Genomic DNA, 240,597 nt, shown 5'->3' on the forward strand with positions numbered 1-240,597 from the left:
CCAGGGGGAACTGGAGCTGGAAACCAGCTGCCTACTTTGTCTTCCCCTTCTGCAAGAGCGAACGCAGGCAGTGCCGGTGCCGGGACCCGTCACAGCACGTGTGGACGCTGGCCGACAGGAAGGCTACGTGTGTCCTGAAATGGGAATGCAGGGAACGACGTCGGGAGTGATTAGTGACTACTTTTGAACTTTCCCTCTGTAGCTACTGCCGTTGTCTGACCCAGTCACTGCAACAATTTGTAGACCTGTCTGTCCATAAATCAGATCCTGTTGGAAAGTTACTGTATTTTTCAAACACTATCCTTAATGCTGAATGGTGACTCAGGTCAGGAACTCAAGACATATACTTGAGCTTCAATGAAGAAAGTGCCTTCACTGGCTAGTAATCTTTTCCTCAGCTGCATAAAATTTAAAATTAATTTTAATCAAAGATTATCTAAGAAACAATCTGGGATACACAGATAATAATGCAGAATACATACTGAAAAAAAATCAGTAATTAAAATTTCAGAAATAGCTACTGTGTATTCATGGTACATTTAAATTGACAGTGGTATTGTTTTCAAATACATGCACTTGAAAATTATCTTCAATACGCAATTCATGGACTAGCAAATCTTCCCTTCTGACAGCATGTTTCAGGCAACGGCATATGTGTTGGATAACAAACACTAGTGTTCTTCAGTCAAAAATCAAGTAAACCGTCCTAATTATTGCAGGTTATTTCCTTCATAAACTACTGACATTGATAACTGATATTCAGTGAAACAACCACCATTAAATGAACCAACCAACAGTGAAATACAACCATTAAATGAAACAAAGGTTTAATTGATCTCTTTGCCATTTGCCTATATGTTGGGTTGTTTTTTTTCTCCTTGATTAACTAAATGTGAGAAATCCTTATTTATTTTGTACAAATCTTTTTCTTTTACCAAAATATTTAAGATGATGAAATATAGCATTAGACATATTCCCTCCACAACTTTTCATTAAAGTACTGGCATGATACCTTGCAAAGCTGTATCCAGTAATGACTGGAATGTATTTTCCAATGATGTTCTTTTCTTTTTGCAGTTATCACTTGATTACCCTTGATGACGATGCTCCTGATGCTTTTTTTTTTTAGGCTTAGAATTTAAATGAACTGTAAGATCGAATCCTAATAGAATCTCAGGACTCATTGTCATGTGTATACACACACACACACGTATATATAATATATATAGTAATGCATTTGATACTGTAAATTTGCTCTCAAGTATGAGACATGATCCTATTATTTTTTATTATGAGAAAAACAAACACTTTCACAAAGAGTACTCTCTATAGCATGCTCGAACTGTGGGCACTGAACTTACTTCTTGCATGTGCCCTAACCTGGGCAATTTGTGCACAACTCCGATTCAAACATACCATTCAGAGAAACCACATCAACTCCACATGCTTCACTAGGCAGCATACAGCCTGTTTGCCCTTTGCTCAGCCCAAACTGATCTTTGTTCGACCAAAGAACTGGGATTGCAAAGGGAGTGCACCACAGGCTCTGGAAACTATGGATAAGCTACGTGGTGTAGCTCTGGTGCACACGCAAAGTCTGCCTGAGCTCCAAAGAGAAACCAGGTGAACATGGCCAGAGTAGCACACAGTGCATTAGTAGACCTGATTCAAGGCAGTGTGTAGAGATTCAGGCTTTGTCACAGTGCTAACCATGTTCATACAGCTTTTGGTCAAGTTGGAAAGTGAGCAGATTGATTTTTTATCTATATCTGCCCCATTTTTTATTGTAGACATTACTCTGGCTGGACGCACGCAATGGCACTGGATGTGCGCAATAACTTCAGAGTCCTCAGCGTGAAAGGGACAAAATACATCAAAATACTAGAATTATGTCTACATTGCACAAGATAACCTTGATGTTTTGCACAAAGAGGAAGAACAGCCTCAAAATAAGAGGGAGGGAGGATGCCCTTCTCCTCAGTAGTGTGCAGCCCTATAGCCTTCCCCTGAGATATGAATCATTGCTAGCTGAAGAGATAACTGAGCCTGGCTCTCCCCTTGGTCTCTGCCTACCACAAATCTACTGCTGGAAAAGCACTCATGAGTATTTCTGTGCAAAGCTCCGTCTGATAGCACCCCAGAGGACCTGAGTCCTTCAGATAAGACAGGCAGAAGAATACCTGCTCAGGGAATCCTGGCAGGCTTAGGTGGGAGATAGGAGCTGAGCTACTCTGTGCTGTGAAGGTGTTTCTGACCAAGTCCAGGAGCCAAATTTTAGGTGCTTGAACCTTGAGCATTAAAAGCTCAGGAGCTCCTACTTAGTGCAGTTTGGAGGATCACAGTATTAGCCTGAGGCCCCTGATGTGCCTGTGCTGACCAATGCATGTGTGCTACAGCCTGCCAGGTATCTGGTCCCTGTGCGCTGTGGCTCTTGTCCAGCCCATGCACATGGTTTTCCTCTCTGTTGGCTCTTTGGTGCAAGAGCTGGGGGAGAGAGTGCTGGACTGTACCCAGGCTTTGCCCTGAGCAGGCTCATAGCACCCAAACACAGCCTACGTCTTGCCTTAGCACTACGTTACGTCTGTGAAGGCTCTTCTAGACATTCGACTAGCAGGTTTTTTACCTTGAAAAAAATCACTTATCAGTGAACTTCTGTTTTGCAGTACTTTTTACACACTAGGTGGCTGAGTGGACATATCTATTTCACACCAGAAATGCTTCTGTGAGGTTTAGTTCAGTGCAAAAAACCCCCCAAACCCAATGCTTTGTTAAAAGGATGTGGACTTTCCTACAGCTGAACAGATCTTGTGTAGAAAAGCTGCTAGCATGCCTAGGGCTACAGCATGCCCAGAAGTAAGATCCAGAAGCAATTGCTTCCAAAGATATCTGAAATAAGAGGCTGAAATCTACAGGTACGGAAAATGTTCATATCCATAGCAGTCATGTCTTTGTTTCTATGAATGTAGCATCTAGTTAGATTGACAAATCCATTACATTTTTAAGTTTATCCCAACTGTTCTTGGAAATGAGATGTTTGGTTACACTTTAAAGTTTCTTCGCTGTTTTTATTTTACAGTGCCTTGCATGTCGAAGTTTAGATTTGATCTTTCTATTCATTGGCCACTTATGATTTCTTGTAAATCTCTATCAATGAATACAGCATCTATAACTCCATCGTAACTGTACACAAGCTTCTCTCTTCTCTAGCTCATGCAAATCACTCCATAAATGTGCTGAAGAGGACTTTTTCCCCTGCATCTTGCATATCTGTCCTCCTTGCTCCAGGATTCAGAGTAGGCACATGGCTTACTAATGGGTATATAAGATCCTCTGCATGAGAATTAAACGTTAAGCATTCAGAAAAAAACCCAAGTACAGGAGCCAAGCTTACGTGTTTAGAGAAAATTCCTTTTAATGAATGTGCTGTGCAGCAATTGGCTTTTGTGAGGATCACTGGAAATGACTGGTTTCGCACACATTTTTCTAACTCTCCTTAAAAGGATCACAAAACAGCAACTTGGTCAAAATGGGTATATTCCTAAATATTTGAACTAAAAAGGAAAGAAGAAATGTTTTGATTCATGCTGTTAGCAGTAAGTTTAGAGTTCATATTTCTGGTTGAGCCAAGTGACATTCAGGCTTTTTGGTATGAAGCAGATCTCCAGCTGACTTCACTTAGGAGCTAGGAAGTGAAGACTTTCACTACCCCGGTCTGAATTCACGCAATGAATCACTCAAGGCCTGGCACCTGATTTTCTCATATTCCTACCAGTGCAACTGTGAAGAAATCCTACCAAACACCTGCACTGAGTTCACTATGGTAAAACAAATGTTCCCAGGGGACACCTCACATGTTAAAAAAGCTTTGCAAGTGATCTGTAGACCAGACTTTCCCCCTGACCTACATGAGCAAGGCTTTACGAGGTCATGCCTGTCTCTCCTGTAGTGAAATCTGCTCATACCAGGTGTGAAAAATCATCTCAGAAGCAGATCACTCAGCAATTTGCAGCCAAGTGAAAATGATGATGGAATTTGTTTCAAAAAATCACTATATGTGAATTGCAGTAATCCGTTGCAGGTTTTTTTAATTCCCAGATTTTAAAGAATCGGTTCTCAGTTTGTGCTTTATCTGTTTTATCAGAATAAAGAGGAATGGATTCAATGCCGTAATGAAAAGACATAGTTCTGTAAACAGTCAAGGGAGGGTTTCATAACATAATGTCTCTGGTATATAAATGGCTGTTTGCCACTTTCTCCATTTGGCTTTCTGCTGAGAGCATGGGCTTCATGCGAGCTAGTCTAATTGCTACAATTAGCAAAATTAAATGGCTTATTGTGTATTTAGACAATTCTTCCCACATTCTGCATTGTTATACTACAGAATTAGTAATTACAGTGTTGGGCTAGTAAATCCAAGGACACGTGTTGTGATTATTTTGATCACACATCCCTTGTAGGGACTCAACCTAAATAAGGTTGTTTAGATAGATGCGCAAATGCAATTTCCTCTGCTTCCCACCACGCACAGGAGCAAGAGAGGCAGCAGTAGGACCCCAGCAATCTGCTGAAGTCTTTTCCTTGGCATTGTGCAGGCAGTGCAGGGGGTGCAGAGTAAATCACAGCATCTCAGTCACACCGGATCGCACGACTTTGGGGACGGAGCAGAGAAAGGGCAGTGGCTTTGGGAGCTGAATCAGCGGCAGAGCCAACTAAACTCGGTACAGCACCACTTTTAAGGCTCGTAAGGAGTTGTATGATCAAATCACAACCACTTCAAAATTGTTTAATTTGGGTTCTAAAAAAACCAAGAGGCTAGTTGTGAATATTTGCTGGCCAATAAAAAGTAAATGAATATATTGTATGATTGGGAGTCCCTCTCCAAATAAAGCAGCACTTGTATTTTTAGTACCACTTTTAGTACCATTAATTGCTCTTTTGGGGAGATAATGATATATTGGCTAGACTATCATAGGTTTTAAACAAATTTAGGTTTAATCCCTATTTACCACATATTAAAAATTGCAGCTCCAATAAATTTAATTTACTTCCTTTGCTTAAAAGTTTACAAAATCAGGCAGCTGAGGCCTAGCATTTAATTTTGGAAGGAAAACTTTCTCCAGTGTTATAGAAATTAATCATTAGAAAAGTTGTTGATTTGCCAATGAAAATAGTGTTTATATGCCATCAAGCCCGTATAACCCAAGCACAGAAACGTTGTTCTAGCACAAGAAGCATATTTAAACTGACATAAACAAAAGTGGAAATGAGTTTTTCATCATTAAATCTTCAGGAAAAAAGTATTGCACATATTTTCAAAGAATTCTTTTTTTTTTAAAAAAAAGAAAGATTATCCTATAATAGAACAAATAACTTTTCTTTTAAAATAAGACAAAAGATTTATCTTACATTTTCTTATATGTTTTCTGAATGAACAAGGTATGCATTACCTTTCCTTTATTTAATTAGAGTAGCGAATACTACTTAAATTGTCTTTTCTGCAACATACAAATCCACAACTCTCAAAATTTTAGGACCAAGTCTTTAACCAGGTAAGTTACCATTAAATCTGCTGGCAAGTTTGTTTCATTCATTAGAACAATGCTTGCATAATTCTTACTTCTAACAAAGAGATGTGATTGCTTTTCTTTACCAGAATATAATTATGAACTTTTTTATTTTCCCGTGTTCTGGAAAGAAATTTAAAAGACCTGATTTTTTTTTTTCATTATTTCAAAAGCAGAAGTTAATATTTTTTTTACTTTTTTTTTTTTTTGCTATTGCTGTCTTAATTGAACTTTATTGATTTTAAAACTGTGTTAAAAAGAATAGTGCATATTGATTATTAACTGTCCATAAGGCCATTGTGGAATTTCAACATGGACTATATTTAATCTTGACAATTTCTATAAAAAATTCTTACAACTTTTAATGCGACTGTTCACAGCAAAGCAAATTAAGAAACTGTCCATGTAGTCAGCTGAGCGTTAAGATTTCAATGGCCACCCTGTTCTCAGTGCAAGTATCACTGTACGTAATGTAACAGATTTGGAGAGCAAATTTTGGCTCAGTATAAAATTAATTCTCCCCTTCCTCAAAAAGCCGGACTGAATTCTGAAGACAAGCTGTGTATATGTACTGCCACGTATGGCGCTATGCACTCAGACCCTGCGGTAGTTTGCTTAAGATAAATTTAGAAATATTAAAAAAAAAAAAAATGCTGGGAGAGCAAAGAAAATAAATGCTGGATATTAAAACCCACATGGATAAATAACGCCTCTGTGTCCTTCCTTCCAAAATCAACCAAGAGCAAATCAAACTAACTCACTGCAATCCTTCTTTGGAAACCTTGCAATGCAAGCACTGGTCCAGACTGTAAGCCTTTAAATTCTGTACGAAGCAATGCTTCTTCAACTCTGTAAGTGCTGACCAAAGGGCTCGAGAGTGCTGCCCGCTGTGCTTCACTCATGCTAAAATTTCTGAGTTGTTAAAGCAGTGGCAAATACATCGAACTGTTTCCAAAAGAAACCCTCACATCTTGGATTACAAAGCTTACCATTTGCCTGGTAGGTAAAGAGCAATTCCCTTGCGTGAGCTAGCGTTTGATTCTGGAGTGAAGGCTCTACTGAATCTGATGGGACAAAGGACTTGCTCCCAAAATAATTTTAGCAGTTCTTGCAGTGGTATACTTTCTCATAAAATATGAGTGCTTCTCTCTGAATTATCAGCTACATCTCCATGGAGGGAAGAGGAATTGCTTTGTACAAAGCTTCAGGTTTGGACTATCAAAGAGTTGCTTTATTTAAAAAATTATTATAGCGGCAGTTGGCCACTGCCTAATTTGAAAATACCTAAGAAACCCTTGAAGCATGGGTGTTTTCTGATCTGTGTAAAGTTCCCTCTGACTTGCAGATTCCTGCACTTCCACAGATGTTTTGTTTTGAGGAACTCGCCCTAGCAAAGAACAACAGGTATCGAACGTTTCACTAATAAAAAAAGTCAACATTAAAAATGGCTAATTGAATGCATACAAATAAAGATAAGCTGTGTAACCTCGGCCGTTTCATAGTACAAATATTAATAACAGGAAAGACGGAAATTTACCCAGCAGCATATACAGCAGTGACTGCACTGGATATACCTGACAGTGAAGATTACAATACCAATCATCAGGTCTTCTCCATCCTGACAATGCCATTTACAACAGTAACTCTTCAGTTCTGTTTCGCTCTCCTAAAACGGATGGAAATAGTTATAGCAAATTGTTTCTTATGGAATCGCTTGGTGTCTTTACAAGCCACTTACATTTGAAGCAGGATCCACGGTTTATGGAGTATTCTAAAAGTACCCATGTAGGCTTTCATATGGCATTACACTGCAAAACAAATCCATAATGTGTGAAAACCAGGTTTATATCAACCTGCAGAAGCCAGTTGATAAAATTCATGGACCAATTCTTAAAATCTAAGCTATAAAGAGAATGAAATGTATTAAAAGATTTGAGGTTTATAAAAAGTAACTTTTTTATACCATATTTTTACTTTACAAAAATATTGAAATAATTCATGAGTTTTTCACTCTGCACCAGCTTTAAAAAAAATACTATCAAATTTTTGACTTGCACCTTTAATGCATCTGAAAGCACCATCAGGGGATACTTTTAACATAAAGGAGGATACCATTGACTAGATTTAGGGAGGTATTTAAAACCCAAAAGCTTGCAGCAAAAGCACTCTATTACAAGAGATTCAACGTAATTTTTAGACGTATCTGGACACAAGTCTTGAACAGGCAGAAGAGGGTCTTCCACATAACTTGCTTATACTTCGGTGAATATACTTACTAAGAGGTGGCTGAAAGCCTTTAAAAGACATCACTTTCACCTTGGGTGGGAAAAATCAGAGCTGTCTCTACACGTTGAGAACTTGATTGGTCTTTCCTGCTTCTTGTTCTGGTAGGGCTCGTGCCACTCGTTTTCTGTCCCTCAGGCAATATCAACCTTGCAGTTATACAATGTTTGGCACTAGAAGGGTATGGCATGTCACAGTCTGTTGTCACCCCTGCATACATTCACACACTGAATCATGCATTCTCAGTCCTAAAACAGAGACGTTTCAGTGTGTTCATCTCCTCGTAGTTTCTTCCGAAATATCTGAATGGGGTCCTCCAAAAAGTTTAGAATACGAAAACTATACTTCCCTGTTCTTTTACATATATATATATATATTAATTTTTTTGCAAATTGAACACTGAATCATGATTATCATTTAATTTACTTCACTACGTGCTAGAGCTCCTTATTTCTCCTGAAAACCAGAAGTGAGCTGCATAGGACTTCTGTTGAAAGTAACATGAAGAACTTAAATTGCATTTTAAAAGACTTTGAAATCCCACAGAAAACAAACAGTTCTGGTAGTATTAATGTTTATGACCTAATTAACCAGAATTTAGTTTATTTTCCATGGACAGCCTTACAAACATGACGATGCATCTTTTTAATTAAGAACTCTTTTGCAAACCTATTCTAACCTGAATGGTTGATTTATGGGAGTGTTGAAGACTACTACGCTTGTATTTTTTCCCCAAGAAAACAGTTTTCATAACAGCAACATTAAGTGCTACAGTTCTGTTACATTTGAAAAAGGTTTTTTGTTTGTTTCTTTTTGCCATTGATTATGCAAATATCAATCATTCCTTTCTAAAATAAAATGCACTACTGGCTAAAGTTGAAAGCTCTGGTCAGAGCCTTCCTATTGGTTTGCTTGTAAGTACTGTGCAGTCGGAGTTTCATAGCAGCAAGGAGTCGTGGGTGAGTTTCCCCAGCTGAAGTAACTGATCTGCACGTGTGGGTCAGGGGATGCTGCTGTATCAGTGTCCTGCAGACAGACTGCACACAGTGGATCAAATGATAATCATGATGATAGCCAGACTAAGAACACTACAGCTTGCTGCTCTACTTGTAATACGCAGTTTAGTTATTCCTACAGCCCTACTGTCAACCCTTAATTTTGATTGTAATGTTGGAGCTTCTTCAAGCTGTGTTTTTGTTTTGTTTACAATGTAGTTTCATATTCCAAGCGCTCCTGGATAAGGGCATCATCTTTATACTGTAGCCGTGGAGGAGCAGGGGAACATTCAAATGCTAAGATCGCCTTCCTCAGGCTTCTGTCCAAAACGTGTCTCTCCCACGCTGGGTACCTGTTCCTGAACAGATCGATTTTAATGACAGACTCCTCAATCCTTGGTGGCCGGGATGAAGGTGTGGACGGTGCGGTGGGTCTCACCTGAAACACAGGCACACACCCATCCCTCTCTGCGAATTTTTGATCCCGCTCGCTCGTGACACTCCGGTTGTTGGAGATGGACCGTAGAGTGTTTGTGGCCACTTCTGGGGGTAGGGTGAAGGTAGTGGCAGGGTCCTCACAAGCACAGCTTGGCGACTGCCCAAACCTTGGTCCGTTGGGGTGAAAGAAGGCATAGTACATTAGCATAAAAACAATGCCTGTTAAAAAGCTGCTGAACACTACGCACAGTGCTGGTATGGCAAATGCATCGGAGATTAGTGGGGCCTTGTACAGATACCAGAGAGCACTCAAGGCGGTGTTTTCTAAAAGGATCACAAAATAGTAAATGAAAAGCCTACAGCGTGTCCTTCCTTCCTTGACGTTGAACCAGCTGAAGATATAGATTATCCCAACAACCATGTCGAAAACTATCTCCTCCCATTTAGTGATGCAAAACTCTGTCTCGCAGTGGACGATCCAGAAGGTCATGATGCACCAGTGCAGCACGATGAAGATCCCAAAGTACAGCTGGAAAACCGAGGCAAACAGAGCAAAAGTAATAACCCTTGCTGCAATTGTGAAGAAATGCCAGCAAAACTGGATTATAACAGCCATATAACTGATGGGTTTCTTGTCATCACGGGAGTCACGGAGGGCCTTTTGGTAGGAAGCCAAAGCCCAAGCCAGGGATACAAGAGATGCTGCAGCAGTAAGACCTAGGAGGAAACAAGAGATGCAGTTAAGGCATAATTAGTATATCAGCACTTAGCTGAAACCGGAGAGATGCTTGCTGCTTTAAATGCACTCTTCACCACTCACATAATAAAATCTCCTCCTTGTCCTTTAGCTCAGCAAGCACTGAGAAATGGACCTCTACTGCTGAGGTTTATTCCCCTTGTTAGCACACTGGCATGTTGTTGGATACACGCAAACAAGAGTGGCTAGCAAATGACACTCTGAAACGCTTCTCTAGCAATTTTATATTTGAAACAAATTCATTCATTCACAACTTTGAGCAAGTTGGGAATAGGCGTCTCTGTCAGCTGTGTGATTTAACAGGACACACCACGGTTATTGTTTTAAAGAAAGAATATGAATTTTCCAATTATTTTCATAAGTCATTAAAGAAGCCTAATATAAAGCAACCAAGTCTTTCTAACTAAAATACCAGCTTTGTATGCATATAAACCAAATCAGTAACAATGTAAGCATAAATCTACATTTTTAGGATAAATTAATGTAACTCCTGTTACATCAAATTTTAAATTAACTGCCTTTTACTCTTGCTGATTGAAAAATATCACCCATTGTGATATTTCCACCACTTTTAAACAGAATTTTAATAACTAGAAAATGTCAAAACTTTATTTTCTTCCAGTTGGAAATCAAATTAAGTTTAGAAATCTTGGAATTTTATATGGAATTAAAATTCTGAGTATAGATGCTCCTGAAGTAGGGAGTTATGACAATGTTCATATAGCCATTCTGTCTCCCATATATCACAACTGCCTATTTATAAGGCTCTGAACTATAATATTTCTGGAAAACCTGTCAAATATTTTTCACAAAAAGAATTTGATATAAAATTATTTCTCATGAGATTTTCAAACATTATTTTTGTGAAAATAATTCCTACTCACTTGAAAATACAAAAACCGTAAAACGATTTTTTTAAAACACCTTTCTCTGTTTATTTTGATTGTGTATTATTCTTGTTTCCTCAAGTAAGTCTGACTGTTGTGGGTAGGTAAACTTAAAAAAGCAAGTTGCTTTGGAGCAGAATCTAATTTTTGAACTAATCTTTTATTTCCATATACTACCAGAAAAAAAACCACCTTACATTTCCATTTAAACAGTGATATATTTCAGCATAATTATTCAAATGCTTAACACTTACATGGTATTCTGTTAGAAATGAATGATAATTCTTCTTTACTAGATGATTAATTTTTATTTACTTATGACTTGTATCAAGCTGCTTTGGATGGAAATGGGGATTCAATTGAAATGCAAAACCTTTTAAGTGTATTTATTATTTAAATAAAATTGCAATAAATATGTTGTATACAGAGGAAAAATGTATCAAAAGAATTTATACTTCTTACCACTGATTTATTACCAAAGCAAATTTTATATACAGTTAATGAATGAATTCATAAGTCTCAGCATCCCAGACTGAGAATTTATTCATAGACCATTTAAAGATAATGATGCTTTAGCTTATTCAATTTCTAAACAGTTTCTTAACTTTGAACTAGTTATTGAAGTAAATCGAACTGAAATGAAGAAACCATTTCTTCTGTCTGCTGTTAAAAGCTGTTTAATGATTCAACAACCTTTGATTCTGGATCCATAGACAGTATTTTTCTTCCCCATTCAATAGCTTTCTTTAGAATCTAACCGTCAAGAATATATTACTTAAATATTATACATTTTGTGAAAATTTTGATACTGCAGAGTGGTAAGTTTGAACCTTATGTTGCTATTCACTTTTGGAAAAAAGTTTATTTTAAAACATTAAAACATTGTTTATTTTTAAAAAATGTAGGTTATGGAAATAATATGTGATTCTGAAGGAAAAAACGATATTTAAGCAATCCACCTGGCTTAACACACTAAGATTTTTCTCAGTAAGTAGTACAGAGGGATTCATTGCTTTCAGCAGGGATTGTGTTTGCCAGTGTTTCTCCCTCAGTCGCTGGCAGGGTGCTAATTATGTTGTGAGCTCCTGTGAATCCATGAATTTAAAAACCCCTTTGTTTTAAAAATAATAATAAACGATCAGCAGAAAAATAGAACAAACTTAGGATTCCAGGGAGAATTTTTAATAAAACTTCATAATTTTTCTTCCCACGCAAATGCCTGGATGCCGAAACGCCAACGTTACTTCTGGAATCCTCCTTCATGGAGGGAATATGCTATCAGTGATGAAGACAGGAAGAAGATATGGTATGAATTGTTATTTCCATTTCTGACATGTATATTTGCTTTTCACGCTGCGCTGCCTTTCAGTGACCGTTATCTCTGGAGACAACACTAACAGCCGAAAACATAAGTTCTCACTTTCCTGCAAGAATGTTTTAAGTATTGAAAAAACACAGTTCATTTCCCTTATGAAATAAAATTTTGGAAAGATAGATGAATAGGATAAAGGATAAGAGACTCTTTCAGTACAAATGAGCCACTCTGAGCAAGAGCCCCAAAACAGCATAATCAGCACAGGAGAGAATAATGTGGGAAAGAAATCCCTGTATTTTCTTTGCAAATCTAACTTTAATGACCTCACACACTCCCTCAGAGGTTTGTAGAGTTATCATCAGTTTTGCATTTGGAGGTGTAAAATCATTCAATAATGCACACAGACAATTCCAAATAAAATGTTAAAATTCATAGGAATTTTCAGTGTTCTAATGCTAATTAATTCATAGTCATTTGCTGGGACAGAAAGAAACAAGTACAATTGCAATGTAATTCTGTTATTTAAATAGTCATTAATACGGAAACATCATTTGCTTTTACAGAACAAACTCGGGCTTACTGGCATACAGGAGAGAAAAGGAGACAAGGGAATGTACAAAAGGGAAGAACTGCCAGTTAAATTATTATGTATCTATTGTGCTATTGGCAATGGTGGTAGGGATACAGAATTAAGATAAGGCTAAATGCTTCGTGGGCACCATCCATTTTCCTTTATTGATGAGACCAAGCACTAAAGAATTATTAAAAATGTAATTAATAATGAGAGCAATAATGTAGAAGTGGTGCAAATGGCAGCTTGCTAATAAAGAAATGTCACTATATAAATAATTCCCTGGGAATGGTTAAAGTGAATTATTGTAGCGCTGAATGGCTAATTCATTAATTAGAGCCTATCAATGCATTTGCTGACTATGTGTTCACAGAAACCTCTTTATTCATATCTCAAAAGAGGGACTAAAATAAATTTCTATTACTAGCAAAACAAAACTTTAAAGGCACTAACATGGTACCAGGAAAAAAGAATAGGATGTCCTATAGACCTAATGGAAAACAAGTAATTTGTAACAATGCAGGTGGTTTGACTCCTGCAGTCAGGAAGGCTTATTTGCCATTCAGAAATGAACAGAGAAGATCGGACTATGATCTGTGGAGCCACTGTTTATGAAGAACAAGCACCAGCTTTCCCGCATGCTCAGCTGCAGCCTCCGCACTGCCCCTTCGGGTGCCGCAGCAGGTTTCTGGTTATTTGGCAGTCTTGTATATCACAGTTTTGCCTTTAGAGTCTTGATCTTGGAAATTAAGACTAACTAGCCATTCTCAGTGAATATATACTCAAGAAACTATATGCTCATCTGTTACAGACATCTGTTAAAAGAAGTCCAGGAAGCAGGAATTCTGTAAAATGGCCTTGGGAAACATGAAAGCATGTTCCTGAATCTTTCATTCCTAAAGCTGAACCTTCACATGTTTTCCGCACTATATGATTTGGTCTCTACAGTTCTGTCCTGAAGAGGAAAGAAATACAGGCTGTGCACAGGAAAAAGATCACATAGCACATCAGGCAAATGATGCTTTTGTTTGTTTCTGAAATGGACACCAGGAAAGCTCTGAATAGCAGTTAGTTGGGAGTGTACCCACCCACCTCCAGGCTTCGTAGCTTAGCCCATTGACTACAGGCTCAATAGTGAGACTAGCCAGTTATGCATTGCATAGGGATAACTTTCTGTCAGGAACTAATTAGAATCTATTTTGAGTGAAAAAAACCAATTTAACCTCTTTTATTCTGTTAATGGTTTGCATTACTTAATTATATTATTTGTATAAAGGAATGACAATGTTGTAATTGCAGATGAGATTCAGCTGTCCTTAAGATAGTTGCCTTCTTGTCTAAAAACAACGAACAGATTTGCCTTGATTGAATTATATTTTTAACTTCCTTCCCTGGAAATGATTAATTTCTCCATATATAAGAGATGTTCTTGCATTTTATAGAGCGTGGCATATCTGTACTAGTACTTTAAATATAATACATAATACTCTGCAACAAGCTACAGCTCATTAAAGACAAGATAAAAAACCACAAACATGACTTTCACAAGGGAAAGCAAATATATCTGAGGGGAAAGACAACATATACAGAGATGGATGCATTTAGAAATGTAGTATTATTTGAGGGGAGCAAGCTCAAAAAGACTGCAGAAGAGCCAATGAAGTTCTCCTCAACTGTATTTGTGAGAAATCTTACTGAAATGTTTATGAGCAATCCAAATAGAATTGCTCACAACTTGTAAGGGTTTTCCATATCATATCTCTGCTTGGCAATTCATAACTTAATTGTATCCTGCTGACACCTCTGCCTTTGCATTATAGTGCTCCCAAACATGCACAATTTATTTAACTTTGATGAAAGCAATTCAATGTCCATGCATCACAGATGATTTACTAGTTTGTATTTTTCTCCCACTCCCACAATATAATCTTTACACTGGGATTTAACTGAAAAAAATACAGGTCATTCTCACACTAATTTTATCTTACTCGTGATTTGAACTTGAGAGAGTAAAGGCATATTCACGTCCATAAACTACTTCTTTTTCTAATCATATCAGCCCATAAATCCTATATGGAATAAGTACAGAACACCTCAGGTCAGCTGAAAACCCTAAAAAATGGATGAACTGATCAGAGAAAGTGCTCCTTGACATTCAACCTGATTTCAGAAATCAAACTCCTGCCAAGGCTTCTGTCTCTGCTTCATCCTCCTTTTTAAACTTGTACTCATAATTTCCAGGAGTAAATTCGTATAAATGCAGGAGTGCCAAACGCAGCAGGACGTCTGGGCATGACAACACTGTCTGGGATTTGGGACCATGAAACATTTTTTCAGAAATCCTATTTTTACATGCTTCCTACCCAGCTGGAGAAGTGACATTCTATGTATCCAAGCTTCCAGGTGCTTCTCTGAACCAAAGTCAAGGATCTCTAACATTCATAGTCCCCCCTAAAGGCCTTAATCCTGTAGGAAACAGTATATCATGACTGCATCCCTCCAGCTTCAGAAGATGGCTTGCTGTATTTACACAGCTTTTGCCATGCTGCTCTGCAAGTACAGCCACAAGCCTGACATTCATGTGGAGGCCTTGCAGGCAGCTTGATAGTAGTCTATGGGTTCCTGCACTAATTCTTTTATTCCCATAGGCTAATATGGCAATACTGTGCTTCCACACGTGCTTTAGTACACAGGACACTTTACACGCTTCAGGGGCAGCTTTTGAGACTATCAGGGACTGTGTGTCCAGGTTCTCAGTATGTGTTTCATGCTCATGGGTCTCATTCCCTGACCACTCCTGTGAGATGAAACCTGAAGATGAAGCTTACTTTTTAATGCTTTCCTGTTATTTAAAGGGATAACAATATAAACTCTTGCCCTCACCTGGGTTATTTCCTTGATGACTGCAGGTGCAGCCTGCTGGGGTAAGGTGTAGCACTGTACTGGAAGTATCCAGTCTGTCCTTACAGCCCTAGTGTCTGTCATCAGGTTTCACAATCAGGGACGTTTCATGTACAAGGATCCTTGCTGACAGTCTTTGCTGGCACATTTCTTTTTTCAGAAGAGGGAAGCACTGCTAACTTAATGCCTGCAGCCAGGTCCAACCCCGTAAAATATCCCGTACACTGATCTTAACATATCTTTCTGTACTCCAAGGTTTGTGGTTTTGCTGTCCAGGGTCATTCTCCATGAGCATGTTGCCAAGATAATGCTATTACTTTCCCACATCAGCAAGTATGTCTTACATTAGTTGTCCTAAATCATAGTCAAAGGCTTTCTGTGAAATTGAAACAAGCCGCTTGAGGTCAGAAAGGGATTTTCTTCTTTCTTAGGGGCCACTAGATCTGATCGTGCCCAGATAGAAAAGGCACCTTACTGAAATATTCCACTTCTCAATTTTTGCTCAGACTGTTTGTTACCCACAAACATGGGAGTGAGGATGTGTCTCTAGCAGTTCATATTTCCAGTGTTTGCCACAGGCTGCTTTCACAGCTGGGGATATTCAAGGCAATATAGATGGCATCATCAGCTCATCTGCCAACATTCAGCTTCACTTCCTCCTACTGCGTACTGGGGTGGGGTAACGCAGCGTAAGGGATGACAGGAACTCTTTCTTGTTGAAATGTAAGTCAGATTTATGCCTGACATTATTTCTCCTAAGTGTTATGTAATGCTTAGAGAACATGCTAGCATATATAGGAATATTTTCTCCCATGATTCCTTTCAGCTGCTTTCTATAGATACTTCTGGTGAGACAACTTCCAGCTGTTTCTTTAATTTGGCTCTTCACAACAACTTACCTTTGCCCTGGAAGTCTAGAAACATTATATGTGTGTGTATACATATATATATATATAAAGTGTTACTTCCAACCTTAGTCATTTTACCTACTCCTAAATTTTTTCCAGCAGAGGTTTGGACTCTATGTAGAGGACCAAAGTCAACTGACAAAAGTTTGGCTTATTGTACATACCTTTATCAGATTCTTAGGGTCTATACCTGCCTAATGATTTGCCTCTTGCTGCACTCAAGGTCATACCCACCTTAGCAAATCTGTTAGACATACTGTTGAGATGCTTCTGCTGAGCAGCAATCCTGGTCATAGCTTTACAAGTCTACAGCTGAATGATGGTCATAATTTTATTTCAAGAACAGTTTCCCTTTGCCTCACCCAAATCCAAACTAAATCTTTTACCCAAATTGTGTTGTATCTCAGGAGTTCTTTTGGAAATTATGAATAAAGTCTACTACAGAGAACAAAAGTCAACTTAGCATGCAGGGACCACAAGAACCATGAAAGTTGGACCTCTCCTGTCTTTCAAGAGACAACAATCAAGCTTGTCTTTCTTCACAAACAGCTAATGATGGAAAGTTTTGGGGGCACAACAAGAAAAAGCTCTGCTACCTCCTCTTCAATCTGTAAAAGTAATTGGCTCTTTAAGATACTTGAACTGAAGTCAAACTCCCAGAATATGCTAGCTAAGGCCAGGTAGTAGCTGAGTGAGCCTCCTGGGTGATCTCCTCCCTCACAAGTACATTTTCCTAATATTTGTTAGTTTCTTGTTCTACTAAAGACATGTTATATTTATAAGTTACAATCCAGTAGTCCTTATTAGCCACTAATCAACTCCAGCCCTTCACAGGCAGTGACAACTGTCAGGTGCTCACGTATGACATGCAGTTTGTATGCTGCCAGGCTTGACAAGACAGCATGAGATCATTTCGCCTGTTAGGAAGCTAAACTTAGATTCCTGTACTTTCACAGCTAGACTCCTTGCCTGTTAGGTAATTTGGTATCTTTATATTCCAGTGAAGTACATGCAGCATAAACATACCCAGTGACTCCAGGCTCATGTCCATGATTTGCACATTTCTTTTTGGCAAAAAGTGCTTTTGACGTCTTGAGGTTGCTGCAAGTATCTTACAGTAATCAAGGGATTATCTGGAGACTGTGGTAACCCCAAGCAGAACAAAGCCCCTGCCATCACCTCTTGAGGAGAAACAACATCATGATAATGTAATGCTAAGCTAAAGGTAGGGCACCATCTATGGGAGAAGGCTCCACCTGCACTGCTCAGTCCAACGCGCATATGGACACCTTCCACAACACCAACGGCAGAAGCAGTAGCACTTCTCCCTGCTGCCCAACAGGAGAAAGAGGAAAAAGATGTAGTCAACTAGACACATAAAAAATCCTTTTAAAACATAAGTTTTGAGGAAACGCCTTTCTGTCAATCCACATTTCTGTGATTTTACCTTTATTTTTCTGTTGAGCTTTTACATGCTTTTGCTTATGCAACTTCTGGACAAAGTTTCTCTTGGTATATTCCACTGATTCAGAAGAACCAGTCACATAGATTTTTCACTCCACGGCTGCTAACAAGATCAACTGGAATTCTTTTATTGGAAACACTTTGGAAAAATATTCCTCAAGTGAAAGGTGGTGCTAGAAGCGGTATTGGTTTCCTAATCAATTCTGCAGAAAACTGTTTTCTAACGTGCTGTGTGTCGGTGCCCAGGTGCTGGCAGCAGGCAGGCCTGCATGCGGGGCAGCCTCCATGAGGAGAGGCCAGGGGCTGCCCTGTGCTGGACACAGCCAGTTCCAGCCGGTTCCAGCCAGCTCCAACCAAACCACTGCAGGACACAGCTGAGCCCGTCAGCTGAGATGGTAGCACCTCTTAGAAAAACATTGAAGAAAGGGCAAAAACGCCCAACAGGCAGAGGAGCGGGGAAATAAGAAAGGGAGAACAGCAGTGTAAGCACCAGGTGACAGAAGAAGGAGGAGGTGCTCCAGGAGCCTGTGGGAGAGGACCATGGTGGAGCCATGGTATTTCCCTGCAGCCTGTGAAGGACATGGTGGAGCAGATATCCACCTTGCAGGCCGAGGGTATTTCTTGAAGGAAACTGCAGCCTCTGGAGAGCCCACACTGGAGCAGGCTTATCCTGAAGGAACTGTATCCCGTGGGAGGGACCTTACGCTGCAGCAGAGGAGAAGTGTGAGGAGGAAGGAGCATGAGAGACAGTGTGTTATGGACTGACCACAACCCCCCATTCCCCATCAACCTGCACCACTCAGGGGCAGGGGGTAGAAGGGTGAGGAGTAAAGGAGTGAAGTTGAGGATGGTAAAAAAGGATGCAGGGGAGAAGGTGTTTTGTCTTTGTTCCTCATTATCCATACATGTTTTAACTGGTAAGAAATTAAATTAATTTTCCACAAGTCAAGTCTGTTTTGCCCGTGATGGAAATTGATAAAGGATCTCCCTGTCTTTGTCACAACCCACAGAGTTTTTCATCCTATTTTCTCCCCCTGTACTGTTGAGGAGGGGGAGTAAGTGACCAGCTACGTGGGTGTCTGGCTGCAATCCAAGGTCAACCCACCATATCCAATTATCTTACTGCAATATATTTTCGTATGCACAAACCATACATGCAGTCATTAAAAAGCAATGTTCAGGCTTCAGGGGCCAGGCTATATCTGCTCCTTCCAAGACTATTCAAGAAAAAGATTTCCTTGCACAGGGACACATGGAAATATACCTCAAACTTCCGTAAACCCTCCTTCCTCTGAAATGTGTCCTGCTACCTGCTAAGACCCTACAAGGCACTGGCTACCTCAAAGAATGGATGTCTGAGAATATCAAAGCTGCCACATAATTTCCTGAGATTTAATTAGATGATGTGAGAGCAGAATACACCTAATACCCAAGAGGACTGGAAAGGTACTACAATAACATTTTTTCTATGTCTGTAGAGAAAAGTATAAGTTCTGGAAAAAGCAAGCACATATCAACATTTGTTTGTTTTAATTTAACATAGTCACAATAAATTTACTAACTTATCTTTTTTTCTTTTTTTAGTGAAACATGCACAAAATTCAGTACTTCAGTCGTGTTTCATGGATATAGATACATTTAAAGTGAGATGATAGAATGATAACAATTGGTCAATGTACAATACAAGGCACAGAGCTTTGCCTCATGAACACTGAGTGAATCCCATACTTCTGTTGAAACAGATGCATAAGAATTTAAAAGTTTCAAACAAGGGAGAAAACATCCTTCCAAAGGATATTTATTACCTTCACTTTAAAAATGCACATTTCTTTCCCGTATGACTGTATCTACCTTTGATTTTCAGCCACTGATTTGGCTGAAGTTCTGTAGAGTTCAAACAACTTGACCATAACATTTCATGGACCTTCATAATTTTAAAAGCACAGGTTTCCAGAACATCAGTTTTTCACTAAGAAGCCCTCAGTACCTTTGAAATAGCATAATTTCAGGACACCCTTAGAGACATGTTTTTCTTTCTCCTTCCTTTCTCAATATGCAATGATACTTAGAGATTAGGGTATAATCTACAAAGAAGACTTGATGGTTAGTGGTATTTCGAAGTAGTTGTTTTTAAATTAATAGGATATATGGGTGTTCCAGTTACGTAAAGACTAAACGCTGGAAGAGAAGGAGACGTGGACTTTGAAAGTGCCATCATATATAGCTCTCAGAATGAGGGCTTAAAGCATTATTCCTGATAGCTCTAAGGCTCTTCATCATCTGTGAGGCTCAATGAATATCCATAGAAATATCAAGACCATGCACAAAGCAACTTTAAAACAAATTTTAAATATCTGAAGACAATTTTCCTAAGCCTGAAATGAGCTGGTGAGAGATACATGTTCTATTAACCAAGCTTTCTGATGTGCTTTCCACCAGCATCCCACAAGCAAAACAGATTGAAATGACTATACTGGCTGCAATATGGTGGAACATATCAGAAATAGTATCTGGCAGATCCAAACTATCTCTTCTAAGTATTTTTTTCAAGAGATACTGAATATCATAAAATACACATAGCAGTATCACAGTGGTTCTAGAAATGTCTGTTGAGGATTTCGAAGAGGAAGGGCCAAATCAATATTTCACATACACCAGGGATTTTTTTTTTTATTTTTTTTTTTTTAGATATTGCACTAGCAGTGGCCAGCATCCAACACAGAGAACACTAGAAGCCAAGACATGTTTTGGCACGAAAAATATCCCAAATACCTTATACTAAGTCTTATTACAAATCAATAGCATGGGACCAGGTCACTGACAACAAAACAGTGACTCTGTGCAGAAAGATAGTATGGGGCCATTACTCCCTTAAACCTTCCCAAGCTCTAAGTTTAGGATTAGCTTTCAGTGGTTCATAGGCATGTATTGGCTTTCTGAAAGGGGATAAATTTCAGCCTCATTAAGCAACTGATATTTCTCCCACTTGCACATTAAAGTCATTCTGAAGTTAGTGCCTTATTTGACACAATTTGTCTAAGAAATATTTTATATATATAACATTTTTTTCTGTGCTTACCTTTTAAGCTTCTCTAAGCTTTTCAGCTTGGAAGAGATGCTGAGGATAATGCCTGATATGGTGCTCAGGGACGAAAAGCAATTAGTATCACTCTGAAAAGGAAATTGATTTAGCATTTGTGCAATCCCTCTTAGCAGAGGGAAAACTGGAGCTGTTAGCTTTGTCTGGTACATGATGCTATTTAAGTTTCCTCTGGATCAAACTGAAATATTATGGTTCTTACTCTTTGTTATGTTTCTTTCACTTTGAAAATCTTCAAATATATTTTCACAATAATTCATTAAATAGACTTATTGTGCTGTTACGATTTGATTTTATTTCTCGCTCCTCTACTCTGTTTTGCTTGGTAATAAATTAGATGAATTTTTCTCTAAGTTCAGTCTGTTTTGCCTGTGACGATAATTAGTGAGTGATCTCTCCCTGTCCTTGTCTCGACCCACAAGCGTTTCGTTATACCTTTTCTCCCCTGTCTAGTGAACGAGGGGGAGTGATAGAGCGGCTCTGGTGGGCACCTGGTCCCCAGCCAGGGTCAACCCACCACAGTGGAAAAACAATCACTAACTAACTTCCTCTTCCTCCTCCTAAAAGAAAAGCCATACTTTCATCTACTGTGCAGATAATGTAAATGGAAGCAAAGTCTAACTAACCGATTTGAAGAATATTCAGCATATTCTGGGAAGTCTGGAGATTAATTCTGGTTCTACCTCATGCCCAGCTTTGGATTATTTTAGATCTCCTGTTTATATCTTTATATTCAATATTAGTTATAAAGCCATTTGTTATTAGTAAGGTAAGCTTTACAACTACATGTCTACCTATCTCTGATATATCTAGAATATGTCCACATGATATACATAGGTAAATATTATGTATCTGTCTACACTTTATATGTACAGTATATTTAAATGTATATACTACATACAGACAGATACACTGGCACAATTTGAAGACTCCAAGAAAAATAATGACTCAACATTTCCTGTGAAAAGATTTTTCAATATTTATATGTGGTTTGTGCTAAAAAAAATTACACCTCATTGCAAGATGAAATTAATCTATTTTCAATTTCTGGTGCTTGTCTAGAATATTGAAAAAAACTTCCCTGTCTCCTGCAATCAAGGATTTTTTTCATGTACAAGTACCTGTAGAGGATGATTGAATTACTTCATCAGCCTTTTCCCAATATTCTGGGCTGATCAGCCCCTTAAAATCTTATATCCAAATGGTTGATCGATGGCCTCTGGGACCATTTTGTTCACCTCTGAATTTCCTTCAATAGCTCCATCCTCCAGGAGGTGTGAGTCACACAACAGGTCACAGGCTTTTAAGAGGCTTATTGGTGGTGTTCACAGTGGCATGTGTCTATTGTGCATCTTCCTTCTACACCCATGGATCAAAATAAGGCTCGAAGCTACAACTTGACACTGAGATCTCACAAAAAACCTCTTCTCTCTGCTGACTGCTGTGCCATCTTCTGAACTACTGTTTTTTAAGACAGATTTTCCCATCCTATAGGTGTAGTCTGTGTTTCTGATTCCCAAATACACTTTTCTGTATTAAAACATAATTAGTTGGATGTGATAATTTTGACCAGATGATTGAGATCAACCTGTGATTGTAACCTGTCCTACGCACTATTAAGTACCCTCACATCTCTGTGCAAAGCCTGGGAAAACTTAACCAGTCACTGGAAACCCAGCCAGCAAATGTTACGTATCATCATTCAAAATGCTATCAAACAAAATGAGAGCAAGGACAAGTGTTTGGTAGGTGCTGCTAAGCATTTCCTCACTCATTCTTTCCTAATTTTCATCTCCATCTAGAAGACAACTTTTAGTTCACTTAATGTGTTCCCTACTCATTCCTACTTCAAGATCTCATATGATTTTAAGTCTCATGAACTGAAAAAATAAATAAATGCATTATTCATTATAGTTGCTGTCATCAGCCTGGTCTAGTAGAAGGTGTCCTTGCCCATGGCAGGGAGGTTGGAACTAGATGAACTTTAGGGTCCCTTCCAACCAAAAGTGTTCTATGATTCTATGATTCTATGGTCATTCCTACTTGTAAGCTTGTCAGTGAAAGATAACAAGTCTGGGTAACAAGACCAATATTCATGAAACAATTGTTTGCAGAATTCTACTATCTAGCCTCTAATTCTTTGTTAACTGAGGACACAGTTAACCTTTCTATTATACTGAATTAATATCAGGCTGATCTATACTTATTTTTAAGCTCTGTACACCTTTTATCATTTTAAGACTTGTTTCTTTATGCATCTGCACATCAGTCTGCTCCATGGTAATTTTTTAGAATGATCAAGTGACGTCAACAGAATTTGACACAGAAATACATGTCTCAAAGATACCAGCTTCTGTACAGTTCAGGGAAAATGGCAGCTAGAGAAGGGTCCAAAGAAGTGTTCCCACTGAAAGGAGAGCAGACTTCAGGCATTTTTATGCCTGAATTTTAGGCATTTTTATGCCTTTTATTCCAAGAGCCAGTGACCAATTAGTAAGTGAATAAATATGTTCCTGGCAGCTGGCAAATCTGCATAGAGGTAACTTTGAGCTAACCCCAGCAGATATTGCCTCTTACCCATCCAGACCCAGAGTCATGAGAGACAACTGGGAACAAGGCAGGGAGTGAACAGTACAGTGTGGCAATCCAGGGGATCTGAGGAAAAACTGGAGATATTTTGAGGGCAATGGTTAAGGGCAGGGTGGGAGTAGGAGACACTGTGAGAAGGCTATGATGATATTATGTGTTTATTCCTACAGTAGGGGTAGAAAGAAGCCAGGAGGAAATAAGGCTTCATTATTTTTGCTGCTTGAAGAACCTATGAAATTATATTAATAGGCATTCTTTTTTCTGGAATTCACCTGCTTCCCTAGTATTTTGTTAAAAATTAATGTTTCAGTGTCTGTACACATCTGGCACAGGGTCCTCCAAGCTGGAGACAGTATAGTTCAGGTTGGAAATAGAACACAGAGGACCCCGTAACTGGAACTTAAACACTCAGATTATGTTTTAGGCATTACTGAGCGTCTACGTCAAAGACCAAGAAATGGGTATTAGTTTTACAGCAGTGTGACTTTAAATCAGGTTCTCTGCAGACACAAAGGGAGAAGTGGCAGTCAGCTGCATACCTAATATTTATTTGATTTATTGGTTTGTTGATATGGTGTGACAGTAGATTAGCAAGGCTTTTTTTCTGATGCTGAAGATGATCAAGAAGTTATGAATTTCCATCACTGGCACATTTTTACAAACAGAATAACAATAACAAAGCATTCAATCTTTTGTTATTATTCAATAACAATCTGTTGTTAGTAACCTAACAACACTAAATATTTTGATACAAAAATACAGTCTTTTCTCCACAACAGCAGCACTAGCAACAACTGATAAAAGCTGAGAAGCAGTAGCTCTAAACCTATTGGTGAATACACCACACCAACAAAATGCCTCCACTCTGGTCCACCTTAATCGTCCTGATTTGGAGCAGAGAAACAGGACAGAGCATGTGCTCACGACTGGGGAGAGGGGAGTGAGGATATGCTATTTCCCTTCAACTTTGGTAGTTGTTTGGATGTGCAACAGTGAATGACTCTTCATTCAGCCCACAGAAAAAAGCTCATGCTTGCTACTACTACATTTAGGTAATTTGTCCCTCTCAGCCAATTAAAACCACAGGTATTCCTTCGAAAACAGCCTTCATAGAAAACCCTCTGAGCCATGCCACCAATACACTGCCAAACAAAGAATCAAAACCAATACCATGGCAAACAAACATCACATTTCAGGATTTGAAAGGTAATATGGAAATATGCTTCAAAGAGTTCACATTCCCAGTTATAGCGAAAAAAAAGTGTCATGATCTATTTGAATAAGTGATCTTCCACAGAGAGATGAAATAAACAGGCAAAAGCTTTTTTTATAATTCAAGTTCTTATTACAACAAATACAAAATAACTTTCGCCAAACACTCAGGAACTGGTGGGGAAAAATTCACATAAATCAGAAATCTATTCAGTGTGCATGTAGATTGTCTCTACATGTTTTAATGTTACAATACCAAAAAAGCTATATTTTGAGATAGATACCCACATTTAATTTGAACTCTAAGCACTTTATGGCCTGGTTATACTCTAATGCATTGAACATTTTTCTGTTACTATTACTGACTATTTTGGAACAATGTATTATAGACATTTATACTAGCTCAGGAATAAATGCAACACTTGCAATAACCTGGTACATGTAAATTATTACTATTATTTACTTTCAATCTTAACCTGATTTGGGAGGCAGGAGACAGACTGTTTTGGTTTTGTTTGGGATTAGGACAATATATGAGTACAAACTTATTTAGAGTTTTTTCCTTATTCGTTTCTGAAAAGTGAGGTCTACCAAGGTGCAAGACTGTGAGTCAATTTATGCTTTCTTACTCAACGCTTCCTTCTCCTCTCGCAAAATAACTGCCAAAAGTGATAGCTTAAACTTCTTACTCATTCTGGTTGTGCATCTTTTCCTTCCAGTGTTTCTGTCCCTAAAAGTCTTCAGCATCACCTGCCTCCCAAGTGTTCCCCAGGACACCTCCCTTTCCTCTTTGTCACCTCATCTGCAAGGCTTTCAAACAAGTCTTTTCCCTATGCTGCTCATATTTCTTGCTTTTCAACAGGTTTCCCAGTTCCTATATGTTTTCTCCAGAGCTGCTCTGTCTCCTCCCTTCCAACACCCACTTCACCTGATGTCTCCACAGTCTCGTGGCTGTCGCAGCACTGGGACAAGGTGCCCAGGCCTCTGCTTTTAGATACACCACCTTGATGTCTGAGGCATTGTATTGGGTTTGAATGGCAAGGTTTTGGTAGTGGGGAGGCTACAGGGGTGGCTTCTGTGAGAAGCTACTAGAAGCTTCCCCCACATCCAACAGAGCCAGTGCCAGCTGGCTCTAAGATGGACCTGCTGCTAGCCAAGTCTAAGCCCATCAGCCACGGTGGTAGCACCTCTGGGGTAACAGAGTTAAGAAGGGGAAAAAAGTGCGCAACTGTAGCTGGAGAGGGGAGTGAGAATATGTGAGAGGAACAACTCTGCAGATACCCAGGTCAGTGCAGAAGGAGGGGCAGGAGGTGCTCCAGGTGCCGGAGCAGAGATTCCCCTGCAGCCCATGGAGAAGACCATGATGAGGCAGGCTGTCCCCTGCAGCCCATAGAGGTTGATGGTGGAGCAGATATCCACCTGCAGCCCATGGAGGACCCCACGCCAGAGCAGGTGGATGCACTTGAAGGAGGTTGTGGCCCCATGGGAAGCCTGCACTGGTGCAGGGTCCTGGCGGGACCTGTGGCCATGTGGAGAGACGAGCCCACACCAGAGCAGTGTTGGCAGGACTTGTGACCCCGTGGGGGACCCATGCTGGAGCAGTCTGCTCCTGAAGGTCTGCACCCTGTGGAAGGGGCCCAAGCTGGAGCAGTTCATGAAGAACTGCAGCCCGTGGGAAGGACTCATGTTGGAGAAGCTGGTGGAGGACTGTCTCCCGTGGGAGGGACCCCACACTGGAGCAGGGGCAGAGTGTGAGGAGTCCTCTCCCTGAGGAGGAAGGAGCAGCAAAGACAACGTGTGATGAACTGAGTGCAACCCCCATTCCCTGTCCCCTGTGCTGCTCAGGGGGAGGAGGGGGAGAAAATTGGGAGTGAAGTTAAGCCCAGGCAGAAGGGAGGGGTAAGGCGAAAGTGTTTTTAAGATTTGGTTTTATTTTTCATTACCATACTCTAATTTGATTGGTAATAAATTAAACAAATTTTCCCATGTCGAATCTGTTTTGCCCATGACACTAATTGATGAGTGATCTCTCCCTGTCCCTATCTCCACCCACAAGCCTTTTGTTATATTTTCTCTCCCCTGTCCAGCTGAGGAGTGGCTTTGGTTGGCACCTGACCTCCAGCCAGGGTCAACCCACCACAGGCATTGAGACCATATCTGTCTGGATCACAAATGCATCGTGGTCCACCATAAAACCTAGACAGCTACCATCTCGTGCACACTTCTTTCAGCAGCTGGCTGCCCCAGCAGCTGTCTGCTGTGGTGTCCAGCCTGTACAGCCAGACAGATAGTTACAGATAGGTTGTACCTATTTGTTGTTCTTCAGGCCTTCCCCCTTAACTTGGCTCTTCTGCTTTCTTTAAGCAACAACTTATTTCAAAATACTGTTAAACAACTGTGGTGGTTTGTTTTCTTTAAAAGATCCTCCTACAGCAATGAATTCCATAGGAAACTAATATTCTTGTTAATTGTGAAGACAGTGTTAGTTTTCTTAACTGCTTCATATTTTAATATGAGATGTCATACTGAGGACAAACGTCTGCTTGTGTGAATAACTACTAGGTGAACAAGGGTATTCACTGCTTCTTACCTTTTCCAAAGCAGCCCTCATTATCTAGGGCATTTCAATTGACTTTCTTCTGTTCTGACTAACGCTCCTACTTGCTGAATTATGTCATCAGAATAAACCCTGCCCTGTGCCTCTATTAATTTTTATTACCTCTCTTTCTCATAATGAGGTGAGAAAAACCTGAATACAATAGTCAAGTAATCAAGGTAAAGTTCCGAAGAATGCAGGAATATATTTGTAATTGTTTGCTGTCACATTGTATTTCTGTCTGCATTAATTTATGCTATTCACAGAGTATCTACATCCATAACTTCATAATTTAACATTAAAATAGATAAAGTTATAGCCATGATCTCAGTACACCCTATTCTCAGTGCATTTACAAGAGTTCATAAACTGCATATCTCAGAGTCTTATAGGAAATGTGAGTGATGTTTGTGCAAAATACGTGTCTGCCAATACTCAGTTAGTAAAACACATTATTTCTGTTCCCAGTATCAGAGTCCCTCTCCTTTATCTGGGCTGAAGAGGTGACAAAATTTCCCCTTATAGCTCCATTGTATTCCTCTAAGCTATTCAAGCTGAGCAACATACTATCTCCCAGAATGTGCTATTCCTGCGAATGGAATATTCTAACAATGCTTTGCAGATCTAACAACTTTTCTTAAAATATTTTAGTATTCTCTATAGTCATTACATTATTCTTAAAATAGCTCATGAAGAATGTCAGTATGACATCCATTTTCCTGATGGGTGAACCAAGGAAAGAGGAACTGAATGATTTGCCTGAAATATCAGGCTTACGAAGCCTTCTCAAGAGGAGGAAGCCCAGAGTTTTAAAGCAAAGTCTATTGCCCTAGCCACAAGGAACATGCCTTCAGTGGCACCTCAGTACCACTTTGCAGCGGACCCCTTGGCCAAACTTTCAAACAACAAATTAGCTGTCCTCATTGGTACTGCAGCACCACTGTCCGTGAGCCAGCATTACAGTCTGTGCCCGCACTGCAAAAGCTAGCCCATCAGCATAGAGTTGGGTCTTTGGACAGTGGTTTCCTGAGTGATCAGGTTACCAAAAAGATAAACAGCTTGTCTATTTGGGAAGCCAGTTGAGTTCCATTCAATCTAACAAGAGTAACTGGGCTTTGAAAAATAGGTCAAAGCAACAAGGAGAAAATGTTTTCAATTTACCCTTCAACAATACAGGGCAGTGACAGAGATTTTATTCGTACAAGAGCATGGCTAGAACAATTACAATTCAGAACAACCACAATTAGCTTTTCTCGAGAGCTACATGAGTAAAACCATCTAATCAACTTACTGGCTTTCTACATCTTAGATCAAGAAGTGCTTAGTGTATCTTCTTACAACTGCAGGTGAAGCTCTGTGCCTGTGCTCACCAAAGACAGTGTTTAGCCACTATCTTTCGAGCACGCTGAGAATGCCTGCCACAAACACTGGCATGTCTTTGGGTGAGTATGAGAGACATTTTTGTGGAGCTTTTCCAAGCTTAGATGCCATTCTCAAGATTATCACAGCAGTGATACATTTGTTTGACATTTTGCATTTGTGCAAACAAACTTCTAATGGGTTTCATGCTAATTCGCTGGTAATAACTGTTAGATGAACTAATTCTTCTTAGATTAGTCTTACAGAAGTGTAAAATTTCAATAGTTTTCCTCATCTGAAAGACACTTGAGGACCAGTTATTTATAAGCATAAATTCTATGGAGATCATTAGTGGAATTTGGTTTGCTAAATCCTTATGGGCCTTTTGAAAATATCTTCTCTGATACACTTAGTACAATTATTCAATCAAACACTGTGACTTCAATTTATTATTTCTAGCCAATGGCACATTCCAGCACAGTCACATCTGGGACTTCTATACTTGTTGCCATAAGGTATAGACTCTGCTGTTTAAATAGAAATTTAATAGCAGCACTGGCTAAATAAGGATATTGGCTTAAATCCATATTTTCTGAAATATTCCAGATGAATGGAGGCAAAGATTTGCTACTTTTCTTTAAAAAATTCTTTTGTGTATTTAGAACAGAAATCAAGCAGCAATTTTATCAGCATATTTGTAAGTAGAATATTAACAAATTTCCCTAACTCTATAATAGCTAATGTATACTAGGCATCACCAACCTGAACAGAATTATTACTACATGGTAATAATGTTCTCAAAATAGAAGTCTATAATATGAGCACTTAAGCTCACCTAATGAATGCCAGGCTATCATACAGTTATTATTCTGCACAGTGTATAATTACAGAAACTGGAGAATATTCTGGGCTTCCAGTTTTTCTATTGTTGGACTGTTTGGTAAACTTGACTGGCAGCTTCTCTGTTAATTTTTTTTTTTTAACCAGCAGGGAATCAAGTCGTGCAGTCACTTTGAGTGACAGCTAAAGAAAACTGACTAATAAGCGAACATCCCACACTGCATTTTAAAAATGCAAACACCATCCAGAAAAAGGAATTGAGGTAGCCAATTTGTATAATAAATGACTTTATAAGGCATGCATGATAACAGAACTGAGAAAAAATGGGATGCCAGTCCAGGCGGGTTGCATGCAGCAGGCATCCACAGCACAGCACAGGATGCCTTTACATCCCAAAAGGCAAACACTGCATACCTTGGTTAAAATGCCATTAATTAAATAAATTCTTAATATTATTAGTTTGCTTATTTTTGGTTTCCTGGGATGAAATGAATCAAAGCATCCTTTGCACCTTCAAACACAAGTGCTTAAATAATCATATGTATTTGTCATAGGAAATGCAGGTCCTTGGCCCTCAAAGCAGCTGGGGAGTGGAATGAGGGAGTTTGCCAATATGTTAACATGGTATAAATTAAAGCAGCTTGAAGGTGGCTGTCATTTGCCTCTGCTGCCAATAGTTTTAAAGGACTATCGATTCAGCTGATGAGCTTTGGAGGAGTGCAGCCACGTTGCCTTTCCCAGGATCAGGCTCTTTGCATAGGAGGCAACAGCTACTCACCTTCCAGAGCATCAGGAGATCCTTGGATGCTGGAAAGCTCCTCTGCAGTCCCTGGCTGTGAATTAAGGGCTGCTCTGTGGTGGGAGTGATTGCTTGTGTTTGTGAAATAGGTCAGCCTGCCAAGCAATGCAAGTCTCTTCCCTCAGATACAAAGCATCAAAGCCCCAGAAAACTACCTAAGCTAAATGTTTGAGAGAGAAGAGAGTGAGGGAGGGAGGAAAGAAAGTAGAGCAAAGGTTTAATGGGTTGTAAGCAACTAGAAAACACCTATGATTCTTTCTATGAACTAAAATAGGACTCTCCAGAACTGCTTTCAGTACAGGCACATAGTCACCCGGGAGGAAAAGGATACTGCAAAGGAACATAAAGAGCTGTTTCTTAATACAGTTCTCTTTCTTGCGCTGACTGTACTTGCCAACATTTCACCTTAGGTGTAAAACTTTTTACTTTTGTTCACTGAATGGTGACCCATGGTACAACAAGCTGCAAAGGCAACACATAACACAGTAGGATTTGAGTCATGTTAAATCCATCATAAGAAAGATTTTAGTTGAAATATGTGAAAAGTCCTGGTTCCAGTTTCAAAAGTAACTTAAACTTGGATCTTTGGCAGTATTTAGGTACTTAACCCCCCTGATGTCAGTGGGAATCAGACATTAAAGCACTTCAGATGAAATTCTATGGGCCAAGATCTCCACATCTAAAAATAACATTGACATTAAGTTTGCTGTAAGACCCCTAACTTTATGTTGAATCCTCAGTACCAGTTCCAATTCAAGTTGAGAAGCTCTTTTGAACTTCAGAGTATAACATTGACCATCACCAGTCACTCTTCCTCCTCTTGCAGTGCAGTTAGGGCTTACTAATTATGCAGATCACAGGCTAAGGATGACCAGAACCACCAACCTCACAGCTCTTTCTTCTTGATATCTAAGTCTTTATACTTTCTTTGTAGAAGAGCTCTGCATTGCAAATATGAAGCACTTGTGCAGCCCACTATATGAAGCAAGTGGAAAAGGCTATCTTACATTGCTTGGTCTGATTAAGGCTGGGCCACTAATGTCAAGGTTGATATTTTCTAGAAAAGTTTAACTGGCATATCCTAAATGTCTTTACCTAGGATTTAGGTGCTTCTAATTTTTTCATTGTTTTTAGTATAAATCTCATAATGAGGCCTTAAATATAATTATGGTTCCAAGGCTAGCATCTAGCAACAATGATGTCCTCACGTAACACTAACTTCTCTCCCTGCTTTATACCACTTCACAATTAGCAATTGACACTTCTTCAGAAGCAGTTGCTGCTGTGGCTTGTGCAGAGACAAAAACAGATTCAATGTCTCAAGCATTTCCTGCCAAAGACAACTGACTACAGTTTTTTGACTCTGAAGACTAAAAAGTTTTGGAAATATAACCTGAGGGCACATTAACCCGGTGCCTTGCTGAGGACATATTCACTGCCTGTCTGGGAAAATTACACTTTCCTCAAGACTTGAACTATGTTTTCAACAGTAGTTTTCTTCTGCTAACTCTTTAATGTTCAGCCTTGCTCTGCGGTTTCCAGAGGTAGACAAAGAGGCTCTGTCTAGCTAAGATACTTGTATATCCTTTTCTGCCGTTGGTCAGTCATTCACCCATGGACTTGCTTTTCCTCTTTGCTGAAGCTCCTTCTTATACAATAGAAATAAATGAAAAATCCAAGATAGGGTAAAAGCACCATTAGAACAACCTCCAGGAGGGAGAACACGTTGTTCAGAGGCAGATATACTTCTAGAGCAAGAGTCCTTTGACAAATTGCTAATTCCTTACAGCAGTCCACGGTTTTCAGTAAGCCCTGTGAGTGCAAATACCCTTTCCAACTACTGAAGACCTGAGCACAGTCACACAAGAATTTGCTCTATTTGCTATCAAGCACACAAGTGCTGCAGGCTAACTAACCATAGGCATAGACAGGTAGAGCTACCTACCATGAAATCCAGGCCAATGCAAAGAGGAACTCATTCACCATGTATTCAAAGTACAGTGTAAGTAACATTCTGGCATATCCTCCCAGGGTCATTTTGCCCAAAACACAGCACAATCCCCCATCTGACCATTACTGGCAAAGATATAGGGTATAAAAAACCCCAAGTAGACATGGACAACTTTTCTCCTGAATTAACTGGATACAGAGGAATGGAAGAAGCTGCAATATATCAAATTGCTTCACTAATGTGCAACCAGCTGAAACATCAAATAGCAAACCCAGAAAACATTTAAAAATCCTACTCATGATTCTGACAGAGATGACGTTATCATTGCCCACTTTGTTTGTTTGTTTGTGATTATCTTCTGCAATCCAAAGGAACACTGTGCCATAAGTTTCTTTAAAAAATTTGGTTTTACTCAGAAAAATTTCAAAAGATGTTGAACATACTTCAGGAATTTTCAAGGTTAATTGTAAAATCTTACGTGACACCATGCCAAACACACTGTGATAAATATAGGCTTTTGATCAGCAGACTGTCAACTGTTTTTATTTATAAGTCAGCATTCCTAGAAACACATCTAAAGGCTATACTTAGAGGTTGTGCCACAATACTGCAGTGCTGCAAAAACTGGTCACATATGGAGGTAAACAGTTTTGAAAGGTTAATCCTCCTCAGCCGTGATGTGCTCTGACATCCTGTGGATGCCAACTGGCTGCAGACAACACCAGAGAGGAAGAGCTGTGGGTATGTCAGGAAAGAAGACAGCTGCTTATTTGGATGAAAATTTACAACTTAAAATGCTAGGATGGAAAATCTGCAGGGTATTGTAGGAAGGTCAATGATATGGATGTTAAGATTGGGAATAGGCTCACAACTGACTTAATCCTGAGTTGTATGCCTGAAATCATAAATATTTATTCTAAAAGTAATCAATTATTTCTATTATGTAAATATATTTATTATAAATATATTTTAAATACAGTATTAGTTAAGAAATAGAAGGCATCTAGCAAAGTCACCCTAGACAAGCATGCAAAAATTCTCCAAAAGATTTTCAAGGTCTAATTTAGTGCAGACTTAAAATAAACATGTCTCACACTCATCTGTCCTGAGACAATCTCCTAAGCAAATATGAGCTGTGTGTCAGTAAATCCAGTTTGTAATGCACTCCTCTTCCAGCTAATAGAGACTACACTATGAAACAACCCTCTTTTAATTAAAGTCTCCTCAATATTTATGGTTGAACCTCGAACACCCTTGTAAAGTATTATTATGTCTCTATTCTCATTTTATAAATTAAAACCTGAGACATACATAGACTCCTTTAAGAAATTTAGCTTATTCAAGCAGTTTCTTTGATACTTTGGGCACTGATGAACCATCAGTTCATCTCACTCTCTCCATGTAGCCAGGTTAGGTATTTTTAGAAATGAAATGCAATCTGACTCAAGTCTTTGTGCTTGGTATAAGGTATCTAGGTAAAACTTAATGGATAGGGATATACAGACAGTTGGACCTTAATTTCTATGAGACTGCAACTGTCCAATCCAACAGAATGACCTCTGGGAAAAGTTACAAGACGAATCCATTTTCCTATGTCTCAGGTCCTTCATTTTCTACAAGGCTCTATTTTCTCTTGCTAAGAAGAACAGATAATTCCAAAGTCAAAAATATTTTATGGAAAGCATCATACTTTTCCCCTTATGCCCATCAATAAATCCTCAAACGCATACAGTGCCCTTATATTTCAGCAAGTGTATTCCATGGAGACAAAAAGATAAGAATAAAATGAATAAAAGACCTCTACCCAGCAGATATGGTATAACTGATAATATCAATCACATGTAGTCCAAGGTAAAAATACATGGCTTTGTTAATCTCTAGTGAATGAAAGAGAAAAAGCTGTAGGACAGTGTTTATGTACCCTTATTCGTGCTAGATAGATAGCATTGTCCTGTTCCCACAGTAGCAGCACTGCTCAGAATCATTGTTAAGTATACTAGAAGTTGTCCTTAATGATACTTCATATGCTTGAGAATATGCAATACTCTTTTTCACAGAAATGTGTTGTGATGGTCATAAAAGTACAATTCAGAGACACAAAAAACATGTCCATGGCATGTTAACTCTGCTGAACCAGACTGTTCTACTTGCTTGTTTTATAGAAATGCAATAGCAATAGTATCTCATCATTAAAGATATTGATTAACACACACACACACACACCCCCAAAACCCTAAGGAAAAGCCATTCACTCATGTTCAAATCTACACACTTTCTTTTCCTTATAGAGTGTTTTTGTAAGCAGTCTAAAAATAAAAAAGTCTTGTCAAAAAGAAGCCTTGAAAGAAAATGTTGCCCTTAAGGATTACTAAAAGAGAAAGTAAATTCAAAAGAAAGATGGCCTTGTGCAGGCCAAAGCAGAAGAACCAGCTAATTGCATACAGGCAGATGCAGGCTTACCAGTGAAGCTAAGTCATCTCTAGTGAAGCTAAGTCATCTCTAGTGTCTTCTTTTCAGACCAGCCAGTATGGCATGTGGTCCTGTGTTGCAGGATATGACTCAGGCTGTGCAGGTCTGCAGCACCATTTCACTCTGAACCCCTGACCCCCCACCCTTCGCCTAAACCTTCTGGCAGGCTATGCTGGCTCACCTGGCTTTACATGAATGTTACTGACTCCATGATGGTGTTGAGGGAGCACCCTCAAAGATAATGGTCCTGACAGGACTGGTGTTAAGGTTAGAATAAGTTTAGACATCTGATGTAATTTCTGCAGGAATCCATACCATCCTTTAGGTAGGGGAATTAGGATGATAGAAACCTAGGCCTTGCTGTTGAGAGGCGATAAGCATTGATGAGTCCTGCAGGAGTAGATGTTTGCTTATTTAATTGATAGAAGTATTAGAAATCATATAATATTTAGGTGGCTGATTCAACAGACACAGGCACTATTTTGTAATAGTTTCCTGGTTTGTTAGAGTCTTTTTAAATTACCTGACTACCTGCAAAGAACAGTGGTGATGAATCATTATTTTTTATTAATAGCAAAGCAAAAGAAAAACCTCTCTCATACATAAATACCAGTGAGGAAAGATTAAGAAGATAGGAGTTGCCACACTGGCTCAGGCAAAGGTGCATGGAGCCTCGTATCACTGGCAATGGCCCAGATCAGTCACCTAGGGAAAAGTACACAAACAGGACAGCCATACTCTCCTCTTTCCCCAAACGTGGATTTATGTTTGAGCTACCTTCAATTCTTTCTCTCTTCCATGACTGCTCCCAGATTCTCTTTGGACTTGTGTAACATTTATCACATAGAACATCCTCTAGCATGGAGCTCCACACCTGAAATATACTCTCTATGAAAAGCCACATCTGTTTATTCATTCTGAAACTGCCATCTGCTAACTTCCAACTTCTTAGTCATCAGACCTTGTACGAAAGAAACTGCAAACCACTGGTCACTCCTCACTGTTCTTGCAAGTTCTTATTTAATATACGTACTTTTAGCTTTCAGTTTTCAGAAAAGGCAGAAACCATGGCCCGTATGTGTTCAATATCTTCAATGTAGTAACACATCTACTTTTGTCCTCCAGAGAAGAAAAGAGAAGCTGCTGCTAGGACAAAGAAGAGACTGCAGTGTTGAATCAGGCACCGTAGGATTGACTCATCCCTGGTGGAGGGTGGGCAAAAGCCAACGCTAGGTTTTTCCTGCTGCATAGTGGGATGTTCCAGTCAGAAAGATGAGGGGAAAATGATACAGCTTTTCAGTAAAGTCTCTAAGGATGAGACTAAAACAAAATGTCTGCCCATATAATACTTTTTTCTATGTATTTACTAATCTTCATTTTTATACACTGTAATCAGCAGTGAAATAGTTAACTGAGTGGTCTCAGTTCAATAACTGCCACTAAACACCTGACAACACATTGACACAAAGGAGATATTTCACAGTACTCAACATCATTTATTCAGACTTTCTGCAAACACAGGCACACATCATTTTCTTGATCTGGAGTTGTTTTAATTTACTTCATAACTATAGGGATTAGGAACTTTAGAAATAACTAAACTGAGATTCTGGATAACAAAATGCCAGCCTCAAACAAGAGCAAGTTACCTTCCAACTCATATGAACTGAGCTTCTGGCAGGAACAGCAGAAGCTTTAATGTGAGATTTTTCTTAGTTCATTCTCCATTTCTGAGTCTGCACAACTCTTACAGCATACACTAATACATCAGACACATCCTGTTGATGAGGGAAGATACTGGAAGAGAATCAGGCCTATTTAAGTCAGTAGACCCTTATGTATTTCTTATAGACACAAAAAAAAAAAAAAAAAAAAAGGAAGGCTGCAACATACCAGTTGCTCAGTATTGCTCAGCATCAGCCAATGAAGTTTGAGGCATCAGGCTTGCTGATGTCATTTATAGGAAGAATCAAAGAAGTTAAGAAAACAGTTAAAAAGAAACACATAACTTGAACATGCACCTTTGCAGCAGGCTTGCAGGTAAAAAGAGGGTGTTAAGCCTGCTTACACGAACTACTTTTATTACTAGATTATCTTTTCCTGCTCCCTCCAGAAAATAAGAACTGAGAATTGAAGTCTGCTTGTGAGGTGTGATTATGCTGAATTGGCTGAAGAACACAGTGAAGTCAAGAAAACGTGTACAGGATCTGCTGCCCTCAAAGTCCCTAAATGCTGCTTACTTGGACAATTGTCCTAGAATCAATTTTGGCAATTAGGCAATTTTTTTTAAAGTATTGGTCCTAGAGCTGTTACGGTATTATATTCTGAACCAGCAGTTCCAATTGGCTTTGGAAAGTAACAGTGACATATACTTTAGCATTAGGGCCCATGCAACCAATTTTTATTTTCCTGTAGTGGTTGCATTCACGTATTTCTATGGGTTGTATTGGAAATTTCCCCACTGGTTTGCAGAGGGGTGATGTATGTATATGTCGTAGGGACTGAAACCGTTAATGTTTTCTTGGCAATGATTGCTAGCTTGTGTCTTTCTTGCATTGTTTCACAGAACTCCATCACAAGTGACATTCTGCAGTAAGAGCAACGTACACTGTAGCATACACTACCAGCTGAAAATGTGTACAGATAATATATATATATTCAGTACGTTGTACTGTTACAGCACATAGTAATGAACAGTAAAAACCCCTTTATCTCAGTAAGCCTTTTCTGCAACTCAGAGTAAAAAAGAACCCTCCACCTGGAAGAATCTATGTTATTAATTTCCATTGAATGGAGTCTGAATGGTTTGCTATTTCAATAGAATACTATGCTCACCTTAGTTATGGCAGTCACTTGCTCAACACATCAATTTTATTCTTATAAAGAAATACGATTCTTCAGTAGAGGAAATGATATGTGTCTCATCCACTTGCACTGCCTGAATGACGTACTAGATGATGTAGTAGAACTTTTCTTTTTCTTTATGGTGACCGAGTGTGGCAATAGGAGCCTTTGTACTCAGCAGGTTTAGATTCTTTATCAGACAAGTCCCGACACATTTCCATATAATTTCACTGAAGGCATCTTGTAGAAAGGTTAGTTTTGTTCTGCTTCCTTGTTTGTCAGTAGCTGATATCCAGGCCAACTCTGATTCATGGGTCATAAATATATCTTTCAGTCAATTGATAGGACATGTTTATATCAAAAAACATATGTGGGATTCATTGTTTTATGATGAAGAATTATTAATTACCACATTATTTAGATTCATAGCACAAGTTTCTGCCCCAAGGTCTGGGTATTTTCATGTCATTTAATTTCACAATCAATCTAGTCGTCCTCCCAACAATACATGCTCTGACAAATAAGAAATTAAATAAAATCCTAGGCAGTACATCTAGCTCTCTCTATAAATACCTTAGGCTAAAGATGAGCTTTCCAGAGAGTTTGTAAGATAACTAATACAGGCCTCAATGGATCATGTAGAAGACACACTCTAAAGCTCAGAAGTTCATTATGAAGAATATTTGGCCAAATGCACCTGCTCGTGTCAATGGAGTTGCAGTGCTTCAGCAACACCAGCTGCAACAGTAAAAAATGGGTTGCACCAAATTACTCAGCTTAGCAGTGATAACAGCTGTTGTTCTGGCATGTTACTTGAAAGAGAGAACACGGAAAAGTCTTATTTCCTGAGCTATTTTGGTATCTGTGCCTGCCGTGTGGTGTGAAAGAAGGAGAGAGACTGAACTCTGCAATGACAGCAAGAGATTGCACTTAAGAGGCCACCTAAAAGAAAAAGAAATTGCATTGGGTTATAGGTAGCCAGAGCAGAAGGAGCCCTGTGATACAAATCATGTCATCCTTGTTTGCTAATATCAGCATGATCCCTTGCTATCTCTGTCAGCTTTTCTCCATTTATCACCTTTCAGTCTGGATTGATTCATACATCCCTCCTACAGAACACCACACAGCTGGGAGTACATCACATCTACTTGTAATCCATATTAAACAGACCTCATGACAGGAGAGCAGTTACCTGCAGCTACTCATTAGGTCCTGCCAGAGGACAAAAACAGAACAATAGTAAGAACCATATCATCTGCCCTGTTAGGACCTGCAATGTCTCTTTCACAATAATAGTTCACAGCTTCTCACAGATCTAGAAGAATCAGAGTTTGTAACTTGTTCCTTCTGCTGCCAGGAACAGGTGAACAGGTCATGCAACTTCTTTTCCACATTCAGATTCCAATCAGTGAAGCTGGTGAAAACCAAAAGCCAAGATTACCCTGGCAATTCCTCTCAAAAACCTCCATGAAAAAGTAGAGGAAGAGCAATTCAGAGAATAGTCAAGACTTTCACCATGAAGTGTCAAGAGACTTTGTGCAAAGCTGAACAGCTTAATCCATTCCCTTTCAGAAGTACTGACACTTTCCAACAGCCATGGATACATGGCCTTCACAGTCTGGTAGGTGAAAGACATTCTAGAACATGCATTGATATACTCAAAAGTTGGCTCAGTGACTGGTGTCTTTCCAGTACTGTTTTTAGGACAATATAGATCTGAGATATCTAATCTACAAAATAACTAAATGAGGAAAACCCAGCTAATGACAACTCCGAGCAGTCGTCTTAGTCAGTTTGTCTGTGAGCAGCAAACGAAACCTTTCTTGATATTGTGAACTGCTGGCACACATGATATTTCCTCTGACTATTCATCTGCAAGTCTATGAGGAAGAATAAAAGACAGTAATGAGTTGTAGAAATGTTCAAGATAGCATCATACTGCCTCCTACTGAAGCGATAGCGATGGAAAAACTGTTCCCATTCGCCATTGTAACCATTCGCCAAGAATATGAGTTTGATAAACAGATAAACCTTGTAGTGCTGCTTCATGGCCGGCGTACTTGGGATTTTCTGAATTAAGTAGATTACAGAAAAAAAGCATCATCTCAGAGAAAACTGCCTCTGGTTGCCCCAAATGCAACATATGGCTTGATAGCAGAAGCATTATAGTGTATCTCAATTCTAAACATTATTCATCGGGCATACTAAATGGAAATTGGAGCTGATATTCATCCCAGGGTTGTCCCATCTAAAAGCATCAAAGATATATTAGTAGTGAAAAAACCCCAAAGCTGTGGTTGCAGCTTGTATTATTGTTGTCTGTTCTGGATTAATATAGTCTTGTATTCTTGGCAAATTTAACAGCCAAATAGCTGCTTAGATAAGAAGAGTTAAATGCAAAGAGTAATTAAGCATGCAATAACTTTAAGATTCCTTGTGAACGGCTGTTGACTTTCTAATTCCAATGTTTCTTTTATTCACAAACCCCCAAGTGTTCTTTGGCTACCAGGTAAGCATTTAAAAGAAGTAATACAGCTTTTATATGATGTGGATGATCTCTGGTACAGTTGCTTAATTAAACAGTAAGGTTTACACATGCACAGCTCAAGGCACAAAGCTCTGCTTGATTTAGATCCTGGCTATCAGACAGCCATCAGGGTCTGGAAAAAGTACACTTAAACTAACAGCTCCTTTTTATTAGTTGACAGGCATATCTGTGGTAAGGTATATTTGGTGAGAAACCCTAGAGTCTGAAAACTCATTTTCGCTTTTTAGTGAGCAGAATTAGAAAGAATTCACCTAAGGGTTTTCTGCTGGATTTGTGCATGGGTCTTATTTACATTTTTATGTTGGGTATAGTTTCTGAAGTAAGTGTAAGCTGTGCATTTTATAATAGTAAAGTTTTATGTAATAACTATCACTGAAGCATTATGTAGCTGAAGTCTTTTGATATTGCCATAAGGATATCCGTGCTGGCCAAAACTTGACAGATTAAACTAGGGACCTCTATAGCTAAAAATATTGAACATACTACAACCTGAGATAAAAAAATGGAGCTTTGCTAGGTAACACTGTAAGAAACTAGGCACAGTTGCAAGACGACCTACTACATACTCCCTAATGGGATGCACAGCATATTATTATTGATCCAAGTCTTAACCAAAACCAGTTAATACCTTACACTGTTATATTTCTATTGCAAAGGCTTTCAGGACCTTTGGTCCTTATGTAAGAATACTTACATTTTCCAAATGAATCAGAAATGTAAATATTATTAATAATACTTATGTTTGCCAGTGTAAGCTGACATCATAATGATAAAGAAATTTTATTGGAAATGATTAATTCACAACCTGCTTAGGGATTAGATCTTTCTCTTACATGCCTCTGAGGATTTTATAAGCTATGGAGGGCCCAACTAGGTCAGATCTAGAAGCAGTTTAAAGGTGCTGTGAAAAGCAAGACATTCTACTTGAATGCCTCAGTGCTAAAGTTTTGGTCTCACTTTTATCCAAGTATTTCAATTAAGCTGAAATATGAGTCTATAAAGAGACTTCAAAAGGGATTTTCCTAACTTATGAAAGTTTAGTAGAAAAAATATTTGAAAAGTAAGCATGATATTTCTCCATATACATTAAAAGGTTCTGCTAACATTATGCGGTTATAATATTATTCAATGTAACTTCAAACAAATTACTTCAGGCTCCTCTAGAAAGCCCAGCTACAACTACAATTGATTTATGGAAGTTGTTAGGGATACGGTGGACACACAGCATGATTGTGGCTCATAAACTTGGTGAATACTTGATTAGCAACTGTGGCAATTAACCATTTTCTGCTTGCCAGAAACAGAAAACAGCACAACATTGTCTTCTCTTGTCTTGCTCACAGCCTTGTCCAGTTTTCTGCATGCCATTGCAATATTGGGGCAACACGCTGAGTGGCTGGTGTAAGCTTTTGGGCCTTCATCCAGCACCAGTAAACCCCTTTAATAGCAAGGTTTTATATTAAGGTCACGTCAGGTATGAAATTGGTACAAATGGGTATTGCACTTGTGCTCGGTCAATAAGGCCATAAAGATCAGCCAGTTTGCCACACTTGTGTGTGTGTGCACTGACGAGTTCTCCTTCCTCCCATTCCTCCCGTTCCTCTGTACTTTGCCTGCTGTGGGTTAGCCATGCCATTGCACAGGAAAGCCTTTTCTTGGCTCTGGAAAGGTAACAAGAGAAGTGCCTTGGTTTGCTCAGTCTCTGGTAGCGCACTACCTATGTGCTCTATGGATCTGAAACAGTTCAAATGTGTCGGTTGAGAGTGGATCAGATAAGCATGTCGTGAATTTATTCATCGCTGCTGTTGCAGCTGTTAAGAGGACTTATACGACCAGGTGTGATGTTTGCAATTGTTAAACAAGAGTTATATCATTCAAAGGTAGCATTCAATCTCTTTAGTGCATTTTTAAAAGGAATGTCAGATTCATTTCTAAGAGCTTTGATAGTGCTGATAATACTGTGATTAACCAGGCTCTTTACAGACAGACCCAACAGTTTGGAGTCACATAAGGGTCACCAGACATATTAAGAGTTACTGATAAAAGATTAAGTGAGGAAATAATTTATGCCAACAAGTTACTCATCTAAGGCTATGTTACTCAGATTTGTTTTAGGATAAGAGTCATCTGCACATCTAAATACATTTCAAATGTTGATTTCTTGATACTCTCCACAATATGAGAAATTCTTATTTTATGATTACTTTTATCAGGCCACAGCTTTAAAAAGGTTACGGGTGGCCTCCTGATGTCGAAAAGGTCTTGCCTTTCTTTTCATTTCCTGTCTTCCACCCCTCTTAAAAAATGCCATCTTTAAGAATGAACAAGGAACTTATTAATACTCTCGAGTATTCAAGGGTACAAAAGCCTTTCAAAGAAAAGATAAGGATCTCCAAAAGACAGTAGCATGTTCACATTTAACATAGGATGAAAAAGAAGAGTGGACAGAGAGACACTTTAGATCTGAATTTTAAATTCAGTGGATTTTCATTGTTGCTAAAACTAAAGCAGAGTGAGAGATTTATCTAAGGAAAAAAAAATCACAGCATAGCCCATATAACCATCAGTTCTATTACTCTCCCAATTTAGAAATATATTAAGTAGCCATGAAGAAACAGAGGGAAAGACTGGTGATCATTTTAGCCTTATTACTAAAATTTGCTTACACAGACTAGCATCATTAGTGCAGGCTTTCTCTAAAGACACTTTTTAAATAAAGCAGGTCCAGATCTGTAGCTCTAGTGATTTTGGTAGGGCTATAGAAAATCATGCTTCAGTGACTCAGTAAATCTAGGTCTGAGGTGCTTTGTACTGGACTATATGGCCCAAAGTGCTTAGGCATCTCTCAATACACATCTCTCTCATTCTTCCAAGGTTCCTCTCACCTTTCTTTAGTGTCATGACTACTTAAGTAATAGTCCAGCTCTGGACCACTTTCAATTTTTCTTGCATCTCACTAGATTCCAGCTAATGGTATTTGAGTGAAATAAAATATAGAATTTAAGACCTTAGAGATATTCTAGGTACTGTAGACATTGCTGACTCATGAATTAGGGACCCTGGGTTTTAGAATTTGTGCTGGATGAAAATGGCATATTTATTTACTTAGCTGAAATAATCTTCCCTGAATGTAAAATAGAGGTAATAATAATAAGGCTATGCTTAGTTACTGTAGATGAAAAGCAAATATAGAAAGAGTTCATTGCTAAAATGAAGCAGGTGAAGATACTATCATGGATTATGACTACAGGTATCTGGGGGACCCATGACTTATGCCAGAACTTTAAAATCTCAGATAGCTAGAGAAACTCCTAAGAAGCTGGGGAGGGTAGGTGCTGCAACAGCAGCAACATTGTCTTCTCTGAGAGAAGGACAGCATGTGACAGCATTTACTTCTCCAAGCACAGTGAAGCAGGTGACTTGCCTAGATGTAGAAGTTTATAAGGACCATGATTTAAGTAGGGTATATTCTCCCTCTGTTTGCTCTTTACCTGAAACAGTAAATAATATTTAAATTTGAAGAAGCTACTGGACAACCATTTCAATTAGCCACTACAAAGACTGCAAAGCTCATGCTATTGCCTAAAACATTGGCGGCTGCAGTGTAGGTCTAAGATGAAAAGTGGTTAGACTAGGGAGGGCACCATCCTTTCAAAGAAGGAGATTAGGTCTGTTAGAAACTGGTTAGAAAACATAGCTCACACTGTATTGATAACTTCACCCATAGTCACCAAAGACTCAGGCCCCATGATGCTGTGTTGCGGTGTAATTCCCAGTGCTGAGATGGGTGGCTTGCTCTTGGCTTAGGCAAGGTATGAAATGACGTGAGGTAGATGCTTGAGGAGCGATCCCTAACAGCCTGCATGCTGGTTGAACCAGTTGGAAATGCTGAGGAAAGAGCTGAGTTACAAAACCTCCTGGGGTTAGGAACTTTGAAGAAACTAGTAGTTGCAACCAGATGAGGCTGAGATGGGCCCATGAAGTCAGGACAGCAAGCACCGGGAGTCTGCAGACCACCAAGGGCAACATGGCTGGTTTTGAGGTTTTTTTTCTTTTTGTTTTGGTGAACTGAACATTTGGAGCAAGATGTGCCTTACTACTTAACAAAACTTAACTACTACTCTCTGCATTACAACTTAACCAATACTTTTAATGTTCAAAATGCTGTACAAAACAAGTAATCCTTGCTGAGCCCCTGTGAAGCATGTCCAGTTGCTCAGTCACTACCGAGATCAGTTGTCCTGGTTTCAGTTGAGACAGAGTTAATTCTCTTTGGTATAGTGCTGTGCTTTGGATTTAGTCTGAGAATAATATTCATAACACACTGATGTTTTTAGTTGTTGTGCCTACACTAGGTCAAGGCCTTTTCAGGTTCCCACCCACTGCCAGGTGCACAAGAAGCTGGGAGAGCACAGCCAGGACAGCTGGCCCAGACTGGCCAAAGGGATATTCCCTGCTGTATAACGTCATGCTCTGTATGGAACTGGGGAAGCGAGCTGGGAGGCAGGATCGTTGCTTGGAAACAGACTGGGCATCAGGGGCTTTTTTGCGTGTGGTGAAAAATTGCATTTGTGCATCACTTGATGATGATGATTATTCCTTTCTATCCTATTAAACTGTCAGTATCTCAATCCACAAGTTTGATTTTTTTCTTTCATTCTCCTCCCCATCCCTTTGCGGGGGGCAAGGGATGAGCAAGTGGCTGCATGGTGCTTGGTTGCCATCTGGGGTTAAACCATGACATGAGTGCACCATGTAGGTTTTTGTAAGGAAATTTACTGCCTTAATTTTATCCGAAGTGCAAACGAGGTAGGGACGAGGTTAGGAAATGAGTATGAGGTCTTGCAGTGACCCAGAGGCTGAGACTACACTGAAAATTAGATATTTTGGAGCTATTATGCTTAACTCTCTGCATTATTCTATTCCCTAGCTGATTCAGGTCACTCAAAATGGGAGTAAAGTATAAGGGAACACCATAAAATGTTTGGATTCAGATTTTAAACATCTAGCTTAGTGAAAGTAAGTCATTACCCATTAAGACTAAAATAAAGACAGACTTCTGTTCAGATCAGACCTAGGGTTCAAACAGCATAAAAATATATACTTTTTAGCTCAATTGCTGATTAGCTTTACCAGTCAAAACTCACTTTTTATTAATGAATAGCTCACATTGTAAATTATGTATATGAGCTTTGCATTGAAAACCATTTTTTCTTGTGTGAAAAGACTAGAGGAAAATATGTAATACAAGTCGTGATTTGATTTTATCTCAGCATCTCCTCTATACTCTCTAGATATCAGAAGCATAAAACAAGTTCCCATCCTGACTTTGTAAAGAGCTGTTGCTGAAGATTGAATACTTTCTTTTTGTTTTTCATCATGACAGTATAGTTGGCCAAACCATTTGTAAGACATAAGTATTTGGTTTCATTCATTCAGGCACATTCAAATATTTTCCCTGTACTTTTACATTTGACCTTCTCTAAGCGAACCTTCAATTTAACTAATAGCTTTCTAGTTAAACAAGGCTTTTTGGGTGGAGAGTGGGAGTTTGTTCTCCAGGAAAATAGAGGTGAGGTCTTGCAGCCCACCTATCCTCTTCTCCACGGGGCTCCCAGGCTCCTACTCTGTCCTGTTCACTCCCACACATCCCTTGTGCCAGCAGCAGCACCTGTGCAGCTTTGCAGTTGGTGGTTTGGCAAGATGATCTGGTTGACCACTCATACATTTTGTTCATGCATAACGCTAGTTTCAGCAGGATCTGTGTGGCCCCAAAAGTCCTACCACTAGACAGTGGAAAGGTATTAAAAGTCTGCCAAGAAGAGGGTGAGAGGACTGACCATTTCATCAGTAGTGTGACTTTAAATTTGCTAAAGTGCCTTGTGATACTGGTCCTAAAAATGAATTTTAGGTAACAATTGCTTTTGCTTTCCTACTTTGAGCAAATACTAAATAGAAAAATACTTTGAAAAGAATTTGCTGTCTCTGGATCTCAGTGTGAAGCATCTTCTGGGGCTTCAGCTATTTCATTTCAGAGGCCACTGTTATCTAAAGGACGTACAGAGTCTGCTTTGGCAGGGCTAAAGTTTCTGAAGAGCTGTCTTGAAAAATGCCATTTGTACAAGAAAAAAATAAGATCTTTCCTTCCATTAGAGGTGTTTAAAGACATTTATCAGCTATATATTCCTTAGCAGGGACTTTATAACAATTAATAGGACCCAGATTCAGCTGAATGCCTAGATGAATCCTTAGCTTCAGACAATTAAATACCCTCAAATTTAGGAAAGTACTTGAGGTTGAGATGAATTTTATTTATAATGAGCTTTGATAAAAGCATTCAAATGCTTAAAGCCAAGTACCTGTTTAAGGATTTTGCTGAACCAGAATTTAAAGAAATATACATCATCTACAAAGAACTGACCAATAACATATGGAGTGACAGGAATTAATTTTTCATTTTTTTCTTTAATTGGTTTGTATTTTCCAAACCTGTGCTTTTAATGGCTGAAGGTCCGGTCCCACATTCTTTTCCCTGGGTAGCAACATTGCCTTAAAAAGTTCCTATCTTCTTTCTCTCCCCTCTCCTCCATATGCCTTAAATTTCACCTCATCTTCAGAAACATCTACATTATTAAGGAAGCCTTTGAGAAAAATAGGAGTTTAAAAAATGTGATCATTTAAGTTATCCAGTTTAGAAGGTAATGCCATAAGCATCTGCACCATCACAAGTGGGAGTGCTCAGCTTCAGGAGGAGACAGGAATAAATAGGTTGCTTTGAAAATTTTCTTGTGCTTGTAGGCTGAATTTGAATGACCATTTTATAAGCCCAGAAGTTGTCAGCATCATTTAATAGACATAAAAGGTTGTGGGTGCCTTTCTACTGCTTAGGTGTGCAAATGATTAGTTTACAAGCAAATTAAAGGCTGGCTGTGGATTCCTTTAAAAATGATGCCTTAAGCATAGTTCTTTGCTGAAAAGTTACTGGAAGAAAAGTATGGGGAAAGGTTTGTTTCTTTCAAATCAAATCTACTTAATGTACAACTTAAAGGAATGCTTCTTTTGCTGCCGGTAATGCAAATTCAGGATACTCTTAAGAGTGACACTAGTGTTTTATTTCAGCAGCTATGAGAATTGTGCACCTGAAATTTAGGGCTAAATCTTGGTTCATAGAAAGGTCTCTTGGTGCTCTTTTGACTAAGTAAGGAGCAAAAAACTTCCCTAGGACACATCACTGACTGACAGAAAACTATGACCATTGTACTCCAACATGGATTGAGTTTCAGGGGCAAAACTAGATATTTCTCCAAGATGATGGAGAGGGACTGCTTACAAGAGCAAGTAGCGATAGGACAAGGGGTAATGGCTTTAAACTAAAAAAGGTAGATTTAGATTAGATATAAGGAAGAAACTTCTTCACCTTGAGGGGGGTGAGGCACTGGAACAGGTTGCCCAGAGAAGCTGTGGATGCCCCATCCCTGGAAGTGTTCAAGGTTGGATGGGGCTTTGAGAAACCTGGTTTCGTGGAGGGTGTCCCTGCCCATGGCAGGGGGGCTGGAAGTAGATGATCTTTGAGGTACCTTCCAACCCAAATCATTCTATGGTTCTATGATTTGTGGGAAGAATAGGAAGAAGTAACCTTTCCTTTCCCAGCAGTGCTAGCAGTCTTTTAGAGGTGCTTGAAGACTGAGATGAGAGTCATCAATTACTTAGATGATACACAAGCTGAAACAGCAGCACAAGTTGCAGGTTTCTTAGAGGCTCAGGGACCATTTGGGTAAAGGCTAGTATGGTGCTTAGGTATTGTGTTCAACTTTACACAGCTTAAACTGGTTGGTCACAAGTGACAGCTGCATGAAACTGCAATAAAGGAAAACAAGATGAATGGTTTATAGTTAGACTCAGACTGTGTCACCCTGGCTCCTCTGAAAGAGTTTTTCACAGAAGCAAATGGACTGTCTATGGAGTGCAGTGAAGGAACTTCACATCATAACTTAGAGCATCAAATCTTGTAAAAATTAACAAAAGAAGTGGAAAATGTTAGTTATTTCTAAGTATACGCAGAAAACCAAATACAGTTAAAAAATCAGAATATGTATGCTTGGTTTCTTTACATTCCAAAATAATCATGTGAGCTTGAATTGACAAAAAAACTGGGGGAAGGAAAGAAGCAATTCAAGCTGCATGATGACCAAAAAGTATTAGGTTGACTGTATTTTATGTAGGGGTTGCTATTTTCTTCCTTTAGAGGAAGGATTGAGATCAGCTGTGAGTCGTGTCATTATCTACAATTCTTTTAACAGCAGCATAGAGAAAAGCTGCCAAAGTATTTAAAATTAATTCAATCAGGCTAAGAGGAATATGTCAAACTGACTTCTTTGCCTGCAAATTACAAAATTATCTGTAGTTAAAATTAGTTTCTGTCTATCTTGGGGAGGGAGGAGAAACTGCTCCTAAACTACTGTATGCTGTGATGAGGCTGTGATGTAGGCTGGGCCCATCAGCAGTCCTTGCAAAGTCAGTTGCTGTTGGTAGAGCTGCTGAGGTGCATATGTGGCGCACATGTGATAACCACTGCAAGACAAAGGAGACGATAATAGTACCTGTAAACTATGAATAGCAGGTTATTATCACGAAAAAAAGAAAATCACTGAGACACTGAATTATGTTCTCTTTTTCTCTTAAAAAAATCAGCATAGCATAGCCTACTTAACTCCTGCGTATAGTAAAATTATTTTTTTGACTTATTACTGCTAGCTAGAAATGTCAATAAAATTTCCCTTAGCAAATTTGGTTTCAGTCACATCTATCTTCTGATTACTGTCCTTGAGCACAGGGACCATTACAGTCAATTACATTGTTATCTGACTCAAACATGTGGACAGCTCAGTCAGTGACTTTAATTACTTTCTCATCAAAGCCATGTTGGACAGTCTCTGAAATTTCTTCTTTGCCTCCTAGGACATTGTAAAGGACAAATGATTTTTGCGTCCCGTTCATCAAACATGACAGGAAATCTTTTAGTTTAGTTAAGTCAAGTCAAGTTCTACAAAAACCTGTACGTATGCCTGGATTGGCAATGGGCTCGTATCCCTCGAGATCTGGCAGGCATTGTATGCCCTCAGCTTCATGGATTATTTTCATAAACAATAGGCCAAAATGCACATCTTCACTCACAGAGTCAGAAATCAATATGCTAACAGAATCCTTTTGTTAAATTAGTCCCTTCACAATACAAAAATATTTTCAAGTGGTCTCCGCTGGAATGGAGATTCTGTGCTTACATGCTAATTGATTGTGCTCTGCTTTAGCCTTGCCAGAACTACTGGATGGGGCACATATGTTCTTTTCAGACTGAGTAGGACTCTAGGTCCTAGCTGTAACTGCCCAGACACCAATCTGGAGGGTTAATTTCTAGTTTGCTCCAGAAATTCGAAGCATCACACTAACAAAAAAAGCTCAAACTGTTTGTAGATTATTTTGAATGTGCAATGAACTTAATGATACTTAAGTACTTCTTATTGGTACTAATGTCCATGAACACGTGGGTAAAGGGATAAACAGGATGCAATTAGTGGATGTTCGTATCATCAACAGAGGGATGTTGCATTAGCATTGTAGAAAGCAGGGCAGATACCTGTAGCAGATGCAGCTCATAAAATACATCTCAGATATACTCAAAAGAATTGCCCCATGGAGCCATAGTTAAAACTTTTTTTATCAAGAACACTTATTTCCCCAGAAGTTGCACTGCAAATGTCACTAATTTCTTTTGGATAGCTACAGCTGCCAGTCCATGCATCTAAGGGGGGCATTTGAGCCAATGTTTGAATAAAAATAATCATGGCCTCAGACAGAATGAAATTCTATGAAATTATAGTCTAAATACTGTTGCCTTTAGAACAGACAAAACTGCAGCTGTTCATTTCATGAAGAACAGATTTAGACACATGCAGTCAGGGTGACAACTGCTCAGAGATGTGCTAGCTCTCTGATTGCAGAAGGGACAATTACTCCTATAGGGTTTGTAGAATCAAAGAATCACTGAGGTTGGAAAGATGTGGGTCACCTAGTCAAACTCCTGTTCAAAGCAGGATCAACACTGAATACAAGCCAGGCTGTTCAGGGCTTTTGAAAATCTCCAAGGAAGGAGGGTTCACAACCTCTCTGGACAACCATGATTAATTCTCTTCTTGCTGATTTTTTCCCCCTCTTATATACAGTCAGAACATCTTCTGTTTCAATTCATGATCGCTGGTTCTCATATTCCTATTGTGCAACACAGAGAAGAACCTGCCAAGAGGAGGGAGAAATATTTCCTACACATTTTCCCTAAGTATCTCTCCTACAGGTCACTGTCACAAATAAATTATCAGTCTAGCAGAAACTTTAGTTTCATCAAGTGCAGAGCTTCATGTTCCTATGACAGAACCTCCACTACTTTTCTATATAGACCGCTGAATAGTAATTATTAGTTTCTTTTTTTTTTTAAACACTTCTTCTCCTCTACAATGACTGATGTATAGAAACATGCAGGAAAAAAAAGGTCTGATCTACAAAGAAAGAGATTACAAAAGTTGTTTAAGGCATTAAAAGCCTTACATGTTGTAATTTAGGAAGCTGAATTTTATTTTCTGGATAAAACAATATATGGGAAACATCATTTAAGAACAGAACCTGGTGAATTATGGAGCAGGGATGAGGAGTAGAAAACAGCATTGAGGAGCATGCAGGTGCCAAACGTGCATTTGTTAGCAAATGTGTCACTATGACTCTGAACTGGAAAGTAACATCTTCCACTGCTCTAGCACTTTCTCACCTCTGCTCTTACATAAACATACAAGAAGAAGAAAAAAACCACAAGCAGTACGTTGGAGGTGGGGATGCATGATTACAAACACCCCGACTCTGGGAGGCACCTGGGCATTGCTGAAAGAAACAACAGGTTCAGACCTGTAGGAGTGCAGCTTGGAGGTGATGTCAAAGCTGTTGAAACTAGTGACTTGACTGGTTTGTTAACAGATGAGCTGGAAGCATGTGTACCATAAAGGGTTTGGGTAATGCAATAGAGAGCTATCACATAAGAAGATTGGTTCAATGGGACTTACTCAAACAGAATTGTTATCAGGGATTAAAGTGGGCTGGTATTGAGTTTATGATCTGAGCACACTCTCTTGATTTCTTCACACAGAGTTCACATAGACTAGCAGAGTGAACTCAAATGTACCATTTAAATAAGTCAAACTCATTTCAGAGTTTATGTTCCATACAGAGGCACATGGGGCACTGGAATTTCTCTACTAAGGCTTAAAGAGAAAGTGCTACACTGCCTTTTGTCCACTACTCTTTTATAACCTCTGCCTTCATCTCCTTTACACTTTGGGGTTTTTAGCCTGTGCTGTAAAACCTGCTACTTCTTTAAAGAAAACAATTTACTTTAGGATATGTTTGTAGGGAGAAACAATACCTTTTATTATAATAACTTCACCTATATCCTTAAAGCATCATGGTTACATTATTATTTACAATTTACTTAGAAAAAAGTGGATTGCATGCCATGCTTGGAACTGGGATCCTCATTGTCTCTGTTAACCCCTACACTAGCAGTCTTCACTTGGTACTTTCAAAAGAAAGAGATTTGAAGTAAATGTTATGCAAAAAAAGTTGCTGGAACATTTATTCAAATTAAAATAATGCCCAAATGCACTCCTAAGTAATTTTTTCTTATAAACACAAAGTTGTAAATACACATTAGAAGCATAAAGTAAACATGGCAGATATTTTGCTCTTTTTTAATTCCTTAACTTTTAAATTTTAATTTGATTATAAAACAAATAGTGGTGAGGGTTTTTTTGTTTGTTTTGGCTTTTATTGAGGTGGAAGAACATATGGTTTTTCAGCTATAAAAAGTGCAATCATTGAGGTACTGGAACTAGGATATGGGAAATTTGTATAGATTTCACAGTTGTGCTGTGGGCTACCTTTTCCACTCTGGACAAATGTTTAAAAGCCCAAATACCCTTTTCCTCCAAACTTTGTCTGCTTACATACCATTTTCACTTGAAAAGAGACCATAATGTACCAAATGAAGGCAGAGTACAACATGGACCAAAAGAGTAAGAAAATGAAAATCCTACTCTGTTTACTGTAACCGCATGCACTAAACAGGCAAGGGACATAATTCTTTGCTGCAGATATGTCATTTTCCCACTGAATATGCACCTATTTTGACTAGGTAGCTGCAGAAAACTTTTACAAAGTCACAGACAAACAAGCTTCACATGCATTTGTGTGTGGTTTAAGGGATTTAAAGTTCTAACATTTAGTGTATGCCACTAGTGTATGCATTTACTGGTTCCACTTAATTTGTTTAAGCAGTCACTACCCTCCCTGTCCTGAACTGGTTCCCATCTCCACACCTCCCCAGGTGTTGTCATGGCACATGTGAAAGCATGGCTCTTCAGCAAACTGGATCACAGATGTCAGCCAGACAAAACCAAAACTATTTCTATCCAGGTTAACGTTCAGCAGAATCAGTTCCTCACAAACACAGAGTGAGGTTTTTCACACAAAATTGTGGAATGACTGTTCTTGGACCACATTCCTGAGCACACAGGGAAGAAAGTGATTGGGAACAGCTGGCATAGATTGACCAAGGGTAAGTCATACCTGACCAACCTGATTGCCTTCTGCGCTAAAATGTCAAGGACACTGGGCAAAGGGGACCAATGGATGTAATTTACTTTGACTCTAGCAAGGCTTTCAGCTCTGTCTGCAACAGCATTCTTGTATTCAAGTTGGGATGTTATAGTCTGGAGGGGTGGATAACTGGGTGGGTAAAGAAATTGGTTGGATGGTTGGGCTCAGAGGATGATGGTTAACTGGTTGTCCTCTACCTGGAGACTAGTGAGAAGCAGAGCACCACAGGGGTCTGTCCTGGGACCTTTACATCTTTATCAATAATCTGTAGGAAGTGACATTGCACACTCATCAGATGAGCAGGTGACATCAACCTGGGGGGACTGGTCAATATGCTCAAAGGCAGGGCTGCCATCCAGAGGGATCCAAACAGGCTGGAGGAACAGGCCAACAGGAAACTTATGAAATTCATTAAGAACAGCATAGTCCTGCCCCTGGAAAGGAAGAATGGCTGGCAGTGATGCATGATGGAGATGAACTTGTGGGAGAGTAACTCTAATGAAGAGGCCTTGGTGGCTGTGGCAGATAGCAAGTGGCACATGAGCCCCATGTGCCCTGATGGAATGGCATCCTGAGTGGTATCATTAGTAGCACAGCCTGTAGATTGAGAGTACTGATGATCCCGTTTTATGCAGCGCTAGTCAGGCCACATCCAGTTTTGGGCCCCAAAACAAGAAATGCATCCATCAACTGGAGTGAGTTCAGCAGAAGGTCAGTGAGATGGTCAGGGGCTGGAGCACTTGCCCTGTGACGACCAGGGCTTCTTCAGCCTGGCGAACCTACAAGGAGGTCATCAATAAGATGGATCCAAGCTCTTCACAGAGGTGCAAGGTATGAGGATGAAGGCAATGGGTTTAAGTTGGAACAAGGGAGGTTCAGATTGAACATAAGAAAAAACCTTTTTCCCTACGAGGACAGTGAAGCAGGGGCACAGGCTGCCCACAGCAGTTGTATAGTCCCCATCTTTAGGAATGTTAAAGACCTGACTGGAAAAAGCCTGAGCAGCCTGGTGTGACCACACCACTGCTCCTGTCTTGCGTAGAGGTCTCTTCCAACCCCAGTGACTCTGTGATTCACACGAGTCAGGGAATGCTTGAATTGGCTTTGCTACTGACCAAACATATATGAAAGAGTGTTATTTATCCCCAGGATCCAGCAGTTGGGAAATATTATGTCAGCAAATGACACACAATGCTTTCAGCTCTTAAAAACACATGAAAAAGGAATACTGTGATACACACTCTATACATTAACTACTGGATAAGCAACACAAAGAACTTCACTACTAGAATTGGTGTTTATCCCTCTGTTTCTATATAGTCTATGTTTTTGCGTATCTATGTCTTTTGAGTATTGTGGGATGCTGGACTTGTCCAGGCTTGTTGGTGCCGAATAGTGGGCCTAGCTGCACCTAGGCTCCTCTGTGAGAAGGAGTTTAGAAAGCAAGGGGGTCCTTTCTGAACCTTGTGACTCAACGGGAGGGCCTCCCTCAGCCACATATCAGACTTGTACCCTTTTACACGGACAAGTATGCAAAGATATCACTGCTTGAGAGGTTTACTACAAGCAAAAATTACTCTGCACAGAGCCTTTATTACTGTATTGCACACATTTCTTAGCTGTCTCAACAGTGCAGAGAGTTAAATCTTTAAAAAGCTTTTAGAGGGCCAGAACTGGTTATAAGGGTGTGGAGAGGTTCAGATTATGCAGCACTGATTATCAGAAATCAGATAGTCAATGAAACTGATCCCTACAGACACAGTGGTGCTGAGTGATAACAGTACTACACATGCATAAGACTACCCTGGATATATTAGGAAATAAATGGTCTGTTGTGCTTGTGTGCATTGTACTTCAGGAGATGGATAAAATGCTGGATTTAAGACAAAAATATCAATACTTCACAATTCTAATGGACCCTCCCATAATGCTTGAGACATGGATTACCGATGTTCCTTTCACATTATTTTGTAAGGAAGGCAGGCATGCCTGATCCTCATGTTTCCAGATGAAGAAACATGCACTGAGATTGAATTGCTTGCCTAGGTTCACACGTTAAATCTGTGACGGAATCACAAAGAAAATCCACATATTAAGGCCAGCATGTCCTATGCCTTTCTAAGCTTATCTTTCATCATCTTTTACTGCTAAATTAGAAGGTTACTGGGTCAGAGAAGCTGTTTTCTTATCTGGCTGTGAACCACCAATTACAATCTACCTTAGTACCAGTGTTATTCTTTAACATGCTACCTGTGTACAAACGTGAGTATCAGTGTTCACCCTCGTAGGTAGTATTTACCATTGGAATGGAGCCACCGTGAAAGACACTGAGTATCCACCCAACTCTGCTCTCCTCTTGTAACTTAGCCTTGGATGAGAAGAAAAAGCAAAAGACAACTTGGGAAAGGGAAAGCAAGAGAGAAAGCAGGGAAAGAAAAGCAACACTATGGAAAATGCAGAAGGACAATTAAGAATGATGGAGATGGAAAGGAATATGGAAAGAGAAAAAATATGAAAGCAGAGAGAGGAAGGAGTATAGGAAGGAAGAGAGACGAGAGACATAGAAAGCAGAGGTAAAGGATGGCACAGAAAGAAGATAAGAAGGAAAGCAGAAAAATTAAATAAAAAAGAAAGCATAGCAAGAGGACAGATGAGGGGAGAGAGAGAGGTCACACAGGCGTACTAGACCTGGTATCTGATTATGTGTATTGACTAAATAAATTTAACAAAACTAACTAAACAACCTTTGTTTCAATGTCTAATTCCATTGATTATCATGGACTAAAAATGCAAAAGGGCTTTAAAGTTATGGCCATAATTTCCAAGTTGTATTAGAAAAATTAAAATATGAAAAGTAAAGATTCATATTAACAGTCATGCCAGGCCCTACAAAGTCCAGCCTGATCTGTATAGTATACTTTCGGGAGACAAACTTGTGTTTGGTATAACAAAATATCGAAAGTTTATCTCATGGTTCACTGCATCTCCTAAAGCAAATTCATAAAAAAATGCACTCAAAAAATAGGATGGAAAATGCATCATGGAGCAGCTTTATCATACTTTTTATCTAGGCTCTTGCAAAATGCCTTTGAACTTCCTTCCAGAATAGATACAGCAACTTTTACCATGTGTACTACCATAGGAACAGCTACCGCTATTTTTATTTAATTAAACTGTCATAACTTCTTTTTAAGATGCCATAACTCATTGGGAGTTTAAAACATTTATAACTTGATTTTTTTCAACTCAACAGAGCAATTGGAACATTAATAACAATAAAAAAAGAAATCTGAGATTTACTTTTCTACATTCTCTCTAAGCCTAAGCAAATGAATTTAGAGAATGTATTTTCAAGTAAAACATAAAATCATGTATAGATACTTCTGTATCCAGCTGGACGTGAAGTATTTGCATTAAAAGAAGATTCAAATCTACTTGGCAGAAATTTTTTAAATAGACATATTGAGAAGAACTGATACTATTACATTGCGGTATTAAAAAACACCAGCTCAAAATCTGGCGAATTGCAGAGATTAGTCAATCAAGAAAAAAATGTGAAAGTTTAATTTAATGGGGAAAGATAACTTCATGTAATTATCTCTTCCTTGGTTTTCCTCTCTGCTGCAGATATACTTTGCTCATTGTCTCTCTGTCATTTATGGAGTGTAAAGCCAGTTCAGCCTGCCTTCCCATGAAAGTCTCTTAAATCCTTTCAATAAAGTAACAGGGGTGAAAAATCACATCTTTATCCATGTTCAGACAGTGGGTGGGCACTACGTGCCTTTGCCTTAGGTTCAGTATTCCTTACATACATACTCCATCTCTAACTTTTCCCATTTAGAAGTATTGACTACTTTCATACTTCGAGGTGAAGTATTGCCTTTCTTCTTGCAAGGGCAAGGACACTGACATTGATTCTCATCAAGCTTTAATTTAAAGAGGACAATATAATGGAAACATTATGTGCACACTTGTCTGCACTCAGCTCCACGATTCATCATAATCACAGAATGTTTAATACGTGTTTTCAACTGAGAATGCCCCTTCTGGGCAAATGACAAGTTTGGGGGTTTTTGAAGTTAGCCCTGTAAGACACGGTAGACAAGGAAACAGAGATTAAACAAAAAGGGAGTTAAGGGAAAATCCCAAGTACATCAGTCTCGTAGAAACTTTGCTGTCACTACTTTTCAAAGGTGACCCAACATAAGCCTGCAATGGGGGTCAGATGCCTCCACAAGACGGGAATTTCATCCAGTTGATCCTTGTGCCTGCTGTGTGAGGGAAAAGTGTGGGATGGGGAAAATTTGTCATTCCTGAAGAGCAAAAAACAATAACCAAAGTCATAGAAACCCTGGGAAATCCAGTAGCAAGGCATTGCTCCGACGCTGACATCCAGGCTGATGCAATACATTCCTCCTCAACTTAAGGTACATAGAGGAGAAATGAGAGAAGCTACCATACGTGACCGGGCACAAAATGTTTCTCTGCCCCATGCTGACCTCATCTGGCTGCTGCAAAGGCCAGGGGCAACCCAACCTGCTTCGGTGCACCAGTCTTCAACTGAGAGTTATTGTCTGTGTTTGGAAGGGGTGGGCACGTCAGAAAGGTGAATTATTCCTCTACTCTACATCTTGGTGCCTGATTTCCCAGTCTGTAGGGAATAGATCTGATTTTGATTGGGGCCATTCAGTAAGAATAAATGCAAAATATGGTACTGATTATCATGATTCCTAGGCCCCTAAAATGAAGCAATAAAATTTAATGTTTTAACCACACTACTAAAACATGCCAGCCAGGTTTAGGCCAGCTCCTTCCAGCCTGCTCCTTCCAGCCTGCCTGTCCAAGAGGTAGCGGGGGCTCGTGGCCAGGTCAGAGCTGCTGACAACAAACCCACAGCATCGTCACAAGGGTGACCGAAGCAAGGTCAAACTCCTTGTTGGTGATGGTGGTGTTACCACAGTTGTTAGGAAATGACTGCAGCACTCAGGTGATGATTGTCTTGTGAGGGGTCTGTGGCAGGACAAGATGAAGTTGATTAAAACACAGCTGTAATTATTTCTCAAATTGGTCCTAGGACTGTTTTCTTTTTGGTTAACCTTCTTCTACACTCACCAGGCACGGGTAAAATTGATTTTTAATCTGCTCATGGTTTCAAAGGGACCACATTTTGATAGCAGGAAGGATACTTTCTAGCTGTTGTCTCTGAGGGTTCAAGAAGAAGAATTGCAGGACAAGTAAAGAGAAAGTTATTTCAGAGATCAGTGCATGAACATTTCAAGGCTTGAAATAAATTTGACAAAAGTACGATATCTATTTTGAAAACCAAATTAGAATTTTCAAAAGCAGACTCTTGTCTCAACTTACTTTAAGCACTTAAAAATATACCCATCAAGGCCAGTTCAGCTTAAGACAAATACAAAACTAATGAACAAATCACTGTTTCTTGGGGCCTGGTTTGGTTAGTCTTGGTCTCATTTTTCAAAAGTTATCACACTATGTATGTTATTTGCAATTCAGGAAGTGTTTAAGTGTTATTTCATAGCTAGGGTACACAGAAGTTACATACGTCCACAGCCTGCACCATTTTCACATTATAAAGGTGGGAAAGAGTGGATGGCATTTTGATTACAGCTGTGTATGTCAGCAGGAGGCTGAGGGTGCATGTCTGGTGAATCACAAGGTTGGATAAAAATAGATTTATTTAGTCACTAGTACAATTAATCATGTGTGCATGTATATAAAAGTATATAAACTATTTATAGATTGAAAATTTCCAGTAGATTTATACACACAGTTTTGCATGCATGCACTCAAACACAACATACCTGATGTTCACAGAACAGAGTGGTCATGGTAATTAATAGCCCAAGTGTAAATAAAACCCACTTACTGCTGCCTGGCTGATGATACCACTGAAAACCTCCTTATCAAATGTTTCTGGTTTTAGGTGAGGGGCAGAAGTCCACCGACCTGGCTGGTAGGCAGGATACAAGGTCACACACAGGCAGATCCCTTCCCTAAGGAATGCTCTGCTCTCCCCCCACCATGTGTCCCATCAATCTCACCACCAAGGAAGCAGGTGAGGAGGATTTTTCCCGGCTCCCTTTCCTTCTCCTGTGCTCAGACTCCCTCTCCTGGCCTCTAGCACCACTGCACCCTTGTCCCCTTTCCCCTATTTAATCCTGTCCCAGGGATTAAATGTCACTTCAGTGTCACTGTTCCCTTGGGGAACAGCGTCCAGGGCTCCATCACAGCTTGTGTCAATATGGACCTGCTATTGCCGTTTCCCCATATTTTTCCTCTAGCACACAGCCATCCAAAACAGGTGTCACCAGAGCAGGGTGACAGTTCACAGCGTAGGGCTCTGAAAGGATGTCACATCCTGGACTTCCCTCTTCTGAGGTGCTTCTCTGGGTATCAGGGTGATGAGACGAGCTGCCACCTTACCTATAGGTGCTTGTTGGCAAATGCCCCCAATTAGCAGCGTGGCCAGCTCCTCTGGTTTTATCATGATACGTATTTTAATCTGCCCACTCTTAATGTCAAACAATATTTCTATTTCAGTCTTGCAAAATTTCCCATTTTCAGAGTAGTCCCTGCGCAGAGGAGGTAAGATGTGGGCACTGCTGACTGCGCATGCTGCTGCCCTAGTAAAATGAGCATCAGTTCCCACCGTTTCCAGGGAGACAGAAGGGCCTTAGAGAAGATTTCTTTGGGGGTTACGCAAATAACTGTAGAGAAGATGGGACTGGATGATGTAAAGGAGCAAGAAAATGGACAGCGAGAATGGTGGTGGACACAAGGCAATAAGAAGTAGAAGAAAAAACCTTGACACCGTGCAGGAAAATGTCTAGACTGGTGAATTAAATGGTCCAGGAGCTGTTGTCTGGTGCTGAGAGCAACTTCGCTCACATCCTTATAGTTATAATCTTCTTTCTGCTCCATCTCCATCTCCCCAAAGCCCCAAACTCAAACAAGCAGGGCAGTGTCCTCCAGACTGCCCTCTGGAAGCAGACCCTGGGTCTGTGCTAATTTCCCGAGCAGCCTAGCCATTGCCTGGGCGAGTACTGCCAGCTTGGGGGCCACCATATACCAACGTCCACCAAACCCTGGCCCTGTTTCATGTACTTGGGTATATATAGATGTAAATACACATATGCAGAATGTGACAACTGACCAAAAAAAGAGGGAAATACAGGCCACAAACAGATGTGGAGGATCACAAAAGTCAGGACCAGTGGAGAAGCAGGAAAAAGCATTATTTGGACAGCTTTCTGTACCGGTTAATTGCCGTGGGATGCGGTAAGTAGCAAGGCAGATCCCCACCTAGGAAAAGGAAAACAAGACAACCTTAAAGCAATGGACAGGGAAGCCACTTACACATGTAGGGGTTGCCTTCAAACTAGGGGAAGTTTGAACCTGAGATGGCCATAGACAAATTTGAAGTTTTCAGCTTCACTGTAAAAGTGTAATTCTAACAAGATAAGCAAAATTAACACCATTAAAAACCCCTCATGATTTGTAAGTCAATCTCATGATTTTTTTTGGAAGTAACACTCCCTTAACACCTCACTTTGGCACTGGTGAAAACAGTAAGAAGGAACAAATTGCTCATCTCAGTAGCCTGCTACTATCAGTGAACAATGTGTGTAACTGTGGCATGATCCAAAAACATCATTCATCAATGAGTGACACAGCTATCAGATCACTAAAACAGAATTTACATGTACAAAGCATTTAAAGTGTATGAAAAAATTCTTTGTGCCTTCTGTGCACATCTCTGTGATCTTACCTATCTCCACTGGTCTCTCTCTTTTCACTGAGGTTATGGAAAAGATCAGAAGTGAAGGCTAACTAACTTTTCCATCCTAGATTGCAAGTCCAGAGTCTCCGTGTCAAGTGGAGGCACAGGTGACTATGGAAGAGGCAGTAACAATCCTTTCCCTACTCAGATCAGTAAAAGAGGGAATACTGGATCTGGCTGGGCTGGAGTTAACTTTCCTCATATCAGCTGAAATGGTGCTGTGTTTTGGATTTGTGACTAAAATGGTGTTGATATAGCACACCGATGTGGCTGTTGCACAGCTCAGCACCAAGGCTGTCTCTTTTTCTGATTCTGCTCCCCCCCTATCCCTTCCCCCAGCAAGCAGGCTGGGGGTAGAGCAAGAAGCTGGAAGGGGACACGGCTGGGACAGCTGACCCCAGCTGACCAAAGAGATAGTCCATAGCATATATTGTGATGCTCAGCAGCAAAAACTGTGGTAGAGGAAGAAGGAAGTTGGTGATTTTGGCTTCCAAGGTGGCCATTTCTCAGAGACTGGCTGGGCATCGATCTGCTTGCGGAAGCTGGTGAGTGATTGCCTTTGCATCATTAACACTTTTTTTTTTTCCTCTTTCCTTCACCTATTAAGCTGTCTTTATCTCAACTGTCAGGAGTTTTCTTGCTTTTATTCTTCCTATTCTCTGCCCTGTCCTCCTGGAGGAGGGAGGAGGAGCGAGCAAGCGGTTGTGTAGGTGCTTGGCTGCTGGCCAGGGTCAACCCACTACATTAGGACTTTATCATAGCCTTGTAAAAATTTTACCAAAAGTGGAAGGAATTTGTTATGCATATTTTTCTGTCATACATAGAAACACATAAAATATCTATTTAGAATATTATTTTGTTAATAGAAAGGAAAAATAGATGATTTAATGGCCAGTTTGATTGCAAATTTTAATATTGTAATATACATTTAACCAAAGTTGTCTTCTATTATATCCCAAAATTTAAAATAAGCATGCACTGCAGAAAAGGTACGTTTCCTAACCAACCTTTCACCTTTATGACGGTAACACTAATCAATATAGCCTGTGTATTTCGAGGACTGCATAGAAAAATCTTTCAGTGACCGATCTGAAATAATTTTTTTCAACAGAGATTAAAAACCCTGGATATCAAAAGGCAGAGATAAATTTTCGCTCCGGTTGCCACTTGCTATAGACTCGGGCGTAAAACAGAGAAAACGAATGTTCTTCCTTCTCTGAAAATTTTACTTCCTAGAATGGGTGTATTTATTGGACTGGACATAGTGTCTATCTTTTAATAATCTTTGTGAAATTAAGTTTGTACATACTACAACATTTGCTCAATTATGTCTTTAATCTACAGTAATTCTATTACTATTATTTTCTGCTTCTAAAGTCCTGTTCTGGTAAGGATTTCTGGAACCAGACTGGAGTATTGCCCCAATTCAGTATGTTGTGGTTGTCCGTGATGTGGTAGAACAAACAGGTATCATCTGCAAACCATGTTCCAGACAGTGGATTAGGAAAGCTAAAAAACCTTTAGAAAAGGAAATTAATTTTCTCTATTACTGCAATGTAAGATAGTTATGGCCCGTGATTTTTTTTTCTCAAACAAGCTGTAGTGGCATAGGAACCCATTATCCATTTTTTGATTCAGGAAAAATTGCATGGAAAAAATATAAAGAAATGCCACATTGCACAGATTCCCATACATTGTATGATCACCATTATAACCATAAATAATCTTCTGAAGCTTCCTTTTTTAATGCCAAAACTAACTGTGAAATTAATTCATGATGGTCACCTGCACAGAAGTTTTTTTTCATGCAACGTTTTGTTTTGGATGTGCCCTTCCACGGAGAACCCTTCCCTAACATGCAAAGTCCTGGATGGTGGCACTGGGTACAGGCTGCCTGGGCACCTTGCTCATCCAGTGCTGGCCCAGCAGTCCTGCTCCTCTACCCACAGCCTCCCTCTTTAGGGGCCACTGGGCTGGAGCATGAATTGAACAGGGTGGGAAGTATTAGGGAAGCATGGCTTGCAAAGGCAGATCCCACAGCCAGAGAAGTAAGCAGAATTTCCTCTCTTGCAGATGGAGACTCCTACCTCCTCCTATCCTGCTTTATCCATTTTCTGCTTAGAGGTGCAGGAGCAAGGACTGTCTTAGCAAAGATCTCTTCTTCTCCCCTCTTCTAATCCAACACTTTTCTCTACCCCCACTCTCTGGCTCTTTTATGAAGTTTATGCTGACTTATGGCAACCTTCTAGATTTTATACCTCATAAAACTTTTCTGCATAAAGGATTTTGATAAATAGAAGGTTCACAGGAGATCTTACTAACGTATATTAATACCTGAAGGGAGAGTGTAAAGAAAATGGAGCCAGACTCTTCTCAGTGATGCCCAGTGACAGGACAACAGTCAATGGGCACAAACTGAAACATAGGAACACAAACTCCCACTTTTTTTTTTTTACTGTGAGGGCCACTGAACATCAGAACAGGTTGCTCAGAGCTGTGGAGTCTCCATACTTGGAGATATTCAGAAAATACCTGGACATGGTCCTGGGCAATAGGCTGTAGGTGATGGCCCTGCTTTGAGTATGGATGTTTGACTAGATGATCCCCAGAGGTCTTTTCCACCCTCATCTAGTCTGTGATTTTGTAATTTCCTGTTCGTTTGTCTCCTAACCATGTTGGGAAGGAATTTTGGACCCTTGGTTTTTATTTAGTTTTGCAGCCAGCTATCCAAGGCACACTAACCTACAAAAATAGGTTTACAAAACCAGTAAGAGATTCATGCATGCTTCTGGGTAGCTGGATTTGACGTTCCTCTGGTCAGTTCTGGACCCTTTTCTCCTCTGGGGATGATGCACTGTAACATAATATCGCAATACATTGTAGCAACAAACACCAGAAATGGCAAAATCCCCGTCTTGTCCTGACTTGTGTTCAGTCATTTCTTTCCACTCCTCAGGAGGTGTTTTAACTCTATCTACATGACGGGTATCAGTAAGGATCTTCTACCACCTTATAGATGGTAAAACCATTGGTTCAGTGCAGCTGGCTTGTGCCTGGATACAAGGAATGAAATGAAGCTCTTTGGCCAGCAGTGCTCCAGCCTCCTGTCAGCGTCCAGATGTATTTTCTGTTGTCTTTGTAAGATGGTGTCTGATCCCAACATAGCTGGGTCAGCTGCAGCTGAACAGCTGTACCGCTTGATGCTGTACTGAACAGATCTTTCTGTGTGCACAGTCTGTCTTCCTCTGATCAGCCTCCAGCTTCTCAGACCTTTCAGCTTGGAAGGCTCACCACTATATTGTGTAAAGCCTTCAAAAATCTCCTTAGGGTTTACTTCCCCCTAAATCCTCTTCTGTCATTTGCTTCACTGTCACCATGACAGCTTAACGCTAATCTTTAACGTTTCTGTGCCATTCATCTCCTACTTTCCAGCCCCGAATAAGTCTTGCTGTTGTTTTCTTTTGATAGATACCTGCCAGACCCTGGCTCTCAAAAACAAATAATTTGGTGAAGCTTTAGCCATTTCTTGATTTTGCATTCACATTTTCTGACTTTCCGCATGGATGAATTTCTGACTCTCCACATGGATGATTCCAGTCCTTATACGTTCCTGTTTCAGACTCTGTTTTTCTCATCCCCGAGCAGCTTCTCAAAGCTTTGCATATCACATTCAAACGTGGTCACCCTGCTGTTTTTGTCTTTTCTAAGCTTGCCTCAGTCATCTGGCATTTCACCGATACATCATCAGCGATGCACCCCTGTTCTGCCCATGTTTAGTGCACAGAAATAGCTCCCAGCTTGTCGTCTTCATACCACCAGCACCATCCTGTACAATTTTAGCCCCGTGAAAGGGGACAGAGGGCACCAGGCTGTGTATCGGCTGTGAAGTGACCATGGCAGTGCATACCCACCCACTGTTTTAGGTAGATGATGTGTCATGGGGCATTTCGTGGTCCTTCTCCCCTCCTGTGTGCAGGGCAGCAGGGCTTCACACAAAGGAGGTGCAGAGGAGTGCCTCCTGTTAGGCTTACAACTGCCTTAAACCATGATACCTACACAAGCAGCATGAAGGGAAAAGGAACACGAAGAAAAGGATGGATGCTTGCTATAAAGCCATGCTCCCAGTTGGGTGAAGGTTGCAGAACTAGATTCACATTTGTGACCCAGCTGTAATGTACCAACAGCCTCTGGTTCACAGGTGTCTGGATGAGGATGCTACGCTTTTGCTTACAAAAGCAAAAGTGTTCGTGTTACCAAGGTATGACAAAGGGAAGTCTAAGAACGTTGAGGTTGAATAAATAAACGTAAATCTGGGAGAGCTGCCCTTGTGCCAGTACTCATGCCACAGAGGAGGCACTCCAGGGCACTTGATCTTGCACTGAGCTCTTCAACTCTCGTCGTGTTGAGTCTCCAAGTGGCTTTTCACTTTTGTGCCTTTATCCGGATCCTATTAAGCTGTGGACAAGGGGTCCGCAGTGCTAGCCCGCTCTAGCCACCAGATAAGAGAGCAGATGGTATTATGGCTTGGAGGTTTTTTTTCAGGAAAGCCAATGTAATTGTTACTTATACTAACTGCAAACCCATAACGCCCTGCTCCCTACTACAATGAACTTACCATCTTGTTGAGGACAAGACCTGCCACATTCCGCCTCATAAATCTTATCATGATTATCTCATCTACTGTCTTCCTCGCTCTGCCTCTGCTTTCCCAAAAATACAGCTCCCCATTGTCCATCAACCCACATCTTTTTGAAGCTCTTTTGTAGTCTCTGTGGTCTCTTTCACTCACAGCAAGAACTTTGTAATAAAATACCTGAATTCAGAACAGAACTATCCTCTTTTTTCAATCTTCCTCAAATCTTATCTCCATGAGATGGGTAAGGCAGCTGACAACCTGTGACGCTTTTTATTACATTCAGTGGTAGCCAGTTTATCCATCCTTTCCATTTTTTTGTTTCTATTTTGTCCTCCATTTGTTTTAACTCACTATGTATTATTGTTTTCAGTATATGTAGGGATGGCAGATAGCACAATCTGGCAAGCTTGACAAGTACTTATAAATACTACCTCAATGCACAATACTAATTAAAGAGAAGTAAGGAAATTCTTACAACAATTTCTATATATTCCTATATGTACATTGACAGAACCCAGCTTGCTTAAATGCTTTTCAGCTTTCTGGTACTTTTCTATAAAGACTGTTGTGGTACATCCTCTGATTCCAATTTCTCATCTTTATGTTCTGAAAGTCACACTTTGAATTTCAGCTTCAAAAGACAAGACATCATGAAAGAGACACTGTTGAAATTGTAGCTGTAGTAGACCATTTTTGAGAAGGAAACAGGATGCTTTCATGTATTAACTTATTTGACACAAGTGCTCTGTTCTGTTCTGAATCCATACAGTTTGAATCAAACCAGGAAACTAGAATTTTGATTTAACAGCATAAACTACTCGAAATTTCCTGGAAAACTCTGAACAATAGTGATCTTTTAGCTGAACAGTGCTTGAGTTTGGAAAGCAATCAGTATTTGAGTTTGAGTTTGTTATGCAACCATGAGCAAGAGCATTTCATGAGACTTGAATTTTAAAGCGTACAATTTGCATTGTACTGTAACCACTCTGTTGTTGAATAGTGTGGTGTCCCTGCATACCACTGCTCTCTTCATCACTAGGAGCTTGATTTCTCATTGCTTTGCACCTCTTGAAGTGGTTTATGGCTATGTAAAGTGGGTATATAAAAAATACCACTTTGGTTTAATCATATTTCATACCTACTTTGTGCAGTATGCAGAGAACAAACTTTATATGCCGCTCCAGCTGTCTGTTAAAATATACATGATACCTTAATAAATCTGTCATATTTGGAAGCATAAACCCCATCTTTTTTCCCCATACCTGTTTCAGGAACCAGTGCCTTGATGCATTAAATGGGCATTTTTATAGTAGTTAACTTGCTTGCCTGTTGCACCCCCATCTCCTTTTTCCCATATTAACATCATAAAGGGAATATAAAGACATTTAAATAGGCCAGATGGCACCTCTGGGGCTGAGAGGATACCCTGCCAGCGTGCCTCTAGACCACTTACTCTCAGCTTGTATATGGAAGCTCCTATATTCCAAAATGTGTAAACATGGCAGACTCCAGCTGGTTCCTGAGGTAGTTATTAGGGAAGACAGAAAATACAGGACATACTGAATCTCAGTCAACAAAACCATTAATTCAATGAATGCATTTTCATTTTTGCAGTATCCAGACCATTAGATGACAGGGCAAGATTAAAAAAAAAAAAAAAAAAAAAGAAAAAAAAAAGACAACCTTAATCAGAGCTTTGTGAAGTGTGTTAATTATCTACAGGGGACAAGATGCTACAATGAAAGACTGTGGTTTAAACTCCCTTTTCTGAGACTCTGGAGCTCGCATTTGTTTTGAGCGAGCAGCATGTTGGGTAGGGACTCTGGGGTAAACCTAGAGTGGATGTGTTTTGTGATCAGTGGACTGTGTAATGAAATACTGATGCAATATATTTCCCTTTTTCTGCAGGGGAGTCCCTCTGGGATTTGATGTAGCTACATTTGATATTATAAAGAATTTAAAACTGGTAACAAACGTGTGCATATCTTTTCCTAAAAAACAAGTATGAATTTTGATGCACTATTTATTATGTGTAGAGTTGTTTTTTTTCCAAGTAATATAACAAATCTGCCTTGCTATGCTTTCTTTTAGCAGTTTGGAACTGTATTATATGCAGAGCATGTATTAGCAGCCCCAGGAAGAAGCCATCAGGGATGAGCAAAGCAGCCCAGTCACTGCAAGCCTACATGACTACTTCTTTGCTATGGACTCCTGCTCATTCTTCTCTGTATCCAGTTGCTTTCAGCTTCCTCTTCACCCATCTGTACTATGGGTTTCTGGTAGCATATCTACTATCAGAGATGTGAAGGACAAAGTTTAACCTGAATTCCCCTTTGTTTTTTTCAGCTTCAGAAACCGTAGATTATATGACCAGTGGTATCTATTCAACCCCAGCCATTCTGATGAAAGCCACCAGAGCGCTTCCAAGCCTCCTCCTGCAAGAACAAGCCTGACGTTTCCCAGCATCTCTCTCAAGTTAGGTGCCTAAAACACCAAAGTCTATGCTTTGAACTACTAGAGCTGTCCCCTCCTTCTCTCTTTCCTTCATGCTCTTCAGAGCAAACAGCTACAGCTGCACTTAGCAGCTGTACAACTTCTCAGCGCCATGGACGTCGGCGAGGAACTGGGCCACCATCCTGCAGCAGGTTCAATCAAAGCACTGTTCCCCCTAAGGGTAACTACTCCCTAAAAACTCATTTTCAGGATGCTTACAGCTGCGTAACCTGGAGCTGGGACTGTATAAGCGAAGCACGGCCAGCTCTGCTCAAAGACGGATCGATCGCGATCAGGAACACGCCCGAGCTGTCGCGGCGTCGCTGCCGGCGGCTCCCAGCCGGGCTCTCACTAGATGGCACTGCGATGCTGCGGCGGCGGAATGCAGCGGAGCAGCCCAGCACCGGGACGTTTCCCTGCCTGCTCTCTCTTCAAGTTTGTCTGAATGAAGCCTAAACAAGCTATGAAGGATTTTCCGTCCGTTTTGACAGCGAAAGAGAAAGGGGATCTGCCAGCTGGATAGTCCTGTTCCTTCGGTCTACAGTGAATAAAGCACCGAGAAGGATTTTTCTGGGCTGTTTCTTCTAGCAGGTATGTGGAGACTGGTGGTTTCTCTCACATAAAATCTGCGTGGCCTGTTGGAGTGCGAAATCATGCTTCACAGCTCACTTGCCTTAATTTTGAATCGTACAGCAGAGTTAAATCAACGTATTTTAGGAGATCCTTGTGCTCCCAAATTCTTTGCATCTTTCAAAATTCCTCAAAATAGATCTGACCTGTCATGGAGCCCTTGTTCCAGCCTCTGTAGAAATTTCCCTCCCGGACTGAACATGCATATGCAGCAGCTGACAAACCACAGCATCCCTAATGTAATGGGGAGAGGCTGGAATTTCTTGATTCGACACACGACTGAGCCAGCTGGACACAAACTGCTCATTACAGATTGTGTCAGAGAAGCTGCATGAAATACAGGCTGGAAATTGATGAAATTCCATTTTAATTGCAGAGGAATCACCCTTGGCTAAAATGGGGCACGGGGTGCTAAGTAAACAACAGTGCTAGAGGCAATACCAGCCTTTTCACATTCCACTTCTCAAAAGTGAAGAAATAAACATGCTTTATCAGCGAGGCTTTGAGCCTAGATATCTGAAGGTAGCATTAAACCCTCAGATGAATTATAAATTAATTCACTGTTCAAGCATTAGAAAAATATATGGGATTAATTGCAAATGCGACCTGGGATCCCTGGCCTAGAAGTAGTCCTCAGCTTAATGAAACTCCTGGAAAAGCCTTTGTTGTGATAACTAAGAAGCACTCTCTGTGTATGATGAGTAAACAGTTCAATAGTAGAGGTGGATCATATTCTGACTGAATAAGATTTCATTTCTATTGACCTATTTGGCAAAGACTATGAAAACATGTTTTTAAATCCATACTGCACAGGAAATTTAACTGCCATTATGGTGATTTTTGAGGATGCTGCACCTAATTATGGGTCTTCTTTTGAAGGAATATAAAGCATCGCTCCCAAGAAAACTTCCACTATTAGGATGATGGCTTAGTATTTGCACACACATGTGCAGATACATGTGTCTTTGTGAGCCTGTGTTGGTAGTATGTCTGTGATTTAAATCTGACTTTTTAAGGAGTTGAGTCAGGTAGAGATAAATTCGGAGCTAACGTAGGAGGGGAAAAAAAGATCTCTGGAAGGCGTATGGTCATTTCTCACAAGTGAGTTGACAGGGAGTTTCTGGAAGGAGTGGTCACAGTTGTGATAGGGAGACAGCGCTGTGTTTCCTCACCACAAGAGAGATTTTACCAGATCCTAGAAAGGTCTTGCTGCTTCCTGAACTCTCCTTATTTATCAATTTGAGCTGTCACATCTGTTAAGATGAGTTTTTAAATAAGCTCTCATTATGTAGTCACCTCAACAAATGACTAAAGAAAGCAATACTGGGCAACCTCTACAAATGTGTTCCTCTCTACAGCTTTTGTATAATTGTCATCCTAATCAATACCTGAGTAATTGAAATCCTCCTAGATCAAAGTTGTGACCTTCTGACTGCCCTCTTTCCTGATCTACTTTCTCTAACTCCTGTAGAGGAGGACAGCAACATCCAGAGTCGGATGATTGCCTTTGTTGTCCTAAATGTTAACCAGTCTACCTTCACTGTGTCAGCCAAAATATATCCCCTCCTTACAAGCTCAATAGCACCCTTTCATTTTCTGCTTCTGAAATCTAGGCATCATTTTACATATTAAAAAATAATAAATCCACTGGGGTTTCTACATGAAAGGTGAAATTGTATTTTTATCATAATTGGAACATACTTTTTAGGGTCAGTAGCTATTTTTATAATTTTGAGAAAAATAAAATCATGTTGGTACCCATCCAGTCTCATTTCTTATCTGGTTTTGCTTCTGGGAGTGAAATCCTGACCACAATGTGAGCAATGATAAACTTCAGGTGAACTGAATGACTCTAAGATTTTTCCCTGTAAGATTTTTATGCTATTCCCAGTGTATTTAGATGCAATTAGATTATCTTAAAACCCTGATACTAATTGTTACAATAATTATTTTTTATTTTAAACATAATACATGTTTATGCTTATGTACATTATTATGCAGTTCATTAACAAATCCTCATGAAACTATTATAAAATCAAGGTTTTCTGCAAGTATATTTTTTAAAATGTTCAAAACTTTGTAGTTTACAGGAGAAAAATATCATCAGTCCCAAGAACTTGAGACTTAAAACTTCATTTTTGTAATGGGAGCCAGATCCCTGACTTCACTGGATCCTCAATGAAATCAGCAGGTCTGTATGGTGTAGGAATTACACAAATCCCATTTCCAGACTCAGTATACACTCATGATGAAACAGTAAAAATGTGGTATTAAACACTGACAGCTTGGATGGGATAAAGGGATAGATATAGCAGTAATAAACATTTTGACATATATTTTAAAGTTCTGTTTGCTTTGGGTTATTTTTGGGTTTTGTTTTTGTTTTGTTTTGTTTTGTTTTTTTAACCAGAAATTTAGTAATTGCCTTTTAAAAAAAAAAAATTATGTGGCTTTTGTAATGTATTTCAGTGCATATAAGGTGATAGCCTTGGGAATGGTTTTCATGCATTAGGAAAGAACTGAAAATAAAGCATATTGCTACTAAAAAAAAGATTGTGCATCACATCTAGTACTAGAGGAACATGTAGGACTGTGACAGGCTCATGGATTTCCATTTCGCAATAGGACGGCTCTAGAGGTATCATAACATAGGACTGATTCGTATTCAACAATCTGCTCTTTCAAATAAGAAACATTTTATTTAGATTTTTTGAAGACTTAAAATAATTAGTTTTGTACAAATTTTATCTTAGAAATCTGTAGTTGGCACTTCAGTTATTTTTTCTAAGCTATTCATAAGTCTTAAATGTTGAAAATTTTCCACTTGGTTTGGGGAATTAAGCAGATTGCTTAATCAGAACTTCTTTTTCCAAGACCAGTCTGAAATGTGGGTTTTTTTCCTCCTTTGTCTTTAATTTATTCTTGGTAGTTGAAAAATCAGATTTTTTGATTAATCAGCTCGTTGTTGCTGAAGTCAGGGAAGTTAGGCCTTTCCTTTCAGAATTACTTAATGAAGGGTTTTTCCATTATTTGTGTCACTTGCATAATGTCTCACAGTAACAACAATATCTATCCAAAACATAAAAGATTCTGCAAGCAAAACTAGCTAGACATAATCCAGGCTCCCTGGCACCATGTACCTTCAATTTACTGATTATTTCTATCCAATATACATCAGAAACTACTTCACAGCTCAGGCCTCCTTGGCTGTATTAGCCAATCTCTTTATTTGATTTGAAATCGCTCTAAAGGTAAGAAATCATGCTAGCTGCTAGATACTATCTGTTAATTGCTCCTGCAGATAACGAGCACCCTAAGGGGCAAAAAGGCCTATAGAGACACATCAGAAATGCATAATTTATGCTTCTTCCAGCAGTTAACATTGTAATGTTTCTGTGTGCACAGTCTATCTTACACTGTTCAGCCCCCAGCTTTTCAGGCATTTCATTTTTGGATGGTTCACCACTAAATAAACTAGTGAAACCTCCAAAAGTATCCCTAGGGCTTTTTCCTCCTAAACCCTCTTCTGTCATACGCCTCAATTATTTGATGGTGAAGGAATTTCCCTTTCCCTGCTCTTTGATCCCCTCCTGACTTCCCCACTTGCAGTCCAAAATAAGTGCCAAGTGGTGAAAAGTGTTAAAAAGAATTAACTTGGCATCTTGTAGGGTTTGATTGCAAAGCAGGAAATATTAGTACAAATGAGCAATGCCTGTAGGACCTTTGATATACGTGTTGTTTTGTTTATGCTGACAAAGTATAATGTTTGCATTTTGTTATTCAATCTTTATTAAGATCTTAGTGCAGGTATGTCCTCAGTACAAGAGGCAGTTATAATTATTAGAACAAGAATTGTAAAATGTAATGCAAGATCTGCAGACGTCACGTCTGCCTATGAGAACCAGTCAAACCAGGCTCCACTAATGGGCCAGATAGTTCCTATTTCGTCCCTAGAAAAGCAGTTTCCTTATGCATGCCCCTTCGACCAAGTGTTTGCAATACAGGCACTTGCAATCAAGCAGTTTTAGCTGGCCCCTGTACTTATCTCCTTTGCCCCAGCAGTTCTCTGGCACGCTGGCGGTGCCTGTGTTGGTCTACTCAAACGATCTCGCTGATGAAATCTCATGTATCTTCTGATTCACTGAATTCAGATTGTGTCTGCCAGTGTGAATTAGACAAACCAGTTGTACGAGGATACTCCCAAGGTATCATATTGGAGCATTTGCTGTACAAGGCTGCAAGGCTGATCCTGTGGCAGGTGGAACAAGCTGTTCCTCAGAGAGCAGCACTCATTTTTGAGGGCAGCCTAGATATTATAACTCACTGTATGACCTGTAGCAGTACTAAGTCACAAACATTTGCAGCGTCTGTCATTGCTGCAGATTTGACACACAACTGCCATGAGTTCAACCATGAGTTTTTTAAGTGCGGCATCCTATTTTTGTTCTAAACTAACTTTTAGCTCAGTCCTGAGTAATAACTCAGGAAAACTTTTCATGGTGGAGGAATTCAAAATTTCTCAGATTCTAAAGCAATGCAAACTCCTGGCATGTGCATGGAACTATGTGAAAACTCTCTCTGCAAATTTTTCAGGCAGCTATCTTTCAGTGAAAAATGTAGCAAAAGTGAATGTGTGTCCATCTCCCTTGATTTTAGCCATTTTAAAATCAGACATTGACACAAATTTAATTACCTGGGCTCCATTTCTAGTCCACGGAGAGAAGTGAGCACATCTATAGGGTAAGTATTCTCACCTATACTAGACGCCCTTCAAGAAAGAAAGAATGTCCTTTAGGTGCATCTCTCTTAATTGGCTATAAAAGCAACTTAAAGAGGACATCTAACTTTTAAACAGACCTACAGTTCAGTGAGATTAATTCCACCCTTAACATGCAGTTTCCTTAGTGTCATCTTCACCATTCAGCAAGGTGTTTAAATACATGCCCAGCTTTCCACAGTTGAATAACTCTAATCACATGGACTGTCTTAAGTATCTTGTTATACCAGGACTCAACAGTTTCTTCAGCTGAACGCTTAACACTCTGCGTGGCTGCCTCTGTTAGACTTCAGGCTGCTTGTTTATGACACTAATTCTCTTTAGCTTTCATGAGAAGTAGCATTGGTATTTCAGAGGGCAAATGGAAAAAAACTGTTCTAATTTCTTGGCATTTTCGAAAGAAATACATGGCATCATTTACTTCCACGCTCTGTGCTGCATGTCTGACTAAGAGTTTAAATTATTTCTGTTTTCTTTTGCCTAAACCTTTTAAATTTATTTATTCTCTGCTGTTATTTACTGAGACTGTTTTATCTAACTCTGTTAAGTGTTCTGGGACACAGATGGTATGAAATGCTCCACACATAATAAAGACTCATTGTTCAGGCAGCTCCCATGGCAGTTGATGGTAGAGATTACAGTACCGGGCCATAAATTGTATCAGTATTGTGTCAGCAGGATATTGTTGACACTTAATGTTCCCAATTAAAAAAAATACAAAAAAACATGTCAGTTTTTTGAGCAGCTTCCAATGGTTTCTTCACATGAGAGTCTAGGGAACATATACAGACAGTTGACATCTCGCCGGTTGGTGTAATGCTGATTTCAGACAAACTTTTCCTCTACAACTGGCTGAGGAATATCTAGTTTAAGACTAAGTTCTTCTCTCTTTTTGACCTAACGATACATGTTCTTGCATAAAACTCCCACTGATGACAAGAAGATTTGGATACGCAGAGCAGTATCTATAAGAAGGTATGAATCAAAAGCCCACTGAAACCAATGGAATAACACCAAGCCCCCAATCCAAGCAGAAAGGGGAAGCTTGCTAAAACAAGCTCATTGGAGATAGCTTGAATTCTGGCAAAAACCAACCGAAGCCAAAACAAATGTCAAAACCAAAACAAAATGGGCAATGCTGAGCAAGGGTGAAGGTGATGCTTCTGCAGGCTGCTGCGAGGGCTGGGTACCTACCGCTCACAGTGCTGGTGTTGCAATCGTTCCAGCAAGTTATCTTGTCTGGAAGAAAAGACACGGGCCACGTGCTTTTCTTCAGCACAGTGTTGCAGAAGGAGTTTAGTCCCACAATGTCTCACAAGGGCTTTGAGTGAAGCTTGCATAGGGATGAGAATGAAAATGTAAGTTAAGCTTTGGTGGGTCAAAGTGCTTGCGCTCTGCTGGCCAGTACCTTTACCTGTTTGCCCCTTTCTTCTCCTCTCCGAACAGCACACTTCTGCTGGTTTAGATTTGGCTTTTCAGTTAGGTTATAGCACTTCATGCCAGCAAAAAGATATAATTTTAGCATATTTCAGTTTTTATGCCATGCTCTCTCGATCTGCCGCCTTATCTCCTTTTGTTCTTTCTCTGTTAAGCAGAAAGGCAACAGAAAGCAGGCATTGAAGAAAATGTATACTGCTCCCTGACAACAAAATCTAGAGCCAACTGTTGCAGTCAGTTTTAATTTGCATTCCCTGGTGAAACCCTGAAGCTTACTGGGACATGGAAACACACTGGCAATTTATGATCATGCACATAACTACTGCTTTTTCTTACTTCTTTTTCCTTGCAAGTATTTAAAGAAATTGTTAGCAGAGATGCAGACTTTTGCCAAACCTATCTAGCTTTTAGGATGTCCACGCGTAGGGTGAATTCTCAGTCCTGAGTGAGGAGACATGGGCATGTTTCTCGTGCCCCAGCTGGAGAACAATACAGATTTAGTGCCTTTTCCCCCAGAAATCTCTAATTTCAGTCCTGAGTCCCTCCACATGTAAATACATGAACCACTCTGGGCAGTTTGCCTATTCTTGTCTCACTTTGGACACAGTCAGATGATGTATTGCTCTCATTATTATTTTGTTTTATTATTGTTTTGCGTTTTGTAGCTTAGTATTGCTTCATTAGTTTCTTTGTGTTTCATTGCAGAACATTGAGTTAGGTGACCCAAATACATCCCTTCTCATCCGACACCTGGCATTCCTTTAACTGTTGGGAGAGGCCATGATAAAAACACACTGTGAGTTGTAAGATTACAGCCTTTGTAACGACTTTGGAGGGCTGAACGTAATTTAATGATTGTACACAAAGACACTCATCAGCTAAAGCATCTGGTTTTGACAACAGAAATACTGGTTGAAAGCATCACCTACCTTTTCTTCAAAATACACGACATTTTCTTTAAAACTAGCACCTTCTGCAAATGACAGGGAGGGAAGCGTTTGGGAGGGGGAATGAAGGAGAGTACAAGAAGGAGGAGGAAACAGGATTTGTTGCTGTGGATTAATAAGCCAGAGAAGGAATGTTTGGGCAGTAGTGCTTAACTGGAACCAGCATCAAATGGTCGCTGCAAAAAACTAATAAACATTTTAGCACTCACCAGTGAGGTGCTAATGAATTTGTATGTATGTATTATTTGTGCCAATATGGGGGAAGCAATCAAAAAGTAAATATGAGTTAATTAATACTATCCTAAGGAAAGATTTTTTTCCTCTTGGCTGTTTTATCAGGCAGCAAAAATGCAGGCCTACTTATATGTAAGTTCACAGTCTAATGGGCATGAGATACTTCAGTAAAAAAGCAAAAATGAAAGAAAATCTAATTGTGTTCCGGACAACCTTATTTTTTTAAAGAAATATATGTATTCTAAATCCAATAATGATTTTATGGACCTTATTAATGGAGTCAAGACAGCATTATAAGATGCAAAATACCTTGTGACTGAATTATTATCAGTCACAAGACTACAAAGTATTAATGGTTTCACAGGATATCATAAAAAGACCCATAAATATGATTGTGGCTTTCAATGTTATATAACTTCAGTTTTTTAATGGGGCAATCCACCATTTGGATCAACAGGTATTTAGACAATTCCTCTGCAGCCGCAATGTATTTACACATAACTGCAAACTTTTTTTTTAAGTTAGAAATGCTTATCTATTGGAAAAGCAGATTACCTATTTATGTGCTTAAGTACGGATCCTTTTTCCTAACTTCAGATGACAAATTTTTGAAGTGTTTGTCAAAGTAACAGGTTATTGGTGCCTTACAGGAAGAAACAAAAATAACATCCCAAAGATTTGATCTAAAAGTCTGGTGTTCTCTTCATTATATTCCAGCTTTCCTCAAACTTCAAATCTTTATCTTTTCTCCTTCCAGACTTGGCAGAGGACACATTTGGCAAAGCTTTCTATACAGTTCTTGGGACCAGGAATTTGGTAGCTGAGAATGACCTTTCTATAGTCTTACCAGCAGGGTTATCTCGTTTCATGGCAGGTACGGCTCATATGTAGAAAAATGTGTTAAAAACCTCTAACTGGAATTCTCTCATTGAGGACTTTGCTCTATAAATTACTCGTTAAGATATTTGTCTAACCATCTTCTACAATACATTTCAATTTTACTTCTAACTTCTGTATATGCAGCGATCTGTCTCTTCTGTTTTAAGGCTGCATAAAGAACTCGCTAGTTAGCATCAAATCTGGAAATTGGTTCACAGTGTGTACAGATATCAAGACTGTCAAAACATGAGATATTTTTAAGTGTCTGATCTTCCTAATGTGTTCTGCAGAGCCAGTTTAAATACTTCTGAATGTATAGTCTGAAAGACTTGGACTTGGTGACTGTTCCCAATCGATGAAACCTCAAGTAGGAGAAAAAAAGCCCATAGTGCAGAAGAGTTCCCCAAGTGTAGTAACAGATGAACACAAGACAAGTCAGCTGCACTGGACTTGCAGGCCAGCTATTCCATTTGTGTTGATGCCAACAACCAGTGCAAGATACTTCACTGAAAGCTATAAGGAATTCTACAAAAAACAGTTCAGGACTATCCTGCCATGAAGAAAAGGGCTTTTTCTACATCAGGAAACTCAATTCTGAAAGATACAACCGTGTAAGTACCTCCAGAATGGCTGGATTGTAAGCATTTGCTGTTAGACTTCTGATTATTATTATTATTATTAAAATTCTTCAATCTTTTGTCACCCTTACTGGTTGCTTGGCCTCAGTGATACTTTCTGACAAAGGGATACCTTATACAGTCTAATGGTTTAAAGACAGCACTTTCTCAATACGCAGTTTTGACTTTGCCACCATTCAATTTACTAGTCCTTTAGCTTTCATGTTAGGTGAAGTATGGCTGATGTGCTTTCCCAGCGATCGCTAGCAGCTCTGTGCGTTTTATCCAGCTGATCTTTTCAGCAGAGCTTTTTTCAAAGCACTGTTCATTCTCGTTGCCTCGCTTGCGTCTCAGCTTCAGAAACAACCACAGGACCCTATCTGTGGGGAAGCAGATTTTGCTGCCCTCTTACATTTAAGCTTTTTACATACTGGGAAGCCTTTCATACAGAGATGAACTGGGATCCCTTTTTAGATTGCTCTGGGTCTTGGCCCATGTCCTTGTTCAAGCCTCAGCTAAAAGTGAATTTTTACAGCTGCTTGAAGTCATTAAGAATCAAATTTTAAAAGTGAAATGCTGACACCACCTTCCCCATTACAGCATTTAGCCGCTTCTGTCATGCTGCAATCAGCCCTGTATTGTAAGCGCCTGTGTTGTGAGCCTCTCTGATCTAAACATTTGTTAGCTTAAAATATCAATTCAATTGCAGTCCATTATGCTCTGCTCAGAAAACCCATCTGGCTCCAAAGGCTGCTGCCACATGATGTGCTGCCACTGCGAAGCCAAAGGCCTGATTCTGCCCTTGCTTGCACCGCTCTACATCTCAAGGAACAGCACTGAAGTAGCTGAAAGTGAATCCAGAGCAGGTGTGGGGAATGAGGCAGCCAGGTGTGTGGCTACATCATGCGCTCTTTCCAACTTGTTTTCCCAGTTTTGCTGCTACCCTCATTATCAAGGAAGTGGCATTCCAAGTCTGAAAAAAAACCCCAAACCCATCAAAACCAGAAAACGCCTTTGGATTTTTTCTCGGGCAGATGATTGTAACCCCATTTCTTTCCTGCTGAATCACCATTCAAGACACTTTCAGGCATTTCTGAGACAGCTCTTTAAAATAAAACTGACTCCATAGGAGTGGAAAGTAAAACAATGCTTTTTAAAGGAAATGCCAGGAAAAAGATATAAAATATTCATCACCTAGAAGAATCACTTTTTACTGCAAACCATTTTAGTGTCTATTGTGCTTGCAGGTGAAAATACCTGATTAAAAACCTCTAGATGAGAGTCCTGGTCTCATGGTGTGCCTATGAGATATGCTGGGACTATGATGGGTCTGAAAAAAAGACATGGGAAGCCATTTTCAGTGTCCTGTTGCCTTGGACTCATATTGCATATTTTCTGCCTTCTGCTGAGCAAAACCAGCAAAGAGCCCAGTTACCTAGGAAAGCAGTTATGTTTTGTGCTATATATAAGTAATAAGGATGACAAGCTGCTCTGAGCACCCAGAGAGTAAATGCTACCATGCCACTTAGGGTCAGGATCAAGAAGATCACCAGAGCTCAATTTTTTATGGCTTTGGGGCATCTTACTTATTAAGCTTCATTACCAAGAGTGACTAGCCTAGGAGTTCAAAATGAGCTCTGAATGCCCTTCTGCAGCACAAGAGACCTGGGAAAGATCCAATTTAACTAGACGGTGCATGAACAGCTCTTTCCTTTCCATCCACCTTTCCAGTGATAATGAACCACTCAATACATTTTTCCACAGAGCAGGAAAGAGAGTATGAGAGCACCGAAGGCACTTGTTAAAACCTGAAAACAGCCTGAAGTTGCATAAGCTTTCCGAGGGCTTTGACGCAGGGGTGGCAGCAGATGGCTGAAGGAGGGGTACACCCCGTCGTTCGCTTGCCCCTGTGACAGGGACGACAGCATGGCTCACGAAGCAGCCCCTGAGCTACCGCAGATTTTAGCACAGCATAAAACAGTAAGCTGAGACGGGGGTTAGTTTATTTAATTTTGCAGACTGAAAACTGCAGCGAACTAGGAGGTTTTTCGTGAGTCATTCGATTGTCCCCACCGCCGGGGACACGGCAGCAGCCTTGCTCAGAGCAATACGGCAGCTGGCGGAGGGGGCTCGCTGCTGCTGATCTCTGCCACGCGCTAGTCCCGAAAGCCCCGCGGCCCCAGTGCCCAGCACCTGCAGGATCAGTGCCTCGGCCGCTCTCTGACCCTGTCACGGGTTCCTGGGTCCTCCCAGTGACACTGGGTGGGTGCTCCAGGAGGGTGCTGCTGCCAGAACCCTGTGACAGTCCCGGATGGCTGCTGGAGGGTGACAGGGAGGACTATTTGTGGCTGTGCCAGGAAAGCCACACCACGAGAGGATTCAGTTCATGCTTTTGACTCAATTATGTGAGAATGGGAGAATTTCTCTACACCATGAAATGTTTGCAGGGTGGGAAAGAGCACACAGACACAGTGTCTATTAAACATAACGGACTGGGATCACTAGTGATTCAGTAGCCTCATATCATGAGATTCTTCCTGCCCAGGCTATTCAACTCACGAGAGCACGCTGGTCATCCATGCACAAATGATGTGCTAAATGGCTCACTCAGAACTAAAACTAGAAATTCTCTCTTCAGCTGTAACACAAAAGCTATTAATGATTTGTTTTTAAATTGTATTCATTATATAGAGAGAATAGAATATAGTTTACCACTTTATTAACTGACACACTATGAGAAATAACACCCACAGGACAGAAAAAAAAAAAAAAGATTTGAAATTTATTTTCATTATAATTTAGTTAGGGAAATGAAAAACTAATAAAATATATTTAATAGGTTTGTACCCACATTAGGTTAGGTAGAATGTCAAGCCTAACACAAAAGAGAGCTATTTAATACCTTTTTGTAAAACAACGGTCCCGTAAACCCCAGCCCAGTGAATACTCTTTATTCATGACAGCAGTTCCACCGACGCCAGTGAGAAGGTGCCCACAGGGGTGACCCTCTTATGCCAGACTGGACCTTTTGTTTCAGTGTCACTGTGGCACTGGCTGTTCATTGACGCTTGCAAAACTCTGAGCACAAATCAAGAACGCCATGGGTTTTGTTTATATTTGCAGTTTGATACTCACCTACTATATGCACAACAGAAAAATCCTAATACTTACAAAATAATTTATAGATACTAATTTCCATAGGTGATTTCATCATCTGTAGTATATCCTGTATACAATTAAACTTGAACTTCATGCAAGACACATTTTAAAACATGCCATCCCACTTTGACCTGCAACTAGCAGTTGAAATCGTACTCAACAGAAAGGATTACTTTTCTGGTAAATTTTGGCAAAAAAGGTAGTTTTGCAGACAGGTCAAAAGGTGCAAGATAAATAAGGGAAGGCATATATCATGCACTAACAAAGAAAATGGCTGAGAAAATTTCAGATCTATGTATATAGAGTAAAGCTGGACATGTACATTGGCTCCTTGACTGAAGCTTTAAAGGCACAATGAAGAATTCACATTAATTCTTATCGTTGCAGTATTGTGCAGTCTTTGGGTAAGACACAATCACGACTGAAATTTCTCACTGCTATATTAGACACAAGAAAGCTTTTTCTGTGCCAAGCATGCATCACTTCTTTCCCACCACCCCTGAACAAAAGTACCAGTCACAGAATACACAGTAACCCAAACGAAACCAGGAATCTGTTCTTTGGCAAATGTGTTTTTAGCACAACAAAAAGGGAGCAGAAAGATATGCCACTAACTTTCTGACATTACCCAACAGATGAAATTCAGTGTGTAGGCAATATATCACGCTCACAGAAACTAAATGCACTACTTTGTGTTTCGGGTTGTCTTTACCACTATGTATATCTATTAGCAGCTTTGAGGAGCCACTATTAAATTTAAAAACCTCTAGAGAACCTGAAAGTAATTTTAGGGTTGGTTTTTTTTGCCATTCCCCCCTCCATGGCATGCGAGCTGGGCTTACGTAGCCTGGAGAGAGGGCTGGTAGAGAGGGGTGTGAAGCAAGGGGAGAGATTTAATTGCCATTTTCTCCTACCTAAAGGGGAGTTGTAGAGAAAACTGAAATAAACTTTTCTTAGAGGTGCACAGTGAAAGGACAAGAGGCAACAGTCACAAATCTCAGCAAGGGAAGTTCTGATTTGCTGTAAGAAAAGAAATTTTCACTAGAGTGTTGAGCACTGGTACAATTCACCCAGAGAGGCTGTGGGATCTCCATCCACAGAAGTACACAAAACTCTGAGAGATGGCCCTGAGGAACCTGACCTATCTTTGAACAGGGCCCTGCTTCAAGCAGGGTTTGGACTAGATGATCTCCTAAAGACCCTCCAACCTAACTTATTTATTCTTTGATTCTGCGTCCTGGTTTTCGACTGGGATAGAGTTAATTTTCACAAGAAGCTGGCAGGGGACACAGCCAGGATAGGTGACTCAAACTAGCCAAAAGGATATTTGATACCATATGACATCATCGGGGATGGGCTGGGCATTGAGTTCCCAGCGGTGAGCAAATTGCATAGTGTATCACCCGCTTTGCATATTCTTTTATTAGTACTGTTGTTATTGTCCTCTTCCTTTGCTGTCCTATTAAACTGTCCTTACTCCAACCCACGAGTTTTACCTTTTTCTTCTGATTCTCCTCCCCATCCCACCAAGGGCGGAAGGAGTGAGCGAGTGGCCAAGTGGTGCTCAGCTGCCGGCTGGGGCTAAACCATGACATTCTGTGACAAGGTAAGAAATGATATCTCTCTATCTCTGTGAGCTGGAAATGCCACCCACAGGTGATATTATCAGCTTGGTACTGGGACAAGCTGCATCAAAAACCTTGAGAAACCAATCTTGAAATTGTATTTGTATGCAAACGGAAGTTTATAAAAACACTTATAATTCTTTCAGACTGGCATAATACTTTTAAGGTAATACAAAATATGTGTCTAAATTTGGGCTCACATATGTAAATATATGACAAGATTGTTCAAATGTTGTGAAGGAGGCACCCACCTAATATCTGTGGTAAACAGCTGATTTATTAAGGCCTTTCAATAGGATTTTGAAACTGAACTGGAGACATCTGTATCTGCAAATGTAGCTAGGATATCTAACGTGGCCCGAAGAAAGAAGACAAAAAGAGTAGCAGGAAAATGTATATTAATCTTCCTAATACTGTTTTTAATGCCTTTTTTTTTCTATTAAAATTACATAGGCAGATTTCATGCTGGTATGTTACGAAGCCTTACTGCCATTTATTCAGAATGACCTGCACAGTATATTCATTTTTCCTGTGATTTAATGAGTGGCAAAAAATGGGCACTGAGTGGCCAAGCTCCACAAATGTTATTTTTTTCATCATATCACAAACTCATATTGATATGTGTATATAGAGTTATGTGATCCTGTGGTCTTTTTATGATCGGTTAATAGGAACTAATAGGAATTAAACAAGGATAAAGATACCAGCACAAACTCAGTAAAAAAAAGAGAGCCATCAGAACATTTTATTTGCAAAAAAAATGTTGGAGGCAGTTCCACTCTTGTTCCTGAAGTTTCTAGAGGAATTAGGGGTTTTTTACTGCATTTAGAAGGAAAAAAAATGCTCACTAATATCTTTGATTGACTTTCAGAGGTTGAGGTCCTGTACACTGGGTTTGTTATGGATGTGCTAAGAAAAAAACACCATCACTCTGCCAACTCCTTATCTTCCTGACAATACCTGCCACATTGTGAACATTGCCTCTTTCACATTTACAAGTTGTATTGACGTAACACACCTATAGATAGATGAATAGACAGGGACAGGACATCTGTAAATGCAGGAAATAAGTCATGGGTGCAGGACACAAAGCACTATAGAGTTACAAAGAGAATTATAGGGTTACAGAAACATCATGGACTCGTAATCACTCCCTGGACATAGGTACTGAAGGTGAGGTGGTATTCAGAAAAGATGGAAATAATGGTAAAAGCAATGTGGATGAATGGATTGACAGACTGATGTTTCAGTAAAGGTGTCCCTGATAAAATAGATTCTGCTTGCATACAAAATTACTTTGGGGAAAGATAGTGTGTAGTTGTTAGAGTCTGCTGTAGAATTCCAGAGTTAAATCTGGATATGGATAGAGATGTTTAAACCATTATTACAGGGAGAAATTCTGCAGAAAATTTTCTCATTATGGCAGACTCCGATTTCTCAGAGATAGACTGGAGAACAAATGCTACTGAAGGCAGCCCAGATAGATACTCCGGAGTGTGACGACTGACAGATTTTCTGACAGAAAGCAGAGAGACTTCTTTCTAAACTTAGTTACAGAAAGTATTGAGGTTGTTATAGGACAGCTAAAGTAAAAAATAGCATTGGATCACATGAATGTTGGTTTAATTTAAATAAAATGGAGGGATAAACAAAAATAGATCTGTTAGTAAGTCTGTCTATCAGAATTTTAAAGAAATGAGTGAAGGCAGCAGAAGTTAATTGTTCGGGGACTTCTCTGTGGAGGAGACTTAGATTTTCTTTAAGGAAAAACACAGAGGAACTTCTGGAGCTTTTAAACTCTGCAAAGCAAAAAAAGTTCTGGAAAAAGCCTCAAAACTTAGCTGTATGCAAACCCACCTCAAAAATGGTGCCTCAATGGAAATGGAAAAAGGACGATCAGCAATAAAGATTGTGCCTTATAGGCCAATCTTCAATAAGGGCTCTTGAAACAAGAGCGCAAAGACAGAGCCGGCGGATAGGAAATGAGAACAGAAAGGAAATCTGTAAAAGAAAGGAAATAAAGCAAAACTCAAAGCTCCATGTTTTCACCCAGTGCAACCAGAAAACCTCTGTTTCAGGATTTGAAAAAGTCTGGAGTACGAGATCCTGCTGCTGATGAGAAGCATCGTAAGCGAGTCTCCCCACTCAGAACTGGCGCCATGTGACTGGAAAAGAGGTGATCTGGTGCATTTCACAAGTACCTGCCTAAAACAGGCCTACAATGTTGCTTCAATACAATACAAAGCTTCAGAGCAGCCTTTAAAGCAAAAACTCATTGAGAATGAAGGTAAACATGAAAGAAGATGAAAAACAGCAGATAACTGCAAAAAAGTAGATCATAAGAGAGCCACAGAGTCTAGGCTAACTTGATATTTCTTTTATAACCGCTTTCTCAATAAATAAAATATGGTAGATCTACTTTATCAAAACTTTGGCAGAATGCTGATTACCATGCTAATGGGAAAGTACTGGTGAAGCTTGAAAAGACGGGGATTAGTAGAATATAGCTAAGGCAGGTAAAAGAACTAGTTAAAGAAAGATACTGCAGGATTATGTTGAAATTCTATTGAAAAACTCTTGGGCTGCAGAAGGATTACTATGACTTTTTTCAATACGGGTTACCCTTGGAAGAAATCTTGTCTAAATATTTCTCTTAATGACCTTGATTTTAAAAATTAATACACTAATAAGGTTTTGGGAGACATTATCAATGTAGAAAAGGAGAGTGATATGTGGAAAAATCAGGAATACCTTGCAGGCTGGAAAAGTAGAAATGAGATGAAATTTCATTACACGCATTTAGTTGCTAATATTTTTTTTTAATGTAATTGAAGCCTCATCAGAGTGACATGACACCAGAAGGGCCTGTGTGCTTTAAAGGATCATGAAACAACTAGGATTAACCAGTGCAATGCCTCACTCAACAGGGAATTACAATACTAGATCATACCTAGTGAGATATAGCCATGAGAAATATGAGAGCTCTGGAGAAATGTAATCTGGAGCACTCTGTACAGTCTTTGGTCATCCATATTCACCAAAGATGAATTCAGACTGGAACTGATGAAGGGAAAGTCTATGAAGATAATCTAGAGAATGCAGAACCTCTCACGAGATGAGAGAACGAGCAGCAGGAGGAATGATTCTTACTTTCCCATCAAAGTGTCTCTTATTCCCTACTCCCATCTGTCTATCACAATAGTCCCACCGGGCAGGGGAGAGCAGTGCAATGTCTTGTCTGGAAGGATGCACATTTGGACTGGCTGGTGGCTGCTGCCTAACAAAAAGAATAATGGTTGAAGTCTGCCTGCTTCTCCCTTTAGTGGAAGCTCTCATTTGTCTTTTTTTCCTCTGACTTGGCTGCTTTTTTCACAACATTTAAGGAAACATAATTATCTTTGAGATGTTTGCTGTTCTTTTATATTTGATTGAAATAGTGCAATGGATCAGAAGTTCCTAAAAGTCAGGACTGAAGGACAGAAATGGACTATATAATCACATGAACCTCATTTCCTTAGGGAACAAGTATAAAAACAGGGATGGCACAAGAATAAATAGGGACAGACTGCTGATGAAATTAAAAAGGCAGGACAGCAGCAGCAGGTCTTTATCAATCAGAGAATTAAACTTCCAACTGGCATATTAGCTACAAAGGGTATAACTAGTTTTAAGATTGTAATCAGGTTATGAAATGGATTATATGACATGATCGCCTTCAGGAAGTCCTCTCCTGTCCTATCAGAAGCAAGGGTGTGCTAATATGATGGCTCTGTCCTAATGAGTGCAAGATAACATTTTCAGATTTGCAAAGGGGCCTACAGATCAGTTTAAAAGTCATTTGCAGAAGACACATTTACTCCGTAGTATATCAAATTTGTTCAACCTTGTCACCGAAAATCTGTTTTGCCAAGTTGCAGGCAGAATCTGTGACTATTGCTTGCTCTGCTTTTCTTTCTCTCTGGAAAGCCTGGATGCTGGACTGCAGTGGTGCAGAACCTTGACAGCACAGAGAAAAGCAGTGGCAGCTTGCCCAGAGCTCAAGTGCTGCACCTTATTTCCATACAAATATACATTGAATTGTATAAGATTTTACATCAGAATTTTTTATTTTTATTTAATTTAAAGAGCACTGCAAATATAGGCAGCACTTTACAGAGCAATCCAAAATGGCTGTGAAGGTCACAAAAAAAGAAAAGCCAAGTGAAAGCATAGTGTTGTCCTCACAAAAAAATTGTAAAGACTTAAATGAATTTCAGTTTATTGTGCTGATATGAAAAGAGTTTGAACTCCTGATGCACGGGGATGAGCTTTGCCAAAGGATTTTTTTAATGAACTGGCTAACACATAATTTCCTTCCGCCAGATAAAGTTAGGACCTATCAGCCATGTCATAAACTGCTAGCAAGTCTCTGAACTTTTTGTTCAGCTCAGGCAGGAAGAGCAATTTGTTTGGAGTAGAGGGACTGGAGAGCGATGCTTGGTGGCACTGTGAACTTTTGTACGCTGGCTCTGGTGTCAGCATATGAACAGCATACGAGTTTCCAACAGAGCTGGTGGAAAATGGCAAAATGGCTGGCCAGGGAGATTTCATGGAAATGCACTTTCAGCAGAATCCAGGAGCTCTATGGGAGTGTGGTGACTTCAGTGAAACTTGATGAATTTATAAATTGTTCTGAACTTCTCATTTTGCTTTTGCACTACTGTCAGTCTATATTAAGAAATGCAGCTTTATATGATACTTTGATTAGACTTTGATTAAACATTGATAGAGACTTTGATTAATAGTACTGTATGGAGAAGCCAGAATAAACCCCACCCAGGGGCTGATGAAGAAGAAAAATGCCAAATGCTGAGTAGCCAGCATAATATGCAGTAAACAGGAATGAGAAGCTAATCTATAATTTAAACAATGTGTTAATTAATACAGCATAAATAATGAAATCTGTGGTAAATCCAGGGAGTAATCTTGTCTATCTGGTCATCTAGGAGCAGCTAGAACACCATTCCTCACAGAACACCATGCCCTTGAGTAAGACGACAGTAACCGTATGCTAACAGATAGGAGTCTCTTTCCAATCAGATGATCAGCAGGATTTTTTGCTTGCTGGTTTTTACTAATTTTAAGATGGGAAGTCTTTCTAAAATCAAATGGCATAGTGGGAAAATCTAAGGAAGTAAAAGAAGAGTGCCAAGGGATGACTGCCAGTCTGTGTGCATGATTCCAAAATGAGGTGGTACAAAAAGGGACATCTCTGACCTTCGCTACCCACCCTGATGCCGTGTCCCCCCTGCCTCCCCAGGGCTGGCAGTACCGGTTGTGTGACACCCCCCTGCCCCAGGGAGTACAGCTGGATCCTGCTGAGCCCCAACCAAGCTAACAATGAGGAAAATAAAAGTATCCGAGGGGCCCAGTGTGCAGCCATGGGAATGCCAGAGCCAGCACACAGCTTGGGTGAGGTGCCAGCAGGACTTTCCATGATTAAATCAAAGATTTTCCGGGGCAGCCTGCGGGTAGGTTGGCTTCAAGTGATTGCGGAATAACCCCGCTGAGCCAACTGGCCAGTCCAGGTCAGTCTGTCGCTTTGTCAGTCCTAAGACCTGTCGAGCCAGCAGAGCAAATGTAGTGAGATGTGGACGTTATCCTGGATGTCCAGACACCCAACCAAGGAAGAGTCTTGTAGCCGTCAGACTGGTCTTACTGTGTCAATAAATCTGCCTAATACTTAGTCTATGGCAGTTTATTGTGGAAGTGTTTGTTTTTATAGCAAAGACTGTGAAATTACTGCTTATTTGTTAAATGGCTTGAAGGGTGGAGGCAATTTTAAAGGAATTACTTGCAGCCTTCTGAATTTATTGGGCTCATCCAATAATTCAAACACTTTCAACTCTGGTATTTCGGTTCCATGTGACTTGGAGTTTGATCCAGTGCAGGACCTGGTTGTCCAGCCCTGGGAGCAGAAGTGAAAACATAGGGCGAAGGGCCCAGGTCCACAAGGAGTTTCATGAGGTTGGTATATGCAGACTGGCACTGGAAGCCTATCCTGGCTTTCAGGCTACTGCTGTTAGACTGTTTCTGGTAGCTCGACTAGCTCACCTGCAGATGATTCAGACACTGCTGTCCACATATATGCCCTTATGAAAGCAGATGGATGAGATGTTTCAGTGAACTTTCTGCCATTGCTCCCCCCCCCACATGCAGAGCTGCCCCATTCCTCAGGCAGTTCCCACCTAGGACAGGACTGGTGAAGCTAGTGACTCCCACCATGGAGCTGCTTAGGACATGACTTTCCTACAGAGTAACTAAGGGAGAGGAGAAAGGAAAAAAAAAAAAGGAAAAAAAAAGCAAAAAAAGCAATGCAGTTTGGAGGTGCTGCTGGCTCAGCGGAGAAGTTGCTGTGGGAGTGCTGTACTCAGAGCACATGAAGAGAAAGGAAGGGAAACAGACTCCCATGAGGAAAAGACTGAGGAATTACTTATTTTCAAGGCATATCTGTCTTCTAGAGAGTAGATATTTCTTAAAACTCAAAGCAACCACCACGGTGGAAAAGGTGGAGGTAATAGGGGGGTTAGCACAGCTCCAGCTTAGTGCAGCATCATACTAAAGTTTTTTGTTTTCTTGAGGAATTAGCACTGAAAAATCATCAGCTTCCCCCATAAGCTGCTCCACTCCTTCCACTCTGGAAGGGAAGTGGCTGCTGGTTGTAGGCAGAATAAGGAAGATCATTGCCTCTAATTGTGCAAGTTTTGATGAAATCTTAAAGAAGAATCAGATTTTTAGATAATAATTTAGATACTGTTTTATCCATACTCAGATTTCTCTAGGTACCAATGCAGAAGAGAGATGCCACTCCATAATGACTGTCTGTGGCCTCCCGCGTAAGCAATGTTCTGCTGCAGCAGTCACAGTACAGTTCTACACAATCCTTGCTAGAAGTTTGCATTGCATTTTTTTAATTCATGCTTGGGGACCCCAGGCAAGTGTTAAAGGATCCTTGTGGTACATCTCTGTGCTTTTGAAGTGACCCTCACTGCAGTGTACAGAAGATTAAGAGGGAAGGTTTTGCACACATTGTGCCATGTTTTTCTTCATCTTCATAAGGATGTATATGTACATGCCTGTTTGTATTTCTTACCTTGATTAGCAGGGCTTAAGAACTGAAATAAGAAATAATCCACATCTAGCCAACCCATTACAAAACACGGAATCTTCAGTCACACTGACAGCATTATCCTGTTGGGAATGATGCTATTTTGGTGCATTTGGGATGGAAAATACACAATTTCATGAATAAAAATTCAACAGGTTTTTTTTTTGTGGTCATTAATGGCTTGATATTAGAAATACCCTGCTTATAGACCAAGACATTTCCAGTATCATTCATTTCCCATGCCAAACTTGTGGTTTGTGATGGAAGTATACTTTTAAGAGCGTCGACCAGTGATGGCACTTATCAATTGTCATGATAACTTTGTTCTGCAGGACAGAGAACTAAAAGAACAATAATAAGAAACAAGTTGCATTCTCTAAACAAAGAAAATCAATCAAACACTCTGTTTATTGATCCATGTTAGAAATCTCTATAACAGGCTCAATGAGCGGACAGCTGACTGAAGCATATACCTTAAAACACCCAGCTGTAGCATGATACCACTGAGAGAAATTATGTTCTCCTTATGCAGCCTCACAGCAAATCTACCATCCTGTAGTGTAACACATTATCCTTAACATTCCTTTAAAAAGGAGAGAGAACAGAAAAAGGATTTTCACAGCTGGCAATGTACTAAAACATATTAGCTTTCATCAGGAGAATATAATGGTACTACTGTTTAAGAAAATGCTACAACCTTATTTAATTTTCTTAGGTTTTTTTAAATGGAGCCTTTTCTCCTTGGAAGATGGAAGAAAATGAGGGAAGACAGGATTGGTAAATATTTTCAGCCTTCTCAGCTGAAATCCATAATTATAGTTTTATTCCTTTCTGGTTTCTGATACATAGATTTCACAGAGTTGATTGCAAGCTTCAGGAACCATTTTTGCCTTTTAATTTGAAGCATTTCAGGTTTTCTCTAATTAACAACCACTTGCAGAGTACATCACAGGCTTAGTGCCTACTCACCAGCCACATTTCTCATAGACAGATCTATTATTGCACTAAAATGAGGGTGAGAGGCCTTCCGTATTAATAGTTTATGAAGACAGCTAAATTACAGCTGACCATACAGTATTCTGGCTATGTTCTTCTCCTAAGCCTCTCTCTGGATTGTCTTTTTCTGGGGGGACAAAGCTTCTTGAAATGATAATACCTTCTCCTGAATGATAATAGTTTGGATTGGTTGGTGTGGGGCAGCATCAGTTTGAGAAATAGCTGTAGGAAGTGCTTAGGCAATCTTTCTTGTACATAACACCAACTAATTAAAATAGAAACTTTGGCTTTCTTTTCCCCTTAAGGTGACAGAGTTTTAGATCTAAAGAAACAAAATCTAAAACCACAGGCAGCAGGACAGCTGTTATGTTCTTCCTATGAGGACAGGCTGAGAGACTTGGGGTTGTTCAGCCTGGAGAAGAGAAGGCTCCAGGGAGACCTTATAGCAGCCTTCCAGTACCTGAAGGGGCCTACAGGAAAGCTGGTGAGGGACTGTTTACAAGGGCATGGAGTGACAGGACAAGGGCTAATGGGTCTAAGCTAAAGGAGGGTCGATTTAGATTAGATGTTAGAAAGAAATTCTTTACTGTGAGGGTGGTGAGGCCCTGGAACAGGTTGCCCAGAGGGGTTGTGGATGCCCCATCCCTGGAAGTGTTTAAGACCAGGTTGGATGGGGCTTTGGGCAATGTGGTCTAGTGAAGGGTGTCCCTGCCCATGGCAGGGGGGTTGGAACTAGATGATCTTTGAGGTCCCTTCCACCCCAAACCATTCTATGGTTCTATGATTCTATTGGATGTCAGTTCAAAGAGGAGGTAAGTGAAAAGCCTCTGATTTATCCACAGGAAACTGCCCAGGGTCAAAGTCTTCACACAGTTACCCACTTTGTTCCAAGTCTTTTTTTCACCCAATCAGTCTCACTGCATGTTACTCATAATAAGCTATCTAGTTTCTCAAAAACAAATGGCAAAAATGCTGCATTTCCTTCTCTATCCCTCTGCTCCTCGTCCCCTCCTCCCTTTACTCCTCACCACCTCATGATCTTTGTGTCACCTTCTGGATCACAAGGTCTCATTCACTTCATTCCTTTGCTGGTAATTTCTGCCCAGGTACAGCCATAAGGTGTACATAATGGTGCAATACAAAAGAAAAACTATCAGGTAGCCAGAAGCAGCATCAAAAAAGCAGTAGAGAAGGAGATATTCTTATATCTGTATCACTGACTGACAAAACCCTATGGCAGGACATATGTATGCATTTACCATTTTAAAGAAGTAATCATGATTGCTGAAAGCTTCAACCTTGGAAGGAAGGACAGAGCTTGAAGGAATGAGTATTGTTGTAATGCTCAGGAGGTGAATTGTAGCATTTCAGATAAACAGGGCCAAGAACTGATGGACAGGTATTCCAAAGACACTGGCATTTTCTTCACAGAGTAGGTCTTTCTGCTGTGCAATTTTCTGTTTTGCATAATACTATATGAACCTCGTTACTGCAGTTTGGAGAGTTTTGAACATTCACAAAAAGAAGCGTAGGGAGAAGAGCAATAGTTTGATTGATGCAATTTTCACATTGGCCCAGTGGATAATCAGAAGAGCTCTTCTATTACAAGGACATGCAGAAAGCAAACCATTATAAACCCTACCCACAACCCAGGGCCAATAAGAAAGGCTAAAAAACCTCCAACAACACAGGCTTTCTTGACAGAGTCATTGTTAACAGCTTAATAGCAGCTAGCAGGCAAGATCTGCTCTTATGCCAGGAGTACAAGGCACACAGCAGTTTGAAAGAAGGATAAATACGTATGTATAGAAATTGCATCTTCCTAAAATGATAAAAACCAAATAGATTAAATGAAACCCTACCTTGGAGAGCCTGGAGTGTACGAGTCTGTACAACAATACAGAGCTGCAGGACCAGCTGTGGTGCGCTTTCCAGAAACGTGGCTAGCAAATGCAGCATACTCACATCTGCATACTCATACACCATTTTCCAATAAAACCGCCATCTGTCATTCTCTCCACTCCGTCGACTCCGGATACCCAAGTATATTGTGTGGAAATACCTAGAAATAAAAGACAGAGGTTATAGAAATGCAGAACGATATTTTACAGGTAACACTTCTGCTTGAAAATAACCAACATTTTCTCAATGTACTTCACAATAATGAACATTTATTTAAAAGGATTATCATATTGCAATTTATAATAGTTGATGTGATAAGAATAAACTAAAGTCAAGACTTGCCTTCATAAAAGCATTTAAAAAGCTTAGCATTGTCTTCTTTGTTAAATAGTATTCCTTTCAAGGACTCAGTTTTCTGAATTAAAATATAAGGGGGATGTGTTGATTATAAGGCCTCCCTCAGAGTTTTTTCAAATAATGGGGGGGGAAAAGCTGATCCTGCAATGGTTTCTACTCAGAACCTGCAAAGCACTGATCTCCCTTCTGCATGCCTCTGTGGACTTGGAAGACCACCTGCACTGCAAGCCTGGGGTGGTCTTAGCCTGGGGCCCTGCTATGGCTGAGCTCATTGTCCTGGTTTTCCACCTGTCTAATGCGTTGAATATCATATTTCACATACTGCCAAATATATCATGCTTTTTCTCATAGTTTGATTATTTTAGGAGGAGAGAAGATGTAGCTGTGAGTTCCTATTTTAGGAGGAGCAGGGATCTGGCTGTGGGTTCCCTTGGTGATTAGAAGTGACTCACTACGATAGCTCCCGTGCAGCAGCCGCACTAAGAAGAAGCAGGAGCCAGGAGCCCAACAGGCTGCTGCTGCTGGCAGTAGTAACCAGCAGATGAGAGAAGTAACGGTCAGAAAGCACGTGTCAGCTCTGGTGCCCTGTGCAAGCAGGGAGAAAAACACCTGGTGACCAGCCAATTAAATAGATTTGAGGACCAATGAGTGCTGTTAGAAAGCAAGGGATGTCTTCAGATGGCCAAGCCACCTGGCTGCTGTGATGCTTTTTGTGACCCTCACGGAGCTTGCGGTGGTCTCCTGTGACACACCTGTGTCGCAGTGCAGTGACCACTGTGGGTGATCTCTGATCTGCTCTGTTATTCTGATCTGCTCTCTCTTATTCTGTGTCAGAAAGTCTAGGGTCCCACCTTGCTCCTACAATTTTAGTTCAAAACTAATTAAGGCTAGCTGAAAAAAGTCTCACTTAATGAAAAATTCTGAAGATTAAGATATTGTCTTGCATTAGGGTGTCTTGCATCCTACTGGAGTAACGTGTTGGGCAACTAAATGATATGGCGCTCTGTTTCTCTTTTTCTCATCATTCACATCCTGGTCCTGAAAACATTTCCTTATGATCTTTTTAATATGTTTTCACAGCATTTTTTTCTTTTAAGTGAGATTATATTTTCTGTAAGAAAAATGTTAGTAAATTTTAACCACTTCCAGTATGAATTGTTTTAATTGGTTAAGATACAACATTTCAGTGTTTCTCCTTGTTTTCACAAGTCCTTGTCTTAAAATCCTTTTCATAACTATTGGAGCATGGTGAATTGTGGAACTTCTTTTTATACAGGCTGCATGCAACCTTTCATCCCTCTTCTGTTCAGTTGTAATTCCAGCAGCATCCTTGCCGATGGGCAGATTTTTGGCCCCTGGCTAGTAGAACAACCGAAGACTCAGTTGCCCCCACAAAGAATGACCGCCGTGCTTGTACCCAACGTACCCTTGTACCCAGTGCACACGCCACCGCAGAGCAACAGCTTTACTCAGAAATATGCATGAAACAAAACCAGGGACTAGCGTAGAGAAACAGCTGAGAGGCCAGATCTGAGCCTACAGCATTTCTCTTGACAATGCACATCATAGCAATATAAAAGGAAAACACATTAAATTCACATTTAAATTAAAATCACACCAGGTGGCTTCAAAGTCCCACGTGGGAGTGAAGCAGCAATGAACCACTCAGAGATTGAGACCACAGAGGTACAATAAGCAAGACACCAACCCTACCTCTCATGCAAAACACCAATGGGTTAGAGTGTGATGGGATAACAGGGACTCTCCAAAGTCCTCAGGGTTAGGTAAAGTGAAATGGCCTTCTGCCCAGATCTGAAAGAAGCCACTGAGCTGGAAAGGCATCTTTTGCTCTGTAGTTCTGCTAATGGGGTCTGTTGGACCCCCAGGTTCTCAGTCACAGTCAGTGTAATTGTTCCTAGACCTCTCATTAGTGTCCTGCAGCACATCAGGGACAGGTAAGACTTGGATTTCCTTCTGTAGTTTGGGTTTTGGGTGAGGTTTTATTGGCCTGCCTCACATGTCCTCCCAAGGGGCACACCTGGGAATATTGCACATAGCAGGCAGAGAGCATCTTCAGCATCCTTCTTTTGAGATATCACTAATCCTTGCTATAAATACCTAAAGTAGCTTTGGCTGCCGAGGATTGCGCCAGGAGGCTCTAGCTCTGCCAATGGAGCCATCTGCAACTTCGGTTCTACAGCATTTGTGCAAAAAATACTTTTCCTATTATGAAAATGACATGCTGTGCCAGGCAACATCCCCCAGGGTTCTTTACCTGCTCTGCAGAGTGGTTGTGCATGGCAAATATGTTGTGATTAATGAACCCTTATGGAAATATTTCCTCTCCCATTGCACTTTATTGTGAAACACTGGCAGTGAGTTATTGGGGACTGGGGAATCATTGCTCTTTGTCTACTTAGCTCTCTGCAATTTAGACACAAGAGGCAGAAGAAGAAGATACTTTCTCTTTTCACACACTGGGGACCAAATTTCAGCCTAGGGTGGTATTTTTTTCTGTCCTATCAATTTTGGCCAAATTAATTGTAGGCTGAAATGAGCATTTACACACATAATTACTGTCACTGATTTATAGGCACAATCAGGTGATTAGACAGCTAAACATTCTCATTTGCATCCACAATTAATTGCACCAGCAATTGATGTTAGGTGTGCAAATTAGCAGTTATTAAAATAAAAAGATGGTCTCATAAAATGCTTCATATATCAAAGACAATTTTTTTCCTTCAGTGAAATAAATTAAAAAAAAAAAAGGGAGAAAGTGCTTTTCTTGTTGTGGTTTCCAATTATAGCTTAACACTGCAGTAATGACACATTCCATTTCATATATATGCATTATGTAATTGCATCTTAGACACCCTCACTGGAGTCCTATTGTCAGAAAATGCTATACAGACATACTTGGAGGTAGTTCCTGCCCTGAAGAGTTTTTATATTTTGATCTTCTGGTATTGTTTTGGTGGAAACTCACATTTTTCTGTGAGCCCACGTTGTGGCAGTTATTCCAGAAAGATATAGGAAGATGTAATAACAACTCTGCATTGGAAAATATCTTAGGTTCATTCCAGGATAAATTGATGCCAATGAACCTGAAAGAGCAGATGTAAATGTAATTATTTTGGTTGTGATTGCATCTAGAAGCCTCAACTACAGTCCTGTGCAGGTGTTGTACAAATATACAAAAACTGTCTATCCATTTCCCCAAAGAGTATTTAATTAACATGAAAAGGCAAGGAGTGAAGAAGAGTTAGATCACCAGAGGAAGAAGGTAAAAAAGGAGGAATGGGAAGTATGGCAACAATACTGCCATCTAGCAAAGTAACTAACTACTTCATCTAATAAATCAAGATAGTCCATTAAAGTTTCTGATTTAATTAGAAAAATAAAAAGTAATAAACTCCACCCCCCCCAAAAAAAAAAAAATCCACAATTTCATAGCTCTCATGTTTGTAGAGAAAAGCTTAGATGTAACTAAGTTGCCTAAAGATCTTACAGTTAGAAGACCATAAAATGTACTATGAAAAAGAAATATCAAATCTTACTATTTTAAAATTACTCTTTTTTTTTGAAGCCGGACCACTGCTTGGATTGTCAACACTGATATAAACAAGCTTACTATTCAGAATGAAGACAATGGAGAAGGGAGAAATACTTCCTATATTGCTGATAATCAGATGGCAACATATATGTATTTATTTGAGGCTTAATGTCTTTTTTCACCCTCTGGAGGAAATGGACAATGCTTTAGCATTTAATTGTTTTAATTTATTTCAGTACATCACACAGTACAGTATACAGACCATTGATAAAGCATAACCCTGAAGGATATAAATCTGAGACAAGATCACAAGTGACATTCTTTTTCTATTATATTAATGAGGGAAGGCAGTAAAGTAAAAAACAAAAACAAAAACAAACCCCAAACAAACAGAAAAGCAGGTTAGTCCTTGCGCTGCCCACTAGAAGCAAGGTTCAAGATGCAAGACAAAAAGTATTTGTAGTTGTGGAAAAGATGTATTTCTGTTCTAGGGAAAGTGACATTCATTCTGATTAGACAGTAGGTCTCCAGTGTTTCCAAAATCAAGAATCCTTATTTTGCTCCAGATTTACAACCAGACTTGAGGATGGTCAGCATAGACTAAGATACCTGCATTCGAAATACTTCTGGTGACACTTCAATTACATGATTAAAGCATGGCCAATTGTGCATTTAATTGAGATGTGGTAGTGTAATTATATGATCATACCAAATATTTATAGGAGTGCTTTTCAAGCTTAAAGTGCTTTACAAACATTAATTGATTAACTGGGGTGAATGTAAATAATCTCACAGGGTTCGTTCCCCAGGAATTGGCAGCTGACCAACCTAATACCTTCCTGCAGGAGCAAGGTATAGCTTTTACTCAGCAAACTCAAACCCAGGTGAGATTTCATAAACCCATGATGGGGATGAGTTGCCCTTTTCTTGTGCGCAGAATAACGTCACTCCTTTCTCCCTTATTCTAAGGAATGTGATATTCTGTCCTGAATTTGTGGATAAAAAACCCTTCTCCTCAGCTCTTGCTCCAGTACAAGGTAGGCAATGAGGCCCCCAAAATACTTTCCAAACAGGAGGCAATTCCTCAGAGTCAGATATTCTGGAAGAGAGAGTTGAGATGCCACTGGCATATGAACTAAAGGTTTCCAAGCTCACTACAGCTCATCTACTCTTTTATAAAAGGCCTGTGATGAATATCCTGGTATCACTGAAACTGAAGAGGCTTTTGGCAGTGATTTAACAGAGCTTGGGTTTTTACCCTGTTTACTTCATAGTAGCTGGGTGTCATTTATGCCCATTGCTTCTCTCTATGAAGTGATTTCAGGAGCTGCTCCATTGTGATTCACAGACACTATTCTTTCTAGTACAGACAGATGAGGCTTCTAATAAGTGGAATAGAGAAACTGAATCCTGATTGCTAGTGGACTTCTTGTTCCCGTGTGTGTGGAACTGAACTGTTCTTGCTGCACATAGTTCGGCTCAATGAACGTCTTTCAGTCTTCTGAGCTCCTTTGTGATTCTCATCCCAAAGTTTGCCATTTCCCCCTACTTCCTTTCTTCCAGCCCCACAATTTATTGCAAATCTTTAGCTACAAACTGAGATTTTGGAGATTAGGAAGAGTTTTGTTCAGTTGCTTTTCACTTACACGGTGTGCACAATTATGTGCATACGCAAGCACAGAGACATATGCAAGTCCAGCCTGACAATGGCTCTGAGCACTTCTTGCTACAGATTTTCACCTTAATGAAACCATCCATCTGATGGTAATATGCTCAGCTGCAGAAAAAGGTCTTCTGTTTAGACGTGTCAAAGACCACATTGCTACCATGTGTTTAATCTAAAAAGTCCTTAGGATGATGCACATGAATGAGAGATCATTTGCATTCTTTGGAAAAATGAAAATGTTCTGATTTCATGCCTCATGTAGTCCATATTTATTACAATTGTCTAAGTCAGTAGAGGACATTCACTTATGTTACACAATCTACTGAAACATTTGCAAGAAGATCAAAAGTCATTAATGGCTAGTTGTAGCAGTCCTAGACATTTATTCTGACGCCTAATTTGCCCCTGTATCAAACAGTACATTAAACAATTTAGCCATACCATAAACAGTTGTTCTTTCTGTGTTTGAAGTGTGGAGAATAAAAATTACTACTGCAGAGCTAAAAAACAGTAGAATAAACAGCAATTCAGATAAGTGGTATTTTCTTCTGTTGCTTAGTTACCGGAGAAAACTTAACTGTATTTGTATCTCAACAGTATTTGCCGTGTTAAATAACAACAGATTGTTCTATTTTGCTTCTTATGTGCCTTTTTATTAGGTGTGCCTGAACACTTTAAAAAAAAAAAGTTTCTTTAGTTGGAATACTTGCTTCCTTATCAGTACATGCCAACGCTTATTCTTTTTGTTCTCAAGAAACGGACAAATCCCTTCAGTTTTAATTCCTTTTTTCTTGCAAGGAACAAGCAGCCAATTTTTAATTTTCCAATCAAATTATTTTTTGATGGGACCATTAAGGTTTAATGTGCAAAAGGAAACTGAAATGCATTCTGTAGCACAGCAGTGACCAAAGCTTGTCCAACCAAGCACGGTTTTGGCAATTTACCAGCAGTCAAAAGTCTGGGCTTAATTTACTTTAAATTATGAGTGCAGCATCCTCATCTGTGTCACTGAGACGAGATCCATGTGAGGACAGATCCCACTGGGGAATATTTAATCATAAGAGATGTTAAAAGACCTATTTCCAGAATGTACCTCCATTACAAAGATAAAAAACAAAACTCAACTTCTTGTATTTAATTTTCCCTTGCCGTATTTAAGATAACAGAGAAATATCTCCTTTACTTCCTTTAATACAAACCAAGACACTTTCTGAGCATAAACAAAATCATTACACTTGTTTCATTATGACCCATAAAGCATTCCCCAGCATCTTCCACGACTGGGCAATCCTTCCCACCTGACCATGAGTCATATTACAGCAGCATTTTATGGTCATCTAAATTTTAATGGCATCTGAATTTAGCTGCTCCCTGAATTCCCCAAACATAACCAGTCACCCCCAGCACTTTCCTCCCTTTCCCGACATGGCCAAACTGCGGACCTCCAGTATGTGAACCACTGCTGTAGGGAGATGGTAGGACCACGCAGGACTTAACGGGTTTAACAAGGAGAAGGCAGGGTGGCCTAAAGAAATCCCTGGTGCCCCCCACACCCCTACTAACCCCCTCACTTGCGAGGTATGGCTGCTCGGCCCTGCTGCTCAGGCTACAGTTGGATTCAACCCTGCGTGAGGCAAAGGTCCCCTCTGGGAAACAAATCTGCTTGTACTGAAAGAGAGGCGCAGCTTGCATGCTTGCGTCGAATGGCACGGATGCCGGGCTGTCCCGTGCTTACCCCCTCCAGCTTTACGGTGTTTTGCCATCTTTCCTTTTCTCTGCACCCTGCAGGGTCTGGTAAGACGGGCAGCAAACCGCCTGCCTGTGCACACAGCAAGGTGACACCCCCACACCATGTCTGACACGTGCTGCCACACAGGACAGAAGTACTCCTGCAAGTTTGCCATTTAGTTTAATTATTTCCACATTTCTGTTTTTTAAAACTGGGGTATTCCCAGTATGCGCTCGCCTCCCAGGGCTCCCTGTCAGCCCAGCAGCTTTGCGGCATCCTGACCGGCCTGTGACTCCCCGTGCTGCCAGGCTGTCCCTGCTGTGTCTGTGGTGCTCGTCCTCATGTCAGCTTCCCCTTCGGTAGCGCTGGGGCCCAGGGGCAGATGGAGTTCGGTGGCCATGGAGCCATCAGGCAGGCAGCTGATGGTGTCACCGCTGGTGACAGGGATGACTTAACCTTGTCATGGGGTGTGATACAGCCACTGGCCACAGCTCCTCAAGATGCTGCCCGATACTTCTCAGGAGTAAACACTAGTGCATTTTTTGCACTACCAAATATGGGCTAGAATTAAAAAGGAGAATGAAGAAGTGAAATGAAAAAAAGATATTCATACTATGCTGCAGCTGTCTATAGCTTTGTATCTCAGAGTTTCTTCACCAGGCATCGCCGCTGGTGCTGCAAAACAGCTGCCTTTCCTGTTTCAGTCAGGGACAAGGCCATTTAGACATGTTCAGCAGCACAACTAAAAGGTTTTACTGCGCTCTCATTTCCTGTACGGCACCGCACACCTGCTTGCTCTTTAACCACAGCCACTGCTTCATCAAAAGCTGATGAAATTGCTTTGGGCCTTAGAGGGCCCTTGGTTTCCACCTGTGGGAAACATTAGAATTTCTTACATATTGCTGATGCTGCAGCCCTGGAGGTGATGCCCATGTGAGACCAGACACCTGAGGGGCAGCAGCTTCCTGACAGAGCAGGGGTCTGCCCTGCTCTGCATCCTCTGAGAAGCTGAGGGCTTTCCTGCCATTTTGGAAGGGTCCATATAGGCTTCCTGAAGCAACAATACTCAACTGAAACTGTTAGGAAAACATGGCTTTATTGGGAAAGGCCAGGGCACCCCAAAGAGCTAAGTTAAAATCCTGATTCACAGTCTGCTGTGTGACTGAATCCTTTTGGTTTTCTTCCTGCAGCCTTACACCCTTTTGGGGGTGCCCAAGTGGAAGGCTGTCTCTGTTCTCTGAACAAGAGTTGAGATCCCCAACCAACAGTGGTTTACACTGAATTTCTTTCTCCTGTTCTCCTCCTTTCCTCCCTATGTCATATTTTCATTTGCTTCTAACCCTTTCTGCCTGTTAGTCATCCCTAAGCACCCTGGGAACTGAATCCTGGTTTGCCTCTGTGTCTCAGTCTGGAGATATCAAGAAGAATCAGGGAATAGAAAAGCAGAGAATCCCCCAGGGAGCTTCAGGCATTCCCTGGAAAGCCAATTAGTCATGGCCAAGGATCTGTACCATGCAGCTGTCACAGGAATATAATCATTATCATAGGCATCCTCACTTCACAAGCCCCTAGGGTTACAGCAGGAGCTGAATTGTATCCCTGTTCCTTCTCAGCTATGACAGAATTATGATGATAGCCCTTGAAAATGGTCTTGAGACCCTCATGAGACTGGTGAGGAAGATGCACCTTTCTCCTGACCACCTATTTGATTGCACTTGAAGAAAGGACCACTTGCAGAGTTAAGAAGTGGGCACAGCTGGAGAACAGTTCCTCTGGCTTCTTCTCAGCTTGGGGTACCAGGTGTATTTCCCAGCTCTCTGGAGAAGCAGCTGGGCAGCATCCCATTACCACAGAAGGATAAGACCAGGATAAGACATCAAGAACCCTTTGCCTCCCTTACCACATCTTAGTTTCCACAGGAGCAAAGTGTACAACGGCACAGTCTGAAAACCAGTGTCCCAAGGCTGGAGACCTTGCAGTCTGGAGACAGTCTCTTCCCCTGGGTACCAGTGTTTATTATTCACACTACACACAGGGAGATGCTCAGACCCCTCTGGGGGAGCCAAGTCTCTCCCAGCATCCATCTCTCAGACCATTTCCAGAGGGACATGGGCTATTTATCGATCTGAACAGTCCACAGGGGAGGGCTCAACACGGAGGTGGAGCACCAGAGCAGCTAGCGGGGTAAATACCCTTGAGCATTCCTGTGACAGTTCACGGCTAACTTTGTTAGGGAACCCTCTGTGGCGAGCTCTCAAACTCATGGTCAAACTCACCATCAGGAAGAGGGAATACATTTGCGCCATTATTCACAAGAACCCATGTTGTTTGTTGCTTTCTCTGATGTCTTTGATAAATTAAGTAGATGAATTTGCCTGCAGAAAAAGCAGCTTTCCAGTGTCAACTTCCACAGAATGAGAGCAGGCAGTTGTGATTTCCTTGGTCCAGGAAAGGAAAAAATTCCATTTTTAAAGCAGAGGAGATGCCTGAAGTATCTTTTGCAAAAGTCAAGAGAAGCAACAGTAGTACAAATACTAGACAATCAGAATGGATAGGGTAGAGGCTATATTTTATCCGCACAGACAAAATATAATGTGTTTCCTTCCACATACACATCTTTCTTTCATGACCACCGGTGTGTGCCAGGATGAATCTGGGTTGTGTCACTCTGGGGGCCTAGCATGTAATCTCACACTGTGAAACAGCAGGAGCTAGCTGCCTCCACTAACCAGTAAAAATGAACTATTGCCAACCTTCCCCTTCCTTCCTCCAAGAAAACCTTCCAAATTGCTTATAAGAGCTTTTATAGGACCTGCCTGCTCTTTCTGGCTCAGAGAAAACACACAACTGAGAATTCTGTTTGGAAATATCTACGCTGTAAATAACTTTTTATTCATCCTATTTATATAGCAGTCTATGCTTCAGCTTTTCCTTTTGAAGTACTCAGGAAAAGCTATTAGCTAATACTCCAATAGAATACTCCTAATAAGTTGAATGCTCATTGTTTGGATGGAGCAATCTATAAGCATTCAGGAAGCAATGTGGGATTACTCACTCATTAAGATATGGACAGACAGTGCTTGTGTGATCTTTATGTGATATTCAAATGGCTGTCTGTGTTATTTAACAGGAGTTCAGGCTAACTTCCTGTTGGTGCTTATAAGTGGTCCTGACTAATGGAGAATGTGCTTTAAATGTTGCCTGCTTGAAGAATTTTATATAAGATTCAATTCAAAAACAAATTTGCCAGGTAATAGTATTAGCAGTGCTGAACAGCATCTCACAAAGAAATGGTCCTGAATACCAAGCTGAACACCGCACCGTGCACTGTATCTGCGTGCTTTGCAAATGCAGTATTCTGAAATCTTTGGAATAAAGTTTCTGGCTTGGGTTTTGCCTAGGGGAAAAGCTCTAGGACAAATGGCAGCATTTTCATTTCAGACTTCCATCAGTTCCCACAGGTCAAATCCAAAGGGCGTCAGCGAGAAAAAGACCCTGAGGAATCTGCTGGGAATTTTACCAACTTACAGGCCTCCCTGTTTGTCGCCTTATCAATATATTATAGAAAAAGATGAAGGAATATAAGAAGTGACATGCTGGCAGCAACATACAAACCAAAGCAGAAAATAACATTAACTGGCAAGACAGCAATTATGTTTAGGACTTGAAAGCAAACTGGTCATTAGAGATCTACAGTTTGTAGTCTAACTGGAATTCTCAATTCTAATGTTAGTTCCATTTTAAAATATAGCTTAAAACTCAAAAAACACTGAAGGATAGTAAAATGTCTACAAGAACAAATGTTCAAGGAATAGCTTGTATCAAAGGACATGAATTTATTACAAATGCTGAGACTGACTGTGCATTCAACTGCCATTTTGTTTGTAAAGTTATTCAGAAAAGAAGGCAGAGAGAACACAGGCATGCAACAAGAATGAAGAAACATTTTTTGCTGTGGCAGGAATTCCCTGGACAAACAGGAGAAAAAAAGACCTGACTGTACCAATCTCTTTTATACTGTATTTTGAGAAGGTGCAATGAACACAATGGCCCTTGAAAGAGGTAGCACATAATAGTCAGGGGTGTCAGAGCCTTATACACATATTATGTGCTATCTATTAGCTCAGAAAATATTCATGCATGTGCTGCAAGAGCAACTCCAATGAAAAGTCTATTTAAGAAAAAAATTACTTTAGAAAAATCTGTATGATCCATATGAGTTAGTCTACATGGGCAGTTACCTTCATTTAATCAAAAATATGAAATTAAATTTGTTGATTTAAGCACTTAAACTCTTGACTTACAGGTGGCTTGCTTTGGTTTAGGACTGATTAAGAGCCGGTTTAAGGTAAACTGAAAGAAGCCAGTAGCACTGAATTTGTCTCCAAAAAAATTTAAAAAATTTAGCTCAGATTTGGCCTATGAACATTTTTTTAATGCTATTTTTGGTTGGGTATAAGATCAGTAAAGTTTTGCAACACAGAACACAATCATATTTGCATACAGATGCATATGTATAAGCTTGTCATTCCCCTGCAGTACAGGCATCTTATTCCAGTAGAGAAGGATGTAACATCTGATAGAAGGCTTGTAAAACTTGGGAGACCATGCTATTGACATGCTACAAATATAATTAAACAAACACAAAATCTGTGTGCAGGTAAGTCCCAAACTGTTGTACATATATATATATAAACAAAGAGCAATACTTTAAGTATTGAGTCTGAATTCATTGCCACTCTGAAAATCAGTTTAATTAAGAACCTGATGTAGCACAGAAGTGCTTTCAAGAGGGTAAAACTGGACAGGGGATTGCCAGGAGCCATAGGGCCATCTGCTCCTCACCAAGGTCGGGGGGGGGAAATGGCAGAGCTGGAAGGCTCATCTGGGACTTGTGGAGGGAACACTTGCTGCCCACAAAGCATCTGTCACTATCCGTTTGCACTTGGGCAGGAAATATTCCCCAGTGATGGTTCCCCTAAACACACTGCAGGTTAAAAGAGCTCTGAAGGGTATCTCCAAACCCTGCTTTGGCTGTGGTATGTCCATTGAGACTGGCAAACTTAGGGTGATCTTCTTTACCCTTTCATTACAATCTTAATCACAGAATCACAGAACAGTTGAGGTTGGAAGAGACCTCTGGGGGTCATCTGGTCCAACCCCCCCCCAATCAAGGAGGGCCATCACCTACAGCATGTTCCCCAGGACCATGTCCAGACAGCTTTTGAATATCTCTAGGGATGGAGACTCCACAACATCCCTGAGCAGCCTGTGCTAGTGCTCGATCACCCTCACAGTCAGACTGTTGCCTGACGTTCAGAGGGAATCTCCTGTGTTTCAGTTTGTGCCCATTGCCTCTGGTCCAGTTGCGGGGCACCATTGAAAAGAGCCTGTCTCTGTCCTCTTTGCACTCTCAAGCATATAAGATCACCCCTGAGACATCTCTTCTCTATGCTAAACAGTCCCAGCTCTCTCAGGCTTTCCTCAAAAGAGGGATGTTCCAGTTCTTTAATTATCTTTGTGGCCCTTTGCTGGAATCTCTTCACTAGCTCTACATCTCTCTTGTTCTGGAGAGCTCTGAATAGGACTCGTCACTCCAGGTGTGGCCTCACCAGTACTGAGTAGAGAGGCAGGAACACCTCCCTCAACCTGCTGGCAACAGTCCTCCTACTGCAGCCCAGGACACCATTAGCCTTTGCTGCAAGGGCACATTGCTGGCTCATGTTCAACTTTGTGTTCACTGGGACCTACAGGTCCTTTTCTGCCAAGCTGCTTTCCATTTGAGTGGCCCCCACAGAATCACAGAGTGGTAGGGCTTGGGGGGCACCTCTGGAGATCATCTAGTCCAAACTCCCTGCTAGAGCAGGATTATCTAGAGCAGGTTGCACAGGATCATGTCCAGGTAGGTTCTGAATATCTCCAGAAAAGGAGACTCCACAACCTCTCTGGGCAGCCTGTTCCAGTGCTCAGTCACCCTTAGAGTAAAAACGTTTTTCCTCATATTCAGATGGAACTTCCTGTGTTCCAGCTTGTGCCTGTTGCCCCTTGTCCTGTCACTGGGCACCACTGACAAGAGTCTGGCCCCTTCTTCTAGACATCCACCCTTTAGATATTTAAAAATATTGATCAGATTCCCTCTCAGTTTTCTTTTCTCCAGGCTACACAGACCCAGCTCTCTCAGCCTTTCCTCATACGAGAGATGCTCCAGTCCCCTCATCATCCTCATAGCCCTCCGCTGGGCTCTCTCCAGTAGTTCCCTGTCTTTCTTGAACTGGGGAGCCCAGAAATGGACACAATACTCCAGATGTGGCCTCACCAGGGCAGAGCAGAGGGGGAGGATAACCTCCCTTGACCTGCTGGCCACACTCTTCTGAAGGTACCCCAGGATACCATTGGCCTTCTTGGCCATGAGGGCACGCTGTTGGCTCATGGAGAACTTGTTGTCCACCAGGACTCCCAGGTCCTTCTCTGCAGCGCTGCTTCCCGGCAGGTCAACCCTTAACTTGTACTGGCGCTTGGGGTTATTCCTCCCTAGGTGCAGGACCCTGCACTTGGCCTTCTTGGATTTCATACGGTTCCTCTCCACCCAACTCTTCAGCTTGTCCAGATCTTGCTGAATGGCAGTGCAGCCTTCTGGTGTGTCGGCCACTCCTCCCTGTTTTGTATCATCAGCAAACTTGCTGAAGGTATACTCTGTCCCTTCATCCAGGTCATTGATGAATATGTTGAATAAGGCCAGATCTAGTACTGATCCCCAGCATATACTGGTGCATGGGGTGGTTCCTCCCCAAGTGCAGGACTTTGCATTCTCCTTGTTGAACATGTGGGTCCTGTTGGCCCAGTTCTCCAGCCTGTTGAGGTCCCACTGGATGACAGCACCATCCAGTGCCTATCAGCCATTTTTCCCAGGTTTGTGACATTAGCAAACTGCTCTCCCCTTGCCTACCAGGCCAGTCATTTCATCGTGGAAGATTAATACTAAAACTAAGAAGAGATCAATATGGCAGAACTCATGGTCAGGTTTATAGGTACAGCATTGGTGAAAAAAATGAAAGCTTACAAGTAAATTAAATATTAAAAAACCACAGTTCTAGCATCTGTATAGCAAGCAGATAGCTCTTTAACTACCTGTTCCTGCCACTGAAAATCGCTCAGACATATCGCAGATGCCAGAACTGGAATTTCTTTTCAGACTGACACCCCATCTCCAAAATACCACCTGCTACAAGTCTGATTCTTGGCCTAGACTTTACAGATTATGACTTCTTCAAGGAATATATGATACATGTCTTCCTAGCTCTTTGCTCAGTGAATAAAAATGCTCTCAAAATCCTAAGTGCAACTGAATTTATACATAATGCTAATAATACTACTGTTAATAATAATAATAATAGTTATAAGGCTGTTTGGCATTATTTGCTTAAATTGAAAACCATCTATATTAATCCAGACAGCAAATTGCATGAACTTCCTTTAACCTTTGGAAACCATTAAGAAATCTAGTATTTTTGGCTAATTATGGTTGCAATTCATGGGGCCTGCATGCCTTCTATGTTAGCTAGGTAAAATGCCAGTGTCTCCACGACATTTCCTTCCTCTGTGGATCCCAATCACCCAAGTACGGAACTGGGTTTTCCATGTGTGTGGCAGCTCTGAATTTAAGGAGCATTTGAGGTGAAGGTGGATAGGGATGTAAGTGTACCTGATAAAGGAGGTAATAAAAACTACAAACTGCTCTTCTCAGCTTTTCGAAAGCACAATTAAGAACTTGCTCTCTCTGCTAGCATAGCTGAGACCAGAAGCTAAAAGAGCTTGGGGAAGCAAGAAAAAGTAGTTTTTGTAGGGTGTTTTTTTTTATATATATATATGGAGAATATTATAAAAAGGAGTTTTCCCTTTTTAGATCTACCAGTTTCCTTTCTAAGAGCAGTATGTCTGGTTGCTCCTGGCTCCCAGGCCACACATATGCCCTCAGTTTCCAGAGAAAATGCAGAAAGAGGGAATATAACTCAGAAGACTGCTTCTGTACACAGAAATGTGTGGGGATAGGATGGGTAAAGCAAACATACAGGGATAAACTGAACAGCTCCTCCTGAGTACTAGAAAGAAAATGAGGGACTCGTGATAGGTTAAGAGGGTGGAAGACTATGCAGAAGGCTTCCCCACACCCACAGCCACGGCTGGTCCCTATGTGCCCCTCGACAATTGCACCATATTCCTGGAATTTTCAGCCTTCCACGCTCTGCTGGGAAACAAATTGTTTAGGTCTAGGAGGGATCACTAAAGCTAGCTCTACCAAAGACCTACGTATTAGTGTTCAAAGATGCATATCATTTCCTACAGCTAGAGGCAGCCATTTAGATTTGGCAGATGTTATTTTATTTGTTCAGGCTGAAAGGTCACTATAATTCTGCCAGCTTTATTTTCTGTATTTAAAATGTCACCCCAAACAGGTAGCTAAGGTAACGCATTTGCTTTCTACATATCTTCTACCATTTTCCATGTCAGAGAAGGTCTTTTATGTCTTAGGAATGCTAATTAAGTTTGAGAACTGGTCTTTGAAAAAATCACTCGAAGGAAGTGAAGCACCTTTTTAAGATGATTGTCTCAGTTCCAAGGGTGTTCGATTCTATTGTTTTTCTAAGGGCTTTGACATGTTTGCTTCTGGCAGCATTTCTTTGCTCTCTCAAAGCATCTCTTCATGCAAGAAGACAATTATAATGATCTGAAAGGTTTCCTGCTACTGTCCTCCATTTCTGTGCTCACATTTACTTGTTCTGCAATTTGCACCTACAGAGCTACATAACAAATTTGACCCTCTGCTTTGAAGGCCATTTCAAAAAAGCAATTAAAGCCATGGCTATATGGAAGCCTACATCGATCTCTTTGTTGACTCCCACCCTCCACGAATCCCGACCGTGCAAACTCTCTCCCTCCTTTGTGCCAGCCCCAGCACATGGCTGAATCTGTGCTGAGCTGTTTCAACATGTCAGGCAGGTCAAGAACTACCCCTGTTGTTCTCATTTAATTTTGGTTAGTTTCCTGTCAACTTCACATGCTCAAATGGCTCCATGAGGATCACAGAGCACCAGAACCACAGGGACAGGCAAGAGAATAGGAAGCCATGGGCAGACGAAGGCAGGAGGAAGACAGGACCACATCACCCAGGCACTTGGAGGGAGACCCACTGCCATGGCAAGGCAGCCTCATTTATTAGGAAGACCTCAGTGGCTCCGAGGATGCAGTTTTGCCTTGCCATATTTCCCCAGGGAATCTTTGATTCTTTTTCTAATTAGAAACCCCCTACCTTTTATGACATTTGAAATGCAGGTATCTAAATGCATTCCAACTGGCATGCTGGTCAAATATGGCTAACTGTACTCCAGAGAATCCTGTCTGCTTATTAACTAACTCATACCAGACACATAAAGGCAATAAAAATCTCTCTGTGCATTGTTTAATACAATGCACTGCAATTTATTATTTTTTTTTTTTAATTGAAAAGTTAAAGCTCTTGTTTTGTGTTATAAATTACTTGAAAGGAAGAGAAAAACATTCTGGTATTGAGCTATATTTCAGAATGGTTTTCTTCATACATTCTGTTTTTCCATCTTGTCCTTGTCAAGATGGACATGAAAGCAGAAAGACCAATAAGAATCTCTACAGAAGAATACTTATTTTCCTTGTAAAATACATTAATGATCAACGCTGTCTCTAAGGACCTGTGATTCTTTCTTCCTTATTGTTGTGCATGTTCTGAATCAAACTGCAGATTGGCATGATATGCTTGTGAAGCACTGAAACCCTAGGTCAAGATAAAGACCATCATTCACTCTTTTAATTTGCTTTTGAAATTAAGTTTGAAAACGTCTGCAGAAAACCCATTCCTGTGCCAAGGGTTTCCTTTTGTACTGACTATTTAAGTGTTTTCAAAAATGCGTTTTTATCTTTTTTTTTTTTTTCTTTCCTGACCACATGGTTTGAACATACAGGTCAATGTGACCTTACAACTTCCTGAGGGAAAATTAGTTGCAGAGAGATGGCATGCAAAGAAAGAGACACTGATAAAAAAATCAGTGGGTTTTCTGCAAAATAAATTTACTGTTTCTTGGCAGTTTCTGCCCTCAACTCCCACCTTTGCTTTAGTAGCATCTGCTGTGATTTTCTTATCTTGCACTGAGTGGTCCAACCAGAATTTCATTATTTGGAAAGTGCAATCCATTCACTAATGTGTATCTGATTAAACTTGGCTCCAGATTACCTTAAGTTAGAAGCACATTATAGCTACATCTTCACAGAATGCTGAAACACCCCACTTCCCAGAAAGCATTGGCAGAGGCCCAACTCTTACTGAAATCACCAGGACTGAGACCTTTAGCTTCCTTTAAATATTGGGTCAGATCGATAAAATGGGACAGGCTGAGGATTTTATATGCATGCATACACATATATATGTGCGCACACACATCCCATTTATACGCACTCACATGCTATACCATACTGTTTTATATATTTGTGGGACGCTCTAGAGGAGTCTGCATGCGTGTGACCTAACTTTTTTTCCCAGATGCAGACGGAGATGCAAAAAAAAACATTCTAGGGAAATGAAGGCAAAGAACTGAGCAGTGTCCATAGCTACAGTGTCTCTCCCAGCTACATCTACAAAAATGGTAAATCCAGGAAGTTCAGCCAAAGGCTAACAACAAGCCACAGGTTTCTTCTTGCACCAGCCCATCTTGTGGGATGCAGTTCCCCCTACGGTCCTCAGGCTCATGTGCTACTTCCCTGGGCTGGATGGCATCCATGGTACCTTTCCCATGCCACAATCCCCTGTCCAGCTGTACACACGTCTGCTACACAGCATTGCCCCGCAGGGATGAATCTGGTGCTTAGCATTAAATTGCCATAGCTAGGATTAGATCATTTTGTCTAAAATACGAGAGAATTAAAAAGAAGTGAACCTGGTTTTTGCAATTCAAAATGAAACCCAAACAAATAAGCAAATAAACAAGAAAAAAAAAATCCCCTGAATGAGCCAGTCCAAATCCCTTCATTTAGCTGGCTTTCAACATTGTTTTTTTCACACTCTTGGACTTCAGTATATCAAGCAGGTCTGGAAGCCGATGAAACAAATTTCAGCATTCTGGGAATCTGGCCTATGTTTGCAACGGGTGGACCTTAACTAGGCACAGGGAGTGCCAGAAGTCGTAAAGAAGACTGATCCTTTGGAGACCTCCAAATTAATTTTAATGAACTGAGGAATTTGACTAAGCTCCTGTTAAGCTTTTCACATTTGAAACTGCTGTTTAAAGGCAAACCTGTGGGGTTTCATCCATCTCTATCTTCTTGGCTTGATTTGAGCCATATGCTGGTGATGAGAGGAAACACATCAAGCAGGGGGTAGGAAATGCTCTAAATGATTAGTACAAGGAGTGAGGAAAATTCAGTCCTAATTCTCATTCAGTATACCTCATATAAACTTGCAGAATCACTTAAGTGGAGATAGGCAGACAACATACTCAGTACAAAAGATAAGACACAGATCCACGAAACCAAGTGTGCACATAGACTTGAATGTAACTCAATTTAGGCATCCAAAGCCAAGATCATGATTAAAATCTTGACTACTCCTCTGAGGAGCGATCAGCCAGTGGTATCTTCAGTTTCATCCACGAGGAACACCAGAATTATGGCAATGCCCAGAGCTACCACCACACAGGCCCCACTGAATGGCTTGGTATCTCCTCCCGGCTCTTGTCCGTATGGGATTTACCAAAATTTACATGCCTGCCACTCTGATATGGACCCAGTCATGGCCCTTGGCCCCCGTTCTTTTAGCGATCGAGAGCAGAGTGTGCTCTTATTGCAAACCTTTCCTGTGACCTTCTGGCTGAGTAACTCCAAGGAGACGTGATACTGGGGCTTGACTGCCCGCAGGCTGGGGAGCACCCACAGGGAGCCCATGCACTCCCTGCCCAGTGCTCTGCCCACCAGACTGCAGGCTGCCCTGTTATGGCTTCTACAGTTTTAAGACAATTACCAAGAATCAGCAGCTAATTTTCAGCACCCAGCTGGTAACCAAAAGTAGATGGTTACCAGGTACATTTCAGATACCTCCTCAGTATTTCCTTCTAAGTATTCCCCTGTGTCAAAGGGGACACAGAGTAAAAAACATGAGACAGGCCATTAATTCTAATGCAATATAGTAGCTTCATCTCCTTGCACAGCTCTCATCATCTCTATATAGGAATGGTACTGTTCAGTAACATTGTAGGTATATTTGGAGGCTAATTAAATTAAGATCTGCAAAATACTAGCTCCCTGGGATGGCAGGTGCTATATAAGTGAAAGAGATTATATTTAAAATGTCGTGTTAAGGGAAATTTTTTTCTTCAGAAGATTATCTCACAGAAATCCTCAATGTGTTTTAAAGTTGAAATTTCATTAACAAGTTGTCAACACCAGTCCGTCCTCTCAAAACCTTCTTTTTTCCCTCCCACTCATTCCCCAAAACACCAGCCATCTCGAAGCATCTAGAATGGCAAAGGAAAACCTGGCATTTTTAAGAGGAAATATTAAAAGTAAGCAACAGGAAAAGTTTATTTCTTTTTAGGCTTAAGATGCTTCTCAGTCTCACACGTACGAGGTTATCTTATACACAAACACACATACAAACACACTTGCAGAATGCATATCTACATGTTTGACAGCTAAGTTTATGCACACAGACACATATTAAATGAAAAAATATATTGGTTTAGTAGCAAAAAAGGAATGAGTGGGGACTTTTACCACCTTGTTCCTCCATTTTAAACTTTTTTAAGTCTCATTTTCAAGCCTCATTTTCTACTCTGTTAAATTAATGAGTTAGCAGAGCACTGATTTCAGTTCTTCTAGAAGGGCTAGATGCAAGTAAGGACCCTACCAATTCAATTTTGACCAGGGAAATAATTGCTTCACAGCAGATACTGGTTATAAATCAAATTGCATGATGCCTCTCACATTTCAGGAAATAATAGCACTGTTTCCATCCCAAAAAGGCAATGGCAATCCCAGGTAGTTCCTAATGAAGACTGCTACCCTCCATCTGTATCACATCAGGCAGTATATTCTCCCTGGTCTCCTCTTCTACATCACAGTTTCCAATGGTTATTAAATGCATCCTGGCCAGCGATTCTTTTAAATTAGCATCCCCCATAAAATGCAATATCCTCCTGAATTCCCCCAAGAACGATTGCAGCTGTAATCTGCACTTAATATTGAATTTGCACCAGAGAAATTCATTAGCTATGAACAGTATAAGACTTCCTTTATGCATGTTTTCATTTCACTCATCCAAAACCACCACAGTCCTTGGCGGCAGCAAACAAATTTGGCCTCTTCCCAATAAAATCAATTGTTAACACACATACTGAAAAAAGTCCTATGTATTCAAAAAGGATTAGTTACAGCTTGGACCCAGAGATTGTATCCTGCTGAATATCTTTTTAGGCTTTGGCAACGGCTTATAGGTTGAAAAAAACCTGTTTGTTATACACCTATCACAATACTCATTCCACTTATATTCTTACCGAAATCTGGGAATATGACACAGAACTGACATAATAGTTTTAGACAGGATTAGACAGTGCAATTCTAAAATCAGAGCTATGTAGATATTGGACAGATTTCAAATATTTAAATATTCCTTCCTCCAACAGTATTATGAATATTGAAGTAGTGGGAGCAGACCTGTTGTGGTTTTATATATATACACAACATGGCAAATAACACTCTTTATACACATGCATACACATATACACACAAATACAAGCACACACAAATATTCTCTGTGTTTTTTGCAATTTTGTGTTAATACTTGATGTTATGACATGGTTATCCAAAACAGGTAGCAAAACTAATATCATGCCCTTCAAAAGTCTTGTAAAATTGTAATCAATTACACCCTCTTTGAGATCCCAACAAATAGGAGAGAGCCTGAAAAATGAGTCTTGCAAAGCTTAAACTGAGAAGCAGACGAGGGTAGACTGACTTGAGCACTGCAGCATTCATGAACTAAATAATTTGTCACTGCATATCTTCAACATAATGAAATCTTGAAAAATGACTTTTCCTTTTACCACTTTTTCCCATAAGGAAAGTAGCTACATACAGTATAATTATAGTAGCATAACTATATACCGAAATTCTTCAGCCCTCCATTTTAAAGGATACAAAAAATCCTGTACCTCTATATCTTTCAAGAGTGACTGTGCATTAACAGAATCACTTAAAGCAATTATGGTAATCTAGTAGTAACTAGATAGTTAAAACACATCTGACACAGATAAGGATAGGATGCTTCAACACTCGATATTGTGCATTTTGGAGTAAACAGACTCAGAAAATATATCATTTCCTCTGCATATGAAAAAGGCTTATTTAAAATTGATTCATTAATTTGGATAGGCAAATCCCCACACTTTTCCCTGAATGCAGTACTTTTCTTGCTTTTTAATGACTATATTTTATTAAAACTTTTCTTAATATCCCATGTAAAGAAGGTAGAGAACCAAGCAGATCAAGGCTTTTCTAAAATGCACTCACTCATGAAAATTAAGAGAATTCAACTACATACATGCAATACAGAGTAGATTTGTCAGGGGTTTGAAGGAACTACATCCCCACAGTCTTCCTTTTCCTCGTTAGCATGGGTTTCTCCAGGCCATATAAACCAGACCCAAACTGGGCCTGTACCCTAAAGTTAAGATATATTAATGGCTGATGTCTTTCAGAAGTAAAGTAGTCTTAAACTGAAATCATCAGGACCAATAGAAGCTCAGTAGCAGTTCCAGCTGTATCAATGCAATTACACTAGTATTTGCTCGACCCTTGCATAAAGCAGGGTGAAAGTAGAATTACATCTCAGATCCAAAACTTCTCTCCTATTTTGCACTTACTTTTGTACTCTTATGAGTGCAAGCTTGGCTTCTCCTCTTCTTTATACTTCCTGTATCACCAGGTCCTAAGATGACATTACTAAACCCAAATTAAACAAAAGTTCTATTTTGGTGGTCATTAGCATACATCCAGGATCTTTATATCTCAATGGGGAATCAATCTGTGACCTTTTAATGTATGTATTCCTAGTTTTTAACCACTATTAATATCCTGAATTTTCATTCAAACATGATTACAATGATGTGACTTCCATAATGAATCTGATGATAGTCTTCTAGTCCACATAAATGTCTATTATCAATAGACATTTGGTTAGATCATAGAATCGTAAAATGGTTAGGGTTGGAAGGGACCTCAAAAATCATCTAGTTCCAACCCCCCTGCTGCGGGCAGGGACACCCTCCACTAGACAAGGTTGCCCAAAGCCTCATCCAACCTGGCCTTGAACACTTCCGGGGAGGGGGCATCCACAACCTCTCTGGGCAACCTGTTCCAGTGCCTCACCACTCTAACAGTAAAGAATTTCTTTCTAACATCTAATCTAAATTGACCCTCCTTCAGCTTGAACCCATTACCCCTTGTCCTGTCACTACACTCCCTGATAAACAGTCCCTCACCATCTTTCCTGTAGGCCCCCTTCAGGTACTGGTAAGCCACAATTAGATCTCCCTGGAGCCTTCTTTTCTCCAGGCTGAACAACCCCAACTCTCTCAGCCTGTCCTCATAGGAGAGGTGCTCCAGCCCTCCAATCAGCTTCGTGGCCCTCCTCTGGACTCGCTCCAATGATGGATATAAAGAATCTAAAGCAATCATTCAAAGCACCAACTTCAATTTTATACTTTTCAGTTCATAACTGAAATAGTTCAGTTATAAAAGCAGTGGATTAAGGGCATTACTGGAATAGTGCTCCCTTGCACTCCTCAACTTCCTCCAAGCAATACACAGTCAGACTGAAAATTCAGGTAGCAGTAATAAAAATATTGTTTGAACTAGTGTACCTCTATTTTGTTCTGTTATAACCCCGGAGCTTACACACTTCACCTGCAAGCAAGAAAATACAGTAAAGGGATGTGTTTGGCAGCTGCCTTTTCTATTTAAAATGTCAGGTTCATACTTTCAACTATTGCCATCAGTTCTAAGGCAGTAGTTAAACTGCTCTAGATTGTGGGGTGGAAAAAATGCATCAGGGTCAATTTTCCATGTTTGATTTACAGGAAGGGCATGAGAAATCCTGCTGGGTTTTGCACTTGTCCATGTCATGTATGCTTTTCTGTGTGTTCAGATCTTCATGGCACCAGCAGTTAGCTTTACAATTCAGATTCACCAATTTAATCACCAAGTTCTTAAATTCTTTCTAGACTATACTTTTAGGTGATTTTCCTCAGAAAAAGTGTTTTTAAAGATGCTCAGATAATTTTATTATCTTGCTGGTGGCTTATTTTTTTGTCAGAAGTTTCATTTGCCCTGCATGTTCCAGATATAGATAGACAAAAAACTTGTGTGATAATAATCACAACTGAACCAAATTTTATTAAAATATTGTTTGTTCTGGAATTATGAGCATGGGTATTTCATTTCACTGGTGTGCATTTCGGTTTCTTGTTTCATTTCTTTGTATGATACAAATATTTAAACTGCTAGAGTGCCCAGCTGTTGCGCACAGAGCGTACACCAAGGACTGTCATGCTGGTTAGACTGTCTAATCTCTCGGCCTTGACCAGAATCCAATGATAAACCCTTCCTACTTCAGAGCAAAATCCATGCATGCAGGCAAGTCAATTTTCTTGACTTGTGGTAAATCTTGAAGGTTGAAGTACTTTGCAAACAAACTTCAGAAGCTTCCGTGGTGGTTAATGAGGACATCATTTGCTAAGAAAGTGAACTCACACACTTGAGTGAGCTGGTACAATTTTCTCTTCCAAAACACATTATTTTCTACAAGTCAGTGATGAATTTCGACTGCCACAAATCTTCCAATTAAGTGCCGAATTTACCCAACCAACTGAACTGCATTACTGTCTGCTGCCTCAGAGTGCACCTTGCCAGGGTTTTAGTCTTCATGTTGTTGTGCCTTTACTCAAAGTGAAAACCCTCAGATCCAGGTAGTAGCCTCCTGCAGAGCATTTGTGAACATATTGACACGTACTTGAGTGAAACAGGCTCAAGAATTTTTTCTTCCTGCTCCCTCTGGGATAGTGAGAGTGGGAGACAAAGACTGAAGATCAATGAAGTTATTTAGAAAACCTTTAGAAACAAGTTTTTCAGGAAGAGAATATCAAAACCATATTGTGTGCATATTTAATTTTTCACATTTCTGGAACAAAACGGCCCAGTTCTGCTGGGCTTTCTATGCCAACTTGTCTCTACAGACAGCTGCTCACACATGCCGACCTCTTACAGCTTTTCAGATTTCCTTTCAACTTTAGCTCTCCATTGGTAAAACAAGATTTTCAGCATCTTGAAAATGAGGAACAGGATCTTTTAAGCTGACAGCTGCTTCCACTGACTTTGCAATGTATACCAAGATGATCTCATTTGAGAAGCCATTATGATGTTTGGTATGAATTTAAGATAGGCTAATATACTAATGCAGAAAACACTACACTACATGTTAGTTCCATTTTTCTTACATTTGGTGTCTACCTTAGTTAAGTTAAAAAAAGAAGACAGAGTTTCACTGTCTTTTTTGTTTGGGATTAATCTAATACTTAGTTATTCTCAGATCTTTCCACATCTCATTTCACTCTTAGGTCATTAATGCACACATGGATCATCAGTCCTTGCACAATGCCCTGGAGAAAGCTGGTAATTAACCTACTTCCATACTGACCATAAGCCATCTAAAGCTCCTCTTTGTTTCCCTCAGTCAGTTTATAGTCTATAACTGCTTTATTTTGGGCTTGCCTACCTTGAATGCTTGATTCCCTTAACTACCTCTGACGAAGCCATATTAAGACATGGAGGGATAGCTGAATTTGTCCTCTTTCTAGGTGCAGTAGCACTGTGATGGCAGAGCTGATTCTTAAAAAGCCTGAAAAGAATCAGTGGGGTTTGGAAGCTTTGTGGGAAGGAAGGGAATCAGGAAAAGGCTAATTTGGGTTACAGGACACATGGATGCTAGGAAAGACCAATGAAGTTTTGGGCAGATATGTGAAGGGCTTCCTTTGGCTCCTCCTCAGCACACCTTCTCTGAGTGATCCTTGTTGTTTATCCCTCCAGTAATACTTGCCCTCACCCTACCCAGAGAAACTGCTGACACTTCTCTGCTGACTCCAGCCTGATGCTGAAAGTACTGCACCGTTCTGTGCAGCATCCCCCAGCCATTGCCTTGTGCCTCGCACAGGGGCTGGGAAGAGAAGCAGGAGCCTTTTACTGGAACAGTTGATCTAGGCTGTCTTTTCATCATAGGCAAAGTCATCTGCCGCTCCAAATGGCCTCCTGCCCTAGACAGCCTCCTACTATGACAAACGCCAGACATGGCATCCTGTTAGAGGCTTTTGGCAAAGTCTTTTTAGAAGCCTAGATAAAGAACTGGCTGACAAAATGCTTTCTGCTATTTTAATGACAGATTTAAATTCTATGAGATTAGTAAGATTAGATTTTTTTCTTCGTGGAAGTCGGACTGATTTGCATCTATTGCTTAGTTTAATGTTTTATAGGCTCTATCCTGCTTTTTTCAACTAATATTCCTGATCCTAATTTCAGGTCAGTGCTCTATGTTCCTCAGGTCACCCCTAATCAATTTTTTTAAGAGAAGTGTAGTATTTGTTACACTCCAGGGCTGTAGGTAAGTAATTGACTCTAGCATGAATCTACATTTTTATCAACAGCTCAACCACTTCCTTTTCAAACTTCCCTGTAATTCCTGCATGAACAGTAGCTAGGCCCATTGCCTAATTTCAGTTTATTCTACTACTGCTTTTTCGAACATCTCACCTCCCATTATGCCTAGTTCTCACTTGCAAAAACAAGTGTTACAGTAGGAGTATATGCATCATCTTCTATGACAGGCACTAATGCAAAGTCATAATCAAGCTGCTTAGAAATTACACTTCAGACCTGCCTTCCTCTGACTCAGGGCTTTGACTGCAGGAACTAAGGGAGAAAGGACTGCACTCTCTTCCCCTCTCTGCTGGATGCAAGCAATCATCCTTTGAAGACATGGGTGCAGCTGGGGCAGGATGCTGGGGTTTTGGGGCAGGAAGTGCAGGTTACTTGGTAGTGCTGAGAAAACTCTCACTTTTCTGGTTTTTCTAATTTGTCTGTGTATTTAGAGGTAAAACACTTGTGACCAGATTTGAGAGGAGCAAGAAGGTCAGCGTGTAGACCATTATCCCTTCAGAGGCAGTGAGAGTGGAAGAACCTGCTTCCCTCTGTAGCATGGTCACAGCCTACTTCGCAGGAATGGCACGGCACTTTCACAAAGCCCATAGCGTTATGGGGATGCAGGACATCAGTGTTACACTCTCTTCATGTGACGCTCTGTAATTCTGGGAGATTTTTACCTTACATACAGGAATACTGTGAAGGAAAGCATTTGTGTAGTTGGTGTAGCAGACACAGGCTGGCTTTTCCTCTGGTCTCTTCTGGACTATTACATCTATTATGTGGCTGGCTGTGTTTGCAGGAACCAGGCTCAATGATCCATGAACTGTCATCCACTCCTGTGGGGAATAATTGGGGATAGCAGGAACAAAATCTCTGCTATTTTAGAGAATTTGGGATTCTTGTTCCCTTTTTCCCCTGTGTGCTGCAAGAGTTACTGCGAATTCTTTAGCTTATCCCAAGCTTTCAGAGGTGTTAAAAGGTTTGCTGGGCTTGCAGACCTGTCTGGAACTCAGAGATATTAAAAAATAGTAACAGAATGGCTAGATGAAAGAACAAAGGGCTGCAAGCCAGAATCTGTCCTTTGCCAGATGGTCATCTTAATAATACTTTGCATAAATGTAGCATTAGGAATTTGTACTTTGGCCTCTGAAGTGGATACATATCATTAATACTGTTTTACAAATGGGGAAGCTGAGGATTGAAAAGGTACATTCAGTGGCCACAACATGGCTAAACACATATGTGAGCAATGCCAAGAATTTTTACACATAGGTTATGCAGAAAAGGTCTCCGTGGCTACACTGCATTCATGGAGATACTTGGAGTAAACTGTGATCAAAGAAAGCACAGTATGTCTCAGCAGCCACACTATAAACCTGAGCTAGAGGAGATTTCTGACTTTAGACCTAGAGATCTGTACAGCTGCTTTCGGATAACTAGAGTTTGCTCCATGGCTTACGATGAAGGATGCTGTAATTCAGTTGAGAGCTACAGCCAAGCAGCATGGTAGTGTTCACTGACACAGAAACCATGAGATGTGCTTCACCCAGTGAGCCACAACAGGTCAGTAGGTTTTTGTGAACACGTTCAGCTCACACACCCCATGGACAGATATAAGCTTGTTTCTGCCCACGCTGCAAGCAGACATCAGCTTATTTTGCCCATACTCCAAGGCAGAAAAAAGAGGCCATGACCATATAACCTTGGGCTTGGAATCAAGCTAACAAACTCATCTTTCCTTCAATCTCATCATATAGGTCTAAGCAAGGGGCCAATATGGATGTATGATTTTCTCCCTCTCTAGTTATGCATTGACATCTGCTCTAAACCACAAAGAGTAAGCATACCTTCAGTCTCTCTCTTCTACAGTAACCTCTCAGCAGACATTAGTGTTTCATCCTTCTCATTTGGTAGTGAATGTAATTTTGAAAGCATGCAGACCTATGCCTTTAAAGCGTTACTCAGTAAGACATCTTGCCAAGAACACTGCAAAATGTCCAAATCCAAACTGTTCTTCACTTTAGCTCCTTTATGTTCAATGTGATTTGTCCCTCGGCATTCAAGTACAATTTGATACAAAAGATACTTTAATAAGGATTTAGGGCACTGTTTCTCAACCAAAGGGTCACAAACACAGAAGGACAGATAAAAGAAATCAGGGTGACATGAAGTGCTGTAAATTTTATTATATTATAAAGCAGAAAGAATGCTGTTTTCTAATTCTACGCACATACCCTAGCCATTCAAGGTCAAATAATCTGTTAACCTCTCCAAACAGACACATGAACATAAACTTACATATCCTTCTTGTTACTATGGATATACTCTTTGTTCTCACATTTACAGGAAGTGGAAAGAAATCATAAAAAATTGATTAAGATTTTGCCTGGTTGCAAAGCTTAGGAACACTGTTCCAGTTCATGTTTTAAGAAGAAAAAAGCCTGGAAATATTTAATCTACAAAGAGCTGCTGAAAATGGTGAGTTACTAGGAAAGACTTTTCTTTTCTTTGAAAACACAGGCTTAAATAACAATACCTAGAAATAACAATTACTTTCATACTTTCGAAAAAAATAGCATAAAAATAGTGATGCTTTAAGTATTGTACATATAAAAGCCTCAATAAGTACAGCTTAACTGTGATACTCTGCTATGTAACACCTATTTATGCTAGTGGATATCTCCTAAATACTTTACTGAGTACAGTGAGAGAAAAAAAAAAATAGTATAAACCAAAGTAAGCAGAAATGATTCTTACATGGTATGTACACCCAGTTGACCCCACTTCAGCTCTGAAGTGCCTACACATTCGGAAATGCTGCTTACAGAGAGACCTTCAGGAAGGCAACTGAAGATCGTAATACAAACAATGCTTTGTGTATAGCACCTGTACTTCCAATAAGCCAGTTATAAACCAGCCAAATACCAGTGAAGCAGTGGGACATATTTTTATAACCCAAACAAATGAGGAGCAGAGACAGGAGCTTCCTGGGGAAGAGAAAGCACCTGCTGCAATATTAGAAACAGAGGTATTAAGAGCAAAGAGGTAAACTTCCCAGCATATCACCCATCCATGTAAACAACATTCTTTTACTGCTGAATCACGGAGGAAATGGCCTGGGCATGCAGTGGCATTGTCGCTTTGTTTAACACAAACTACTTAAGGATTATACACAGAAAAATACGATATCATACAGAGTTTGGCGTCTGTTTTTGCAGCTGTCACACTAGCCCTGCAAGGGAGCATTCAGAACTGCAAAAGAGGCCAAAGGGGACTATATTCAACACAATCATCACCAGGAAAACAGGGTGCCAAGTGGGTATTTGAGTCAAATTTATAAACCAACTTGCTTTAGAACAGTGATTCTATTTCTAACACACAGGGTTGAGCCAAGGAACACTGAAATCCTGCATTACAGATTACAGAAAGGTACGGTATTACCCTAAGTTTCTCTCCAGTGCTCCTAAATATTTGAGCTTAGAGCCTATGTTCAGCTTTGGAGTAAGTAAGTGCAGTTTCATTATAGTAAAGAAATAAAATGGAAACAGCTTACAATAATTCAAAATAAGTGCTTCTAAAAATAGTATCATTCCCTGTCAAAGACTGCTTAGTAATTTATAAATTATTTTGGCAGGTAGTAATGATTAAATTATCTAGGTCTTCACTTACTTAAATAAAATAAGCCTCACCTTTTAGTTCAATGTTTCACATTTTGCATTATGCAAATATCATAAGAGAGTACCAAAATGACATTCCTCTCTACCCAAGACAAAGCGGTACCTGACTCAAGTTCTGCAGGTATCTGTTGGATAAATTTTTAAATTCCAGACTGCAGAATCCCAAGTGCTATTTTTCTGAGGATTCATTCATTTGGATATTTAATATTTTTTTAAATTTCAAATTTTTAGAAAAGCAGTGGAAATCTCTAGATTTACACACAGATCAGTTTTTGGCTTCGGATTTAGAAATTCTTAATAACATCCATATAGTTACACACAGAGCCATTAGTATTACTGATTTGGATCAGCCTTTATTTAATGAGTTTCTCAATATTTTAAAGTGTTTACACAAATTTAAACTGTGGATTTTCATTGTCATAAGATCAAAATATGTGTCTGTTAGAGTAAATTTTAAAAAAATCATATAAAATCATATAACATATGCAAATTTATCAAGCATATGCAAATTTATCACATCATTTGGCTCAACTTGCAAAGTTCTGATCATCCGTCACCTCATTTATGACTTTGGCTGAAGTTCATTGAAATTTGTGTGTGCAAAGCTGCAGTATCAGTGGAAGATCTTATTATTAAAACCATGCAGAAATATGCTAGCTTCCTGATGCCATCAGCCTGTGTTACTGCTTGTTGCTTACCACAGCTTCTGGAACATCAGGTTCAGCAAATCCTTCTCTCCCATAATAGAGAAGGTTTTAACAGTGCAACAGGACAGCTCTCAGCATGGGCACAAACACGTGTGATCTCCTCACACTGATAATGCATGCTCAAAACAGCTATTTGGAACAGCTAAAGGCCTGTTTTCCTCCGACTGACTTACATACCGTTGTGGCATTCATGCTGTGTGTTGTGCCAGGTTAAAATCCAGGGTTTGAACCCCATCTTGGCTTGTGTTTAAGTCCCCAGTCTAGACCCTTGTCTCTTGACCCTTGTTTTTCAAGCATACTACTCCTCCAAGGTCATATTAAGGTCTTCCAAGCATATCAGCAAGGTAAGGGAGCTTGTTTTGGTCTTTATACTCTGAGAACAGGCTTGCCTGCAGCAATTCTATTTCAAGTATCCTCATTCCCAGGTCAGTACAGCCTATTTTTGTTGCGAATTTTCCCTGCCTCCCTGTCACACATATTTACCCTTGGACAACACCTAGTTCTCAACCTCACCAGTATTCATCTGCTACTTCGCAAGTTGTCAAACGACTACTCAGGCGCTAAAAAACCCAACCAAGTCTCTCTAGAGTCTTAATTTAAGTGTTAGCAGGGAGCTGAAAATTAGCAGTAGCATTCCTGCCTGCAGCTACAAAAAAATAGCGAGAACTGACACTTTAATGATTGCTGAGAAAGGCTGGATAGCAAGTTTGCTAGTTGCTCTCCATTCCACCTTCACTGCCAACGCCGGATGCGTAAGCACTGAACCTACATTCCTGCAATTTCTCTCTTGAGGGTAGGAACCTGAGCTATGAATGCAACTTTGGACAGTAAATGCCCATGTCACATAAGTTGGTGAAGCCCAGCAATCTGCTCGGGAAACTCTAGACTATTCCCACATTGCTGGTTACGCTGTGGAAAGTTTTACACACTGCTGGTTTTGAGCACACTAGTCCACAGTGCTCATTCTTAGAAATTTCAGCTCAGTCATCTTCTTCAGCACCTGCTGTTTGTAACTTTTACCTCCCTGATCCACCTGAAACTCCTCTATAGGGTTTTTTAAGATGATGATCTCTACGCAGGCATTCATTTTTAGGTCCCTGTCTTTGAGAACTTATTGCCTCTTTGATGCTGACTTAGCAGCTATATCCCATGCAACCATAAACGGTGCTTGCTCTGCTGAATGCTTTTAAATCAGTTGTGTGTGCTTTTCACTTTCAAATCAACTTTCCACTTGCATTTGGTATATACAACTGCTTCCCTGTCAGGCCAACAGCTGGTTTACAAGCCACAGACAGTGCATCTCAGCATTTGCCTTGATAAGGCTGATTTTCTATGACCACCTGATAAAACTGGCTGCCAAAACCAAGATGAAAAATACTTCAAATGTCAAGTTTACTCATCTGCTGAGGGATCTAACACTCGCACCCTTCTAATATTTGCCTCGTCTGCTATTTGCCACCACACCACCAGTCAAGGTCCACTTGTGTTATGCTCAAGGTGTAGCTGTGTGCAACCGTGCTGCTCAGAGACTGTGTGACCCAAATTCTAACTCTGTGCTGTCATCACTGAGCAACATCACTCTTCTGCACATTCACCATGAAGGTTTTTCAGCTTGAGGACCAACACACCTCCAACTTCCTATTGCAGCTTTCTTCCCCTCCTCTCTCCTTCCAGATTGTCTCAAATCACAAGATCCTTTATGATCAGTTTAGCTATGCCATAGCTTCTTAGTAGCACAGTAGCATCTTGCCAGCAGACAGAATAGGTCCCAATCTGTTTCCATGCTGAAAGCCTATTATTCAGATAACAGATTTTGATAGACTGCATTACCTCTGGTCCCTCCTAAATTGCTGCTGGCCATGGCCAACGAATAGTCAGCACTCACAGCTGGGCTTTCAGGACAGTCTGTGTCAGCTATGTGGCCAGGTGCATGTTAGGATTAACTGCACAGGGGACAATCTGCTGGCCAGGGATGCTCTAAACAGTGAACAGTGCCAAGATTGTCATGGTTTGGTTTGGCCAGTTGTGCACGTGCTAAAAATAAAATGACAGCAGTAGACACTTGGAAAAACACATAACTTCAGACAGAAATCTGTAGTGACAAGTATTAAAATCTCACGTCAAAAAATTTAATCTAGGACATCATAGGCCCAGCTGAACTCTGAGCCCAGGAGCGCTTTCCAGCTCCCGACTCTGGCTATGCACCTTGGCTGCATGTCAGCCCCAGGCTGAGGGCGTGTGTAGGATGGGGACAGTCACCCTGTGCCCCGGCAGGTCTGTATGACCGGGGGTTACGGCTGCAGGGCACAGCACTGAACACGTCCCTCCTGCAGTTTAGGCACTGTGTGACATAAAAGCAATGAAAGCTGGAGGATTCGTATCTTCCATATAAATAGCTTTCTCTACGTGAACGTTCACATCTTTTAATTATGGTGCAAAGTTTTCAATAACAGAAGATACTTGGAATATTGGAGGGATACTAGACAGGTATTAGAAAGATACTTGGTTTGGTGGAACATGGGCAACATTGGAGATAAAATGAGCAACAACCCTCAAAATATGAGGCATTGGAGAGGTATTGGAGTAAGTGTCTACAGTAATTTATGAATGGATTCAGAGATGATGGTTCACAGTTCACCTATAAAACTGTAAACAGTTTTGAGAGAAAGATTCATTTCACAAAACATCTTGGAAATGTACTGTTCAGCTGTGATATTCTCCTAAAAGTTAAATGTATTTGCACTGTCTAATACAAATATATCAAGGGGGGGAAAAAAAATCTTTTTACTGGAATGAGTAGTCACTACATAGTGTTTAGCAGTGCAATTCTGCCTTTAATTGTCTATTCGCTACTGCTGACTGTTTTAGTGATAGAAGAATAAATATCAAAGAATAAATAAAGTGGATGCAAGAGATTTCTTAATACATAATGGCTAGACTGCACTTTATAGATGAAATCTCAGACAATTCAATCGTTACATAACCAAGAGTCTCATGGCAGTTCGGGAATTGCTGGAGATGAAGCTGATTTCTCTCTCCTCTGCCTAGCCTCACCGTAGCTTAATCATATTCTATTTCTGACTTAAGTTACAGCACCTCACTGGCAACATAACGGGCATTGGTAGTATCTTGAAGACAAAGGAAAACTTCCTCTCTGAAGCACTGCAAAACTGAGTCATGCATAGTAACGCCCATCTTTAGTTTTAAAGTAATTCATAATTTACACATGCGTTTCAAAGAACAAATCATTACCATGTCTAAAGAAAACAAAACCTGCCATCTTTCTCTTTGCATGGCTCCCAGGAAGGCGATGGGATTTTGGGTACATACACATCTTAGTCTCATGGCTAAGTAGTATGACTTAATAGTATGTCTGAGCACAAAGGGATGGCTACAACCGTAGGGGAGCACTGGCAAACTCACCAATTCTCACCATCCCTCTGGTCTTGTTTCTCTTCAGTTTTTCCCTGAGGAGCATTCAGATTCAGCACTTGCTTTCTCCTCTACCTCCAGATGTGATAGGCACATCCTTGCCTTTGTTGAGAGTCACCAGAACCAACGTCTCTTTTTTTCTGATACTATACTGCACACCTGCAGATGAGGTGAAATTTGCAGCAGTCTGCTAGTGCTCATACACACCAACTGGTGGCAGGACTTCTGCTTGTTATGCCTTGTACCATTTCTATCAGCACATTAATTCATATATTTAATGGACCCTACTTCCATCACACTTTAAACCTAGTGATACCATAATTTTAAAATAAACCTTAGAATTTACCATTCCATTGGTCTTCCACTGAAGACACCACTCTCCTCATCTAGCTTGATCTCCTGAATAACAGAAGCTAAAAAGAACATCACCCAGCAACTAGCTGAGAGGCCTCAATTTTTTCCTCCAGGAACTGTTTTCCCATATTATGTAAGCACAGACATTGAAGTCACATTGAACTCAGATCTCATGTGATTTTTACAAAGAGCAGCTGTTGCAGTGCCTTGTCATTAACATGTGATTGACGTGAGGAACACAGCTCATCCAGCGTGAGGCAACATGAGAGCAAACGGTACAAGAACGCGATATGCCTGTATCATCCATGAAACTACATCCTGAAACTACACATCCCGAAACTACACATCCCAAATAATAGCCTCAGTTTGGCACAGCAATGGGATCAAAGGTAGCACACGCAGACCTCTACCTAAGAATGTGCGGGTCATATACACAGGACTTTAAGAGGGCCCAGGCTGTTGATATGAGCAGCAGATGGACAAAAAAGCCTTCTCTTAGCTTCTGAGGAACACTGTTATCAATGCTCTAATTACACTCTTAATTTGATTTAAGGCCAAATGAAACTCTGAGCCATGCTCTCATTAAAGAGCACTTATATTCCTATACTCTTTAGGTAAGCAGCTATTTTTAAATGGCTGGAAGATAAATTAATTGCATTAATTTTAACAACATTTCATTTAGAAGTCTAGGAGAAAACTAAATTCCAGTTACATAGAGACCAGTTACATAGATAATGGTGTAAACATTTTCTTCATTCACTGATTTATTGGAGAGATTCAATGCAATGCACGCAGCTCCCCTCTTAGAAAGGCTGCGTGGCATGGACCATGATCACGTGTAGCAACAAAACTGGAGGCTTCCTCCCTGCAGTGACCCAGCTACAGGGCACTGCCACAGGCACCACAGGGTGAGGTCTCGTCGTCGCTGAGGCTGCTCTGAGTGGACTGTCTCACAGATACCCAGCAGAGACCGATTAGACAAGTGTAACAAGCTCATTGATGTAACTTCTCTTATTATTAATATTACTTTAAAAATAAAAATTCTTGATTGGCTTTTGTTACTGCCTTTTAGAGCAGTAAGTAGAACATAAGTAACTACTGCCCACTTAAAATTTTTAAGGTTAAAAATACTGCTTTTCCTTACAGGTTTTCTTAAATGTATCTTGAAAAAAATTCCAAACATTTCATAAGTTTAGTTCTGAAAGCTTTCAGAAACTCAAGATTTGTTTTGCAATTTCAAAGTTTTCAAAATTTATTTTATTGAAAGGTTTTTTCTTATTTTCCGAACCTTGCTGCAGGACATGATATTGACAATGTAAACAAGATCTGCTGTGATCTAAAATCAAATGCTGAGATGTGCAGTTAGGACAGTTACACATTGGAAAAAAGAAAAAAGATAAAAGATCACCTTGAACCAGCTTGAAAGTTTTTTTCCTTGCAATATATAAGATCCAAAGATTTAGTTATATATCAAGTCAAGGATATAAATGTTTCCTGGGGCCAAACCTCAAACACACGTGTCCATCTCCCAGCTGAATGCCCTACCCCTCAATCCGCCGAATCACAATCCACATATCCCTGAATATTTAGTGATGATAAGGACTCATTTGGTTGTAATTTCAATTATTATGGCATTTTCAAATAGGGCAATCTCCAAGAAAAGAGGAGGCACAAGTTTCAGCCAGTCCTGCACCCTATGGCACAATGCTTCTCATGTTAAAACTAATTTCTCTGGCTCCTGCATAGCAGGATCAGTCTAACTAGCATGTCAGATATGGTCTCAGTTGCCTCAATAAAACCTTTCCTTCTTAACTTGATTTTTCCTCTCATGGGTGTTGCACATTGACTACTGCAGTGATTCCCCTGCAGTTATTTAATTAGAGCCTAATCTTACCTTCCCACACAGAGCAAGACTTTCTGCCCTAGTAGTCCTAAACTGCAGCCACCTACTTGGCAGCAGCGTTGGTTTTGCTGGTAAGAGCAATTTTCCCTCTTTAGCACCTCTCTAGGGTGGGACATGCCGTTCACTTCCCCACAGCCTCCCTTACCGTCAAGGTAACAAACACGCAGTCTGTGGTCCAGGTCACCTCATGGCCAAGATCTGCGCAGGAACCGGGGGGGCAGAGGCAGGAGGAGGAGCAGGCAGGTGCTGGTGCTGCAGCACACACCGAAACACAGGCTCCTGCTCCCCCCTGGGGAAAGGTGTGCCCCTTCATCATGAACCAGGAAAGGACAATACAGCCAAGAGCAATTACTTTAGGATGGTTACCAGTTTGTGTAACATTAGGGCACTGTGAGGCTGCTAAGTGCTCACCTGGTGACAAGTCTCCATTACAAGTGTACGGCCAGTTAACTCTTACCATCATCAACCTGTTCAAATTAAACATCTCTGTGGTGCTTCTAAAGCAAATAAGAAAAAGTGTATCACAAGTGAAGTCCAGACACTTCCCTCAGGTATGTTTTTATAACATTCAGTGGGACAAGAATCCATGCACAAAGTGCAGAATGGACTATATTGCTAGTAAATGAGGTTAGAATTACACTGTTTTTTTTTAAAATACTACCCTGTAAATGCTTCTACTTGGAGAGAAAACATCATTACGCAGATTCTCCCAAGCGTCTATACAGCTCCCTCTAATGCACAGGGAAAAAATATACTTTTCCTCACACCACTGCTGTGATTTCTAGTTTTGCTTCTGTTAATTACTCTTTTTAAAAAGTAGATTTACATTATATTAACAGACCCAACCTTCCCTAGCATCTTTGGCAGCCTTTTAGGTTTCATATGCACATCTGTAAGCCCTAAAAAGTACGCAGGTTACTTTACTGGAACAAAGCATTCGTGTTTCCTTGGGACTTTGCCTACCTCTGGTTTGGAGCACAAAGTGTGCAAACTCCATGTAACAGCCAAAAGAGATCTAAGCAAAAATGTAGGATCATTCAGAAAGCTAATACAGACACAGAAGGTACATAACCTCCTTTCCACCATGAATGTACTGAAGGCATCTTCCTGTAAGCAATGTTCATGGGAACATCTTCAAATATAAAACTGCATGCCAGGTCCGTGTTTACGGGCATCTCTGGAAACGAGGTAGAATTATCAGTCAACATTTTGTACTAATGCAATACAGAAGTCGTAGCAATGTGAAACAACTTCCATCACACTACCACTGCCATCTGATTTCTGCTACTGGGTGGAGGTTTCAGTATCATATATGGGAAAAGAAATATTAATTGTATTACTGATTTGAATTAAACGTGCTGTTATCAAACTATGCACTCTGATGTCATACCGATGTGTTTTCCGTGCAGTAGGGGATGGAGAAACCCACAGCCTGCTGAAGTATTAGGTTGGGCATACTGTCCCAGTTGCAGATGAACAAGCAGGGGGGGAAAACATGTAGAAATAAGCTTAGGGTGGATCAGGAGAAAAAGAGTGGCTGTTTCAATGAGAAAGAGAGGCTGTTTGGGTCTCTCAAACCAAGTTGAGAATGCAGTCAGGAATCAGGCCAAAACCTGCTCTTCACATAAGGTCAAATGGGAAAGAAGATCCCCAAAAAGGAGCAGAGCCAGGACAAGTGAGGGTAGGCAGCAACGGGATCTATCTTAAGGCCTGCCGAAGGCAAGATAAGGAGCCAAGAGGAAGAAGGAAGAGGTAGTCAGTGATGTTCAGAAGCAGCAGGTCAGAGCAGGTTCCCAGGCATCCCACAAGTTCCCGGAGTGTCTCTTACTGCAGCAACAGTGCTTTGGGCACAGCCTCTCTGCAGAGAGCTCAGAAGTCAATAACCTGGAGAGTGATTGCCCTCAGCTAGCATTAGCTAATTACAGAGACCATTCAAGTCATTCATTGACATATGTACCAAAGTTCTTTTTTTTTTTTCTAAGTTGCCTGTAATAACTTGACAATTTTCCCAGACCCACCCTAAATCTTTTGAAATTCTAAGAAGGAATGGACACAAAAGACCTCAAAACCCCCAAATCCTATGGCACCCAAAAGAACAAAAGTATAGTTTTGTCTCAGTTCAATCTACAGTTTTGTCATTTTTATACTATCCCGTACTTTATAGCATAATCCATTCGTAAGTCAGTATAATTCTGAATAGCCTCCACCGAGAAACTGAGTAAATATCTGATTTAATGGTTTCTATAAAAAAGTACTATAAGCATCCTCTTATACTATTCATTATCCATAACTAGGAATTGGTTTTATCACATCCTAGCACCCAGTGAAAATTTTTGTGCATGATCTTTTAATGGCCTAGATAGCAATAACCTAGTGTTGGACATATTTCTTAGAGCTTTGAAATGGTGGCAAAGAACAGTTACAAGCAATAATTAAATTACAACATGCAAGGGAAAGACCAAAACAAAGCCTTCTCCTCTTCAGCAAAATACTAAACGAAGCCTTTTGGAGAATTAGAGCATTGATCTTCCCATGCCTTCTCCTGACTTATCTTGTTCCTTTTTTTTCCAGAGCTCTTTTGTCGACTTGCATTCAAAAGTTTTACCTGAGTAAAGGTGGCCTCAAAGCAGTGACACCAGGCAGCCTCAGAGTTTAATGTTGGATTCCCATGCCTTTTAAATTGTTTTTCATCTTTCCCCTTTCAATCAGCTTGGAAGGAAGAAAAGAGGACAAAAGCCTGTCTTAATTGCTGACACCATTTTGTGACCAAGTATTGCTTATTTACAGGGCATTTTTAACGCTGTGCACTTGTGCCCTAAACTGACCCAATTCTGTGTTTTATCTTGATGGTACTTGGTGTGCTGGGATTATTCAGAACACTGTACTTTTGAAGAAGCCAACAGGCATTTCTGAGTGTGACTGTTCACAAGCACCCAAATGTTCTGCACCACATAACCCTAAGCATGTGCTTTACTGACAGAAGAGCTGCCTACAACTCAGATTTTAAAAAAACACATCATCTATGTGGGGACTTACCGCCTTTCATTGCACAGTTATGCTGGACCTTCATTTTCCACACTCCTACTCTGCTACTTAGTCATGGATAACACTGCTGTTTCAGCAACATTAGTTAACCTATATTTTAATCATTACAACCACCTATGGAACGCGGGCAGGCTTAGGGTGAGTCTCAGATTTGCATTTGCTGTGTCATCGTTGGCAAGACTGCTCTTGTGGCTCTGGCTTCTCATACAGAAAAATGTAAGGATAAATACTACACTTTTGTGAGGGCTGGAGGAGAAAAAGAGCTTCACCATGTGAAATAAATTAAAAACTGAAAAGTTGCCAAATCCAACTGTGAATCCAAGAAATCTATCATCCCATGCATGTTTCTGAAGAATACATTAGGTATTTTGAGGTGCTTACTTCTATCAGTCCCTGTCATATGTGGATGCACAAACTTAAAAATCATTTTAGAAAGCATAGCATTACAAATCCCCATCTCCTTTTAAGATTTCATGACAAGCTGGAAGGACCTGGAATGAAAGATGCTGTGATGCCTGGAAAGAAGAATCTGTGACTCTGCATCCCACAGGTTCGAATGACTGAGCGGAGAAGTGTAACAGGTTCTAAGCTCCACAGCCAACGCTAGCCCCAAAATGTACAAGGTCCACTGCAAGACTTTGAAATGAAGTATTCCACAGCAGGAATGAGAAAAAGGAGAAAGAAAAATGTTTCCTATGTGTCCATCTTAAAGACTATTATTTGCTTGTCACTTCATGGAGGAAACATTCCAATTCTGGACAATAAATGCTCTAAGTTGATTATATGTGATTTTCCAGGTACATTGGCACAACATAAATTATCTTAATTCCCTACATTTTATGGGATACCATTTTCCTACTCTGCAAACTTAGCAATTAATCAAACATAAACAATCACATAAATATATTTTATACTCAAAATTAAACAACTCATTTCTAGTCTCTAGTAACTATTTTCTGATCATGCTATTTCTATGGTTAAGAATGATTAATTTTGGGTTTTTTTTTTTCCTCTACATTATTCTCCTTCTCACAAACAGTTTTGCTTTTTTTTAACCTGTGTTTCACATATAAAATTTTCATTTGAACAAAAGTTAAGACCAGGAAAATCTCATTTTAAGAAGTTAGTTTGTCTAGGAGCCCTGTCTCTAACCAGAGAACTATTGGCTCATCTCAGATGGAAGGCAGATACACACATTTGGATAACACTGTGGGGACACGCCTTTGGAAAAACAGTGCAATGCTAACACTAAATGAAAGGAGTATTGCAATCCTGAAACATTTTGCAGATGGGAGAATCAGCTTCCTGACAAGTCCTTTTATAAGTGATTCAATGGAAACATTTAAAGAACATTGTGCCACCTTAATTAGAAGGGTTGCCATATGTAGTATGAATCTATTAATTGTAGTAGAACTCTATCTTTCAGTCTTGATCTACTGTTGTAAGATAAATTTGAGTAATAGGTGTGGGGTTTTTAATTTTATATTGTTTTATATTTAATTTTATATTGTTTTGTTGACAGAAACTGGGATCCATTTCGTCACATTTTCAAAACCGTAATAAGAAAACTATGCTCCAAAAGGGCTTGTATATGGTAAGGGCACAGCGAAAAAGATTCAAAGAGCTTGGCATCAGATCAAACGGCCAGCAGAGTTGGAAATAGATGCCAGGTCTCTGACACCCCAGTCCAGGCTTGTATCATCTCATCTCTCCTGCTTCATTTATTTACACCAGTTTTTATTCTCTGCTGCTGAACTGAATTACAGAATCCACATAAACAGCTGGGGCTCACAAACTGTATATATATATGTATTTAATAAGAAATGTTTAAAATCTTTATTTTAATTGTCAGTGGTCATACATCTTGCACTAGCTTGCTTCCTTTTTTGAACATAAATGTACACTGCTTTCATTTATTAAGTTACAGATCATTCATCTAAGGCTAGGGAAGGCAATAATGGCACTCATGATAACGAAAATCAATAGAGCTGTAAATAAGCTTTGCTACAGCTCCTAACAATTTTAAGTTATTCATTAGCTACAAACATATAAAGCCAGCCAAGGAAATGCACTGGCTTTCTACACGAGTTTCTACCCTTTTCCTGTAGTTGTACCCATCACCTTCTACTTACTGGTCAGAAGAGAGGATTCTGAGGACTCCATAAAAGCAATGAATGCGTTGCCAACCCTGTTACACATACTGTAATGATTTTGCTGGATAGACAGAGGGATAATCAGTGTGTTTCCGTACAGCCATACAGACTTCTCCGTTTCCTTTACATTCTACCTTTTGGATCAAATCCCTTTTCCAAACTCCTAGCCAGGTTTTCCAAAGGCCTCCAGGAACAACAGAATAAGTCATTTTAATAAATTCCAATCAAATCTTGACCTATGGAAGGACAGTCAAAACATTCAGGCCATATATAGTTTACACCTCTACTATCACAAGGTGAAACATCAGAGTGTAAAAGGACAAGCCCCCACAAGGGAAAAAGCATTTGGAAACTAAAATTGCTGCTTAAAATGTGCTAAAATGGAGACCTTGAATTTGAACCCTTTCAGAAGGGCAGTGAGCAGAAGGGGAATTTAACAATCTCACTGGGGTATTCCTGAGTAGGAGGAGACTCAAATACTGTAGAGCTAATAAGGTCAAACACATTGGCCACAGACTGCACCACTTTCCCATTTTGCTTCCAGAAAACCAAAACACACTACGGCGTAGTGCAAGAGGGCTTCAAGAGACAAGATAGGAGAGGAAAAGGTGTGGCATTTTGAGGTCCTCTTCTAAATCTCTGAGCAAATTAGCACTGTAAACCATATCCCATCCCATTTAACACATTCAGCTCTTTTGATCAAGAAGCAGAACCTTGGAAAATTTCCACAGACACGTTAGCAGGGAATACTGCGTAATTGCCAAAATATATATACTTTAGTTTAAATTGATTTGACTTTTTCTTACTTGCAACATGAGTTTCCAGCTCATATATTTTTGCAGAACAAGTTGGAATCTATGGGGTTCGATAAATACAGTGAAAAAAATGTGAGGTACTAGAAATCCTGATAATCTTGATATGTTTCTCAGAAGACTATGAAAGCAAGCTGGATTTGATCGCTTGCCAAAGAACAGAGGAAAAGGTCTTTAGGCTAAATCTTACTGGATCAAAGATGACATCTGACCACTGAGAAACAAATCCTTTACAGTTTAGTAAGTAGCAAAGCCTAAATAACTCCACCAGAGCACCATATATTAACACACATCTGACAACTTTGCCACCAGGAGCTCTTACTATTTAATCATAGAGGAATTTTGGGCTTAGCCTCCCAGGCAGACATATAAATACTTTCTGAGAAGAAAGAAAACCTAAAATTTCTATGCAGAGCACACACACACTTTGTTTCCCCATACCTCTCTACACATAGAGGAAAGAGATCTGAACGGAGTCAGGTATTTTCAGTTTGAAACTGAACACACAAACTCAACTTTTGCATGTGTGGCTCAGATCGCTTGTATTAATTTAAGCTTGATGTTCACAGTGGTTGAGTTCCCTCAGCTTCATCTAGAATCAAAGGGTCCAGCACTTGTAAATAAATAAGCAAGTAGATCAGACTCCCATGGCTGGTCAGTCAGATTTACAAGTAGAAATCATAGCAGATACTTTCCCAGTGTAGCCCTCCACAAGGAGCAGCTTATCTCCTAATCTGGGACTCATTTAGGGAGTCATTAAAGGAGGAAGATTTAACCTGAAGAATGCTCTTGTCCTAGATACCTACAAACACATTTATCTCGGAGCCCAGGTGCCCCTGTTAATTGGCACTGACTTTAGACGAGCCCATAAGAATATTCATAGAATCGAGAACATATTTCTAAATGATTCATGTTGCCAGTCCTCAATTATCCATTTGCAGCACCATTACCATTTTAAATATGTGACGATATGTGCACTCTTCATTATGTTCAATGTCGTCCTTTATTCTATTTATAGGCCAAAATCTGAATCTTAAACAGACGTATCAATTTCTGGGAAGTTTTGTCATAATTTTAGTCACTGAAATCTTCATCAGAGTTTGGGTAAAAAAAAACCATAGTTTGTCTGACTGGAAAACTGTCTTATAGGCAAGAAAATAGAAATACTTCTGTAAGTTTATAAAACAAACTTTGCTTTGAACTGCCAGCATGAAGCAGTATCTAGCACCCAAAACCTAGATTTGGGAGACCCTGTAGTATCAAAAATTCTCAGGCAAGATTTCATCATAGGCACCACCCTAATACAACAAAATGTAATGTATGCACCGTTTCATAATTCCTCCCACACATGTTAGTGCACATGGCTTATGCAATGTGTCTCACTCACTTCAGAAACACCAAGCTGAAATTGCTGAGCCATATGTGGTTTGAAAATAGCTCCAGTGCGGCTCCAGTTTGGGAGATATAGCCTGTGATTAATAAATGGTATGCCTGGCAGGATGGCTGCTGGGTAACGTTTTATTGCTAGTGCATAAGATTGCTGCCTCGCCGTGCCCAGCAGGCAACCTTTGGAGACTGGCATGACACCCCTGGGACACTCTTATGGGAAGCAGTGTAGACTGCTTCTCAGCATCCCTGCATCTGCCTTCTGGCCCAGCAGTTGGCTCAGAGAGCACACAAATCTCCAAAGAGCCAGGAAAACTTCTGCTGAAAATTACACTCAGTATGAACAGACTAACGTCAGCAATGGAACTATTCAGCTCAAGAAGAGGGGGGTGAGAATTAGAAAAGGTTGCATGGAAAGTCAAGTAACAACCAAATGAAAATAAAATGAAAACCCAATGAAAATGAAAATAAAAAAATGAAAAAAGTGAAACCTGCTGAGAGACAAAAGTGAGGATGGATATACCTATACCTTTGGAGTTTGTGTGTATATGATACAAAAAATTCATATTGCTGTATGGCTGGCAGTTATCATGTCAACATTTAAAGAACAATTGAGAGCTAAATGCAGCTTTCATCTGTATGATCCAAAAGTTAATGTCTTCAGCTAGCCTAAACAGCTAATTCTCTGAAAACCAAGATGATGACTTCTCAGAACTTATTTTCAGTACCATGCAACTAGATTGGTGGCATGAGTATTGCCGTAATTGAAACCCTGACAGTTTTTTGGTAGGTACTCCTCAAATACAAGTCCAAAAAGCAGTAAAAAGGTCAGGCTCAAGAGATCTTGAAAGGCCACAGATGATCAAGGCTAACTCAAAGCTACTTAACTCTATGAGAAAAATGGTAGATTTAGACAAAACAATAGATATTTAAACTTTGCCTTTTTGACCTGTTCCTTCCTGCTTGTTATAGTCTAACAGGGAAAAATACTTTCTTTTGAAGAAGCTGTTCTCCATGACTATATTTTCATGGAAATCATAGGTCTGAGAAAAATCTATAACCAAAAGCCTCTTCAATAGTACAATTGCTAAACAGGGGGACCAAACCCCTTATCTATTGATCCAGCTAAACAACATAGTGACTCATGTATTTCCACTCTGTTAGAAGCTTCAGTCAGGCCAATAATCCAGAAAGAGGTATTCATAGGAGAAGATCAAAGACTGCACAATCATCTCACTACAGTCAGCTCTGTATCATCGCTGCACAGTGTGAGAGCATGGCTGAGCGATCAGGATGAAGGACTGGGAGATCTAGAAATATTTCCCTGTTTCCTTTCACAGAACCTGTGGCTACAACTGTACTAGCAAATAATGTGGTCCAAGACCTTAAATATAAGTCAACTGTCCATTAGGAATGCGCTAGTGACCAGTCATGCCCATGCCTGCCTCTGATCTGCTCTGGAAGTGACAGCTGACCCACACCAGGGATGAAGTTAATGGTACGGGCAATCACATGTTGGTGCTTTAGCCTTGCTTCTTTATGAGTGTGTACACGGTCAGTCCAACCTGGTATCCAGGTCCTGATGTCTGGCAAGGACATGCCACTGATATCTTCAGCTATCACCCACCCGTTGTTGTCCAGCTTCTGATAATCCTACGTCTGGGTCCCTGGACACCTAAGTTTCTACCACTGATAAGCTGAAGAGCCATTTGAGCTTCAGCTCCCATAGACCTCCCTTGTGTCTGGGGACATGCAGAACCAGCCAGACTTGGAAGGGGATCCTGGTTCAGGTGAGGGAACACATATTTCAACAGCAGCCCCCTGGTCCTGTGGACATGCCCTGAGGATACCAAGGGAGGAAGGGCAGGAAGCTTGCCACCCAAAGCAGAGCAGAGAGCACAGGTAAATAAATGCAAAGAGCTAAGAGGGACCATGAAACTGAACTAGTTTTGACAATAGAGCACGGGCTACTTAAATACTTGATCTGACTTAGATGCTCAGTTCCACCAGTTATTGATGCTTGAGGACAAGACGCGAAGACAGAGATGTGACATTCGCCTTGGCCTGCCAGCCATCCTCACAACCTCAGGTACTGAGATACCGCCCTCTCTTGTACACATCTCTCCCATTTCATTTCTGACTAACATACAGGACTTCCCACTTCTGCAAGCCTTTCCTTGAAATTCCTCCTGTGCATGGTGTGGGGAGTCTGTGCACAGGATTGAAAATCCCACTGTATACAAGCTGACAAGAATAAGTTGTTGCAACAGAGAGTGGAATAATGGTCAAATATCACTAAATGTGGACTTTGGGAACCTACAAGGAGATGTGCAATCAATGTGCACATATGTGCCCCAATGGATATGCTCAAACAATTGAATGTAACACATGCTAAGGCCCTATCTGCACTGTGAAAATGTAAGTGGATGGCACTCAGGCTATCCCCATATCTAGTACAGATGCAAAAACCATCACAAAGTAAAACTGTAATCAGGGCAGCTTAATTTAGTAATGATGAACTCTGATTTACTCTGAGAGCTGCAGTCAGCAATTTCCAATTTGACAAAATTTTCATGCATAGATATTCCTACCACTAACCCAGTTTTAGCATAAATGATATTTAATGAAAAATGAGTGATGAGCAGTAAATATTGATAACAGAAACTGGAAGGGAAGGAGGAATAAAAAATTAAATTCACAGTAAATTAAAAGCAAATAACCTATTTTGACAATTTTTTTCTTGTATCTTTTTCCTCCTGTTTGGGGATGAGATAAAATCAGTAAAAGATCGTAAGAACTACCAGAAGCTTTGGAACTTTGTATGTAGAAATGCTTGAGGGTCACTTCCATCCTCCCAGCCCTCTGCAGAATTTTGATAATTTGATGCAATCTGGAAGCGCTTCAGGGCCAAAGAACAGTGGCTGCCTTCCATCACCCGAGTCTACTGATCTGGTTTACAGGTTCAGTGATTTAGCTCTTCCTTAAGATTAATGCTATTCTTGCACTTACTCTTCTTGAGGAAGGTCGTTTTCCTGACTGTGATTTTGAGTCAGTGTATAATTTTAGGGAACAATTTAGCCCCATGTTTACCTTGCAAAATATCTGTGAGAAGATTGTAATTCCCTTCAAATTAGAATTCAAATGCATTTGATGCATTTTTTTTTTCTTCTGTGGATTAATTGTTAAATTATTTGCTGTATTTGATATCTGAACTGTGAAGTTGCACTACATTGGTCAAACAAGTCACACCATCTTATTTCAGTCTGTATTGTGGTGCAAGATCTTCACCCACGCCAGTGTTAAACAAAAGCCCTGCATCTATTCAGGCATATGACTTTGCAACAATGCCTTTGAAGAGTCACATGGGCAAAACTTCATTCCTTGGAAGTTGAGGAACAGGCAAGAGAAGAAGGCAAGGCTGACACGCTTCCTGGAAAGCTGGAACAAATATTCAGTGAAATACTTACAAAGTGGACATGAAAGAGAAGACTTAAAAGGTGGCATTTAGAAACCTTAGTCCCAACGTTTGTGAAGACTCCGGCACAGCTGCCTTCTAACATGGCAACACCACGGCTCCCTGGGTGCTGTCGGGTCAAAGATCTCCCCTGGAGGCCAGAGATCTGCACCTGAGCACACACATATGTCCCAAATGCCTCTAGGTTACATGACAGTACAGTCATCTACAGCATTTCATCTACAGCATTAAAACTACCTCGAGCAAATCTACCCTGCACTTTGATGCATTTTTTTTTCTTTTTGTGATTTTCTTTGGTTTTGGGGTTTTGGGGTTTTTTTAGGTTGGCAAGCTCCCAGCAGGATGAATTTTCCCCCTCTGCTGCATCTCTAACACCTCCCTCTCTGTACTGCTCTCCTGGGGAGAAAGGCACAAGGGAGGAACAGCACCAAAAGATCTTGCTCTGCTGCTGTGTCGCTCTGGTGCTGCCCCCAGGGTAACGAATCTGGCCGAGAGCAAGGACTTATTAGGTGGTGCATGCGTACTGCGACCATGCTGCCTGCGAAACCTGAGCAGGCATCTGCCTGGTGTTGTACTAAGTGATCAGAGACCTCACAGAAATCGATCTGAAGGTGATTACGCACCAGCTTGTGCTTCTGCGTGGTGGGTGGGAACAGCAGAAAGGTCACAGCAAATCACAGCAGTGGAGGGCCCCAGCCAGGCAACTATTACTATGTAGGGCTAAATTATCACTGTGCGTTGGCCTTCACTGAAGTTTGACCTGGACAACTCACAGACGTTTGCAACTTGGAAGAAATTTTGTCAGACTAGCTGTTAGAAAGTCATAATACTTTCGAATAGTTGGCAGTCATCTAATTAAATCAGAGAATACTACTGCAGTGAGGAAAAAATGTAATGCTAAGTTCCTTTAGATGGTAAAAACAAACAAACAAAAAACCACCCTGCCAAGATTGGGGTAAGTACATTCCCCTACATACTAATCAACTTTCCTCTGTCAGGCTGTGACAGAGTCCTTAGTATAAATGTGTATTTGGCACTTGTCTTAGAAAAGTTGAGTAGTATTCAGCATTGTTCCATTTGGGCACTTCTAGCCCTGGCGTCACAGAAAGAGAACTCATGCTGAGTAAGACAAAAGCTGGCACCAGGCACATAACTTACACATTGAAGGGCAGGGCACCATATATGCTTAAGAACCAAAGACCTCTTAGGACACACTTCTATCATTATAGATTTTATTTTTCATCCTTTGCTAGATAGAAGTAGGTCATTTGCTTTGTCAGAGGAAGTGATTTTAAAGAGTTACCTAGCACCATACTGTAGGATAAGCATTCAAAACTGTAGTAGACTGCTTTCTCATTTCAGTGTATGTACTGTCTTCCACTGCCTCTTATGTGTCCTCTCCAGTTGCAGTCCTTTTGGTCCTTCTCAGGAAGGAAGTGTCCCCATCCTACTGCTGTGTCATCAAGAATTTCTTGTTTATTCCCTCCAGTTACTTTTTTTTTGCACTTCCATGTGGTCCTGCACATCCTTCCTTCTCTCAGTTCTGTCATGTTTTACAAAAGGAGTAGGAATCCTTTACTCCTGAGGTTGTGCTCTACTAGTGATAATCCAGATTTTTTAGCCTTCTCCTTGTTAGTGATTGTATTAAAATTAGTTTTTTTCCTGTGTACGTTTACTGCACCCATTACCTTACATAGATGTCTCTGGTATAGAAATGCTTGTTAAAGCAGTAGCAGGAAGATTCAAGGTAACAATGCAAACTGATGCATTTTCACAAACATTATTCATGTTAAGGAGACATTACTTATTTGCCAACTATTAGCAATGACAGGGTTTGTTAATACTCCTGCCAACATTCAATGTCTTGACAATGTCTACTCATAAATATACTTATGTAGATTTTTTCAATCTTAATCAAATCAAACACTAGGCATATTAAACAGAAGCCTTGGCCAAATACAAAACTAGACAACAATATCACTTTTAGGAATAGAGGACTTGGAGAGCTGGATCTTAACCGTCAAGAAAGTATTTGTTATGATGAGGCAATACAATTTTCCTTTAAAAATGCATCAAAAACTTATCTATTCTATGGAATTATGTTGACTGACAAGTTGCTTTTCAATGGAAGAAAATCAGAAGTCAGATTCTGATAGTACTTGATTCTTGCTTTTTAAGCTATTAAGCTTTAATACTAATTAGGTCCCTACAGCTGATGTTATTTTTTAATTTTATATAGCATGTCGCAATAATGAAAGACCCAAACCATCAGCTCTTATGTTGGAGACGATCAATGAGAAGAGAAAGGAATGTCTGTTTCATGAGAAACTGAAATTTGGGGGTTCTTTCCATTTCACATTAGCACAAATCTGCCACCAACCTACGCTCCAAATGTTGGAATTATGCACAGATTTGAAATATCTGTTTCCTACCAACTCTAGTTTCTATTACTGTGTCAGTCAAAGCCTTCCATTCGCTAGCCACTGCTCCCTCCACAAGAAAAAAAGCCTTAAAGAAGTAAGCAAGTCTTTCACAAGTAACAGGAGGTGGCACAGGTGGACCTCAAAGGCAAGCCTAACTCTGAGTCCAGCTTCTCTTTGGGAACTCCCTGTAGCCAACTCTCTGTACATCACAAGAGTGTCGTCTCCAGCACATGAGATGCAGACAGAGCTGGTTGACAAGCAGGGCTCCCTGATGGCAGAAAAGGGATTATATTTTTTGTTGTTGTTATTGAGTCTCATTTTGGTCAAAATGGGACTAAATGCAAATGTTTCAATATTTTTAGAGAACCACAATCCCCCTGAGCCTTGCAGCTGTTTGGTGAAAGTGACTTTTCCATCAGACTCACTGCTGATGCCATCAGGGAAATAGATGCTCCTCTTTTGAACTCTGCTTTGGTTTTGTGGAAGATTTCATCAAATACAGCACATTCTGAATTAGAGAATTCTGCCCCCAGGAACAAGCACTTCAGGATGAAACTTTGTTTTATGAGACATTTCCTGCACATGGTACTCAGAGACACTCAGCGACTGCTGTATCGTATGAGTAAGAAGAAGCTTTATTCAGCAAAAACTTTATTCACTCAAACTCAGTATTTGCACTCAAAGTTAAATTGAACTGAGGCATCTATGCTTTTCTGCCTTTATAATCGTGATGTCCTGCTGTTTCCTTCACTAGATATTTTTAATCTCATCTGGTCACTTTTTAATCAAGACTACTTTTACAGCATAATTATGTACTATATTTGCCAGTTAATTTGATCCTGAAATACTATCTCTTCTGGAAAAATGCAGGATGTTTCGCATATAATACATAAGGAGATGGCAGTCAACTTAAAATGGGAGTTTGTGAAGATCAAGCATTTCCTACAATCAGCTTGCTCTAGCGTGTGCCGTGAGCCTCACTACTAGCAAAATTTCCTTTGCCAGCAATGCACGCTTTGACAAGTTAGATATGCAGGACAGTGCCTTTAAGAAGGATGTTTTCATGGATATCCTTTTGCTTATGGTCATTTTAAGTAGAAATCTCTTGTACAGTAAGGTGCAATCACTTAGCAGAAGTGCTTACATTGTCACGGGATCCTTAAAAATACCACAGAGTCTCCCAAACCCAGCAAGCTGTCATTGACTGTCATCTCATCCAACCCTCAAATTTAACTCGTATGCATAATCAGGAATTCTTAATTCATGAAATATTACATGTTCCTATGGACTTAATGTAGTAATGTGGAAGTGTATATGATCAGGAAGGAGCACATTTGCACCGTATGAAGAACTTTGCTCTTCAGGGTGATGGCACTGCTTGGGCCTACCCAGCATAGGGCTGCATCTCAGCAGTGCCCTTATATATAACAAAGGCTAATGTCGTGCCACGAAGCATTTCATTACCCGAAGGCTGAGCGCTGGTACCCAGTTTAGATTAAGTTTGTTAAATAAGAGTTTTAGGAAAGTCCTATGAATGCAAGTAGACACAAGAAAATCTGCAGAGAGGGACAGTAAATGAATAAAGAGAAATGTTGCCTTTTGTACGGTTCCTATTCTGGAAGGCAAAATCAGGTTTGTCAATGAGTCTGATAACTGAATTGTTCTGACACTATCTGGCACATCTATTTAAGCCAGCAGCACATTAGCATGAGAAACATCTTCAGATGCAAATAAAAATAAAACAAATGATAAGTATTATTCTTGTTATCTCCTTCGCTAATCTAGTGCCATCAAACTTGACTTTGTGTCAAGATCAGAAAACACCTATTCCTGAGTAGATTATGATATAAAATACTCTCTGTGTGGGTCTGTGAAATAAACACGCAACCGATCTTTGGGTTTATCTGTTAATCTCTCATCATAAATGCAAATTAGATGAACAGTATCTACAGTGCAAAATGAGGATGATAGACAGTATTGTGTGCACTCAAACTGGACTGCATCCAAAGAGCCCTTATAATATTTGGAATAAAAAATTTTTGACCGGTCCACTTTAGCAGTGCTTTTTTGCAGGAAATCACTTACTGGGACTTACAGTCTCCTCACTGAAAGCACTGGAGATGATTTTCATTGCAGAGTTTTTGCATAAATACAGTGATTGAGAGAAGCATGGCACAAGTTTGCCTCTTGCAGTGTGATGGAGGTTTTAAAACTATCTACAAGTACATAGAATGATGGTCCCCTCTTAAGCATAATCAGTTTCTCATGGTTTTATTCCTTTTATGATCTTAGGATTCTGCAGAGAGATATAGTTTTAAGGATAAGAAGCCTGTCCATTCTGAGGGGTGATTTAGAATAAGAAGTAAAATTAATGCTGCATGTACTTTAGAGTCTTTTCTAAGCTACTAAATTATACTCAGGACTAGCAGGGAGACATTGTTAGCAGCTTTATCTTAAAAAACCCTCACCTGTAATGCCTTGTTTCTGAAAGCACAACAAAGAGAGGAAGAAAAAAAGACAGAAAAAGAAGAAAGGAAAAAAAAAACCGGAGAAAGTCAACCTAGACTCATCGAAATAAGACAGCACTAGAGATCTGACTAAACTGAATTCACATTTTGCTCCTATTCTTTAGACATACATGGCCATGACATGCATCAACCATAATCTGCAATTGCAAATCATATTATTAATAACAGCAGCTACATTCTTGTTGAAGAGTCCTTTAACAGCTATCCAACTCATTTCAATAGGGCCTTGACAGGAGTATGCTACTACTCTATATGTTATTGCAGATGTGGAGGTGAAAAATATATCAGTATTGTGTGCAAAAGGTATGATTCCCTGAGAGGAGTTTATTGAGTCCTTAGGGTCACTGTTGAACTATATATAGAAAACCCCAATTGCTACATTGCCATAATTTACTCAGGTGTTTTCTGCTTTCCATGAAAAATGCATACTTTTATCTCAGCCCTCAAACAGGATACAATGAACTAAATGTGTTTTCCTCATCTAGCTATAAAACTGAAAAACATACGCTTTTCCATTACAGAAGCAGTTTATTATGCTCACTACACCGTTTTGTTAACTCTGTGATAGTATCTGGCTGATGTCTAGGTTATTTAGCATAAGCAATCACAATCTATCCATTATGCTAAATGAATAATAATATCTTCTGGGGTACGAAATGACAGAAATTCATAGTTTCATAGACTTAGAACAGGTTTTTGCTGATACAGCAATATGAAGTTCCACGGTTGGATACACATTCATCTTTAAGTGAACACTAAAATGGAAAAAAAAAGGTAGATGTTTGTCTCCTCCTTCTTTCCCTTCAGGAGAAAATTAAATTAAAAAAGCAGTCAAAATAATTTCTTGTCAAAATAAACATATAAGTATAGCCATGCACACACTATTTCTTGGTAACAATAACTGTCTTCCACCTAAGACTAGAAATATACTGTTTGATCTCTGGTGTGTCGCTTCACAGAGAGGCCAAAATCCTCCCTCTATAAAGGATGAGCTTGATTGCACCTTTTCATCTGACTGGAGAAGCTTTTGTGAATATAAAAGAAAATTAGTCCATTTAATTATATGATACAAGATGTTGTCATATTATCCCTGATTTTGCATGCCAGTTTCCCCAGTGGCACCGGGAGGCCCCTACTCCCATCAACAATTTGAGATTGGACCCCTCAGTCGTATTAAGAAAAATTCAAGTTCCTGGGACTGTAAGAAGTTGAATGGGAACTCTCTGAACAGACCAGCTGTTGCTGATATGTAAAATGAAATTCAATAACCCCCATTAGGGTTCATTTATAGTAGCTGTTGATAACAGCTACTCTGTATTTAATGAGTGTTGGCTTCTTTTAAAACATTAATCAAAATCTAGTGAGTCACCCTAGGTATGACAATAATGTCAAGAACCAGCTTTGTACAGCTACATCTACCAAAAGTAGGTCTTTTGAGGTACACACCTTATCTTACTGCCCACAACCCACAACATAAATAAGAACAGCTATGCATAAAACGTTAACAAATGCTGGTCCTATATTTATAGATTAAAAAATATTTAGTCACAGCTTGAGTTTGCAATATTACAAACTGAAGGGCAATTAAACCATTTATATGCAATTTTAATTCTGCTTACAGAAGCTGAGTAGCATAGCTGGAGCCATGTCTCTGTAATTCTACCACAGGATGGCTATATTATATTAAATAAAGAAAAGAAAAAAACCCACCCTGAATTTCTCAGACTATCACAGAACAGTAACTGCTCATTCTTCCAAGAGGGCACTTAGTCATTTAAAACCAGTGACATGACATGCCTAAAATAAATTAATTTGATCAACATCATCAATAGAGATGTTCAGAGCTCACAATTCCCATGCTGTTGGTAAAGTCAATATTTAAGAAGAGTTTCATTTCAAATTGGAAAGATAGATGTTTCTGGGTAGGGATGCCTTCCCAGAATGCATATCAGGGGAGGGAGAAAGAAATATACATGTTAGATTTTTCCAAATTAAGATAAAAATAGAGACCCCAGTTATGAAATGCTAAAACCAATCAATAAATCCTGCAAATTTGACATTACAGCTCCCAATAATGCCAGATCACACCCCCCCCCAAAAAAAACCCAACCAAACCCAAAAAACCCAAACAAAAAAACCCCAAACAAACAAAGCACATGAAGCATTGATCCTCGTCAAAAATATACAGAAATCAATGTTTTAGCAGGCTAACGACACCTGTCGTTCTACAGCCAGCATGGAGCTGACCTAAGGCTATGAAGCTGTCCTAAATTACACGTTACATAGTTCTGACTTATTCAACGCTTTTATACTGCCTCCTGACCCAGCACCATGCAGCTTGGGTGTACAGGACCCAGTACTAGGGGCTTCAGCGCAGCCCTAATTCCCAGACACCTCAAGGTATCGGTGGGGCTGGCAAAACCCTGCTTCCCCCACACGGATCTCAGGCTTGGAGCAGTCCTTGCTCCCAGGTCACCTCTGAAGAAGACCTGAGAAGTGATGGGAAGGGTTTTGGCCAGGCAAAGCATGAGGAAGAAACCAGGCCCAGCTGGTTAGATGATCATCAAAAGGAGTTGACTGAATTCTTCAAAATACTGGGTTTCAGCAAATTGCCTTCCCTGTTCCTTCCTCTTCACTCTCAATAGCAGAAAGAGGGTTTTTGTTATTGTTGGAAGACCAGATCTGAGAAGTCTGCAGGGACTAGGTGACTTGGCTATTCAATGAACTTTTTACATAATCCCTCTCTGACTGCCAATTTGTTTTATATAATAAATCAAAAGGTTAAGGATCAAATGAAATCATGCAGAGAATTACTTCAAGGCTTATAGAAACATCATCAGTACTTTATACAAAAAATCAGAAAAGCAGCAAAACATTCTTTTAAGTGTCTAGACAAATGATTATCTTAACCAGTAATCAGAAGTTAATTTCACCACCATAAAAAGAAGTTAAAATCTTTAACAGGCATAAAGTTCAGTCTCAGGCTACACAACCTGCCAAATCCTACATTAATGAATGGTCAGGAGCAAACAGGGATGTCAAATATTTTATACTAGAACCATTAAGTGCCTTGAAAATACAGTGGTAAAACCTTTGAGTTAATACCATTAAAAGGAAAAAGTGTAGAAATAGGAGTGATATGTCCTAAAAGTTAAAGTTCTGGTACAGCTTCTCCATAATGTCATGTCAAGGCCAAACCTCAAAGAAGATACAGGAACTCTCTGTTAAAGGTTAGAGTAATCAGCCCTCAAAATGAAAGGTATACACAAATTAGTAGCAGTTCTATCTTTTTTCTGATTAAAAAAGATCCTCAATATAATGATTTTTAAGTGTTAGAGGTTATTATGTATTGTAAATTATAATTAATTTGCATCTCCCTCTTAGAAATAAAAATATTGTTATATGGAGCTAGGAAAAAAAGAGATAACACAAAAGTGCTCACAGGTTGGAATCTCACTGTTCAAAGAAACAAGATAGATAAATTCAAAATGTATATATGTGTTTTTGCAGAAGGGCAACTACTATTTAGATAACTAGACAAAAACAGGTAAATATTATCAACAGCACACAACAATTTGCAGATAAACGTCTATCACTCATCTCCAAGGGACCTGAGAACAGGAAGGATCAAGCTTGTCTTGGTGTATGGAGGATCACCATATTTAATAATCTAAATGTGATTTGAACACAAGCAAAGCAGCATCTGTGAGCTCAGCTCAAGACAGTGCATTTGGTGACTCTGGCAAATGTCCAAGGACTCCAAAGGAATCTGAACAGGCTCCATTCAGTTGGTTATGATACGCTTTCACTGAACCCTCTCCTGTGAAAAAGCATTTTGTGAAGTCCATGTGGGATTTTTCAAGTAGGTCAAATGGAATAAGGTTTATACAATTCAACCTCATTGACTTGTCTAGTTCCTTACAACAGGAAGCAGAAATTTGATGCTTAATGGGGAAAAAACCCACTCCCCCCACCTCCCAAACACAAACGACTACTCTTCCTTCCTCAACCCCTCCTAAACATTCACAGCTCCCTCCATGTGTGAGCTCTTTGTGCTTTTAAGCAAGTATTTCTCTAACCTTAGGTTCGCAGTTATTTAGGAATAATATTCAAAACTTGTGGAGGTGGCGTGATATATCAAAACGTGTCAGATAGATAGATACAGATCTGTTGCTCTTTGTCCCTGAACATCATGATAAACTAGTGGTGGTGAAATACAGAAATGTATCTCGATCCATCAAAACAATTTGCTCTCAAGCTGTATTGCTCAGACAGAACAGTACGTTAACAACAGGGCAGAAGGAATAAGTAGGCTGTTGCACCTTCTGGACAAAGGAGTTCATGTAGAGTCTGAGAAAAGGTTGTACATGTGACTCCTCCCTCCAGCAATAAGGTTCATTATACGAAATTTCTCCTTGGCAAGGGTAACATGAAATTTTGCTGTTTGCAATATTCATACCGCAGGAGACTCATGCCATTTTCATTCAACCATCTGGCCACAGAACATTGTTTTTCAGGGTATTATCCAATCTGCTCAAATTTAGATATTGCATCACCTCAGTTTTACGTGTTTGGCGAGGGAAGGCAGTTTAGTTTGCCCAGCTTCTCTACAAGTCAATGGAGAGATTCAGGTACCTTTGAAGACTTGCAAAAATATATCCAGTATTCCTAGCTTACGTATTTCTCCTTTTTTCATGCCAATATATGAAATTCAGGCATTTCCAGACAACATCAATCCAGTCTGCTTAAATGAGGGGTTCATATTTTTCAGTGAGATCACAGGAAGCTAAAGGAAAATTTTGGATGCCTCCATTCACTTAGTCCACAGAGTAGTGGTGCTTCACAGAACTGCATTGGCAAAAGAAATGTGTGAAAGAAGTGGAAGTTCTGGATGCCAGGCTATCTTCAGCCTGATCAGAGCTGAGCCAAGTCTCAGGAGAGTGGCCTAGTGAGTAATCTACTGAGAGATCTTTAGATACCATGTTACTGTGTCCAGCACATTGAAGGGGAGCGAGTGCTGCAAGAGCTCAAGTCCAGCTTATTAGTCAAAATATTCAGTTGTGAGAGGACTTACTTATTTACGCATTTCCCATTAAACCATGTCGTTGTCATATTGCTTATCACCAGGGACAGAAACTTAGATCCCACCCCTTTCCCCCCAATGCTGTTCTCATATAAGGTGAAGGCAGACACAAACATCATACAGTCAAATATTTGGGGCTTCTAGATTCAGGTACCTTTGTGCCTCATCTTAGATTGCGACATACCTTTTGGCACTCAATTCCCCAGAAAGAAAGGCTCTTCTGTGCATGCAGACTGACAAAATGTTAGTATCTAGGGAACACTCAGACTACATGGGAGGTATCTAATGAATTTCAATGCCTGATGGATTTAATAGCCTTACTAAGTAAGCTTGCTGGATCAGTGTCTAGGATTTAGCAGGGTTTAAAGCATTCTAATTCCATTGTAGGCAGGATTTAGGCAGACTGGATCATAGCCTCACTTTTTCATGTCCTTAAAACAAGAAGTAGCAACGCATACTCCAAATTGCAGTCCATACAGGTATTATAACAGTTCACAATGACAAGCTTCATCAGAGCCAAGTTTCTGACTCTATATGCATATATATGTTCGCTTAAATTAACAGTAGTCAGCTGAGATCTGATATAAACTCTATATAAAATAAGCTGACAAGTTTTTAAGGGTTAAGAGACTCCAGAGCTATCAAACACGAATAACTTGCTCCCACTCTTCTAGTTATAATACAGAATATGTTTGCCATAGTTAGAAGCTTGTATATCAAAAGAATAAAAATGAATGAAAAATTCTCTCTATAAAGGCCACATACTGGTTATCCTACCGCCTGAGACAGAGATCGTGAGCAGTTAAGTTTTTATAGTGTAGAAGGACAAGGGAATATACCAGATCCATACGTGAAGGTCTATTGTTCTTGCAAAACTCTGTGATATTACACCTTGCTCACACTCATTAAACCAAATGATGCTTTCTTTACAAAGGCATAATGTATTTACTGTTGATCCCACCTCCCAAAACAGAAGACTCACAAACACAAAATCAAGTGACCAAGTAATAAACCTTCTAATTTAAACACCTTTGCTACACAAGCAGCTGAAGATCTGAGCTTGAATTTCTTTCAGTCTATGAACTCACCCCAAGGAAATTAAGACCACAAGCTTCATACATAAGTGGTATGCATTTTTAAGAGATCAGAAATGCAGTTTCCCCTATAACTCTGTCATCCTCACCTGCAATATTGCACGCAGAGCTTGTTACTCCTTTCAAAAAGAATATTGCTGAACTAATGGAGATGCTCAAGGAAAAGAAATGGAACGCTTTTCAGAAAAGAAAAAAACTTCTGTCCATGAATATAATTGGAAAATACTGGTGCTGTCAGCCCAGTAAAAGAAATAGGAATGATACTAGTACAGAATATGTAAGTAATTGATGTTTTGCTTTGCCTGCAGAACAAAGGGCTACATTCACAAGACTTGAGAAACAGGTAAGGACCTATAATCTCAGTTCATTCCTCAATTTCTGCTATTGATACAAACAGAAGAATTCAGTTCTTAGACTCTTCCTTCTCTCTCAGTGCATATCGGGTCGAGTTAGGGAACAATTTCCAAAAACAGAGCCTCAGATAAGCTCTTCCCAGCATGTTGTGCAGGCTGGTGGTTAAGGCATTCTCTTCCAAAGGCAAAAGATACGGGCTGAAATCGTCCCACAAGAAGAGGGGTTTAAGCCCAGGCCTTCCGTGCTTTGGTAACTACTGCTCTCAGTTACTGTACAGTAAAGAACCACTATTTTGCAAAAATTAGTAAATTAAGCAAAATAGTTTTGGAGTGAATGATTTTTCAGTTCTTTTCAATTCCTATTCATGAAAGTAAAGCAGAATACAAACATACAAAATAATTCAGGTAGAAGAAAAGGTAGAGTGTGAAAACAGGAGTTAGCAATCATAAACACAAAGTGAAAGGGTACCCAGTGAAACAGAAAAAAAAAAGTCACTGAATATTCAAAACAGTTACATGAAAATGCTTGTTTTATATGCTATGAAATGAAACTATAGAATTAATTTCCCCCATGAATTCTTGAGGTCAGGAATATAAGAGCCAAAGAAAACCAGTTATATAGACAACAGAATCTGAACTGTTATGGTGCAATTTTTGGCAGCAGCATTGATTCTCAAATTTCCAGATTTAAGTCAAAATCCTATCAATCAGAAGGAAACTAGAAATAGTCTTCACCTTGGTCTACACTGGATTCTCACATCCTTTTTCTGAAAAAATTTGCCCCAGATAGTGTCTGAGAATAATTAGATTTTCTTAGCATGGAGTCTGATGTAAAATGACTAAGTGTATGGTCCCATAAAATTTTGTTGTCAAAGATACCATAAACACAACTTCTAGCCCATTTTAAAAGCCAAATTCTTTCAAGTCTAAATTTTGTGTCAATGGTTTCTCTGTATAAGCGGTCAAACTAGAATCACAGCCCTGCTTTATTTTGGAGCCAAGTCCTCTGTTTCATGACCACTACTTTAAAAAAAAAAAGGGGGGGGAAAGAAAGAAAAAGATATGACCATTAGGAAGAGCGCATAGCTTTCAGGAGAATCTCATGGGAAAGTGGTTTTTCTGAAGCATGCTGGAAAGCTTATCCTGGGAAGATTGAAACATTTATTCATGATGGAAGGAGCCCTTCTCTTTATTCCAGCCATCAAATACCTGAAATAGATTTGTAGTCAGCACATCACAAAATAGATGAGACTGTAGTCAAATTTGCTTTTATCATTTAAGTATATGATCTTGTTTGGCAATGTTATACCACTAAAGTGAATTCAGATTCACAACTTTAGCTTGCTACATATCTCAGATAGCCTATTCTGTTTCAGTTTTCAAGCCTGACTGCCATCATGTCATTTTGTTTTTCATTGCTATTCCTAAGAGGAGACAATAAAGCTTTCTTATCTTACAAAGAGTTACCATCAATAAATTAAAATGCTGAAATGCCGCTGATCATAAGAATACAAAATATTTTTCTCAAATAAGAGATTCAGACAGCACTATTTTTTAAACAGAATATTAAATGTTTCTTTCCATAAAAATCTACTGAACCAAGTATAAGTGCATGCAAGAGAAACCAGATCGTGGCAAGTCTAGACAAAGGCTGGATATGATGAAAAACACAGAAGCATGTTTGATACTATAGAGCTACTCTCCATCCTTATCTGGAAATTTTATAAATTTTAGCATCTTCTTCACAAGGCATTTCAAAGGTAGTCCATTAGATACATACTGTACCTCATGATCTTATAGCCCCCCCCAAAATGGCAAAAGACTGTATGGACATATTGTTCGTCCCTCCATGGGATACAGCGGCAGTAATGTTTATGCATGTATGACACAAACCCCAGCTGGCTCTCTCCTTTTCTGGCTGAATCTGCTCTTAACACAATCTTATAGCGGCTAGACCAAATCAAGGGCCATTATGATAAGACTATGAAACAGTCAGACATTCCGGTAATCTGAGGCATGTTTTTCTCATAATGGAGGATTCTGAGTTATAAATATGAGATAATGGCAGACAGCCCTAGCTCACCACTTTTTCTTCTGGTAAGAAAAAGCAAATAGTACTGTGAAATACAGTAACTCTATAACTCTGCTTGCTGGAGCTGCTCAGTGTGTATCTTGAAAAAAAAATTGCGATGACTGAAATTGGAAGCTAAAAAAACCCCACTGAATCACGATCTTGACTTTAAAACAAATACCTCAACTTGGACTTAAATTGCTTTTTATAAACACTGCATTGATAAAAATTGAAAGATCTTTATAACTAATTCTAAATTGGAAAAAAAAAAAAAAAAAAAAGCTTCATCTCCTAGCGGAACAACTCTGCAAAACCAAGGTGGATTCATTAAATACTCTAGTGTTCTTGAATTTTCATTTTCTAGCCAAATGTTTGGCCCAAAATTCAAGTGTAGCTATAAAAGAATGACATATTGTACTGAACTCAGTGTATCATTGTAGTATGATGGGGTGAGAATACTGGGCAAGGCTAACACTGCTGCTATATACGATCCATACAGGGGGGGAAACCCAAACCCAAACCCAAACCAAAACCAAATCCCACCCCAATTTCTGTGGAGAGTCACCAGGAATTTTAAGCAAGGGCTAGCACACTATGATATTCATATAAATTAAACCCCAGTTTTAGTCAGCTGGATGTTCACAGTCATCAAGTGCCCTTCTTGCAGGTCTTCCTGGATTGGCAATACTGACTGGGAAAGAGCCATGGAGCATCTCAGTGCAGAGAGCCATGGACACAAAGAGGCCAGAAGAGAAACAGGCTCTGCCATGGGAGCCTCAGGCTCAGCCTCCCCTAAGGAGGATATGCATCTCTCGACTCAGTCACCTCACAGAGTACCGCAGCATCAGAACAAAGAGAAATATAAACATTTCCTCCCACTCCCGAGCAGCTTGGGTCTCTAAGCAAGCTCTAGGAGTCTTTTCAGAAAGGACTGCGAAGAGTATCTCATAACAGATTTGAATATTAAACAAGCAATTTTATTCTGCCTGGCCCTGCAGACTATCAAGAAAATTGTTGCATTACTCAGAGTTGTCCTACATACATTGCTACTCACGCGCTAAATACCTATTTAACCTGAAGTTCAGGTTGTTGAAATAATTAATACAATCCTACATTAAACACAAAAATTACAGACTTAGTAAAACAAACAAACTAGCCTAAAATTCCAGGACTGAAAATGATCAGGGATGTTATTGCATACAAAATACAATTAATGGTGCAGAGCTGTTATTGGGTATTTTTTTAAATACAGGAGAACTACCAAAAGAGCAGTCCCTCTGCTCCTGCTTACAGTCACTAATCATGCATTTCAGAGTTAGGCAATGTCAGAAGAAAGGTTGCCTGTGCAAAATTAATCCAGTCCCTTTGGGTATACACATTACGATACAGTCTTGTAATTACACTTTCACACACGGTTTTTCCCCTCAGGACCACTGCTGTATTCAGTTCACAGGAAGGAAGAGTGCTGTGCTAAAAGTCAGCTGGACAAGCTTCTGTTTCTCTTTTTGTTTCCTCTTCCAGGGCTGATATGGGGCCCTGTGCTGCCGTATTTACTGTCTGCTGCCCAGCCTTGCTCCACTAACAGAATTAGCGTCCTCCTGGGCTTTTCACCAGTGCTCATCACCGTGATACTCAAATAGTTCACATATATTAACTGATTTATTTTCTGAACACTTCTCTGTCTGAGATAGTATTATAACTGCTTCTATTACGCGTCATTTGGAAATTCAGGTATGAAGTTTCCACTCACTTGGAGCGGGCATAAACCAGGAGTTAATGAATTCAGCTGAGCACCCAGAAAAAGAACACGTGCAATCAGTGCCCATTTGTGAAGGGCTGGTTTAAAAGATTTATGTAGTATTCTTACATAAAACATACGGCAGGTATGGAATCCAGGTTCACAAAGGAAAATTTAACTGTCTTGAGCCTGAAACTCTCTTTCTGAGCTGCCTTGTGCCATTCAGAAACTTTCAAATTTCACAGCAGATTAAATGGCATTTTACAGAAAAACGAGCTCCTTTACTGCATAGTCCGGATTCACTCCCTCTCCCTCGCTCACTCTCGGAAATTGCATTGCATTGGTGATGTGCTCCTCCAGCATCACTGACTCCTTTTGCTCCACTGCTATCTTTCTTACTCTTGATTCTTCACTACCCCTTTGATCCACACGACAGGCCCAGGCTTCAAGCTTTCCCAGTCTTTCCACCTCAGTGTTAGGTTAGCAGTTGGACTCGATGATCTTAAAGGTTCTTTTCCAACCTAAATGATTCTACAATTCTGTGATTTTAAACAACTTATCTGGAATTTAGCTTTTTTTTGTCTAACCAGTCTCATGTAATTTTCCTTCTTTTACCCCAATCTCTTCTTTTTCCACCCAGGTCTCTGCACTGTCCCTATCAGGTCATCCTCTGCACCTTTGCCCAGCTGGTCCTTCCCCTTGTTTGCCAAATCCATCTCTCTGTTTGAATCTGTTTTTTCACAGTCAAGACTCTTCCCAAATCTTTTTCAACTTCCACTGCCCTCTCCTTGTCGACTTTTCCCCTACCTCTAGTTTTGATCGGAGAATAATTTTGTTCCAAACACACTCAAAATCCTGTTAAAATTTCAGAAAGACATGGTATCTGTTGACTAAGTTCTAGGAACATGCAACTCCTGCTGTTCGCTGCAGAGTCTCATACCTGCAATTTTAACAGAACTTTCATATCATTTTATTGATAAATAATATTTTTACTTAATAGCACTTATATAGGGAAGGAGACTGCCTTTCAGCATCATCCTTTTAGGTACAATGCTCCTTTGAAAGAATACTTAAATCTGCAGGAGCTGGGGACAGTTTTATGCCTAAATATCTTGTGGTATGATGAAACCTTACCTTGACCTGTGCACTTCTTAAGTCAGGGACATTCGGTCAATTTTCTTATAAAAATCATATCTGTTCATGATTTTCAAAGTGTGAATAGTAATGAAGTTGCATTTCTGGTGCTTAATTTGATTTTTAATGTGGTCTCTGTGGGTCAGTGCCTCAGAGAACTGCTGCTGCTGATAGGCATCGTCATGTGAAGAAATCAGCATTCAGGCCAGCTGTGTTTATGTATCATTCACACTGGTATCACACAATGGAGAAAATCACAAATTTGACACTAATTGTGGCAGCTGTGTTCAGTGAAGTGTCCAAATTAGAAACGACCTATAAAAGACTGTATTACTTGTAAAAGGAATGTGCTCTGGGGAATTTTCTACACAATGGAATATTTTGGGAGTAAGCTTTCAAAACAAATAGGAGATTATAGATGAATAAAAACCATGAATGATGCATGTAACCATGAATGAACTTTCTGAATGTATCATTGTGCCCTTTGATAGAAAATATTTCTCAAAATTCTCAAAACATTTGAGTTTCAAGTCCCAGTAAAACTAGCTGAAGCAGGACCTGACAAAAGAAATATTAAAGCACAGTTTTAAAAGACAAAGGAAAAAATATTCTGCAAACATTAAAGCTAAAGCTCTGCATACGTTGAAAGGGAGAATGTAACTTCTGTAGCATAGGTTATCAAACCAAAAAGCATTACCTCATTGGGAGATTTGAATCCAGGAATTCCAGCCAGTTTCCTAGTCTACCTGGTGGTTTTGTCAGCTGAATGCTGGATTTATTTACAAATTACATCTAAACTCTTCTGTTGTGCCACACAGACCTCACTGACAGAAGGATTTACTGAAAATGCTGCTCGAGTCAATGAAACTCATCTCATAAAAAAACAAAACAAGGCAAGAAAATTCACATATGTTCTTAGCTATACTTTAAAATTATTTTCAGTTCATTTTTTATTCAAAACATTGGCTTCCCAGAAGTTTCACTGTTTTCTATATGTTCAAGAAAGCAGATTTGTGAAGATTTCATCATTCAGTATTTTTTCTATTTCAGTAGAGCCTGCACCACAATAATAACCTGGCGCTTGCTTCGCTGACTAAAACATTTATATAAGAAAATCAATTTAAAATGACTAAAGCCTCTCTCAACTTCCAAAATAAACAAAAAAGTTTTAAAATTTGGAGTGAATCAGACTCTGACAAGATTTGGAATATGAATGACATGGGCCTGGGTTACAGGAGATTTGTTGCAGAAAGATTTAAATAGAACATTCAATTTGTGACTTAGTACTGCAGCACTCTGGGCATTTTTTCCTAACTCCCCAACATACGACTGAATTGTCTATCCCCTAAACATAAATTCCACCCTTGAGTAGGTCATTAAGGTTAGCTTTATATAAAGCAACCCATAATGTAAAAAAAGTTGTCTGATATTCCCACAGATTTAGACAACGTGGTCTAGATTGAATCCACATAAAAGGATGTCTTTCTGCTTGAAAAAAAACCTCACTCAAAGACTTCTTAAAAATGGCTTTTGGCCAAAATGAAATGGTCATCCAAAAAGACCTTTGTGTATTTTTACCTGAGATCCATCTCAACCTTTTCCAATGGATGATGGAACAGAAAGGGCAAGAATTGTGGGTATTCCGGAAGAAGGATCAGATCTCAGTGATAGTGGGAATTTCAAGGAATAGCCCAAATTCAATCCTGTGAAACCATGTATGCTTGAATTACAAGCATGTTGCGCAAAAAATACCAAGTATACTAATAAATGAGTAACAGCACACTAGACAGCAACAGGACCAGAAACAGCAGATTATGAACAAATGGGGACAAACAGCATGATGATGTTTCAGATATGCATCCAGAAGTAAACCTTCTGGTGTGCTTACTTAGTGCTGACAAAGCTGGAATACCATGTCTGTTGTTGCTCAAATCATAGTAAGACAGTGTTAGGCAGATTAGGGAGAGTCCAGAAGACAGCAGCAACAAGGGTCAGATTGGGTGTTTGGAAACACAGCTTTATGATGAAAAACTGGAACACTTACATTGGTTCAACATGGACAGGAAGGGACGTGTAAATAGTAATGCACATATGAAGACAGTGGTTATGAAGAAGATAGGGAGAACATTCTACTAAATTCTCTAAGTCTGCTGCAACATAATATATTAAGCATATAAATAATAATTGGATTGTGGGTACTTAGCCACTATGGTGGGTAGGACTTCCAGCATATTATTTTTTTCCATTGACTAATTAAAGACCCAAACACATAAATTTGGGACTCTGAAATAGTATTAAGCAGCACATGGATAGAAACATAAAATGACATAAACAGGTTCTTGGAAGGTTTTCTGAGGTTAGGACTAACACTCAGCATTCACAGGAGGAAGATGTGTCTGCCTGAAAGACGTAGGTGCTAAGTGAGTAGAGAGAGGCCCATGAACGAGCACTATATTCAGACACAGCTTGGGCTGCTGAAGGAGAAACGCATATTTCTGTTGATGTCTCATATAGAGGGTTCAGCGTGTAGTGGAGCATCAACACCTCTGTCAGGGAGGGCTCTCTTTCTGGGGCAGGCCTCCATTGTGTCATCATGCATACTCCTCTCAGCTCCACAACTCAAACCCTGCAGCAAAGGTGTATGATTCAGGGAAAACTGGCCTAAACACATTTCTGTAACCTTTCTGTTCAAGCCTGGACAGGTTTCAGTCACATATCTTATGCTGTCTAAGCTAACCTCTGCCTCGTAGCCAAGGGCAAGATCGTTTTGCAGCTTCTGATGACGATCTTGAGGTACATCCTCCAGCTGCATCTTCAGAGAACAGCCCATGGCTGCAGTCCCTCTCATGAGGGAGGCTGGCTGGGTCACGTTCCACTGCTGACTTCTTGCAATAAAGACTCACTCACACAAATGGGGCACCCTGCAGAGAATAAAAGGATAATAGGATCTCCCTTGCTTGAATAAGAGGCTGGAGCTTTTATTCACATTTTAACTTCCTTCATTAAAAAATCCTGATTACCTCTGGAGTGTGGTCCTATCTCCCTCGGGACAAATATGCCATGAGAACAAAATTCATTTTCACTGTGACTCTCTGTTAGTAGCAAAGATGTCGTGGGGGGTTTTTTTGTGTTCCTCATTGCCTCAACGGGAAAACAGCTTGTGCAACAAGTGCTAAAAATGCAAGAAATTTAAATCTAAGAGAAGGCACTTCTTTGCACCAAATAATGGTCAAAACAATATATCTTAAAGTTGACTTCTTTGGAACAGATGCAAAATGTATATGATATGTTCACATGTTTGAAGAAAGGTTGCATTTTGCTGAAATACTGAAGCAATTTTATCTTCCTCATGCCTGAACAAAAGGCAGAGAATATTTTATTCCATTTGCAGTGCTGTCATTAGAATATCAATTTTAGGAAAAATAAAAAAAGAATAGAAATAAAAAGCCTATAATTTATAGAGAAACTCAGAAACTGATAGGTATACTTTTAACTTGCCACTTTCAAATCTCTAGCTACACATATTTTTTCAAACACAACTAGCTAGTTTGCTGGTTTAATTATGTATATAATTATAAAATTGTGAATTTAGTCTCTATTACATTGACTGTGTTTAGCACACCGTAGTTGTTTCTCATGCTGCAACATTACTTCAGACCTCCCTGGACTGAAATGTAATCTTCTTGGATGCTTTTTCACTGCCAGGTAATCACACACTATTCAATCATTTTAGACTCCTATCTACTTCTCACTCACTTCAGCAACTCTAATGGACGACCCTTGTCCCAAGTTCATTCATTCCAACTTCACGACGTATTGCACCCAATAATACATGTTTCCATCTGACTAGCAGTAAGTAATACGGAAGCAATACAGACATTTGCATTGCATTCAGTTCACTCACAGCAGTGCAGCTGATCTGATACAATTCTACCTGACACGGTGTTCATTTACGTGAGTTCAATTTGCAGGCTGTATTTGATTTCTCCTTACAAAATTTGTTGCGAAGCATGCTGGCACTTTCTTTTTTACTACATTGTTGGAAAATTACAGGTAAAAGACACAATGTAAATACAAAATCCATATACATGTACACAAGCGGAATACTTTTTTTACTGGTTTTGTTTAAGATGAACCAAAATTTAGAAGCAGAGGAAAAAGAATTGTCTTCGTATTCACATAACAGTAAGTCAATATCAATATGTTTCAATTCTAGTACAGCTACTGAGACTTATGGGAAAACCTAAGGCCAGGATTTTCTCTCATGGTAAATCTTGATATATCAGAAATAGACTTTTTCTTATATAGCTTAAATCTTTGGGACCATATATTAACTCAAATATATGGAAAGTGCATGAGTTCTATCACAACAAATCAATGAGTAAGAGATGCAGGGAGAAGACAAATGCAGCATGGAGAACAGAAAACAATACTTGCTGCACTTAAATATTTACACTATACATGAAAAATACATCATATGCATCTCAGTTTATGCAGTTCGATAGCTTTAAAGCACAGGAGGCTGACATGGATGAAGGTATCAGGAAACTGAACAAAACCAGAGATAAAGTCTTTTCATTGAATGGTGCTTCGAGCTATTAATTGGAGAATATTGCTATTTGACTACATCTACCCTAGCAAATACCCTTTTTTTCCATTCCTTCCTTTTGGAAGCAGGCAGAGAAAAAAGAAAGGCTGGCAATAAAGATGAATGGGGCTATCACCAGAAGCCTGAGAGAGTTCTGAAAAGGAAAAATCACAACATCTGTGGTTTGTGGGTTGCTCGTGAAAGTAGCTGAGCTGAACAGCACTTCCCAAAGATTGGGAGAAAAGATTAAGATTTATGTGAGAGCAAAGATGTGCTTTGACGCTTTCTTGCTTTTTGCCATTTGCTTTGCTGACCCTTAAGCAAACAGCTAAATAATGTTCTGCTTTGACTTCTGACTTGCTTTAATTTACTCGCAGGTATGAAAAACAGGACCAAGATAGTTGAGGTGGAGCACTGAGGTGAAGGAGGCATACGCCACAAGTGAAGTCCTTCAAAAGTCACATAAAAAAAAAATTCATTCTTCTTTCACCCAAAGTGACTGAAGCACTTCTAACGTACAGTTAAAATAGCCTTCTTAAAGGCTGTAAGAAGCAAGAGTAATAACAAAAAATAGTGTTCTCCCTGCATTTCCCATTGCCATTTAACACACACATATGGATGGATGGCTGCTATTAGCATCCCAGGAGAACTCCATCTACAGTTGATAGCACCTAGTCCACTGTGCAAAGGCCTCAATCACACATCATTGTTCAGAAGCCCCGCCACTCAATAGCCAATATAGAAATGTAGTATTCAGAAACCTGTATTAAGTATACAGGTTTCGCATGCAGTGCATAATGCGAGGCAAAACATCCCAGCACGGTGATTCAGAAACCCAACACACTTAAACAATGAAGTGCCCAGAGCTGGCTCACCAGAAATGCTTAGTGCAGAGATGTATCTGACATCTCATTTCTCTCTTCAGCCAAAGAAGCTGACTCAGTGCTACAGACGAGCATCTCAGGCCACTAAAGACAAAAGGACTCATTCTCTGCCTAAGAACTGCCCTCTCCCTCCAAAAAACAACCCAAGAAACCCATCCTTTTTCAAATAAGGGAGTATTTTAAATTCTATTTTAAAACATGGCTGTGTTTTATACTCAGCTGAGACTAGTCTATAACATCTTTGTGATCAGAATCACACTCAGACATCCAATTTTCTTCTTCCAGCACAAGGCATGTCAAAGCTAAAAGTGTGCTGCAACCACCAAGTTAAAAGGGGTTGAAAATCACCCTTTTCTTTAGAGGCTGAGACTACTGAATGCATCCACAGAGACTTCACAGAACTGAGGGTAAAGACCCCAGGACTGCCTCCTCCCAGCATGGTTCCTGCTCAAAACACATGAATGTTATATAAAAGACAGGTACCACCATTACTTTCTCTGATGGGTCCATTTAAAAGAGTGCCTACCCCGTCTCCTCATGTGAAGGGCCTGAATCCATTATTAATTAATTCAACAGTTATCCTAGTGTATTAATAGTGTGTGGTAGAAGTACTATGGATGCATTACCATGCTGCAACCTTCAACTGTTCTTTAAAACGTTTTGAAAAGTACTTTTGTCATAATTAAAGTCATTAAAATGCTCTTATTAGCAGAAGACCTGATGATGATGTTCATTCTCTGCAACTGGAAAAGCATTAGAGGCTGGAGTCTCTGAACACAACAATTTTGAACGGCGCCAGTGTTAAAACTGATCTTAAACTCTGTCAATGCTCTGTGTGAAAAGAAATAGTTTTGGAGCCAAATCTTCCTATAACTCCTATAAGTGACGTAGGCTATAACAGTTTCCTCAGTTGTCTTCTGTCTGTAGAGGGAAGGCAAGGACTGAGCGAAGCAGTGCAGAGTTGGGCAGGGGTAAGCTCCTGGGAATTACTGCTGCAGCTCCTCTTCCCCACTCCCAGTCATGCTCTCTATGGGTTGCTACTGAAGTCAAGCACTGGGATCAAGGAATCTTGCCCAGCTACTAGACTGAATTTGCAAGCAGATTGAATATCACTCCCTCTACTTGCGGAGAGATGCTTAAAAAAAAAAAAAAAAAAAAAGGCTTATCATGTTTACTTCCAACACAGAAAAAATGCAATCATCAAGTGCCTTAGGAGACACTTGATGGTCTTTCACCACCCATGTAAATCACACTTCAATACTACATAGCCAAACCCCCCAAAAGGCAGAGTATTTTCAGGCATCTCTCATTCAGATTTGTGTTTACTGACATCTACTGGCTGCTCCGACTCGGATCTTCATTTGCCAGTGGAACTAGAGAGGTGGGTCAGTTTTGCACTGCTATAGCTCCAGCGACTTTAACAGCATCAGCTACATAAGGGAAAACCGTTTCTTCCTGTCCCTATGTATAATATAGAAAATCTAATTTACATGTACTACTTCTAAAATCATATTTCTAAAGGTATGATTCATTAATAAGGTGCCTATTAAAATACCTCAGGTAAAAGGACAGACCGTAGAATACAGTTGCCAAATTTAAAACCAGCCCCCCTAAATAATTTTCCCTTTTGTGAAATCCAAGCAGAATCCAAGGATAATCCTCCTTTAACTAGGCAACACATACTTTACAAAGAAGCACTGCTTGTAGAATACAGTTAATAAAATGATCTATTGGACCACAAGAATTAGTTAGGTGATGCTATCACAGTATATTTTGCAAACTTATACAGAAACAGATTACTTCACTCAGTGTAATGAGATGATTCACTAGCACCCATGAACTGTTTAGACAAAGAATACTTTCTTCCAGCTAGTACTCTACAAAAAAATTTAGGCAAGCAAAAATAACCAATATTGACTGAAGAACAACAGATGACACATTTATTCAGTGTGATTGATGTCACAGGAATAGTTCCAACCGAAATCTCAATGGTTTTGTCACCTCACCTGAAAGACAGCAATTTTAGGGAAGTTGCACATCCTTGTATTGTGCTTCAGTATTGGTTATAGTCTGGGAAATATCACCGCCTCTTGACACAAAATCAAAAAATGCTCTCTGAAGTACTGTCTGAAAGGAGAGGAAGTCAGCTCTTCAAGTAAACATAGCCAGTCAATATGAATGCAAAATTTGATTCACCTTTAAAGAATTTTGGAACAAATTTTCTTTGTTATATTCTGCTAGAACTTGAATTAATCTTCCAAGAGAAATCTTCAGAAGCTTACCGTTATTTTTAATACTAGATTAGCTAAAGCATTCACAGGAATGTTTCACATTTTCTCTCTGAGATTAATTTGGGAAGAGCCAATAGACGACTCAGTTTATGACTTTAAGAAGTTTTTCTACCAAAACCGACTCTTCTCCTAAAATCAGCCAATGCTTTCTGACGCCATCAAAAGTAGAGCAAGTAGCAAGGCTCATAACAAAGTCGCATTCTTCCACTAGCAATGAGGAAAGAATTTCGGTTTCCTGTAATTTCAGGTTTTTCTTTCTCTCTCGCACACTGAAATTTTCCAAAAATCTATCATAGACTTTATAGTATTTACCTCCATCACTGTTCTTAAATAGGCAGCTTTTAAAACATAGAGTATTGGGTAGGTGCCTGCTTCAAATGAATCATACTTTCATGAGATTAATTCCTCAGTGGAAGAATTTTAGATTATTTGGATTTTTTAGGTCAAATGTCCTAAATTTTAGAGAGGAAGAGCTAGAAAGAGCTACTGATCTCTTGTGAATGAACAGATGAAATAGAATACTCATTGCTGAAGAGCAATGCAAAAGTAATATGCATCAAACTGAAAGAAAAACATGGGATTTCAGGCAAAAAAAGTCTCACAGGAACCCAGGAGAGATGAAGAATATCTTAATAGACACTTAAGAGTTGGGCAGTTCACTATCAAAAGCAGCTCAACTTCAGTTCATACATTCATAGTCTAGAGATGAATCAGAAAAATTCAAATTAATATTCCAATAAATTAAGAAGTGTGTATTTAGGCTTATCTATATTCTGCACCACATGCTGAGAAGGGGTTTCCAAAATTCTGTTATCACCCTTCTCTGAATATATACAAAAAAAGTTTTACAGTGTCAGACAATACTGAAAGCCAGAAAATTCTCATGGTGTTGCATCGCCAAATAATATTCCTTTTGTTCCGTTCTGATAGGTGCTACCCAAGATGGCAAGGGCAAATTAGGAAGCTTAGTAATATCACAGATAAATGCTCCTTTTAAATATGGAAATGCATTCTACAGCTCCCAAAATAAATTCTCAGATGAACACACACCATCCTGTGAAGTTTAATTAACTAGTGTTTGATTTTTTTAAAAAACAGCAGCCTTTTTGGAACAGTATATAGAAGCTTCTTTAGTTGGCTACTGAAATGTTCAAGGCCTAATTTTCACTCTGTGAAAAAGACACACTGGTTTCTGAAAACTTTACTGGTCAAGTCCTCTAGCTTGAAACTATGAACATATTATAAACAAACATATTTTCATGAATAAAATATTGTTGGCACATAACCCTGCTAATAGAACTGAATGAGGAGTAATCTCACTTAACTGGGCTATCAAGCATCTTGTACTTTGGCCTGATTTTTGTTTATATGTAACTTTAATTAATTCTATCATCTAATCCTTCAGCCATATTGCTAAGGCAAAATTGCTCTCCAGTATATTATTAAAATTTTATCTTTAAGGGCAAAATCCCGAGATGAAAAGTCTGTTGTCAGAACGACAAACATTAGCTGCTACTGTTTATTGTCGGAGAGAGAAAAACACCACTGGCTTGACTGCAGTCGTTCTTGGGGAGGATCTTATGATTCCAGCATGTGGGAGAAACACAAAACAGAACCATAAAGCATGGCACCTAGATTACAAGCAGCAAAGCATTCATATTTTAACATGTGAGAAGCATAATTTTAGCACTATGAAAAATGTATTATTATAAATTTGATACAGAAGATGACTAAAAAGAAACCCTATTCACAATAATAGTTTTCTGTTTTCCTATTTTCAGAAACAAGATGATAAAGCAGAGAGGCCATGTACCTTGAAGATCAGCAACACCTTGAAGATCTATTAACTAAGAAGCAAAAGCATTCTAAAATCACTGCTAGTAACCCAGTGCTCTAAACTCCCATCCAAAGAACATCACTGTCTGAAAACCCAGGCAACACAGCTCCTGAGTGTCAACCAGAAATTAGCAAATAGCTATGCAGATCAGGAGATATATATGTAATACGTTGTTTAAAGAAACACCAGCTAAGACCAAATTTCACAAGGTAAAATGAAAACATAGTGCTGTAGATGGATGTATAAGCTCATCCTAAATTAACTTAGTGGGATACCAGAAGCAGTGTAACGACATTAACATGGCATACTACATTCGTTAAAATGCCTGAGAGGAGAGCTACTCTGAGTGCCTAATATAGCCCCTTTTCTAAAGGGTTACTGCAGGAACATCTAATTTCAAGACCCAGACTCTGCCTTTGCAGCATTGTATAGATTGCAGTTCATTTTTTTCTCGACAGATGAAGCACATCTTTTAAGCAGGAGCAGTTATTTCAGGAGCAATATATATTTTAAGAGTTTGTCACTGTTAATAAAGGTGCAAAATATGTCAATGTAAATAAAGGTAGCAAAATTAGCCAGTAGCTATTTTAGCCTTCTTCAAAGATGGAGATATGCAGAACACATCAGTTAATATTAAGGAGAAAAAGAGAATTATATATTTGCCCATGATTGAAACAGGATACTCAGTTTCCCACCAGTGCCAGGATCTTTGCCCATACGTGAATAAGACCAAAAATCCAAGTAGTAACAGGCTATCACAGATTTTTTGGGATAGGTTGCCTTTTAGAATTACTAGACCAATTACACATAAAATCACGGATTATTTTGCTTCCTCAACAATTAGACCAATTTCCCTATTGTTGACTGTTGTTATTTATTAATAAACATAACCTTGCTTTAGAGCTTTTTATTGGTAAATCACAAAGCACTTTTCGGTGTTGATATTGATAAGTCTTTATTCTTGGAGACAGTGAAGCACAGGAGAAAGTGATTTCTTTGGTTTCTCTGGCAAGATACACAAGGGGGAAAGAAAGAAAAATGGGTGATTAAGAATATTCTTCAAAAATGACAGGCAGTGCAGTATTAAAGATACTATCCAAATAGCAAGGTCTTTGACTTCAATGTCCAAATCATACTCTTTTTGCTCATCCCTAGCAGGATTCTTCTTTGACCTCCTGAAGGAGAGATGAATGCCCTGTCAAATTTCTACCTAAAAATGTGTAGTGTCTTTTAGGAGACGTCTGCTTCACTTGGACAACACTGGGAATGACAATGTCTAGTCTTTTAGCAGTAAAGATGTTAAATTCAAAATTGAGCAATAATAATCTAGAGAATTTTTTACCATGGTTTGTTTTTAGTAAGCCCTGCAGAACCATATTGGAAACCTACAGTATTCCATCACCTGAAAGAGTGACAGAATGAACTCAAGCATGTGTCTCAGAATCCTATAATATTTCAAAAGACACCTCTTGCCCATGTTTATTGTTTCTCAGTGATCACAGATGAAGAATATCATAGCCAGAGAGACAGCTTTTATTGTTAGTCCTGCAAATAAAGTCTGGAGTTTGAAAAGCAAGCTCTGTTCCTTGTGATCATTTATCAGCAAGATTTTGACATTCACAACTTCATTAAATAACTTTGCTGGTGACACCAGACAGACCAATGTTCTTGTTATCCTGCAAGGCATCATCACTATCAGCATCACTGAAAGGTTAAAAGGTGTCCAAAAGAATGACTCTTGTTATTAAAAGTAAAGATCTGCAATTTAATTCAGAATACACACACAGAGCAGACTGATGAAGAAAAGATCATTTACAAAAGCAGAAAAAAAGCCACCATCACCAATCTGAGCCCCATTTAAACAGTACAGACATTATTTAATCATGTTCCTATTCAAAATAGTACCCCCAAATTCCCATTAGAGCTTTTTTGTGACATTATTAAAGACAGTTGTCACCCCAAGGTGTTTACAGTCTAATATAGAACAAAGAATCCCATGCAAAAAGATATTGTTTTAACTAAAAGTAACAAAATATATGATTCTCATATCTGGTTTAGATATACAATGAAATAACTGTCTGACAGCCAAATTAAAACAAAATTTTCTTCAGAATATTTGAAGATGGACAAGGCAAAAAGATCTTTTTTTAGTGCAAGGGAACTAAAGTACATTATAGCAAAGAATTTACATTTATCCATTGATACTGACTGATTGCCATCGGAACAGGTGACCAAAAACCTGAAAAAGCATACAGTCTATAAGCAAGAAGCTAACAAATACTTGTGCATGTTTTCAGGTTATCTATACTCAGACACACATGAGACTTCTGAAAATATAACAACAGTATGACCATTAGAAAACATACTTACAATTTTTAAAAGGTTGGTAACACAGTGGATTGCCTTCACACAAAAAAATTGCACGTGGATTTGTAAAACTACAGTGGTCTCTCTGTCAAATAGATGTAAAATCCTTTTTGAAAATACTTATCTAATCTGAAGGCTATTATATTCCTTTTTTTTTTTTTTCCCCAGGTTCAGATATCACGTTGGATCATTGAATTTATTTCCAAACACAACACAGAAACTACAATGCAGTGACATGGCTAATATCTGAATTCCATACAAAGACATTCTGAGACTAGATTGCGACTATTTTCAACTTCAAAAAAACAGCTGCTACTCCTAATGAACTCCAAAGGCATTAAAAAATTAACCAGTGGGAGCTATGTGAGTAAAGAAATAAAGTATACCTATGTGGAACCTCTCCACCTCCCAAATTGCTGGTGAAATGAAGAACATTTGGAGCTAACTTTTGAGAGAGGACTAGATGAAGCTACAATCAGAGGAGACTTTAGCAGAAAAGAAATCCATGATGGACACCAAACACCAATATAAATTCTCCTGAAAAAAAAAAAAAAGGCCACTTCTATGCCTAATGGAAGCTGAACTTCTCTGCAAACTTTGCTGCTTCTGTGCCTGCAGAGTTCTAAATGTCTTAACCAGGGTAAGTGGAGGCAGGCACTTACTGTGCAGCGTCTCACTCTGCATTGAAAGAGACTGTGGAGCTGCTCCAGGGTGAACTCAGTGACTGAACTAAATATTTGGGATCAACTGAAAGTAACATATTTCCATGTGAAACAGAGCCAGAGCAAACCTGCCAAGTCTTACACAGTCTGCATTCAGCCTGAGACTCAATTCTACTCCTTCTCCAGTCTCCTGTTTCCCACCATGGTACCAGCCATCGAGAGGAGAGTTTGCCTTAGTCTGGCACGCTGAGTATGATTCCCTGACTTGAGCCTAGTACCTAGTACTAATACCTAATTCTCCCCTGGCTCATCGAAGGACCCTATATGCCAGATACAACTCTTCAGTGAATTTCATGCTTCATAACCCATGTTTTCCAAAGCCGTATGCACCTGGCAGATGGGTCCTGCTGTGCTCCAGGGGAGAGGTGTGACGATGTGCTGAAGTGCAGCAGAGTGCGAACTGGCAGGGCTCTGTGGTCAGTGAAGGACCAGGAGAATCCAGATTTTCCTCTGCTACGTCCTAACATTATGACCTCTCTCCACACATGAACCATGCACAAGCACAGCCAGGTACACATTTCTGAATATGTGAGGTCTTGTATGTTGAACAAGAGACAAATGGAGATATCTGCTGAAATTCAGAAATCCATTTAAGAAGAAAAATAAAAATCATGGAACTATAGAATAAAGTTGGTAGGAAAGGCCTAATGGAGATCATCTGGTTATACATGGGGCCAACTTTGAAGTTATATCAGGGTCCTGTCTGGTCACATTTTGAATGTCTGCAAGAATGGAGATCCCACAAGCTCTCTGTGAAACCTGCCCTCATGTTTGACCACACTCATAGCAAAGAATTTGTCCTTTAAGTCTAGCTGCGACTTGTGTCCTTTGCTTCTCATTCTTTCACCGCACACCTCCAAGTCTATCCTCTACTATCGCATAGTTGAAGTCAGAAATTAGATTCCTTCTTCTCTTCTCTTCTCTTCTCTTCTCTTCTCTTCTCTTCTCTTCTCTTCTCTTCTCTTCTCTTCTCTTCTCTTCTCTTCTCTTCTCTTCTCTTCTCTTCTCTTCTCTTCTCTTCTCTTCTCCTTTTCTGTGGTGCGTTGACCCTGGCTGAGGGCCAGGTGCCCACCAGAGCCGCTCTATCACTCCCCTCCTTCACCAGACAGGGGAGAGAAGGTATAACGAAAAGCTTGTGGGTCGAGATAAGGACAGGGAGAGTTCACTTACTAATTTTCATCACAAGCAAAACAGACCGAACTTAGAGAGGGAATTCATCTTATTTATTACTAAGCAAAACAAAGTAGAGGAATGAGAAATAAAACCAAATCTTAAAAACACCTCCCCCCACCCCTCCCATCTTCCCGGGCTCAACTTCACTCCCGGCTTCAACCTCCGCCCCCCTCAGCGGCACAGGGGGACGGGGAGTGGGGGTTACGGTCAGTTCATCACACGTTGTTTCTGCCGCTTCTTCATCCTCAGGGGGAGGACTCCTCTCATCGTTCCCCTGCTCCAGCGTGGGGTCCCTCTCACGGGAGACAGTCCTTCACGAACTTCTCCAACGTGAGTCTCCTCCACGGGGCGCAGACCTTCAGGAGCAAACTGCTCCAGCGTGGGTCCCCCACAGGGTCACAAGTCCTGTCAGCAAACCTGCTCTGGCGTGGGCTCCTCTCTCCACGGATCCACAGGTCCTGCCAGGAGCTTGCTCCAGCGCGGGCTTCCCACGGGGTCACAGTCTCCTTCAGGTGCCTCCACCTGCTCCGGCGTGGGGTCCTCCACGGGCTGCAGGTGGAATCGCTACACCCCCTCATCCTCCCTCCATGGGCTGCAGGGGGACAGCCTGCTTCACCATGGTCTTCACCACGGGCTGCAGGGGAATCTTGCTCCGGCGCCTGGAGCACCTCCTCCCCCTCCTTCTGCACTGACCTTGGTGTCTGCAGATGTTCTTACATCTTCGCACTCCTCTCTCTGGCTGCAAAAGCGCTCTCTAACTGTTTTATCTCTTTCTTAAATATGTTATCACAGAGGCACTGATTGGCTTGGCCTTGGCCAGCGGCGGGTCCATCTTGGAGCTGGCTGGCATTGGCACTGTCAGACACGGGGAAGCTTCTAGCAGGTTCTCACAGAAGCCACCTCTGTAGCCCCCCTGCTACTAAAACCTTGCCACGCAAACCCAACACATTCTCCTACATCATATGCTCCAGCACCCAAATATACACCAAACATATAAGACAAAATGGTTATAACTGCTCATTCTATTTCCAATATTGATTCTATTGGCCTCTATCATACAACTAAATATACAGTATGATACAAGCAAAAGTGTTTCACCCGTGCCAGCTGTGAGGTAACTGTACTTTTCTCATCATACATCTATACTGCACAATGAGCACTTGTGCTCATATTGGCAGTACTTTTGTTCCGAGGGGATGCTGAGATTTTTGGTAAGCTATTCGAATTACTTCTGACTAACCTGCAGAACAACTTTCCGCTCCTTCCTAAACATCCACAGAGTCACAGGAAAACAACAGAAAACTACCAGTATTGGAGTGGAATTAGCTGGTGTCCGCTACACAGGGCAGTTACGCTAACAAGCAACAAACCGTCATACCTCAATACCACATATTTCCTGATGTGATTATTAACTCAAATTAGGAAAAAGGCAAATGGCAATCAGCTTAGGGTTTTTACCTATGGACATAACTTGCACATTAATAGTCCCAGACATTACTTTGAAGAAAAGCAAACCACACACACACAAATGAAAAGTAAGGCTCCAAGATTAAAATGAAAAGCTGTGCAAATGAATCTTACTTTGTAGTTTTGCTTTCTGTAAATGGTCAGGGATAAGATCTGACTCTTACGATAGATTTTTACACTTAACTCAGAATTTCCTAGTTTGGTCAAAGGAGTTAATTTAGAACCCCCCAGTGACTAAAATGTAATCTGCAGCTTTCATTTTACGAGCAATTACATGGATTGAATGCTATAATCATTTTTCTTTGTAATATAGGCTGCTGGCAAGTATATTTCTTTTTTTTAATTGTGCAGAACTTGAGAAGCAGGATGCTAAAAGACATTTTTTAAAACATTCTTGATAAAAACCCTCTAAATCAGCCCCGTCACATCATGCATGCTCAGTACATCTGCACGGTGAGGAGGGTCTCACAGCAGCTATATTACAATGTGCATCAGAACTTAATACTACCAGAGAGGATACATATAGTGTCCTAGATATTTAACCTTGGTATGGAATGACTACTTCACTAATAAAACAGATGTGGTGAGCTATACATAATGGAGAGGGTAGCATGGGTAAGAAAGGGATAAGAACTATTTTTTCTGGACCCGTTCTCCAGCTCACACTGTCTAAAGAAGTATGTGCTGCTGCTCCAAACAATGAACTATTAAATGCCAAAAGAGGGGTATCAGCACCACTACCAGCCAGGTGAACGTGCTCTGTTGAAAGAAATAAGCGAAACTGTAACTCCAGTAGATTTTGAATTTGCATTCTCTCTGCAATCTCAATTGCAGTTCTCTCTGCAGGCTAGAGAGAGAGGAGCAGGATGTAAGACACAAGCCAACAGATTTAATATCATTTGTTTTATTCTAATAGGTAAGTTGGCATGGGCAATTTTCAGATCAATTTTCTTCCCAACACAAATTTCAGTACAGACCTGCAGTAATTCTGTTTCGCTAACTGGCATTGCGGCAAACAGCTGTTATTTAGTGAGGATTCAGACTTTTATCTTGTTACACGTTCCACAGTCCACTCAGCCAGGTCACAAGTGCAAGCCGGAGCGTCTGACAGAAAACCTACAGGGTGCTAAGGCTTTGCCCCAAAGAAACAGTGGAGAAAATATATTCCAGAGGGGTCAGGAAAGAAGAGAGAAAAGATAAGGAAACAATCGTATATATAAACTGAACGTTTAAATCTTTTTCCTCTTGGAAATGTAAAATGACAGTTCGGGTGAATGGCTCTCACATGATGCTGTCACCCTTCATTCTGCAACTCTAGTTGAATGACGTCTAACAGAAAGCTCTTTTCACCTCACCTTAGGGATTAGATTTTTGGAGCATACTTAGGTAACTTCTAATAGATGAATGTTAAAGGCATTCAAATCTGTAATGCAAGGAGTATTCTAACTGACAAATGCCTCATGGTTTATTCCTGTATATTGCTAATGCACTGCAGTGTATAGTACTAACCATTAGCATGTAAAACCTCGTTATATCAATATGCAATAAATTACTGTCCTTTCTTACTAGAGAGAAATCTAGAAATGAATGCATGGTATCTGATGTACCGTCATTCACAGAGCTATATATGTACAGCCAAGTCCTAACACGTGTAACAACCATTAAGCATCTTCCCCAGTACAGTTTTCAGGACTAGGCTTGTATATGGCAAGCTCTTTGGCAAAGGATTGTGTCACAGGTACAATGTTACATAGAATAATGTAGCTATTATTGCTTGCTTGAAGTCTATTAATTTAAAAAGTAATTTAGCTTCCATCTTGCCTTGCGTCACATTTAAAAAAAACCCAAAATCCTACAAATCATACCTGCTCAATGTGTGCTAGGTCAACTTCTTTTTATGCATCATGATCTACTAAGAATAATAGGTCTTTCTTTTCAGTTTGGTGATCTAAACATTGATCTAAAACATTAGGTAAGTACAGAAACCCCAATATAAATCTCAGATAAATGTTTGAGGGGAGGACAGTACCACTCAAAATAAAAGAATTTACTGTGAATTGCACAAAACATTTTAGTCTGGATTAGAAAAGAGCTTCACCTAGCCCCAGTCCGCAGGTTTCGGGAAATGACCCACTGAAAAACTTTTGCCTGGCTCTGCATCTCGTACTACTTTGTATTCTGTAAAACCTAGCTATACTTATGTCCAACAAGAAGATTTGAACTTGTCTACTGGATTTACATCACAGTCGCTTATTAAAGCCCTATCTTGTAATCTGATCGAGCTAATGACACGTAGGTTCTCTCTGAATCCTCCTGCTGTGTTAGTGCTACCCAGGAGTAGGGAGGCTTTTCTCTGCATTAAAATGCATGACCAAAACACCCAATATTTTTGCTTATACTTCAGGAGGGGGTCTCAGACTGGGACAACCACTGCTGACTCCCTGTAACCTTGGGGAAATCGCCTCACCCCTGCATGGCTCATTTTAATCTTCTGTTAAACATGAATAATAACACTGAGAACACTTTTATGTCTTTGGATGAAAGACTTAATATAGTACAAAGTATTTTTATTTAATATCAGAATATAGCTTTCACAGTAACATCTTATATGGAGTGGAAAATGATGATCTTATATAATCTGTTGTATACGGGCACTGACAGCTTACCCTTGAGGGTCTGGCAAGAAATAACTATGAGAAGGTAATGGCTGTGAAGAATATTTTTCTCTAGCCATGACACATCCCCTAGGACACAAAGGTCTCAGCAATTAGTTTTGTTCCTCTTTTGAGAAAAATACACTAAGCAATATCAGGGAAATCCTGTACTCACTTGGGGCAAATGCACCCAAATCCCAACTGCTGTTCTGATGGGCAAATTTTTTTCTCATTCCAGGCCCTAAATGGCCATATTAGCCCCTTACAAGATAAGCATAATGAATGAGCCAATAAATGGGCACTATTTTGTGTAAATTTCCTCACAGGCACAGAGAATTAATTCTGATTGTATTTTGACCACAACCCAAGCAAGAGCTCAAGCTCAAACTTAGATGGTACATCAATCCATGTCTACTTCCATTCACACACCCAGGGTGAACTCCTGGATGTTGGTGGGGTGGAAGCTTTGGTCCCTCCATCTGGATAGGATGCATCTGGATAGGATGCATCTGCAGTGCATGCTGAGCCTGGCCCATACACCTCTGGATATCATGTGGCTGTGCAATAACCATGCTGGAAAGGCTCTTACATGATATGTCACAAAAGCAGAAGGAATTTATAGCACATGAGCTTTATACGCTCATTTAAAAGTACACACGTTTGCAGAGTAACAACCTACCAGCAACCCCCTTCCTTCAACACATATTTGGGGCCAAGATATACTCCACACCCTAGATCACCAGCTAGACTTATTGAATAGGGCCCTTAGTGAAACTCCATCTGCATGGAGTGCGTTGAAGGGAGTTCAGGCTGGAAACCCCAACTGAGCACACATTTATGGAAATGCTTCACCCTACTATTGGGAGATAAACAGAGCAACTCATAGGTGGGTACCAATCAAATATTTGCAGGTTGGGAGCTTTAATGAGTTGTTTGCAGTCTTCCAAATCTTCCCTTCAGAAAATGTCTCTAAAGAGAAGACAGTTTATAACACAAGATAGCAGAATATTCTCTGGGAATTTGAGGTATAAAAAGCAGACGTGAAGACAACAAAAGCATTAAGAATGTACAAGAAAGTGCAAACCCTTCTAAATTAATCACACAGCAAACACTTTCAAGTTGAGGCTGTGCTCCTCTAGTGTATTTCTAGAAACATTGAAGTGTCTTTGTGGGGAAAAAAATTGCATATAAAATAAAAATAACCTTTCTGAAGGCATTTTTCTCTAATTTTATAATCAGAAATTGGGCTAGAAGAATGGAAAGCCAGTTCAGAGATGTGTTACTTCAGAAAAGGGCAAGATAATCTTAGAAAGACCATTCTGTTTTGATCTGGGTTTTAGTGCTGGTTTTTGGTAGTATTTTGGTTATTCACTTTTTACCACCAACTGGCCAAGTCAATAAACTGTGTGGGTCACACATGGGAGAGCTGATAAAAGAACAACTAGAAGGATTTAAATTTAATGTCAACTTCTCCATTAAAGAAATATTCAAAATATGGGAACACAGAAATACTGAAGGTTGAATCAGAAGTATAGTGACACAGCTGGTGTTCCACAAATAAATAACCTAAGGAAATTTGTATCTACTCAAATGGAGAAGAGATAGTAAATAAATATTATTACCTGTAAATAAATCTCTTGCAAATGCTTTTGTAAAACAAACCTTTCCAACCCAGTAAATGCAGGTGTTTATTTGCATGCTGCTGAAGCCAAAAATCTTGAATAATTTTGGCCATTAGAGTGTACTTACTCTGCATCTATTTGTCCTTTCCTTTAAATAGAAAGCTAATACTCCATTCTCCCTTGAAGGCTTATTAGAAGATAAAATGCCAAAGGATAAAACAAACACAAATTAAATGGTGGTAGGAATCTCAAGAGGAGCGTAATTCAGCTTACATTTTGGGGGGTTTTAATTGCTGGTAAATTACGTTTCTGAAATTGTGTTCATAGGATGAAATAGTTTCTGCTCTTTGTAAACCATTTTCACATTTTTCAGGTGTGAAGCCAACTGACTACAATGACATACAGAACTATAGAACTCATAGGCTCTGCACTGACCATACATTCATTGGCATAAGAGCTCAAAGCATGCAGTATAATCGTTAAGAGAAAAACCTTGCTTCTTATATTTTTTCTAGCTTACTTGAATGCCTCCTGTTCATTATCTAATCAGTTACACAGCAGTTTCCAATCAAAAAAAGAACCCCTAACAACCCATTCATGGTAAAAAATAAGCAAAAAGAAGAAAAGAAATTAAATCAAAACCTGACCATACCTAACCACATTACTTCATATTAAAAAAAGAGGAAAAGAAAAATTTTAAATTTTCAAAAATTGTTATTGCTTGTGTAGCTCTACCCCCAAGTGAAAATACTGCAAAGTATGTAGTTAGTATATGCCAATTTTCCAGGACATGGCCCTGTTTTCTCACTTAACTTCACTCATAACTGATGCCTTCTTACATTTTAGAACAGGACTTCATCGCTGTTAAGGTTGGCTTTCAAGTATCAAATACCAACAGTGGAGCATAGGTATTTTATTAAAAACCAAGGAAACCACAACATGTGCTGGCTACAAGAGTTGGAAGGGAGGAAGGTGAAACTATTTCAATGTTTGGTAGCCCATGTGATAAGCAATCAATAATAATAATTGCACTGAAAGGGAAACAAATACTTGATTATCCAAAAGAGAGGATTATTCTGGAAACATCTGTGCATCTGTGTATTGCAGTATGTTAGTTATAGGCTGGGGTGCACTGAATATTAATAGAGGTCAAGGAAAACAAATCTTTCACCACACTTAATGTTCTTAGCTCTTGAGTGCCTAACTCTAGTCCTTAGAGAGATAAATGTTATAAATGAGGACTGTTATAAAAGATCCATCTCCTGACTCTTAAAAGAAGATCCACAGCAAGGTGGATCTTATAACAAGGTTTTGTCTTCAGTAATTTTCTCGATTATTGTTATACAGACTCAAACTACTGTTAGATAGTAGGGCTCAATCATGTGAGTACTTACAAATATCATGAGTCATCCCACTAATGGCAGTGATGTTAAATAAATGAAAGTCACAGGTGCTATGCTGAAAACAGAGATGGTGACAAGGTACAAATGCGACGCCCATGAGATCTGTCAAAGCTCCGCTCCCACAGCTTCCCAGAGATCAGGGGACAGAAGTGAGGAGCAAACATTTTTATACTAAACTATTTTCTCTCTTGGCATAGTCATTCAGCTCCTAAGACCTCATTAATTTTGGTTGGTTTATACACGATTGTTCACCCAGTTTACACACCTTCTTCTGCAGATCCCAGCCATTAAAAACAAACAATGAAAACCCCTCCCCACCCCTCAAAGAACAGGTATTTATTTTTTTAATGGTTTTATCTAAATTAAAGAAATCAGGAAAAAAGATTAATATTGCAGTGGATTAAATTCATTGCCCTTTAACCATATAAGAATTCTTTTTATGCTAAAGCAATATATGCTGTTTTACTTGCATTATGAAAGGATGGCAATGTTTATGCTAATTTACAATGCACAGAAGAGAAGGTCTTTTGATCAGGGCTTTTTTATTTTCATCACTTTGATTGACTGTCAGCTATACTAATTATCACAGAGCCATTGATCATCCTTTGGTGCTAACTAGGAAATGTTGCCATGTTTTCTGTGGTATTATTCAGCATGTAAATTTAAGAAGAAATGGTGCTAGACCTAACAGGCAAAATTTTCCTGTCCACTTCATTTAAGGGACAGTCAATAGCTATTTAAGAATAAAATAATGTTCAACTGGGCAAAGTTCCTGGAAGCAACATATAGAGTAAAGAAATGGAGCTGTAGACAGTATAGAAAGGCTTCCTGTTTATTTGTACTCATATTCTCTCTACACCTTCCTGAAATCCATTCCTTACCCAAATCCAGCTCCTGATGTAAAAAACTCAAGAATTTGATTTAAAAAAAAAAGTATTAAAGGCATTTCATAATTAAGAATAAACTGCAAGTTCAGCATAACTTTTTCAAACAGCATCTGTTGATATTTTTCCAAAGTCCACTTTGCTTTAAAAGCTATTAGATTTTATCAAAAAAGTAAGTTTTTATCCTTTAGGCACCAATCCTATATATCAGACAAAAGAAAAGAAAAAAAATTATCATACACCTCAGAAAAGGAACTAGAAACAATACTTATCCAGAGTTTAAATGGATACACTGTAGACTGTCAAGGTGCATCTACTATACTAGTGATAAATTTATCATATCTTTTAATCAATCCATAAAACCTTTGTGTACTAGCACAGAATCAACAATGTAAAGCCCTATTTGCTTCCTTGGCAGCTTCTTCATTAAGATCAATACAAAAAAAAATTACTTAAACTGACCATTTAATTATTTTAAATCCACTTAAGATTCCCAAGGTTACTACTATTTCAGCAGAAAACCCTCGAACCTGTGAAATGCGAGAGGCGTTGTGAACAGAATATGAAGAGGAGATGAGGAACCTGACGTGCACCTCTCCTGCACTGCCATCCCATGAGGGGATTTACAAGCTCATTTCCACTTCCTGCATTACAAGTACTATTTCTGATCATCAGTGAATTAATAATTAGGATCCAGAAAGCCATAACTTCCGGAGTCATAGCAAAGAATATGAAAATAAATCATAAAGTCAAGATGGAAGTATTTAACCCTGCGTTTGTACAGGCAAACCACAGAAACAGGCGCAAGCAAAAGAAGCACAGTTATCCCACTCAGGACCAACACAATTCAAACTTGTAAATGTGTCTTCGAACACCAGTAATTTTCTATTAAAACGGCCTCTAATAACCATGTAAATCCTGCCTCAGCAGTTAATCTAATCATCATTACAGCACTGTATAACTAGGCACTGCATAACTAAGAGCAGAACCTCACAAATTCCTCTCAACACGGGGTGCCCACGAGGCTTTTGCAGTACTGTGAAACCACAGCAGTGTCATGAAAGAACCCGAGCAGCATCTGCACAGAGGTTTACTGTCATTCATTAGAAAAGTAAACACTGCTGACAATGTAGTACAACAGTTTTTATAAAAAATGTAAAGCCACAAAAATGTTATTTTCTCTACCTCTTTCTGCTGTCCCAGATATGAAAACTGGTGGCAGATTAACTACAGAAGGCTATATTGCAATCTTTATGACCACGAGCAGAAGTGGTTTTGTTCCTTTCATAATATAACTATTCCATAACTAGACAATGGAATATTCTGGTGGTGGACCTAGAGGCTTGCAGACAGTATCTCCCTCCCTCTAAAGTTTTCCTTGCATTGGGTGGACCAGTAGCATAAACCAGCCCAAAAGCTACCCCAGCTAGAAATATCAGCCCTTTATGTTGTTACTGAGTAACAGCAGAAGATGGGCCATGGCTGAGATGCCTCTGTGTTGCAAAAGGAGTAGTGGGAGAAACCAAACACGTTTTTCTAACTTACCTTTGGGACAGTCACTGCTCCACACCCACAAGGAGGATGCAATCATCTTACTGCATGGCGATGAAATATGGCACACACAGTTCAGATACAGACCTTTGGTCTTAGGCTTGTCAGCTTTCATGATAAGATGGAAATACCTTGTAAAATTCACCTTTATTGATACCAGTTGTGTTGAGCTGACAGTTTGCTTGCCACTGAACATCACATTGGGAAGATGTATGTCTGAACAAAAAATTTATAATCTAGATATTAAAGATCAGCAGCAATGAAAACCAACAGCCCTGATTAATCATATCAATAAAAATGCACTGCAGTGGGGTGTTTAAACACTAAAATAAGATTTAGGATTTAAACTAATCATAGCACTTCTAATGAGTGCCCTCAGTGCTGAATCTCAAAGAATTGTAATCTCAAGAAAGGTCTGAAAAACATTGGGGATCTGCAATACAGGAAAGATCTTTGTTTTTCTAAAGAATGAAATTTAATTTCTGCTGAGTTTCATGGGAGACCCTGAGACATCCTATAGTCATCAAATCTTCTCAGAATTTTTAGTAATTTTGAAATTTTTGTTACATGACACATAGTTCCATTGTGACCTCTGCATACTTCCTAAGGGAGGGCCATGTGCATGCTAAATGAAGAAAGGAGAAAAAGTATAGCAAGAAGTAGTAAAATCATCTGAATACATGGCCCAGGTGTTCTTTCCAGTATCTCCTGTCCAAGACAAAATTTATTGGTTTGAACCCATAGTCATGAGCAGGAGAGACAAGTGATATGAGTTCACTCTGTGGACAATCCTTAAACTATAAATGTTTTTTTATTTAAAAGCCCCTCATAGGTCTAAAAAAGGCATTTTCTCTTTATGGAAACACACCTGAATTATTGGTCTAATGGGGGACAAATGACTCTCAGGAGGAATGCTTCTCTGACGCACCCTACGGCCTATGCTTCCACTGAAAGTTGCAAAAGTTTGGGAGCCAGAATTGTGTTCCTGTGTGGTTAGCAGCCTCAGCTGTCCTTACTCCAATTCGAAGAGAAGATAGATGCTAGTTTCAGTTGCATATTGTAATCTGCTTTTAACAATATTCATGGAAATAATTCATATTACCAACACGTTTTAATAAATTATATTCTTCCCTCACAGAAAAGCATTTTTTCTGATATCTTTGAAAACAGCATTAAAGATGATTCTTTCTGATTACTGTCAACACTGAAATGTCTCATGTGGTTCTATAACTACACTAGCTTTGAAATCTGGATTTTTATTTTAATTCCTCCTACTCCCTTCAAATAATTTTCTTTAAAAACATTAGAGATTTCTTTAAAGGCAAGGGGAAAAATAATGTAGAAGTGTTTTTATTCTCCTCCTTATATTTTAGAATCCCCTCATTTTCTTAGGCCAAAAGTCCCACAAAATCATGAAATTAACCTAAGACTGCTATCACTTTTAATCCATATTTAATATGAAAAGGGCTGTTTCTTTCCTTTTAATGGATGAAAATCTTTTAAAAAACCCTGCTGACACTAGGCAGGTATAAGAAAGTTTGTTGTGCCTTAACTTCGAGGTATCTAGGCCTTTGGAATAAAAGATTTTAAAAAGGGCTTTAAAAACAGTTAGAGATCAACAAATGTAGCAGATTTTGAATAACAATATATATGCTACTTTCTAGAAAATAAATTCTATCCTTTTGTAGTTATATGAGTTGGCTTGATACTGCGTGCAATTCTGAATGTAAAAATTACAGAAAAAATAGCTTAAAATTTCTTGTAACTGCAAAATTGTATTTGCCAGTGATCTGTATTTATTAAGTTAAATCTCCAAAACCCAGTATGGTTCAACCAAAGAAGCTGAGGGACAGAGGATGGGATGAGGCACAAGGGCAAGAAAAAGTCCGTATGTGGATTAAATTTGTAAAAATGCCACATTCTTAATCAACATTTTATTCAACCACTTTATTCAGAATTGTAAATGATGATTTTCACAGAATCACAGAATCACAGATTTTGATATAATTAATTGCATGAGTGAAGACTGGTGTTGCAATAGTAGCGCAGAGGCGCCCTAAATGAGGAGCAGCACTCTGTAGTGCCTCCAGGTGGCCTAAATGAGGGGCAGCACCCTATAATGCCTCTCTGTGTGTACAGACGTACCAACAGTCAGCTCCTGTGCCACCTAGTTTATCATCTAATCTGGTAATTGAAGCACAGTAAAGAGGATATTGTCCCTATATTAGTAATAACAGCAGAAGGGATGTCTGGAGCAGATATGGGAATTTATCCCAATCTATATTTTTTTATACCACTCAGTTCTTTAACCACAAAATCACTTTTAATCTTGTTTGAACTGCAGAGCGAGCCTGGCTACAGCAGGCAAACTGGAGCCCAGCTTTGTAAAACCGTACTGGGTGTGGCTGGGATGGAGTTGGTTCTCCCCACAGCAGCCCCCACAGAGCCGTGCTGTGTATCGGTACCAGCCAGGTGTTGGTAACACCCCGGTGCTGTGGCTGCTGCTGAGCAGTGCTGGCACAGCACCCAGGCTGTCTCTCTCCAACATCCCCCTCAGCAGCAGGCTGGGCCTGGGCAAGATCTTGGGAGGGGACATAGCCAGGACAGCTGACCCCAACTGACCAAAGGGATGTTCCATACCATATGGTGCTGTGCTCGGCAGTAAGAGCTAAGAGAAAGGAGAAGAGGGATTCATGTTTGTCTTCTGAAGCAACTGCTACATGTACTGAGACTCCACTTCCCAGGAAGTAGCTGGACATCGCTTCTGATGGAAAGTTGAGAATAAATCTTTTTGCTTTGTTTTGATTCCATGCATGGCTTTGCTTTTCTTCATTAAATTGCCTTTATCTCGAACCATGAGTTTTTCATCTTATTTTGTCCCCCCATCCCATCAAGGAAGGGGGTGAGAGACTGGCTTGCTGGGCACCTGGCAGCCAGCCAACATCAACTCACTGCAATAGCACATAAATACTGATAATGTGTAATGTATACAGTAACTTAATCATGAAACTTTCCTTGCTTTATCATCAGAGTTGTTTATGCTAGTATAGATTAAAAAAAAAGAATGGCAAAGGTTTGCTGAAGGATCTTTATTTTAAGGAGTCCTCAATGAGAAATTTCTTTGTAAGATGGTTAGACAACACAACTACATTTAGTAGTTTGCACATACCCCATAAGGCAAAACTTGAAATTATAAAATGACCAAAGTTGATTTGGAAGTCACTGAGTGACAGCAGCTGTAATGGGGTTCTATTTAATTTCAACAGTCAGCTTTTAGTATCGACAGACATTTTAAGGGCAAAGGTAATATTCTGAATAGTTAAAACCTATTCCTGTTGAACCATCAATGGTAGCATATGGTGTTTATGAACTGAAGACAGTATTACATTTTTTTCACCAAGCTACAACGGTATTTGGCCAAATATCTTTGTTCTTATTTACATGCTGTATTAACTAGATGTGATGCTATTGATGAAATTTTTCATTTAGGAACATTGTACAAAGTCAGATTTCAGATCCATAAATAACAGATTTATTTTTTTTCCAGCACTGTGTGACAAATAATACAGTCCTTATAGCTGACCTTGCTGGTTTTAGAAGGGACTTGACAAATAATTCTTCAGATTCCTTTCACTGCTACAGACATAACTTCTTCCCACCGTTAAGTATGTCTAACAGCTAAAATGTGCAATTTACTTCTATATTCTTTATGCTTTTATATTTTTTTCTAACATCAAGATGTCTGAATAGGCTACTTAATCCCTTCAGGATCCTTCAGAGAAACCTTGGTGTTGCCTCTGAAGAGGCTGTATTTTATGCAATACAGTCTACTCATGCAGAAGAAAAGTCACAGTGAACTTGCAGTGTTCACCACTGCAGCAACTAACACCCTTCCTCCTGTGGGTTATCCATTCTTTCCCTTCCTAACTCTGAGTACCTGCAACTTTCCACATGCCATGAACTTTGATCTCGCTCCCTATTGTTAATCTTTATTTTTACAAAATTGTTACAAAGAAAAATGAGAAATAATCAGGAAAATTATATACAATGTCTTTTAAGCTACGTAAACTCCCTTAGGGATTGAAAGAGATAAAGTCCTACCCTACATGCTGAGAACTTAGATGTAAAATTTGATAACCAAGAAAGAAGAGGAGAAATCCAGAAGAAGAACACATTTCACCTGCCTGGACAGTGTAGAAAATGACTGAGCTGCAGCCTTACAGCTTCAGTCCCTGTGTCTACCTTGCACTTGACAGGGCAAGAAAAGGCAGAGTTATAGTACGCTGTATAAGCCATCTGCCTTTCAACAGCACAACTGTATCACGGATGGCCTGCATGCAGCTTAAGACTCCCAATCCTCTGCTAGCATAGATACACTAAATCCTCTCTCTCAGTCACAAGTTTCAAGTAGATAAAAGTCCGCTGACTTGTTGCTGCTTTGGATTTGTATTGGTGTAAGCGGGAGGATCAGCCTAACGTGAGAATGAGTAGCATGGAAAGGATCGGCTGTAGAATGTTGTAACTGTCATTGGATTTTTCCAACAAAATTGGTATTCATCAAAATTAAGATAAATTTTCTGAGCTGTGACCTACCCACAAATTAATTTTTCCATCAGATGCTGCATCACCTTAAACAATAAACAACAACAAACAGTAATAATATTTGTAAGCTGGACATTGTGAATTCTGAATGCAGTTTATCATTTGTGAGTACTTTTCAAGGTCAGCTTTTCCCACTCTTCATCATGTCTGGTACAATGTCATTATTTATTTGTATTGCATCATCACCAATAAATACCAACCAAAACTGAGGCTCTCGAGAGAGAGTCCCTGTATGAATACTGCTGACTAGTGCCAGTACGGCTGTTTATGGGCTATTCCATAAACTGAGTCGCAAAACTCAGCCAGAGTGAAAAACAACCTTGTTCCAACATCTGCAACAAGGACACAGTTCAGGAGAAATGTTTAAAATTGCAAATAAACTTTCTGAATAAACTCAAGTGCTGAGAGAGCTTCTAGCATGTAGTTATTATATATGCTGTCATTACCCAATATATTGATAACATTCTGTCTTAATCTCTGACGTTGATTCAAAGTACCATTTCCAGTATTTAACCTTAGTGATTGTCAAGATCATCTAGATGGCAGGTGTGGTACGGCTGCCTGTGTATTGCTTACAGATCCCGTTTGTGTTAATGAAATTGCCGTTTCACTGAATACTTCTGGGTAGATAGAATTGACTAAGGTTGTGTCATGTCTCTCCTTAGTGAAGAATAAGGGAAAGTCCTTTGCTAGGAAGACCTATTTAGAGTGGAAACACCTCAGAACAATGAGATACCTCAGAAAATCCTCCCTGGGGAGCTCGTCTGAAGGAAACAGGCTAGGAGGAGTGGAATTTCCTCAAAAGCAAAACAAAGACCAGACGTATTGCTGGGTTTCAGAGGCCTCAAAGCACAAACAACTTGAAAGGAACTGAGATTCTCAATGTCACAGGAAAAAGAAAAGACGACAGCTCTGCTGCCTTTACACAAGTGTCTACTGTAATTATCAGACGACAGATGAAGTAAATTGGCTACACAGAAGAGTAAGAAAGTGTCCTATGACACACAAGGGAGTAGCAAGGGGACCAGTCATGGATCCCAGGCATGACTCTCACTAATACTAGTCACAATCAAAAAGAAGTGAATAAGTTAAGGAAAACATGTAAGGATCTGCTGCTTTGTTCAAATGTGTGCACTCCTTTTATCGGTTAGAGAGGATTCCCTTTCTCCCTGCCCAAAGGTTTTCTTTCTGGTCAGTTCAGCTTCCAGATGTCCTTTGACCAGCTGACCTATGAACATAAAAATGACCACATCGCTGGGGCTCTGAGGGATGTTTAGAGTATCCTTCCTTAGGGGTTTTCGTTTTGATCAGGACTGTGCTTCTAAAGCAAACCTCCCAGCTGTTCCCATTTACTTTAAGGAGGCACATTTATCTGTTGATCATACAGAGGTTTCAGGGCATGCAACCAGATTTCTTCTGGATGCAAAAAACCCCAAAGCTGTGCCGCAGAGTGCACCTAATCCACTCGCATTGTCAGTGAGCTAGTCCAAAGAGAAACAAGGGAAAAGCTGGCAGCACGGACATGAGGACTTCAGCAATGTTTCACTCCAGAGATTGGCTCCTCTTGCACTGCCGTGCTAGCTAGTGCAGGCACAGCCTTACACATTCCCACAGCCAGAGATCCTAGGACTGATCAGAGATGCTTTCATTTCAGCACAGGGGTGATGCTGGGAACGGTGCTTGAGGAGCTTGCTAAGACTCCAGAAAACTTAAAAGCCTCCAGTGCAGCGGGGCAGCAACACGGCATGTGGCAGCTGACAACACGTGCATGCAATTTCTTCTAATTTTTGCAGCTAATGTCCTTCAGTTTCAAATTTAGCCATTTCAAAAATTCCACTGCTCTGTTTATATCTCACTTGATTGAAATAACCCTCTGCTATTTTAGATTTAATCATAATTTCCGGAATAATGTAATTCCTATTAAAATACACATATTCTGAAGACTATCAGAGACTGGCACAGAGAATTTGGTAAAAATACCCAAGGGAACTCTTTTGTGGACTAAGAAGAAAGGATGACTGAGACAATCCATCAACATAAATTTAAGCTGTATAAATATTTTTATCTTGCAAGCTAACTCACCAAGAATTAAGTGTTCTTCTGCACCAATCATGACAGTACTTTTTATTCAGACTTTTGTTAGGTTACTTTCCTTCCTTTAAAAATTTTCTTTCAGAAGCCAACAGCTAACTTGTTGAAGGAAATTTGACTAAAGTGAGCTACTTGTTATTTCACTACAATGCAGTATTAATGGGAATAACATAAAGGATAATGGAATTAAGAACTCAGTAACAGCTCAGACAACATCCCATTACATCAGACTAATTCCAGTGTGTTTCTGTAGTAATCTGTTCTGCACCACTCCAGTGTGCTTATGCAATCAGAGCAAAGAGCTGTTACCAAGGAAACCAATCAACCCAAGACCCCTTGTGTGTGAAAAATGCAGATATTTAACACCAAAAATCCCATACAAAATAACTTCAAATAGCAACCCAGACTGGACCTACCTCTGACATTTACAAGTTCATGCAAATCAAGCAATTGCTGTTCTGACCTTTCAGTTAAATTATTTTGCAACTGTGGACTGAATAAGAAAATTTCTGAAAAAAAAATTGTATTGGTCCAACACACAGAAAAGTTTAATGTTATTAATTACGGCAAAAATCCGAACAATAGAATTGTATCCCACAATTAATCCTCTGTTGTTTTTATTACGCCTGTAGCCAAAAAAAACCCTAAGTCTGCGCTCAACATTGGCCAATGGGATGATAATTGTATTGCACAGAATAAACTGATACAAACTCTTGCTATCAATGGACAGGCTAATAATAAATAAAGGACCTAACTATAACTCTTCATACCTTATGTTACGAAGCTTCTTTCCAAAGCCAGTAATCACAGTTAGCTAGTTAGCAGATGGTAATGCCCAAATTCCTGAACTACATATTTATTGTAAATGGCCATAGGACTGGAAACTAGCTTAGCTGCATTCTCCAGCAATGTACAGACCCGAATTCTACACAGGGAGAAGCAGAGACACAAAGCCCCTTGTTCATTAGGACTTGAGTTCTTAAAATTACCACTAATTTTGCTAAAAGATGCGGCTAACTGCAGATGCCCAGCAATAGTGAACCTAGGTCTGTATGCGCACAGATGAAATCTGAAAAAATGGTTTTAATTTTCTGTTTTCTTTTATATTCCTTTCAAGTTTGGCTTTGGAGATATTGTTTGCAACTGCAAGGGCTAAAAGTCAAAGCAAAAGTCTTCTAAGCTCTGCATCTCACATAACTGGAGCTTTAAGAAAAACTTTTTGCTAAGAGAGAGAAATTGCTACCCATAGGCACTGAGAGTTCTTAAATGACAATTAAGTCCTCCAGATGTAATTTATGAAATCACAGGAATATTACTTAAAATATACGTATAGATGGCACAGAGCTACTTTTTGTTGAAGTAAAGGCTATTAGCTTTGTGGTACATAATCTTGAAAATGAGTCTGTATTTTAATATGCATAGTACAATTTACTGTCTCTAACAGTCACTGATAATATCTTGTTGTAGGACTGTACCTGTAAAGGACGCACTGTAGACAGAAAGATTAAATTGGAAATTAAATCCTTACTGAACAACAGACGGCCTAAAATGGAAAGAGTTTGAACATATGGAACTAACAAATACTAATCAAGCTTAACAAAAATTTGCATGCTTCAGGGGATTTAACAATAGGTCTAAATTATTTGTGTTACTAAATATGCACACACTGCTTTACAGAAATCAAACCTTTCAGTTAACTTCATTTGTGCTAATAAAAGTCACAAAAGATATGGCTGGCCTACTCAACTGGCAGAAAGCAATGTCAGAGTTAGGAGGCAGTTACACAAAACCCCAGATCGCCTTTATTTTTTTCAATGCAGTAGTGAAATAGTTTTCACACAGGTGTCTGTCATGTTTAAGAGAGATACATCACATGTTAGGAAACCAATCCATGTTTCTTGAACTGCTTAAACAGTTTAATGTAAGCCAATGGTGTATATGATAATGTTTTGTCATTGTTAAATTTAGTGTATGTAAATACAAAGAGAGCACCTGTCTTAAAGTTTTCTTGAAGCTATGTTGACCCCAACTGCTTCTTATCTACTGTCTTCATGAACTCAGAGAGCTTAAGTGGTTATCTAGCAGTAAAAGACAAATAAAACCATTTAAAGGGCATAGTTGCTTTTACCTCCTCCTCTTCCACGATAAGTTTTACTTCATTCTGTTCTAGTGTATATCATGGATGAAACCCTGAAATAGATTAACCTGAAGTATTCTACTGTTTGCTCTTACAGATTTTGTAAGCTCTTGAAGCAGCGGCCCATCTCTCTTCCCGGCCATGCTTCAACAAAACGTTTGGTTTTGGCTTTCCCTCATGCACCTGAATGAATTTCTAATAATAGGAATCCAACTACGATCTGCCATGTGAAAGAAAAGAGGAAACTCAGCATCTGGGGTCAAAGGAAGGGGCTACTGTGGGAGTATTTTTGCTTTTTTGGGGACTGGAGGGGTGTTTTGTTTTAAGAAGTCAGGCACAATGCCCAGTGAAGAAAGTAAGTTCTGCTGCAGTCCTAAATCTCCATCAAACAAAGCAAATTATGAATATATCTTTCTTTTAAAACCACTAACTTTGAGCATTCTACAGCATTGCTAAATATCTAGCACAGAATCAATGTGAAGAGTTAGGCTCGTTTGGATGTTCTTCTTCTTCCCATGGCCAAACTGAAAGTGACCTAATTGGTAGTTTGGGGGCTCAGCAGATAACTCTATTGTGTGTTACCAGTGCGTTAAATAAAGCACCTTCTCTTCTGGTGCACACAATTTCCCTGCTCCCCTTTTGAACTAAATAACCAATGTATTGCCATACAATACATTGAACATCTCAGTCCTTGTAACAGTCACTCGTTTTGTTAAAGATATGGGTTATCTTCAGGTTTTAATCAGGAAAGACAACTGCATTGAGTTATGTGGTGTCTCCAAATTACTTATGTGGAAGCTGACATGGGAAAAGTCCTGGCCCTCATGAGTTAGCCTGCGTTTGGAAAGTTGAATTTGGTGTTCTCCAGTTCCCACATAATCCCTGTTTTATCTGAAGATCACACTGCAGTCTGCAGGATAGTCTTAAGATGCCAAAGCCAGTTGAGAATGAAGTGGCTTGGGTACCAAGCTAATGAGGGGTATTGGCACAGACCTCAGCATGGCCAAATTCACCCTGCTCTGAAGCAGGCTGTCCAAGAAGAGTAAATTGTCTTTCATTGTGCACATGTGGGCATTTTTGGTGGGGTTTTTTGTTGGAATTTATTTTTTTTGTATCCAAGCTAGTTAATTTAGCCCAAGCACCTCAACACTGTAATGCAGAGCACTACGTGTATCTGTAGTTAACAAAGCCGTTCAAGCTACCTCAGCTAGAACAGAATTCAATACACTCTCTTGTAGCTTAATCAATCCTTCCATGCTAGCACAAACTGTAGTAACATAAATATATTTCAGTAACATAAGCAGATGAGTCCTGGCAGCATTGCAAGTAGCAAGACTATTAATTCATCTTTATCACATTTTATGCTTATGCTCATTCTTACATCTTTTTTTTTTTTTTTTCAAGGAAAAACAAAGGCAGCATTACTGTAGACATCCTCCCACAGATGTGAATCAGCAAAAACTATCATCTACCTTGTCTGTGTGCTCTAACAAGTCCATGTGTTTACAGAACATACCCTCAGAGCCACCAGGCATTTTTCATCTCATCCATCTCCTCACACCACAAATAGGAACAGATTCCCATCAGCAGCCAGATGCTGGGAACTCAAGTCACACTATGCAATGCCTTATTACATGGAAAAAAGATAACTACTTAAGTGTGAAGATATTATCAAAAAAAGTGTCTCCCTCTGTTAGCAGGAATATAATCAGGGCTTACCTGTATTCAGTGAAGGTGTTAATGGAAGACATAACTACAAGTATTTTTTTGAGCTCACTATGTTAATAGTGCACACATTTTGGTCCATTAGGAGAAGAGAAGAGTATTAGTTTCCAGCATGCTGCAAAGGAAATCCCAAAGGGTGAAAATTCAATGCTTTTCACAGAAAAAGCCTTCTCCAGCCAGAAACTTAATCAAAATATTTTACAGCAATACTTGCAAAATAAAAGCAAACATTGCTTTTTATATTAATGACCATTAACTTACCAAACCATAGTTTATTAAACTATGTTTATTAAAAGTAGAAGAGGAGGACTGACTAAAGAGGAAGTTTCAAATAGAATCACTAATGATTAGTACACTCATTTTTCTGTGACCAACTGGATTATTAAGTGCACTGAAATCATTAACTGACTTGAAAATTAAGTTCTGAGGCTTTTGAAATCAGGCTGTGACAGATGCTCCTACTTTCAGTAAAAGCTCAGTTTGAAATACTAGATATGACAATACACATTAAGAAAGTCTACACAATATATACAGCTGATGTAATAAGAGTCTGAGTCACAAGAAAAAAATTGGAAGTATTATTTACTTACTATCACTTAGGACCAAAATTTAATATTTGTAAGTGTGACTAAACACAGGCCTGAGTAAAAGTCACTGACCACTGTTGAACTGGTAAATGCTCATTTATTTAGAGCTGAATTCAGATGGATAAATGTTTACAAGGCTTGCTGAATTACAGAACAAAAAGTGACCAAACTGTCATCAGAGGACCATAGGGCAAGACTTGCTTGTTGTATGAAATACCAGTGATTGCTGTAATATGTACTAGCCCTCTTTGAAGAACCAGAATATTTTAATAACTTTATTGAAAGCATGATTATGACTAGTTGGTCAAAATCTTGAGTAAATAATGTCCATTGGCATTCTTTAAAATATAAAAATCTCAGTCTTAACTCAGATTTAACACAGAAAATCAACAGAAATTAAAGACAAATAATGAAGTTCCTGTGTACCTGAAGGAGGACTTTTAATAGATACCTGTTGATTACAAGAACTAATGACAGCTATAGTAACACACTGGGGAAACAGGACATATCAGGACAATAAATATTTTTGTTGGGATTTGAAAGAGATTGCATGAAATAACTTAAACAATACAAATTATTTATGTCTATTTTTACATTAATCTATGTGGAATCAGCAAGCAGATCTGCTTGCTAATAGCCTTTTCAGGTTTCTTTTAAGTATTCACTGAGGAATTTACATTTTGTTTTTATCACACTCTAGGAAAGCTTTCTTCACCATTAGCCTAGTTTTTACACTGCATTGCTTCAAAATGTTAAGTCAGATTCATAAAGTAATAGGTTTAGAACATTTTGTCCATATAGATTTTTCCACTGTCATATCAAGGTATGCAATCTGTATGCAGTTTACGTAAACCAAACTTCCAGTCTTAATTGGCAAAGCAAAGGCAAATCTCTATAACCTTTAAAAATTGTGAACTGCATTTTCAAGAGATCAGGATCCAGTTTGCCTTACGTTGGTTCTGCCGAAGCAAATCAGTTGTAGGTGCACTTTCAGAATTAAGTCCTAGAGATTCAATTTTTTATAATATGCACAGATTTTTCAATGTGGACATTAATTTATATAACCACCACTTTAGTCAACACAGAGGTATAAAATATTAAACTAAATATGTATACGTCCGTATGTATAAGCACATACACACACACACTTATATATGAAAAGATATGAAAAGACCTGAGCAATCAAGTGGAAACAGAACATGCATCCGAATTCCCTGAAGCTTGTTTTGACTTAGGAACATGTGAAAACTTGTTCTTAGTGAGGGCTTTTCTAAATTAAAAACGCATTCACAGTATTTAACTTGCTGCTGCCACTTCTGATTCAGGTCTTTGTTTTGACCAGGAAGCAAAGAGCTGAAGCATTGCTGGTGTCAGCAAAAGACTGCAGAAACAGCAATTAAATGACTCAGCATTTAATAGCAGATGACTGCTAAGACATTGCTGATCTGAATCAGAAGACAAGTTATAGTTTATATAGACGAGAAATAGGAATATACCTCTTGCAGTGGACAAAACTTTTCCTTTTGCTACAGTACAGTGTGCAATTAGCTAATAAGAAGTGGAGAAATCATAGTGAGACCAGTTTTATTGTTATTGTGAGAAGGAAATAAATGCTATTTACCCATTCTCTTTACAATATACAAATAAAAAGGTGACTGTCTCTGAAAGCCCATAATTGCACCATGAAAGCAATCTAATTTAGCCATAATATCAAGGTATCACATGCAATGACACTAAAACTTTCTTTACAATACCAGTATTCTGCTTTCACGATTTACCATGAGCAATCACGACCTCGGGTCAGAGGTCTGTCTAGCCCCAATGCTTTTTTCCATCTCTGGCTTCTTTGCAAGAGCACTAATAGTTCCTTCACTGTTAATTGCCATGTGGACACCTGTCCACTTGGAACTCTATTAAGAATATCGGATTCGTCTCTTAAGCGATTGCAAATTCATCATATAGTAATGATTCTGGCTACTCTCCACCTGGGTGGCTTCAAACCAACAACCAAAATAAATTGAAAACCTTGACCTCCTTCCATTATGTAGGGCCACTAAATTAAACTTAATCTCTCATCTGTGGAGCTACATGGCAGCTGCTGGGAAAACATCCAAGTTATACACATCTTGGAAGTATGACAGCATCAGATAACTGCAAGAAACAGCCTTCTACACTCGTAACTCACGTCCTGACTCTGGCATATTCAGTGCTGACAAGGGAGAATTTCCTAAGAAGTTCCCCCCTTAAAAAGGGGCAATTTCTGGGGAGAAAAAAAAGAAAGGAAGAAAGAAGAGAGTGGTATTTCTGCATTTGTTTTAATGCATTCTAACTACTCCAACTACATGGCATACAACTGCCCAACAAAGGGAAGGAGATAGAAGGGTAAATTTTCATTGTGGTGCACAGGGATTTAATTATAGGACTCCCATAAATGTTAATGGGAATCACATGATCCCATTCTTGTACAGTGCAATTAAAATTCACCCAAGAGTATCAATCATTTCTCAGACCAGAAATGGTAGTTTAACACAGCTAAATGCTGAGATTTAAAAAATGTGTGCAGAGTGGAGAGAAGCATTGGATTTGAAGGCTGGTTTGGGAACACACCTGGGAGAATACGAAAAACTCAAATTCTGTCATAATCTCTAAAGGGCTGAGAAGAAGACAAAAAAGAAAGAGACAAGAGATTGTTTACAGATAAGAAATCCTGGTGTGAAAAGTCTCTGCAGATACAAATTCAATTTGGCTTCAGAATATTGCAGCTAGGAGAATAGTTAGGGTGAAAATAGCAAGGAGGATCTTTAAGCCTGTGATACTAGACTTTCCCTGGTTTACCCAATGTAAATGGGTGTCATAGGTGAAAAAATAGCTTGAACTGTGAATGCCAACAGGCAGCTAATAATTGCATGGTGGGGGATGAACGTCCAAAACTGAACTTCTGAGTCCTCAAGCAGAAGCCTGCTACTCACTATCTGCAACTGGTACGAGCAAAGAGAAAATTTCACTAACACCTGGGCTAAAAAAAAGTGTCCTGACTTCTAATAAGACGTGAGACAGAGTCACCAATTAGGAGGCTGATCATACATTGTGCTTCCGCACCGAGACTATTTAGACTGGGAAATTGGGGGTTTGGGTTCTGGAGAACACTGCTGCTGCAAGAAAGAAGGGTTGCTGAACAGAGGAGGCGATCTCAAAAAGAAGGAGGAGGCCTGGAAAGAAGGTGAAGATCTTGGCTGGAGGAGAGATCCTGGAAGTCAGGGAAGATCCTGGAGATCAGGTCACTTCAAGGAGGTGGATTCTGAGGAATACTCTGGGACCTTGGCTGATGACACTTGAGATAGATGACCATGAGCAGCAATATAATGTGAACCAACAGGCCCAGCTTTTCCAGGGCAGCAGCAACCCCTCTGTGGGAAAGTCAAGACCTAGGGAGTGCAATGCTGTGGGGAGAGTGACCAGTCAAGACCAGGTGGGGTAAAAGTTTTGCTCTCACTGACTCTTCAATAAGCCCCAGTATGCAGATCTGCAACGAGTTGTTTATTCTGCCTTGTCCATGAGAATAGGCTACTGCACATTTTGATTCTCATGTTAATAAAATTTCAGAGTTCGCTTCAGCTATACTCCCCTCTAGTATTCAGTCTAAAAGAAAACTTTTATTACATGTTAATGGAAATTCTATTTGATTTCAAGTGATAAGTGCCTGTGGTTTCTAGTAAAAAAGGTCTTGAATTTTATTCCAGCTTATGACCCTAAAGTCCAAGACCCTGCTGTGTAGTGTCTGGAAGAAAGAAATCATTGGAACCAAACCACTGTGAAATCAAAGAGAGTGAAGACTTTGAGAAGGAGAGACACTTTTTTTCTCAGCCTTCCAGTGAAAAAAAAAAAGGAAGCTATACAAGAAAATATTTGTTATTATTTACCTCAAAGGGATAAGGCTAAAATTGTTACTTTCTGTGAATTAGGTGAAGACCTTAGAGACAGCAGATGTTATAAAAGTATAAAGTATTATATTAGAATTAATTATAAAATATAAGTGTCTTAGAAGTGAGCCTTAGCAAAACCAGCTTAGACATTAAAGGCATGAACTCTGACATACGCTTAGTACTATTTTTATTGTGATTCCATAAAAATACACAAGAACATGCGCATATTTTCATTGTCACATTAAAATCTAAACTAGGTGGTAAACAAAAGTCCATAAAAATGCAAGGTTTCAGAAATTATATTTATTCCACACCTATATACAATCAAAACTTGCTAAATAAAAGCTGGGCAAGGGGAGGTAGGAAAAAAAAAGGTACACAGGTGTGGTGGGTTGACCCTGGCTGAGGGCCAGGTGCCCACCAGAGCTGCTCTATCACTCCCCTCTTTCATTAGACAGGGGAGAAAAGGTACAATGAAAAAAAAACTATACGGGTCGAGATAAGGACAGGGAGAGATCACTCACTAATTATCATCACGAGTAAAACAGACCGAACTTAGAGAGGGGATTCATCTAATTTATTACTAAGCAAAACAGAGTAGAGGAATGAGAAATCAAACCAAATCTTAAAAACACCTCCCCCCACCCCTCCCATCTTCCCGGGCTCAACTTCACTCCCGGCTTCAACCTCCGCCCCCCGCAGCGGCACAGGGGGACGGGGAGTGGGGGTTACGGTCAGTTCATCACACGGTGTTTCTGCCGCTTCTTCATCCTCAGGGGGAGGACTCCTCTCATCGTTCCCCTGCTCCAGCGTGGGGTCCCTCTCACGGGAGACAGTCCTTCACGACCTTCTCCAACGTGAGTCTCCTCCACGGGGTGCAGACCTTCAGGAGCAAACTGCTCCAGCGTGGGTCCCCCACGGGGTCACAAGTCCTGTCAGCAAACCTGCTCTGGCGTGGGCTCCTCTCTCCACGGATCCACAGGTCCTGCCAGGAGCTTGCTCCAGCGCAGGCTTCCCATGGGGTCACAGCCTCCTTCAGGTGCCTCCACCTGCTCCGGTGTGGGGTCCTCCACGGGCTGCAGGTGGAATTGCTACACCCCCTCATCCTCCCTCCATGGGCTGCAGGGGGACAGCCTGCTTCACCATGGTCTTCACCACGGGCTGCAGGGGAATCTTGCTCCGGTGCCTAGAGCACCTCCTGCCCCTCCTCCTGCACTGACCTTGGTGTCTGCAGAGTTTCTTACATCTTCTCACTCCTCTCTCTGGCTGCAAAAGCTCTCTCCAACTGTTCTTCTCCTTCTTAAATATGTTATCACAGAGGCACTGATTGGCTTGGCCTTGGCCAGTGGCAGGTCCATCTTGGGGCCAGCTGGCATTGGCTCTGTCAGACACAGGGGAAGCTTCTAGCAGCTTCTCACAGAAGCCACCTCTGTAGCCCCCCTGCTACCAAAACCTTGCCACGCAAAACCAACACAACAGGATAATTATGTGGCTAGGGATTTCCCTGGAGCTTGCCTTGATACCAAATAAACCTCTCCTAGTCACTACTGTTGGAACCATTTGATTTCATACTACTGAATGAACATTTCAGTGGGCCAAAAATAAGCATGTAGGATCTTCCCACCACTTCTAGAATCAGCCTTCCTTTTCCCAGCATTATGAATGTTTATCTATGTGAAGCAAGAGAGCTCAAATGGGGAAAAAAATGATAGATACTTATTCTATGGTACGGCTATAAAGGAGACCCAGATTCATGCTTCTACTCTGCTCAATTCTCTCTTAGATTGAGGAAAAGTATATAAACCCTTTCTGTGCCTAACTCAAGCCAGACTGTTGAACACAGATCTACAAAGTGAATCTGGATCACTGTGCTATTACTGCTACTTGATTTTCTTGCTTTTGAACAAGAATTTCATTCTGGACTTCATAAATAATCCCTAAGAATTTTTTTATTTTAAACAAACAGGTTGAGAAAATGTTCCAGCTTTTACTGAAACAGCATTTCAGATCAAAGTTCTTTTATGAAGTGTTTCCTAGCAAGGTTTATTAAAAAATAACCACATAACAGAATGGAGGATAATATATGCAAGGCAACCCAAAGCAACAGATCTTTTTTCCGTTTTGTAGCTGTTAGGTGACTTTCCATGACAGAAGAAAGCAAACTGGGATTATTTGATCTCTCCGTTGTTGTATTGCCTCCTTCCCCTCTTGTAGCAGCCAAGGACCTCCTGACTGTTACTTGGGCTGTGTGATTGTCTCTGGGGCTGTCCATGGAATGCCAAAAGTATCAGAAATTTGATGGAGTCAAACTCAAACAGACAAAGCAAGAACAAGACCACTTTCAAAAATCAAAGCAGATCTAAAAAACCCCCAGGGATTCCCAATTTAAAACCAACAACAGCCAAAGAAAAAACCAACAACAAAGAAAAACTACAAGATCCGATATTCCATCAGGAACTGAGAACTTCTGTAAGGTGCTGAGTAGTTTAACTTTCTACTGCACTTAACCAGGAGCTGATGGAATTCAGTGATACACAGAACAAATGCCCATGAGCTAGGAAGTTCTGCAAAGAGAGCTATCATTTCATCTGACAGTGTTACACTAAGCAGAAGACAAAACTTTGCATAGGGTACATCTGTGAGGAGGTGACAATGCAAGTCTTAATGTTGCCAACATCTATCTGTCATGGTGAGCTCTTACTTTTTTAACTTCCTGTCTTGCATCCCATAAAGACATGAAAATTTTTAACTCTGAGCATAATCCAACCTCATGGTCTCCAGCTATGGTTTTCAGTACAGCTAAAGGGTCTCCATGGCTCCAGAAGATCACTACTTCTCTCTGAATTCACGAGGTGCCATGGTTAGAATCATCAATCAGAGCATTTGTGTGACTAACAAACAATTGAGAATACAACAGAAGAATGTAAAAGCTGTCAAACGATTATTAGTTTTATTGTACTACCATTACATCCTATACTGGGGGAAAAAATGACAGCTTACCTCTTAAACACACTGCCATTTCATCCCTAGACAACACTGAGAACAAGCACGGGCATTATAGAGTATCCCACCAATTAGGAGATTATGATTCTGGGCTTCATAAACTCATAAAATAAGACTAAATTTCTAATATATTTAAATGTTTATTTGGGATGTTTAGAAATTATGATAACAGACATTACTGAGGTCTTTTTCCCCCTCTCATTTGTACCACCTCTGAACAGCACATGAACAGGGCAGGGCTTTGAGCAACCTGATCTAGTGAAAGATATCCCTGACCATGGCAGGAGGGTTGGAACTAGATGATCTTTTAAAATCCCAAGCCAAATGACTCTGATTTTTAAAGTTACCCCAAATTTACCCTTCTCGAAAATAATTGGCTGGTTTTAATCACTGACAGAGCTCCACAAATACAGGTAATGATAAGAAATTATTTTGACCCCTATTTAGTCCAAAGTGTTATGTATTCTCTATTTCCTAAGCATAAAGAAGAAAATATTTTTAGAAGCGCTAAGCAAGCAAGAAAACCCAGAGTATTTACTGATACAGATATTGCATATTTTTCGTGAAGGTCATGAGATAAAATTGGAATCACTTTAAAATAGCTTGCGCTTTGATTAGCCATTTTCCAGCCCTGTCTTCCTTCATACAGATTCATTAATATACCCCTAGAACTGTCATTATCCCAATATTCAGAAGGCTTCTTTTTTTAATAATTAGTATTCTAATTCCAAATTAAATGCATTCAGTATCACTGTTACTTCAGCTGAAAAGGGACTGCAAGAGTACATACATTATTTTTTCATAAATATTTTGCTGTAATAGCTGCCTGAAATAAGATATTTTCCTAGTCCTTCATCGCAGATTATTGTGATTATTTCACAGTAGAACACCTCCACAAATGTTTACTTAGAATCATATCGTACAATGTTTGGGCTGGAAGGGACCTTAAAGATCACCTAGTTCCAACACCCTTGCTGTGGGCATGAACATCCTCCACTAGACCACGTTGCCCAAAGCCCCATCCAACCTGGCCTTAAACATTCCCAGGGATGGGGCATCCACAACCTCTCTGGGTAACCTGTTCCAGTGCCTCACCATCCAGTGAAGAATTTCTTCCTAATATTTAACCTAAATTGATCCTCCTTCAGCTTAAACCCATTACCCCTTGTCCTGTCACTCCATGCCCTCGTAAACAGTCCCTCACCATCTTTCCTGTAGGCCCCTTTAGGTATGGGGTGCTATAAGGTCTCCCTGGAGCCTTCTCTTCTCCAGGCTGAACAATCCCAACTCTCTCAGCCTGTTTTCAGGTGCTCCAGCCCTCTGATCAGCTTCGTGGCCCTCCTCTGGACTCGCTCCAACAGGTCTATGTACTTCCTGTACTGAGGACCCCAGAGATGGACAGAATACTCCAGGTGGGGTCTCACAAAAGCGGAGTAGAGAGGCAGAATCACCTCCTTTGACCTGCTGGTCATACCTCGATGCAGCCCAGGATACGGTTGGTATTCTGGGCCGCAGGCACACATTGCTGGGTCATGTCAAGCTTCTCGTCCATCAACATCCCCAAGTCATCCTCCTCAAGGCTGCTCTCAATCCATTCTCCGCCCAGCCTGTAGTTGTGCTTGGGATTGCCCTGACTTATGCGCAGGATCCTGCACCTTGCCTTGTTGAACTTCATGAGGAATGCCACTCAGGGGTCAGTACTGGGACTGGCACTGTTTAACGTCTTTGTCAGCAACATGGACAGTGGGATCGAGCACCCTCAGCAAGTTTGCCTACAACACCAAGCTGTGTGGTGCAGTCGACACGCTGGAGGGAAGGGATGCCATCCAGAGGGACCTTGACAAGCTTGAGAGGTGGGCCCATGTGAAGCTCATGAAGTTCAACAAGGCCAAGTGCAAGGTCCTGTACATGGGTCAGGGCAACTTGTTCTAGCTCCTGTTCCCTTTCGCTAGCATCATGAAGGAGATGCACCGCTTCTTGGACAAGGCAACCTTACCCACTCAGCCGCTTCCTACTCCTTCCGCACAGGAAATCTTTCCTAATATTTATCCCAATTTAATGATTTCTTGGTCCTTGAGAACAAGTGATTACTTTTTGTCTTAAATTAGCCATTTGGAAGACTGTTATTGGTCTTTTACCTTGACAGGGCCCCTGAATACCTCTGTGAACTAAATACTGAAATCAGCTTGTAAACACAGCAATAATAGCATGTGTAATAAATGACAATATAGGTAAATTTGTTTCAGGATCAATAACCTCATGATTACAAGGTACAATTTCGCATTACACCCACCTTCTGAATGTCTCATGTGCCCTTACACTGCCTTAAAAATACCCAGGCATTGGAAGCTTCTCTTCCAAAAGCTTTAATACCAACACAAACCCAGTGGGGGTTTCCAAAGGCCCTGAACTCTTGTCGCACAGGAGCTGACATTAATATTTTCACTGAGTGGACTGGGAACCCAGTCTTCTTGGAGATCTCATCCTGAATCATAATCTTTTGAACTACAGACTATTAATTAAACAAATCATAATTTGCTCTCTCAGTTTAGCTTTAATCAGGAAAGCATTCTGAATGTGGACATGCTATTAGTGTAAACCTGTAGTATTATTAATTAAAATCAGTGAAGTTACCTTGAATGTATGAGAGGGTAAATGTCATCAGAATTTGGTCTCTTGCATGCCACTGTTTTACTCAGTCTAAATCTTAGACAATAAATCCATAAAGACAATAAATCCATAAAGACAATAAATCACAACATATTCTAAAACCATAAAAACCTTCAACTTGCCAATTGAAGCACTAAGTGAACATGCAAAATGAGTTTTAACTCATTACTCATGAGTTTGAACAGAAGTGGTAAAGAAAGATATGTTGTGGTGCCTCTTGTGAGAGGTATGAATGTCATCTTTAAAAGATTGCTAGAAAGACTTCTGTGAAGAGTGGTAATGTGTAAAATATGAAGTAATCCAAAAGAAGCATTAACCTCTGGGTTTTCTTTTGTCTGCTGTATATCTGTTCTTTTCATCTCTTATTAGACCCACAATAGAGAACAGAAAATAGTGTCACATTATTCTCGGTGAGCTTTTAAGAAAATTTAAGATACTTAAAGGGTCAGCAGTGAGATTCTCATTGTTAAGGAAGGGGTTTCTCAAGCTATCCCCCACAGAACAGAGTATTAACACAGCAGATTAGTCACCTCAGTGCTGCGATATTAGCATGTGATACACCGCACCATACCACGCTACTGTTTCAGTGTTGCCAACTCATGCAAATCACACAATAATTGGTATTTTCCCTAAGGCTTGCATAATGAGATTACATAAAAATAATACATCTTTAAAAACTAATACAATTCTGAGCCATATGCTTAGCAAAAATCTTGAAGTAATTGTTCTCCTTGATCTTAAAAAGCCAACAAATAGAAGGAAACCAATACTGAAATTCATTACAGTTAAAGTTTCAAAAATTTTTAGCCAATGGAGATCACCTAAAGATCAAGTTGGCAATACTGCCGGAATGTCAGCACAGTTAATGTCCCATTTCCAAGCCACAACTGCTGTAGACATTTTCTACTTACCTCTCCATCATGTATTATGTGGATTAGTTCTGGATTAGAGTTTTGTTAATCTTAGGTACAGAAGACAAGTTCAATATGTGTCTTTGAGGTGAAAAAAAAAATCTTATTATTTAATTGGAGTTATTTACTTTTATTATTAACTGGACACTGCTGTTGCCTAACCAGTGAAGGACTACAGAGCTGTGTGTATTAGCCCTCTGTGGTGGAACAGCATGGAAAGCCAGTGAAAGGGCCATGTTAGCAAAGGACTGACAGTGTGCGAAGGGACAGGAAGGGATTCACCATGTGAGGGGTCTGGGAGAAGCATCATTGACTCAAATCTCCAAAGGAGCATTAAATGGCATGACCTAGAGCACAGCAAGGCTGACAGCAGACAGTGACTACTGAAAGCGTGTTGCAGTTTGAGTCCATCAAATATGGCTAGTGGCAGTTTCGCTACTGTGCTATGCACTTACTACATAGGCTTCTTTACTTCTCTCAAAATGGTTTAAATTACACAATGGAATGCATAACTATATCTTTAGGTCACTGTGCTCATCTTCCATACAATTACATTGTTCTTACAGCAAGCAGAGTAAGGACATGCTGTTAATTTCCTAGAACCCTTTTAACATGACTGCTCACTTAATTTAAAAACAAAGCAGCAGCAAGTAACTTATCCTAACTATTCATGCCATGGCTCTGCAGATTAAACAACTAATGCATTGTGCCTCAAAGCCTTTTGGAAACAAAAGCTAGTAAAGCATGGACTTGCCTATATCATGCATATTACACAGATACCCTCATACGTATGTCTAGAAACAAAAGGGGCCAGTAAAATGTAGAATGTGAATTTTGTACAATAGCATATACAAATAGTAAGATATGGAAATTGATATAAAACTGGTTTTTTGGCCCTAAATAACCAGAGAATTGGCTTCTCCAAATGATTCAGTATCATCTGGAAGCAGCTGAAAGGCATAAGCTGAAAGCACTTTTTTCTACAAGCCATGCCCTCAGGACTTTCCTCCTGTGTGGTCCTGGCTTTCACTCTGTCAGGTCAACAGACCCGGTTCTGCCAAAGCTAGGTCATGTTGCAAGCTATAGCATCTCTTCCCTTCTCTGAGCTGACTGGGGCAAGAGTTTAGAAGTGATTGCTTATAGGCTTTGATCCTGGTTGTCTTTATAAGCGCACACTGTGCATACACTTGGGTGTATTACTGTCGGTCTGTGTTTAATATATAAGCTGTAAGTATTTCAATTTATCAGCAATGTAGATTAAAACCCAAGAGGAAGATGAGACGTGAATATTCCACTGATTTTCTCTTTTTTTTATAGGTAGATGATAAGAACTGGGGGGATAGAGAGCTTTTACTGGACATTTTCCAAGGAGCAGCACAGAAGCAGGCATATAGAACGTAAAGTACTTAACCCAATAATAAATTATTTGTAGTTTTAAGAATTTTTCATGGCATTCATACTATTTCCTAAAGTAAGTTCAGAGAGATGCCTTGCAAAATTGATCCTGCTGATTAATGCTAGACATTTATTTCTTTTTCCCATTTGTCTTTCATGATATTTTTTTCTATTGATACTACTGCATGAAGCTGGTTATGCTTCTGCCCTACTTGATACATAAGGCAGGACTTCACCTGCCTAAAAAATTCTTTTAAGGAAAAAAAAAAAACCTGTACACTTATAACTTTTGAATAAAACTTAGCATTCAGCAACAAAATATCTCAAAATCATTGTTTGTTGCTTTTTGTTATTATAAATTTAGAATTGAGTTTCCATCAGGAAACTAACCTGCTTAAGAGGCTGAATTATTGTATTTAGGTCCCTTCAGTCAGTAATTAATTGGTTCTGAGTAAATGCAGTAACTTTTAAATTATTATAATGACAGTTTAACTACCTTTTACTAAGAAGTAGTTAAACATTATGCAAACAAAGATTATTCCATGCTGTTTGAAATAGTCCTTGTTCTAAATCTTTCCCCAGTCACATGCTACCCTTAGACATGACTTACATGTTCTTGGCAGATCTACAACAGAGAGGCTGTAAATTTGACTTTACGGAGAGTATCTTCCTAAGGCAACATTCTTAGACAGAGTTTACCTTCTCCTGCCTTGCGGAAGGGCCCAGTATTCCTTCACCTGTGAATTCAGCTAGAGCAGTGGGCTCCAAACTTTTTTGACCATGAACACCTATCGGTAAAAACATATTCAGCAAAACAGTTATATTATATTAATGTGCTACTGTACTAATATATTATCTATATTGTAAAGCATACATAAAAATATAAATTTAAGAGGATGACATAAAGATTAAATAAACACTATTTTAAAAATATTATTTTATTTATTAATGGTACAAAATATATTTTCTTCCCACACCCCAATGGATTGTCTTGTGTGTGCACCCTTGGAGACCACTGAGCTAAAGCACCAAACTGCTTTTAATGCACAGGGTAAATGCCCACCACAACACTCGCTGAAGTTTTGGCCTCTCTTACCAACTGATCTGCTGGTGTGTACCTTAGCTCTCTTTTTACTCATATACCCAGGTTTCTTTTCAGAGACACCAGGGGTACATACCCAGGTATCATCACAAAACAATATTAGGAAGAGTTCCAAGGCTGTGCACCTAAACACAAAAAAACCCTCCTGAGTTCACCAGATAGATGTCTTCACTGTTTACCAGTCTCATTTTTCAGCAGGTCCTAATGAGTTTGACATCTGCAAGGGACATCTCTCTGGAGACATGGCTGGATGATAAATACTGTAACTCAGAACAGCTTCTTTAGAAACTATAGGAAAAAGCAACTGGAGAAAACACTGACACAAAAGCCAGGTAACATCTTATCTTCCCTAACTTCAGTGATCTCCCTGAGGCTCCTGTCTGGCCCTTCTGAGTCTGGCCAGTTTTCTTCATCTCCCTCCCCCAGGGAGCAGGAATGGAGAGTCATGATCATCTTCAAAATTAGCTAGCTCCCTCCTTTTTATCTTTAATGCCAGCAGAAGGGTTGTCTAAGGCCACTGCTGTGTTCCTCTGTGGGCCAGTTTTCTCAGCCAGAAATTAGCTCTTTAAAACCAGGTACAGTTCAAAAATCAAATCAGCTAAGACACACAAAAGTCATAGGATCTTCACAGTTCATTAACAATTTTTACGTCTCTTAGCTGGGACCGGGAGCGTGAACACAGGATCCTCAAAGGCTGCAATTCAGTCTTCTATAGGATATATAAAAATTCTGGCTTTCTGGTAAGTCCTTTAAGCTGATTCACATTTTACTTTAGGTATCCTTACAAAATATCAGCTAATCTTTCAAATCAGTACATCACAGTCTTACAACTGGAAAAAGATTTGTCAGAAGTTGCTATTTCTAAGTATTAAAAAAAAGATTATGAACTCATAACAACTCAGATATCATGTATTTGCTCAAAATCCATCTCATTAGAAATGCTGTGTAAAACTCCTCATTCCTGGAATGCTTCATAAAGAACACATTATAAAACATTGTATAATCAAAGATTATAATCAAGCAGTTTTAATCAAAGTGAAAATTCTAGAGAACTTTCTGAAATGACACAGCCTCCTGATGCCAGGATTTCACAGGTTATGTCATATACCTCAAACATTTCCTCAGCGCTTCTGGGAGTCTCCCTCCCTCATTGCCAGGTCCCAGGACCTCATTTTGCCCCGCTCCAGGGGGAGCTGTGCAACTATAAAGATTAGTCCTTGCAAAAAAACTCTCTTGATTTCACCAAGCTCAGACAGACCCCAACAGGCAATGTGTAATCTTTGCAGTAATGTAACTATCAAATGTTTTTCTGTGATCCAGGACAAGTTTTTTGAGAACAAGACATTATCTATTAATCCATTATCTATATGAATCACTAATGTAAAGAATCAGTGTCCAAATTTCTCTTGCATCCTCTTGCTCGCTCAAAAGCATCCCTTCTAGACAAACAGAAGGTAGGCAGATCAGCTAACTAACCCTACCAGCAATTCCCTTCACAGGCTCCAAGTGAAAAGCTCTGGACTGGACTGCCCCCTCTGCTCTGTATACAGATTTCACACCCAAATCCCTGAGTGTACTGTCTTAGGTGCACTCACACCATTTTCACATGTGAATTGCTGTCCTCTGGACTCAGGTAAGGAAGGGAAAGAAATGAGACATCTTCACTTAAAGACATGTCATTTTAGACTTTGATGCCTTTCGGATGCTCAAAACCAAAGGCTGTAGAGTCTAGAAGCTCTCACCCTCTTGCACCCATCAGTGCTGTCTGGTCTCTAGCCTGTCCCCACATTCTTCTTCAGCAAACTGACAGTTTTCTGAGAAGATACAACTTTTTGATAAGGCCTTGCAATTATTCTAAATATATCTAGCAGATAACCATAGTAAACAAGAAAATACCCTAAAGCATCCAGGTTTTAAGATCCTCCAGACACACCTGAATCAACTGGTCTTTAAAGGGGACTATAAACTAAGGAAATACTCTAAAGAGTTAACAGTTTCCCTTTCAAGGACTAGCACTTAGATTTCCAGTTGGAAAATACTTGGCTAACAAGACAATGTCTGTTATCTGGAAGACAGAGAGCAGAGTCTTTGAGGAGAATGCTATTCATGTATCCAAGCCTTTAAAAGCAACTTCATTGAGGACCACTTGTATGGTTTTTATTTGTGTCTGGTTCATAAAACAATGAGCTTTTAATGCAGCAGCATTTAGTTTAGCCTTGAACTGGTGCTCAAGAAGGAAAGAGTGCAGTTATTTACCAGCATGCAAGTTCTTCCAAATCATAGATATCTAAAAGATAAAAGCTCAGATTCACCCCGCAATGCATGAAGAGCCATCTGTAAAGCTGCCAACATAATTGCTCACAGACCTCCCCAAAGAGCCAGATGCCACCACTTGAACACGTTCCCAACTTAGTCATCTGAGTACTGAAGACAGGAGGGAATAGCAGGAAGTTGAAGGGTCAATGGTATGCCATTTATATTCTGAAAAGATGAAACGGATTTTTGGAGAAAATTAAACTGAAAGGACGTCACGCCAAACAGAATGTGCTTTAGCAGCACAATTTAATACTAGAAATAAATGTGTGTGTCATTCTGGAGTTTTTAGAATATGAAAGGCATGAAAATTGTGCTCTGATAATAATACAGAATGAAAATGTGGCAAAATTTCCTCATAATTAAAAGATGTAGTCAAGACACTCATGCAACTTGTTTTTGATTCTCTGCACTTCTCCAATCAGGTCTTTGTTTCCAGAGCTTATTCTTGCAGTAAAATTAAAGCAGGCATTTAAAATCTCATTTTCTTAGGCACCTGTTTCTCCGTTTTACTAGCAGTAGCTGCTGTACTTTCTGTAAGCGCTTGAAGGCTGATGTTGGTCTTAAAGGCTCTGGGAACGGACACAACATAACAAAAATGGATAAATATAAGGACAAATATTCAAAGCACAATTAAAGCGTGCATTTGATATTGTGTCAGCTCTGCAGCTTCTTTGTATCCCATTACCATTACAAAGCACTGAGTCCTCAAGTCTTAGAGTCCACAAATTACCACAAAAATTATAATAAAATAACAATCAAGAAAAAAAGTTAACCAAGATAAATATGTTAGTCTCTGGGTCTATGGAGGAAGCACTACTTCTGCAAGACAGCAGCTGAGTCCTTACCCCTCTTTCATGACATTTTTCTTATCACATCCCAAAGGGGCGCATGCCCTTCTGCTCTTTGCTTGGTAGTACTTTGGTCTCGTATGGAATCAAAAAGGCTCCTCCTTATAATCAAGGAAGAGGAACCATCTCCCTTTCCATGTCTTTAGCTGAGACAGAGTCAACAAGTCCAAAATGTCGCAGAAGTGCCAGAAAGCATGGGACAGATGAACATGGTGGCAGGGGACCCCTTATAGGCACGGGTTAGATTTGTCACTCTTCATCCCTTTCACCACAACTTTGGCCCTGTCAGGTCCAGCTAATGCTTCATAGCTTGTTCAGGAGACCTGTGGCCCAGGCTAAAGTGGGACAGTGCCCACAGTTTTTGCACAGGAATCTTCACCATCGAAAGAAATATCTGTGCTTCTCCACTTCCCTCTTCTTCTCTGTTCCCCTCTCGCCACATTCACCTTCTCTTCTCCATCCTCACTTCCAGTACTGTAACCATTCTCATTTGATCATGTAAAACTACTGATTAATCTTCTTTTTCCTTATACCAGGGCAGTACACTCCACACCCTCATTCCAATGATTCTCTTCCAGTTTATAATCAATAGTGGAATAGGTCCGTGGTGGTCCATGATTTTTTTCCCAAATAAGAAATCTTAACTGCTCTTCTGTCTCCTCCTCACCATTTGCGAAATGCTGTCATTCTGTTCTTGTAATACCAGAAATACTTGGGATGTCCGTGCTCTGAAGTTCAAAAATGTATCATATATAGCAACCTTCTGCAGCAATAACAAATGCACCATCATGTGCACTTCGTTTTTGAGGCTGCATGTCTATTTACCTTTATTTGACAGAACAAATTTTATTCATAAAGCACAATTTCTGGCCCAAGAAATAGAGCTGCTTCTTAACTGTACAAAATTCCATGACAAAACTCAAGTCTGAGCTACTCACGACTGCAGTCTTCTTATTTGAGCACTAGCCTTGCAGCATTTCTCATTTCAATTTTTTTAAGTTACTGAGGGTTTGCCAGTACAAGGGTCACTCAAGAAAGTTAATCTGAATTAATTTTTTTAAGTGGATTAGTCAAAACATATTAAACCTCTGTGTAGACACTTTCATTCAAAATTACAGCATACTTAATTAACTAATTTGCTCTGGAAATTAAGTTAAATTGAATCAAGCCACTTTTAATTCTGATTCAGAGTATCCACAGGAGAGTTTAATGTCATTTAATTAATCCACTGTGGATTCACACTTCTATTTAATTTGGATTACCTTTTTGGAGAGTTCCAGTATACAACAGCTTTGATGCTGGACTTGGGCCAGAATTTTCAGAAGATGAGAATTTTTCATTTAAAAAAATATCACAGGCCAGTGATACAATTAAAACTTCATGATGGAAAGCTATTCGCATTTGATTTCTTTCTGTCATTTCTCAAGTGTTAAGCTTGATGAGTTAAGACAAAAGTAGTCATTTGATAAACATTTTCATTGAAATACTATATTTAAAAACTGAAATTAAATTGAAGTTAAATTAATTTATTTATTATTGGCATCAATAGTAGCCCATATTATAACAGAGATGGATAAGATTTAACTGATTTTTCCTTGCCCCCATTCTTGACTATTATTTGCTTCATTTGAGGTGCTTTTATCTAGTCATTTTTCACTATACTGGTGGAGGTTCAGGCTCCCTGCCTGCTTCCACAAAGGTCCTGCAAAGCAGAGCTCAACAGTAACACCTCTGTGATACCATTACAGTCTGAAATGAGCGATCCCATTGACTGGAAGTAAATGGTCTGAAAAGTTTTCAGGATGGAGGCATTCAGAGAGCCTCATGAACATGCAGGTCCCAGAGAGCTCTCTGACAAGCCACCAGTACAGGCGATCTTCCAAAGAGTTTATTTCTCATTTAAGGCAGGCCCCAGCAAGTGTTCATACCAAACAGGAGGAGGAAAGACTAAGGTTATCTATGGGAGATGTTGCTCAGCTTGATGGTCCCAATAGTCATGGTGCACACCACTCTGGGACTACAAGCATGCGTACCATCCCTCCTCATATATGTTGGACAGGATTAATAAGGTTCATACTGAGACTCTCAATTTCAATTTTGTCAAGTTAAATGATATACAGTTATTGAGCAATTCTTGCCACCTTAGAGCTTACTGCTGGGAAACTGCTGCTAGGCCTCAGTTATCACTAATTCGAAATTCCTACCAGTAGTGAATTGGTCCAAGTATAAAAGGATGACATTTGTAATGGTGCCTGAAATTGAGTTGTTGCGAATCACCAGAAAGGTGCCTGTAGAAATAGTGGGAAAGGATGGATCTGGACATGGCTAGTATTATAATTTGTAGGTCTATGCTCAAATCCTTATGCTTATGCCATCTCTTATGCCAATCAAATAGTATGGAGAAGGAAAGGTCTGTGTATGTTTGCAGGAATACATATGCATATGCTTATGAATAAGATGCTAGAAAACTGCCTTTCTGCAAAACTTTGTTGTGGGGATTTTTCTGGATAGAATTATCCCTAAAAAAAAAAAAAAATATTATTTACATTGCTGTTTAGAACAGAAGTGGTATCGCCTATTGGCAGAATTCAAGTGTCCCTTAAAAAGAAATTTTGCACTGACAGCAGTAAAGTTGAAGTAATGCAATAAAGCACTGGCAGAAGATATTTAAAGGATGCAGAAATAAAAAAGACTATTTTCATCAAAAGCTATTAGGAAATTCTACTCCATTTAGTAGAACGGCCTTGAAAAAAATTAATTTTCCTGCAAATAGTACCAGTAAAGATTTTTTCATATTTTCTAAGTACTGCAATAAAAATTTCTTCAAAATGGAAATGTAATCATTAGTGTCACTTCTTAGTAGCAAGAACTCCAACAATGCCATGACCAGTTTTGGCAAATTTAGCAGTTAGCAATTTTAGAAGTACACATTGTGGTCAAATATTTTTTGCTGTACCGATATTTACTGACAGCTGTCAATAAGAAAATAGGTTCTTATTTTTAGTTAACTTATAATTATGCTTTTCCTGACTTCAGCATATGAAAGACAAGTTCTTTTAGGAAAATCTATCACATCTGCTCTTGTAACATTGGCAGCACAGATGAACAATTTATTTCTTTTCTACCAACACTGTCACTCGCCTGCACTTTTACGAACTCACCAGGAAAAAAAAAAAAAAAAAAAAAAGGTGTTTCCTTTTCCCTTATGAATGAAGTAGTGTGCACACAAAAAGGCATACCTGTCATCTGGATTTACTATACCTCCCCTTCAGGAATTGCATAGGGAGGACTGCTACATGGGTCATATCTTAACACATTTACCATTCACCTCTGCCTATCTTCGGTACCTTCAACCATGGGTTATGTTACAGGTCACTGTCAGTTCATTGCTGGCCACTTACTCCCAAATATCCATCACAAATCTCTCTTAGACTGTAATTTGGTAGTGCTGCTGTAGGCATGATGGCTTCCAGATAAAAGGGAAGAAACCTTGTAGGAAGGGGAAGTATCTTTTCTTGGTCCTGCTGAAACAGCTGGGAAAAGCAGGATATGCTTTAGGATATATCATTAGGATACACTGTCCCTTCACCAGACCTCACGTAATTCCCATGCAAAAGGATGCTCTGACTAAAAAAATCAGGCACCTCTCCCATCAGGGCTGAGATGGCCTTCTTGATTGTGTTAATTTCCTGAAAATCCCCGCACTAGCTACTGCTATTATTTTCCAATTCCAGGCATATTAGCCATCATTGCCAAGATACGAATTTTATAAGCACTTTAGTTCTGGTCTCTGCCTGAGAAAGTTTACAGGTTAAAGGTCCAGCCCTGCTCAGCAGGCTTTCAAATGGGGATACTTAGTGTAATTACCCGCAGAAACATATTCTAAGACAAGACTCGGAAGGTAAATGAAACAAATACATAAGGGAAAAAAATTTGCTGAGAAGGGCTGAATTTCAAATAAGGTGGGAGCTGACAATATATTTTCCTGCCTTACGTACACCTATATATACCTGAGTAAAAAATAGCAGGATTCTGTTTGTGTATCAAGCTTCATTTTGCACTAGTAAATAACTATCCAGCTGAACAACAATACAGAAGGAGACCTCAAACATTTTAGCACGGATTAGCATCACAATTAATTTGCAGCCAGTACAAAACAGTGATCGCAACTCACCTCTTGCCTATGAGAATTCAATCATCTCATATCTTGTTTACAAAATCATTTAAAACCTTATTTTATCAAAATCTCCAACTGTTTAAGAAAGAAACACGGATAGGAGTTAAATAAATTTTTGCTTAACAAAGCACAGACAATATTCATGTCTTACTGTAGATCGATGGTTTTCATCTATGACCACCTAATATTAGTATTCATCTATTTAAAACACTATGATTATCTATGAAATAATAATAAAAAAACCTCTTGAGAAATTCTAGAATGGAAAGCCCTTCATAGACACTGTAGTTTATGCTTAGGAAGCCTACCAATTAATCGGTATCATCATCTGTATTCATTCTTATATATAAATCATTTATCTTTGTACTGTTTAAGAAACTAATGAGATATGTCAATTCTTTTGACTTTACAGAAAGAGAACAATGGCTTTTGCAAAACACTTTAATAGCTCATTTACCACTGGAAGTTGTGAAGTCTGGTTAAAAAAATCCTCTCCACTCCCTAAAACCAAAAAGGACAGCTTCCTGTGGTGCAGAACCGTTATCCTTCTATCCTTGACCCAAATTATTGTGATAAATTTCATAGGCGAACAGATACAACCACCAGAGGTGGGTCGATGTTATAGGGGAGGGAGGCATTTGTGAACAGGAAAGGTAGTGCTCCCACCTGAAATCTGGTAACAGCGAACAAGAATGATATGGGCAGGCAGGGGAAATATCAGGGGATGCAAGAAAGGGGCAGCAACAACAGCCCAGAGCTAGAAAGATAAAAGCAAGGAGGACAGGAGGGAAAGCCACTTGGGGAGACATTTACAGTGGCTGACTTCTTCCCAGGCTCCGGTTCCTCCTACGGGCAGCAGAGGAGACGGGCTCTTCCAGGGCGATAATTCAAAGCACCAAGCAGCTATAACCAGTCTTCTGCTGTCAACTCCCTTCCTGGGGGAGACTCTTTCCTCTAAGCTGAATGCAAGATTAGGTTTCCTAGGATAAATTCAGTCTTTTGTGAATTCCCATACCGTAGATTTTTTACAATGTCAGTCTCCTAAGTCTCTTTTTAAAGGGCCTGGTAAAAATTTTCATTGACCTAAGTGGCAATATACTTTGGCCAATGCTGAGTACTAGCGGGTATCCTAAACCCTGCTGTGAACAGAGAGGAGAGAGACAATCACAGGGTGGTCGGTAGCAGGTACTACACCTGCACAAAGCCAAGCGGCACCATATGGGTATGCTAGCACAGGACCTAAGAACAGCACTCAACGCCTGAGCTAATAATTTCAGAGATTTTGATCCCAGAAATATTCATTGGCAACCTTGGAGACTGACTGTCTCAGTGCATCCTCACGACAGATATGTGGAACACTTCTTAATTTTTAGATCCCAGGCAGAGCTAGGGCTGATGCAGACCACAACTTGACCAGTTATACAAATGTTGAGATGTTTCTACACATCACAAGGAGTCCTTTTTTCACCTATATAAGTGCATAGTCTAAACTATGATGTCAATAGAATTTGAACATTTCCAGGCTGAGACAGTGGCTGAACTGAGGTAGATGCCACGCACGTTGGAAATTCAGTTTTGGTGGGTTTTTTTGCAGGGTTTTTTGGCATCTTTCTCAGTATCTCAGTTCTTCCTTCAGCAAATCAAGAATTATCTAATGATAGTTCAGGTCCTTCAGACTGGCATTCAGTGGCATCAATCATTCTTTCTTGTTTGGGAGATTATGAGATAACATATTGTACTAATAGTGTACTAATAATTGTAGTACTACTGCACTTCCTAATAACTTTTCACTTATTTCTACAGCTAACACCTGTGACCATCTCCAACTCATGCGTTCCTGGTGCTGTCAATGGCCTTGTACTTTATAGAGTGGGTGTAACATGCAACTTTCTAGTCTCTAATCCAAAAAAGTGAAACTAAACAGTGTAGGACAATTTCTGACCTTGGTCATACTACATGACATTAGCTGTTTATTCCATCAAATGCCATCTCAGATTTTTCAGATAAAGTAGATCTGCTTTTATTTTTCTATATATTGGAAAATAGTTTTTGTTTTGATTTTGTTTTTTCTGTTGAAATTTTCTCTCATGGATATTTTACTGTTACATCAGACTATCAGCACAAGTTTTTCTAAAAATAAAGTGAAAGAACATTCTTGGAGATCTTATTGCCCTCTAATGTCTGTAGACACTATTGTCTTTCCTGCTTTCCCAGACAATCTGTAACTGGGGAGAATATAGCTCTATTAACCTTGCTATATCAGCCAGAATGTCAAAATCTGTGTTATAAATCTTCATCTTAATCATTTATGATTAAATATTCAGATGAGATTATGTGCAACCTAATTCTACACATCCATCTCCTCTTCCCTAATTAACGACAGACAGCAACAGAGCGGGGAAAACACCACCTTTCTGAAGTAACCAGGCAAAACCAAGCTTTTGTGGACAACTTTCATTTCTAAGCACATACTTATTTTTTGATCACTATTTAAGAAAGAAACATAATTAATGAAGTTATGTATATTGAATTATAAAGCTGTTGCTTTACTACAGATTGCGAAATATTGCAAGTGTTAATCCCAGTAGCCCCAAATCTCTTATTTTTATGAAGTCTCACTGGTTTCAATTCTTCCTTACCTGTCAGAGAATTTGACATGCATACAGTGAAAGTTACATAGGAGGCAACCTTCCAGGGTTCAGCAGGTAAAATTCACCCTTATTCAGAAAAGCAATCTAAAATACATGAACCACTAAAGACCCTACTTCTATTTAGAACTGATTCAACTTTAAACACCGAATTTGAGCTACTTAGACCCTAATTTTGAGAGGGGCTGAGAAAGTGTACCTCATGCTGAAACTGAAGTCACTGATACACATCACCAGATTTTTGGAAAAAATCAAACTCAAAAGCTACTAAAGGCATCACTTAAACTGAGGCAGCCAACTCAAGCTGTAAATCACAGAGTTACATGAAGTCTGTCCTTCTGTCAGCCTGAAACTGACTTCTCAGTATATGTTTGAGAACTGTGCAAATAATAGATTCTTTGGTTCAATGAGAAGAAGAAAACAAAAAAAGTTTACCTTGATTAAAATCTGATCTTGGGGAAAGACAGAAGCAGGAAAAGAAAAATATGATTACATATTTTTGCATCAACCTGGAACAAGTATGAGCCAATTCATAAATGAAGGCACAGAACTTCAAAATGACAAGTCACATTTTTAGCATGAAACTTCTCTCCCAAATATGCAGGCATTTTCAAAAAATTACTGGAATAAACTATCTTCAAATTTGCCCCTTCTCAGTGAAAACTGCTTGCTAAAAGCAACCTGAATCTATTATTATTTCCCCAAATGACATTTTTCAAGCTTATTTGGGGAGGAAGCAAAGGGGGGAGGGGAAAATTGCCTGGCTCCATCCTCTGCTGCTTTTTCTAATTGCATTTAAATGATCCGTGCAACTGGTCTCCTACAACTTCCCTCAGGGGTAATATTTCACAGTCTAGCTAATCTCACTACTGAAATATGTCCTGTTTTTCAGCAAAAATTTCACTAGCACAACCAGAATAATTTTTGCTGACTTCTAAAAAAATTTAAGTTAGTTTTAAGATCAAGGAGTATGCAAATACAGAATATCAGCAGATATACAACTCTGGATGCTTTAGTAGTGCAAACTAATCTGCCATCCAAGGTGCCTTATGTCTACTCATGAGTCCAAATCTGCAGCTGAAACTGAACAATCTTTGGGCTCAACAATATAGTGTTGTATCTGAATGAACCGTAGTGACTGCTTTTCAAAGACAAAAAAATCAGTGTTAGCCCAAAGAGATTTTTCTGTATTACACACACTTAATACTTGAAATTTTTAATCATGTATTTCTCTAGAACATGTGACCACATTTGTTTGAGCTTAGTAATTTCTGGCCCTGATTCTTGAGCTGTTCGTATATTCACTTAACAGGGGTAGTGTGCTGTTTGCAGTACCAGTGCTCTGTATACATTTCCTCACTGTGAGGACTACAGAACTCACCAAACAAAAATCCCAGTTCTTTGAAAAAAAAAAACCAACCCAAACCTGACACTGCTCACAGTGATTGAGTAATCCCATTTGCAACTATTATTAGCAAACTTACAATGCAACCCAATGGCCTGATTCTGTCTTCCCCCCCCCCCCCCCCCCCCCCCCCCCCCAGATGAGTAAGGTACTACTTACTTTGTGAATTGCTGAAATGGAGTCAGTAGGGTGATTAAAGGAGTCAGACACATTATTAAGCCTGTGGGAACTTTGTGCAGATTCTAAGGCAGGGGCGCCTCTGCCTGCAGACCGCAGGGTAACATGCCCAGTTACATCTTGTACTTTAAACTGGTTTAACACTAAGTTAAGTACTACTTAACCAGTTAGGGCTGTGGTATTCTGCATGAAAGGGAATGCATTCCAGACTCAGTCCAAAACATTAGGATTATTTCCTTCTGACTAACTCAATTTCTGAAGCACCTCGATTTATGTAACACCAGGGAGAAGGAACACCTCCACACCTGAGGATAGAAAATCTCTAGTATGAACCAACCAACAAACACTACTGAAGACAACCTAAAGAAAGCTCTTCAACACTACTGGACATATACCTACATCATTACAATTTTTGACAAGGAATATATCATCTGGGTCAGTGAAGCAATACTGTTCTGTTTCTCAATTAGTCTCATTCTCTGGCTGTTGTGCTTATTCTGCAGCAGCAGGTGAAAATGTTTTGAAGTACAAAAATTAGAATAAAGCTATTTCCACAGTAAGGTGATACTATTTTTACATTTTGATTTAAGGATACTGCAAACTACTATACACACAAAGCCCACCACCACCTCAATTTGCAGGAACTGACAAAAGTCCTTTTACTGTTACCCTAAAAACTCTAAGCAGGCAGTCTTACAAAGTACAAAGCACATGGTCAAGTAAAACACCCAGGGTAGTTTTGTAGTGTATCTCTACAATTTGGATCTAAATTGTACAAAGTTAGTTACCATCTTCAGCTATAACAGTGAGTTTCCTCTGTCACTTTGCAGACACCTAACTAAACACCTGAATGCTCATGGCTGCTGAGCAGCCAGTAAACTCTCACTGAGATTATGTATCTAAACTGAGGGTTGTACCTTTTGAAAAATCTTGGTAGCACATATATATTATCATAGCAAAGTTTAAGCAAAATTTTCTGGCATGCTGCAACATATGGAGAGCTCTAATTTAACTGTGGTCTCAGGGTATGCCACAGATACACAAGCTTGAATCCTATTTGAGAAGATATTTAGCGGAAGCTTAAATCATTGACTCTGAAGTTTTTAAGTCCTCTGATTTCATAGCATGTGACAATACATCTCTGTGGAGCAAAATCAAAATGTAGAAAGCCTCAATTTGTTTTGACTGTGTTTCTACCAGCAATTTTTTTATCTATCATGCCTGGAGAATAAACAAAATCCCAATATGCTCAGACCAGGCTCTGAAATGCAAACTTCTACCTGATATAAAATTCAGAATTTTGAAAACAAAAGGAGCTATAGGTTGGAAATTCTGGCAAAATGCAGTGATTTAAATATAAGTCGTTTGGATGGGAGGAGGGGAAGGAAGAGACTAAGAGGAATGTAAGCTCTCACTTAGTGCGCCACGAGCTTTGGGTCACTCAGTGAATCCGTGGCTGTGGCCGCACAGTGTCCCTCTTGTAATTCAGCTGTGCGGGTTGTCCTTAAACACACCTGCTAGGGAGTTAGTTCCTTTTCTACTCTACAGCCCCTTGTTAATCCCCTTCTTGTCCAGCTCTGCTGAAAACTTCCAGGGTGCATCAAGAGCTTTCCCCTGCCAGAGTCCCCACACCACATGGCCTTCATCTATAAATTTCAATGCATTACTGAGAAAGTTCCTAGGTCAGTCTGGCAGTACCGATCTTTAGTAAATCCTGTTACACTTTATTCCATTCCCCCCCTTTAACCGTATGTCTTTAGAAAAGTTTTTAAAGGAAAGGACACTTAAAACTTCATTTACTCATAGATCTACAGTTGCCAAATAATTTTATTTCTCAGCTTTCTAAATATGCAGTGTTTCTCCCCTCCTCTGGTACTATCTCTGTCTTACCAGATTCAAAATATAGATGTAATTCACCAGTTCTTTCAATATTCTGGAATGGAAATTATTAATTCCCTCTGATTTTACAAAAATAGACTCATTTACTTTTGCTTTCACTGCAGCTGTGGTTATTTCTGTTTTAATACCTTCATGTACATTGTCTGTCTTCCCTTTGCCACCACACTAACATAATCATCTTTACTGAAAAATGAGGGAAAGCACCAAGCCACATCTAGATTATCATTAATACCAACCCTCACAAGATAGCAGTTCTTTCATCCTTTTTCTGCCCCAATTACGTAGCTGAAGAACGTTTTGCCATTTGTTATTTCTTTTGTAAAGCCCAGCTTAGCTTGGCTTTGGAAATTCTCACTTTATCTCCAAACCTCTTGACCTCTGCAACTTAGTTTGTGTTGCTGACCAGACAACTGGGAAGGAAGGGATGCCAGGGGGGAAGGTGTCTCTTCCTTACTCCTAATGGTGTTGCAATGTCTGAAAACGTAAACTTTATTTTAGAGCCACACCCTACAAATTTTTATCTTTTTCTGTTGTTCAAATTCCTGGCAGTGTTAGCATCATTAATTTCAAAGAAATTTAGAATTTCTTTATACAGTTATATCTGCAAGGTTCTCCTACTAGCCATTTCCCTCAGTTACGAAATTTTGCTCTTTGGAAAAAAGCAAAACAAAACTAAAAACAAGCAAAACCACAAAAATAAAAACCCCACACCATACACTTAGCAATTTCTTTATTTCCTCAAGAAACATTAAAGGAAGATATCTGTGATCACTCTGTTGAAGGTTATTTCGTGTTACCAGCCTTTCATAGTGTCTTCATTGCTTGGCGAGAAATTCTAAAAATTTTAAAACATCCACAGAAAAAACAAAACACTGTAACACATCTCATTGAAACATTAGCAACTTGATGAAGACTGTCAGCTACCACATGCAAACATCTATGATAATTACTAATATGCGGTGTTATCTAATATCCATTTAAGTAGTTAAAATTCACCACGATGATAAAATTTCCACAGATTTCTGGAATGTCTGCCCTTCCCTTCTCACAACAGGACTCCAGCAATCCATTACAGAAGCCCAATGGTAGCCCAAGGACACCACCTTTGCAGACCATTAAAAAAAAAAAAAAAAGGTATTTTGAACACATATAACTCACTCTTTCAAGTTATTACATCATTAATAGTCAGTAATACACCAGCAGTTTTCTAGTTGGATTTTTATTTCCTCAGCAGCATACAACTTTGAAGCACCTATTTCCAGTCATGAGTTCACCCGATTCAAGTTCTGCACAGATGCTCCTACTCCTTACCTTTTCTTGCACAGGTTTTTGGCAGGTCTGTATCCATGTTTCAGTTATTCCTTAGGGACAACACTCAGCCACTGAACAGATCAAACACAATCCTAGCAGCAGTGTTTCCTCTACACTTTACTTTCTCAGCAGCTTAGAATTTTCTTTGCTAATCAAATTACTGTTAACATTTCTATATCCACTGTTGTATCCTCATTTTCCCCATTTTACTCCTCTTGCACTAATTATATATATATATATAAAAAAAGATATAGGTGATATATGAATTTCACCCAATCTTCTCTCATTTCTCAGTTAAAATCTTTCTTCCACCAAGCACCAGCTTGAGGCCAGTTTCTTAGTTAGACAAGAAGAGTGCATCTTTAGCCAACTCTTTCATCCAGCTGCACATTAATGGCTGGTGCTTCAAAACACATCCCTTGTAGCGTGACGAGTTACGTGCTGATCACTATTGCTCCATCATGCGTCTGCTCTCTTATCCTACTGGAACATAAAAGAAATTTCTGAACATCGTAAAGACATTTTAAATCAAAGCAGAAACACATCTACCTCTGACTTAACCTTCCTTGCTTCTACATGCATGCCATATGATCATAGAATGGTTTGGGTTGGAAGGGACCTTAAAGATCATCTAGTTCCAACCCCCAGGTCCGCAGACTGTTTCCAAAACAAAAATCTCTGGCGCAGTCCTGATGAAAGACCAGGTTAACTAGAAAGATTACTAACACACGGCCAGCACTATTTTCACAGGAACAAGCCAAATCTTGTGGCATTACTTTTTCTCAGGTAAGCATGGATTTACATGAAGAAGGGATGGTTTCCGTTGCTTCTTTCCTAGATCTGCTCAGATTATACTGAACTTTGGAGAATTACTCACCTACAGACTTCTCTGTAGGCAAACAGGTTGTGAGAGAAGTCCTGGCTGTCTTTTACCCTTATCAGCCAGAAGAATTGGAGAATGCTATAGAAGTAGGGAGAGCAATTATTTCCTTCCCAAGAACACAGAAAAACATGTGACTCCTCAATTGCAATCTGCTCTTTTCCTGAAGAAATACAGCCCTGAGATGTATCTTATCACCAAGACAATTACATGTCCCTATGTATGATTTCATTATATATCTTTGGGATAAAGACTGTTATGATTAGAAGGCTTTGTAATGATAGGCTTGCTAGAAGATACAGACCCTAGAGGACACAAAGGACAAATGCATAAAGTTATGTGCTGCACTTAACATCTCTTGATTGTAGGCATCTCTTGCTTTCAATGCAAACCCACTTCCATGGATGTGAACCAGAGATAAGTTGCTCTGGTTTAATTGGTTTTAGCCATAATACTTCATGGGAATGCTTATTCTCATTCAGCGTTTAGACTGACTTTGTGTAGGGCCAAAACAGAAGAAAGTTTATGCCATATTTATGATGCACCAAGCACAGAGCAGCCCAAACACAGCTGAGCCACACCACAAAAAGTGATGTAGTGAAAGAGGGGTCCTAACCTGACTACAGGTGTGACAGATCTGTAGCCTTGTTCTAGTAGCATACAATAGCCATGCCATAGATGTACTCCCAGCTCTGTTTCCCTACCACTAGGGCAAGGGCATTACAGTGAGAAGGAATTTGTCTATTCTTAACCGTAACTATTTATGACAGAAAGAAACACAAACCTTCCCAGCACAACCAGTAGCTAACACCCTGTGATGAAGGGTGTTGGCCTAATAGTGGCAAAGGAAGGAAAAAAAAAAAAAATAAAGAGGCTGTTTGGAAAAGCAAAGGAGATACAACTTCCAGAAAGCAGGCTGTCCTCAGCAGATGGATCCCATGGGTCAGACAGCTCAGGAAGGGTAGGCACAGCCTTTCACCCACAGGATAAAGCAAAGATAACTAATACACTGAAATTGTGCTTCAAAATAACAGTTCAACAAGTTTAAAAAGGAGACACAATTGTGAGATCCTAGTTAACAAAAGCAGAGAAAATATTCACATGCTCTAAAGCAGGTCCTGGGCACCAATTTGGATTCAGAACACAAGCAGGCAAACTCTGATTTAGCATGTAATTAAGAAATCCTCTCTGAATTATGCAACTTTCATTCACTTCTTCAGAAGATATGAGAACACTGCAATCACTTGCCAAGTTTGATCCCAACACGCCATGGGGCAAACGCAGACCCTAAACTGTCATATTCTATTTAAATCATATGTAGGCTAAAATGAGTGCGATTGCTCGGTATATTAAATTACTACTAGTGTGTTGATATTTCCTCATGAACAATCTATGGCTCTGAATTATTTATTGAGGAGGAAGTGGCTTTTGAAGTGAACACTATTTCTCTCTCAGAGCTAATGCTTGAATATGATAAAAATAGTTTCCAAGAGAAAAAGGAAATTAAAAAAGATACTTCCATGACTGACAGCTCCCAGATTTTACCTGACTCCTTCATGCATTTCTTCTCTTTGTGAAGTCTATATGCTAAAATGATGTTCACCCAAAAAATAATACGACATGGGACAGCCTGTGTCAGGAAATTGCTTGCAACAAATCATAGCTACGTACACATTCAATGATGGCAATCACTAGGAGTCCTAGACTGTTCCCATGGCTTTGTGCTTCCTTGCCTGTAGAATCCAATACTGCTCATGGAAACGCAGCTTCAAGGGAGATGCAGAACAGCCTACCTCTGGCATGAAGAGCGGTACATCACAGAATCAAAGAGCTCTGGGTTGTAGTGTTGATGAAGGACACTTTACTGAGCATGGAGTGGCAGTAGAAACAGGGAGAAGGACCCAGAACTCCTTCAAGTTCTTCGACACATTTTTCAAACCCTTGCTCCTTCAACAGGTGTCTTCACAGGTTCTTGAGGATGGGGAAGTGAAAACACATATGAAGCAGTGGCAGACTCCCACATAATAATATAAATCCAGAGTGACACATTCTGCATTATAACCAAATTAGAATTTATTTGGTCAAAGAGGTATTCTCACAATAAAGTGCACTCTTGAGTGACAGCTGCCATATTTGAACCCAAAACAAGTACTTGAAATGAACTTAAATAATCCTTCTGTCTTTCTTTCTCCTTCCCCACAACTATTAATGTTGCTATTCATGAAGAATTCTCCCAAGAATTATTTATGGCATGACACTAGAAGACATATTTCTCTTATATTTCTACTGTTTATTTATTTGCAGATAGTTTATATACACTAGACATGGATCAGATCTTTCTGTAAATTTTCTGTGAACAGATTTGAATGTTGAGTTTATTCATATTTCAAGGTTATTCTTCAGTTTTCAAGGTGCTGAAGTTAATTTCTTTAATAACCAATCCTTTGTGTCTACTAATTAGAAATATCCAAAACAATTTGCTATTGAAATCATATGTCATTGCTGCTGATCCTTGATTGGATGAGTAATGAAATTAAGTAAGACCCATATGAATTGTGAATATTACTACTGAATATGTAATTAAGGTTTTGATTAATCTTCTGGCACGCAGGCTTAAATGCACCTTCTATAAGTATTTGCACTAATAAAGCTCAAGCTCAAAAAATCAGTACAAGTCATTAACACAGTCAAACTGAATTCATAAGTGAACTTCAAACGAACACTTGTAAGGTTTTTTATGATGATGGTTATGAACAGTGCCCTTTTAAGTTGGACTCCTACATTAGTCCTAGCTGTCAGATAAAGCTACTGGCCACCTTTCCTCCTTAGGTGCTGGTATAAAATTAAAAATTAGGGATATAGGTTTTGCTGAGGTATTGAAAACATCCTGTTCTAATAAAAGTTGATAGTTTAAACCCAAATTGTTTCAAAGCTCAATCAATCATTTTACAGAAATTTAAAATCCTTTAAGACATAGCATTATACTTAAAAAAAAAAAAATATTACACTTTTTCTTGTAATACACTTCTATTTCTTACTTAGAGTATGCATTAGGAACATTTTTATGTCGTTACTGAAATATACTTAATTCAGCTGACAGTCAGCATTTTTCAAAATGTTCTTCCCACCCAATACTTTCTGCACTTAAAGAAAGCCAGTCAGAGTACCTGATATTTAATAAATAGAAAGGCATGGATGTATTATTTCATATTTTGTTACAGAAATCTCTCATTTGTAAAAGACCAGAACCAACATAGGTAACAATTTATTAATATGAATTTTGCAGCAGTAGGATATACTACAAGTCTGGCACTTGTCCTATTAAAGTATGTTAGCCCTGTAGCAAAGCTCTGGCTCTTATCACAGAAGGGGTTGACTCCCTTGTGAGAATCCACACACTGTGTAATAAAGATATGGGCAGTGTATGAATAGCTAGATTCAAGGAGAAGGACTGAGTCCGGCTCTGGAATTGACTTTTAGATGAGTTAGAAAAGGCACCTGCTCAAAAACACCACTCTATTTTGAACATGCTCTTAAACCACAAGTAGTAGCAACTCCTAGTTACTTGTATTACAGAAGTATCTCAAAACCTCCACATAATATCAGCCTCCTGGTGTGCTAGAAGTTTTCAAAGAAATAGAAAGAAATCCTTCTCCCAAATGAAAACTGTTGATACATTTTACTGGAAAGGGAAAGGAGACACAAAGATTCAAGACCTGCTGTGGGCTATCTGAGGCAAGTCCCACGTTAAGAACCGGCCATGGCCCAAATCACAGGTTGGTCATGAGACAGTATTCTTCCTCAAACTCGCAAAAGAAGCCTAAATTCTCAAGTTCTCAGTCTACCTGAGTAACAGGTCCTACCTGGCAAGGGAATGGGTCCATTTCAACTAAAGCCTTCTCAGCTCCTGGCCTTTTATGCTCTGCTTATCCAAACCCACCAGAGTAGGCTCCATAAAGGGCTGAGCCAGCCTCTTCAGAGACAAACTTAGGGACTGATGGTGGGGTGGCTTGTTTTGAACCCTTTGCTAGTTTTCTCAGCAGCTTTTTTGATTTAATTCAGCCACACAGACAACCCACCCAATCATTAATTAAGTCTCTAAGTCGATTAGATCATTAATGGAGTAGTTCTGCCACAGAAGTGACACTAACAGAATGAATACAGGTTATAGAAAAACATACATCTCCAAAATTTTATTTTTTAGGTACAGACAAAATAATGAATGGCATACTTAAGTACCAAACACAGCCCTTAGTTCAGCAGGGTAATTTTCATTACTCTGTTATCATGAGTTCTTAATTAACCTGTGTGGTAAAAATTCCTTAACAAATGGTTGTTGACTGTAAATGCAATCCCTCCTTCTGACACATGCATTAATGCACTATTGTAAAAGTTCAAAGCCGTTATTATTGAGTTGTCTCAGCCACATTCATTATCCTGCACTGTATTTGGCTTCACTTGGGTAAATCTTCGTTAATTGCCCAGTCTTTACTTACAGAACACCTTCGTTTAATATACTATGAAGTCTACATTTATGCTTTTTCCAATAATTCTGTGTTGAATGTAGTTTCCACCTTTACTACTGGAAATGGTCTACACTCAGTTCGTTTGTCTGCTGTCACCCATACATGTCATTGGTTTTGAAGCTGAGATTCCCAGTGCTTGGAAGGTTTGGGCTGAAGTTGATTCTAGCACCTCCGCTATGTTTGAAAAAAATCTTAACCCTTGTTACTCAGGCCATTTTTTTCCCCATACCATGTTGGATCCAGTTTATAAAGCAAACTAACAAATAATGAAAACAACACAAGAGAGGAGGTGATGGGCTAACATAAAGCAGTGAAAGTGGGTAGGTGAAAGAAATAGGGTGAAGGACAGAACTCTTTAAGCTATATAGCATATTATAGGTGTAATAAGCATAAACCCTTGAGGAAATACATCCTTAAAATATTAAAATTTTGCTTTAATATCCCAATGATGTGCATTATGGAGAGATGTTCATGTTTTCAACATGTTTAACTTAAAACATGTTTTGACAGACACATTGAAATGATAATTTATTTTGAATTGTTTCCACCTAGACCATTTTCCATCTGAGTATCTCAAAGTATATTACAAAAATTAAGCTTCATAATATCCATATAACAACTAGATGGCAAATACGTACTAAATAACTTAAGGATAACATTTTCAAAAGTATGCACTGCTTTTGACTGGCCAAATTGAGCCTTTTTAAATCTCCTTCCCCTTTTAAGGAAAAAAAGGGTAATAAGCTTCACTCCAATGAAAGTAAAAGGAAGATGTAGTTCTTCATTTCTGAAACTCAGGTAAAAAAGGCAAGCAAAATTATGCATTCTGAAAACTTGGGATCCACTTGCTGTGGAGCTTGTGGTGAGTTGGGAGACAAGAAGCTCGGACACGACGATGAGGGTTGATTTCAGCCACAAAACTGTGCTGTTTATGTTGATAAAAATCAACTACAAAAAATTTTTTTTTTTTTAATTTCTGTTTAATTCACTTTTGCGAGAGACAGCAGAGGAAAAGGGTGAAACAACTACTAAGTGACACATCAAAAAGCCTTTCCTCTTTCTCTTTTTCTAAGGCTGACTACATATGACAGGGAAAGGTTGATGAAAAAATGAATAAACCAATCCTTCAGCTAATTCAGGTCATCTAGATCTACTCCCATAAGCCAAGCAGGCATTTCCATGTAGATCTGTATTATGGTCCTGTTTGTGGTTATACTATACATGAAGGATTGAATGTAAACAGAAATACTGGCAGCGTACTTTTAGGATAAGAGAGACAGAAGATTAAAAGGTAAGAAACAAAAATTAATTAAGCAGTAAAATAGAAAGACAGGGAAATCTGTATTTGGTCTCATTTGAAGGTCCTAAGTATTAGGTCTTCCTCTCTGGCCTCAAAAACATGACGTTTCTGTCAGCATGATGACACATCTCCAGCAGGAAGGACAGTAAAAGTCCCTATCCAGTCTCGCCTAAGCCTCAATGCGGAAAGCACTCCAGGAGACAAGAGCTGAGCCCTCACAGCTGGAAAGAGCAGTTGACTTGGATATCCTATAACCTGAGCAAATATTCTAATCACAAGAGACATTTTCTCTTGTAAAACAAGGCACATTCAGTAATACCTGTTGTGGATCTAAGCTCATCGTTGTTCCTAAAGCAGGTTTAGACAATGCTTGCCAACTAGATCCACTAAGGGATTTTGGTGCCACTCCAGCCTAGCTTCTGGCTTGCAATGGGCTTAAATGAGAAATGGGAACTCAGGCTGTATGTGCTGGGGAGGTTCTGAACACAGCCAAAACACGGAAATACAAGCCTCTAGGACACTTTGGGGTTGAACATGGTGGTCTGTTATGTTCAAGTTCCTCAAGAAACTTCCTAACAAGGCTGTTGAGTCAATTTTCTATATCACATTTTCAGGTCTATATGACTGAAGAACATCTGAATTCTGCTTTGTGGAGCTAAGTCCCATTTTAGATTTGGCTCACAGAAAGGTTTCCATATAAAGTGAGTATATAAAGATTAAGGCTGAAGAAAAATAAGAGACACAACTGCACCCATACTCCCTTTAAGATAAAAAAGACTACACATTTATAATGACAAAGCTTATCGTTCCACACTAGCTACTATTAAACCATGAAAGTATCAGCACAGCGGTTTTTTGTTGTCTTCTATTCGTGCATAGATCCCTCTACAGAGAACTGAAGTCTAGTGCTTGATATTACAAGGTACTTTCCTTAGACCTGCTGGAACTAATCTACTGATCCTATGCATCACACATGGAAAAACACCACTCAAAGAACTTGGCAGGATCATAGAATGGATCAGATGTTTACATGAAAACATCCCATTAAAGTGAGTAATGTTGAAAACTGTGGCACCGCTAACCTTCATTCTTAAAGGCAGAAATCAATCTGATATATAGCAGCTTATAGAGATAAGGAAAACTGCCCTTCCATCTGTAGGTTAATTCACTTTTTATTCACCATAAAACATCTGCATCTTTCTCTGAAGCAGCTGGAACCAGTCCTTGGTACATTACTCTTGCCTAAGTCACACCTTCCAATTTTAGCAGAACAAGAAGTAGTTACTGGCTGCCAAATTTCCTTTCAAAACACCCCACAAAACAGTCTCGCTCCATTTGCTCCAACTCCTGATATCAAATCATTTGTAACTGATAGCATTAACCACCCCCACTGATTATCCCTGCCAATCAAAAAGATTTATATGGCTTGCCATACAAATCTTATACCATGAATGTACTGAACAGCACAAGCATGTTGTCAAAAGAAAGGTAATGGAAATAATAACATAGTATAGCAGGTATTTTATCTTGGGGGAAAAAATACATTATTACCCATTTCAGTCATTCAGGGAGGGAAACAGACTAAGAAGGAGAGTGATAAGAAACTGTTTCAGCAACCAGAGACCACAGGGAGATGTTAATTCAGGTTATGGTTGTCAAGAAATTCAGGTAAAATCTCGTGGAAAAATATAAATCCAAGACCTACTATTTTCTAATCTTAAAATTTACGAAAAGATACTTAAGAGTACTCTCTTCCTTGTAAACTGATGTCAAACTGATACCTCACATTTGTAGTTGTCGCTGTTCAGGTGACTACTCACTGCCATGAGAGTTTATCTAACATTTTCTCTGTGTATCTAACATTTTCGCTGTGAGTTTGCCCAGACATACAACTCTTCTTTTTTTCCTGCCTTCTTTTCCGGCCTCTCCAGCAGTCACTTAGAAAATTATTCAAATAGTCTCTCTTTGGTCAGTGGCTGAAGGGAAATAAACTGAGTTAAGTACATAGTGTATGAGGATTAACTCCTATTCCTGTGTCTTTTCAGAACCTGCTTCTTTTTATATGCTCCTTCAATTCTCCCTCATGTTCTCTTTTGTATCAGTCTCCTTTCATTTGAAAAATCAAACAAATCAAAACAGTTCTTTTTATAGCCTGTTTGCCACTTCCACTCCTATATGTCTACTTGACACAATGTATATAACTGACAGCTGTGCTAAAATGGACAAAAATGGCACCACTTCGTAAACATGCTTTTGCAACCACAAATTTCTACGGTACCTTGAAATGCAAGCAAAAGAGCTATTGATTTTGTCTGCGCCTGATAAATTCTTCCCAAACAACCTGTTTACTGAAACTGTAAGTCACTGTTGTGATTAATCTGCTGTGTATTAAAAGCTACTTAACTGGAACAGAGAGATGGCAGAATGAGCTGATACTGTTGTGACACAGGAATTGATTTCATTTTAATTTTAGTAAAACTTTTGTATCTTTGTAGCCAAGTCAATCCTTATGGACAAATATTAAGGACTAAGCCAGCTGACAGGGAGCGTACTCTTCCAGACATGGTAAACTCTGATGTAAATAACCCGAAGATATGGAGCAGGATAACTGAAGCTATAGATCATGCTGTGATGTTACACTTTCTTGCTTTGCCACAGGAGATTTGGACATGCAAACTGACCTTTCGGCACTAAATACTTTCCTCGATGTAAGTAACAAAGAAATTTTAGCCAGAAAAACTCATCTCGTTGCAAGAACCTTCTGCAGGATGACAACATCTAGAACCAAGATAATGTGAAACATTTCTTTGAATTCATGGTATGTACATATAGTCTTTCCAGCATGGCATCAGAGAACTCTGAAATAATAGTTGTACAGGGTGACACAAAATCCTCTGAAACACAAAGCTTTAAACTTTTATGTATTTTCCACTGTTTTGGAAAAAGCCCAATAAAAATTCTTCCCATATAAAAATTTCTAGAAAGCATTCTATGTATAAAATACTAGATGTCCTACTAAGCCAATTGAGCAATCAGAAATTTTAGTGCTTAAGCAGTACTTTGAAAATCTGAAAACTTACGTAACTGATAAATATTCTCTAAAGAGAGAACCCTTGTTAATTATTAAAGTACAGTATCTTTCTTCTAAAGTACATCAGCATCTTTTACATGTAGCTTAGGTTATTAGAATAAACTGAATACCAAATCTGATTTGTATGCAGACTTGTAAGAGATTTTTAAGAACATAGTAAAGATTCACTTTTGTGTTTAAAAAAAAAATTATGAAAGGCACAGTCTTCATCTGTATATCACTTTCTTCAAAAAAAAAAAAAGAAGAAAAAACCTTGAATATTTATTCTGCTGAATGTATTAGCAAAAGTTGAAACATAGTTAAGCCACCTACAGAATGGGCTGTCCCTTCTAATCCTGCTTTCTGAGGGAAAAAAAATGAAAACTTTAATTCCCATTTCTGACAGTCTACCACCTTTCCTGAGTCCTAAAGACACAGCAAGCAAAATAGTTAGCCAGTAGGACTTTAACTCAAGCACTGCAGTAACTCAATAAAAGAAATATGGTATTGCTGAGTGGTAGCATTTCGCTACACTAAGAGACAGATGGGGAGGATATGCAATAATCTTGTCTAGGAAATGGCTATGACTCATAAATTTGGACTCAATGTGACAAATTATCTGACAGATTTCAAAACAGTGAGAAAAACTGGTGTCAGATTGAGATATTATCACATCTCAGTGTGAAGTCCAATGGCAGCTGGAATTATTGACCACCTAACTACACTGAACTCCTACACTACTACTGAACAAAAGTGTCAAAACTACTATGTAGAGCAAAAGTGCGAAAACAAATGAACCTATTTAAGGATGGAGTTGAGATGATTTAAAGACTGATGATGTTTTTCTTAATTTCAACTACCTTGCTCACAGTTCCAGCTTAGGGGCCCCATCATGCTTAACAGTGAGCACCTGAGGAAGTTGTAAGGATTTCTCACACGCAGTACAGACATCATTTCCCTTTCTTTTTTGGAAATTGCTGGAGCATCAACTGATTACAGAGGTGAATTTTATGAGCACAGGCAATGAAATTTCTTTGTCAGATGATCCAGCCCTGTGAAAAATGCTTCCACAAGGCACCAGAGGGACTGCAACTCACACTGCTTGCAGAACATAGCATCACCTCTACAACCCTCCTCCAATTTTTTTTTTTTTTTTTCCCAAATAAGAACCAGGAAGGAGAAGGAAGATAATGGTTTCTTAGTTTTACACATAAACAGATATAGATAAATCATAGCATCACTTCTGAGGGAAGCAGATCCACTTTGGAACAGAGATCTGCCCTGCATAAGTGCCACCCTGAAGAGCCAGAGATTAACCTGATGTCTCCTCCTCCTTTTCTAGGGTGGTTCCAACATAGATAGAAAATCTCAGCCAAAACCCCTCACTCTGTTGAGAGGGATATACTTAATCATCTCGCTATCATCTCTGCTACCCAGAAATAATTTTAAAGGGTAATTTCCAGTCCTCTTCCTTCTGATGATTCACCCTTCCTCTGGCCTTGTTGGCTGTAGAAACCTGACAGTTCCCTTTCAGGCACTTTGACTGCAGCCTTTCAGACAAAATGACAGCCACCATGGGAACCTCCAAGCGCTCCGAGCACCAAGGCAGCCTGCTCATGCCATTTCCCTACGAGGCACAGCAGCTGTCCTGGGAAGTTACTTCTTGCTTTCTAGACACCACAAGATGGGCACCATCGAGTGCTGCAGCCTTGTCCTCTCGCCCACCCAGTTTCCCACAACCCATGTTTCCCCCCAGGGCTGGCTCGCAGGACCCCTTTACCCAGCTTCAGGGACGTGGCTCTCCAGTCCTGCCAGCTCAGAGGAACCCTTCCCAGAAAAAAAGTTTTCAAGGAAATGAACCAGCTCCACAGATGCCAAGTGAATGCCATTATCTCTTGCATGCAGTCACCAAGTCCTGCTGTCCACTGTGAGATCTGAAAGCCAGGGCTAAGCCTGGGAAGCTTAGTGAATCAAAAGGATGCTCAATGGCATTGTTTATATACTTTCATCTCAGGCTCGAAGGGCAACAGTTTATCTGAATCCTACTGGCCCATGTACCTCTACATAGTACTTACAGACTATAAATTAAAGCATCCACTTATTTTCTTTACCTTTCAATTGAATACAAAGACCCTGTGCATTACATCCTCCTTGGACTCCCCAGAGTCTGCTAATAAAAAGCCGTGTCTCTCACAGCACCTACTTGGGAGAACAGGGCTCTGTAGTGTGGCTTCCATGCCCATATATTGGTAAAAAGCAGAACACACTGGAAATATGGATAAGGAAATGTATCTGTATCTATCTCTGAAGGCAGAATCTCATCAATGATCATATTTTAATATGAAATTAGCTGCCAACAAAGGCCTAGTTATCTGCACTCAGCCGTGGCAGGCAACTCCTCAGAGACTTCACTGGAATTTTCACCGAGGGACAGTGTGATCAGGAAGTCTGTGAACATCCAATCCCCTGAAAAACATACTTACATGCTTATTCTTCAAAATGGAAGAATTCAGTCTTCTAAAATTTGTGGGGAAAAAAGTTATACCAATTTCAAAAGAAAAAAAGACACGTTTTTAATCAGAACTGAATGGCAGCTCAGCTGCTCCTGCAGCTCCTCTTCTTTACACTCCAGGAAAAAAATCTTTTTAGTAATTTTAGATTGCCTATTTGCAGCATTGTTCCATGCCACATTAAAGACCTCATTCATTTCCCATTAGCACATTTTAGTTAAAATTAACACATAATCATTTTCAATGATCTGGCTTTCAATATATTTGTAAACAAAAATTAATCTTGAATGTAAGACAAGGAAAAGCTTTGGAATTGTTAAAAATCATCCTGACAGAACTAATCACTAAATCCACAATTTTTAACTTTTTTTTTTTTTTTTTTTTTAATCCAAGAACACTGGGATATCCAGTTGCACCTCCAGTTCCTCAGGATGGCTTCCTTAAACAAGCGATTGACACAATTCCCCCCCAAAACCTCTGGCAATGTGACAAATAAAGGGAAACAGAAGACCATAAGAACCAGTTCAACACTTTAAGAGGAGACAGAGGACCGTAAGAACCAGTTCAACACTTTAAGAGGAGACAGAGGACAGTGAATGCCAAATGAAAGCAGAATGAGCACCAATCTCAGTATATTGAGAGCAAGGCACAAGCAAACCTTTCTTCTCATACCCCCCGTATTCTTGCGCATATACAGACACCAAAACCTCAGTTCTCATACCTCAGGCTCCATGTTGACAGAGAATCATAGAATCATAGAAAAGACAGAAATATTACTGTAATTTTTGCTTGTGCAGGATTCAATACCATAAGTAACAGAAAATGTAAATATAGGTGTAGGAGAGCTTTAACCAGGGCTAAAAGAAAGAGAGAAGAAAAAGTGAAAGCTGAGAGAAAACACAGAGATAGAGACACAGAGTAAAGTGTGACACAGGTTTCATCAACTGCGGGGACAGTGCCCCCAGCAAGCGTGCGCTTGTGGTGGTAACACAGCCGGCATGGTCTGTTTAGCTGCGTCAAAGAAGGAGTTAGTCTCCAAACACGTGCAACTGGAAAACACTTTAGATCATCCTTCAGCCTAAATGCTCAGGAGCTGTTTGCTCAGGCCAGTGCAGATGTTACACTGTGGAGCAGAAGTTTTGGACTACGAAGTGTGATTGCTCCATTTTCCAGAAAACCATAATTATTTTCCACAGATCATGTTAGTTCTGACTCCATGCTTATGTACAGAGTTTCTCAGGGGTTGATGTGACCTCTCCTTTTTGGTGCTGATTATTAGTTTTAGATGACTCCAAAGGCTCTCCCTTATGAGGAATATACCTAGGGAATTAAAATGAAGTCAACTTTAATCAATTATGAAGTGCTTATATGCAGGACTGCATACAACTGACCATATAATTTGTATATTTGTTGAAAACTACAGATAAATACTGCTAAGTTACTGACAGAAAAACAATTCTATGGCTCTGTTTCACTGGAAACAAAAGCATAACAGGCTAAAACATAAATAATGTCCTAACACTCCTTGTCAATTTAATATTCTAGTAGTCTTACGCTACAGCACATAAAATATAAAGAAAAGCTACATATGATCAAAAGAGGCTCAGCTAGCTTTAAGTACAGAGGACTAGGTGCTCTTGCAAGGAGCAAATCTTATGTTAAAAGAGATTGTGCTTCATCAAAAAGCAAGCAGCTGGAGAGCTCTAAATCTCAGCCACCTCCTCTGACAGAAGCACTGTACAATATTGGATCGCACCCTGCTCCACCCAAAGCCCTGCTCTTTGTGTTTTCTAGCACAGAGTCATGACACTAGACTTTGTAAAACTCTCTTCTGTGTCACTCAGCATGATACACTGTTTTTCTTCTATATGGATAAATATTAACATGAATTTCTGTGTACAATTCGACCCATTGTACCTAGTCTTCTCTCTCTGCAGGATCAGGACTAAATATTAGATAAAATCATCTCATTCAGAAAATCCTAAATTTAACCTGTGTTCAGTTGTGGAGGTAGAGCATACAGGAACATACAAGCATACAAGATCCAGAACAAAGCATTACTTTTTTGTTCAAAATTTTGCTTCCCTCTCAAGTTGTGCCATTGTTAATAACAAGCATGCCTGTAACTTGGAGTTAGTTTCACAAGTTTAGAAAAATATATTTGTTATAATAAACTGAGGAATATGGAAAGTGAAAGACACTTAGTCATGACATCCCAAGAGCTTCGGTCTACTATCTAGCAGCACTTAGATTCCTTGATGTTTAAAGGTCGCAAGTAGAACTGAGCTGTACTGGTTACAGCACTAATACAGAGCAAAAGACAGTCCCTGTCCAAGAGAGTGGGACAGAGATTAAAAATGCCAGAGTTAGAAGTTTAGAGTAACAACGAATTAAACTCTCTAATGAAATAATTATGAAAAACTAGTGTTTCCAGAAGAGAAACATGAGAGAATTCCTTTCCACCCATCAGGTAAGAAAGCCCAAAAGTATTTTCAGCTGTTGCTTTAGTGTACTCCCCTGCTGGATGACCTTCTTCAACACAGCATCTATCTGCCATGAATTTATGTGGAAATTTTAACTCTTTATACACTACACATTCTGAACTCTGCACTTTTCGGTCAGCACTAAATGTATTTGCAGGGCATTTGGCCTCCATGTAAATCTTGCCTGGAAATGTGCTTAAAATAAAGGAAAACTTTACTTTTGCAAACTATGATGTCATCTCCCTTTTCAGTTAAGTGCGTTCCACAACCTACTTCAGCACATCCCTTCCATAATGCACATTACGTCGCTTGCGAATGTTTTTGAGAGCAGCTACTCAAAAGTTTGATTTAGAAGACATTCCTTTACTAATCACTTATATAGAAAACGCAAACGCATAGCAAGGATCAGACTGCACGCAGCATATTTGCACATAAATATCGAAACACAGCAACGGGGTGTTCATTAACAGTTTCAGGAAAGAAATTCTTCGCTGTCAGTGAAGTTCCCTTTTGGCGGCAACGCTGTCCTGGCCACACGCGAGGAGACCGGGAGACGCACATTACCGGGGTGTTCCCCTTTTCCCCCGCCTGTTCTCTTTTTTCACTTCGCCCCCGGCGCAGCTTGCCCAGAAGTTCAGGGCACCTCCCGTCACCCGGCCGTCTCCCGGGGCGGCCGGCACAGGGCGCTCAGGGACCCGGCGGGGCTCCCCTCGACGGGGCGGGCCACGCCGCGCCCGCGGCCACTCGCGGCCCCGCGGGGACCCGGCGTCCCCGAGCCCCCTCACGGCCCGGCTGGCCGTGGCCGCCGTCCCGAGGAGGGTCCCCGAGGGGGACAGGCGGCCGCTCGCCGTGCGCAGTCCCGCCCGCGTCCGGGCTCCCTCCCCCGCGGCGAGGGGAGCCGGTCCCGTCCGCCCCACCGCCCCCGCCCGGCTCCTCACCTCCAGACCTGCCCGAGCTGCAGGATGTGGACGAGAGACTGCAGGAGCCAGATACAGAAGGCGCAGGACGCCGACTTGCCGCCGCCGGCGCGGGGACCGGCGGCGCCGCTGCCGGCGGCGTTGCTGCTGCTGTTGCTGCTGCTGTTCGTGGCGTTGCTCTTGCTGGCCGTGGACGCCTGCCGCTGCGGCGTGCAGGGGCGAGCGGCGTCGATGTCCGCGGCCGCCGAGCCGCTGCTCACCAGCAGCTTGCTCTCGGCGGCGGGGCAGTGCCCGGCGGCGGCGGCGGCGGCGGCGGCGGCGCTGTCCTCGGTGCTGAAGTCGTGCGCGAACCAGCGGAAGCTGAAGACCTGCACGGAGAGGGAGCCCAGGAGCACGAAGAAGAGGGTGAGCCCGAACCACCAGCGCTGGCCCCGCAGGTAGTAGTCGACCGCCAGCCAGATGTCGGTGCCCACGTCCGCGAAGTACACGGCCAGGGCGGCCAGGATCCAGAGGCAGTCCCACAGCGAGTAGCGCCGCTGCTCCCTGCCCAGCCGCAGGCACAAGGAGGACGAGCCCCCGCCCGAGCCCCGGGAGCCCCCGCCGCCGCCCCCGCCGCCGTCTCCTCCTCTGCCGCCGCCGCAGCAGCAGCAGCAGCAGCAGCAGCAGCAGCGGGAGCCGCCGCCCGAGCCGTCCCCGCCGCCGCTGCAGCACCCGCCCCCGGGCGCCTCGTCGTCGTCGCTGCCGCCGCCCGGCCCGGCGCCGGCGGGCAGCCCCGGGGCCAGCGCCTGCACGGACCCCGAGTGCTCGGAGTTCTGCAGCGGCGTGAACGCCACCTCGCCGCCTTTCTTCATCTTCCGCCGCCCGTCCGACTTCGCGGCCATGATGCCTCCCTCAGCCCCGCCGGAGAGCGAGCGGGAGCAGCAAGCGCTCCTTTATCCCGCACCTCCCCCTGCTCCTCCTCCTCCGCCTCCTGCCTCCTGCCTCCTGCCTCCCGCCCTCCGCCGCCGCAGCCGCCGCGGACCCGCCGCTCCCCTCGTCCCCTGTCCCCGCTCCGCGCCGGGCTGCGCGCCCGCGGGCGGCTCCTCCGCGGTGGCCGCGCCCGCAGCGCCGCCTGCCTGCGGGGAGCCGCGCTCAGCCCGCCCGCCCTGCCGCCGCCTCCGCGGGGGCCGGCGGTGCCGGGGCCGCCGCCGCCACCGCCGCGCTCTGCCCGAGCCGAGAGCAGGCAGGGCAGCGCTGCCCGGAGCAGCGCATCCCGCCCCCGCCTCCCCGCCCGCCTCCGCCCGCGCCCGCCGCCGCCACCACCCAGCTGACTGACGCCGGGAAAGAGGATGACCTCATCCCTCTTCCCTCGCTGCCGCCGCCCCCCGCCCGGCACCGGCACCGGCACTGGCGCAGGGGCGGGGAAGGGGGCGCTCGGCCGCCGGGAGGGAAGGGCCCGGCACGGCCCCGGGGGTGCGGGAGCGCGGCCCTGCGGCGGCGGCAGGAGGCGGCGGCTCGGCTGCCCGGCCTGGGGAGGTGGGCGCGGCGGCAACGGGGTGGCAGCCGCGCCGCGGGGCGAGGGAGCGGGTCCGCGGGGAGAGGCGGGGTGTGGCCGGCGCCCCCCGGGACGGCTGCCGCGGGAACGGGAGGGGCGCGGCCCTGCTGCCTGCTCCGCTGCCGCCTCCCGATGTCCTCAGTGCGGTTTGGGGTGAGTCCGCCCCGCCGGCGGGGGAGTGGAGTGGCGGGACGCGGGTGGATGCGGACGGGGCGTCGAGGAGGTCGGTGGCACCCCCGGGCTGCTCCCTGCGAGCGGGGATCCTCGGAGCGGAGGGAACCGCCGCCGCCCCAGCGCGGTGACGGGGGCCCGGGACCGGCGGTGATGCCCAGCTGTAACGCCCGGGGCGCAGAGCGGGAACCTCCGGCCGGGACCCGCGTAGCTGCGCTGACCCCCCCCGGCCCGGCAAGTACCGCGCGGGGCGGGCGGACACGGCCCCGCCCGTCCCGTAGGAAACGCTGCCGTAGTTCCCCTAACTTTGTGAAATGCGCCTGAGAGGTGCAATTCTCGAATTACGCCGTGACTCACGCTCTCTTAGAGGCGTTTGCGGGGAGGTGAGGAGACACCGTTTTATTCCGCCACCTGGAGAAATCGCATTTTATGCATAAAATTCACTAGGCGAACTCACGATGCTTTTCACCGCCCCCTGCCCCCGCCCCTTTCTCCGCAGCTCCGGCTGCCCCCGGAGCGCGGCCGCTCCTCACAGCTCACCCGGTATTTCGGTGGCAGAGGCGGCCCCGCCCGCACTTTCCAATGTAGGCGGCGAGCGGCCGAGGCCGGGGGCAGCTGTCCCGGGCGGAGCCGGCGGCCGCTCCCCGGCGAGAAGCCCAGATCCCGCGGGCAGCCGCCGCCCTCGGAGCCCGTCGGGGGACGCAGGTGTACGGTGGCTAACCGGTCCCCGAAGGCCGCCAGCCTCCTGCCCCGGGAGTCACCCGGCAGGTACCCGGGCTGCGATGCCCAGCTGCCGGGCACAGGGCTTGGGGTGCAGGCGGGGAGGGCCGTTTGCCACCCGCCCTTGGCCCTCCTGCCTTCTCTGTCCTCCAGCATCTCCAAAACGTGCGGGATGAGCAACTGATTAACGTCTCCGATTTACCCCCCCTCCCCCCCTCTCCACACCTCTGGAATATTTTACAAGCATGCCCTCTCCCTTCTTAAAATAGAGCGCTGAGATAGTTCAACCACGTTGCTGGAATATCTTAATAGGAATGCCAGCGAGACTATGATAGGGCACTGTTACGTTAAGATAGGTGACTAAATATAGCCCCTTCAACTTCATTAATTAAAGAGAAGAAGTCATACAGACAGCTAAAAAATCTGCCTTCTAACTCTTAAATGTATGTGGTAAGTATAAAGTTGCTTTTTGGAAATTAGCTTTTACTGATATATACCCCAGATTTCAAGAAAAGACTACAGCATGCATTACTGTATAATTCAAAAAGTGCTAAGCACACAAAAATCAAACTTTGAAAGGAGAAAAGCACACACAAAACTAATTTGGCTTGTTATTTTGCATGTTATCACACATTACAAGAATCTGTAATTACATCATCACATAATGGTTCTTAAATAATACACATTTGCTCTGCAATCTCTGTTACAGCGGTAGAGCTGTACTTTTATTTCTGTTCCTTTTGTAACCCCATATTAATTTCGTTCTCATTACAATCCATATGATCTTTACTGCCTCAGACTTTTAATGCAAATTGCTTCTTTCTCAAGGTATCTTTTAATAATTCAATCAGCGCCTATATATAATACAATATATTAACTTAAGATTACCTTGTCAGCAGAGAAGGTGCTTAATAATGAAGCTAATTTAGCTGCAAGTTGGTGGTTTATATATACCAACAAGTTTCCAGTGTTATTCTATTTATAGTTACATCTTTAATAAAATGGTTTAGTGTGCACTTTAAGTTACTTTAATTGAGTCTGTTTGATATATACAGGTCTGAAAGATGCTACCAATTTATATTAGAGGTTATGGTGTGATACACTAGTGTTGGGGTGGGAACAACTGTGCTCCTAGAGCTGAAATCCTAACCTAAACTGCTCGAGGTGGGGTAAGAGAGTAACTCAAAGGTGTCAGATTCAGGATGGAGGAAATAAAATGGAGGAGATCAAGGTCCAACATACTAAAAGGGCAGAAGGTACTTCTGAGCAATGCAGCGGATATTTAAGGACACAAATGGTGTCAGTCTAGCTGTATATCATCTTCAGAAGTCACGGTAGCCTGCTTAAGGCTACCCCACTGCCAGCCCACTTGGAGGAGGCAACTGCTGGGGCCAAATGTCCCTATATCCTCCTCTCCCTGCCCCAGATACGGGACAAATATTCTGGTATATTTACCCTCAGCCACTTCACTCAGGGGCACGATTTGACCAAAGGAATTGATCCATCGCCCCGGAAGACTCCAGTCCACAGCGGGCTTTAGATCACACATTTTGTTGTGATGAGGAGTTTTACACTTTCTTCCCTATACTTTTCTGTTTTGTCTCATTTCTCCTCTCCTCTCCTCTCCTCTCCTCTCCTCTCCTCTCCTCTCCTCTCCTCTTTTCTCTCTTTTTTTTTAATTTTGTTTGCTTGGTTTGGTTTTCTCTTCTTGGATTCAGCTATTGTTTTATTTGTGAGGGGAATAATACACTTTCCCATTGATTTTCATGTTAATATATGTCTGTTAAATGAAGGCACTGCAGTAAATGAACATTTAAATTAAATTTAAAGCTGTTTGATACTTCCAGAGGAATGTCTTCTGTTTTGTTTTCTCACTTAAAAGATAACAAGTGGAAGGGATCCCAAATAATATGCAAGTGCTGAAGGAATTGCTTCCAAGAAACAGAACCAAATTTCCTCTTTGTTAGACTGGCATAGCTTCTGTGGAGCTGTATCGGGGCCAAAAGAGTTTGTATACACACAGTGTACAAACCAGCGTGCGTTCAGCAAGCCAATGTTGTTACTAAACCTCAGAAATTATTAATTACAAAATGTAATTGAAGGGCAAAAATGTGATCACAGACATCAATGCATATTTCATAAACCGAGTACAGACACATTCATTTCTCATGTAAAGCTACTTTTTCTTTGAAGGAGATTTTATTCTTGGCTTCCTTTTTCTCCATCTTTCTTTAAAGAAAACATTTTTATTGGTATCACAAGTTCAGCTTTTCCTTTGTTCTGAATTGCAACTGCTATTTCCTTTTTTACCCCCTTACAAGATCGAATCACCTTTGTCTACTTTAGGGATACTTCTTTTTTTTTTTTTTTTTTTTTTTTGTCTTTCTGTTTTTCATTGCAGACTGTTATCAACTCAAACCTAAATGTCCAGGAAATACAATTCTGTGTTCCAATCCTCTTATCTTTAAAGTATTTTTTTATTTCTTCAGGTTCCTAACCTGATTTTTTTCCCCAGTGTTCTTTAGCTATGTATTTTAGAAGTCCCTATCAAAATACACTCAAGCTTTTATTTGTAGTTCTCTCATTTCACCATTAGAATATCATTGTACTCCACAGGTCAATGAATTTTTGCGTGCGTTCATTCCAAACTATTCCCAGATCTATTTTCTTTTATTTGGCAATACTTTTGACAATTTGCAGTTTGCTGCTTAATCTTCCCACATTTTCTTCTAGCTCAGAGTAACTGAAGCATCCGAACGAGTTCATTGTACCTGTATTTGACACCCTATGGCAGTATTTTGGCACAGAATACTGTTCCTGAGCAACATGCTCTTACGTGATCCTGCTCAAGCAGGGGGCTTGGACTAGAGGTCCTTTCCAACCTCTGCCAATCTGCGAATCAGTGAGAAGCCTGCCACTCTTGCCACCCTCGGTCCTTTGGGGAGCAGTTCCGCACCATGAAGGTGCTGTGTGGAACCCTGCTGTCGTGGCAGAACTTGGAACCGGCCAGGCCCTCCTGCTGAGCAGATGTCCCAAGCAGCCGCCTTTACAAATAAACCAAGTTCTAAGCCATAAGGAGTTCTCTGGTGACTTCTTGCAGAAGATCTGGTGAATCTGCTAGCAGATTTGCTTCCTTTCCTCCTTCTTTCCCCTTTCTTTTCTAACTACCTTCTGATATGCATTTTCTTTCTCTCTCGAAGGCACGCAATGCCTTTTCCGCACTGTGCTTCTCTCTGTCTTGTTGTGCATGATGTAAAGCAGGCGTGACCTGATAGACAGTCTGATGAATGTCTACTTTCTCATTCACTCTGACATAGTGTCACTACTGTGTCCTCCATACATCTCACTTATACTAGTGTTCCATGTTAAAACAGTGCCCTCAGGCACACATGCACGTGCAATCAATTTGTTCAGAAGCAGCAAGTGAGCGTTATTCTACAAAATGGTCACAAGTTTTAGATGTTTTCAATAGACTCGTGTTTAAGTTACACACACAGGTGTCAGTGGAAATTGTAATATAGAATGTTTAATGTTTATGCACTAATGTACTCGATTGTCTTTTTGCCCACGACTTCCTTCACAATGAGCGCCTGCCGCTGTATGCTCTGATAACCCAGAGACTTCATTGCAAAGGGAGAAGGCATTTCCTTTCTATGAAGCCAGTATTTCAGCAAATTAACATAAGCACAAATCAGAAATACATTAGTAAATTGCTAAACTATTTAGAAAATTAATATTAAAATATTATCTATTTTAAAAACATATCAAGTATAAACAGCTATTGCTTGCTTGCATTAGGTTGAGATTATTTTATTTATAGGCCTACACGTAAATTCACACAAACACATTTTCAAACAGTAAACTTATCTTTAAAATTGAGAAAAGAAGCATGAATCAAGTATCTCCATATGTTAGCCTACTTTTACGGTTACAAAGAATACTCTGGAATGTTCCCTGGTTTCAGAAATTACTTGGCTTTATAACATCCTGATACTGCTATGTGTATTTTGTGTGCATAAACCTCTTTTCTGTAGCAAGTGAAGGTTCACGTGAACATGGCAACACGTAAGCATCCACCATATGAGGAAGGGATTCAACGTAGCAGGGTTCTTAGGTGCACACCTAACTTTAAGTAGACTATAAATCAGACTCAGTGGAACCATTTATGTGCTTACAGTTTAGACATATAATTACATTTTAGGCACATACTTAAGTTTCGTGGTGAGTTTGGGCTGTGGTTTCTTGTATTATGGTTTCAGAATGCCTAAATATTAGAAACATGTAAAATACATTCAACTGTACA

General features: G+C 40.0%; 1 protein-coding gene across 1 annotated transcript; it reads right to left on the minus strand.

The window, feature by feature from the left end:
• Positions 1 to 8,227: 8,227 nt before the first annotated feature.
• On the minus strand, positions 8,228 to 234,859 carry XKR4 (XK related 4). The gene is made up of 3 exons (XM_075744086.1): positions 233,891 to 234,859; positions 92,330 to 92,529; positions 8,228 to 9,997 (listed from the first exon to the last, which is right to left on the minus strand). Exons 1-3 carry the CDS (start codon positions 234,748 to 234,750, stop codon positions 9,051 to 9,053), a joined length of 2,007 nt encoding a protein of 668 aa, XP_075600201.1. The 5' UTR covers positions 234,751 to 234,859; the 3' UTR covers positions 8,228 to 9,050.
• Positions 234,860 to 240,597: the final 5,738 nt, after the last annotated feature.

This window comes from Balearica regulorum, chromosome 2 (genome assembly GCF_011004875.1).
Source record: "Balearica regulorum gibbericeps isolate bBalReg1 chromosome 2, bBalReg1.pri, whole genome shotgun sequence".
Lineage (NCBI taxonomy): Eukaryota > Metazoa > Chordata > Aves > Gruiformes > Gruidae > Balearica > Balearica regulorum.

Bases quoted from the DNA above. Each gene is read 5' to 3' on its own strand.
- XKR4 (XM_075744086.1), bottom strand. From the start codon at position 234,750: ATGGCCGCGAAGTCGGACGGGCGGCGGAAGATGAAGAAAGGCGGCGAG. The intron at 92,530-233,890 runs GTGAGGAGCCGG...TTTTATTTCTAG, and splicing joins CAGCTCGGGCAGGTCTGGAG to GTATTTCCACACAATATACT. The intron at 9,998-92,329 runs GTAGGGTTTCAT...GTTTCCTCCTAG, and splicing joins TACACTCCAGGCTCTCCAAG to GTCTTACTGCTGCAGCATCT.